At 40.3% G+C, this 251524-nt stretch overlaps 5 protein-coding genes and 1 long non-coding RNA gene across 9 annotated transcripts; 4 read left to right on the forward strand and 2 right to left on the reverse strand.

Annotated features, from left to right (window-relative positions):
* Nucleotides 1-2093: 2093 nt before the first annotated feature.
* On the reverse strand, nt 2094-43927 carry cpsf2 (cleavage and polyadenylation specific factor 2). Its single transcript, XM_043697209.2, has 15 exons — nt 43791-43927; nt 39780-39955; nt 37229-37388; nt 36452-36557; nt 34794-34923; nt 34045-34160; nt 32891-33078; nt 26562-26852; nt 25612-25712; nt 23853-24053; nt 18555-18707; nt 18207-18432; nt 15146-15454; nt 9554-9688; nt 2094-4535 (listed from the first exon to the last, which is right to left on the reverse strand). The coding sequence occupies exons 2-15, from the start codon at nt 39926-39928 to the stop codon at nt 4443-4445; spliced, it is 2358 nt and encodes a 785-aa protein (XP_043553144.1). The 5' UTR covers nt 39929-39955; nt 43791-43927; the 3' UTR covers nt 2094-4442.
* On the forward strand, nt 43917-58316 carry ndufb1 (NADH:ubiquinone oxidoreductase subunit B1). The gene is made up of 3 exons (XM_043697210.2): nt 43917-44065; nt 50553-50693; nt 57945-58316. The coding sequence occupies exons 2-3, from the start codon at nt 50557-50559 to the stop codon at nt 57979-57981; spliced, it is 174 nt and encodes a 57-aa protein (XP_043553145.1). The 5' UTR covers nt 43917-44065; nt 50553-50556; the 3' UTR covers nt 57982-58316.
* A 6593-nt stretch (nt 58317-64909) lies between these two features.
* On the forward strand, nt 64910-139195 carry atxn3 (ataxin 3). 2 transcript variants are annotated; one of them, XM_087989697.1, is made up of 11 exons: nt 64910-64964; nt 79239-79403; nt 81175-81219; nt 83055-83140; nt 83387-83453; nt 85711-85798; nt 89143-89281; nt 89610-89779; nt 114807-114939; nt 117811-117884; nt 138868-139195. In XM_087989697.1, exons 1-11 carry the CDS (start codon nt 64941-64943, stop codon nt 138915-138917), a joined length of 1041 nt encoding a protein of 346 aa, XP_087845823.1. In that variant the 5' UTR covers nt 64910-64940; the 3' UTR covers nt 138918-139195. The 2 variants fall into 2 exon arrangements, with proteins under 2 accessions (XP_087845823.1, XP_087845822.1); XM_087989696.1 differs by lacking the exon at nt 138868-139195 and adding an exon at nt 119925-123276.
* LOC122553451 (uncharacterized) lies at nt 137366-143149 on the reverse strand. Of its 2 annotated transcripts, none has more exons than XR_006312714.2 (2): nt 142984-143149; nt 137366-137777 (listed from the first exon to the last, which is right to left on the reverse strand). It is a non-coding gene; the product is annotated as an uncharacterized LOC122553451 (long non-coding RNA). The 2 variants fall into 2 exon arrangements; XR_015757852.1 differs by lacking the exon at nt 142984-143149 and adding an exon at nt 141941-142195.
* sgpp1b (sphingosine-1-phosphate phosphatase 1b) lies at nt 142365-200143 on the forward strand. Its single transcript, XM_043697211.2, has 3 exons — nt 142365-143277; nt 188622-188711; nt 198350-200143. Exons 1-3 carry the CDS (start codon nt 142576-142578, stop codon nt 198899-198901), a joined length of 1344 nt encoding a protein of 447 aa, XP_043553146.2. The 5' UTR covers nt 142365-142575; the 3' UTR covers nt 198902-200143.
* A 17472-nt stretch (nt 200144-217615) lies between these two features.
* Nucleotides 217616-221906, forward strand: wdr89 (WD repeat domain 89). Of its 2 annotated transcripts, none has more exons than XM_043697213.2 (2): nt 217616-217660; nt 220313-221906. In XM_043697213.2, exon 2 carries the CDS (start codon nt 220346-220348, stop codon nt 221510-221512), a length of 1167 nt encoding a protein of 388 aa, XP_043553148.1. In that variant the 5' UTR covers nt 217616-217660; nt 220313-220345; the 3' UTR covers nt 221513-221906. The 2 variants fall into 2 exon arrangements, with proteins under 2 accessions (XP_043553148.1, XP_087845821.1); XM_087989695.1 differs by lacking the exon at nt 217616-217660 and adding an exon at nt 218961-219265.
* The last annotated feature ends 29618 nt before the right edge of the window (nt 221907-251524 follow it).

The following is a 251524-nucleotide window of genomic DNA, read 5'->3' on the forward strand; positions in this document are numbered from 1 at the left end:
CATGGCCAATTCACCTAACCTGCACATTTTTGGATTGTGGGAGGAAACTGGAGCACCCGGAGGAAACCCACGCAGACACGGGGAGAATGTGCAAACTCCACACAGACAGTTGCCTGAGGCTGGAATTGTACCCGGGTCTCTGGTGCTGTGAGGCAGCAGTGCTAACCATTGTGCCACTGTGCCACTAATGGGATGCACTCTGGAAAGATCAGAAAATTATCATCTCCAACATATTCTCCAGTGTTTCATTGAAGTAGCTTTTCATTTGTTATGAAATTGTATGTATACTGTAATAAATGTAGATGCTTTCATTGTACTTACTGCAATTTCACTCATAATTGTTGCAATTCCTGTAAGTATTTTGTTTATTTTACGGGTACAATATTTTTTGACGAATAACTTGTACTATTACAAATCTTTCAATGCTACGTAAAATTTCAAACAGAATCTAATGTAACATCTAGAATATTTAAGTACATCTTTTACCTTGAAGAAGCTTGCCTCAGACATGTAAATACAGCAATCTTACTTCTACATTCATATTGATGAAGAGGAAGTAATTCATTCTTTCCTGTCACACTTAAAATATAATACTCGAACAAGACTTATAATTCTGTAGAAATGACATTGTTTTGAGGCCTCTTCTAATATACCATTTAACTGACAATAATATGAAGTACATAGGGTTAGGATTAGGTCACCTAATCCCTCAATCCTGTTCTACCATTCAATACGATCATGGCTGATGAGCAACCAATCACTACTGAATCATCTTTGTCTCATATTCCTTAAAATCTTTGGCTGCCAAGAATGAATGCAGAAAAGATGCCTTAATCACCACAAGGCATACCTAAAAATTAGGTTCCAATCTGCTGGAACAGATGGGGTTATTACATGGGGTTATATGGAATCAGTATTCTATAGGCAGAACAAAGCAATCCTACAAACAAAGGACCAGATCACAGTTCTGCAGATCTACCTCATCCAGTTATGAATAAATGTGAGGAATGAAATGATTAAGTGGAGGAGGCTCTATGAACTCCCCATCCTTAATGCCTGCAGAACCCAGCACTTGAGTCAGTTCCACATTCAATGAGAACATTACTGATCTTTGATTTGCATCCCTTAATACTTCAGTCTCACAAAAGGAAATCAATCTCAGTTGCACAATTATTTATTGATCAACATCAACTCCATTTGTGCAGGATAGTTCCAAACATCTACCATCTTTTGAGGAAGAAGTGTTTCCTCATTTCAGTCCCGAAAGTTATGGTTCTAATTTTTCAACTGTGCTCCTAATTCTCAACTCCCAACCAGTGGGGTTTCTCCTAACTACTGTTATCTTCATATCTTAAACTGCAATGATAGCACCCTTGAACCTTCGAGATTCCAGGGACTTTAATTATGTCTTGCACCCATTCACATGTATCTGAAAACCAAGTCTCTTTGGTTTTTCACTGGTTCTAGCATTTCAGCATTTATAAAGTTTGGTCGAAGATGGATGACCTCACATTCTCATTCACTTAATCTATCAGTGTCTCTTAAAACTTCAGATTTCCAATCTACACTGCTTACGATACCATTTAACTGTGTGTCAACACCAAATTTAGATAAGCGGCATTGATCATCAAAATCATTAATAAAATTAAATGTTACCCCTTGTTTTTGAACTGAAAGTTATGTAACAATATTATTTCATGTAGCAAAACGTTTAAGCAGAGTAATTAGTGGTAAATATTGAGACATAGAAAAAAGTAATGCATATGTTGTGTGTTAATTGTAAAGTTATCTTGCAAATGAAGTGCATTCAGAAATCTATCCTAGCTAATTACTGGTTACACAATTTGTTTGTCTAAGTTCTGTTGGCTAACTAAAGATTGCAGGGGTCTTTTATTTTTCTTGAACTAAAGGTGCAACTGAAATACTTCAAGCTGCATGGTGCATAAGAAGCTACAAGAAATCAATTTATAGCCATCATACAAATTTAAATAAATTTGACCGTCCCGAGGCAACATTCCCTGAATCGAAATAAAATAATCTTGTGAAACAACTAAGTTTGGCTCCATAATAAGAACAAAATAAGTTACACAATATTAAGGATACAAACAGGTGGAATTTATTCTGAGGAAAGATATGTTATTTTACAATGGCAGAGGAAACATTTTACTAGCAATTAGCCCTGTTTTATAGGTCACTATTGAAAATGGAATCAGAAAATGAATTGAACATAATTTATCCTCTGAGCCTGGTTGAGTGCATTGTTATACAGGCATTAATCAATCAATTGCTTGTGAAACTATGTTTTTACCACTTATAACTTATTTATGCCTTGTTCTCAAGACTAGCTTCCATTTCAAAACTAAATATGCCAGAAATTATACAGTGAGTCTTCAACATTCGTAAACAGAATACAAATGGACATTCCTAACATAACCACTTGACAGAAATCCTAATTTGAGCTAACCAGCCACAATGTGCAATTTGTCTACTACCAAACAGCAGCAACATAAATCATTAAGAATCTGAAAATGAAACAATATTTTATTGGCATTTTTATTTCTCGCGTATAAAGTTATAAAATCTTGCACATAATGTGTACAGTATTTTTTTTAAACTGAGAGATAGCATCTGGGAGACTACATATTTTGTAAGGCTAGAAATAAAACATTTAAAATAGTTAATGCCTAGGAACTTCCATTATAGGAAGTGTTGGTCAGCATTTTTCAACTGTTTACATTTCTAATTGAGGTATTATTCTGAGGTTTGCAATATTCTGCCACATCAGGAAATCTATGCCCAAATACAAAACATTTTTAAATCCAAATATTGTGCTCCAATAAATATTCTACTGACCTGGATGTATTTTAAATGAAATCTGAGATGTCAGAACAGTGCTTCTCCAGTATGCTGTACCAGAATCAATAGTATTTACAAATGTATGATTTAGGAGCAGCAGTAGGCGACTTGATCCCTTGAACCTACTCTGTCATTCAAGAGGATCATGGTCACCTTTAATTTAATAAATGTCAATTGTATTTGTAACCACTGAATTTGTATTTTCCTAATTTTGATTTACGATCGGGAGGTAATGTAATGCTGTAGTAAAGGAAAAGGAGCTTCCTTGGGGCATCCAGGTGATCAGACAAGGCACATTTACAAAGGAGTAGTTTCTTATGCTTCCTCTCTTTAGATTTGTAATCTTCTCCATTTTATTTTTGAATGTGGGTAATAGATGATGTAAGGTAATACACGAAATTGTTGGTGAACAACTCTCCTCAAAGAACAGTTCACCTTTGACTTTTTTCCATTATACTGTTTTTTAACCAAAAAAAACTAATTACTAGCTCTCAGAATAGTTTTTCCTGCTCTATCTTTATTATACTAGAATTTCAGTAATATGAAAATACAACTGTGCAAATTAAAAATTATACTTTCAACATACCTCGAATGATCACAGTGTGATGGGTAGTAGGGATACCACAATTGATCTCAGCATCCCTCAGTTCCAAGACTCAATTCTTCCAGAGCTCTTGGCATGATTTCTTATAAAGAGGGATCTATAGAAAACTCATGTGACTAGATATCAAGGATAAGATAAGATATCTCTTACAGTCAAATAAATCTCCCAACACTCACCATCATGGACTAGAGTTTCCCATAAGGAACGAATTTGCCAAAAGGAAATTTAAAGCAGTTTTATAAACAATTTAATTACTTATTTCTTGGGATTCAAAGTTAAGTCAAAACCTTAACCTATAAACATAAGCTCAAAATTAAATTACCCTTTATAAACGTATTGTAACTATTTACCAAAACTCTTCAAAAGAAAACTGTATGTTGATGAATTCAACAATTATAGCTTTACTAAAACCTAATAACCAATCTCAAAAGCTTTATAATACAATGTTAAGGAAGTGAATAATAACTCACTACAAAAGACAACCTTGGACTCTCAAAAACATGAAAAACATTAAAATTATTTCAAGCTGCATCAGCTGAAAAACTATCCTTCAGATTTGTCCAAATTCTTTTCCTCACTATACAAGAGATTAAGCCAATTTTTCACAAACTAATAGGTTGAACGTTGCGATGTTTTAATTTGTAGCTTTGGCAGTTTTATCAGAAAACCAGGTAAAATAAATCTTGTCATTCTTTGTATAGTTTTTTGAACCAGTGAAATGTACTCCATGTTATCACCAAGAAAATATAGAGTAAGAACTGGTGAAGACAGAACATATTCAGATTTAACAGAATAGTTCCACACAAATTTCTTCTGTAGAGTTGAAAGAAAACAGATCCAAATTATGAGCAAGTCCTACTGCATCAGGAAAAGATGTCCAGATTTTTGTTTTACATGTCACAAGTATTTTCCAGCACAGTGATGATCGAGGAAACCCCATGAGAGTAAAATCCATTGTCTTTCAAGATTATTCCAGGTCCAATTATACAATTGCGTATTGTTCATATAAGAGGTCCCGTATTTTATAATAATCTTCACATAAACATCCCTCCAGTCCAATACGTCCTGTCTCAGTCTGCAAAGAAAATACAAAGAGCAATAAGAACTTAAAAGTGGATCCATCCCCTCTTCAGAAGCAAGTGTAGGAAAATAGGTCTTAGGAGCAGAATTAAGCAATTTGGCACTTCAAGTTTACTCCAACATTCAACAAATCTCAACTCAACTTTCCTATCTGCTCTCCCATATCTCTTGTTTCATGCAGGAATCACAGAAAACTAGTATGTAGGTACAGCAGGTAATCAGGAAGGCAAATGGAATTTTGGCATTTATTGCGAACAGAGAATAAAAGTAGGGAATATTGCTGCAACTGTGCAAGCATTAGTGAGACGACACCTGGAGTTATAGAACATAGAACATTACAGCGCAGTACAGGCCCTTCGGCCCTCAATGTTGTGCCGACCTGTCATACCAATCTGAAGCCCATCTAACCTACACTACTCCATGTACGTCATATGCTTGTCCAATGACGACTTAAATGTACTTAAAGTTGGCGAATCTACTACTGTTGCAGGCAAAGTATTCCATACCCTTACTACTCTCTGAGTAAAGAAACTACCTCTGACATCTGTCCTATATCTATCACCCCTCAATTTAAACCTATGCCCCCTCGTGCTAGCCGTCACCATTCTTGGAAAAAGGCTCTCCCTGTCCACCCTATCTAACCCTCTGATTATCTTATATGTCTCTATTAAGTCACCTCTCAACCTTCTTCTCTCCAACGAAAACAGCCTCAAGTCCCTCAGCCTTTCCTCGTAAGACCTTCCCTCCATACAAGGCAACATCCTAGTAAATCTCCTCAGAACCCTTTCCAAAGCTTCCACATCCTTCTTATAATGCGGTGACCAGAACTGTACACAATACTCCAAGTGCGGCCGCACCAGAGTTTTGTACAGCCGTAGCATAACCTCATGGTTCTGGAACGCGATCCCTCTATTAATAAAAGCTAAAACATGATATACCTCGACACGGTCCTGTCCCCATTAGTCCAAGAACTCCCCACCTACGTTCGTGACACCACCCACGCCCTCCATCTCCTCCAGGATTTCCGCTTCCCCGGTCCCCAACGCCTCATCTTCACCATGGACATCCAGTCCCTGTACACCTCCATCCCCCATCACGAAGGACTCAAAACACTCCGCTTCTTCCTTTCCCGCCGTACCACCCAGTACCCTTCCACCGACACCCTCCTTCGACTGACCGAACTGGTCCTCACCCTGAACAACTTTTCTTTCCAATCCTCCCACTTTCTCCAATCAAAAGGAGTAGCCATGGGCACCCGCATGGGCCCCAGCTATGCCTGCCTCTTCGTAGGGTATGTGGAACAATCCATCTTCCGCAACTACACTGGCCCCACCCCCCATCTTTTCCTTCGCTACATTGATGACTGTATCGGCGCTACCTCGTGCTCCCACGAGGAGGTTGAACAGTTCATCCACTACACTAACACCTTCCACCCCGACCTCAAATTCACCTGGACAGTCTCGGACTCCTCCCTCCCCTTCCTAGACCTTTCTGTTTCTATCTCAGGCGACCGAATCAACACGGACATCTACTACAAACCTACCGACTCCCACAGCTACCTGGACTACACCTCCTCCCATCCTGCCCCCTGTAAAAACGCCATCCCATTCTCCCAATTCCTTCGTCTCCGCCGCATCTGCTCCCAGGAGGACCAGTTCAAAATACGTACAACACAGATGGCCTCCTTCTTCAAGGACCGCAATTTCCCCCCCGACGTGGTCGACGGTGCCCTCCACCGCATCTCCTCCACTTCCCGCTCCTCCACCCTTGAGCCCCGCCCCTCCAACCGCCACCAGGACAGAACCCCACTGGTCCTCACCTACCACCCCACCAATCTCCATGTAAAGCGCATCATCCGCCGTCACTTCCGCCACCTCCAAACAGACCCCAGCACCAAGGATATATTTCCCTCCCCTCCCCTATCAGCTTTCCGTAGAGACCACTCCCTCCGCGACTCCCTTGTCAGATCCACACCCCCCACCGACCCAACCTCCACTCCCGGCACCTTCCCTTGCAACCGCAGGAGGTGCAACACTTGCGCCCACACCTCCCCCCTCACTTCTCTCCAAGGCCCCAAAGGAAACTTCCATATCCGCCACAGATTCACCTGCACCTCCACCCACATCATCTACTGCATCCGCTGCAGCCGGTGTGGCCTCCTCTATATTGGGGAAACAGGCCGCCTACTTGCGGAGCGATTCAGAGAGCACCTCTGGGCCACCTGGACGAACCAACCCAACCAACCTGTAGCACAGCATTTCAACTCCCCCTCCCACTCCACCGAGGATATGCAGGTCATTGGACTCATCCACCGCCAAACCACAACAACCCGACGGTCGGAGGAGGAGCGTCTTATCTTCCGACTGGGAACCCTCCAACCACAGGGGATGAACTTGGACTTCACCAGTTTCTTCATCCCCCCTCCCCCCACCTTGTCTCAGCCGGATCCCTCCAGCCCGGCACCGCCTTCCTGACCTGCAGTCTTCTTCTTGACCTCTCCGCCTCCATCCTACTCCGACCTATCACCCTCACCTTGACCTCTTTCCACCTATCACATTTCCAACGCCCCTCCTCCAAGTCCCTCCTCCCTACCTTTTATCTTCTCCTGCTGAACACTCTCTGCTCATTCCTGAAGAAGGGCCTGTGCCCGAAACGTCGAATCTCCTGTTCCCTGGATGCTGCCTGACCTGCTGTGCTGTTCCAGCAATAAAGTTTCAACTTTGATCTCCAGCATCTGCAGACCTCACTTTCTCCTAAAACATGATATGCCTTCTTAACAACTCTGTCAACCTGGGTGGCAACTTTCAAGGATCTGTGTACCTGGACACCGAGATCTCTCTGCTCATCTACACTACCAAGAATCTTACCATTAGCCCAGTACTTTGCATTCCAGTTACTCCGACTAAAGTGAATCACCTTACACTTGTCCGCATTAAACTCCATTTGCCACCTTTCAGCCCAGCTCTGCAGCTTATCTATTGTATCTCTGTAACCTACAACATTCTTCATCACTATCTACAACTCCACCGACTTTAGTGTCGTCTGCAAATTTATTAACCTACGTTTCTATGCCCTCATCCAGGTCGTTTATAAAAATGACAAACAGCAGTGGACCTAACACCGACCCTTGCGGTACACCACTAGTAACTGGACTCCAAGATGAACATTTCCCATCAACCACCACCCTCTGTCTTCTTTCAGCAAGCCAATTACTGATCCAAACTGCTATATCTCCCACAATCCCATTCCTCCGCATTTTGTACAATAGCCTACTGTGGGGAACCTTATCGAACACCTTGCTGAAATCCATATACACCACATCAACCAGTTTACTCTCATCTACCTGTTTGGTCACCTTCTCAAAGAACTCAATAAGGTTTGTGAGGCACGACCTAACTTTCACAAAACCACGCTGACTATCCCTAATCAAATTATTCTTTTCTAGATGATTATAAATCCTATCTCTTATAACCTTTTCCAACACTTTACCAACAACTGAAGTAAGGCTCACTGGTCTATAATTACCAGGGTTGTCTCTATTCCCCTTCTTGAACAGGGGAACCACATTTGCTATCCTCCAGTGTTCTGGCACTATTCCTGTAGACAATGGCGATTTTAAGATCAATGCCAAAGGCTCAGCAATCTCCTCCCTGGCTTCCCAGAGGATCCCAGGATAAATCCCATCCGGCCCAGGGGACTTATCTATTTTCACACTCTGCAGGATTTCTAATACCTCTTCCTTGTGAACCTCAATCCCACCTAGTCTAGTAGCCTATATTTCAGTATTCTCCTCGACAACATTGTCATTTTCTAGAGTGAAAACTGTTGAAAAATATTCATTTAGTGCTTCCCCTGACTCCACACACATATAGTTTTGCATATAGTTTTGGTCCCCTTACATGAGGATGGATATAGGTGCATTGGGGCAGTTCAGAGGAGATTCACTAGATTGACTGCAGAATTGAACAGTTTGTCTTATGAGCAGTTTAGGCCTATACTCTGTAGAAGAATGAGAGAGAAAATTGAGATATGTAAGATGCTAAAGGGGATTGACAAAGCAGATGTCAAGCAGCTGTTTCCTCTGGTGGCAATCTAGAATGAGAGGTCATAGCTTTAGGTAAGGGGTAGCAGATTTAAATCAGACATGAGGAGAAATTATTTCTCTCAAAGAGTCATGAATCTTGTGGGATTCAGTATAGTGAATGCTGGTACATTGAATACATTTGAGGAGGATGCAGACAGATTTTTAATTAGCAATGGGTTGAAAAGTTATCAGGAGTGGGCAGCAAAACAGAGCTGAGGCTGAGATGAGATTGCCCATGATCATATTGAAAGACGGAGCAAGATCAAGGGATTGAACCCATATTCTTAAGATTCGAACACATCCCTAGAACATTAATCTGAATCACTAACCAATTATATGACCGCTACGCCAGCGCCTCCATTGGAGTGCTATAAATCAGTTTTATTTTCACTTTAAGGTATTTCATATAGGACAGGTTTTTATCATGAGCATCAATCTGAGACTAGAAGACAGTGCAGCAGCGCACAAAACTTTCTGAAGTTTTATATTTATAATTGATCTAATTGAACTAGATAGAAAAAGATTAAAGTGCATTCAGAAATGTTGTCTATCACTAAAGAACAGTATACTTTCCCTGTGCTTTTACCTAGATACAGAGCAAAGAGCAGGATGAATAGCTTATTACACACAATCTTCACCTTGCTGTACAACTTACTGTAACAATGGGTTTTTACACACTCGAACATAAGCAAAACAAACATATGATAAAAAGAACAAAACGCTTAATTTGCATTTTCCTTCCAACTAATTTTGCTCATCAAGGGTTTTACAAAGATAAACCCAATTTGTTTTCCTGACTTATCGGATTATGACAAACCAAAGGAAATTCATTTTCACCATATAGGAATGATAAATCTTACTTCTGTACAGATGTCTGTTACCTGCTGTAGGTCTTTTCATACTGTTAACTTCTAAACAAAAATACTTACTCTTCGAACAGCGACCAAATTGTTGCAGACCAGAACACCTCCAACAAATTCTGCTTGAATACCTTCCCGCAAAAGAACTTGTTTAAAATCAGATAACCTTGGCTCATTAATGAAGACTGCTTGATGACCAGGAACCTAAAAATGTTGGATTAAAAATTCAATTAAAATCACTCTGCAATTTTGCATTTTCATGGTTATCTTATTGAATAAATGAGAACTTTACACAATTAGTGCAACAAATTAGACAACTTACAGGGTAGAGTCAGAAACAATTTAGTAAGCAGATTTTTAATTAGTAATGGGTTGAAAAGTTATCAGGAGTGGGCAGCAAAACAGAGTTGAGGCTGAGATGAGATTGCTCATGATCATATTGAAAGACGGAGAAAGATCAAGGGATTGAACCCATATTCTTAAGATTCAAAACATCCCCAGAACATTAACCTGAATCTTAATGACTGATGCCAGAAAATGAGTTTTTTATTCAAAGCAAATCCATGGTTGAATGATATGGAGCAGACATAGTGGGCACGTAGTGAGAAAGCACAGCATCTTGCTTGTTGATAATTTTATCACTGACCACTGCAATGTTTTGTTTCAACAGGATTAGTGCAGCAAAATTTTGTCAATTTCCAATATTGCATCTGTATTCAACATTTTACCATATTCATAGAAACAAGGTATGCCTCAGACTGTTTTGCTACTAAAAATGAGAAATTGATGTGCAACTTTTCATGACTGGTCTTAGATGATTCCAGAAGAAAATATCTGAAGACCAACTATCAAGAGTTTTAGCAGAAGTAATTAATCTGAAATGTTAGCCTTAGGTTTATTTCTCAACAGATACTATTTGACCTGCTGACTGTTTTCAAAAGATTATGTCGCTATTTCAGAAGTTCTTTAGTTTTAGGTCATTGGAAATTGAGAAATGATTTGCATTTGTATTTTATCTTGAAAGTTGGGTGATTACATCAAGATCATGTTTACTGCCTATTCCTGGCTGCTCTGAGGTAATGGCAATGACCAATCCTCAATGAGATGCTGGTCCTATTAGGATAGGGAAATAAAAGTTTTGACCCAATGATGATAAAGGAGGTAGCGAGATATATCATATATTCTCATGAGACTGATGCCCTACGCTTTCAAGGCAACAAAACTTATGGGAATGAGAACTGTTGTCAATGTATGTGTAATAAACTAATGCAATAAATGTTGCAGACAGTATGTTCTAACCATAGTGGTTTGACAATGTTTGGAGTTGCTCATGAATTAAGTGACAGAGGGATATAATCAAAGAGTCTGCTTCGTCCCAGATGATGCTGATCTTCTTGGGCGTTACCATGGCTGTATCCAGCTGGTAAGTAATGACCATTCCATTACATGCATGGCTTGAACTTTACAGCCACTGCATTGTTGAGATTGGTCTGGTTAAATATTTGGTCTATGGAAACCTCAGGACATTGTTGATAGGTAATGTTGAAGGTAAAAGGGGAATCTTTTTTTGTTGGAAGTGGTCAGCGGTTCATATGTAGTTTGAATATTACCAAGCACATATCAGCCCAGGGCTGTTTATTATTCACATTCCACTAAAGGCTGACATGACTGATCAATTAGAGAATTCCACACATTCACTACCCTGTGGGAGAATAAATTCCTTTGCATCTCAGTTTTAAATGATTTCCGCCTTATTCTGTTACTTCAGAATTAGAACTAAATTTATTATCATATGTAAAGTACAAAAGTAATGAAAAATTTACAATGTTGCCCCTCAAAGCACTATCTTAGGCACAAAGTATCTAAGGTACAAATCTTAGATACAAATAGAGAAATTAAAAAAAAAGGTTACTTTGTCCCCTAGTTCAAGATTCCTTCACTAGTAGAAAGATCTTCTCAACATCAACACAATCATGCCCTTTCAGAATATTGTGTTTCAATAAGCCATCCCTCATTCTTCTAAACTTTATTTAATAAAGGTTTAACCTTCCTCCCACTAATCAGCCTAGTGAATCTATTTTGAATGACTCCAATGCCAGACTAGCCTTTATAAAATACAGGGACCAAACTGTACATGGTATAGTGTGGTCTCACTAACATCCCTGTAACAAGACTTAGTTGTTTTTAAAGTCCAACCCCCTCTGGCAATAAAAATCAAAACATCATTTCCCCTAATTACTTGCTACAATTTACATGCTAACGTTTTTGTGTTTCATCCACAAGAACACCCAGACCCATCTGCGCTGCAAGTTTGTGCAATCTGGCAGAGATGAAAATGGTTATACAAAGCATGTTGCCCTGAAGTCTGGCACTGATTCCATGGGGATGCAATGATTGCCCTCAAGTAAGCAGGCCAATACTCCTCTCTGTTGCTAAGCCACCAACTATCCCAATTCCCAATAAGGCCAGTTTTGCCGAAGCTCACTAGTGCTTAAGCAGTCAAGTATTCTCATGATGTCAAATGTAGCTACTTCGTTTCTCAAGCATTCAATTCTTGTATGGAATAGGTTGATGAAATTCAGAGTCAAAAAGTTTGGCAGGGCTCAAACTGAACATTTGCAAGCAGTTTATTGATGAGAGATGGGCCCTAAGACAGAGAGTCTGCAGCACCTAGCAAAACTGGTGAGAGGAGAAACTGGGACTGGGAATCAACATCACCAACAGATATGTCAAGAAAAGGATCCCAGACAAGCAGTTAGAAACAAAGACAGTTTTATTGGAGTTGATTGATGAGTAATTTTACTTTAAATTGAAGAAGGGAAGAACATTGTAATTAGCCTGAAAGTAGGCTCAATGCATGGCAGGACGGTTTGACTGCATTCAATGGCCATTCTATGTCATGTGTGGTTGATACTTCATGTGGCCTAAATGATCACATGTGTCTATGTCTCCAGCTGTAAAAAAAATTGACAGCGAGATTTTGGATCTGTAGCGATGGCTGGAATCAATGTGATGCATCTGCAAAGCTGAGAACTACATGGATAGCACATTTAACAAAATAGTCACTGTTGGGTTAGCCCATGGCCAGAGGTTGCACAAGATGGCTGCCCGTTGGCATTTACTTGGCATAAATATGGCAGAGAAGATTTTTAGCTGCAGAAACAGAATTAGCTTGCTGTGTGCAGAATTGAAGTGAGATCATAATTTAGGACAATGGTAATTTGGAGAAGCAGATAAATTCAAGGTAACAGGGTCCAGGCTGGACAAAGGATCTTACAAATTAATATATAAGGAGTTCTGCACAAACCCACAGCTGCAGGTGTCTGTTAAAGACAGTCTGAGAAGAGATGTCTAGGAACAGACAGCCCGAAGTTTGTAGTTTAGCAAGAATTTTTTAAAAAAGTATGATCCCACGATAACAGAGACAAATGGTAAGGTAAAAGAAGAATGACATTATGTCTTGTAAAACTCTAGGAGTTCAGACAAGTTCACTGAGCTGTGAAAGTAATTGAGTTTGTCTTATTAATGGAATAGTTGTTGTCTTATTGAGTGAATGAGTTAGTGGCGAAATAGTTAGAGTCAGGTCAATAAATTTAATTTAGAAGACATCATGTGACTAGAACGAGTTATAGTTGCAGCTGCAAGATGGAGGGACAGTGTTTACCTGACCTTCCAAGGTCAGGTGGGAAAGAAGCTGCTGAACTCATAGGCTTAGGTGTAACCACATAACTCTTTATATGACTAATCTTCTATTAGAACTGATATTATAAATTTGATAGCAATTAATAAGAATTAGCATCATTTTGTATCGCCTGTGATTAAAGTAGTAATAAATAATAAGATGGGTAAGAGAATTTGATAAAGACAGCAAGGAATATAATGAATAACAGAATTCAAACAATCCTTAGAAATAAACAGGTCGGGTAAATGTCTGAAAAAAGAACCCCCATTAACACTGGAATGTAAATTAATGGGATACGCTGTAAGATCCCAAGGCCAGATGTTAACGATGTCTGGTAAGCATCATGAGATCATACAGGGAGTGTCCATATTGATCGGGTGTTTTACAGAATTGGATGCAATCCTGTGAAAGGATTAGGGGGATGGAACAATGATATCAATGTTGCATGTAATTATTGTAATGCAAAATGTATAAAAATTATGTATTTGGCTAGGGAAGCCAAAGTGTCACTGAACTCTCTTCCAATCTGAGCAGTGATTAAGAGGGCAACTGGACCCCACATGAAAGCCAGATTCGGAGTGGTCTCTGGCTTCTCGCACGTGTGGTAAAAGAGCTGTGATTAAAGATCACTTGTATTGCTGAACACAGAGCTGGAGACTCCTCTTTGACATCTCTCATCTTTCCACAATGGACACATCACAGTTTAAGACAAGACTGGTAGACAAGGAACGGGGGATGGCTAAGCAATCTAGAACAACTAAGCAGGATGTGTAGTGCCCCCTGAGTCTATCTAATTCATGAGCCATTTTCCATTTTGAAGAATAGACAATGAAATAAACCAATGCATTGGCTTTTCTGACAGTATGTATTTCTCTAGAAAAGAACCAATTTGTTTTTATACAAAGTTATAGCTTCTGACAAGGGCAAAGGCAGAATATTAATTCCATTTGTAATTTAATTAAATCTAAATTTTAATCAAATTACCAACTGTTAAATTTCAGTTATTTTGTTTACAAGCTTTAATCTTTTGTTTCTGGTCACTCAACTCAACTTATATTGAAGAGGAGAAAAACTTAGAAAAGCCATCAACAAGATGTCCTCAACATCAACTCTTTCTATCAGTAACATGTCTTGACACTTAATTGTACAAGGTTTTCTCTTTAAAGTAAGGCAATTGAAGTGTGTTTCCAAATCTGTTCTGCCCTGGTTCCTTTTTTAAAAAACATATATAAAGAATCAAATAAACCCTAGTTATTTCATACTAATTACTGGCTTCCAGGAGTCAAGTAAAACTTTAATTTTGATCCAAAATGAAGTTGAGATTTCTAAAGTTAAATGAACCATGGATGTGTATGTTGGAAATATAAATTTACTTTAAGTTATACTTTTTCAGACCCATGATTATGAAATCTTCCTGTTGCTAGATCTTTGACTGATAAATAATTTCACATGATCTGTGCAAGAGAAAGCTAGAACATATTTTGAAATCCAGAATAATAATATTGCAAGCTATATCTTAATACAGAAGCTGGATAAATAATTGAACTATGGCACTTAAATGTCAATATACATTTCACATTAAAAAATCTTTTTTTACCTAAAGACTCATTAACTCTATAAAAATTCAACACATCACAATGCAAAGTCAAACCGATTATGGTCTGATCTCCAGTAAAATTGTGATCGATGAATGCACCTCTTAAACCCATAATCTCTAGAATGTACATGATAAAATCGATTCTTGCAAACTCCCCTGTAAGTCAGACATCATTCAGATTTGGAAATAATGCTGCTCCTTCCTTGCAGATGGGCCAAAATATTGGAACTCTCTATCTACAGCACTGTAGGAATACCTTCACACAATGGCTGCAGCAGTTCAAGGTAGCTGCTCATCACCACAATCTCAATGCTCACTTTGCCAGCGACACCGCCATCGTATGAACAAATGAAAAATAAGTATCTTAATTGAATTTCCATACCTCATTTGGTGACAATGGTTCCAGTGTGGGAATTACATCAAGATCTTCATTGGTCTCTTTTTCATCATCATCAAAAAGGCTCTTCATAGCTTTTTGCTGAGCTGCAACTTGGTCAGAGTTATGTGTAGATGAGGGAGCATCAACCTGCATTTCTCCTTCTTCATCCTCTCTTAACTCACCTTCTTCCAGAATGACCCCTGTATCTACCTTTGATACCCTCATATCCAAGACACCATCTATCCAAGCTAACTCTGCATCCTTTGCTTTACAGAACTGGAGAGAGCTGACTAAAGAATCCTTTAGTCTAACCTGTGAAAATGAAATATCCAAATATTAGGAAATCATAGAATAATACAGCCATTCTGCCCATCATCTCTATACAGGGATAAATGCTGTAATTTTATCAGGAAGTAATGGAAACCATAATACTTTGATCCAGAATATAACATTTTCAAATTTAAAATGGATTAAAACTCTTTTGAAATACAATTGAAAAATAACACAATTAAAAGAACTTTTTTAGTTCTTCCAGAGATAATTTCTGGTGTACTTTTGAATATTTTTCCCATTGTTAATTTAAGAAAATTGTTTATAACATGTAAAAATACTGAGCAACAAACATTTTAGATTAGATTAGATTACTTACAGTGTGGAAACAGGCCCTTCGGCCCAACAAGTCCACACCGACCCGCCGAAGCGCAACCCACCCATACCCCTACATTTACCCCTTACCTAACACTACGGGCAATTTAGCATGGCCAATTCACCTAACCTGCACATCTTTGGACTGTGGGAGGAAACCGGAGCACCCGGAGGAAACCCACGCAGACACGGGGAGAACGTGCAAACTCCACACAGTCGTCTGAGGCGGGAATTGAACCCGGGTCTCTGGCGCTGTGAGGCAGCAGTGCTAACCACTGTGCCACCGTGCCGCCCACAATTTCACTGATTACTTTGAGCTTTCAGCTATGGTTTTTGTGTCCTTCACGTTAACAGATTTAGTCAAAGATTAAAATTGTAAATTCAGTGCTAACAATCTCAATGCTTTAATTTTTCAACTGCTAAGCAGCTTAATACCTGTGTTGTCATAATTTTCTTTGGAAAACATCAAACTTAGGTTTCACATAAAATTAATTTGTAGCAATATTTAGTGCCTCTGGCAGAGTTCCAAAGAATTGAAGCTGCTGCAATAACAGGATGTTAAATTTATAAATAACATTCATTAAAGGCTGGGTGTTGCTGTTCAAAGCTGCAAATTAGTGGTAATTTCTACCTTATTTGAGAATCTTATATAAAAATTATTTTTCCAAAAGAATGAAGATACAATCACTTAATTACATGCTTTGACCAAATGTTTTAAAGCAACAGTTATGATTTGCTGCTTCCTAGTTCTGGACTCAAGAGAACTCAAGAAATTGTACGGTTACTTCCAAATTTTATTACAAAACATTAACAGAAAAGAAAGGACTTGTTCTTATTTAGCTTCATTGAAAATTTCAAAAGCAATTCATAGCTAAATAATGATGTGGAGATGTCAGTGTTGGACTGGGGTGGAAAAGGTCAGAAGTCCATGACACCTGGTTACAATCCAAAAAGTTTATTTGACATCACAAGTTTTCGCAGCACTATTGCTTCATCAGGCGGAATGAAGAGAAACTAGCAGGCACATGATTTATAGGCAGAGAGATCAAAAGATCAATGGAGTGTCAATGGGCTGAATAACAGTTTTCTGCAGGTGATCAAAAGTGGGCCAAAGTGAGGACTGCAGATGTTGGAGATCAGAGTTGAGAGTGTGTTGCTGGAAAAGTACAGCAGGTCAGGCAGCATCCGAGGAATGGGAAAATCGACGTTTCAGGCAGGAGCCCTTCATTAGCAGGTTCCTGATGAAGGGCTCCTGCCCGAAACTTCAATTTTCCTGTCCGTCAGATGCTGCCTGACCTGCTGTGCTTTTCCAGCAACACACTCTCAAAGGTGTCAAAACTGTCAGACGGTGTGAGTAAAGTGTCAACTGCTGAATAGCAAGTGAAGGGAGGACTTATAGTCCGATTAACTGAGGCAGAGAGATAATTACAAAAATATAAAAATAAGATGGTGCTAGAAACAAACCAAATGCTGGAATAACATGAATTGTAACTCCACCATACTGTTTCTGTATCTGTAAAATCTTCCTTATTGTCCTGTTTTGACACAATCACCTTGGCAACTTGTTGTGATCCCTTCACCTTAATTAATTTGTACAGTTTTGAATTACTTATTACTTTGGTTAGACCCTTGGCACGCCAATCTTACACCTATCATGTTATTCCAGCCATTTGGTTTGTTTCAAGCCCCACCTTACTTTTTAACTTTTTTATAATTATCACTCTGCCTCATTTGCTATTCAGCTCTTGACACTTTACTCACACTGTCTGGTAGTTTTGATCACCTGCAGAAACCTATTATTTAGCCTGTTGACACTCCACTCACACCATTTGTACGATATTTTGATCTCTACTTCTAAACTTCTGTGCCTGTGTGCTTCTCTTAACTCCACCTGACAAAGGAGCAGCACTCTAAAGCTGTTGATTTCAAATAAACCTGATAGACTATAACCTGGTGCTGTGTGAAATCTGACCTTAGCCAAATAAGGACTGTAACTTCACTTTAAAAATGAGTTATGTAAGCAAGTATGGAAGTCAAATTATATGAATGGTCAATACAGTAAAAAATGAACTTAGTTAGTAGTTTTTGGTAGTGTCAGGTCAAAAGATAAATGATAGACAAAAAGCTGGGAGAATGGACTGTTCTGTTTTGAGTAAAATCTTAGGATCTATTTCTCTCACTTACACAAGTTAACAGGAACTTGGTTTAATGTTGCACCGAATGCAGAACCCATTCAGTACTGCCATGGGGTTATCAGCCCATCTTTTGTTAAACTTCTAAAGTAGGGAGTGAATCCAGCAGCTAACTTTAAAGTGTCAATTTTGAGAACTCATTATCCCGCCCACATATTAATTTTAAATTAGGTTAAGAGCAGAAATCTGAATAGCCAGTAATTATATATATTCTCAAGTTGTATTACCTGGTAGATATGCGTCTCACTAGTAGCATCTATTGTTTCTTGAAGCTTTGGTGTGTAAACTTTAATGTCCTTTCCACCAAATGCTTTGCATGCTTCAGCCAGATCTTGGCTAGATTCTGGAGGCCCATGAACAATGATCAACTGTCGGGGTTTCATCTGATTAATAATTTTTTTAATAGAGTCACCATCTGAGCGTCCTTCATAATCAATATATGTCACCCTGGCTCTGCAAGAAGGTGGCAAATTACTTGATGAGTTGATATATTTTGTCTTAGTGGAAGAAGAATAAGCAGATTTTTATGTATGCAAGGTTTATCAGCTCAAACATTAAAAATCAACCTTACTAACCTGATTTCTATGGTTTCTAAAGCTGAGATACACTTTGTTGGAACATCAGATAAATCCTGATCCATAGGCTCCTCACCATTACTCAGACCAGAATCGAGTTTGCTCTTCTCTTCTTCTGCTGCTTGAAGTTCTGGAACCAAGAAATCCTCAGCTCTAAAATAAAGGATCAGCAATAAACAACAAGGAAGCACAAGTGAAGGTAGCACAAGTTTGGGTTTCACATTGGTTTTTACAAGTGCAACACTTGTAAATGTTTTGGTTTAAAAGAAGTCTGTGACAGGAATAGAAATTAATTGTCTACAACAAGAAATATAGTCACTTAGTACTTAAATTGACTATTGCTGAAAAGACCTTTATTGAATTTTCTCATTTTCCATCAGTACAAGTATGCCATTTCAAATAATTGCACCAACTTCTACTACAAGAGAAAAGGTTCCTGATTGGTTGGCAAGTCAACACTGATTGGCCAAGATGCTACCATAGAAAAGTGAAATACAATCAGATGTAAAAAGACAAATGAAATATTAATAAGGTTTACGAAAATCTTGATCAAAATGTTTGGAGGAGGCTGGAGAAGGTGACTGTGTCAAAAGTTGCACATGGGTCCAGGAGGAGGGAGAGACAAAATACTCACTCACAATCACAGAGAGTGTATTCTGTGCCTTTGTTGTTTCAGTTGCAACAGCAGGACTCAAATGGGCACATATTCTTAGAGTTTGGATTGCAAAAGGAGTTTGGAGATGGGACAGTAGTTTGCAAGAATGAGAAGGAGTATAGTTAGGATTTGAGGAAGGGCATATTGTATGAAAGTGAGGGGATTCTACATCAGGGATCTGTTCTGAGTCCTCTGCTCTTTGTGATTTTTATAAATGACTTGATGAGGAAACGGAAGGGTGGGTTAGTAAGTTTGACGGTAACATAAAGGTTGGTGGAATGGTGGATTGTGTGAAGGGCTGTTGTAGGTTGCAATGGGACATTGGCAGAATGCAGAACTGGGCTGATAAGTGGCAGATGGAGTTCAATCTGGAAAAATGTGATGTGATTCATTTTAGAAGGTCAAATTTGAATACAGAATACAGGATTAAAGGCAGGATTGTTGGCAGTGTGGAGGTACAGAGGGGATCTTCGGGTCCATGTCCATAGATTCCTCAAAGTTGCCACCCAATTTAATAGGATTGTTAATAAGGTGTATGGTATGTTGGCTTTCATTAGGAGGGGGATTGAGTTTAAGAGCCGCAAGATTAGGCTGCAGCTCTATAGAGCCCCAATTAGACCGCACTTGGAATATTGTGTTCAGTTCTGGTTGCATCATTATAGGAAGGATGTGGAAGCTTTAGAAAGGGTGCAGAGGAGATTTACCAGGATGCTGCCTGGACTGGAGGTCATCTTTAAGAAGAAACGTTGAAGGAGCTACGGCTTTTCTCATTGGAGCGAAGAAGGATGACCGATGACTTGATAGAGGTGTACAAGATGATGAGAGATACAGGGTGAATAGTCAGAGACTTTTTCCCAGAGCAGAAATGGCTATCCCAAGTGGGCATAGGTGATTGCAGGAAGGTCTAGGGGAGATGTCAGAGGTTAATTCTTTATACAGAGTGGTGGGTGTGTGCAATGCACTGCCAGCAGTGGTAGTAGAGTCAGATACATTACGGGCATTTAAGCGACTCTTGGATAGGCACATGGGTGATGCTAAAATGAAGGGTATGTAGATTAGTTTGACCTTAATGTAGGATAGAAGGTCAGCACAACACCAAGGGCCGAAGGGCCTGCACTGTGCTGTACTGTTCTATGTTCTGAATGCAGAAGCATCATAATTCTGCTCCCAACTTCAGTAATGGCATAACAGTAAAAACTCAGACCAGGGAAAAGCCAGCCAAAGTTTGCTTAAAACAATGCACTAGTTATAATTCTAATGATGATTGTGTACATTTACCAGAAAATAATAGCTTGTTTTATGAAGTATATTCAAATAGCTTTTGTTGAAAAACTGAAGGTCCACAGGATATTGAATATTAAAGGTTTAGCTTTGAATGTTCAAGGGTTTTCAAACTGTCTACATTTGCACTAACAATTGCTGTGCTGACAGCAAGCAAGAAAGCTAACATTTTGCAACATAAAGCAGAACCTCTTGAATATATTTAGCAGTTTGAATGTAATTCCACTTGTTAAGAGTTTTGTGCTGTAAGTGAGTATGTTAAAAATGAATTTAAAAACTGAATAGCACGGAGCATGAATAAAATGACAGGAAGCAAGACAACATTATAGAATGAGGACATACTTTGCAGGTCACATATCCAATTCCAAATTCTTTTTCTTTAGTGACTGATGTCTGAGAAAGACAAATGTAAGAATGAACCAGCCAAACATTAATAGTAAAGCATAACTAGTAGTTCATTAGAGATAGTAATAGTAATAGTAAAATGATTTTGAGAAATCTAACAAATAAAAATGAATACCACAAAGCCCCAGCATCATTGGTCTCTACACAAGTAGATTACATATATTGTATTTAAAATAATGCTAGAACAATTACATAAAGATATCTCACATAACTTGAATATCCATGACAAAGCCTTATTTTTGTGTTCAAAACAAATCAACTACCCTAAGAGTTGCATTGTTGAAGCTGTCCACTTCTGTAAAACCTAGTGTTTATCACAGTCACATTAGCCCAGGAAACCACTATTCAAATTGATTTTATGTGACACGAATATTTGTCATCCAAGGCACAAATCGTGACATGGATGAATATGATATAAGCTCAGCAGCTGATTCATGTCCAGAATTAAGCAGAAGGAAAGTAAGTCAATAATATCACATCATTTACAGCGAATTCTGTGACACAGCACTGAAAGTTTGCCTGAAAGATGAAGGAAATCCAGTACTGCATACTTATTGACTACTTAAGTGTCCAGGTTTTGAATTACCTGGAAATACAGTTTCCTAAAAAGACATAGTTTAAGAAATTAAATAACAGTATGTTACACTAAAATTACTATGTAAATTTCCAAAAGGTATAGATTAAAATCAACATCATTTAGTGAACCACTGGAAAGTAAGGTGTGGGTCCAACTGTATTTATTTAAATGGTTAATTTAGCCATCATCAAAATATTTGGAATTGATAGCACTTTTAAAATTCTGCATTTCAGGAATAATGTATACTCTCAGAATTCTCCAAATAGTATGTACATGAAAGTATGCTGTAGGTAATAAACTTGTGAATGCTGCCTGATATAGCAGGGAGGAGAAAGTGAGAACTGCAGATGCTGGAGATCAGAGCTGAAATATGTGTTGCTGGAAAAGTGCAGCAGGTCAGGCAGCATTCAAGGAGCAGGAGAATAGAAGTTTCGGGCATAAGCCCTTCTTCAGGAATGAGGAAGGTGTGCCAAGCAGGCTAAGATAAAAGGTAGGAAGGAGGGACTTGGGGGAGGGGCGTTGGGAATGCGATAGGTGGAAGGAGGTTAAGGTGAGGGTGATAGGCCGGACAGGGGGTGGGGGCGGAGAGGTCAGGAAGTAGATTGCAGATCAAGAAGGCGGTGCTGAGTCCGAGGGTTGGGACTAAAGGGATGAATGCAGATTTCTCCAGCTTCCTCATTTCCCCTCCCCCCACCTTATCTCAGTCCCAACCCTCGGACTCAGCACTGCCTTCTTGACCTGCAATCTTCTTCCCGACCTCTCCGCCCCCACCCCCTCTCCGGCCTATCACCCTCACCTTAACCTCCTTCCACCTATCGCATTCCCAACGCCCCTCCCCCAAGTCCCTCCTTCCTAACTTTTATCTTAGCTTGCTTGGCACACCTTCCTCATTCCTGAAGAAGGGCTTATGCCCGAAACATCGATTCTCCTGCTACTTGGATGCAGCATGACCTGCTGCGCTTTTCCAGCAACACATTTTTTAGCTCAATCATGATATAGCAAACTAGTATATACCGCCATCATGTGGTTAAGACTGACACAATGCAGTAAAATAAGAGCTGGCAAGTGAATACTGTGGACAAAGAACTGCAGTATAAAGGTTCAGTAAAAGCTTTTTTTTGTTATAAGGATTGTGTGACTATATTGTAGTTACCCAAACTCGTTCTACAGTAATTTCATTAACTCAGTCATTTTCCATGCAATGATTGCACATGAGGAGGCCATTCAATCCATTTATGACATTTTGTTTTGCAATTAAAACTAATCACAATGACACACTTTCTCACTGAATTTTCATCTGCTTCAAATGTACCAACAAACTATTTCCTGTATGTTATATTTCAGAGGCCCAGATGGTAAAAGATAGTACTGGAGCCAATTATTCACAAATGCAGACATTATAAACCTGCACCTATTCACCCAACAATCCATTTCAATCTGTTCCTTTTTAAAAGGCACAAGTGAATTCCCAGTTAATTCCTAACATCTAGAATATAATTAGATGCAATGAATATACAATTACCGTTGTGTCCTCAAATAACATGACCTCACTCGCATACATTCGTGTCACTTGCCTCAAGTATTGTTCCTCAAGGAACTGACTGAAATGAGTTGTTGAGTGAGTAAGTGTGTTCATCTGTGGTCTACAGTGTGTACATCTGTGAATAATTGGCTCTGGTTCTATCTTTTACCATCTGGCTTTCTGGATTTTCTGCCAATAGTATAGGTACAGTTGTGTTACATTTATATCACTGAATTAATAATCCAGAGAATAAAATTTCAAATGCAACCACTGAAGTTTAAGAAATTGAAATCAGTTGTAAAAACTCTAGAAATAAAAAGATACTGGCAGAAGTGACTAGAAACTATCAAATTATTGTAAAAATCTACAAGCTCACTAATATCATTGAGAGATTAAAACAAATTATTCATATTCGAAAAAACAAATACGTACTGCAGGATAAAGCAAACAGAAAATGTGAAATTTAACTTCGCAACTGACAGAAATGTAACTCAGCAAGTCAGGAGAAAGAAACAGAATTAGTCTAGCAGACTGATAAAGGGATTTTGACCTGAAGCATGAATTGTTTCTCTCTCAACAGGTGGTGCATGCTGGTAAGTATTTCCAGCATTTTCTGTTTTCATTTCAAATTTCTATATTGTATTTTTGTACAAGAACCTCAGGATATATCTATACACAAATTGCACCAAATAATTATAAGCGTTTTGCACAAGAAACTGGGAATATCACATTCATAAGGCATCTTGATTTATTTGCAGACACCTCATATTAAATGCCTTTCACATTTTGAACTAAAGTTTGCCAAAAGATTTTTTTATGAATAGTATAGACATTTTAGGTTAGATTTATTCAAGATACCTTATTATTTCTCCATATTCATCCCACTTCATTCTTTCCTCTGTCGCTGGAAACATGGGGTATGATTTTTTAGCCTGTTTGAAAAAGCTTCCTTTGCGACTGCTCTCACTTTTCATCATGAGATCATGTTTGGTTTTTCCAGTTAAAGGTTGGTCCATGTCTTCTTCAACATCACTCTCATCACTGGAGTCAACATCTCGCCTACAGGGAAAAAAAATCAAGGACAACTATTAGTTTATTCCACACCTGAGAGAAATATTTCAATTTTATTAATTCCAGCATTTCATGTTTTACTTAAGATTTCCATTGTCTGCAACATCTCGCTTTTATAATCTATTAATTTAGTACCAAATAAATGAATGTCCTATAGTCACTGCAGGTTAAACTAACATTGAAATAACACAGTGAATTTTGTTCACTTTGTTCAAAAGGTGAAATTTAAGTATACTTTAAACATGTAATGCTCATATTTTGTTACTTTGTTATCCTATACAGTCTGATTTTGAATCGAAGCTGCTCTTGTCTATATTTTACAATGATTAGAAAAAAAACCTGTATATTATACAAAGAACCATTTTGAAAGTATTTTTTGTTATACAAAAAGTAATAGCATGTAGCTGGCACCACAATGTCTTCAAAATATCACAACATCTCATAAGTGACAGCATAATTTACTGGTGTATTATCTTTGGAACTGAGGCCACTTCAAATTTTAAAATGTATAATGGACAGCTTTAGTTCCTTTGGAATCATGCAAAGATTATGGAACAGTCAGGTCTCAATAATGGAGGTGTATTTGGAGAACAATTGAAATTTCACCTGGCTAATGTGGGAACAGGAAACAACTGCAGAATTTGCCCTGAAGGTGATTAACTGAGGTCCAGGCTGCGAAAGTAATGGATTTGATGAAGCATTTGGATGTTTCCCATTCATAGTTTATTTTTGCAACACAATGTTCAGCCAAGTATTCAAAAAATTTGACATCTATTTAGTTATACATTCAAAGTTTGATCCTTACTTTTTGAGTCACATTCAATTAAACATTTAAGTTAATAAAGAGGAGTATGCCACATCAAAACTTTACAAAAGATTTGCAATCCAACTTTTCAAGGACAATTATGACCTATTAAAGGTCTAACATCTTGAAGTCAAAGCTGGCTATAAATTGTAGCCATATTAAATCAGAACTCTACAACATAATTCTTTAAAGGTGATTCAAAAAAATTACAATTTCACAAAGTTAGAAATAAAAATACAATATTTTAAAGTATCATTAGAAAACAAAAGTTTTAGTTTATAGTTGCTCAGTGTTGTTTTAACTAGTAGATCTTTCTTCCTGCAATGCATTTAGTCTCACAACTGTGTAAATTCTGTGCCATCCACTTTGTCTATAGCACAATAGACCATGGATAACAGTAATGTGGCCTTCGTCCAAGAATAAGAGCTGCAAAACCAGACTGCAATCTTCCTTAATTCTCTGAGATTTGTTATAAGGTGAAAAATGCTAAACCGCTAACTGAGGCACAAAAGCAATGACAGGGTATAGTTTGCATGTTTTGCGCATTAATTTTAGATGTGTTTATTCTTTTGGATTAATGTAAGGCCAAAGGTCCATACAATTATGAAATTTTCACTGACTGCTGAAAGATCACCAACATATTGTCTACAAAATGTTCCATATTATATCTTCAGAAAGCAATCATAATAAAAAAGCAATCCCAACCATTGCTTTGTCAGTTTTAACAACTCAAATACTCACTCCTTCTCTTGTTCCTGCTTTTTAGCTGCCTCTTTCTTGAGCTTTTCTTTCTCTAGATACTCTTCCAACTCTTTCCCTTCTAATTTTACACGACGTCTAATCTATTGGTGAAAAATTTCAAAACATCAGTGAAAGCTGACCCACAAATTATTACATACTTCAAGAGTTAAATATTTTTGAAATCAGATGCTCAAACATACAGTTGATCAAGTCACAGTGGAACCCAATGAAAATAAATTAAAAGATGGTCTCTTGAGGACCAACCTTAAAATTCAGTTTGTTCCTACATAACCAATTTTCTCTCTTACAATCAATGTGAGTCGCATTTAATTCTTAAAAAATATATATACAAGAGTACATTGTTTGAAGCTCCATTATTACAGTATTCAAATTACATATTTAATGTGTTTTTATTCAGTTAAAATAATTAAGATGCTACACGAAACATTAACTATAACTAAGCATTTAAAAATATACAATGGATAACAGTGCAGCTAATACAGAATGACTATTAAGATATTTGGAAAATTCTACCTCTGGGCAGTACAAAGCACTGATTTTCCAGGATACTGAATGACTGAACAGTGGAATGTAGGTTTTGGCAACAATTCACCAGACAGTGAGCTCACATCATTAGGTGGACATACCACAAGAAATGTATTTTCCCTTAGGCAGAAAGCATGACACCCCATTTACTGCCATGTAGCTACCAAACTATCATTGGTGAAAATCTGGGAACCAATTGCCTTTCAAACAAAGGCGCAGGCCCATGGAAACCCAGGAAGTCATTCATTCCAGTTCATTTGTCAATTTTTGAAGATAAATTTCATTATTGGATTTAAATTACTTCATTCATTTCCATTTTGATTCTATTACACTCAAGATTTTTTCATCCGTACTTCATTAATACCTCCAATATGAAGCCTTTGTTTTTGCAGTTGCATTCTTACCTCGATATCCATTTTTTTGGTGTTAGGATTATCTATCAAGTACCGTGCCAGTGTTCCAGGTGTCGTTCTGTAAGTGAGAATTACAGAATTTTTTGGATCTTGGCACCATTGTATGAAAAGATCACGTGAAAACCCACATTCCATGTCCGACTGACTGGCTAATACAACCTTTGGACTGGGTACTCGGGCCAGGTCTGATAGGCTGTGGCACAAAGAAAGGTGACGAAACTGAAAGGGATTGTTTCGCTTGTCTTCAAAACATCTCATTAACTTGTCGCTCATCCATTCTACCTAAAATTGAAGAAATATAATTCAGTATTTTATTACTGCCCTAATACTACATCAATAAACTTAATTGGAGGAAAATGTTGCTATCAGCAGAACTTAAGTAAAACAGATTCACTCTTTTAACAATAGAATGATTGTAAAGTGTTGCACACAAGGATTCACACAAGACTTTCGTTTTATCAAAAGAACATTCTAAAATTATTTTTAGCAGCAGTCAAAAAAGTTTGAAAAATGATTTCCAGTTAAGGTTACTGATCAGAATCAGATCTTTGTAACTAAACCAACTGACCACTACACACAAGTGTTACAAAGAGAATTATTACACATGAAAAGAAAGCCACTGTTATTGTGGGAACATTCAAAAAGTGGAAGTCAAATCTGCTTATAAGTAAATGCTGTTATACAGAAACTTCCTCCTCCAGCTAGTTGTTTAATTGTCACCACCATTCACGACTGGAGGCAACTGGACTGCAAAGATTAGATTGATCTATTGATTGTGAGATTACTTTGCTCTATCTTTGTTGGAGTGGGGATTATGTCAGGTCATAAGGTTAGAGATTGTGATTGAATATAATTCTGCTGATGATCCTTTCTGTGGATTTAAACCTTGCTGTGATGGGGAGGCTCGAGTCTTCCGTTGATCCCAACAGCAATACCATCAGGATTTCTCAGGTCCTTCTAGGGCCGTCCATGATGGTAAGGTCAGAGGGGAAGAAGAAGAAAAAGTCCAATCCAAGACCTCAATGTTCCTCAATGACAATTCAGGCAGAAGATACTTGTGTAATATCAGTGGCTGAAACAGCGGATGAAAGTTGCAGTAGTCGGGAGATCACCAGTCTTCGAGGTTTCGTTACCACTGGAACTGGATCAACCTTCCGTCAAGGACCATGTCTGTTAAAATCCAATAGCATTCCCACATGAAAAGATGTCCTACACGAGGTGTCTACCTAGAGGAATTCAATCCCACCACGCACACAACATAAGCCCTGCAGCGTTCGACAAGAGGTGACAGGGATAGGATTGAGAGATGTGGAAGTGTCTAGCTTCAGACCAGCATGTTGGCAATGGAGTTGACTCAGTTGTTTTGCTCTTAGAATAGGAACAGGAGCGGACTTTGGCAGCTTTCTTCATGACTGAGCAGCCCTCTTCAGGATCCACTTTGCTCACCTGACATGGGCAAAGAATCTAGAAAAGTAGTCTGTCACCAACACGGCTAGAAAACCATATATAGTGGTGGTTACATCTTCTTCTGGAGAGGAAAAATCCGAGGGTCAACGCAGAACACATGGAATAGGATTGCTATCAAGAACAAACTCATAAACATTGGGAAGGAACCATCAGAAAGGAAGGACTTAAGAATTGTAACTCCAACAGGATTCTCCTGCTTACCTAATGTATGGGACACATCACCAACACACTGTTCCACCAAAATGACAAGTTTGACACTTCTTGGGGGCACCCATGATCAAAGGACTGTTCAATCCCAAGACCTAAAGGACGTCCTCAATCAAAGCAATGACCAGTGCAGATAACTGCAGGGCAGGCACTGGCTCATCCACTCCTCCAAGTCCAACAAATGCCAACAGACTAAGCTAAAGACAAAGAAACAGTTCAGAGAAAGGTCAACACTGAGCAGCTTCAAGTGGCAAGCATACTAGCGAACATCCAACAATGTCATCACCAGAAACTCCACAGAGTTAATTTTAATGGACTGAGGAAATCTGCAAAGAGCTGAAGACCGCCAATATCTTATGCTTTGAAGAAACCAATGGCTACCAGACCAGGAAACACCAACACTGGTTTAATGAGAATGATCACATCATCCAAGACCTCATTGTTAATAAGAGGGAAGTTCTCCATGACCGGCAAAACAACATCATTAATGAGGCAAAGTGGAGAACTCATCAAACAACAAAGGCAGTCACAAAGAAGAATTGGGGAAATCAAAAACCATGGTGAAGTGAGAAAGCTAAGGAGCTGCAACTCCTTGCTGATAAGCATGACAGCCAAGATATCTTCACTGCTACCAAGGCACTATACAGACTCAATACCTTGGCCTTAAACCAATGCGGAGCAAGTATGGCACCCTTTTCAGAAACAGAGTAAACATTAGCCCCTGATGGACAGAACACTTCAAAGAACTCTGAAGTCATGATACAATCATCAATGAGGATGCGTTTGAGGAAATCCCCAAAATCTTCATCAAAGGTGATCTTGGACTTCCACCTAGTGTGCAAGAAATTGAAACCTCCATTAGACACATGAAGAATGGAAAAACTGCAGGAGTAGATGGGATTCCAGCAGAGATTTTCCAACTTGGAGGGGCACAGCTCACTTGTCATCTTCATCAACTGTTCCTGAAAATCTTGGACAAAGAAGAAATCTCTGCTAATCTCAGAGATGCTGCCATCTCATTGTCTTCAAGGAAGGGGACAAGTGGACTGTGGGAACTACCAAGGAGTGTCACTACCCTCCATGGCCAAGGTGATCATTGCCTGAAACATTGTTAGGCGCCTTCTCTCAGTCTTGGAAGAAATCTTTCTTGAAAGCTGAGCCTTTTGAAAGACTTCCGACTAAACAATGTAAATATATTACTTGATTTTCACTGCTCGATAACTCAAGAGAAATGCCAGAATCAACACTAACCACATACATGACTTTCATCTACGTAACCAAGACTTAGTCAATCAAGAAATGCTGATTGTGTTAAAGGCCAGCTTCCAAGTGAAATTCACCAATGTCCTCCTCCACCTCTACAACAAGATGACAGCGATGGTATGATGATATGGTATCTTTTGAAGTCAAGAAAGGAGTTAAGCATGAATGTGTCATCATCTTTTGCCTTTTCTGCACCTTCATCGACACCATTCTTCATCTTGTTAAGAACAAGCTTCCCAGTTTGTGGCCATGTTCACAGGATGGACAGACTACTATTCAACCTTAACCATTGAAATCAAAGGAGGATGAGACACCGATCTCACTTGTGGACCTTCACTATGCAAATGACAATATCATCTCTACTCTCTCAGAAAAGAAGCTTCAAGGCTCACTAAATGGTTTCACAGAAGCATTCCAAAGAATTGGTTGCCACCTCAACCTCAATTTCAAGAAGACTCAAATCGTTTATCAACTTGTCCCACATATAATTCTGGTCCATCTCCCAATTAAGATCAAAAGTGAAACCGTCCAAAATGGGAGCATTTCCCCTACCTGGAAAACTACCTGTTACCTAAGGCTGACATTGCTGCAGAGGTTCAATATCGCATCCAATCTGCAAGCATCATTTTCTGACACCTAAGGAGAGTCTTCGGTGACCCTGACATCCATGCTGATACCAAGATCCAAGGGTATAAGGCAGCCAGTCTTCTGACTCTTCAATATGGCTCCCAAACCTGAACTCCCATGCATTGACAGCTTTGTTTGAGGCAAGCCTTCAGGGTAGGCTTTCCTTTGACTGTCTCTCATTCAAGTGCCTTCATTGAACTGAGCAAAGCAATTTGCTTTAGCAGTTGGACATCTTAAGCATGTAGCCGATTCAGCAGAGCTGGTTTCAGATGATCTTGGACTACAAATAGATGCCTCCTTGAGACCTAGGAGAAATGAGGACTGCAGATGCTGAAGATCAGAGTCAAGCGTGCGGTTCTGGAAAAGCACAGCAAGTCAGGCAGCATCCGAGGAGCAGGAAAATCGATGTTTCGAGCAAAAGCCCTTCATCGAGAAACCTGATGAAAGGCTTTTGCCTGAAAAGTCGACTCTCCTGCTCCTCAGATGCTGCTGGACCTGCTGTGCTTTTCCAGCGCCTCCTTGAGAAGTACTATCAAAGTTGTTGAGATGTATTCTGTGCATCAACTGAAGCAGCTAGCAGCACCAAGATCGAGGCTATGATCATCCAAAACCAACTCTGCTGAGTTGACTACATGCTTAGGACGTCCACTAAAGCAAATCGTTTTCACTCAGTTCAAGGCAGGCACTTGAATGAGAGGACAACAAAGGAAGGACATCTCTGAAAGCTTCCCTCAAAAAATGTAACAAAGCTGTCAAAACATCGGAAACACTAGCTCATTAGAAACCAGTTTGAATGAACTGCCTGTTTGAAGGAACCCACTTCTTTGAGAACATCCGGCAGCATGAGGAAATACAGAAAAGGAACTTCAGAAAGGAATACCAATGATCTCAAGGCTAAGGACCAATTCCATCTTCCAGAAACATCTGCCAAATCTGCAGTTGGAAATCCGGCTCTGGGATCACGTTCATCAGCCACAGAAGGACCCACAGAACCAGGACAGTGACTCCGAATTTTTTAGGTGGAGAATGATATTCATTTACGAGAGACTGTAGATGACAATGGTATGGCTAATGATGGCCCACAGCACCTCACAGTGTTGATCGAGTGGGGGATATGTTGGGTCATAAGGTTGCACATTATGTTTCGGCTCAGTTCTGCTAATGGCCCACAAATCTCATGGATGTCCAGTTTTGAGTTGCTAGATTGGTTCAAAATCTATTCCATTTAGCACAGTAGTAGTGCCATGTAGTATGATGGAAGGTATGCTTAATGTGAATATGGGAGTTCCATCTTCCTAACGACTGTGCATTGTCACTCCTACCAATAATGCCATGGACACATCTGCAGCAAATGGACTGGTGATGAATGAGGTCAAGTATGTTTTTCCCTCTAGTCAGTTTCTTCACTACTAGTCATTATTGGACACACTCCAGCAACTATATACTTTAGGATTTGTCCAGATCAGTCAGACGTGGTGCTGCCAAGCCACTTATGTTGATGGACATTGAAGTTCCTCACTCAGAGTACATTTTGCACACGTGCCACCTTCAGTGTTATGTGTAACATGGAAATGTAATGATTCATCAACCGAAGGGGTGCAGTACATGGCAACAGGTTGATCCTTTCCCATGTTTGATCTGATGTCATGGGGTCCAGATTCAATGTTGAGAATTGCTAAGGCAACAATCTCCTGACTGTACACCCCTGTGTCACTATCTTTGCTTTGCCACCAAGCAGACAAACCTAAGGATTGTGATAGTGGGTCTGTGACATCACATGTAAGGTACAATTCCATGACTGTGACTATGTCAGACTATTCCCTGACTAGTTTGTGAGCGAGTTCTCCCAAATGTGACACTAGCTTCCAGATGCTGATATGGAGGATTTTGAAGGGCCAGCAGGCTGAGTGTGCCACTGTCGTTTCTAGTACTTAGGTCAATGCCAGATCATCCACCCAATTTCATTCCTTTAAGATGTTTTATTCGTTTTGATACAATAGACTAGACCAGTTCAGAAGCAGTTAACAGACAACCACATTGCTCGGGAGTCATATGTAGGCCACACCAAGTAAAGGTGGCAGTCATGAGGGAACCAGGCGAGTTTTTACAGTAATGGACAATGGTTTCATGATTATTATTAACATTTTGATTCTGGATTATTTAATTGAATTCATATTACAACATCTGCCAAGGTTGGATACAAACTGTACCCTCGATCTTTACTTAAGTTTCCATATTACTCGTCCAATAACAATAACACCATGCCATCACCTTCCCTTTTACCTATATATCCAAAAGCAATTCTAATGAAAGGTGGAAGCCAAGAAATTATTTGTTTCTGTAAAATATTGCTTTTCGGTAATGGGCAGAAATGGAACATCTATAGCAATTTGTTCTTCAGATTTGACACCAATCAAATAATGCCATTCACTTAGGAAGTGCTGACATGTAAATTCTCCAACTGTTATTTCAAGTTGAACAGCTGAACACTAAATATCCTAACCTAAATTATTAGTTTTCATAAGGTTAGTGGCAGATATGCCTTATTTTACATAAAACCTTTCCAATGATTTTGCATATTACCCTTGCTAAAAATATGACAACCTTTATATTTCAGTCCAATATTTTTTAAGAGTGAAGACAGAAACTGAGCTTTAACCCAATAAGTTTCTCGAATCAATGATAACTTGTAAAAATAGCAATGGTTTTTTAGAATTAGCTAGAAACAGAACTGAGATAAAAACTTCTAGACAAACCTGAGATTTAGAAAACTCCACTACATTATAGCTAACATTATTGAGCAAGGCAAGAGAATAGACACTTAGTCCAGCATCCTTTGTTCTCCAAATTTGATCGAGAAGTTGAGCTAGCTCCAGCACTCTGCCTGCAGTGTCCAGTGCAATTAGCACATTGCCATCACCACGCAAAGTTTCCAGGACGTTGGCTGCAAGGGAAAAACAGGTGGAGAGAAACATTGATAACGCTTCCATTGCAATAAAACAGTGGTAAATCTTATAACCTGCTGAAATAAAATTTTAAAAGGTCACACTTATTGCATGTCTAATTTAGAAAAACCCAAATATACTCAGATATGCTTCATGTACTCATTGCTGAACTCTCATGTGTATAAGGAACCCTGTTTCCATATTTGCTCTTATGGGACAAAAGAGAACACTCTGCTTGTTACTCTTTGTTTCAAGTTCTCTTGAATATCCCCTGGTTTTGCTCTCATCTGCCCCTGCTTCTCTGACAACATACACTTGAAAGATAAAAAAAACTGCATTTTCAAAAATATCTCAAGATTATTGATGGCACGCTACAACATCAAACGGGAAAGAAGAAATCAGCACATCATAATTTTGCTGGAATAGGAAACACCAACATAAGGAGGGATACTGGTGTGAAATAAAGTTCAACAGGGCAGAAATGGAAGATTGAAGCAAACAAGATAACACAGCAAGTGCTCACAAAATAATGGCCTAGGTATTCCATGCTTAATAGTGGCAAACACTGGGTCACATTCAAATCTGAAGTTCCAAGGAGCCAAGTTACATGGAACCACTGGTGGTTCCACCAAGACTTGTCAACGTGTAAGTTTGAACAGTTTGCCCCAAACTTAGCCACATTTTTACACTGATTTACTTACTGGTACTTCTAATACCTTCCAGTTTACCATCAATTCCCGATCCCCTATTGGCATTCCCAACTCATACTGTCCTCATAATATCCTCACATGATGTGAATGCTCGAATATTTCAGAAATGAAAACATGATACAATCCCTTATATCTCTCTGAACCTATGTCTAAAAGCACAAAAGATTTAAGCTGTGCTCCAATGTAACAATAGTACTGGTCTGTGTTTGGTGTAAGATGTTCTAAATCTATACCATCAATTGTTGAGCTACATACTGAGCAATTGTTCATCTCGTTGCTTTCTTCGTGGCTGAACATAGGTTGCATTGAAAGAATCTGTGATGAGTAATGAGGGCCGGCTAATCATTTCCAGTGAACACCCATTCAGATGGCTAAGAAATAAAATAAACAATTAGCTTGTAAACAGTACCATCAACAATTACTTTTGAAACTGGATTCACCAAGGGCCGAAGCATATATATGAGTGTGACATTTTTAGCAATGTGCCTGCAAAGTTCAAATATTTCAGATATTGATCTGGAAACTAGAACCAGTCATATCATGAAGATCTGTCTTGACTGAAACAGCATAACATGTGTATCAGCATTTGCATGCGCAAGTCATGTGGAGTGAAAAAATCAGTTCAAAAGGATAAAGAAATAATTCTAGTACTTGATAATTTTTCACAAATATATTTTAAGGCTAATTTTGTTTCCTAGACTGCACATCAGTTAATACTGCATCTTCCTTCCAAGCAATTGAGGATTTTTTCCACGTAAACTCTAACCTTATTTCTACTATGCAAAAGATAAATGGCATATATGACAAATTTGGGAGGGGGGGGGTTATAGAAAAGAGACAGAGTAATCAGATAATAACACACAGACACTTTATTATCAAAGCACACTGTTCCTCGTGAGCTGAGCCTCAGTTTTCTTGAAAGCTTTTGAAGATCTTACCACCCATTCTTTTTGCAATAATTAAATGTTGCATGCTGCTGAGCTGAAATTAGCAATGTTACTCACATTTCTCTCTTATGGTTAAAGTCAACCGCATACACAATCTCCTCTTCTCCATCTTTTACAATTTTCCAGATTGTTCCTCCAATCATATGACCTGCAGGCAAAGGCGTTATGGATAAACCATGTCCTTTACCTTGAATAAAGAAAATAAATAAATTAGCAAATGAATGTGAAAGGTGGCAGTTCACATACTGCATTTTAAAATACATGTTACAGTAGAAATTTGTCACATTCCTTACAAGTACATAATTAAATATATGCTTCCAGCCTATACACAAAATGAGAGACCCGAGGACTAACAGAAATTGAGCCTCCTTTTCTAAATTTTCTATCAAATCTAAACTGCCAGTGTCTGTCATACTACCAGAGGCAGCACACCAATTTACTGGAATCCAAGTGAGGTCAGCTCCCTCAATAGTGGAAATCCCTGTGTAAGTGCTAGGGTTAAAAATGGGAGGACTGGCAATATTTCACAGGAGTACTATAGAACTGGCTTTCCTGCTTCTCTTAGCTCCAGGTCAAAGTAAGAGAATTAAAACATTAAATTTTTTGGTGTTATCTCGAGTAGTTTCCTTATGGACTACAGAATACTCTGCTTTCTTCAATGCATTCAAAGTTGTTTAAGAGCTGGTGAAATTAATTTAGATATTCAAAAGTCCTCATGCCCACTTTGGGTGCACGTCAGATGTCTGGGAAACTTTCTTATACCAGCATGCCCCAAGCACAAATCAGGTAAGGAATACTACTCTCACCATTCATATTTTGTGCCTGAGTTGAACACTTCAGTCCTATTGACTAATCTGAAATCATGTTTAGATTATTTTTCAGTTATATTTTGCCTTCAATGGAATGGAAAGAGGGCAAAAGAAGGAGTTTTTAATGTTCTGCATAATGCCCCAGCCAAGAAGTCAATCAGTGCCATGTCTATGACAATACTGCAATGTAATTCAAAAAATCAACTGACTCTGTGGAGAAGTACTCTTGAGTAAATTTTGACTTTACCTCTTGCCCTTTGGTGTTAACTATAGCTACGAGTTGCACTCTTGTCTCTGATCAGGAGGTTGTGGATTCAAGTCCAACTCCAGAATTTTGAGCACAAAATCCAGACTGTCACTTCAAGTGCAGTACTCATCTTGCAAAGCACAGAGGTGCCATCTTGTGTACATGACATTAAAATTAGCATGGCTGTTCCCTCAGGCAGATGCAAAAGTTCCGTTGTCAGAATTTGATGAAGAATTCTGTCTGCAGTCTTTGTCAATCCGCAATTTTTAGATAAAGTATCTGGTGATTATCATGTCGATGTTTACGGGACCTTGCTGTATGCAATCTGCCACATTTCCTACCATATAACAATGACTATTTCTCAAATTTAGATAATAGGATGCAAAGTACTCTGAAACATTCTGAGATCATAAATAAAATTGCATTTGTATAGGTTTTTTAAGATCTCAGGTGAAACAGATGGACAGACCTCCATCAATCCAGCTGAGGCTGAAACTCATGTATGCCCAGGATATGGAGGCATGAACTCCTTGGCCATCCATTTGTTCCAACACACGGGCATCAACCCAAACCACCAACGTAAAATGTTGATTATTTAGAGAATAACATTAATCAATATGACTTCTGGATTTCTAACCATGGATTGTTTTTGGACATACCTTTTAAGTTAACAATCTGGGAATATTTCAGTTGCTGAATCTTATCAAATGCTGCATCTACATCATCCAAAGTAAACAGGGAGAACTCTTCAGTGTTGTGTCGAGACTTGTAAGAAAAAAGAATTAATTGATTTGCAATTTTCCAGGTGCAAATTATGAGCCTAATACTTTAACAATGAAAATGAACTAAAATAAACATATTTTGTTAGGTTTGGGAGAAGATTTGTAGCTCGGGTGCTCGTTATTGTGGTTCTGTTTGCCGAGCTGGGAATTTGTGTTGCAAACATTTCGTCCCCTGTCTAGGTGACATCCTCAGTGCTTGGGAGCCTCCTGTGAACAGCCAGGGAATTCCTAGAGGCATGGCACTCATCCACTGATTCAATCAACAAGCACATCGACCTGGACCCAATATACCGGCCACTGCAGCGGACAGCTGGAACTGACAACCGGAAGCGGCAGATACAAATCACTATAAATGCCGGAGGAAACATCACAGAAGCGCTTCACTGGAGGCTCCCAAGCACTGAGGAGGTCACCTAGACAGGGGACGAAACGTCTGCAACACAAATTCCCATATTTTGTTAAGGTTTCAATTATTTTTATAATTGTTCAAACAAAAAAAAATCATACAGCAGGCTGAACAGAAAAACTTGCTGCAGCTGGCAGTTCTTGTAATCACAATAGGCATGTAGTTACCACCCAATTCTCGGTGCTGCAAAAAGTGAGTAATGGAAGATTGAAGTGAATATAAACACAGATATCCTCTAATTAACTCACCTGATACAGATCATACATAAACATCTGTCCCATCTTGTAAACTGGAATTGTGGCATAAATTGCACAATTTAAACCCAGCCTTCCAACAGCATAAGGAAGAGCTCCCAAGTGTAAGGGATCAGGATGAGAAAGGAGGATTGCATCAACCAAATGAACATATCTGCAACAAAAGTTACACTGCATTATAAGATTGTCACAACTAATTAACTTCATGTCTAATTGATCATTTTACTCATATGAGAAAACACAAGTCTTTCTGAAAACTATACTTTTTAAATTGGCTCTCAGAAATTAAGCAACTGCTGATTTGAATTCAGGTCAAATGCGAAACAAATCTGCAAAAATAGAGAATTGATAAAACTGCTACTGCTTTGTTTTTATTTTACTAAAATCAGACAACTTTTGAATCAAGATTTGCTAAATTTCTGAGAAATGTAGTGGATTATGTTTTACCTCAGCACAACATACCATGCGATATATTGAACAATACTGTAGACTGGAACAGATATTTCAGTCTTAGGGATAAATTAGGCAAAATTCAATGAAATTTGAGCTCAAGTACAGAGGCACCAGAACCATAACGAAATATTAAACGGTATGGATAAAATATAGTCAGATTACAATGTCAAATTAAACCAAAACCATAGAAACTAAAGATATAAATTGAACAAGGGCAACACTTATACAGTTAATGGAGAGCCCTGGGTAGTGCTGTCAAACAGAAAGACATAAGGGTTCAGGTACATAGTTCTTGAAAGTCACAGAAAGACAGAGTGGTTAAGAAGTCGCTTAACATATTTGCCTTCATTGCTCAGATCATGGAGCTGGGACGTTTTTTTTCAGCTGTACAAGACATTGGTGAGGTCATTTTTGAAGTACTGCTATAGGAAGGATAAAATTAAATTGGAGAGGGTTCAAAGAGATTTACAAGGATGTTGGTGGGACTGGATTAGAATAGTTGTTTGAAGGGCCAGATGGCCTACTCCTGCTCCTGGTTCTTTTAGGGAGAGGCTGCATAGGCTGGGACTTTTTCCACTGGAACTTAGGAAGTTGATGGGTGACTTATAGAGGTTTATAAAATTGTGAGGTCCATAAATAAGGAGAGTAGCAAAGGTATTTTCCCTAGGGTACGTGTGTTCAAATATAGAATATATATTTTTAAGATAAGAAGAGAAAGATTTTAAAGCAGCCTGAAGGGCAACATTTTCACACAGTTCTTATGTGGAATGAACTGCCAGAGGAAGTTGTAGATGCAGATACAGTTACAACATTTAAAAGACATTTGTACAGATACATGAATAGGAAAGGTTAGATGCTTGTGGGTCAAATGCAAGCAAGTGGGACTAGTTTAGTTTGGGAAACTTGGTCGGCATGGACCAGTTGGACCTAAGGTTCTGTTTCCGTGCTTATGACCACAACTCTAAATTACAGCCAGTAAAATGCAACTTCAAGACAGTTGGAGGAAAAAGTATTTTTAACGTGGCCATGAAAATATTGATTTTATCGTAAGTATAGTTAGATGGAGCTTTTAATAAATGAAGGGTATACTTTTCAATGAACTAAATGATATTTTCATTGAATTTTCCTATGTCCAATAATGTTTGAAAGAAACTTTAGTTGAAAAATAGATAAAAATTTGAATCTGTCTCAAATGCTTGAATGGTGAGTAGTCTACATAAATTCACGGTTTCAGGTGGCACGCAAAAAATGGATATTTGGAAAAGGTCGTCAATGAATAAGTAAATAACATCATTTCTAATTGTGCTAGAAGATTCTATTACCTCAGTTGCACATTACAAAACCACTAGCTTTATCTTATGTGGACCTGGCATTCAGCCTCTCGATTCTTATCCAACAGACCATTAGATCAGGGCTGATCTGCACTTTAACTCACCTTTTCTTGGCATCTACTAATATTTTTACTTGATAAAAGTCTATCAATCTAGATTTCTAAATGGGAGGACCAAAGCCGATACTTTCAGCCTCTGCCACAAACACTATTCCAAAGCATCAACCCTATTCCCCTCCAGTTAGTGGCTTAGATTAACCCAGAACATCTGCAACTGCAGCTTCCTATTCAATCTTGGGCTGAGCTACCACTTCAACCACCAAAGTATCACCTACCCTCCACCTCAGTTCATCTTCTGCTGAAACCCTCATCCATGCTCTTCTATATCCAAATTGCACTCCTAGAATGTTTATCCAAGTAGCCTCTCATTTTCCACTTTTTGTGAACCTGAGCTTGTCCAAAACACTGCTCCATCAATTTTAATACATGTTGTCATGTTCTCCCATTGCCACTTTCACCAAAAATGGCACATGACCCAGTAACACATCAAATTTAGAATTTGACTCTATATGTCCAAGTTTCCCAAAGCCCGACTCATTCACAACTCTATAACTTCCTTCATTCCTACAATCCTTCAGGAATTTTGCATTCTTCCAAATATTATCTATTGTACATTACCAGTTTCTTTCAGCCCAGCATTTTGGGCCGAGTTTTCAAATATTTTGCATTAAATTATGTCATGATAAATAATAGTTTGCTTACTTTTTCAGTGCATCGATTATATCCATGGAGAAGCTTTCGTCCCAGCCGCAATCAAGCAAAAAGCGGAACTCATCCACCTGCAGCATATAGCACAGAGCTGATTCCTCCTGGACTCCGGAAATAGTGGTCAGTTTGATGATAGATGTCATTGTTGATTTTAAAATAAACAATCACGCCTGGTAAAATGGAGAAAAATTGACACATTCAAATAACTTATAAGCATTTAAACAGTAGCAAATAAGAATCTTTAGATATCAATGCATTCAAAAGATTACATTGAATATATGGTGCAGAAACCAAGTGCAACCAAGTCCAACTCAAACTTTCACCCACATCTAAATCTATTGATTAATTGATTGATTTATTGTCATGTGTACCGAAGAACAGCAAAAAGCTTTGTTAACGAGCAGTACAGGCAGATTACAATAAGCAAGGATGCACAGATCAAAAGGACTTAGATAGAGGCATACTGGTTACATTTCAAGAAGGTGTGCGCGAGGCAAGATCAACACTAGCAAGATCAGCATTGTTTGAGGCCAGTAATTATTACAGATTTAGAATTTAAGTTTACAAGTGTAGAATGCTTCTAAGAAATGTTCGAGTTCGATCTGCTGTAGGGAGCTCGCAAGGAGTCAGACAGTGTCAGCGCCATCTTGAATCAGGGACACCAGAAACATCATAACCTGTTATATGATTCTCCCTTACATGCTCATCTAGGTTCCCTCTAAATGCATCTACACTATTCGCTTCAACCAATATTATGCACTTATTTTAATTCAGTAGCTAAATTTAAAGTAATTTATTCTTATTTAAATTAAGTCCTGCCCAAAGATCTTTCAGCTTCAGTGATAAACGGTTTAACGTTTTGGTGTTACGCACAAAGGCCTGCAACTCTTAAAGATTACTGAAGAAGTGCAGCTTATAAATTTCATCTGCCACCGTCTCTTCTATCTTCCTAAAAGATTCAAAATAATCACATTTTCTGGATGAGCTGTGAGATTAAGCCCGAACAGGCATATTAGGTACAAAAGTCAGTAAAAGAGGAGCACTGGGAACAATGTTTGCTGCTATGTCAAGTTGCTACTACTGTAACCTTTCATTCCACAGAAATTTACATGGATTGTTATCCATTTCTTGATATCTACCTGACAATGAGTTACCCACCCTGCATTCCAGGCCTTGTTTGGGTTCAACATTATTCCATGCTTTTGTATTCTACACCTCTAGCTTTAAAGAATTTGTTTTGCTTTCTTTCAAAAAGGGTTTACTTGTGTTATGATCTTTAGTTAACCAAGCTACTCCACAGTGAAGTTCCAACACTCATCCGTTCAAATATTACTATTTGAATTATATTTTACTTCCAAAATTTATTGCTTCACATTTTTCCATATCTGCCAACTGTTGGTGTCAATCCATTTCACTAACCTATGACCTTCTGCAGACCTTCACAATTCTGTCATTATTTGACCATGTGCTCAGCATTTTTGGATTTTTCTAGGTTTTTGTGGTGCAGCGGCAGTATCTTTACCACTGGACCAGGAGGCCCCATTTCAAGTCCCATCTGTTCCAGAGATGGAACTGAACAAGTTGATTAAAAATATCTATTTAGATATTCTTTCAGATCTTTTATACAAAAGATAGATTTGAGAAACCCCAATACAGATCCCATGTCTATTAAACCCAATTATGATTTCTGTAAGCATGTTGTAAAATAAATAATTTTATTGAAAGTTATAGAGCTCTCACAATATTCCACCTTACTATAGAATTACTTTTTATTAGTATTAATACAAATTAGCTCCTAGTAAGCTCCTATTTATCCTATCCATGCCCCTCATGATTTTATAAACCTTTGTAAGGTCACCCCTCAGCCTCCAATGCTCCAGGGAAAACAGCCCTAGCCTATTCAACCTCTCCTATTGCTCAAATCCTTCAGCCCTGGCAACATCTTGTAGATCTTTTCTGAATCCTTTCAAGTTTCACAACATCTTTCCGATAGGAAGGAGAGCAGAATTGCATGAAATATTCCAATAGTCGTCTAACCAATGTCCTGTACAGCCGTAACATGACCTCCCAACTCCTGTACTCAATACTCTGACCAATAAAGGAAAGCATACCAAACACCTTCTTCACAATCCTATCTACCTGCGACTCCACTTTCAAGCAGCGACGAACCTGCACTCCAAGGTCTTTGTTCAGTAACACTCTCAAGGATCTTACCGTTAAGTGTATAAGTCGTGCTAAGATTTGCTTTCCCAAAATGCAGCACCTCGCATTTATCTAAATTAAACTCCATCTGTTACTTCTCAGCTCATTGGCCCATCTGACTAAGATCCCATTGTAATCTGAGGTAACCTTCTTCTCTGTCCACTACACCTCCCATTTTGGTGTCATCTGCAAACTTAGTAATTATACCTCCTATGTTCACATCCAAATCATTTATATAAATGATGAAAAATAGTGGATCCAGCACTGATCCTTGTGGCATGCCACTGGTCACAGGCCTCCAGTCTGACAAACAACCCTCCAACATCACCCTCTGTCTTCTACCTTTGAGGCAGTTCTGTATCCAAATGGCTAGTTCTCCCTGCGTTCCATGAGATCTAACTTTGTTAACCAGTCTCCCATGGGGAACCTTGTCGAATGCCTTACTGAAGTCCATATAGTTCACGTCCACCGCTCTGCCCTCATCAATCCTGTTACTTCTTCAAAAAAATTCAATCAAGTTTGTAAGACATGATTTCCCATGCACAAATCACGTTGACCATCCCTAATCAGTCCTTGCCTTTCCAAACATATGTTGTGCTGGAAAAGCACAGCAAGTCAGGCAGCATCTGAGGAGCAGGAAAATCAACATTTCGGCAAAAATCCTGATGAAGGCTTTTGCCCGAAATGTTGATTTTCCTGCTGCTCAGATGCTGCCTGACCTGCTGTGCTTTTCCAGCACAACTCTAATCTTGACTCTAATCTTCAGCATCTGCAGTACCCACTTTTGCCTAAACGTCTGTGTACCCACGTGAAAATATTTTACTCAGTTATGATAAAGGAATTACAAATTATTGTACTTTTAATCAAAAACAGAAATTGTTGGCAAAACTCAACAAGTCCTGCAGCATCTGTGGAAAGAGAGTAAACATTGCTCTGGTGAATAATCACCGTATCCCAAAACGTTAACTCTGTCTTCTCCCCACAGATGCTGCCAGATCTAATGTGTTCACCAGCAAAGTCTGCAGTTCTTTATTTCATGGTATTTTAAAAGTTGGTCACTCTAATGAAGTAGAGACAAATCACACGTCAACTCCACCACTTGGACTGAACTATACTGACTAGGAGACAGTGAGGATTGCAGATGCTGGAGATCAGAGCCAAAATGTGTGGCGCTGGAAAAGCAGAGCAGGTCGTTTCAGGCATAAGGTCGATTTTGCTGAAGCTCCTCGGATGCTGCCTGAACTGCTGTGCTCTTCCAGCACCATTGATCCAGAATCTGGTTTCCAGCATCTGCAGTCATTGTTTTTACCTCGTTTTAGGCATAAGCCTTTCCTGATGAAGTTAAAAATCACACAACACCAGGTTATCAGATGAAGAAGCGTCGCTCCGAAAGCTAGTGTGCTTCCAATTAAACCTGTTGGACTATAACCTGGTGTTGTGTGATTTTTAACTTTGTACACGCCAGTCCAACACCGGCATCTCCAAATCATGACTTTCCTGATGAAGGCTTTTTCTGCCTGACCTGCTGTGCTTTTCCAGCACCACACTTTTTGACTGGACTATATTGATACAGAAGAACGGGTGCAGTCACGTTGGGTCAGCCCCTGTGCGTTTGAAAGTTTCTGGATGGGGAACATTTCTGAACAGAAGTGTGGAAACCTGTTGGGTGCCCAGGCGGGGATCGGGCGAAGAGACAGAGGGAGGGGGAGGTCTCTGGACTAAAATCCTCCACCGCCTGCTCCTAACACTTCCAGCGTTTAGTCTTGAAAACGTGACTCTTTCACAATTTAAAGTAGAACATACCGGGGTTAAAATTAAACGCCGAGGCCGCTGCCCCGCGCCGTTTTGTGAGGGGGGGTGGGTGGGTGGGTTGCTCCCCTTCTTTCTCCTCAAAACACGATCCAAACTGAGGCTCCCGCTGCCCAGGCTGCCATCTTGCCTCCACTACGTCAGCGGGTCAGAGGTGAATGGACCCTACCACCTCCCTCATTCACCCCCCGCTCCCGGGTGTGAGTGGACCTGCCGGTTGACCAGGTTGTACAGAGGAGGCCTCCTCAGGACCAGTGCTGCAGCTGAAGGTGAGTGTGGGTCTAACTCCGCTCAGGCCGAACCCTGGCATCCCAGGTTTAGCCCAGACCTAGGTTTTCCTGGTCAGAATTCCTCCCCCGTCCCAACCGGATTGAGGGGAGGCGGGGTTCCCCATCACCTTCTCTCCCGCTGCAGAGGTCAGAGTCGGGCCCACTGCCTCTCAAACACACCAGGGCCACCTGGATGTGAACATATATATTTTAAAATGTGCAGAAAGCACCCACCCACAAACAATACGCAGGAAGGGAGGAGTGTGAGTGAATAAGTTCAGGTTATAAAATGAGGCAAATAAATACTAATGAGATTTCTTGGAGAAATGGGTAATGACCTATTTAGGGGAGACCAGGAGAGGAATTATGTGGATGGTTAATGTTTGAAAGTACAGGACCGAGGAAAAGAGATGGCCACGGAAGTTAGTTGCGTCAGTTTTTTGTTAAGAATTATTAATAGTTTGAGTTTAGAAGACTGACAGGTGACCTTATTGAAATTTATACAATTAGGGGGCTTGACAGGGTGCAACCAGGTTGTTTTTCCTATTGGGAGAGTCGAGGACCAGAGGGCATCATCTCTAGAGTAAGGAGTCGCCTATTTAAACAAGATGAAGAGGATTTTTTTTCTGAGGCTGATGAACCTATGGAATTCTCTACCACAAAGTTGTCAAGGCTGTGTTGTTAAATACAATGAAATCTGAGGTAGACAGGTTTCTAATCATTAAAGAAATCAAGGGTTATGGGGCTAAAGCAGGAAAGTGGTGTTGAGGATAAACAGCTCAGTCGTTATTGCATCAAAAAAGTAGTGGACCCAGCACTGATCCTTGAGACACTCCACTGGTCACAGGCCTCCAGTCTGAAAAACAACCCTCCACCACCACCCTCTTTCTTATAGCTTTGAGCCAGTTCTGTATCCAAATGGCTAGTTCTCCCTGTATTCCGTGAGATCTAACCTTGCTAACCAATCTCCCATGGGGAACCTTGTCAAATGCCTTACTATAGCCCATATAGATCACATCTACAGCTCTGTCCTCATCAATTCCCTTTGTTATTTCTTCAAAAAGCTCAAACAAGTTTGTGAGACATGATTTCCCACTCACAAAGCCATGTTGACTATCCCTAATCAGTTCTTGCCTTTCCAAGTACATGTACATCCTGTCCCTCAGGATTCCCTCCAACAACTTGCCCACCACCGACGTCAGGCTCACTGGTCTATAGTTTCCCGGCTTGTCCTTACCACCCTTCTTAAACAGTGGCACCATGTTTGCCAACTTCCAGTCTTCTGGCACCTCACCTGTGGCTATCGATGATACAGTTATCTCAGCAAGAAGCCCAGCAATCACTTCTCTAGCTTCCCACAGAGTTCTCGGATACATCTGATCGGGTCCTGGGGATTTATCCACCTTTATGCGTTTCAAGACATGCAGCACTTCCTCCTCTGTAATATGGACATTTTTCAAGATGTCACCATCTATTTCCCTACATTCTATATCTTCCATATCCTTTTCCACAGTAAATACTGATGCAAAATACTCGTTTAGTATCTCTCCCATTTTCTGTGGCTCCACACAAAGGCTGCCTTGCTGATCTTTGAGGGGCCCTATTCTCTCCCAAGTTACCCTTTTGTCCTTAATGTATTTGTAAAAACCCTTTGGATTCTCCTTAATTCCATTTGCCAAAGCTATCTCATGTCCCCGTTTTGCCCTCCTGATTTCCCTCTTAAGTATACTCCTACTTCCTTTATACTCTTCTAAGGATTCACTCGATCCATCCTGTCTATACCTTGGATATGCTTCCTTCTTTTTCTTAACCAAACCCTCAATTTCTTTAGTCATCCAGCATTCCCTATACCTACCAGCCTTTCCTTTCACCCTAACAGGAATATACTTTCTCTGGATTCTCATCATCTCATTCCTGAAGGCTTCCCATTTTTCAGCTGTCCCTTTACCTATGAACATCTGCCTCCAATCAGCTTTTTAAAGTTCTTGCCTAATACCGTCAAAATTAGCCTTTCTCCAATTTAGAATTTCACCTTTTAGATCTGGTCTATCCTTTTCCATCACTATTTTAAATCTAATAGAATTATGGTCGATGGCCCCAAAGTGCTCTCCCACTGACACCTCAGTCACCTGCCCTGCTTTATTTCCCAAGAGTAGGTCAAGCTTTGCACCTTCTCTAGTAGGTAAACAGTAAACAAATTTATCTCTATCTAAACCCTTAACACTATGGCAGTCTCAGTCTATGTTTGGAAAGTTAAAATCCCCTACCATAACTGCCATATTATTCTTACAGATAGCTGATATCTCCTTACAAATTTACTTCTCAATTTCCCTCTGACCATTAGGGGGTCTATAATACAATACCAATAAGGTGATCATCCCTTTCTCATTTCTCAGTTCCACCCAAATAACTTCCCTGGATGTATTTCCAGGAATATCCTCCCTCAGCACAGCAGTATTGCTATCCCTTATCAAAAATGCCACTCCCCCTCCTCTCTTGCCTCCCCTTTCTATCCTTCGTGTAGCATTTGGATCCTGAAACATTAAGCTGCCAGTCCTGCTCATCCCTGTGCCATGTTTCTGTAATTGCTATGATATCCCAGTTCCAATTTCCTAACCGTGCCCAGAGTTCATCTGCCTACCCCGTTTAAGCCCCTTGCATTGAAATAAATGCAGTTTATTAGTCCTACTTTGTTCCTGCCTGCCCTGACTGTTTGACTCTCTTCTGTTCTCAACTGTACCAGTCTCAGATTGATCTCTTTCCTCACTATCTCCATGTGTACCCCCCCCTTACTAGTTTAAATCCTCCCGAGCAGCTCTAGCCCGCCATTATATTAGTCCCCTTCCAATTTAGGTGCAATCTGTCCTTCTTGTACAGGTCAGTTCTACCCCAAAAGAGATTCCAATGATCCAAAAATGTGAATCCTTCTCCCATACACCAGCTCCTCAGCCATGCATTCATTTGCTCTATCCTCCTATTCCTGCCCTCACTAGCTTGTAGCACCGGGAGTAATCCAGATATTACTATTCTTGAGGACCTTTTTAAATTTCTGCCTAACTCTCTGTAATCACCCTTCAGAACCTCAGCCTTTTCCCTTCCTATGTTGTTGGTTCCAATGTGGACAGTGACCTCTTGCAGGCCCCTCTTCCCCCTTGAGAACATTCTGCACCCTCTCGGGCATCCTTGATCCTGGCACCAGGGAAGCAACACACCATTTTGATTTTTCACTGCTGGCCACAGAAACATCTGTCTGTACCTCAGACTAGAGAATCCCCTAACACAATTAATCTCTTGGAACCTGACGTACTCCTCATTGCGTTAGAGCCAGTCTGAATACCAGAAACTTGGCTGTTCGTACTACGTTCCCCTGAGAATCCATCATCCCCTACATTTTCCAAAACAGCATACTTGTTTGAAATGTGTATAGCCACAGAACACACCTGCACTAGGTGTCTACCTCTCTTACCTTTCCTGGAGTTAACCCATCTTTGTGACTGTATCTGAGATTTTCCCTATAACTGCCATCCATCACATACTGTTGCTGTTGCAAATTCCTCATTGCTTCTAACTGTCTCTTCAACCGATCTGATAAGATTTGCAACCAACAGCATTTATGGCAGATATAATCTGCAGTAACCCTTAAACTCTCTTTAAACTCCCACATTTGATGAGAAGCACATATCACTCTACTAAAGGCTATTTTTGCTCCTTCACAATCTCCAGACCCAGAAAATAATACTGTCTTATTCCTCTACAAAACACTGCCCCAGGTTAGATGAATAGTTATGGCTTATATTTTAAGTTTAATCAAGAGACATATCTCAAAGAACATAATCAAGAAAAAAACCCACTCTGCTCACTACTGCAGACTTTCTGTAGGCCACAGTTAACGTATCTGATTCTGTACTGTGAACTTCACCCAAACAGTTCCTCCAAGATCAATTGTGAATTTCACGGTTTGTTAATTTTCCCAGTCGCACTCCAATGTCCAGCGATACAGAAATTCAAACAGCAAAGGTAGTACTGTGCAGGTACACTCTGATGTCAGTTTCTATTTTTCTCTCTCTCTCTCCTGCACTGACCTCACCATGTGCTTCCTTTGTATGTTCTTCTCCCTTTTAAAACTGCTGTTGTTTTGACTTTCTTTTCCAAAGTTCCAAAACAATGCAACAGCATATGAAACAGTAATTGCTGCTCCTAGAATTCGAGGAAATCACCTCCAGCACCTAAAATACCTTAAGAAAGGAGCAGCTGTTAACAGCCAGAAATTTTCCATCTTGGATTACCCAGAATCCCAGCGTTGCTGGCATCTGTCATGTACTGAGATGTGGTCTTATGGATCAAGTCAGTTTTTTCTTCTCTCTGCACTTTATTTTCTGAATGACACAAGCTAGATATCCTCAGTGCCTGTGATTTTTGAGAAGAACTCTCAGTGCCTCCACCCAGAAAGAAGGATGAGTAGTAAGCTAATGCAGGAAGAGGAGAAAGCTAAAATGAGAGAAACAAATATTTTAATGGGAGGACTGTAACAGGTTGGCATGGATGAGTTGGACCGAAGGGTCTGTTTCCAGCTGTACAGCATGTAAACACCCTTCGGTCCAACTCGTCCATGCCAACCTGATATCCTAAATTAATCTAGTTCCATTTGCTAAGATTTGGTCCATATCCTGCTAAATTCTTCCTATTCATATACCAATGCAGATACCTTTTAAATGTTGGAACTGTACCAGCCTCCACCACCTCTGGCAGCTCATTCCATACACACACCTCCCTCTGTTGCCCCTTTTAAAAGTTGCCCATTTTAAATCTTTCTCCTCTCTCCTTAAACCTATGTCCTCTATTTTTGGAAGTCCCCACTCTGGGGGAAAATACCTTAGCTATTCACCCTATCCAAGCCTGTCATGATTTTATAAACCTGTATAAGGCGACCCCTCAGCCTCTAGCATTCCAGGGAAAATAGCCCCAGCCTTTTCAGCCTTTCCCTATAGCTCAATCCCTCCAACCCTGGCAACATCCTTGTAAATCTTTTCTGAACCTTTTCAAGTTTCAGTCCATCCTTCCTATATCAAGGAGACCAGAATTGCATCCAGTATTTCAACAGTAGCCTAACCGATGTCCTGTACAGCCACAACATAACCTCCTAATTCAAAGCACTCACCAGGCAAGCATACCAAACGCCTACTTCGCTAACCTGTCTATCTGGGACTCCACTTTCAAGGAACTATGAACCTGCACTCCAAGGTTTTTGTTCAGCAACACTCCCCAGGACCTTACTATTAAGTGTATATATCATGCCCGATTTGCCTTTTCAAAATGCAGCTCCTCTCATTTGTCTAAATTAAACTTCATCGGCCCATCTGATCAAGGTCCTGTTGTACTCCGAGGTAACCTTCTTCACTGTTCATGACACTTCCAATTTTGGTCTATCTGCAAATTTACTAACCATACCTCCAGTGTTCACATCCAAATCATTTATGTAAATGACGAAAAGCAGTGGACTCAGCATCTCTGCAAGACTTTTACCATATGAATGGTGACTCTTATTTGCTGTTGAGTTTTTGCAAGTCAACTTTAATGTTGGAATATATTTATTAGAGCTAGCCAACTGTTTAGTGCTATGACTAATCTTGCAAAATACTGGCATATTTCTATTGAAGGTAGTAATCAGAATATTGAGTTATTTTGTATCAAATTGACTGTCCAATATGTGACTAGTTGATAATATTTTGAACAAATAAACTGTGTAATTAGTTAGAATATTGACAGCAGTGTCATTCCATCCAGTTGAAATACTTGGCTGCCAAGCCAATATGCCAAATAGCTAAAGTTCCTAAAAAAAAAATTAATATTTGAGTTCACAATGTAACAAGAAGTATCTGGTATTCATTAAAAATCTTTACGTGAGGAAACCTAGCAGTTCTTCTATAATTCTTTTTTGCACTGGAACTGATCATAAGACAGATTAACTGTTCTTTCAGCTCATGGATATGTTGCCATCTTGGTGCAGCCATTTCTCACATTGATTGTAATTTAATACCTCCTTCAGACAATTCATAAACATATGCACATCCAGGGCTCATGTCATGTGTTTATTTGAACTAAAAAATCATCGATATGCTTCCATTAAACTGTCAGAGCCGATAAATGGCCAAACTGAATGGAGAATGTGAGGACTGCAAATGGTGGAGATCAGGATTGAGACTGTTGTGCTGGAAAAGCACAGCAGTCTGGCAGCATCTGAGGAGCAGGAGAATCGACGTTTCAGGCATAAGCCCTTCATCAGGAATCTTCTCCTGCTCCTTGGATGCTGCCTGACCTGCTGTGCATTTCCAGCACCACACTCTTCACACCAAAATAAATGGGTAGTCATGATACTTACGTAGGAGTTTTAGATATGAGATGTGCATGATATGCAGATAGGAATGCAGCACCATTTAATCAGGAATTTGGCTTGTATATTTGAGTTTTTTTGTTTTTCTTTCCTCAGTATAATGAGTCTCATTAACATTGTACGTGAACATTGGACAAATATCCTTGTTCCTCTGGGATTTGTATTGGGATGTTATCTTGATAGAAGAAATGATAGCAAACTTACTGCTTTCAGAAACAAAAGTTTATTGTATAAACGGTGAGTATGAAATTTATAGTTTGAATCCATATTGTCTTATTTACAGATAGGCTCTTACTTATTTTAAGACAAACCTCTGTTAATCTTGATAAATATTATTAAGTTGGTAATTTAAAATTTTAACAAAAATTTTAAAAATGTATTCTTGTTTATTCTAAGGTAGGACATTTTCCGGTGTCCATGATTTGCCAACAATGTCAATGTTTATTGACTTATAAAATTATCCTTCTAATGTCTCTTGAGGGCAAAAAAGATGGGAAGAGATTGTTTAGACATAAGTTAGATTATTAATTCTGCATCCTAAACATAGAGGGATCCAAGATTTTGGGGAGGGTTCAGAGAAAATTTGCTACTGCTCCATCATTTAATGCTCTCCTACATGATCCACCACTTCAATGACTTTTGTCCACACCATCCCATAACCTTTTATGCCATTGATAATCAAAGTTTATCAAACTTTACCTTAAATATACTCATTTTTGCAGTGCTCTGGGGAAGAGAATTCCAAAGATTCGCCATCTGACGTTTTCAAAAAAACTCCTTATCCCTGACATCTCCCCCCAGTCCTGTTTGCTTTTGTCCCTCCCTTTGCTCCTTTCTTAAACAGTGGGGTCACATTTGCAAGCTTCTAATCTACAGGAATCATTCCAGAATCTGGAATTTTGGAAGGTTACCAATGAATTTACTATCTGTACAGCCACTTCCAGAGATTTCGATAATAGAGCTATGGCTTTTTTCTTTCTATGAATATAAGCTGAAACTCTCTTCCATGCCATTGTTGCCTTTAGACTTTATTGTTCCAGCATACACATGGCCAGTCTCTCATTTCACACTCTCTATAAACTTGAGCTCATTCAAAACTTCAGTGCCAATGTCTTAACTTCCATCAAATCCTATTTGTCATAAGACTACAGGAAATAAGAGCAAAAGAAAGCCATTCGGTCCATCGAGTCTATTCTGCCATTCAACTTGATTACATAAAATCTGATAATCCTTAATTCCACTTTCCTGCCTTTTCCCCATAACTCTTGATTCCCTTACTGATTAAAAATCTGTCTCTCTCAGCCTTGAATACACAAAATAACCCAATCTCTACAGCCCTGTGTTGGAAAGAAAGCCACAGATTCACCCAAATTAAAAATAAAATACTGCAGATGCTGAAAACCTGAAACAAGTACGAAAATGCTGGAGAACTTCAGCAGGTCTGGGAGCAGTTCTCAGAGTTCTGAAGAAGTCAAATTGGGCACAAAATTTTAACTCTGTTTCTCTCTGTTCAGATGCTGCCAGATCTGCTGAGTTTCGCCTGCATTTTCTGTTTGTTTCATAGATTCACCCACTACCATCTGAGAGAAGAAATTCCTCCTCATCTATCTTAAATGAGCAACCCCTTATTTTGAGATTATCCCCTCTGGTCCTAGATTCTCCCACAGGGAGAAACAACCTTTCTGTATCTACCCTGTCAAGTTATAGAGTCATAGAGATGTACAGCATGGAAACAGACCCTTCGGTCCAACCCGTCCACGCCAACCAGATATCCCAACCCAATCTAGTCCCACCTGGCCCTATCCCTCCAAACCTTTCCTATTCATATACCCATCCAAATGCCTCTTAAATGTTGCAATTGTACCAGCATCCACCACTTCCTCTGGCAGCTCATTCCATACCCATACCACCCTCAGTGTGAAAAAGTTGCCCCTTAGGTCTCTTTTATATCTTTCCCCTCTCATCTATGCCCTCTAGTTTAGAACTCCCTGACCCCAGGGAAAAGATTTTGCCTATTTACCCTATCCATGCCCCTCATAATTTTGTAAACCTCTATAAGGTCACCCCTCAGCCTCCGACACTGCAGGGAAAACAGCCCCAGCCTGTTCAGCCCCTACCTGTAGCTCAAATCCTCCAACCCTGGCAACATCCTTGTAAATCTTTTCTGAACCCTTTCAAGCTTCACATCTTTCCGATAGGAAGGAGACCAGAATTGCATGCAATATTCCTACAGCGGCCCAACCAATGTCCTGTACAGCCGCAACATGACCTCCCAACTCCTGTACTCAATACTCTGATCAATAAAAGAAACCATACCAAACACCTTCTTCACTATCCTACCTACCTGCGACTCCACTTTCAAGGAGCTATGAACCTGCACTCCAAGGTCTCTTTGTTCAGCAACACGCCATAGGACCTTAGCATTAAGATTTACTGCTAAGATTTGCTTTCCCAAAATGCAGCACCTCGCATTTATCTGAATTAAACTCCATCTGCCACTTCTCAGCCCATTGGCCCATCTGGTCAAGATCCTGTTGTAATCTGAGGTAAACCTCTTTGCTGTCCACCACATCTCTAATTTTGTCTTAGAGTCTTGTATGTTGTGATAAATTGCAATGAGTTCAGGCCCAGCTTGCTCAACCTGTCACAAGACAGTCCCTCCATACCTGGGATCAGCCTAGTAAAGTCAGTTTGGACTGCCTCCAATGCCACTATATTGTTCCGTAGATAATGGGCCCAGAACTGTTCATAGTAACCCAGCTGTGGTCTAATTGGTGCCTTGTATAGGCAGTATACAAGTGTAAGACCTCCCTGTTCTACTCTTAATTCCCTTTGGAATGAAGGCAAACACTGAATTTGCCTTCCCTCTTACCTGCTGAACTTCGCTAACTTTTTGTGACTTAAATATAAGGATGTCCAAATCCCTCTTGTAGCTTTCTTCAGTCTTTCACCATCTAAATTATGTTTAGCTACTCTATTCTTCCTGTCAAAGTGCATAACCTAATGTTTTGCCATGTTATATTCTCATTGTATTAAGGAGCCTAATGTGTGGTTCCTTATCAAACACCTTTTGGAAATTCAAAAGCATTCTGAAATAATTCTATTTTTGGACCTATTACTTCCCCCAATAAGTAACTTCTCAATATTAAAATTCTCATCTCTTATCTCCACGATATGCGTTCTTCTAAGTATGGCTTCTTTAGCATTCCTGATTTTAATTGCCCCATCATTGATGATTGTGTCTACAGCAGTTGAGGCTTCAAACTCTGAAATTCCATCTAGAAACCTCACTGCCTCCCCACATCTCTATTATGCATCAATATTTTTGAAAGCTACCTGTTTATATTGTATTTGATAATACTCTGTAACACACTTTGAGATGTTCTATTATGTTCGAGGTGGTGAGTAATTGTAAATTCTTGCTTAATTCTTATGCTCCCATTTCAGTCATGAACTCAACCACCATTATTTGAATAGTTCACTAAACTTCAATATTTATAATATTTTGTTCATCCCAAATCTTTGAAACTGGATGTAGCTATTTTGGTATTTTGATGCTCTGTTAGAAAGGACCTTGGATTACTACTTACACTTCTGGAAGATGAATGTCCAACATTTGTGCCTTTCTTACATAAACAATTTTTATTGGGAAATTGCAATCTGCCATTGTCTAAGGTGACAATACCAATGTGAAATATGTGATTAGGTATGTATTTTCCAGTAACATGTTTGTTTCGAGACGCCAGTTTGCCCCTCAAACTTCTATTTATTTATTTTGATTCATCAAAATTAATGCTTGCTCTGTTTCCTGTTCCTAGTTTTCTTTATTTCTTCTGCAGCTTCCCATTTTCCTAAATGCTTTTCTTTCTGTTTATTTACTTCAGCAACTTTCCAGTTCTAAATTGATTGCCCTCCTTCCGAGCTTAAGTAATTCTAGCACCACAGAGGATATATGTAACAATGACCAATTGTAAATAGTTCTTGATGGTAACCTTGAGAATGTGGCCTTTCACACAAGCAGTGTCCAAGGATGAATAGTCGTGTGTACAAATTCAAAAGGATCTTTATCAGCTGAATCATTGGCGCTGTGGCAGATGTAATTTAACACAGGGAAATGTAAGATTTTAATTTTGACAGTTCTGGTCACAGTCATAGAGATGTACAGCACTGAAACAAACCCTTCAGTCCAACTCATGCTGACCAGATATCCGAAATTAATCTAGTCCCATTTCCCAGCACTTGGCCCATATCCTTCCAAACAGTTCCTGTTCATACATACAACATTTAAAAGGCAACTGGATGTAATTGTACCAGCCTCCACCACTTCTTCCGGCAGTTCATTCCATACACGCACCACCCTCTGCATGAAAAAGTGCACCTTAGGTCCCTTTTAAATCTTTCCCCTCTCACCCTAAACCTATGCCCTCTAGTTTTGAACTCCTCCAGACCTTGTCTACTTATCCTATCCATGCCCCTCATGATCTTATCAACCTCCAAAAGTTTATCCCTCAGCCTCTGATGCTCCAGGGAAAGCAGCCCCAGCCTATTCAGCCTCTCCCTATAGCTCAAACCCTCCAACCCTGATAACATCCTCGTAAATCTTTTCTGAACCCTTTCAGGTTTCACAACACCCTTCCTATAGCAGGGAGACCCAAAGTGGCCTAACCAATGTCCTGTACAGCTGTAAGATGACCTCCCAATTTCCATTCTGTGACCAATAAAGGAAAGCATACCAAACAGCTTCTTCACTATGCTATCTACTTGCGACTCCACTTTCAATGAAATATGAACCTGCACTCCAAGGTCTCTTTGTTCAGCAACACTGTTAAGTATACAAGTCTGGCGCTGATTTACCTTTCTAAAGTGCTGCACCTCCCATTTATCTAAATTAAACTTCATCTGCCGCTCCTCGGCCCATTGGCTCATCTGATCAAGATCCTGTTGTACTCCGAGGTAACCTTCTTTGCTGTCCACTACGCCTTCAGTTTTGGTCTCATCCACAAACTTACTAACTGTACCTCCTATATTCACATCCAAATCATTTATGTCAAAAAGCAGTCGACCCAGAACCGATCATTGTGGCACACCACTGGCCACAGGCCTCCAGTCTGAAAAGCAACACTCCACAACCACCCTCTGTCGTCTTAGAGCCAGTTCTGTATCCAAATAGTTAGTATTCCATGTGATCTAACCTTGCTAACCAGTCTACCATGGGGAAACTAGTCAAATGCCTTACAGAGGTCCATTTAGATCACACCCACCACTCTGTCCTCGCCAATCCTCCTTGTTACTTCTTCAAAACACTCAATCAAGTTCATATGATTTCCTTTGCACGTTGACTATCCTAATCAATTCTTATCTATCTAAATACATGTAAAGCCTGTCCCTCAGGATTTCCTTCAACAACTTGCCCACCACTGATGTCAGTCTCGTCAGTCTCATCAGTCTATAGTTCTCTGACTTTTTCTTATCACCTTTCTTTAATAGTGGCACCTTGTTAGCCAACGTCCAGTCTTCAAGCACCTCATCTGTGAGTATTGATGATCCAGATATCTCAGCAAGCAGTAAACTCCCTAGCTTCTCACAGTTTTAGGGTACATCTGATCAGGTCCTGGGGATTTATCCCCCTTTGTGTTTCAAGACATCCAGCACCGTCTCCTCTGTAACATGGACATTTTTCAAGATGTCACTAGCTACTTGCCCACATTCTATATCTTCCATGTCCTTCTCCACAATAAACACTGATGTAAAATACTTGTTTAGTATCTTCCCCCATGTTCTCCGGTCCCACAGATAGGTTGCCTTGCTGATCTTTGAAAGGTTCTATTCTCTCTCTAGTTACCTTTCTTGTCTTTAATGTATTTATAAAATCCCTTTGGACTCTCATTAACCTATTTGCCAAAGGTAATTAATGTCCCATTTTTGCCCTCCTGATTTCCATCTTATGTATACTTCTACTGCCTTTATACTCTTAAGGATTCAGTCGATCTCCGTTGTCTATACCTGACATGCGCTTCCTTTTTTTTTTCTTAACCAAAACCTCAACATCCTATGGATACTAAATGGGATGTTGTTGAGGCCTTGAAACAGGAAAGAAATCTTGGGGTTTTAGTGATGATGTCAATAAAACGAAATGTATCCAGGTTACATAAAACAAAGCAAATAAGATGTTGGATGGCAAAGATAGGATCATGATGTATAAATGCAGAGACGCTATTTTAAAACAGTCATGATTTGGAGATGCCGATGTTGGACTGGGGTGTACAAAGTTAAAAATCACACACCAGGTTATAGTCCAACAGGTTTAATTGGAAGCACACTAACTTTCAGAGCGATGCTCCTTCAGGTGGTAGTGGAGGGCTCAATCCTAACACACAGAATTTATAGCAGAAATTTACAGTGTGATGTAACTGAAATTATACATTGAAAGAATGCAACTTTTTAAAAAAAAGGTTTTGTGATTTACACAAGAAAGAAGTGAATCACTGTATTCTAACAGATGAAAGGCTTAACAGACAATCAATTTTTCAATGTATAATTTCAGTTACATCACACTATAAATTTTTGCTATAAATTCTGTGTGTTAGGATTGAGCTCTCCACTACCACCTGATGAAGGAGCGTCGCTCCGAAAGCTAGTATGCTTTCAATTAAATCTGTTGGACTATAACCTGTTGTTGTGTGATTTTTAACTTTATTTTAAAACAGTATTCAATCATGTCTACATTACTGTATTCCAGCGCAATCATTTCAGGTTTTTCATACAGTTCTTCATCGTGCTGCTTCTGTGATTTTCTTATTTCTTTGGCGTTTGGAGATACGACCATGAGCTATGGATTTGATTTCAGGGGTGCACATATGCTTATTTGGAAATGGGGAATCACACTTTTGTCTCTTTACCATATTAGTCTCTCTCTTTCAAACTAATCAGTATTGGAGGGAGTACAGGGGTTTTTCCTACAATTTAAGAGAATGAGGAAAGTATAAATGTTAAAAGCATTTTGAAGATAATCTCAATATTTATAAACTGTATGATGATAATGCATGTGGAAATATTGTAAATAAATTGCCAGTCTGCAGCTGCAACGTTTTCTGGAATCAGAATATTTGACTCAAAAGCTATGAATGAATTACTGCTTTAATTGAATAGTGAAGAAAGATTGTGATAAAATTTAATATCTAGTTAGGCACTACTGTAGTTGATTAGTTATAGATATTTTTAATCAACCTGTTCAGATGTGTTATGACAATATTATGGAGCATGTGGGACTTGAATCTAGGCCTCCTGGCTCAAGAGAAGGGACACTACCAGAGTACCACAATCAACATGTTCAGACATGTTGTGACACACCTCTGAAGCTGTTGGGACTTGAACCTGGGACTTGAACCCAGGCCTTCAGGCTCAAAGATAGGGACATTATTACTTCACCACAAGAATCCTAATTGAAGTGTTGTACATTTTAATTAATCACACTATCATTCCTTTTAGGGAACTGAAACCAGGTGAAGAAACAACGTGGAAGTGAAGAGCTAAAAGCTATACTGAGAAACAAGCAACTGTTGCATAAAGAAAATCAGCTCAAATGCCGTTTTACAAGTCTTGAATCTTCAATTAGGGATCCAGTGACAGTTCATTTCAATAATGCTGCTTTGTTCTATGACATTTTCACCAATCTCCATCTTCTTATCTTTGTGTAACAGAAAATTGGTTTAAATCCTAAAATTTGTCCAAGATTGTCCCCTTTGTATCACTGATGTAAAGTTTAAAAATGAACAGCAAATACTTCATTATTTGTTTCATTAGCCTGAATACATGTAAATGATGTGGCAGACCTAATAAAACTTACTGTATTTATTTTCACTTGAACCTTTTCTTTCAATATTTACAATTTTAAAGTTATAAAATGTTAAGTGAGTAACATTTTGAACTCTTGATAATCCTACTGAACCTGATTGATGTTGTAAATCCTGGTGTGGAACTGTAGTATTTCAGTAGCTTAATTGCTTAACAAGATTGTTGGCAAGTATTCGAACAACTTAATTTGAAATGACAATAGAAGATGCTGGAAATACTCAGCAGATGGTGAATATAATGGCACACTATCTATCTATGCATCCAAATTGAATGCACCGTGGTATCATGTTCATGCATCTGCTAATTTCCCATCTTCCTTTTCATCCTCTCCCTTCATAAGTAAATTTGAGATATAATGCTGAAAATCATGACAGTCTGAGGTACCCATCACTGTGAAGAAGGCCAGTATTCAACAGGGGTCATATTCTGTTTGTGTGGACTGAACGTTGACGTTATATAATTTATAGAAAACTGGTGGCTTGCCTTTTTATAGCTTCTCTTTTCCATTTTGTTTTTGTTTCTCATTCATTTCAGAGATTATTTCATGGTTTGCCTATTAATTCTCCACAAACCCCACTCTGAAAATCATTGTCTTAAATTTGAAAGTTCCACAAACAGCAAAGTGATAATTACAGATTTTAGTTTTATTGATGTAGGTTATGTGATAAACATAGCCAGGATAATGAAGAAACATCCCTGCCTTTCACACAAATAAGGAAGAAATCTGGAGTCATAGGAAATGTACAACATGGAAACAGACCGTTCGGTCCAACTCGTTCAAGCTGACCAGATATCCTAACCTAATGCAGTCCCATTTGCCAGCACTTAGCCCATATTCCTATAAACCTTTCCTATTCATATACCCATCCAGATACCTTTTAAATGCTGTATTATACCAGCCTCGCCAACACTTCCTCTGGCAGCTCGTTCCATACATGCAGTACCCTCTGTGTGAAAAACTTGCCTCTTAAGTCCTTTTTATATCATTTCCCCTCCCACCCTAAATCTATGCCCTCTAGTTCCGGATTTCCCCACCTCAGGAAAAAGACCTTGTCTACTTATCCATGCCCCTCATGATTTTATACACCTCTAAGATTACCCCTCAACCTCTGATGCTCCAGAGAAAACGGCTCCAACCTATTCAGCCTCTCCCTATACCTGAAATCCTCTAACCCTGGCAACATCCTTGTAAATCATTTCTGAACCTTTTCAAGTATCACAACATCTTTTCAATAGGAAGACTAGAATTGTATGCAGTATTCCAAAGGTTTCCTAACCAATGGCCTATACAGCCGCAATGTGACCTCCCAATTCCTATACTCAATGCTCTGACCAATAAAGAAAAGCATACCAAAATGCCTCCTTCACTATCCAATCTACCTACAACTCTACTTTCAAGGAACTATGAACCTGCACTCCAAGGTCTCTTTGTTCAGCAACACTCCCCAGGACCTTACCAGTAAGTGTATAAGTTTTGTTCTGATTTGCTTTTCCAAATACAGCACCTCACATTTATCTAAATTAAACTTCATCTGCCACTCCTCAGCCCACTGGCCCATCTGATCAAGATCCCATTGTAATCTGAGGTAACCTTCACTGTCCGCTACACCTCAAATTTTGGTGCCATCTGCAAACTTACTAACTATTTCCCCTATGTTCACATAGAAATCAATTATATAAATGACGAAAAGTATCAATCACTCAACTGCTTGATCCTGCTTTTCAAACTATTCTAACCAAGTTTAACATTTTATTCATGCAGCACTAGAGTGTCATCTAGATTTTACATTCGGGTAATTGGAATCGGACATGAAATCACAACCTTCTAACTCAGGCAAAGTACTACAAATGAATCATGACATATCCAAAAATGTATATTGTTTTTCTTAAAAAAAATTTTTGTTGTCAATTTCCAAATGCCTGGACACTAGCTAGGCTTCAGCTGACAGGTGGCAAGTAATATTCATGCCACACAAGTACCAGACAATGACCATCTACAACGAGAGACCCTAATCATTGACCCTTGGCATTTACATAGAACATAGAAGAATACAGCGCAGTACAGGCCCTTCGGCCCTCGATGTTGCGCCGATCCAAGCCCACCTAACCTACACTAGCCCACTATCCTCCATATGCCTATCCAATGCCCATAATGAGGGAGAGTCCACCACTGCTACTGGCAGGGCATTCCATGAACTCACGACTCGCTGAGTAAAGAACTTACCCCTAACATCTGTCCTATACCTACCCCCCCTTAAATTAAAGCTATGCCCCCTCGTAATAGCTGACTCCATACGTGGAAAAAGATTCTCACTGTCAACCCTATCTAAACCCCTAATCATCTTGTACACCTCTATCAAGTCACCCCAAACCTTCTTTTCTCCAATGAAAACAACCCCAAGTGCCTCAGCCTTTCCTCATACGATCTTCCTACCATACCAGGCAACATCCTGGTAAACCTCCTCTGCACCCGTTCCAGTGCCTCCACATCCTTCCTATAGTATGGCGACCAAACCTGCACACAATACTCCAGATGTGGCCGCACCAGAGTCTTATACAACTGCAACATGACCTCAGGACTCCGGAACTCAATTCCTCTACCAATAAAAGCCAGTACGCCATATGCGTTCTTCACCGCACTATTTACCTGGGTGGCAACTTTCAAAGATCTGTGTACATGGACACCAAGATCCCTCTGCTCATCCACACTACCAAGTATCCGACCATTAGCCCAGTACCCCATCTTTTTGTTACTCTTACCAAAGTGAATCACGTCACACTTAGCTACATTGAACTCCATTTGCCACCTTTCTGCCCAGCTCTGCAGTTTATCTATATCCCGCTGTAACCTGCCACATCCTTCCTCACTGTCTACAACTCCTCCGACCTTCGTATCATCCGCAAACTTGCTCACCCAACCTTCTAACCCCTCCTCCAGGTCATTTATAAAAATGACAAACAGCAATGGTCCCAAAACAGATCCTTGCGGAACACCGCTAGTGACGGCACTCCAAGATGAACCTTTGCCATCAACTACTACCCTCTGTCTTCTTCCAGTCAGCCAACTCCTAATCCAAACCTCCAACTCACCCTCAATGCCATACCTCCGTATTTTATGCAGTAGTCTACCATGGGGAACCTTATCAAACGCCTTACTAAAATCCATATACACCACATCTACCGCTTTCCCCTCATCCACCTCCTTAGTCACCTTCTCAAAGAATTTAATAAGGTTTGTGAGACACGACCTGCCCTTCACGTAACCATGCTGACTATCCTTGATCACATTATTCCTATCCAGATGTTCATAAATCATATCCCTTACAATTCTCTCTAAGACTTTGCCCACAACAGAAGTGAGACTCACCAGCCTATAGTTACTAGGGTTATCCCTACTCCCCTTCTTGAACAAGGGAACCACATTTGCTAGCCTCCAATCTTCTGGCACTACTCCTGTAGACAACGAGGACATAAAAATCAAGGCCAATGGCTCTGCAATCTCCTCCCTTGCTTCCCAGAGAATCCTAGGATAAATGCCATCAGGCCCAGGGGACTTATCTATTTTCACCCTTTCCAGAATTTCCAACACCTCTTCTCTACATACCTCAAAGCCATCCATTCTACTTAATTGTGACTCAGTATTCACATCGACAACAATGTCCTGTTCCTGAGTGAATACTGACGAAAAGTATTCATTCAGTGTCTCCCCAATCTCTTCCGCCTCCACACGCAACTTCCCACTACTATCCTTGACTGGACCTATTCCTACCCTAGTCATTCTTTTATTCCTGACATACCTATAGAAAGCCTTAGGGTTTTCCCTAATCCTACCAACTAAGGACCTTTCATGTCCCCCCCTTGCTGCTCTTAGCTCTCTCTTCAGGTTCTTCCTGGCTACCTTATAACTCTCAATCGCCCCAATTGAACCTTCACGCCTCATCTTTACATTGGCCGCCCTCTTCCATTTAACAAGGGATTCCAATTCCTTATTAAACCACGGCTCCCTCACACGACCCTTTCCTCCCTGCCTGACGGGTACATACTTATCAAGGACACTCAATAGTTGCTCCTTGAACAAGCACCACATATCAATTACGCCCTTGCCTTGAAGCTTACTTATGCAAGCCACACATCCTAAGTCATGCCTCACCGCATCATAATTTCCCTGCCCCCAGCTATAACTCTTGCCCTGTAGTGCACACTTATCCCTCTCCATCACTAGAGTAAAAGTCACCGAATTGTGGTCACTGTCCCCAAAGTGCTCACCTATCTCAAAATTCTAACGCCTGGCCTGGTTCGTTACCCAGAACCAAATCCAGTATGGCCTCACCTCTTGTTGGCCTAACTACATATTGTGTCAGGAAACCCTCCTGCACACATTGGATAAACACTGACCCATCTAACGAACTTGAGCTATAGCTTTCCCAATCAATATCAGGAAAGTTAAAGTCCCCCATAACAACCACCCTATTACTTTCACTCTTCTCTTGAATCATCCTCGCAATCCTTTCTTCTACGATTCTAGGACTATTAGGAGGCCTGTAAAAGACTCCTAACAGGGTGAGCTCACCTTTCCTAATCCTAACCTCAGCCCAAACTACCTCAGATGGCGAGTCTTCATCCATTGTCCTTTCCACAGCTGTAATACGATCTTTGACAAGCAATGCCACACCTCCCCCTCTTTTACCCCCACCTCTGACCCTACTAAAACATTTAAACCCTGGGACCTGCAACAGCCAATCCTGTCCCTGTTCTACCCATGTCTCCGTAATTTAAAGTCATTTTTATCACAGAATACCCAACTATCAACATCCTGGGAGTTACCATTGACCAAAACTCAACTATCTTTACAAATACATTGGCTACAGCTGAAGACAGAGGGTGGGAATCCTGCAGTGAGTAACTTACCTCACCACCTCACTCACATAGCACAAGTCAGGAATGCAATGGAAAATACTTTTCATTTCTTTGGATGGGTGCAGCTCCAACAGTACTCAAGAAGTTTTACATTATTTGGGGCAAAGCAGTGAACTGACTGGTAACAGTATTAAAATATTGATTCACAATAGTAGCAATGTGAAGTATGTAGAAGGTACACAAAAAAATTCAAAAGGCTGTTTAGACAGCACCTTCCAAACATCCACCCAGCAGATAACCATCAACTGCAAGTATCCCTAACTTGGAAATATATTGCCACTCCTTAAGTATCACTGAGTCAAAATTCTGGAACTTTCTCCCTAATTGCGCTGTGCGACCACCTAAAAAAAAGTACTGCAACCAAACAAGTCAGCTTGCTTCCACTTTCTCAAGGCATCGAAGGATGGGAAATAAATGCCCACATCCTTTGAATGAATGGGAAATAGTTGGTTTCATGAGGATGCAATATTGCAACATAATCTCATTTACCATTGGCATCTAAAGGCGAGGCAAGAGCAATGGAAAATTATGCTGTCTACAGGGTTTGTTGAAAGATTTGCAGCTCAGGTACCAGACACAGCAAGAATGAAACCAAATAAATTCCAGAAGATACAGTACTGCAGCGCTTCACTGGAGGCTCCGAAGTACTGAGGATGTCACCTAGAAAGGAGTCGAAACGTGCAAAATCAACTTCCCACCTCAGCGAACATACCCACAACTACGGCTGTCTACAAACAGCAAAATCAGGTACGTGCAAATCCAACCACTGTCCTTCAATTCAGCCCTTGTAATTGTACAGCTGTGGGTTACCCTGGTGACAACGAAAAATCCTAGAAGCCCAGGTCACTGCAGTAATAAGACACTGGAAACCATGATTAGAGGCCTTCCATCCTGCTCTTCGAATGCTACCTAACCTGCTGTGCTTTTCCAGCACCACTCTAATCTTGATTCTGATCTTCGGCATCTGCAGTCCTCACTTTCGCCTACATCTCCCAATGCCACCAGAGTTGCACTATGAAATTTCATAGAGAGAGAAGGCCCCAACTGCTTCCTCTACAACTCTGTCAATGCACGTAGGCAACCTTATTCCTGAAGTTGATCAGGCAGATGAAAGGTATACAGTACAGAAACACACCCTTCAGCCCAATTTGACCATGTCGTTCAAATTAATAGAATTGCCAATTAGGTGACATTTCTAATCTCTCATGCCTCACCATGCTGCCTGACGTGCTGAGAAACTCCAGCAGTTTTTGTGCGGGGTGGGGGTCTAATTTCCAGCATCTGCAATTTATTGTTTTTTCGTTTTGAGACTGATCACGTCAAGCTCGTGTAAACCTCACACTGGCTACACATATTTTACACCAACACGGCGTCTTCCGACAACATTCCTGTCTGGTCCTGCACGACAGAACGGAACAAATTGTACATTTCCGCCGGCAGCAGAATTGCGTCAAGTGGGATTCGGGAAATCCCGGGTCTCTATTGATTTCTTAAAAATCCCAATCATTTGATCGATTTCCGAGGAAAAGTGAGTCCGGTGAGTGTAGGGCTCAAAGCCAGGCCGGTCTAGCGCCGCTCACTGTTTACGTCGCAGGTACGGCTGTGTCTATCTGTGCGCGTGCGTGTGTCCCGACCGTTGATTGGTTCTTGGCTTTGACCCCGCCCTCGTGGGGGGGGCGGTCCGCCGCACAGGATGATGGTCCATCGTCCATCATGGAGGCGATATTTCACGAGAAAGTGAGTTGATGCGGAAATTACTGTTTAAAATGGCCGAGGTGGCGGCTGTTCGGGCCCTGAGAGGAGCGGCCGCAGTGGCGTTCGACGTCGTGTTGCAAAGGAGAAAACAAAATACACACACTCCCCCTCCCTAAGGCTGGGGATGGATTCGGGTAGGGCAGGGGAGCTGTGAGCTTCCGAAACAGTGTAGACAGGGGAGGAGGTGTTCTTCTCTCTGACTGAGGTGCCTTCGCACCCACCCACCCCACCCTGACTGAGGTGCCTTCGCACCCACCCACCCCACCCCACCCTGACTGAGGTGCCTTCGCACCCACCCACCCCACCCCACCCCACCCTGACTGAGGTGCCTTCGCACCCACCCACCCCACCCCACCCCACCCTGACTGAGGTGCCTTCGCACCCACCCACCCCACCCCACCCTGACTGAGGTGCCTTCGCACCCACCCACCCCACCCCACCCCACCCTGACTGAGGTGCCTTCGCACCCACCCACCCCACCCCACCCCACCCTGACTGAGGTGCCTTCGCACCCCCCCACCCCACCCCACCCTGACTGAGGTGCCTTCGCACCCACCCACCCCACCCCACCCTGACTGAGGTGCCTTCGCACCCACCCACCCCACCCCACCCTGACTGAGGTGCCTTCGCACCCACCCCACCCCACCCCACCCCACCCTGACTGAGATGCCTTTGCATCGCACACCACCCACCCTGACTGAGGTGCTTTCGCACCCCACCCACCCTGACTGAGGTGCCTTCGCATCGCACCCCACCCACCCTGACTGAGGTGCCTTTGCATCGCACCCCACCCCACCCACCCTGACCGAGGTGCCTTCACACCCCACCCATCCTGACCGAGGTGCCTTCGCATCGCACCCCACCCATCCTGACTAAGGTGCATTCACACCCCTCCCCACCCACCCTGACTGAGGTGCTTTCTCCCCTGCCCCCCCCCCGTCCACCTTGACTGAGGTATGTTTACCCATGCCCACCCACCTTGACTGAGGTACCTTCACCTACTGCCACCCACCCTGACTGAAGTGCCTTTACCCATCCCCCCCACCCTGACTGAAGTGCTTTCACCTCCCCCATTCACCTTGACTGGGGTGTCTTCACCCACCCAGCACAAACCTTCACCTTTCCTATTCTCAACACCTTTTTCAGCTTGTTATAATCTTAAATATATTGTTTGTACCAGTTTTTAACGTCCTGTTTCTGATCACTATTTCTGATTATTCCCATAAAGCATTTATAGAAAAGGTTTGTGTAAAACACCTTTAATTACTTTGTGAGGTTCAAAGATGATAGAGCATCATTTGAGTGTTGAGCAAAACTTGTTCTTGCACGATACAAGAGCACAATTTGTCAACTGCCTGACAATATTTGGTAAAGTTACAGTTTTTACAGTTTTACTTCAATATGGATGATCATTGTTCAGTGACTAATGTATAGAGGTTCATCTCTTTTTGATAGGAAATTGAATAGGGAGAACATACTCAGAATAGTTAAATGTCGGTTGTGATAACAATCTGACAACTTGCATACATTTCCCACATAGTTGTGGATATTGGAAGTATCAAAATATGAAAATAAAGATAATATAGTTAAAATGGGGACTAAATTTCAACTGCTTCCTGATCCAATTATCTATCTTCATATAACTTTATATCCTTTGAAGGCAGCACTCACCTTAACTCAATGTAAAATGTCACAGGATGTTACTAACTTAAAATTGTGGTAAATTTCATTGATTATGCAGCTATTTGTATTTTTTTAGTTCATATATACTGTAAATAACTCATTAAAATTAAACAATTTATACCTGGTAATGTAAGGCCTATATAATTCTGACTCTTGTGCACAGCAATATAACTGATGAGCTGCCTATGTATGTGTGAACTGTACAACTTCATGTACATTTATTTACTAATGGTTGTACTTGTTGGTGAGTCCCATTTTCTCTCATTCTGTATAACAACATAAGAAGTAGGAGTAGGCTGTATGCCACCCCATTCCCCAGAAGCCACTAAATCTGTTGTTGATCACATCTGCCCAACTCAGCCTGGAATATATTCAATGACCTAGTCTCAACTGTTCTAAGTGGAACAGTTTTAAAATCGCACAACACCACGTTATAGTCCAACAGGTCTATTTGGAAGCACTAGTTTTCAGAGCGCTGTTCCTTCATCAGATGGTTGCAGCGTTCCAAAAGCTAGTGCTTCCAAATAAACATGTTGGACTATAACCTGGTGTTGTGAGATTTTTAACTTTGTACACCCTAGTGCAACACCGACATCTCCAAATCATAAGTGAAACAGAACTCCAAATATTAATGACACTGCTCGAGAAGAAATTCCTCATCTGTTTTAAGTGGGGAAATCCATTGTTTCTCTTCTGTAACTGCTCCCCCACCCAATATCAGATCATATCCACTTCACAAAGTACTTTCTTTCTTATTTTTGTATTGTAATGAAATTTGGCTACAATACGCTTACTACTTTCATTCAGATCATTGATACATATAAAATAAATAGATGAGGTCGAGCACTGATCCCTGTGGGACTTCACTGGTTGCAGTATGCTAAGTTGCAAATTACCCACTTATTCTGATTCTCTCGTTTGTGTTAGGCAACCAATTCTTCATTCAAACTAATATAATCTCAAGCACCATGTGCTTCTAACTTATGCAGTACTTATGTTTCACTTTACTGAATTATGTTTAGAATATTCAAAGATACTACTTTTTGTTCATTCAGGAATGTAAGCTTAGCTGACTAATTGTCCACTCTTTATCCACTTTGCTTGTAACATGCTCAGAGAACTGTATAACACAGTAAATACGTTTTAAATTGTTTACTTTCTACACAAGCATATTGATAATATTATGGTTTTCTGATTGTATTATGTTTTCCAAATATCCAATTACTACCTCCTTAATCATGGATTCAAACATTTCCCCAGTGACATGGTAGGCTAACTGACCTATATTTCCTGCTTTGTCTGCTGCCATTCATGAGATGATACTGTTGTAGCTGTCCAATCTGCTAAGAAATTTCCAAAATTTCATTTGGATTTTTCTTTGATGTGTATATATTTGATATGCGTTTGAACATTGTTATAGAAATGATTGAACTAAATTTCTTGTACTTCATGTTACTGTTCTGAACACAGATTAGAGAAAAGAGGCTTTTAAAATTTATTGCTAATCTATTTTTGACTATTTCATTTGGAGTGGGAGAATAGAAATTTCATTGGATGTACAAGCTTTTCCTTTCAAAGCTAATTGAGGTGACAAAATAATCAAAAACAAAAGATAATTTGAAAAAAAAGGAAAATTAAAGAGAATGTTTTATGCAGCAATTTGTTCAAAGTTGGAATGCACTTAAAGGGTGATAGAAGCAACTTAATAATGTTCAATAACAAATTTGTTAAACTTCACAGAATCATCTATTCTGCCCTTATTGCCACCACCCACTTTCTCCCTGTAACCTAAATACATTCCTCCTTTTCAGACAATAACTCATTTTATTCTTGAATAGATCAATTGAACGTGCCTCCAGTAAAATCTTGAGCAACGCATTCCAGATCCCCACCTACAGGAAAAAGCTTCTCATGCTTTTTACCAGTTATCTTAGATCTGTGCTGCCTTATTTTCAAAACTTCAACTGAGGAGAAATTTTTCCTTAATTACTTTGTCCAGATTCTCCTTTTCTCTTTTATTATTTCATGTGATCAGCATTTTTTGCTCATTCCTAATTGTCCTTAAATGGAATGGTTTGGTCAGCCATGTCAGAGAGCAATTAAAAATCAACCACGTTGTTTAGGTCTAGAGCCACATGTAGGCCAGACTGGGTAAGGAGGATAGATTTCCTACCATAAAGGATGTGAGTGAACCAGATGGGTTTTTAATGACAGGTAATGATAGCTTTGTGCTAGCTTTATTTTATGTAATGAACCAATATGATTACTGGACAAGTCAGATGCCAGACAGGAACCAGGCTTGATAGATCATAATTTTATTTGTTTTGGCTTTAGAAAAGTGGTCTCTCACTGAGACATGAGCAAATAAGGCTGAAGATTTTGCTTCTGTGACCAAACTGAAGTTTATTGCAAAAGAAATAACGATAAAGTAGAAATCCAAACTATCTATTTATAGTACAAATTCAAAGGTTCTAAACACATTAGAACCCCATTAATCCCAAAAATTCCTTTAAGTTTAAAAAAAAACAAAGCTGCCTTTATTTCATGCCCAGAACACTCCTGGTACAGTTCTCAACATATCACTCCTGGTACAGTACCCAAACATCACACGTAATATTCATTTCAGTATCTAACAGCTTGGTAAGTTGTCAGTTGGGAAGTTATTTATTAAACTAGAACTCTGATAGCTTATTCCTAAGGCTGTCATACACTTAAACTTCAATGCAAAAAACTAAAATAACTGCTCCATCTTTAGCTCGACATGCTAAAATATTGAGCATCCTCCTTAGATTCAAATACATACTTATGTCTTTGTTAAATACAACTTCTCAGAAGTAGGCCATTCAACCCTTTAAGCTGTCTCCTTTGTTCAATAGATTTTGGTTGATCTGTTTGTCCCCTGAACTCCACACAATCATTTGCCCCTGAAAGCCTTTCTGTTCCCTTGCCCAACATGAATCGATTTACCTCTGCCTTACAAATACTCAATGATTCTACCTTGTGAAGCCGAGTTGAAAAGTCACACAACGCTCTGAGAAAAGAACAATTCTCATCTCTATTCTGAAAAGGCAACCAATAATTTCAAAAGTGTCCTTTTGTTCTGCATTCTCATAAGAGTAAGCATTCTTTTCACATCCACCCTGTCAAAACAATTCAGAAGTATTGAACGTCTATCAAATCACTCCGTCTTCTAAACTCCAGAAATAGAGATCTATGGTGTGATACCAAGTAATTACAGAATAATATGGGCTCATATAACATAAGCACATATCATGCATGTATCTAACTTTTTACATAGGCGGGCTACAATTGCACTTTGTCTCAAAGAAAGATCCAGTCAGTGGAGGATCATGCTTAGCCTGTGCAGTAATGTTGACCTTAATGAATAGTGACCAACTATGACATTTTAGCCTTGAACAGGAAGAATAGCCATTTGACAACTTACGAGAGCCTGCCGGGATTTGTGCAACTGTACATTGGTATGTGTGATTAAGTTCAGGAAAGGCACCAAGAAATTTGTGAGGGAACTAAATCTTGTTTAGATTCTCTCTTGTTGGAGGTTCTAATTGTCTGATACCTGCCTGCTGTTAATATTACTTACCACTTAGGCAATGTTTGAATTTCATCAGGTTCTTTTCGTATGCAGCCTGAACTGCTTCAGCATCTAAGGAGTCATAAGGACACTGTGCAGTCATTAGTGATGTCCTCACTTTTTTCCTTAAGGAGGAAAGGTCAGTGGCATACTAGATGGTTGAGCCTAGGGCACTACCCTGAGGATCACTTGCAGCAATAGGCTGGGACCAAGATGATTGACCTTCTTCAACTGCCGCCATCTTGCTTTGTGCTTGGTGTGTCTCTAATCAGTGGAACGTTTATCTCCTGATTTCCATTGACTTCAGTTTTGCTTCTACTTTTTGATGCCACACTCTGTCAGATGCCAGTTCTGACATCAAGTACAGTTGCCACCCCCCAACCCAACTTTGTTTCTTGACTTCAGTATTACCGCTAGGATATTGCCAGCACCTATATGCTGACTGTATTCAGTGTATTCAGCCAATTCTTGATACCATGTGGAGCGAATCAAATTATCTGCAGATTGACATTTGTGATTCTGTTGATGTCAGCAGTTGGCCAAGATGGCCAACACTTCCGGTTGAAGATGATTGCAAATCCTTCAGCCTTGCCTTTTGTACCAACATACTGGGTCACCCCATCATTGAGGGTGGGAATATTTGTGAAGTCTCCACCTCCTGTTTAGTTGTTTAATTATCCATCATTACTCTCAATTGGATGTGGCAAGCCTGTAGAGCTTAATTCTATTAATAATATGCTGTTTTCTCAGTTTATTTTGCATGCACTCTTGTGCTATAGCTTTAACAGACTTGACACTTTATTTTTAGTATACAACACCGAGTGCTCTTTCTGCAATGGTTACCTGAATGCCTCATTGAACCAAGGTCATTTGTGAGATGACCTGGGCCATGTGATTGAGTGCAATTCTGCTGTCATCAGTGGTCCACAGCAGTTTATGAATGCACAGTTTTGAGCTGCTAGACCTGTTCTGATGTTTTCCTGTTCAGCATGCTGTTAATGTCATAACAGCTGTAACGTTCTATATTCTATATGATTAAAGATATCCTCCTGGTGTAAATTGCATAAACTGATATATCTGTGACAGTGGATTGTTGAGGATGAGATGAAGTAAGCTTGCTCTTAAGATTTAAGATTCAGGCCCAGTCTGGCAGATATTTGACGTGATATTGAGCCACTATTGGCGATGGACATTGAAGTTCCCCACAAAGACTATGTTTTGTTCACTGGTCACTGTGTTTCTTCCAAGTGCTGTTCAACACAGGAGTGTACTGATACATGAGTTAATGAAGGGTGTTAAGAGGCACTGGTAATCAGCAGGAAGATATCATGAGACGTCATGTGCTCCAGAGTCAATGTAGGGGACTACAAAGTCCACTTCTTCTCTCCTGTATACAGATGTAGCACTTTTTAAAATCACTCACAGGCATCAGTGGATGTAATAAAATTTACTGCCCATCCATAGTTGCCCTGATCAGGTAACCTGGAAACTAATCGCAACTACAGAAGTGACCTTCCATGTTTCCACACTCGAAAGCACCCAAAAAAGTTCTGGATGTTCCAGATGCTGACCTGCAACATAACCAGCCGCAGAGTGAGTACATGAACTACATGATGAAGCAATAATGATGAATGAATAACCTCTACCGAACCTGAAGGACCATGAATGCTTGTTAGGGCAATTTGATGAATCCATCAACATTGCCAACCCAGCCCAGATTCTTTTCTAGAAAGAAACCAAAAAAACATGCAATTTTCATGCAGAATGGGAAAAGGAATTTGTTAATAACTGTAAAATATGAGAGCATTTGCTTTATATGTTACTGAAGTAAATTGTTAAATATTATGGAAAATTTGGATCAATGCCAGACAATAATGCACAGTAAATTCATGACAGTTTTCCCTTGAATGGGCTGCTTTTGACAAAGAAAGTTGAAGTCTGCTTGAAAGTTCAACCATAAGTTTATTCTAAACCAGCAAAAGATAAAGCCTGCAAAGAAGCACTGTTGTATTTCACCTTTGCCATCTTCTGGCAAAACACAAGAAATCATTCACGGATGGTGAGTTAGCAAACAAGCAATGACTGTGACCACTGACTCTTTATTCAAAGACTTTTAAAATCAAATAATAGTGGCAATCTGGAGCATGTCACTTGGTGCTTCCACAGTAGCATAACAAGTTGAATCTTTGTCCAAAGATGTCTTTCAGCAACAAGAGAAAGAACTAAAGGAATATGAACGCATCTTACTGCAGTTTGAATCAGTCAATGTGACCAAAACAGCCCAGCTGATTTGTTTTGGTGGATGTGATTTTTAAGGACATTATAACTAAGTAAATCTGCTTGCCCTTTTGCGCTTGAAAGAGAAAGCAAAGGATGTGGATGTCTACCACCAATTCAAAGGTTACGTTCTTGAGAAAAAGATTACAATCAAAAAATTGATTTACAGCCCAACTGATGATGCACCAGCCATGCTTGATACAAATGCAAGTTTTGTTGCATTTTGCAGAAATGATCCTGATTTCCTCTTTGTCAATAACTGCTGTATAATCCACCAGCAAGCAAAGGCAAGTAACGTTATGGACATTTGTCATGTAATAGCAGTTGTTAAGTTTGTAAACTTGATTCAAGCAAGAATCCTTCAGCACCATTTGCTTAAATCCTTACTCAGTGAACCTGATGCTGCTTACAGTGAACTAAGCCTCCATGCTGTTAGGTAATTAAATGGAGAGAAGTCCTGCAAAGATGTTTTTTTAGATCTGATGCCTAAAATTATCTATATTTGCTTAAAGCAAGGAATGAAGTATGCAGTAGCTATCAAACAATGCATAGTTGCTTGACTTCAGCATTTGTCAAATGCTGAGCTATCACATGCAGGGGAGGGGTAGGGACGTACACATATGATCAGCGTTGTGAATGTGTTCAAAGTGAAACTGGGTCTGTTGCCCTCCCATTCAAAAAACAAAACACTGCAACACTTCCAGGGCCTGGAAAAGATACTAAAGATAAAATAAAAATGCTTCCATCCAAACAACATCTATGCAGACCTGAGGAAGTTAGCAGACAATTTCAGGAATTAGGTGTGATGGAGTAGATCATCGTGTTTGTCTGCAAGTCTATCCCTTCAAGTAGATATTAGTGAATTGGCAACCAGATTCCACCAGGAGTTTGATTTATAAGGCAGTGGAGTTGATATGGAGGTCATTACTATACAAAATGATCTTGAATTGAAAGTCAAATCAAGGAACAGTGATCTTTGAGGACTCAGAGAAAAATAACCACCTTTGTCATCCTGTGCTTTTAAAGCAAAAGCTTATTTTGACTCCATATACCTCTGTGAGGCAGCATTCTCCAAAATTAAGATAATCAAGTATCACAACTGCCACAAAAACCCATTTGATGTGCTGCATGTGATTAGCAGCCTCAAGCTACAACAAGTCTCGAGCTCAATGGCAGATAATGTACATTCAGCGGTGGTGCATTGAGACTTGGTGAGCAGAGGATAAAATGAATAATTGAATATTTTTTGTTTTAGATTTGTACAGCACTAAAAATAACTTGTATTTTCTTTGGGGTTGCTCCTGGATTGCACTTAAATTTAAATTTAAAAAGTGCTTAAGAAGGTTGGAGATCATTGATCTAGATGGCAGTGGTGATGCATTTGAAAGGTGCTGTCTAAGGAGGCTTGCTGAATTTCCACAATGCATTTTGTAGGTGGTACACACTGCTACTGAGTGTTGAAATGAGTGAATGTTTGTGGATGTGGTGCCAATCATACAGGCTGCTTTGTCCTGGATGGTGTTAAGCTTCTTGAGTATTGTTGGAGCGGCACTCATCTAGGCAAGTGGGGAATATTCTATCACACCCCTGACTTATGCCTTGCTGATGGTAAATAAGCTTCAGGAAGTCCAGGAAATGAGTGACTTGCGAAAGCCTAGCCTTTGACCTCTGAGGCCACTGTATGTATATTGTTAGTCCAGTGCAGTTTCTGGTAAATGGTAAGCTCTAGGATGTTGATATCAGGGATTTGCTGATGGTACTAACATTGAATGTCAAGGGTGATGGTTAGATACACTCATTGGAGATGATCGTTGGCCTTGCACTTGTGTGGCACAAATGTTCTTTGGCACTTAGAGTCATGGAGCTGTACAGCACACTTGTGAGCCTAAACCTGGATATTCTCCAGATTTTCCTAAATTAAAATCATAACCTGCTTCAGTATCTGAGGAGTTGCAAATGGTTCTGAACATTTTGCAATCTTCAGCAAACATCCCCACTTCTGACCTTAAAACAGAGGAATGGTCTTTGATGAAGCTGAACATGGTTGTGCCTATGACACACTTGCAGAGATGAAGTGAGGTGGAGCTGAGGTCCTGTGACTCCAGTTTTGCTTCAACTCCTTTACGCCATCAGTCAAATTCGACCTTGATGTCAAGGACAATCGCGCTCTCCTTACTTCCACACTTCAGCTCTTTTGGATCGTGTTTAAACTGAGGCTCCACTGAGGTCATGAGGTAACTAGATTTGGCAGACTCAAACTGAGTGTTAATAAGCTGATTATTACTGAGTAAGTGCTGTTTATTAACCCTGCTGATGACCCCTCACATCATGTTGCTAATGATTGAAAGTAGACTGTGGGAGTGGTAATTGGCTGGGTTAGATATGTCTTTGTGTACAGGACATACCAGGAATTTTTTCACAGATGGCAGTAACTGTATTGGAGCAGTTTGGCTGGAGGCATGGCAAGTATTCAGGGCTATTGCCAGAATGTCGTCAGGACCCATAGCCTTTGCAGTATCTAGTGTCTCCATTTGTTTCTTGATTTCATGTGGAGTGAGGTTGTAAGTTTGCTCATTGAGCTGGTGCGTTTGTTCTCAGACATTTTGTCACCATGCTAGATAACATCAGGAGTGAGCCTCAGGTGAAGCGTTGATGTTCTGTCTCACTTGCTATTTGTGTCTTGGTTTGTTGTGGTAGGTGGTATTGTTTCCAGTTTTGTTTTTTAAAAGGTACGTCTATATGTTTGTTAATGGAGTTCCAGTTTGAATGCCAGGCCTCTAGGAATTCCCGAGCTTTGTCTTTGTTTGGCCTGTCCCAGGATGGATGCATTGTCCCCAGTTAAACCGGTGTCCCTCTTCGTCTGTGTGTATGGATACTAGTGCTAGTTGGCCATGTCTTTTGGTTGCTAGTTGGCCATGTCTTTTGGTTGCTAGTTGGTGCTCATGTATCCTGATGGCTAGTTTCCTGTCCATCTGTCCAAAGTAATGTTTGTTGCAGTTCTTACAGGGTGTTTTACTGCTGACTGTGAATATGGGGTCCTTTAAATTCATAAGTAGTTTTTTAATGGGATAGTAGGTTTTTTGCCTAGGGGCCGGAGTAGTCTGGTGGTCATCTCTGAAATGTCTTTGATGTATGGTAGGGTGATTTAGAGTCTCTGGGCATGTTGTGTCTTCCTGTTTAGATCCATTGTTCAGGAATTGGCAGACTGCACTTATCAGGTAACCATTGTTCCTGAATACTGTATGTTGTATAGTGTTTCTCCTCAGCTTCTCACACTTCCAGTGTATTGTGGCTTGTTTAAATCATGTCCTGATGCAGCTCTGTTTGAGAGTGTTGGGATGGCTGTTTCTGTAGTTGAGTATCTGGTCAGTATGTGTGGCTTTCCTGTAAACGTTTGTCCACAGTTCTCCATTGGCTTTTTGTCTACCATGACGTCCAGGAAGAGGAGTCTGTTATTGTTCTCTTCCTCTTTGGTGAATTTTCTACTGTTGGGGATATTGTTTGCGTTAGTCATATATCCTGATGATAAAGGTGTTATCTACGTAGCGGACCCAAAGAAGGGCTGTTTGTTCTAACCTCTGCATAACTGCTTCTGCTGTAATACCTGATATTGGTGATCCTATAGGCGTCCCATTGAAATCTTTTGTATATCTTGTCGTTGATGGTGAAGTGGGTTGTGAGGCACAGGTCCAGGAGTTTGAGGATGGTGTCCTTGCTGATGCAGTTGACACTGTCAGGTGTTTATATCCCTGCTTTCTTTAGCAGTGAGGCCAGTGTTCCTTTGACCACTGTTTATTGATGTTTATTGATGTGAATTATCACAGGAAACCATGACCCCATCATCCTCTACCTAGGTGTCTTTGATGAGGAGGAATTCCTGGGTGGAGTGGATGAAATGGGTTGAGTCTTCTACCCTCTCAAAGCGCATCCCTCCACTCCAATCCCAACCTCACCATTAAACCAGCGGACAAGGGGGAGTGCAGAGGTAATTTGGTGCACCAACCCCTACACCGCTGAAGCCAGGTGCCAACTAATGAGCACCACCTCCTACTGACCCTTGGACCGTGAGCTTACCTCCCATCACCAAATCATCATCTCCCTGACCATCCTACAATCTCAACACCTCATGGAATCTCTCATCCACAACCTCCAACTTCAGTCCCAGAACCCTGCACTGCCTGGTTCTCTTACCCAAAATCCACAAACCTAACTGCCCTGGTCAACCCATCGTCTCCACCTGTTACTGTCCCATCAAACTTATTTCCTCCTATCTTGACACCATCTTGTCGTCTTTGGTCCAGAAACTCCCCACATATTCTTGGATGCTGCCTGACCTGCTGTGCTTTTCCATTGCCACACTTCTCGACTCTTCTACTATGTGTTTTAGTTTTCGTTGAAGTTCCTTTGCTAGCCTGTATGTCAGTGTGCCAGGAAGTGAGACTTTGGATCGGAGGGGGTCACCTTATTTGTGTACCTTTGGTAATCTGTAGAAACAGAGTGTGTTGGACCCTTCTGGTTTCATTCTTTGGAAGCCTGTCTTGTTAATTTCACCTGTTCTTGTGTAGTTTCCTCAGGTTTGCTGTAATGTGGTTTTCTTGCTGTGGAGTTGGATCCATTGCCACCTGTTGGTAGGTGTCGGTTAGTAATGTGTTAGCTTTTTCAATATAGTGTTTTTTCAGAACCATGTCATATGCCTTTTGTCCACAGTTAGGATTACAATATTTCTGTCTTTTCGGAGTCCTTCCAGGACTTTTCTTTCAAGTGTGTTTAGAGTATTCCCTTCTTTCTTTCTGCTTAGTGTTAGTGCTCCTGTCTGTCTGATGGCCTGCTGGGTTTCTTTGAGTCTGTTGTCTTTTAGCGTGGATTCCAGTGCTGCTCGGAAGTCCTTTTTGTCCGGGTCCCTGTCATTGTAGTTCATCACTTGTACTAGGACGGCTTTTTCAGTGTCTGTAAATGGCCGGTCAGACAGGTTCTTTATCCAGTTCTCTGATTTGTCCATTTCATTGCTATATTTGAGCTTGGTTAGTTTTCCTTGTAAGGCTAGTCTTTTCTTTGTCCTGATCTCTGTTGTTTCATGCTGATGGCTCGTTCTAGTGCAGTTGTCCATTTGTGGTTGGTTGCGTTAGTGTACAGAGTTTCTTGGCGCGAAATTTCTCATTCGTATTTGTGGAGTCAATTGTGGGCATCGTTTATCATTTCTCATAGCATTCTGCGGCCATTCTGTTTTGCTAGTCTCCTGGCTTGTGGGTGTTGAGAGGTGGTTTGTATTTGACACATTGTGTTTCCTGAGACACGCGGGCATACAGACTAGCAAAGGAACTGCAATGGAAACTATAATACCCGGCGGAAGACTCTACCCACTCCATACAGGAATTCCTTAACATCATCAAAGACACCAAGATAGAGGACATCAAGGTCATGGTTTCCTATGATGTGATGGCCCTATTCTGCATAGAAGTTGTTTGGATGGAACAATTTTTTTTGTCTTTCATTTTTTCTTTAGTATTTTCTCCAGATTCTGGAAATGTTGCAGTGTTTTATTTCTTAATTGGGAGGACAGTAAGCAAACTGACAACCTGAGCGACAGATCTCCAAAATCTCGTGGAGTGAATTGAATTGACTGAAGACTGGCAACTGTAAAGTTGGGGATCTCCAGAGAAGGGCAAGATGTGTCATCCAGATTATTTCAAATGTTTCAGCCTTAACTTTGCACTGATGTACTGGGCTCCCTCATTGTTACGGATGGCGTTAGTTGTGGAGCCTCCTATGGCTTGATAGTAATGGTAGAATGGTTTACCTGGTCTTCTGAGTGACAGGCCAACCTAGGGATGATGGTGTCTGAGAAACTAACCACACTGTATGTTTTATTTGACTATAGTGGGCTTTTACTTGACCAGTGGTTTGACCCAATTTTTGGAAAAATCCTACTGATATTAATGGGAAGTTATTTGCAGGGACGATTAGCTAGAGTATGTGTCTGTTACTTTCAATGCCAGGCAGTCCATCCAGTATTTTTTCTACTCTTCTATAATGCAACTGCATGGCTTGTTTGGCCAGTTCAGGAGGTAAGTAGGAATCAATCCCCGTGTTGAGAGTCTGGAATCACATTTACACCAGACTGGTAATAGATGGCAACTCATAGAAATTATATTATATAATATAGTCACGAGACTATATTATATTCCAGATTTGTTTACTCATTAAAAAAATGTAATTCCACCTGCTGCCACGGTTGGCATTCAAAGTTGTGTCTCTTGAACACTAGCCTGGGCCTCTGGAATATTAATCCAGCCACATTGCCACTATGCTGATTGAACTCATGATGATACAATCCCTGTAGTGATTGAGTTTATGATGTTCGGATCCTATACTATTCCTTGCACACACCTAATAGTATAATGAGTCATTGTTTACCTTGAAGTTTGCTATTCCAGATGCTTTGTGCATGAAAGTTAGACTTAGTTTATGGAAAATGTAAACCTGTCTATGAGAGTTGAACTTTAGTTCCAATTGATAAGAAACATGAATTACAACATGCATTTTTAGTTTTATTTTCAAATTTTAAACAATGTAGATTGGTTTCCTAATCACGAAAGAATTGAGTATTTTTGTGCAGTATTGACTGAAGTACACCATAGTGCAGGAGATCTGAAGCTGCAGTTCATATGAAAGTTTGCTGAACTTTACTCTGCTTGATTCCACAGCAAGAAGGATCCCTTTGTGCTCAGCATTGCCTCAACAATTTGTTGCAGGGAGAGTACTTCAGCCCTATAGACCTCTCTACAATTGCGCAACAATTGGATGAAGAAGAGCGAGAAAGAATGGCAGAGGGAGGAACTGCTACAGAAGAATACAGAATATTTTTACAGGTCAAAATGCAAGCTAAGTTAACATCAGTTTCAGTGATGCTGCTGTGCATAAGCCAGTTGTCATAACTCAGTAATAAAAGCAGAAAGTGCTGGAGAAACTCAGCAGGTCTGACAGTCATTGATGAAGATAGAAACAAAGTTAATGTTTCAAGTCCACTATGACTCTTCATTTTTCTTTTCTGTTCAAGCTGTCAACTTTGTTTCTCTCCACAGATGCTGCCGGATCTGCTGAGTTTTTCCAATACTATCGCTTTTTATTTCAGAACTCCAGCATTCACTGTATTTTGCCTCTCTATGCCACACTGGATAGTGAAGAAGGCTTTTGGTCAGTCCATTGGGGATAGGAGTAAGGAGGTCATTTGGAATACTGCATGCAGAGTCAAAGTGTGGCACTAGAAAAGCACAGCAGGTCAGGCATTGTCCAAGGAGCAGGAGAATTGATGTTTCAGGCATAATTCGTGATGAAGGGCTTATGCCCGAAACATCGACTCTCCCGCTCCTGGGATGCTGCTTTTCCAGCACCACACTTTTCGACTCTAATCTCCAATATCTGCAGTCCTCACTTTCTCCTATACTGCATGCAGTTCAGGTCTCCATGCTATAGGAAGAATGTTGTGAAATTTGAAAGGGATCAGAAAAGATTTACAAGGATGTTGCCAGGGTTGGAGGATTTGAGCTATGGGGAAGGGCTGAATAAACGTAGACTTTGTTTTCCCTGGAGCGTCGGAGGCTGAGAGGTGACCTTATAGATGTTTACAAAATCACGAGGGGCATGGCTAGTGTAAATAGGCAAGATCTTTTCCCCAGGATTGGGGGAGTCCAAAACTAGAGGGCATAGGTTTAAGGTCAGAGGAGAAAGATCTAAAAAGAACCTAAGGGGCAGTTTTTTTCACGCAGAGGGTGTTACGTGTATGGTGTCAACTGCCAGAGGAAGTTGTGGAGGCTAGAACATTTAAAAAGCATCTGGATGGGTACATGAATAGGATGAGTTAAGGGATATGGGCCAAATGCTGGCAAATGGGACTAGATTTATTTGGGATAACTGGTCGGCATGGACGATTTGGACCAAAGGGTATTATATCTCTATGACTCTGTAACTCAGTCGTAGTGGGCTGAGAAATGGGAAATGAAATTTAATGTTGATAAATGTGAGTTCTTGCATTTTGGAAAGTCAAATCAAGGCGGGAGTTGCATGGTGAATGGTAGGGCCTTAAGCAGTGTAATGGAATGGAGGGACCTTGGAGTTCAGGTACACGGTTCTCTGAAAGTGGAGGCACAGGTAGACAGGACAGTGAAGAAGGCTTTGACACACTGACCTTCGTCAGTCAGGGCATTGAGTAAAGACATTGGGAAGTTATGTTGCAGTTGTACAGGTTGCTGGTGAGGCCGAACATGGGGTATTGTGTTCAGTTTTGGTCACCTTGGCAATACGTTCCAGGCAGGAGTCACCATCTGGATGCAATTTTTTTTTAATGTCATCTCTGATTCTTTTACCAATCACCTTTAATCTTTTTGAGTGACAGGATTTAAGATAAGTTGTTAAACCAAGGCCTCATTTGCCATCTAAAATTATGACAGTTTTTTTTGCTGATGTCAAGAGCAACTTTATAATTGTAACAATACTCTTGTTATAGTTAAAGCCAAGGAACTATTAATTGCTCGATGAAATTATACAGATTTTTGCATACTTTGTCTGCCAATAAAGAAAAGGCACCTTTCGCATTAGTCCATGAACCATGACCATCTTGCGTTTTGTTTTCTTTCAATGTAGCAACCTTCAGGGAACATGGATGATAGTGGATTCTTTTCAATTCAAGTAAGTATTTGATTTTAAACCTAAAAATCCATTTTATTTAGCATGCTAAAAGTATTATGAAGCATCTTTTTTTTTCTGTTGTAATTGAAAAACAGATTTTTTAAAGAAATTATAGCATACGGCATCCACAAGCTGAACTTAATTAGAATAGTTTGATTTGTTATTTCCTCTTTGATATTTTGCTTCTTTACTTTTCTCATTTTAACTTCCTATCTGGTTTTCTAAGTCAGTTTCTTCAAATTGTTTCTCAGTCTATTCTGCAACCACCATTTCATCTCTATGGTAGCAACATGCACTGTCTTAGTGTAGAAAAATATGCAGTAATGGAATTTTCAGTATTTGAATCCCTGTCCCAAGTTATCACTTCCATACTACTTAATTATTAAAATAGCACATGGCGAATGTGAAGCTGGCATACCCATCAAAGAATTGAAAGGGATGGGAATAGGATAATGCAAGTAAAATTTGGAGTAATTACAAATGGGCAATGTTTCAGTTAATAATAAGCATGAAGTAACTGTCATGTATTTTCATGGCTGACTTGACAAATTAATAGTTTTAACCGTTAAATGAATCAAGAAAATGCACTTGTTCTGAGAGGTGGCAAGCATTGAAGATATTGATGAAATGAGTAGCATTTCTGAAGCTCTGTCTATGTCTCTCATTACCCATAATACTTATTCATCACTGAAAATGTGTTGCTCTCAAATGTACTTTGACATACTCTTTTTGGCAGGATGGAATTACCCAAACCATGGCTATATCAAGATATGATCATAAGAATGCTTTGTACCCAATGCGTAATTATTGTGTTTTTATTTTATGTTTGCCAACAAAGAAAACAAAACTTATTCCTTGAGGCAAATTTATGCAGGCTGAATAAACTTCATTTGTTCATGTTTATGCTTAGCCTGCTCAACAATCTAATCTGTATTTCATCTGGCAATGTAACATTAATATTTGTATAATACAATATATAAACGATGTATGTACCATCACGTTAGAGCTAATATGTATTTGCTTGTAGAATTGATGCATGTGCAAGGTATAAACTAAAATATTTTTTGTCATCTTTTCCAAGCTTTATTTATCAAGGTATAGGTCAAACCGCAGATGAACAATAGCACCTGAGGCTACCAATGATTTGTTATCCTCCAGTAACCCTCTTGTGCACTTTCTCCAAATCCTCTTTTAATTGGACACACTAAGATTTCAACATGCTACTGTTCTTCTGATCAGTAAGGATGAAGAGATTTGATTGGCAAATGGAAGAGGGTATATTTTACTTGTTTTAAAGTTCACCCTAAAATGGTAAAATAAACCAACAGGTTAACATAGAAATGGAGTGCTGAGAAATTAGTTGTAGCATTCTGTGAAATCAGAAGTAGTTTTCCTCACAGGAGGAAGGAACCTTTTCTTCTCGCATTCTCTCTACCTTTCTTTCACCCCACTCCCAAAACCTGCCACAACTGCCAAACACCTCTGAATGTTGGGTCAATTGAAAACTTTCAAGACTGAGATTTATAGTAAGGATATCAGGGGATATATGATATAAGAAACAATCAGTTTAATTACATTTCTTTACATTGTGAAAAATAACTACAAATACTGAAGACAAATAATTATAGTCCTGAGTGTAAGGTGGAAGAGGGAAGGCTCCAGGAAAATGAAAGCAATATGTTGAAGCATATCTTACAGTTAGTGCATATACATTTGCATGTGTGAAAATAAGTTGCTTTTCAAATTAATTTTATATGATTCCTATTGTATTGTTAATATCCAAAAATTGTATTGCTTATACCCAAAGAACTTTCAAAGCAATTTTATTTCTGCAGGTGATTAGTACTGCCTTGAGTGTATGGGGTTTAGAGATTACCCTCTTCAACAGTCCAGAATATCAACGGTTAAAGATTGATCCAGTGTAAGCCACATTAAAGTACTGTATATGTAAATACAGCATGTTTTCAGTAGTTAAAGTTTTTTTTAAATTGCAGATCTGTTTTCAGGTTTTGGATTCAGTTTGTTAATCTATGCTCTTTAAAACTGTTACAATTATATAATAGACATTTTATTTGGAAGATAGGCTTTTTAAAAAAATTGTTGATTCTTTCAACAAATTGCTTGTGAAATAGTTTAAGGTCTATCTACGTGTTTGTTGTTTCCACAGAATTGAAAGAGCATTTATTTGCAACTACAAAGAACATTGGTTTACAGTACGAAAATTAGGAAAGCAGGTAGTTAACTCTTTAACATTAAAGAGCTGCTATGGAATTTTGAAATTCATCTCCCAATATCAGAAGAATAAGAGTATTCAATTTGCAAAATCTTTCCAATATTTTCCACAATTGTTTTAGCTCTTTATTTAACATTTTTTTAGATTTGTTAAATTTGCTGTACAGGCCTACAGTTAAGTCTTCCTTCTGTCGCAGGAACTCTCATTACTTTTCATCTTTCTTCTTTAACATATAGCTTCACTTGGAGTGAAAAAGAAGTGCCAACAGATTGAGTTGCCTTTTCAAGACAAATTTTTTAAAAATATTGTTACAGTTTCATTAGTTTTATGGTTCAGTAGGTGTTGCCTTTCCCTACCTGAATCAGGTTTCTTTCTAAGCTGCAGCATCAGAATGGCCCTGACCAAAGCCACAATTACATTCTCTATGACAGTGACCATTGTGCCTTATCCCTGCCAAGTTTCTCTGCAGCCTTTTACACAATTGATGACATCATCATCTTTAAATTCTCTTCTGTAGTCCAGCTTAGTGGCACTGTTACTATTTGTTTCCCTTCATACCCACGTAGCCAGATAATCTCCAGCAATGCCCTTTGTTCCAGATGTCAGGATCTGTGGACTCCAGAACCATCAATCCTCAGCTGTGTCCTCTTTCTCTTCTGCCCGTTGTCTCTTTGCAGCACCATCTTCTGATGTGATTTGATTCCATGTATGTGTTGATGACATAGGGCTATAATTTTAAGTGCCTGCTTCAGCCCTTGCACTCAATGAAATCAAACTTGTCAGACATCCAGTCTTGTTTGAGTTGCAGTTTCCTCCAGCTAAGCAACCAAAGGCATTGCCTTGGGTCCTCAGGACAAACTTTCTAGCAGTGACAATGACTATTTTCCTCCTAGGCCACTGTTATAGTTTGACACAAGCTGTTTGTAATTTTGGAGCTTGTCTGATTAAGCTGAATCTCCCCATAGTCTCACCAATAAATTGATTTCCTGCTACCACCTCACTAACTTTGGCTGTCCCTATTTGGCTCCACTAATCAGTCACCTTCCTGTATGACCATCTCTCCTACACCCTTTGCTGGCTGCAGCTGATCAAAAGTTTTGCTGTTTGCATTTTATCCTATGCCAAGTTTTGCTCACCAATTATCAGTGGCCCTACTGATCTCCATTGACTCCCAGTTATGCAATGTCTTCAATTCATCCCCATTTGCATGTCCTTACATTTTGTCTCTGTCACCCACACTCAACTTTCCTCTAGTCCAGTAGCCATACATTCATCCATTTTCTTTATGCTTCATGTCTACTCCCTCTCTTTGCTACCCCCATAATTGTGAATTAGACCCACAATTACCTTGACCTTGTGACCCCTCCCTAAATTTTACATTTAAAAATTTTGATTTTTAACCATTTTAGTCAGCCCTCTTCATCTCTTAGTGCATTATTTATATTTTTAAATTACATTCCTGTGATGCAGCATAATATATTTTCCTCTGTTCACAGTACTTTATCAATACAAGTTATTAAATGCAAGAGAGTCAAGCTTTACATCATACTTATAATTTCAATATATTTATCTGAATTGTTTACTTCTGCTCTTAATTCCTAATAAGTGATATACACATATGTTGACAAAATTTCCATCTAAAGAAATATGTGACTGATTATATTGGATAAAATCAAATTTCTTGCCTCTACAGTTTCAGTTGATGAATTTACTGCATTTTGGAATGTTGAGCTATTCAAAACAGGAAGATTGCAGGCTCAGTTCATGATTGCTGAGTTAACCAATCTCAGCTCTGTTGTTGTGAATGTACTTTGTTGTCTTTAACTTACAAATCATGAAAATTATAGCTAAACAAAAAGCCGAAAGAAGTATGGATCTTGGGAATCAGAAACCAGAATGAAAATTACTGGAAAAACTCAGCAGGTCTGGCAGCATCTGTGGAGCGAAGAGTCACTGGACCGAAAGCATTAACTCTACTTTCTGTCCACAGATGCTGCCAGAATTTTTGTGCTGAATTTTTTTCCAGCAATTTCTGATTTTGTTATGAACATAATAGCGTCAACCTGTTTAACCAGAGCTTGACCACTAGGTGACACTATTACTCATTTTCTGGCATGGAGTAAAGAATACAAAGCAAAATGAATGTACGTGAAAATAAGTTAATTTAAAAGTTATCATGATGTTGCAGCACAGAATGAATATTTGCTTCGAAAATTTCATAGATGTGATTAATAACTTGTGCTTTCTTTTCTGGGCAGTGGTTTAACTTGAATTCTTTATTGACGGGACCAGAGTTGATCTCCGACACTTACCTTGCCCTCTTCTTGGCACAATTACAACAAGAAGGTATCTTTTGTTCAATATCGCAACAACTTAGTTCATTGTTAATATAGGTAATATTCTGCCTAAAATAAAATAAATGAGGAAACAGTGTTGATATTATTTTGGGTTGCAATTTGATACACAATATCTCATAAAGTCTCTAGGTACTGATTCAAAGTTGTTGCAAATTTTTGGTCACTCATAGGTTTCTCCTTTAGGGCTTATATGCACTAAATAAATGTTTTCAAATTTAATACAATACCTCACATTGTAGGGAAAGAGCTGTTCAAGTTCAATTATGGATGTTACCTCTTCTAAATGTAAAAACCTTTGTGGTCAGATGCCCTGCTCATACTTGCCATTTATGCTTGCATATGAAGATTTGTCACTCAAGCAAGAAAATGATTTCAGGCTGTGGGGCCATGACTCAGCAAGGAGTTAGCTCCTTCAGAAATGAATTGGGGAGGAAATTGGACAAAAAAAAATAGAAACTTGCTTCAGTAACAAAATACATTTTGAATAATTTTTTTGAAGGTGAAGTTCCAAATCTGCTGTCTAGTTATTATGAAAGAAAATCAGAACTAACATTTTGGTATTAATCAGAACTTTTAGAAGTCTGACCTCAGTAAAATAAAAGACCATTAACAAATTTGACTATTTTCTATTTTTTACTTTCCTAATGTTTCTTGCAAATTTGGTGATCATTGGGATGAAGGATGTTTTTGCTGAGGTGTAGAGCACTTACCGTTTTAGATGCTAGGTGTTAGCATCTATCAAATCCCGACAAGGCAGAGCTACAGTAAAGCTCCTTTTATTCTGCCTAACAGTGTACTTCAGCCTCAACCTTGGAATAGTGCACAATTTAATTTCCCTTGGCCTACTGTGTAAATCATGACAATAAGAAATGTCCTGCAGAGGACATTTATAATAAACCTTGATATCTTATAAACAAACAATCCCAAAAGCTATTGCATTTCTTGTAGGGACAAATGGAGCAATAATTCTGTGCAAGCACATTTTTGCAAACTGTAGTAAATTGATAATCAATTAATTGTCACCAGTGGTATTTGTTGGAGGGAAGAATATCCTTAAAAAGTGCAACAGGGCTGAATAAATTTCACCCTGCGTGTAGTCTAATATCCCAGCTGAAGAATGGCACATCCCTCACGCAGCATTCTGTCCTTTGCTACATTATCTTGCTAATGATCTCAAAACCTGTTGTAGGTGTCCAATGTTTTAGCAAAAGAAGCTATTGTGTTTATAGAATTCCTTCATTGTGGATACAGGCCCTTTAGCCCAACAAGTCCCCACCAACCCTCCGAAGAGTAACCCACCCAAACCTATATTTACCCCTGATTAATGCACCTAACCTACACATCCCTGAACACTGTGGGCAATTTAGCACGGCCAGTTCACCTAACCTGCACATCGTTGGACTGAGAGAGGAAACCAGAACACCCAGAAGAAACGCACATAGACATGGGGAGAATGTGCAAACTCCACACAGACAGTTGCTGGGGCTGGAATCGAACCTGGGTCCCTGGTGTGAGGCAGCAGTACTAACCACTGAGCGATCGTACCGCTAATTGTATAGGGCATTCTGCTTAATCATGATGCCAGTTGATTTTTGATCAAATTTGACCCATTTAACTGTCTTGTTCTTTGAATGAAACTCACCACTCCAAAAGGTTGGAGCTGCTTGATCACCAATCAAATGATTTAGGAGTTAAAATAGAAAGTGCTGGAGAAACTCAGCAGGGTTGGATACGTGTGTGGAGAGAAAAACAGAGTTCCTGTTTTGAGTTTGATATAACTCTTCACTGAAGCTGAATGGAAAATTGGAGTTTTTATGCTGTTGGCATAGGGGGAGGGGCAAGTAGAACAGATGGTCAGGGTGCCCATAGCAAAAGATAAGGCAAGTGGTCGTGATGGAGGAATAATGGTCCTGAAACATTTCTTCCCTGGGCTTGCTGCATGCTCCAGGGAAGCCCAACACAAGCTCAAATAAAAGCACCTCATTTTCTGCTTATAGTCTTCACGACTCGACATTGAGTTCAACAACTTCAATGCATGAGTTCTGTCTTCCATTGTGATAAAATCTTCTCTCAGCAGCCCCTCTCCAGTATCATGTTTGTATAGGTTTGCTCTCAGTAAAGCTGACCTATTTTCTACTAATCAATTTTACTCAAGAATCTCCCAAGCAACTTTGGTACCTACAATGACACCATAAGTGGCAATTTGTAAACTTTTCACTGTACCCTTTTGTAATGTATCAGTAAAGCTAATTAAATTCAATTTACTATGATTGTCTATTTTGCACTGATATCCCTCCTCTGCTACCATTAATAGCCCTTTTGTCTTTTGCTCTGGGACCCTTCACAGTTTATGCCACTCACTCCTCTCAGTCTTTGTCATCAGCACAAAAACATGACTTCCAACCCGTTTCAATTCCAAGGAATAGTCACTTCAGAATCAACTTATGTTCTCCCTTAACTCTAATTCTCTCTCTTCAGATGCTACCAGACCTGAGGTTTCTCATGTACTTTGTTTTTATTTTAGATGACCAGAGTTATTGTACTCATTGTTCACTTAGATATGCTTGAAGGTTCAGTGCCACAGCTGGTAAACTAAATAAAAATTAATATTTGGGAAAAGCTTGAGTTCATGACAGAATAATCTCAGTTGAGATGATTAACTAGACATTTGTTGTAAATTTTGTTCACTATCAACAAATCGTAGAATAGCACAGGTCAGGAGGAGATTATGTGATTGACCATGTCTGCAGTCTTGCTTGTTTGAAGGGTAAGCCAGTTGGTCCCCCACTGCTGTTCTTTCCCCATATTCGTGCAATTTCTTTTCACCTTCACTATTACTACTTTCTACTATTGACTCTATTTCCACCAACTTATCAGACGGCTTTCTTTTGCAAATCCTAACTACTTATGTCAAGAGAAGTCTCTTCTAATGCTACCACTGTCTTAAATCTGTTTCCACTCATTACTGACCCTTCAGTCATTGGAAGCAGTTGTCTAATCAATTATTCCTTCTAAGCCCATCATGATTTTGAACACCCGTAACAAATCTACAATTGGCTTTGTGTTTCAAGGAGAACAACTCAGCTTCTCCAACTTATCCATGTAACTCCAAGTCCTCATCCCTAAACAATCCTAATAAATTTCTCTGTACCCTTTCTCTAAGTATTTTATGCCCTTCCTAAAATTGGCCATTAATAATTAGGTAATTATTGAGACCAAGCTCGCATTTTACCTTGATTGACCAATACTTCCTGGATTTTGTACTCTCTCTTTAATAAGCCTTGATGCTTATTAAATGCTTGACATGCTTGATTAAATGCATAATTTCTGCAGGTTATTCGATATTTGTAGTAAGAGGAGAACTGCCAGAATGTGACGCTGATGAGATACTCAAAAGCTTGAGAGTGGTGCAACAAGACAGGCCAAAGCTAATTGGAGAGGATGCAAATCAGCGAACAGAAATCGGTCAGAGGTATTGAGAAATAAAATTGCTCAAATCCCTTCATTTCTTCCTTCTCTAAAATAATTTACAACTGTTGTTCCTTACTTCTAGGCTGTCATGTCATGTAAATGTCTGACGTGAGTGCTGTCTACATTGTAGGATCCGTTTCCCCACACTGACAAATGTGGACGTTATGCTCTACAACAGGTGTTAACTGTAAACTAAAAAAGGCTCATTCAGGGAGAAATATGTTCTCTATAGATTTACAGCATATGGAATGTAATACCTAGTAAGAATAAAACAACTGAAGAAGCTTTCTATGTTCTTGTTTTAATCTTTTTAAAAAATTGTTTCATAGGGTACACAGCAATGACTGGGAACGAGCTATTGATATGTCTAAATCAATTACAAATGTTCTGGATGAAGATGATGAAAATCTGCAGAGGGCATTGACCTTAAGCCGCCAACACATGGAGACAGAAGATGAAGAAGCAGATCTACGAAGAGCAATTCATCTCAGCATGCAAGGTGAGGGTTAGTGCTCCACTGTGATAGTACATCTTGTTAAAAGAACCACCCTTGAAATGACACACAATAAACCTACAGCCTGAGCACATTTATATGTGGAGCTTAAATGTCAGATCATTATTTTCAGAGAAAGATCCTACTCATTATTTCTACAGGTTTTAGCCCATAGTCATGGCTTTGTCAGTCCTTATTGAAACTGTAATAGGTAAGTTTTACAATTTGTCAAATTCTGTATGAATATTTAAAATAACCTACTCATCTTGCATTATAAAAAATGTCAGACCCAACCTAATTTGATAGGAAAATTATGATAGCTTTCTTTAATGCTTTGAGAAAATATGTTTCCCAAAATGAATCTCGATCTAAGCAACAGTATGTGCTGTCTGCTCAAATCATGTTGGAGTTGTTCTGTGAATCAAGCAGGAAAATTGCAATGCCATTGCCAGTGTTCCTACCAGTCCTCATAATAGATTTCCAGTTGGAGGTGATAATGCATTGATGATGCCATTGGGTTCGTAATCCGATCATGTTCTCTGGAGTCAGCTTGAAGACCACCATGGTAGAATTTGAATTCAGTGAAAACGCTTCTGGAATTAAAAATCTAATGATGACAATGAAATTATTATCATTTTTTTGTAAAAGTTCATCTGGTTCACTAATGTCTTCTAGGCAAGGAAATCTGCTGTCATAACTTGGTCAGGCCCAGATGTAATTCCCACAACAGTGCATTTGGCTGTTAACTGCCCTGTGGAATGCCTTGCAAGCCACACTGTTATTTTGAACTGCTCAAAATTATCAGTGGAATAACACCAGGCAGACCATTTGGCATCAAGCTACAAAATTGAGAGAACTGCCCAAAGTTTGTGAGAAGATTTGTAGCTTGGGTGCTTGTTGCTGTGGTTCTGTTCGCCGAGCTGGGAATTTGTGTTGCAGACGTTTCGTCCCCTGTCTAGGTGACATCCTCAGTGCTTCCTGTGAAGCGCTTCTGTGATGTTTCCTCCGGCATTTACAGTGATTTGAATTTGCCGCTTCCGGTTGTCAGTTCCAGCTGTCCATTGCAGTGGTCGGTATATTGGGTCCAGGTCGATGTGCTTATTGATTGAATCTGTGGATGAGTGCCATGCCTCTAGGAATTCCCTGGCTGTTCTCTGTTTGGCTTGTCCTATAATAGTTGTTGTCCCAGTCGAATTCATGTTGCTTGTCATCTGAGTGTGTGGCTACTCAGGATAGCTGGTCATGTTGTTTCGTGGCTAGTTGGTGAGAGAACTGCCTCTCAAACTAGTCAAGCAATCTAACTTTGTCACACTGGACATTCTCCTTGAGAAGGTGACCAAAAAGGTGGATGAGAGTAAAGTGGTTGATTTGATGTATATGGGTTTCAGTAAAGCATTGGACAAAGTAGGCTATTGCAGAAAATACGGGGGAATGGGATTGAGGGTGAAATTGGCTAACTGAAAGAAGACAGAGGCTGGTGGTTGATTGGAAATGTTCATCCTGGAGTTCAGTTACTAGTGGTGTACTGCAAGGATCTGTATTGGGCCACAGCTGTTTGTCATTTCTTTAACTGACCTGGATGAGGGCTTAGAAGGATGGGTTACTAAATTTGCAGGTGGCACTGAAGTCGGTGGAGTTGTGGACTGTGCGGAAAGATGTTGCAGGTTACAGAGGGACATAGATAAGCTGCAGAATTAGGTTGAGAGGTGGCAAATGGAGTTTAATGTGGGAAAGTGTGTGGTGATGCACTTTGGAAGGGGTAGCAGGAACACTGGGCTAATCGTAGTATGGATGAGTAGAGAGATCTCGGTGTCCATGTGCACAGATCCCTGCAAGTTGCCACCCAGGTTAATATGGTTGTTAAGAAGATGTACGGTGTATTAGCTTTTATTGGTAGAGGGATTGAGTTTTGAAGTCATGAGGTCATGTTGCAGCTGTTCAAAACTCTGGTGCAGCCGCACTTGGAGTATCGCATACGGTTCTGGTCACCGCATTGTAGGAAGGATGTGGAAACATTGGAAAGGGTGCAGAGGAGATTTACCAGGATGTTGTCTGGTACAGAGGGAACATCTTATGAGGAAAGGCTGAGGGACTTGAGGCTGTTTTCGTTAGAGAGAAGGAGGTTCAGAGGTGACTTAATAGAGACATATAAGATAATCAGAGGATTAGATAGGGTGGACAGTGAGAGTCTTTTTCCTTGGATGGTGATGGCTAGCATGAGTGGACATAGCTTTAAATTGAGAGGATAATAGATATAGGGCAAATGTCAGAGGTAGGTTCCTTACTCAGAGAGAAGTAAGGGCATGGAATGCCCTGCCTGGAACAATAGTAGACTCACCAAATTTAAGGGCATTTAAATAGTCATTGGATAAACATATGGATGGTAATGGAATAGTGTAGGTTAGATGGGCTTCAAATTGGTTTCACAGGTTGACACAACATCGAGAGCCGAAGGGCTTGTACAGTGCTGTAATGTGCTATGTTCTTGGAATCATGTCATGCAAACAATGTCCCAGCCAACACTTTTGCCATCTCCTATATATGTCCTGACCCACAAGCAAGACAGACCCAGCAGAAATGGTGACTTAGTGTTGTACAGTCAGGAACGAGTTCCTGGGGATCTTCAACATTTACTATCGAGTCTATGAAGGCTTATGGCATCAGGTAAGGAAGCCTACTGCTGATTAACCCCTACCGGCACAACTCAACTGATGTGTTAAGCACCACTTGGAGGAAGCACTGAATGTGGCAAGGGCAGATAGTAATGGGCAGATAGGAATAACCAATTAACAATTCTTATGGAGACAGAGTTTCACATTTAGAAAGCCCTATGTCATGTTGATAACTTAATTTGTCACCTGTTATCGGCATTCTCATTCTTGAACTAGTTTTCATGCACACAACTTGCTTTTACCTATTTCAGGTTTCAGCTCTTGCCCATCTTGTCAACTTAAGTAATTTTTTTAATTATAGAAGTATACTACCTGACCAGCAAGTATCACTTATATAATTAACATGAAATGTTAGACACCGTATTGTCCAGTGAGAGGAACCACTAAAAGCAGGAACTAAGCTAAGGCACGCCTTAGTGTACATCAGTTTGAAGCAGTTAACATTACAATTCAGGACAGGATCTTACATATGTGTAGAATACATCAAATTATTAAAGCATTAAAAACAACTACAATGGACTATAAAGGGTAGGAGCAAAGTAGGGCATTCTGCCATTGAGTCTGTCAATAAGAGGCTGTCTACAAGCCCACAATGCATTCTTCATTTTTTATGCATGGCCATCAGTGTCCTCATCTAAGATCCCAGAGTAGGGCAACTCTCTCTTCTCTCCCCACCTCACCCCCACTACCATTGCACTGTGAACTATTATTCCTAGCCTGGATGAAGGCTTATGGCATCAGATAAGGAAGCCTACTGCTGATTAACCTATATCTTCTGACTCAAGCTTTTAAAGTAAGTTCAGTGCCAGAGTCTGAGCTGGTGACTGGGAATGTCACATCAAATTATGGGACCCCTATGGCTGATCAGACAGCAGCTCCTGACTTTCTGGCTGAAATGGGAGGGAAGGGAGGAGCGGCACGGTGGCTCAGTGGTTAGCATTGCTGCCTCACAGCATCAGGGTCCCAGGTTCGATTCCAGCCTCAGGTGACTGTCTGTGTGGAGTTTGCACATTCTCCCTGTGTCTGCGTGGGTTTCCTCCGGGTGCTCTGGTTTCGTCCCACAGTCCAAAGATGTGCAGGTCCAGGTGAATTGGTCATGCTAAATTGCCCATAGTGTTAGGTGCATTAGTCAGAGGGAAATGGGTCTGGGTGGGTTACTCTTCGGAGGGTGGGTGTGGACTGGTTGGGCCGAAGGTCCTGTTTCCACACTGTAGGTAACCTAATCTAATCTAATCATAAAAGGGGAATTGAGTGCATAGCACCAATTCTATGGTGATAACATCTGCAGTTTGCTTATTTTCCAGATAGCAGGTTGAAGGTGAGCTGAGAGTTGAGGGAGATAACACAGGAAAATATAGTTATTCTTTATATGTTCAATGATATCAAGCACTGGAAAGCTATTTCAGCCAGACTCTTTATAGAGTGATTCAGCATCTGTAAGACCATTGAAAGTAGGAGCAGAGATAGGCCTTTCAGCCCATGGAGTCTGCTCTGGCGTTCAGTGAGTCATGGCTGGTCTGAAGATTCTTAAGTCCAGTTCCTGCCTTATTTCCGTGAACCTTAATTTTCTTGCTGATTGACAATCTGTCTATCTAAAATACTTTACAACCCAAGCTCTGTCCAATGAATTCCACAGATTCACTGCGCGCTAACAGAAGAAACTGTTCTTCAAATCCATCTAAAATGGGCAACCACTACTCTGAGGTGATGTCTTCTATTCCTAGAATCTCTGACAATGAAAAATACTCTCAGTAAATACCATCCCCCCCAGAATCCAATATGTTTCATTGAGGTCACCTGTCATTGTTAGCGCTCTCAAATTTCTTGGGGGTGGCATGGTGGCTGGGTGGTTTGCACTGCTGCCTCACAGCGCCAGGGACCCGGCTTCGATTCCAGCCTTGGGCGACTGTCTGTGTGGAGTTTGTACATTCTCCCAGTGTCTGTGTGGGTTTCCTCTGGGAACTCCGGTTTCCTCCCACAATCCAAAGATGTGCACATTAGGTGAATTGGCCATGCTAAATTGCCTATAGTGTTCAGGAATGCAGATAGATTAGGTGCATTAGTCAGGGGTAAATATAGAATAATGAATAGTGGGTTTGGATGGGAGATTCTTCGGAAAGTCGGTGTGAACTTGTTGGGCCGAAGGGCCACGCTATATGGATTCTAAATTCATTCTTCTAAACCCCACTGAGTGTATGCTTAAGTTCCCATCCATACACATGATTAAACTAGTAAATGTTCCTGCTTCCAATGCCAGTATATCTTTTTTGTGGATGAGCTGACCATAATTGATCACAATTTTCTATGTCTACAAAGTAGTGCCTTCTATAGCTTTTGCAAGACTTCCTTAGATACTCCAATTCCTTTAAAATTAAGGCCACAATCTATTTGCTCTCCCTACTGAACTTGGATGTGATAAGAAAAGAATGTTGCAATTCTTTGTACTGTATGTCAAATCATAAAGGAGGTACTGGGTTAATTTTTTTTTCTTTTGAGGGCTGACTGAGATTTTCTCCAGGGCTAATTTTTCATTTTGGGGGCTACTTTTTGTTTTTCAGCAGTTCCTGGGATCGAAAGATTGAACTTAGAAACAAACGGTTCCCAAAATGCATATTTTGATGTTTACTCTGTGCCTGTATGAAAGGACATTAAAGAAACTAGATTTACTGGCTTTAGGCCTGGACTGGGCAGGTTACCTTATGAGTAAAAATTGGACAGACTTGGTTTGTATCCACTGGTGTTTAAAAGAGTAAGAGGTGATTTGATTGAAACATATAAAATCTGACAGATCTAAACAAGATCAGTGTGGAGTTGATGTTTTCTCCAGCATCTAGAACTCTGCGATCACTGTTTAAAAATTAGGGGTTCCCCATTTAAAACACAGACTCAGCAAACATTCTTTTTCTCCCACGGTCATGAATTGTTGGAACTCTGTCAAGCAGAATCCTTATGGCAGAAGGAGAGGTGAGCAGATTCTCATTAAGCAGGGTGATGAAATGTGATCGGTGTAGGTGGAAATGTGGAATTGAGATTATCACTGACTACCCATGATCTTATTGAATGGTGGAGCAGACCGGAGGGGCTGAGTACCCTACTCCTCCTGATTTATCTGTTCACAAACAAGAAACTGTGCTGGACTCGCATCCAAAGATCCAACGACTGTTTTCTTTCATTTCTTCCTCCTCACCCCATCCCTGCAAACACTGGACCTGAAAAGCTAGGATCTTCTGGGTTGATCAGACTTTTTCTACGCATCAAAACTTTTTTTAAAAAATGCTCACACACACATTGATTTTTTTTAAAAATCTTGTAGATACTTCTACAGCAGAAACAGAGAATTGAAGAGAACAGAAAAAGAATAGGTTTTCCCACAACATTTTTTATCCTCTGCCCCATGTTTCTCAACTTTAAATCTTATTCCCTAAATAATTTACGGAAAAAACATAAAAGTGGCAGAAAATCATTAGAAAGGATTTAAATTTTAAACTTTTTGGATAGGTTTCTCTTAAATTTCTGTATACTTTTTCTAAACTTGTAAGGCAGGTCCAGGAGTAGGATTTTAGAAGGATGAATAAAGTTACTTTTTTCAAAAGATAGTTGTAAAATCATAAATATTATTAAAATAACATGTAAATTTGAAAGTGAACAATGTTGTCTGTTTCCCACACTCTTTCTTTTGGTCTTTCTCCTATCTCATGCTGAGGCCTCCATCTCTCCCAGATTCGCAGCTTCCTATCTCTCCTCCTTTCCTTCTCCCTCACACTCATAGGCAGTCACTCAAACTCCTCCACCTAAATGCACTTGCTCTCTCGCTCGCACTCTCTTGCACATTCCGAGTTTACCTTCCTCACTATCCAAGTCACTTTACCTGCACTGGTTCCCCCATCATCTTGCCTGTCCATCCTGTGCTGCTGCTCCAGCTCCTCCAATGACCAGTGCCCCTTTCTTGCCATTGATACTCCATGGAGCTTTATGAGGGTCACCAGAGGCATTTCAGGAACCAATTTGCCAGCTGTCCACCTTTCACATCAATACTGGAACGTACAGATCATGAATTTTTCATGCCCCTGTACTCTGTAAAGTGACTCCATAGCACAAGCACATCAAGTTCAGCAATGTTGTGTAAGGAATTAAGTAAATCAAAGGCTTGTGTCTGCATGATTAGCTCCTGATCTTAACTATTCTCAATAATGAGGACATAGCGTCTAATCTTTACCTAAAGTGCACTGTGAAGGCTATGCTGCTGTCACATAGCTGCTAGCAATTGGTGTCTTATTTGCTATGGAAGCTATACTTTTCTGTATAAACCAATCAAGTGGTTTTGAGATGAGATGGAGATGCATTTAGCAAAAAGGCATTAATATATTTTGCTGCTGCTTTTTTTTACAAGGTCTCTGCCACAGTGTAATTTTCTATGCTTTATAGATGTCCACTAAGCTCAGTAATAGCTGTGTCACTCCTGAGAGAGAAGTTTGCAATTCAAGCCCCATTCTAGAGATTTTACCACAGAGTTGTGATTGCCACTTTTCAGGTGAGACTCCCAAGCTGTAGTAGGATGAATCCTCACCACAGCATATCATGGATAAGGTCCATTTGGTAAATTTTCTACCACCATCCTCTTTTCTGTTAGGAATTTACAAAGCTTGCTTCATCTGTCGTGGGTCAAGAGTACAATTTGGTAGTCAAATGAGAAGGGACTCATAGGAACTATAGAGACAAAGAGGGTGACCTTAGTGTTAGGGGTTACTCCTTCAAGATCGAAAGCCGTTCCCCCTGTTCAAGTCCATGTGGAATCATCAGATTGAGTGGTGCTTAATGCATTCCTCAGCACTATCTCTTTTAGACACCTATGCAACAAAACCATGGCATTAACTGGCAATTCAAGTGGATGAAAAAGTTTCCATAGCACTATTTGTAGAAACGTCGAGGAGTTTACAGTGTGTTTTGGTCAGCATTTATCTCTTGACTATCACCTAGAACCAAAAATCAGATCTTTAATTTTATTGTTGTTTGTGGGATCACGTGTGCAAAATTGCTTTTAGATTTCCGGTCTTTCAAATGTACCTTTGGCATATCTTGAGAATGTGAATGGTACTTTAAACACAATTTCTTTTTAATTTTAGCTGTGATTGCTCAACCAAAGTATGTGGAGGGAAAACTGACTCAAAACTCCTCTTCAACAATTTCGAATTTGGGACTTTGCCAACTTCAGTTTGCCTTCTCATATTAGTCAAAGTGATTTTGATATCCTCTCTATGAAGAGCAACTTAAATAGTAAATAACTATAGGTCATGCCGTTCTGATTTATTTCATTTTTTGATAAGAATAAGTTTTATATTCTCATCTATCTATGTGTGTTATTTGGATTGCCAGTAGATTAAAATAGTTTTTATCCTTTGAAACAGAAATGTACAAAAGAAGGTGATAGACTTCAGATCCCTGCATGGCTGGAAAGAGAGCAAAGCTGTACTGTATACGTATGTACATACAGTCTCAAAAGGGAGAAAGGTTTCATTATGGTTCTGTTCTATAACTGTTTCAGAAATAAAACATGAAAACTATGTTTTTATGTTTGTTTGTTTGTAGTTTTAAAACTAATTTCTGCAGAGGTTTATAATTTTTCTTTGAAAGGTAGAATAAAGTAGTTTTCATCTAACCACACTGTTGAAGTGTAATTATACTATGTGTGGAAATAGTGTGCCAGATATTGCAATGAAATCAGAGCATTAAGGAATATCAGGTATATATCAAAATAATTCCCTTAAGAGTAATCTATAATTGAGAAATTGAATTAGTAATCTAGTTGAATGCTGATAAGTGCCATAGCATGAGAGATTTCTGCTTAACATATCTCCTTAGTTGATGATCTACTAACATAATTGCACTGTCAGAAGTTTCATGTTTTCAGGAATTTCAGTAAATTGGTTAGGCAGGAGATAGAATGGTGTAGCACAAAAGGAGGCCATTCACCAATCACTTGAGTGAGCTCTCCAACAGTGACAACACTTTGCCTTTCTCCCATAAATTTTTTAATTGTTCCATTTTTACACATCTATCCACTTACTTTTAAAATTATTGTGGATTCTGTTTCCACCTTGTTTTTATTTGGGCATTTATTATTAAGCAAGTTTGTACATTTAAACATAAAGCTCCTAAAATCTCCCTTTATCCTTTATAGTGATTTTAATTTCCCCAGTCCCATTAATTATTCCCTTATCAAAGTCTTTCATAAATTTGAATGCATATGTCAGATTTGCTCTTATCCTTGTCAGTTCTAATTGGTCTTAACTATTGAAAGTTAACTATGAAGTTATCTTTCATTCTGTAATATCTAAACATTTCACTCCATAAATTTTACAAGATATGTTGTCTTATGAATCATAAAATTAAAAGTTCATTTTAAATCAATTATGCAACTAATCCACTTAAATATTTCAAATATGGAGTGTTGGAGGTGGAGCATATGATCTTACAAAATGTTAAGATATACTGAGAAATCCATAACAACCAGTATCAGCTATGCAAACTGAACAAGAATCAGTTAGAAACCAGGTGCTTTCTTACAAACAAGCCGGTTCTTAACACTGGTCACTCCAACCCACTCCTGAATACCTTGGTGCAACCGTCACCAGTTTAATTTGGATAAATGTGAGGCATTGCATTTTGGTAAAACAAACACGGGCAAGACTATATAATTAATAAGTGTCCTGGGTAGGGTTGCATTACAAAGAGATCTAGGGGTTCAGGTACATCATTCTTTGAAATTTGCATCACAGGTAGACTGGATGGTTAAGAAAGCATTTAGTGCATTTGCACTCATTGCGCAGACCTTGGGGTTTAGGAGTTGGGATGTGATGTTGAGGTTGTATAGGACGTTTGTGAAGTCTGTTCTGAAAGGATATTATTAAACTGGAGTTAGTTCAGAAAAGATTTACCAGAATGTTGCTGGAATGGAGGTTTTGAGTTTTTAAAACAGACTGGGTAGGCTAGGACCTTTTTCACTGGAGCATAGGAGATTGATGCGTGACCTTACAGAAGTTTATAAAATCATGAGAGGCATAGAAAAGCTGAATGGTCTTTCCTCAATGGTAGGGGAGTTCAAAACCACAGGGCATATTTTTAGGGTCAAAGGAAAGAGATTTAAAAAGGACATGAGGGTTAGGTTTTCTACACAGTGCTCAATGTGTGGAATGAACTGCCGATGGAAGTGGTGGGTGGGGATATAATTACAACCTTTAAAAGACATTTGGATAAGTCCATAAATAAGAAAGGCTTGGATGGATATGGGCCAAATGCAGGCAGGTAGAACTAGTTTAATTTGGCAACCTGGTGTGGATTAGTTGGACCGAAGAGTCTGTTTTTATGCTCTATCACTCTGTCAGAAAAGGGCATTTCATGGCAAAATTGAAAAGAAAATAAATGAGTATGAGACCATTAGACTTAGTGGGCATAAGTTAGACAATTTGGTCCATCGAGCCTGTTCTGCCATTCGAGAAGATCATAACTAATCTGATTTGGAGATGCCGGTGTTGGACTGGGGTGTACAAAGTTAAAAATCTCACAACACCAGGTTATAGTCCAACAGGTTTAATTGGAAATACACAAGCTTTTGGAGCGACGCTCCTTCATCAGGTGATCAGGCCTATCACCTGATGAAGGAACGTCACTCCGAAAGCTAGTGTGCTTCCAATTAAACCTGTTGGACTATAACATGGTATTGTGTGATTTTTAATATAGCTAATATGACTATCCTCAATTCCCACTTTCCTGTTTTATCTCCATAACCCTTGATATTCTTACTGATTAAAAATCTGATTGTCTTGGCCTGAAATATATATAATGAGCCAGCCTTTGCAGCTCTCTGCAGTAAAGAATTCCACAGATTTACTATCCTCCGAAATTCCTCCTTATCTTTGTCTTAACCACAATGCAAGGAATCACCTGTTTATGTCCTGTGGTCTTAAACTCTTCCACAAGGGTAAGCAACCTCCCTGCATCTATCCTGTCAAGCCTCCTAAGAATTCTATATATTTCAATAAGGTCACTTCTTTTTCTTCTAATACTCAATAAGTATGTGTCCAACCGACTTAACCCCGCCTCATAAGAAAATAGCTCCATACCTGGCATCAACCTCGTGAAGTTTTGTGGACTACATCTAATGCCAACGTCTCTTTGCTGGATACGGAGATCTAGGTGTGGTCTGACTTGTGCCTTGTATAGTTCCAGCAAGACTATTTTTGTTTTAGTACTCCATTCCTTTTGAAATAAAGGCCAACATTTTATTAGCCCTCCCTGCTGCTGGATGAACTTGAATGATAGCTTTTTGTGATTGATACGAAAGGACCCCAAATCCCTATGTGCTGTAGCTTTCTGCTGTCTCTCTATTTAAATGATATACAGCTTCTGTATTCTTCCTGCCAAAGTGAATAACCTCACATTTTATCACATTACATTCCTTTTGCCAAGATTTTGCCCAATCACTTAACCTGTCTATATCCCTCTGCACCCTTTTTGTATCATCCTCACCACTTGCCTGCTCACTTACTTTTCTTGTCAACTGCAAACCTGGCTACAGTACATTCACTTCCCTCATCCAGGTCATTAATGTAAATTGCAAATAACTATGGACACAATACTGATCTCTGTGGCATTCCACAAATTACAGATTGATATCCTAAAAATGCCCCCCTTATCACAACTCTGCAATATGCTTTTTGCTGAAAATTTCTGTGCTCACGGTTCCTTTTACCCAGTACGTAGCAATATGACAGACCTTTCCCATGTAAACAGTGCCACATTGTACGACATACAACAGATGTTAGTAATTAGTTGGAGCATAGCACACTGTGATTGTGCAATCTAGCTGATGGATTTTCACAAATTACTCAATTTTTATCATTTTTTGATTGGTAATGAAATTTCTAGTACCTAAAATAGGGTTTCACCACAGCGTAAAATTATATTTTACAATAGCATGATGAAATTTATCTACTGAATTTTCCTTTAATGCATTCCATAAAGTTTTTATTTCAAGACCACAGAATTTCCTGGACAGGAGGGAGAAGCCAAGTAACTATAGATCCTTCAATTTAATATCAGTTGTGGCGAAGTTACTGGAATCTATCATCTGAGGCAGAATGACTGACCATTTTGGACAAGTTTAAGCTAATCAGTCAGCATGGAGTTATGAAGGGTAGGTTGTGTTTTGTTAATCCAGTTACGTTATTTAAGGAAGCTCTTGGTTTGCTTCATTGAGGATAAGGGATGTGACGATATGGAGGTGCAGGTGGCGTTAGGTAAGAATACAAAAATAGAATACTGAGATTGCTGGTAATCTGAAAGAACAGAAAATGCTGGAAACAAAACACAGGTAAGACACCATCTGTAGTGAGAGAAAATTAAAGTTAAAATTTCAGGTGGATGACCTGACAGAAAACAAAGTTAGTGGTCTGAAAAGTTTTCTTTCTGTTTTGACCTGGCCTTTGATAAAGATCACACAGGAGATTAATAAACAGAATGTATGCTACAAACAACAAAGTGGATGGCAGATGGCCATGGCCTCCCGCACCGTGCATAGATGACATCAGCAACTCTTGACCTAGGCAGTGAATCATCTCTACACCACAGTTCAGGGAAAAGCCATCATTATCAGCAGTTAAGGAACAAAACCACGTTACAATTTAAATGGAAGATGAGTGGAGCCCAGTGCATTGTTATTTCAATACAACTGTATGTTTTTCAAAAAAAAACTCACCAGATGAAATTAAATTCAGAGATTGAGGTTTGATTTGTGTGGTTTAAAAATCAACAAGCCTGATAAATCCAGTCCCATTTGCCAGCATTTGGCCCATACCCCTCTAAACCCTTCCAATTTATATACCTATGCAGGTGCCTTTTAAATGTTGTAGTTATACCAGCCTCCTCCATTTCCTCTGGGAGCTCATTCCATACACACACCACCATTATCTACAATTCACCACCATCAACAAAAATGGAACTGCAAAGAATTGTAGGTAAAATTGTGACAGGTTGTTAATTATTTGGGAAGATATGAAACAGTAGAGATTTAGTGCTTGTTCTTTGATTGCCAAAATATGACAAGCATGTTCTCTGGAGATCCATATGTAAGCCTATTTTTCCATTAAATATGCAAATTACCTGGCTAAAGGAGACAGGTTACAGGTACGATGGTGTGAAATGATACAGAAAGTTGCATAGGTGGGTGCAATAAGTTACAAAGTTATGTACATGAATTCAGGACAGCTTGACTGATGAAACTATAGCAGATGGAATTCAATGTTATCTGTATAAATTAGAAATGAATTGCATCAACTTTGTTTATATCCCTTTGAATTTAGAAGCTTGAAGAATGATCTAATCAAGGTACAGTTTTTGAAACAATTAAGGGGTTCGTTAAAATAAATTATTGTTATTGGGGGGGAAATAAGAGGGCATAATCTTAAAATTAGAGTGAGACCATTTAGGATAGAGCTTCCCAAACTGGGTTGCAATCCTCAATGGTTTAGGCAGCCATAGTTTTTAGCTTTGAAATTGGCTGCCAATTAGCTCTATACAAATTCTTACAGCTATGAAGTCCCTTTAAATCTCAATTTTTTAAGTGGCCTAACTACCAGATCTAGTCAGCTTGAATGCTTTCATAAAAATGTTGGGTTTTTTTCTTAAACTTAATTAAATCTCTGTGGATGGAAATGCTTTGCCTTGCTGTTCTCACAGTTGTTCTGTCCACACCCCTGCACAAATAAAAAAGAATTCTCTTAGGTCTGGGAGGATGGCAATTCTTGACCACCAAAGTTGGGGCACAATGGGAAAAAATTTGGGAAACAATAACCAAGGAGGAAAGTCAAAACAGCGGTGTTTATCCAAAGTGTAATGAAAATCTAGAACCCACTTTCTCCCAAAACTTGTAATAGTTAGGTCATTTGAAATTTTGAAAACTTTGATGATTAGATTTTTGTTGGGTAAAAGTATTAAGGTTGATAAACCAAAGACATTTTAATTAGGTTGATGTACAGATAATCTGGCAGGGTAGACTTGAGAGTTATGAATGATTGAGGCTGGTGTGGGAATTGGGTCACCTGAGGGTTCCATTTTTACAATACCTGCCAACTGTAAGCTGCAAACCTTAGATGTCAGCAGCGTTCTATGTGAATGAAATTAAAACGCCAAAGTTGGTGATGCTCTCAGAAAATAAAAATAAAATTTAAAGAGGTGAAAAATACAAAGAAGAGAGTAGAGGAAAGTGAGAGAAATAGCGACATCAAATAGGAGAACCCAGTATGAGTGTGACTATGTTAACTAACACTCAATGTACAACGCCTTGGGAAATTGAATGGATTTGTAAACAGTGTTATTTGCTAGTAAATTTTTTTTCCATTTGAATTAAAACAAAAAAAACTTGGATTTTGAAACAAATACAGTAAAGGGAGTCAAATTTGTTGACAGATTTTCCAGTTATCTATTATTGTGAAGGCTAATTATAGTGTAAGCCTACTATAGGCTTAGTTTTCTATGGCTAATGCTTCTCATTTGATGTGTTGAGGTGATCGCAAAGGAATTATGGAGTTAGCAACCTCAAAGTTCTTAAGTTTGGCAGTGCCTGTAAGGGTGACAGGTAAAGGAAATGGTTTAAAAAAAAAGTGCAAAAGCAGACGTCAGTGCTTCACAGTAGCAAGAGATGAGTGGTCATATGCTGCAACGAGGCTTATTGTATGCTGAGGATTGCCATTGAAGAAATGTAGAGAGTGAAAGGGCCTGATGAGTCATTTTGGAACTTCATAAACTCCAGTTTATTCGCTATTGACATGTAGATTAAATGTCTTACTTTTTTGAAAATTATTTTACTTTATAAGTTATGGCTGACTTGTTTTCATTACTGTGGGAAGCTATGAAAAGGAGCCCAAAAAAGGAATGTAGGTGTAAAACAGTGCCCATGTTTTCAATAATTGTGCACTGAAATCACAGTTAAGTTTGCAGTGCAGTCCTGTAATCATGAAATAACATTTCATGTTTTTTTGGCAATAATACTGTGGACACTTTAAGTAATGCTAACAGATGAGAGGGTTACGATAGTAAGGTTGAATTCTAAAATTATTTTTCACAGTGGTTTTCGTTGGAAGATGTTGCTAATAATCCCAATTGAATAACAAATCACAGCGGATTCATCTGAGGTGGTGGAGAATATAGTGGTCAGCGATGAAATGGTCGATGAGGTATTGGAAAATTTGAAGATACGTTGGAACCATCTAATTTTATTATTTTAATTGGTGTAACAGGGTATGTAAAAGGAGATCAGTTATGTCTATAATGATGATTAAAGTGCGAATAGTAGCCCATGGCCTAAACTGTATTCCAAACATTCTGGATCTTAAATATGTTTTGATTGAAGCAAATGTTAGGAATGCTATAATGGGCAATTCAAAGCTCAAATGAAACTGTAATGAATGTTTTGGAAAACACATTGATTTCAAATTGTTCTTGAGTATATAGCAAGAGTGAAAAACATAGGTTTATAAAACATTGTTTTCATATCGAGTGCTTTTGAGGTCATTATATTAATTGTGTAAGGAATTTCACGTTCTATATTTGACATTTAGAAAAAAAAGGTAAACTTGCTACATGACAACTGGCTGAACTGAAATATTTTGAGGCTTCCAATAAGGTTGTGAATTAAATATTTAAACAGGCAATAGGGAATGAATCGTAAATTTGAGCTCTGAATACTTAAAAAGGCTGTTACTAATTAGTACAGTAATTTCCTAGCTAACCATTAAAGTTGCATTTTTGTAGTGCAATCAATGTTAGACTTTGCAGTCAAGCATCCTGAACACAAATTATGGGATCTGGTGTGAATTGAGTGAGGATATCCATTGTTCAAAACTTTTTTGAACTTTCAGGACACTTTTACATTTGAAGTTTGTGTTTCTGAAAGGTAAGCTTCCTCAAAGTTAAATATTTTGGGGATTATTCTTCCAAATCATCATTCAAGACTCTAAAGACTTAGTAATAGATCAGAGAAAATTTAACATTTAGAAATGTAAGGTTCTGAATATTGGTGCTGATTGATATGACTTACAATACTAACATAAACAGTTTATTATTCATGAGATGAAGTTCAGAATGAAGGTTGCCAATATACTTGAACATTGGAAAACAGAAATAATAATCGTCATAGTAAACAAGCCTAGAGGTAGCAGTGATCATAACATTGTAGAAATGCACATTCCATTTGAAAGTGAAATGCACTGGTCTAAGACTAATGTGTTAAGCTTTAATAAAGATGATTGCAAGCATATGAAACAAAAACAGAAGTTGCTGAAAAAGCTCACCAGCTCTGGCAGCATCTGTGAAGATAAATCAAAGTTAACATTTCAGGTGCGGTGACCCTTCTATCAGAACTTATGATAGCTCAGAAAATGTTGGTTTGTATGCTGAAGGTAGGGTGGAGGGAGGGGTAAGGATGGTAGGTATGGACTTTAATGGTTAGCAAGGAAATTACTGTGCTAATTAGTAACAGCCTTTTTAAGTATTCAGAGCTCAAACTTCCCATTTTTTCATATGGAGAATAGGTTAAAAGGTAGAATAGTAAAGAAGCAGTAGCAGTCATCTGAGGAGATACTTTATAACTCTCAACAAATATATATTCCATTAAGAAAGAAATGCATTATTTGAGAAGATACACCACCTAAGGCTAACTAACTTAAAAATATGGGGTAGACCAATTAGGACAGAGATGAGGAGAAACTTCTTCACCCAGAGAGTGGTGGCTGTTTGGAATGCTCTGCCCCAGAGGGCAATGGAGGCCCAGTCTCTGGATTCATTTAAGAAAGAGTTGGATAGAGCTCTCAAAGATAGTGGAATCAAGGGTTATGGAGATAAGGCAGGAACAGGATACTGATTAGGAATGATCAGCCATGATCATGTTGAATGGCGGTGCAGGCTTGAAGGGCTGAATGGCCTACTCCTGCACCTATTGTCTATTGTCTAACAAAGTTAAGGATGGTGTCAAATGGAAAGAGAACATTTACAATCCAGTGAAGATTAATGGTAGGTCAGAAGATTGGACAAATTTTAGCAACTGGCAAAGAATGTTTTTTTTTAAAGGGGGAAAATTAATGTATAAAAGAAAATAGCTAGAAATATAAAAACAGACATGTTTAAACAGGTGTATGTAAAACAGGAAAGTAGATAAGTAAAAGTTCGTCCCTGAGAGGGTGAGACTGTAACTTTAATAATGGGAAACAAGGAAATGGCAGGTTTTGAGCAAGTATTTTATACTTGAAAGGTGAGTGATGAACTTAAAACTATCACTAGAGAAAAAGTAATGAAGCAACTAATGGTTGGCAGATCCCCTGAACATGATCGCATACATCCTCGGATCATAAAAGAGGTAGTTTCAGAGACAGTGGATGTAATGTTCTGAACTCCTTAGATTCTGGATAGGTCCCATCTGATTGGAAGAATGAAATTGTAAAGAAAAAAGAAAAACACAAAGCAGGGAACTATAAACCAGTTTGCTTAACATCAGTCACAGGGAAAATACTTGAATCCATTACTAAGGAGGTGCTAGCACATGTAGAAAATCATAATGCAATCAGTCAGGTTTAATGTAATTTTGTAAAAAGAATTGTGTTTGACTAATGCTACAAAGTTTTTTGAGGAAGTGACAATCTGGATGAATGATGGAGAACCAATAGATGTGATATATTCAGATTTCCAAGTCTTATGGGGAGGTGGTGGCGTAATGTCACTGTGCTCATATTTGAGGTGCCCACATTAATGTTTTTGTACTGGTGGAATTTAAATTCATTTAATACATATGAAATATAAAGCTAGTAACCATAGTGGTGACTATGAAATCATTGTCAATTTGTTATTAAAAGGCTGTCAGGTTTACTAATGTCGTTTAGGGAAGGGATCCTGGTGTCTTTATCTGGCCTTGTGATTCCAAACCTACAGCAGTCTGATTGCTTCTTGATTACCCTCTGCAATGGCCTATCAAGTAAGTTCAAGGTCAATTTGAATGTGTATCAAATAATGCCATATGGTGATGCCCAAACCCCAAAAAAGAATCAAAAGAAGTTGATAAAGGTGGGTAAAAGGTAAAATAAGAACTACCCCTCTAAAAGCATTGAGGGCACCTGTACCAAATGTGCTACAATGATGCAAAGCAGAAACTCAGCGCCATCTTCTCAAGAGCAGTTAGGGATGGGCCATAAATGCTGGTCCAACCAAGCTAAAAGAAAGTAGCGAATAGAACTAAGTTCCTGATTTTCAGGTTGCCACAGGGATATGTGATGGGTCGTGAACTTTTTCACTTGAATAAAGTGACCAAGTATATGGTAGTTAATTACTTGTTAATATAAAGATAGGTAGGATAGCAAGGTAGGGCACTTACTGCAGAGGGATACAGACAAGTAAGTGAACATAAGTTTTGCATATTGAATATAATGTGCAAAATGTGACTTTGTCCACTTTGGTAGGATACATGAATCACAAAAATGTGTGCATGTAGGTACAGCAAGTAGTTAGGAAGCAAACCTTAAATGTCAGACAGATTTGTCACAGCTGCAGTTGTGAGAGGCTGCACCTGAAATGCTGTGTGCAGTTTTGGTCTCTTTGCTTAAAAAGTAATATAATTGTATTGGAAGCAGTTCAGAATCGCTTGATTGATTCTACCGAGGAAGAGGTTGCTTTAGAAGGAATGGTTAAGCAGATTGGCACTATGCTCAATGGAGTTGAGAAGAAAGAGAGCTGATCCTATTGAAGTTTAGAATTTTGAGGCAACTTGATAGAGTGGGTGCTGGCGGAGGTTTTAACTTGTGACTAGTCTAGAACAAGGGAACATAGCTTATGGGTAAGGTTTTTCCCAATCAAGATGGAAATAATGAAATTTTAGTGTCAGAAGATTTTTAGATTTTGAATTCTCCAGCGAACAATGACAGTTGACTACTGAATGTATTCAAAGCTGAGTTGGATTTAGGATCTAGGGGAGTCCAGGGTTATGTTGAATAGGCGGGAAATTAGAGTTGCAACCACAAATGAATGGTGGAGAAAGCTTGATGGCCTACTTGTGTTTTTTTTTATGATCTTACAAGAAATTGAGAGGCAAAGATAATGCCAAGAATTAACCTGCAGAATACCACTTGTTTCATTTTTAAAACCTTCCACAAATTATACTGTACTTAGTGATTATACTACAGAGATAACGTTAATAAAAAGATAACTTTTTTCATCTGGTTTTACACTGAGCTTTGGGATGCTGTAAGGATTAAACTTACTTCACTGGAACATAATTAAAAGAATATGATCTGAACAAAACTGATGAGATTGCTGCTGTGTAGCATTTTGTGGTTATAAATTGAGCAAGACAAAGTAGAAGGCATGATTTCAAAATGGCAAAAACCAAGATCCACGTATTGTTCCTCTTTCAGTGCTGCATTTGTACCATCCTCTTGTGAAAGAAGTGATTCTTTTCTGAGAAGCTGTATTTTCCTATATGGCCATCTTTGGTGTTTTGTTTAAAGTGATATTGTCTCACAAGCTGTTTATAAGCTGTTGTCTCTCAGCTGTTCTTCAGCCAGTCTGAATCCTGTCCTCTTCTGATGTAATCTCACTCTAACTTGCTGCAAGGTTTGATCCCTGGCTGATTATTTTTTTCCTCTTTTGGGTGAGCAGCTTTCAAGCTGTTTGTTGAATTGTACACCTTTAGTGCCTTCTTTCCCAGATTGAAGTGAGCCAATCCAATACATACTAAGGGTCTAACTTGGATCCTTCCTGATTAGATTTGCTTTGTCCATCAGGGGACCCCAATGATTGCAGACTCCACCAAATAAATTGATAATTTATTCTTTACTCATTCTTAGCTCCAACATTAAATATGATATGAACGGTAGCATAAATTCACCATTAGCATTATCTATTGTAGTCTTTTATCTTTGTGTATGAACACTGGAACCTCTCTCCAGTTGCTTCCGGAAACATTTCCATTCCTGTCCAACAGGAAAATGTCCTTCTCTGGTTTCTGTCTCATTTATCAGTTCAGCTTGCCAACACAGCCTTTATATTTCCTGTAATTTACCCAATAACAAAGCAACCAGGCTCGATAGGTCAACAGGCCTTTTGGGATTCCTGTATATCTCGTCTCAACAGTTCCACACTCTTTCTCTGTCTAATTTTCAACTTTGGTCACTTTTTAAAAGTACATTTCCTACTTTTCTCCTATTTAAATTTCTGTGGTGTGCACAATCTGTGATCAGAAAGATGGATATCTAATGGAAGCTGTATTAAGTAGATGGTCAATTTTAGTTCAGTTTCCTCAGGAGTGAGGTTGTAGTTTATTTTGCTACAATTTTCTAATTACTAAATTAAATTGGAATTGTGATGAGGCCTTTTCTGTAATGGATATGCTAATTTGCAAAAGGAAGTCCACCTATTATTGTATGAAGTTTGACAAATAATATTTTTAAGCAATGACAGGATGTTTTGGAACAAAACTCTGTTGGACTTTTAAATTTATTTCTTCATTCAGATGTTTCGGAACCAGCAAAAGAAAAGTACAATGTAAAAGAAATTAGATTTGTAGTTTTAAAAGTGGATTGAATGTTCAGAGAATACTTGTTAATGAGTTATATTAATTACTGACATCAAAGGAAGATGTTCAATGGTCTGGTTGGCATGGTATAAACAACAGGTCCCAGAGGGAGAATATTATAGAGTAATTACACCCCTTAAGGTATTAGAATAGGTGGATAAAGTGTTTAAGAAGGCATATAGGATACTTGCCTTTATTAGTCAAAGCATAGAGTTTAAGAGTTGGGGAATTGAGCTGGAACTGTATGAAATATTAGTTCAGCCTCAGTCAGAGTATTGTGTGCTGTTCTGAAATCTACATTACAGGTGGGGTATGATAATACTGGAGAAGGTTCAGAAAGGATTTACCAGCATGTTGCCTGGGCTAGAGGGTTTCAGTTATAAAGAGATATTTGACAGACTCGGGTCATTTTTCCTTAGAGGAGAGGGGATTGAAAGGGGACATGATTGAAATGTATAAAATAATGAGGGGCTTAGCTAGGATAGAAAAGTGGAGACCTTCCCCTTGGTCGAGATTCAGTGACCAGTGTGCAGATTTTAAAATAAGGGGCCAAAGGTTTAGAGGAGATTTTCATCCAGAAGGCATTGGGAATCTGGAACTCACTGCCTGCAAGGGCGGTAGAGATGGAAGCTCTCAGAACATTTAAGAAGAATTTAAATGTGCACTTTCAATGCCAAGGCATGCAATGTTGTGGACCAAGAGCTAGAAAATGAGATTAAAATAGTTAGGTGGCTGTTTTTGACTGTCATTGATGCAACAGGCCAAAAGACCTTGTGTTCTGTAGGTCTCTATGACTTTTAAAGCAGATGGCCCATTTGGCCTGATTCTACATTTCTGTAGTTAGTTAAATACTTTGTCATGAGTCATGCTCTGGTAATTCATTGAATATTGGAGAATTAATTGATTATTTATTGTGGAAATGTCATATAATATGCTACTTAACTGCATAAATTAAAACAATTTCAGACAAAACCTAAGACAATTGCATATTTAATTAATAATACTATTAGATTTAAAATAGTGATGGAAAAGGATAGACGAGATCTAAAAGTCGAAGTTCAAAATTGGTGAAAGGCCAATTTTGACGGTATTAGGCAAGAATTTTCAAAAGCTGATTGGGGGCAGATGTTCACAGGTAAAGGGATGGCTGGAAAATGGGAAGCCTTCAGAAATGAGATAATGAGAATCCAGAGACAGTATATTCCTGTCAGGGTGAAAGGAAAGGCTGGTAGGTATAGGGAATGCTGGATGACTAAAGAAATTGAGGGTTTGGTTAAGAAAAAGAAGGAAGCATATGTAAGGTACAGACAGCGTAGATCGATTGAATCCTTATGTTATAAAGGCAGTAAGGAGTATATTTAAGAGGGAAATCAGGAGGTCAAAAAGGGGACATGAGATAGCTTTGGAATTAAGAAGAATCCAAAGGGTTTTTACAAATACATTAAGGACAAAAGGGTAACTAGAGAAAGAATAGGGCCCCTCAAAGATCAGCAAGGCAGTCTTTGTGTGGAGCCACAGAAAATGGGGGAGATACTAAACGAGTATTTTGCCTCATTATTTACAGTGGAGAAGGACATGGAAGATTACATTACATTACATTACATTATGGAAACAGGCCCAACAAGTCCACACCGACCCGCCGAAGCGCAACCCAACCATACCCCTACATTTACCCCTTACCTAACACTATGGGCAATTTAGCATGGCCAATTCACCTGACCTGCACATCTTTGGATTGTGGGAGGAAACCGGAGCACCCGGAGGAAACCCACGCAGACACGGGGAGAACGTGCAAACTCCACACAGTCAGTCGCCTGAGGCGGGAATTGAACCCGGGTCTCTGGCGCTGTGAGGCAGCAGTGCTAACCACTGTGCCACCGTGCCGCCCATAAGATATAGAATGTAGGGAAATTGATAGTGACATCTTGAAAAAATGTCCATATTGCAGAGGAGGAAGTGCTGGTTGTTTTGTAATGCATAAAGGATAAATCCCCAGGACCCGATCAGGCGTACCCTAGAACTCTGTGGGAAGCTAGAGAAATGATTGCTGGGCCTCTTGCTGAGATATTTGTATCATTGATAGTCACAGGTGAGGTACTGGAAGACTGGAGGTTGGCTAATGTGGTGCCACTGTTTAAGAAGGGTAACTAGGGAGAGAATAGGGCCCCTCAAAGATCAACAAGGTGACCTTTGTGTGGAGCCACAGAAAATGGGGGAGATATTAAAAGAGTATTTTCCATCAGTATTTACTGTGGAAAAGGATATGGAAGATATAGAATGTAGGGAAACAGATGGTGACACCTTTCAAAATGTCCAAATTACAGAAGAGGAAGTGCTGGATGTCTTGAAACACATAAAAATGGATAAATCCCCAGGACCTGATCAGGCGTACCCTAGAACTCTGTGGGAAGCTAGAGAAGTGATTGCTGGGCCTCTTGCTGAGATATTTGTATCATCGATAGTCACAGGTGAGGTGCCAGAAGACTGGAGGTTGGCTAACGTGGTGCCACTATTTAAGAAGGGTGGTAAGGACAAGCCAGGGAACTACAGACCAGTGAGCCTGACATCGGTAGTGGGCAGGTTGTTCGAGGGAATCCTGAGGGACAGGATGTACATGTATTTGGAAAGGCAAGGATTGATTAGGATTAGTCAACATGGCTTTGTGCGTGGGAAATCATGTCTCACAAACTTGATTGAGTTTTTTTGAAGAAGTAACAAAGAGGATTGATGAGGGGAGAGCGCTAGATGTGATCTTAATGGTCTTCAGTAAGGAGTTCGACAAAGTTCCCCTTGGGAGACTGGTTAGCAAGATTAGATCTCATGGAATACGGGGAGAACTAGCAATCTGGATACAGCACTGGCTCAAAGGTAGAAGACAGAGGGTGGTGGTGGTGGAGGGTTGTTTTTCAGATTGGAGGCCTGTGACCAGTGGAGTGCCACAAGGATCGGTGCTGGGTCCACTACGTTTTGTCATTTATATAAATGATTTGGATGCGAGCATAAGGGGTATAGTTCGTAAGTTTGCAGATGACACCAACATTGGAGGTGTAGTGGACAGCGAAGAAGGTTACCTCAGATTACAACAGGATCTTGATCAGATGGGCCAATGGTCTGAGAAGTGGCAGATGGAGTTTAATTCAGATAAATGCGAGGTGCTGCATTTTGGGAAAGCAAGTCTTATCAGAACTTATGCACTTAATGGTAAGGTCCTAGGGAGTGTTGCTGAACAAAGAGATCTTTGAGTGCAGGTTCGTAGCTCCTTGAAAGTGGAGACGCAGGTAGATAGGATAGCGAAGAAGGCGTTTGGTATGCTTTCCTTTGTTGGTCAGAGTATTGAGTACAGGAGTTGAGAGGTCATGTTGCTGCTGTACAGAACATTGGTTAGGCCACTGTTGGAATATTGCATGCAGTTCTGGTCTCCTTCTTATCGGAAAGACATTGTGAAACTTGAAAGTGTTCTGAAAAGATTTACAGGGATGTTGCCAGGGTTGGAGGATTTGAGCTATAGGGAGAGGCTGAATAGGCTGTTTTCCCTAGAGCGTCAGAGGCTGAGGGGTGACCTTATAGAGGTTTACAAAATTATGAGGGGCATGGAAAGCATGTGGTCGGGGAGTCCAGCACTAGAGGACATAGGTTTAGGGTGAGAGGGGAAAGATATAAAAGAGACCTAAGGGGCAACTTTTTCACACAGGATGGTACGTGTATGGAATGAGCTGCCAGGCTGATACAATTGCAACATTTAAGAAGCATTTAGATGGGTATATGAATAGGAAGGATTTGGAGGGATATGGGCCGGGTGCTGGCAGTTGGGACTCAATTGGGTTGGGATATCTGGTCGGCATGGACAGGTTGGACTCAAGAGTCTGTTTCCATGCTGTATATCTGTATGACTCTATGACTGATCTGAGCCAAGGAAGTGATTATTTGCTGAAATAGTTGTCTAAGCTCGAAAGGTAGGTTGCAATGTAGTCACCTATGCTGCAATGCACATTGTGAATATTGGCTATGGCTAGATATGGATTTGACTGTGATGCTGTGCTCACATTTGATACTTGCTATCAGGTTTGCCCACCACTGCAGGGTTCATTTACTGCCCACAGGAATGAAAGATAAAGAGGTGGAATGGAATGTATCATTTTGTACTTGGACTAGCGAAGATAATCTTTCTAATAAATATAAAAGAAGAACCTCGCCCTCCAAGCATTAACTAGGTATCACATGTATCATGATTGTGAAATCATGCTCTTATACCATTATGGTCACTTCCGTTATTACTTTCGTTGCTAATGATCAGATCTAGGGATGTCAGGAGGCTAGTATGAGCACCAAGCCTCCTAATCTAGATTGCTGTAGCTTTTTTAGTAAAGCACTAGTACCAGGAAACATGGGTTTACCAGTACGTTGTGCTGTAGAATTCTTTGTACCATGATCTTCAACATGGAAAATTCCCATACCTAATGTTGGATGTCAAACACAATACTATTTTTTCCAATGGGAAAGAGTGGTTAGATGTGAACACCCTGCCACATCTCTCAATAATAGTCTGTGTTGCATGTGCCATGTACCAATCCATCCTCTCCCTTGTTGCAGAAGGGCAGAGATCAGCTCAAGCGATATGGAACAGCATTCTGTAATGGGAAGAAATACTCCTGTAGGTTTGATTGATCCTCATGTCCTCATTGAAATGTCATATTTTCAGCATTTGATATTATGATGTTTTAGTAATGTAATCTTGTTAATTAATTTCTAGGTTTTAAGCAAGGGACGGAAAATTCTGAAGTGTCTTCATCTTGGAATGACGTTGCACAATCTTCAAGAGCCAATCAAACGGAAACTCCTACAGCAGAGGAGCTACGAAGACATAGACAAGCGTACTTTGAGAGGCAAGCAGACCACAGATTTATACTGCTGCAAAATTTCATTTAGTTTCCATGATGTGTGACTTTGTCCCTTTTAAGGACTATGTTTCTTTGTGCTTGCGCGGTATTAAGACATAATCAGATTTCTTCATTCATTTTTAAAATTGGCTTTGCAAACAATTTTCATTGATTAACGCTTGTGTTCATCATAGCAAGGAATATTGAAGTGAGAATTAGGATTTCTATATATCCAACAGTGTCAGTTTTGAGCCTTTACAGTAAGATATATGCCAGTCAGCTACAACCTCAAGGCTTTTTGCTTGCTCCCTATATCTCTGTTAGGTCCAATGACATTTGAGCACCAAAGCTGTGGAGGAAAAGTTTCTGGAGTGTCATTGGGATGGTTTTCTAGAAAAACATGTTGAACTGGAAAATGAACTATTTTGGATCTAGTAATATGTAATGAAAAAATGGTTAACTAATATCTTGTTGCAAAAGAATCTTCAGGGATGAGTGACCACAATATGATAGAATCTTACATTGTTTGAAAGTGAGGTAGTTCATTCTGAACAAGTGTGTTTAATTTCATTGAGAAATTATGAAAGCATGCGACACAAGTTCGCTGAGCTGGTTTGGAAAAATATATGAAAAGGCATGACTGTACATCGGCAATGGATAATCTCTGAAGAATCATTACATGACTTATAGCAACTATATTCATTCAAGGTGCAAAATCTCTAAAAATAGTCAATCAAACATTGCTGAAAATAGAAGTGAATGATTGTTTGAGATTTTTCTTAAAAAGGCTTATAAAGCAGTTAGAAGTTATAATAAATCTGAGAATTGAGGCTTACAGCGAAGGAAGAGCAGAAACTGATGGGGAAAGGAGCATTAAAATGTGGATACAATCTAGCAAAAATCATTAAAATGGACTGTAAAAACTTCTACAAGTACAGAATAAGGAAACGCTTGTCTAAAATAAACGTGGGTCTATTAAAAGCAGAGTCAGGATAATTTTTAGTGGGAAGTAGAGAACTGGCAGAGAAAGTAAATGATATATTGTGTCTCTGTTCTCACTGAAGAAGAACAAGAAATCTCCCAGAAGTAGAGATCCAAGTGACTAGGGAGAGTGAAAAATTGAAGGAAATTAGTACTAGTAAGAAGGTTGTACTAATGAAATGACTGCAGGTGAAACTTAATAAGTCCCCAAGGTCTCATAGTCTACATCTCAGAGTATTGAGGGACATGTGTATAGAGGTAATTGATATGTTGGTAATTATCTTCCTAAATTCCACAAATTCTGGGATGATTCCTGCAGATTGAAAGCTTGCAAATATCACCCAACCCTCCTTAAGAAATGAGCAAATGGAAAAACAGGAAACTACAAGCCTGTCTAGTTCAGCCGTTTCATGTTCAATTCCCAGCTCTCCATATTCCTTATAATTCATCTTCTAACATAATTGCTCACTTCCTAATTTACTTTGATTTCTTTTGGTTTCACCCTTCATTCAGTTCCTATGTAAAAAAATGTTTTCAGATCTTACTTTCAGTCAACTTTATCTGATTTCAAATATACGATTATAAATTCTCTTTAGTATTTTAAATTTTTCAATTTTATAACAATTAACTTCCTCATTGGCCAAAAATATTATCCATTGTCTTTGCTTTCATAGTTAAGCCCCTCATTCCAGTATCATCCTGAAATTGTTGCTGGGTTTTGTTCAATCTTTAGTTTTAGTTTATCTTAAAGTGTTGTGCCAAACATTGGCCATGTTCTTCCATATGAAGCCTAACCAATGCAATAATACTTGATGACTTTGACATTTTATTGTTTTTTTTGATGAAGCTTGGCATTCCTTTTGGGCTTTTCATCACCTTTGCACTTGCCAGCTTGATTTAATGACTTCTGTACCTGTGTTCCTAGATCTCTGCATCCATCTATTCTTGCCATGATTACATTACACTACACCTACAGCAATAGTATCTCTGAGGAGACCTAGGCAGCATTCAGGCTTGGGCTAATAAGTGACAAGTAACATTGACCAGGCAATGGCCAGGCACCATCTCCAAAAATGGAGAATATAACTGACTACTTCCTTGATGTTCAGTGTCATCATTAAAAATGAATATTCCATCATAAACATAATGGGGGTTTACCATTGACCAGAACATTAACTGGACCAGGCATATATTATTGTGACTATATTACACCTGCAAATTCCCATCCAAATCTCACACCATCCCAAATTGAAAGTATATCAGTACCCCTTCTCATAATGGTGCTGTTAATGATATACACCAGATGGACTGAAGCGGTTCAAGAAAGCAGCTCAGCACTATATTGACATCACTACATGCATACCATGAAGGACTATAACAAAAATAAGTAACATAAATGAAAGCTTCCAATTAATGCCACTTAGAACTGTTCTTGTGTTGTGAACCCATTGCTTTGGAACATATTCTGACCGGTAAAAGAAAATGAGAGATGATCATTTCATTAGTATGACTTCCATAGAATCCAGTTGCCTTGAATAAGTTGACTGTAGGAACTGAGTGCATGCAATATATTAAAAGCTCTGTGGAAAAAGAAGCAATATTCTCTAGTGTCCTGATCAAAAGGCAAAACTCTTCTCCTAGCCCATTTCTGCAATGTTCTGACGTAAAATAGATAGTGATCTTCAAATAAATAGTGACATTCCTTAAGAATATCCTTACATGCTTGAACCCTTTTTTGGAGTTCAGCACGTAAATATACCACATCGTGCAAGTTCAAATTTTAGTTAGTGTTGTTCACAATTATTTTAACTACATAGAAATGCCAGACTACATATTCAAAAAAAGCAGTGAACCTACTGTGTAATTATATAACGCTTACATTTTTGTTTCCACCAGAAAACAGCGAGTACAACCAGAAGGTTCAGATCAATCAGAAAAACAAAGTTGCTCAATACTGAAGACAAATTCAGGTAAAATTCCTGACCTGTTCATCCTGTTGAACTGACAACAAGCGTAAAATATGTCAGTTATATTCTGTTTAACCATTAAGCTTTGCTTTTTGTAAAGCCTGTAATCCCTCTTAATAAAATCCTGCATGTAAGAATTGTATCATAAGCAGTTGCTGCATAGCCAAGATCTGGATTTACATATAATGACAAGTACACAATGACAAGTATTTTTAAAAATTTGTCCATGGGATGAACCCACCTCAAGCTAGGCCAACGTTTGCAGCTCATTCCTAGGGAAAGTGAAGGAGTTCTACCTTCTTAAACCTTTGTAAACTTTGGGGTACATCAACACCCACAGTTCCCTTAAGAAAGGAGTTCCAGGATTTTTGCTGAGTGACAGGGAGGAATAGGGATCTACTTCCAAGTCAGAATTGTGTGGGGTTTGGAAGGGAACTTGCAGATGGTGGCATTCCAATGCATTTAGTGTCCTTGTCTTTCTTGGTGGTAGAGGTCACGAGTTGGGAAGGTGCTGAATAAGGAATTTTGCTGAGTTGCTGCAGTACATCACCTAGATGGTAGGCACTGTTCCCATTGCATGCCATGGTGAAGGGAGTAAATGTTGAAGGTGACAGATGGATTGCCGATCAAAGCAGGCTTCTTCATCCAAGATAATGTCAAGATTCATGAATGTTGTTGGAGTTGCACTCATCCAAGCAAGTAGACAGTGGAAAGGCACTGGGGCGACAGAAGATGAATTACTTGCTAGAGGAATCCTAATCTCTGACTTGCTATTGTTACCACAGTGTTTGTATGGCAGATCTAGTTATGTTTTTGGACAATGGAAACCACTGGGAGGTTTGGGATTTAGCATTGATAATGCATTAGACATTAAAGGGAGATGGCTAGATCTTGTTGGAGGTAGCCATTGCCCAGCACTTGTGTTGCACAAATGTTACTTGCCACATATCACTCAAGCTGGGATGTTCCTGCACATGAACACATACTGTTTCAGTATCTGACATAATAGTTTTCTGAATACTAAAGACATTCTTCACATTGATGTTCCCCTCCATTGTGTTGTGTGGCACTACCTCTGTGCTAAAGTTTCAAATGTATCTAGCAACTCAAAACTGAGCACCCATGAGGTACTGTGGACCATCAGTAGCAGCAAAATTTATTCAACTACGATCTGTAATCTCATAGCCAACAATATACTCGTCTTTACCATTATTATCAAGGGAGCAGATTAACCCTGGTGTAATGAAGCGTGCAATAGGGAATGCCAGGAGCAGCGTAAGACCTATATAAATTTGAGGAGAAAGTGAGGTCTGCAGATGCTGGAGATCAGAGCTGAAAATGTGTTGCTGGAAAAGCTCAGCAGGTCAGGCAGTTGATTCCTGAAGAAGGGCTTATGCCCGAAACGTCGATACTCCTGTTCCCTGGATGCTGCCTGACCTGCTGCGCTTTTCCAGCAACACATTTTCAGCTATATAAATTTGAGGTAAAGCAACAACACAGAAGTACTTGCATATCAAACAACAGAAACGGCATGCTATAGAAGGTGTAATCATTCCGACAATCAAATGATGATTGCACAATGTTCACAATTGATGACCGATACCTCAGTTACTGAAGCAATATATGGAAATATGCAGCAAGAGCTGGACAACTCCAGACTTGGCTGATAAGTGGCAAGTAACCTTCACACCACACAAGAGCCAGATAATGACTATATCCAAGAAGATAGAATATAACTACTGGCCTCTGACATTCAATGGCATTACCATCACTGAATTCTTCCAATACCAATATTCTGGGGTTGCCTTTGACTAGAAACTGAACTGGACTAGCCACATTAATGCCATACCTACAAGAGCAAGTTAAAGGCTAGGAATTTTGGAGTGATTAACTTGTCTCCTGATTCCCCAAAGCTTGTTCACTATCTACAATGCACAAATCAGGTAAGTGATGGAATATTCCCTACTTGCCTGGATTGGTGCAGATCTCTTCCTTGGTTCTAAATATTTATTAGTCTGTGATCTTTTTTACCCCAATTCACAGCTGGCATGACTGAACAAGAACTGCCTCAAGCAGATGGGCTGAAGTCGTTAGAAGCTGGTGCCAATGATGATTCAAAAGGGGAAGGAAGTTAATGTGAAAACTAAATACCAGCAATAACTGTTTCCCATTGCTGATCCATATGTGCAGCATTCCACCTATACTTCAGCCACAAAGACAAATATATGTGTTTTCACAGAGAGCAAAAGGTTATTTTCACTCTTAATGCAAAGAACTTTTGTGGTTGTCTTGTGGGATAATTTGTAGTTAAAAGAAAATGCAAGATTTCCTGTTTCTTAACTTCAATTGCAGCACCTTATCTTCTGAAAAACCCTCTTCATGCACAACCTAATTAAGAAAATTCCAGGGAAGAAATTCAAGATTTCGTAACCAATTAAAAAAACGTTTTTGGTATTTTCTGATCTACCAATGATAGGACCTAAGAAGGCAAATACTAAAGTGTTTACTTTTTGAAAACATACTATAGCTTATATTCAAATCAGGTTCAATTTAAACATTGAACGTGTCAAGAGAGATGATATGCAGCAAGCAGTTGAGCTTTGTGGCATTTTGTGACGCTTGAAAGGTTGTAGATCTGTTTTTATCTTTGAATTTTGACCTTGTCTTCGTGTTTAATTGTTCTAACACAAAGTTCCTGTTATGCTGAATGTGTATTGCAGAGCCATGCAGATTTTTGCTTTTAAAGTCTTTTGTACTTGAACCTGTTCCCTTCGTTTTGAGAAGATCATACCAGGGAACATAAATGTATAAAATGGAGTTCCAAGAATTAGGGAAAATTACACTTGAGTAGTCTGTGATAGGTCAGCTTGATCTTTTAAAGCAAAAAGCGGGTTCATATCAGAATTTTCACTGGGAAATGTAAAGGAGTAAATGGGAGCTGTGTGTACTTTACAGATTGTTTGTTGTATTCCTGATTACATAATATAAACAAAGTCAAAATTGCTGTGTATTGAGATTTTTTGTTGCTTACACTACATAGTAATGTCTTTATGAAGTTAATGAGTTAGGATGGGCCAAGTTTAAAAACAGGATAACCTGCCTTTTCTTTGGCATGCTTTAAAAGTCTTAACCTTCAGATTAAAGTGGTTATCTGTCCAAAGCTCAAACATAGGCCTTCTGTGTAATACTGTAGTTCCTGCAGCTTAGTACAGGACCAACCAGTCAGGGTTCCAAGCCTGCTATGGCAGGTTTTAAAGTTTCAGTCAATAAGTCAGATAAGAAGTGAGAATGAAGAATGATGGATAGGGTGAATAGCCAAGGTCTTTTTCCTAGGTTGGAGGAGTCAAAAACTAGAGGATATAGGTTTAAGCTCAGAGTGGAAAGATTTTAAAAAGACCTGAGAGGTAGATAGTGCATGTATGGAATAAGCTGCTAGAGGAAATGATGGAGGCTGGTAGAATTACAGCATTTAAAAGGCATCTGGATAGGTATATGAATCGGAAGGGTTTAGAAGGATATGGACCAAATGCTGGCAAATGGAACTAGGTCAGATTGGGATGTCTGGTTGGCATGGATGAGTTGGACCAAAGGTTCTATATCTGTGCAGTATGAGTCTATGTCTCTGTAATTGACCATAACATTTCTGTCATTTAAAAAAAATGTAACTAGCTCACTAGCGAAATTTTGGGAAATGAACTACCTTCCTGCAGTCCTAGGCTCTTTACTTTCAGGGCAACAAAGGTGTGTAATAAATGCAGGCATGTCTTTGCTGCCCATGCCCAAGAACATATTTTAACTTGCTAAGTACATTATTTTCAAGTGCAAATTTGAGCAAAGAATGACAGCGTTTTTATTGCATTCCTTCGTTTCTCTCTTTGCTCAAATATTTTGTCTTGAGAATGACTGAAAAAAGGAGATTTTTGTCAAATCTTCATCTTACACTCAGGACAATTCACAAGAGTAAGGAAAACTACCATTTATACTGCAGGCGAGGAGCTTGCTGATGCATTGGTAATTGGGCTGCTTTGGTAGAGGCCTTGGCATAGGGCAGGCACTTATTAGTTATGTGACAGCCGTTTGCTGCATTGTCTTGACCAATGTCCTGCTCAGAGTCATTCTTCCTGACTTAAAATTTCAGTTGAATTAGTATTCTTGCGAAATATCCTGATGAGTGCAAGATGAAAAGCTTTGACAAACTGTGGCTTTTTTCAGCAATACTCTAGTTCAGTACCAACAATCTATTTCATTTAAGCTAGACTACAGTTTTGCATCTACTGTCAATCATTCAGCATTATGGTTTGAATGGTACTCCTCTCATACATATCTAAACAGTGCATTCTAACATTTGGACGGTGAAGTGAGGCAAGGTGGCAATGTAGAGTCATGGCAGACTGAAATATCTGCATCGAAAGAAACACACATTTCTGAACAGAAACCTATGATTAGGCTAAGGAGGGACTACCCACTTTTGCTGTCTTCAGTTATTTAACTTGGAAACATTGAGACTAATTAGATCAGTTGATTCATCTCAATTTGAATGGCAAAGGCCAGGAATGGAATGTCAAAGCTTCCTACTTTGTGCTAGAGTGCTATATCTTGCAGTACCTTTAACTATTGGGTTACCACAAAGATTAGTATTTTCACTTAAGCAAGAGACGAATTTGTCAGACATTTCTGTAAAATAGTGTCTTGACTAGAATCAGTCCTTGGACTGAGAAGAGTAGCCTGATCACAGTTGGTTTGACAGTGAGCACAGTCATTGATCTCCAAGTACCTGAAGTAGTAGGAGGTAAAAGCAAACCAAGTCCAACTTGTGCTCTGGTGAAACAGCCCATTGATGCTCAAGTGTCAAGGCTTATGGGAACAATAGATTCTTATGTAAGGAACGAGAAGGTGACTCATGCCTGTGGAACATATCTCAGTTATATTTAATGCTTTCGGGAGAAGAAAGCATTGAGCAGAAAATGAAAACCAGAACTTGTATCTGTTTGCAACTCTGTGTGTTTTTAACAATGTTGCCTCCAACATTGAAACTACCATAATCTCTAGTATGTTATATTTTGAAAAAGATGTGGTAATGTGTTAAGTATTCGTTATAACTGTTGCAATATTTTTATGTTGTATTTACTGAAGTTTGAATTTAATTTCTGTCTAAAAAGTTGCCTGCAGGAATAAAATTGCATTTGAATTCAGCTTCTTTAAAATAGTAAAGAACTTTGTAAGAAACAAGAGTCACTTACTATCTTGTTTGACTTTACCAAGGAGGCAGATGACGTAATATACGATTAATTGTGCTTTGCAATGCTTTTTGCGTGTGCACACTGGAGATAAGATGTGTTGTTCTCTAAAATAGTAACCTTGTTGCTGTGTATCAAATAAAGTTTCATTTTTGGAACTAAGCATACGTGTTTTATTTGATGCTACAAAGAGAACTGAATGATTCCTTTTCTGTTCAGTCAGGAAGTGAGATGACATGATGAAGTGATAAGTATTTCTAGCATATATGCAGGCGTTTACTGGTTAAGTGCTCAATTCTGTCTTTTGGAGATAATGAATCATTTGAATCTTAACTGTCTGGCGTACTGAGACAATTTGTAAAAGCTGTAAATAGAATTAGCTAACAGAAAACCGAGAACACCAGATTTTAAACGTAAGCAAAACAAATAAAAATTGAATAAAGTTGGAAGGGCATGAAAAGCATTTTCTCTCACTTTTTTAATAAATCAAAATTTAATTGTGCAAATCCTAAAAAAAACTAACTTCAATGAGGTGTTATATCTTGTGATTAATACTGAAATTTGCAATCATTTTAGGGTAAGAGGGGAAACATTTAAAAGAGATCTAAGTGCAACTTTTTCACGCAGAGGATGGTGTGTGTGTGTGTGTGTGTGTGTGTGTGTGTGTGTGTGTGTGGAATGAGCGCCGAGAGGAAGTGGTGGAGGCTGGTACAATTAGAACATTTGAAAGGCATCTAGATGAGTATATGAATAGGAAGGGTTTAGAGGGATATGGGCCAAGTGCTAGCAAATGGGACGAGATTAGTTTGAGATATCTGGGCAGCTTGGATGAGTTGGACTGAAGGGTCTGTTTCCATGCTGTACATCTCTGTGACTCTATTTGTGTTTGCAAGTCCTTTTTTTAAAATGTGTCTTGCAGTCTATCTCCTTTCTAAAAGATGTCTCTGATAACTTTGTGCAAGTTATCCATTCAACAGTTTACTAGATATTCTTAATCCAAATATTTTAATGTTTTAACACTTACATGTGGTGCTAAGCTCATAATCATGGGTTTAGTGATGGCCTCATTCAAACAGATATTTTGTTTCCGCAAGTTTGGATGTGACATACATTTGACTTGCATCCACCTGCTGTGGATTGCAATTCAACAAATGGCACCATAAATCTCATAATCAAGATGATCTTTTAGAATTTCATGCTACTTTTTCCTGGTCCAACTGTTGCTTCACATTCTTGAACCTTCCATCTGTACCAATTAAACAACTGATATTCCAGTTATCATGCAAGTTATCTCACCTGCTTTTTAACTTCTACTGAATCTTGTAAGTACATTTTGGTTCAACACGTTTTTGTCTGCCTTAAAAGTTCTGTCACTTACATAGTTGACAGAGTACAATAAAGAGGTCTAGCTTATTATGTCTGTTTCAGGTCTGCAATAAAGCTCTCCAATTAATCCCACCTCTTTGTTCTTTCTCCAGAATGTTGCTCTTTTCCCTTTAAGTATTTATCAAATTCTCTATTGAATGCTCCTGTTGAATCTGCTTGCATTGTCCTTTTCAAAATGTGGTGGGGTCTGATTTTCAAAATGTGTTTCAAAAAGATTTCAACTTGCTTTCGTCAAAGAGTGCTACAGCACGTAGACAGGCCCTTTGGCCCAAAATTGCCCATGCTGACCAAAATGTCCATCCACGCTAACCCCATTTCGCTGCACTTGGCTCATACCCTTTTAATCCCTTCCTATCCATGTATTTGTCCAAATGCCTTTCAAATGTTGTTAATGTGCCTGCCTCAACCACTTCTGCTGGCAGAGTCAGAAAATGTGGAGCTGGAGAAGCACAGGTGGCGGGTAATAGTGATAGGTTGGTGGTGTGGGTAGAATGAATTGGTGGGAAGGAAGATAGGCAGGATAGATCAAGTGGGCGTGCTGAATTGGAGGGTTGAATCTGGGATGAGATGGGGGGGAGGGGAGAGTTGGAAACTAGTGAAGTTGATGTTGATGCTGCTTGGTTGAAGGGTCCCAAGGTGGAAGATGAGGCGTTCTTCCTCTAGTTGTCAGGTGGCTTTTATTTAGCAGTGGAGGTTGCCCATGACTTGCATGTCCTTGGTGGAGTGGGAGGGGGAGTTGAAGTGGGCGGTGGGGTTGTTTGGTGCATTTGTCTAAGGGATGTTCCCTGAAACAGTCTGCGAGTTGGCGTCCTGTCTCCCTGATGTAGGGGAGACCACATCGAGAGCAACAGTAGATGAGCTGAGTGGATGTGCAGGAAAATCTCTGCCGGATGTGAAACAATTCTTTGGGGCTTTGGACAGAGGTGAGGAGCCAGGAGTGGGTGCAAGGGAAGGTGCTGCGAATGGAGGGTGGGTTGGTGGTGGGTGTGGACCTAACGAGGGAGCTGCGGAGGGAATGGTCTCTCTGAAATGCACATAGGAATGGGGAGGGAAATATATCTCTGGTGGTGGGGTCTGATTGTAGGTTACAGAAATGTCGGAGGATAATGTGCTGTATCCAGAGATTTGTGGGATGGAAGGTGAGGACCAGGGTGAGGTTCTATCCTTGGTGTAGTTGGAGGGCTGGGGTTCAAGGGCAGAGGTATGGGAATTGGAGATGATGTGCTAGAAGGCATTGCTGATCACATGGGAGGGGAAATTGTGGTCCTTGAAATAGGAGGCCATCTGGGATGTCCAGGAATGGACTTGTTCTAGCTTGGAGCAGATGCAGTGGAGGTGGAGGAGTTGGGAGTAAGGGATCACATTTTTACAGGAGGGGGAGTGGGTGGAGGTCAAGGTAGCTGTGGGATGTCCGTGTTGAGTTGTTCTTCGGAGATCGAGACTGAGAAGTCCAGAAAGAGGACAGAGGTATCCAAGATGGTCAGTGTAAACTTTAGGTCATGGTAGATGGTGTTAGTGAGGTTGTTCAACCTTCTTACGGGAGCACAAGGTGGTGCTGATACAGTCATCAATGTAGTAGATGAAAAGTGGATTACCTACAGTGTGGAAACAGGCCCTTTGGCCCAACAAGTTCACACCGACCCTCTGAAGAGTAACCCACCCAGACCTAACACTATGGGCAATTCAGCAAGGCCAATTCACCTGACCTGCACATCTTCGGACTGTGGGAGGAAACTGGAGCGCCCAGAGGAAACCCACGCAGACACTGGGAGATTATGTAAACTCCACACACACAGTCACCCAAAGCTGGAATCGCACCTGAGGCCCTGGTGCTGTGAGGCAGCAGTGCTAACCACTGAGCCACCATGCCACCCTGGATGATGGACTGTTTCACATATCCTATGAAGAGGCAGGCATAGCTGGGGCCCATGCAGGTGGAGGAGAAAGTGAGGTCTGCAGACGCTGGAGATCAAAGCTGAAACTTTATTGCTGGAACAGCACAGCAGGTCAGGCAGCATCTAGGGAACAGAAGATTCGACGTTTCGGGCACATGCCCTTCTTCAGGAATGAGCAGAGAGTGTTCAGCAGGAGAAGATAAAAGGTAGGGAGGAGGGACTTGGAGGAGGGGCGTTGGAAATGTGATAGGTGGAAAGAGGTCAAGGTGAGGGTGATAGGTCGGAGTAGGGTGGAGGCGGAGAGGTCAGGAAGAAGACTGCAGGTCAGGAAGGCGGTGCCGGGCTGGAGGGATTCGGCTGAGACAAGGTGGGGGGAGGGGGGATGGAGAAACTGGTGAAGTCCAAGTTCATCCTCTGTGGTTGGAGGGTTCCCAGTCGGAAGATAAGACGCTCCTCCTCCGACCGTCGCGTTGTTGTGGTTTGGCGGTGGATGAGTCCATGCAGGTGGCCATGGCTACCCCTTTGGTTTGAAGAAAGTGGAAGGATTCAAAGAAGTTGTTGAGGGTGAGGACCAATTCTGCCAATTGAATGAGTATGTCAGTAGAGGAGTACTGGTTGGGTCGATGGGACAACCAGTCCCTGTGCATGTCGATCCGGCCTGGTGAAGTCCTCCAAGCCCTCTGTTTCTTCCTCTCCCACCGACCCAACCAGTACCCCTCCATCTCTTCCTGTAACTCAGACCATTGCATCCAGTCAACATCCTTGTAAAATTTCTTCTGCACTCTTTCCAGTTTAATAACATCCTTCCTATAACAAGGTGATCAACGCTGAGCACAATACTCCAAGTGCGACCTCACCGATGTCCTGTATAACTGCAACATAACTTCACAACTTCTATACTCAATGTCTTGACTGATGAAGGCCAGTGTGCAAAAAGCCTTCTTCACTGCCCTGTCTACCTGTGACTCCACTTTCAGCGAACTGTGAACCTGAGTGCCAAGATTCCTCTGGTCCACTACGCTCTTTAAGGCCCTACCATTCACCATGAAACTCCTACCTTGATTTGACTTTCCAAAATGTAAGACCTCACACTTATCTATATTAAATACCATTTTCCATTTCTTGGCCCACTTCCCTGGCTGATCAAGGTCCTGCTGCAATTTCTGATAACCTTCCTCTAAACAATACTACCCATTTTTGTGTCATCAGCAAACTTACTGATCATGCCTTGTACATTCTCAACCAAATCATTGATATAGAATACAAACAGTAATGGGCCCAGCACCAACCCCTGAGGCACTCCACTGGTCATAAGCCTCCAGTCCAACAAGCATCCTTCCACTATTCCACACATCCTTCCTACCATCATGCCAATTTTGTATCCAATTTGCTTTGGTTTTGTTTTTGAAAGAAACTAGTTTCCTTGGGCTTTTTTTTGGCCAGTCACAAACTGCATTTTTTCTCAGTTCTGCTTTAGAATCACAGAACTGACACATTAAAGCAGTTTCTTTCCACACAGATGCTGCCTGACCTGCAAAACAATTTCTACTTGTGTGTATCTATCTCCTGGCTATCAACCTTTTGTGGCTACTTGAAATTTTCATGGTTCCTTGATGGTCAAGAATCTCTCTACTTTCGCCTTAAACATATTCAATGACCATACTGCCACCACTCTTGGATGAAGAAAATTCCACAGATTCTCAAGAACCTCTGAGATAAAAAAATTTCATCTCAGTTTTAAATGGAAGACCCCTTGTTTTAAAATTGTCCATCTTAGTCCTGTAGAGTAAACATGCTTTCAGCACATCAAGCCCTCTCAGGATCTTGTTTGTTTCAGCACCTCTATGCAACATCCTCATCTTTACTCCTGCAAGGAAATGGCTTCTGCACTTTCTCCAAGGCCTTGACTTCCTTCCTATAATGTCGCCTAAAGACACAAATACTCTGCCCAAGACCAGTATTTGACAAAGATTTAACATAGCTTCTATGCTTTTGTATACTCTGAGTGAAGATTCCTGCATACGTATTTAACTATGTACTTTATTGCCATCTTCAAAGATTTACGTATACATTTGCAGACCTCTCTGATCCTGTAAACCCTTTAAGTGGTTACATTTAGCTCATTGTCACCTCTCATCATTTTTCCATTAAAAACTATCACTTTTCGTTTTCTGCATTAAATGTAAAATGCCAAGTGTCTGTCAGTGTTATCAGGATGGCTTCCTGAAATTTGCTACCATGTACCTCAATATTTACTACATCTTGGAACTTTGTATCTTATGCAAACTCAAAAGTGTATACCTTCCATATCCAAGCCAAGATCATAAATATATATCAGAAGAAGCAGTGTTCTTAATATTAACAAGTGCCTTCAGTCTGAAGAACAACCATTGACTACTAATCTACTTTATGTCCTGCAACAATTCGGTACCTGTGATACTTACCTTTTAGTCCCAAGGGCTTGAATTTTGCTAACTAATCTATTATCTGGTACATTTCAAAATGTGGTTTGAAAATCCATAGAGTCTTTGAAACTTACTTCTTCAATGGTGTTGATCAAGTTTGTCAAACAGAATTCTATCTTTAACAAACCTAAGAGTTTCCTTTACTGATCCAAATAGCAATTAATTTTGTCCAAGATTATTGTCTCTAAATGTTTTTCATGTTATGCTGTTTAGCGTGTAATATCATATATACCCCTCTATTCGTTTTCTTTACACCTGTGTCACATATTCAGTTCTTCAGTCCGTTAGCACCATGCCCATGTCCAAGGCATGGAAGATTACAGCCAGAGCTTCTCCAAATTCCACCCGTACTTCCTTAGTCGCCTGGATACAACCTATCCAAATTGGATGACCTTTACATTTTGAGAACTGTTAAATTGCCACACTTTTTGACTCTGATCTCCAGCATCTGCAGTCCTCACTCTAAGTCTGTCAGGCACTGGCTATTGCTCATGTTGTGAAACCTCATTGTGAAGCTCCAATATTTTTCCAAACAGAGGCCAGGAAAGAATAAGAATGTGTTAGCATGAGAGCCAACGGTGTCAGCAGAACCACTGCCCTTTTTACGCCTTGTTGATCTTGCTTCTACATGCTGCAGCAGGCTGTCAACACAGACACTGATTCATGTGCATCCTGTATGGACATGTAGTTAAGCATCATGCTGACACATTCAGGGTTACGGAGAGACTCAAACAAACAGATGTAACGCAAAACTAATAACATTTATGCAAATATAATTTATATACAGTGCAATGTCTCTGTATTACATAATGCCATGTAAAGATTTATTCTTCCTTTGCCTCCCACTGCGTCTCTGCATTTTCCCAGGTTCTGCAGCTGGAGTGGACTGTGTTTGCTCAGGACTGGAGCCTGTTGGCCTTGGATGTTTGATTGGGAAACACTGGGGGATGTGCCTGGATGGCCTAGCCATGCGAAGGGTCTTCTTGCCAGATGCAAGTGGACCCTCCTTGGCTTGAACTTCCCAAGGGTCAGCGGAGAGGGCAGTCAGGGTAGAGGTGAAGGTAGACTGTCCTGAGAGATGTGTGTATGTGATTTCTCCTCCAGCAGGTTGCCTCTTGGCATCACCCTGTCTCTTTGTGAAGAAAGGGAATTGGAATGTGCAACAGGTTCCCCCCATTTACCACCATCCCCCCCAAACAACCACCACCACCTCTATTCCACACCATGCCTTCAGTCATAAAGACCAACAGACATGGTGATGATGTGCAGGACATTGGTTAGGCCACTTTTGGAATACCATATTCAGTTCTGGTCTACCTGCTGTAGGAAGGATGTTGTGAAACTTGAAAGGGCTCATTAAAGATTTACAAGTTTGTTGCCAGATTTGGAGGGTTTGAGCAATAGGAGGAGACTGAAAGGCTGGTTATTTTCCCTAGAGCGTCAGAGGTTGAGGGTTGACCTTATATAAGTTTATAAAATCATGAGGGACAGGGATAGGCTGAATAGTCAAGGTCTTTTTATTCCCAGGGTAGCACAGTCTAAAACTGGAGGGTGTGGTTTTAAGGTGAAAGGGGAAAGATTTAAAAGGGATCTAATGAGAACTTTTTCATAGAGAGTGATGCATGTATAAAAATGAGCTGCCAAAGGAAATGGTGGAGGCTGGTGCAATTGCAACATTTAAAAGGCATCTGGATGGATATATGAATAGGAAGGGTGCTGGACCTGACTCTCCATCACAGCTCTCCAATGTGGCCATGCAGCCAGTCAGTCGTATGCTTGAGACATTCCTGAACCTCTGGGCTAGGAGGGCAATTGCCTCCCACATCTCTGCCTTTTGCTCATGAAGTGGGGCCTTCGAGCCAACTAGAAATTGTGGAGTTAAAATGATTCTTGGATGTTAAGCTTACGAACAAAGCAACTTTATTGTAGACATGTGAGTCACACGGTCTGTTTCGATAAACAGTACTGCAAATACATCTCCTGAGGATATCCTGCTGGATGATTGGTGCTTGGCAGCCACTTTGATCCTGCAAGTCTGTTCTGGACAGACACTCAGTGCTGATGTTAGTTTTATGGTGAAACCAATACATTCCATCAAGGTGAGGCATCCCAGGCTCCTGAGCTGATCTTTATGTAAAAGATCTTCTGTCTTTCTGTGACAGGGGTGATTAAGTGTTGTCTGAGGTTACTGCTTGTGACAAAGGCCACCTCCATTTTTAATTAGATTACATGATATTGGTTTTCCTGTGTAATTTTTGTTGTCCAAAATTTCAGTCCTTCTTGATATTATCAGCCCTGTTTTAGGTGGCACTGTGATTGGAACACAATTAGAATAATATAAAAACAACTTGAAATAGCTATTGTTGAAGATGTCTCCTGATTGTCTTCTCACCTGTGTAAAACAAAGGCTGCTTGACATTTGAATGAATTAGTATTAAAATTAGGTTTATTGTCACGAGTACTCAAGTGCAGGAGTACAGTGAAATGTGTATAATGTTGCCACACAAAGTGCCATCTTAGATACAAAGTATTGAAGTACAAATGTTACATACTACACTAGATTAGGTACAAATATAGAGAAATAAATAGAAAAGTTCTACATTACAGTTCTTCATAGTATAAATTATGAAGTTAAAGAAATAAAGTTAAAAGATAAACATTACAGTCCTTCTATAGCCTGCAGTATCTCCATGCAGTGGGCTTTCTACACGGTCTCACTCTCCTTGCACTGCCAGGCTCTGTGACAGGCTGACCACACTGGGCCCCAGTCCACCTGCCACCCTCTCGAGGCCCCAGCCCGCTGGCTGCTCCGCACTGGCCCATTCCATTCTGACTCACTAAAATACCCTGTGTTGAGTTATTATTAAAATGCTCCACAATAAGTTATTCCTCTCTGTGCATTTAGGTGAAGCCCCTGATTGTCCTCTCTTGCCTGGGGTTCAGCAGATATCTATTTTCTGGCAGTCATAGAGACATACAGCATGGAAACAGACCCTTCGGTCCAACTCGTCCATGCCAACCAATCTAGTCCCACCTGCCAGCTCCTGACCCATATCTCTCGAAACACTTCCTATTCATATACCCATCCAGATGCCTTTTAAATGTTGTAATTGTACCAGCTTCCATCACTTCCACGGCAGCTCGTTCCATACATGTACCACCCTCTGTGTGAAAAAGTTGCCCCTTAGGTCCCTTTTAAATTTTTCCCCTCTCATCGCAAACCTATGCCCTCTAGTTCTGGACTCCCTCACCCCAGAGAAAATACTTTGTCTATTTATCCTAAAAATACCCCTCATGATTTTATCAGCCTCTATATGGTTACACCTCAACCTCTGACACTCCAGTGAAAACAGCTCCAACCTGTTCAGCCTCTCCCTATAGCTCAAATCCTCCAACCCTGGCAACATCCTTGTAAATCTTTTCTGAACCCTTTCAAGTTTCACAACATCTTTCCGATAGGAAGGAGACCAGAATTGCACGCAATATTCTAAAAGTAGCTTAATCAATGTCCTGTACAGCCGCAACATGACCTCCCATCTTCTATACTCAATTCTGTGACCAATAAAGGAAAGCATACCAAACACCTTCTTCACTATCCTATCTACCTACGACTCTACTTTCAAGGAACTATGAACCTGCACTCCAAGGTCTCTTTGTTCAGCAATACTGCCCAAGACCTTACAATTAAGTGTATAGGTCCTGCTAAGATTTGCTTCCCCAAAATGCAACACCTCGTATTTATCTAAATTAAACTCCATCTGCCACTCCTCAACCCATTGGCCCATCTGATCAAGATCCCATTGTAATCTGAGGTAACCTTCTTCGCTGTCCACTACACCTCCCATTTTGGTGTCATCTGTAAACTTAGTAATTATACCTCCCATGTTCACATCCAAATCATTTATATAAATGATGAAAAGTACTGGACCCAGCACTGATCCTTGTGACACTCCACTGGTCACAGGCCTCCAGTCTGAAAAGCAACCCAGCACCACCCTCTGTTTTCTATCTTCGAGCCAGTTCTCCCTGCATTCCATGACATTTAACGGTGCAAACCAGTCTCTCATGAGAAACCTTGTTGAATGCCTTACTGAAGTTCACATAGATCACGTCCTCCATTCTGCCCTCATCAATCCTCTTCGTTACTTCTCCAAAAAACTCAATCAGGTTTGTGAGACATGATTTTCCATGCACAAAGCCATGCTGACTATTCCTAATCAGTCCTTGCCTTTCCAAATACATGTAAATCCTGTCCTTCACAACTCCCTCCAACAACTTGCCCTCCGCTCACTGGTCTATAGTTCCCTGGCTTTTCCTTACCACCTTTCTTAAATAATGGTACCACGTTAGCCAACCTCTAGTCTTCCAGCACCTCACCCGTGACTTTCGATGATACAACTATCTCAGCAAGGAGCTCAGCAATCACTTCACTAGCTTCTCACAGAATTCTAGGGTACATCTGATCAGGTCCTGGGGATTTATTTACTTTTATACGTTTCAAAAGATCCAGCACCTCCTCCTCTGTAATGTGGACATTTTTCAAGATGTAATCATGTATTTCCCTACATTTGAATCTTCCATTTCCTTCTCTACAGTAAACACTGATGCAAAATGTTTGTTTAGTATCTCCCCCATCTCTTGCGGCCCCATATATAGGTTGCCTTGCTGATCTTTGAGGGACCCTATTCTATCTCTAGTTACCCTTTTGTCCTTAATGTATTTATAAAATCCCTTTGGATTCTCCTTGACCCTATTTGCCAAAGCTATCCCCTCCAAAATGCCAGTTGCCAGAGTGCTTCTTCCTCAGTCAGCTAAGGAACTGTGGCAGTGAGGTGCTCACATGATTGTGTTCCCATATTTTCTAAACATAGCACTCACAATAAGGTGTCAGTGTCTGAGCTGGGAGGGGGTTCAGGAGGCAGCCTTGACAACGCTTCCTGAGTCCTGAAACTTCATCCGCAGAGATTGAGGAGGTAACTTCTGGTGGAGCATCTCTTTTCTCCTCTGGAGCTGTGAACATCCCGCTGGTATCTGGAAGACACCAGGAAGAGAAGTGATTGCAGCCAATGGTTCAAAGTGATGTGCAATGAATGGGGTTACTGTGAGAGTTGCAGTGAAATAAACAGTGGTAATTAATTGATTGGATATGATGCCATCCCCATAGGACTGGTCCCTGGGCATAAATAAGGTGAATTCCAGGTGTCTTTTCCCTAGGGTGGAGGATTTCAACACTATTTCTAAGATTTAAAAAAGATATAAGGGACAGCTTTTTTCTACACATAATGGTTCATATTAACTTGCAGAGAAAATGGTGAATGTGGGTATAGTTAGAATGTTTAATAGACATTTAGATAAGTACATGAATAAGAAAGTTTTGGAGGGATATGGGCCAAGTGCAGGCAGGTGAGACTAGTTTAGTTTGAGATTATGATCGATGTGGACTGGTTGGAGAGAAAGGTCTGTTTTTGTGCTGTATGACACTATGATTCTTCTCCTGCGAGAAACAAGATTCTTCTCATGGGGGGTGAGAAGCCTGATGTTGGGCCCCCTTCCACCTGCCTGGGCCCTTGTTGCCCCATTGTGGCCTTCTCCTACTGTAATGAGAGAAAGGGAGGGATTGAGTGAGATCAAAGTGGGTGGCGCAGCTGTTAGTTCAGGCGTGGTGGTCAAAAGCTGGTGAGCTGTCCCAGTCAAGTGAATAAGTGGTGGAGGGTTAGTGGTGCTGAAGACTCTGGAGAAGTGAAGGAAGATGTTATATACAGTACTAAGAGTGGCAGAACATGAGCCTTAGGTAGGACGTGGATGCAGTGGCTTGCACTGTTGTTGCTGGCTGTTCTTCTGGACCATGGAGACTACAATGATTGCAGTGTAAATCTTGGGCCAGAGTCAGGTGGTGTAAATTGGACAAAGGGACACCATAACAGTGGGATGTCTTGTTAATGAGATGCATTTGGCAAGATATGGCAAGAGATCTTGTTGGGTCTTGTGGAGAGAAAGCCTTAGTGAAGCCCAACAAAACTGACACAGGGTCAACAATAATAGATCAGCCCAACATTCACTCACATTGTTATAGTCAGACCTCTTGAATAAATTGTAATGTCATTAAACTTGGTATTAGTTTCCTTATATGCCATCAAACAATGAGGTTTGTTTTTATTGTGATGAAAGTATTCTTAGTTGGTAACATCCTGTTTACAGGAATTAGATTAGCTGTTTCCTGTTGAGGGTGTAACAATTGCTAGGATTATTTCCTTCCCAATGACTTTTCCATCTTTAGAGTCATGCAATGGGTTTAAATACTGACTTTGAAGACAGGGAAAGATTTGTTGTTAGTTTTCTGAATTTTAGTTAATATAACATCCATGCATGAAAGCGATAATATTTGCTATTCAACATAGTCCAGAAGGAATTCCTGAGCAGCAGAGATGCAGGTGATGCATTCTTTTTATAGAAACATAAGTTGCAGGAATTGACCATTCAGCCCATTGATGCCAATTCATCATTCAACATGATTTTTGGCGGATTATCTACCTCAGACTCATTCTCTCCATATCCTCTGATGACTTGGCTTTCATAGCCTATAACAATAGAGAATTCCACAGGTTCACCACTTTCTGAATGAAGAAATTTGTCCTCATGTCAATCAACCACATATCCTGAAACTATGATTCCTTGTTTTGGAGTTACTGGCCGGGGGGCATCATCCTTGCATCTAGCTTGTCTAGCTGTTTAATGACCATAATACAATTAATTCATACATATGTTTAGAATCATACAGATTCTTGTTAAGTCTGCACTTTAATCTGCATTTTAATCTACTAATTCCATTTTGAGAAATCATATGCAAACAACATTAATGTGTAAAGGAGGATTATGTAAAATGAAGCGAACTGCATTTGAATAACATTAGGGGGTGAGGGAAGACTCTTTTGACCTGGTTATGGCCTTATATCAAGGGATATTAGGGATGAACAATGATTGCTGGACTTGCCAGCAGTGATCATATCTGATGAAAAAATGGAAAATAGTATTTTGACTGGGAAAAAATGGGAAGTAGATCATGAATTGGAGATGCCGGTGTTGGGCTGTGGTGTACAAAGTTAAAAATCACACAACACCAGGTTATAGTCCAACAGGTTTATTTGGAAGCACTAGCTTTTGGAGTGCTGCTCCTTCATCAGATGGTTGTGGATCATAGTTGTGTGCATTTTACTGACAGAATGCTGTATTCCTTAGAACCGTTTGAATTGCTATATATTGAAATTGATGTTGTTTTCATTATAGAATAACATGAATCTCAATCTAAGCCACAAATCTTCTCAGAACTCATCATTATATAATAACATTTGTTAAGAAATTTACAAGTTTGACTGTATGGATCAGGAAAAAAACATGTTACAGTCTGCCTTTTTTTCCAATGTACCCTAAACTTCTGAACCTTTAGCAGATGAACTATAGAAAATAGAAATAGTAGACCATTCAGCCCCTCAAGCTTGTGCAAGTGGTAATTTGTCCATTGTTCAAATTCAGGCCTTCTGAATAATACTGTTGTTTCAATAGGCTGATGGTTATTAGTAATGGAGCCAGAAATCAGGGTTCAGTTCTAACACACCAGGTATTAAAATTGAATTGAATGTCAAATAGTCAGTGAGTCATTATCTGCCAGAATTGACCATTTAAATTGCCCGACCATCATCAAAATCCAATGAGTTTACTGATGATCTTTGGGGCAGAGGGTCTAATTGAACTAGAACGTTAGTGTCATTTCTCCTAATCACTGAGTATTTTAAACATTTTTGTCTTTATTCCATATTTTCAGCAGCTGCAGTATTTTCCTTTTGTATAAAAAAATTTATATAAAAAACTAGAACTTGCCTGTTTTTTTAAAACCTTGGTGATAAAACTATAGAATCACTTTAAACTACCATAATGTCTGATTACGTTTCTTCATTTTTCAAATTTATAGCATTTTATAAACAGTTTGTATTTTAATTTCTCTGTACAAGTTTCCTACAGAAATAAATATTATATTTTAAATTCAGCTTCTTTTGCATTAAAAAAAGTTAGAAGAAACCAGAATTCCTTACTATCTTGTTTCACTTTGCCAAGGAGGCAGATGACATAAATCATGATTAATTGCAATGTGCTTTACACAACAGAAAAGATGTTTTGGTCTCCAAAACATTTGAAACATATCAAAAAGGATACTAACGTTGCAGCTTTGGAGTTGAACATATGTGTTTATTTGACACGACAGACTGAGCTACTGAATGAGTCATTTTCTGTGCAGTCATGGGGTGAGATGACATAGTGAGCTGATAAGCACTTCTAGCATGTGGACATGCTTTCACTAGTTAATTCTGCAATTCAATCTTTTAGAGATAACTAGTTGTCTGAAATTCAACTGTCTGGGGTAAAGAGACACTTCATAGTCTAGCTTTCGAATTAGGGAACAGAAAATGGAGAATTCCATATTCTAAAAATTGACAACACATAAAGGGTCAGGTCAACCATTTATTTCAAGCAGTCATCTGGCCAAAGAAATATTGAGTAAAGGTGGGAGTGTTTGGAAACAATTCATCACATCAACATCATCTTTTAAAATAAGATTTGTGATATCTTAGTAAATTCCAATATTTTACTTATCCTAAATCTTTGTATAATGTTTAATTTAGATAGCTAATATATTATTTAACACAAATACAGTTTATGAGTTCAGTAACTTAACACTTAGTTGTAATTGACATCTGCTTGTGATTATGGTTTTGCAATTGTAGAAAACACTGAAGGTTTTGTCTCTGTGAGGCTTAATGTTTACAATATTCCATTTTGTTGTTTCTTCTCTTTCCATGTTCAGAGATGCCAATGGAAACTTTGTTCTCATCATCCATGGTAATCAAATCCAATGGTTTACTGCAAGTTGTTAACAACAAACATTTTAAATATTTTATTAACACTTAAATATTTAGTGCTGAGCTTACAACCCTGCAAAATACCAACAAATCACACACTCCAAAATGACCTTGGTAAATTATACAACTAAAATGATATTTAAAAATCATTGATGCCTTTTTCATGGTCCAAGTATTATATTGCATTGCTGAATCTTCTGTTTATGTCAATGAAATAATCAATGTTCTCGTTCCTTTTCCACTTCAGTCAGACCCTGCAACTACACATTGTTCAATCATATTTGTTTGGACTCAAATTTTTTTTCATCTCGCCATTCCACTGGTAATTTTGCTGTCTACTATCCAACTTCAGAGTTTTAATCTTGAACATATCCAAGAATTGTGCACAATTTGCCTTAGTCACTTGGAAAGTTTGAGGGTTTCAGTTGGTAGGATTGAGATACTACAAATTGTTCTTCATAATTCACCTCAATTTATTGGTTTGGTTAAGGGACAAACCAATAAATTATTTTTACTTTAAATGTAATGACAAGGGATCTTAGAAAAATACGTTTCATCACTGAAGATATGAATTTTTAAAACAAACCTTTGTTCAATTGTCTCTTTTGTGATTTTCCTGTCCACTTAAAAAAATTACTATGAGCATCTAATATTAGGAACTTTCTTCTTTAATCTCATAAGGAGGAATGTTAATTGACTTGAAAAGGAATACTACAAATTTACATTAGTCTTAATTCAACATTAATATTTCCTTAAAAGGTGCCTGAAAACTATTCTGAGCCCAGGCAACTTTTTCTCCCATCTGCATATATGTGCTTGTCTGTCTCTGTCCCCAAACGAGTTACCAAGAAAGATGAGTACCGCTATTAACGAACATGGAGCAGAGTGGGAAAGGGACCAAATGCATTAAGGATACGAAGGGTGTCAGTTTGTAGTGTTTGGATGACTACCATGAGACTAGACTGAATGACTAGCTCTCTAAAAATCACTTTTCATTAGTTCAGATAGGTCACTGCAACCGGAAACATCAACTATTTCTCTTCACATGTGCTGACTAGTTGAGTTTTTCAACCATTTTGTTTTTATTTCAGATGTTTGGCACCCACAATTATTTTCTTTCTGCTGGTATGAAAATGTTTAAGGAAGAAAAATACCTGTTTGAATTATGTGGGCATGAGAGAAAGACTGCTGGCATGAACATGGATATTTGTAGGTGAACATACCCCATGAAATGGTGAGAAGTTGGTTGGGTATGTGTCTTTGTGAATTGAAGGGGAGTGTGATAATTAAGTAATTGTTTTAGGAAGTGATTGGTCAGCTTGTAAAAAATTCAGGTGTCACTGTTTTGTCATCTTCTAGATTAAAACTCAATCACTGCGAAATGTAAAATTGTCTCTGTTTCAACTCAATAAAATTGGTGACAGCTATTCTCTGGTTCATTTTTCAACATATTGCCCTGACAAATCAGGGTCAACTTTCTTAGTGTAAAATTTAAACAAATACTGGCAGTTAACTGTTAACCAGCAGTAATGGGTTCATTCCTCATGGCAATGTACCAGTCAACTTGACAACCAGTCAGTGCTCTCATCACATGCAATGTCAATTTAGTTTTGGCCATGAATTTGTATTTTTGTAAAATGCCCTGATGAATGCAAGTCAAAAAGCTTCAACAAAAGGTGTCTTTTTTCAGCAATGCCTTAATTTAAATTAGGAGAAAGTGAAGACTGCAGATGCTGGAGATCAGAGTCAGATTCAAAAAGTGCAGTGCTGGAAAAGCATAGTCAGGCAGCATCCAAGGAGCAGGAGAGTCAACATTTTGAGCATAAGCTCTTCATCAAAACTTTCTTGATGAATCATTGTCTTTCCAATTAGAGACAACATGTTCCTTAGATGCTGTCTGACTAGCTGTGCTTTTCCAGCACCACACTTTTTAACCCTAATTTAAATTGTTCAATATTAATCAAAATACATAAACTCAAGCTGAAAAAATTTCAACATTTATCAGCAGAGATATTCTGCTGGAATGCTCCAGCAATTTTCTGCCCAATAAAGTTTTCCTTATACGTACCGATTCACATTCACCCATCTCATTTTTTTTGTAATGTTGATTAATAGAGCAAGATAGGAGTAGTGTCCATTAGGGACCAGAGCAGCAATCCGTGTGTGCAGCTGGAAGACATGGCTGAGGTTGTAAATGAAAACTTTCCATCTATACTCAATTGAAAAAGGACAATGTAAGTCTAGAATCAGGTGGGGGACTGTGATAGATTTGTACAAATTAGCATTGATAGGGAGTGTATTAGCCTATTTAACAGGTGGATAAATCCTCACACTCAGATGAGATGATTTGTGGCATGGTGGCTCAGTGGTTAGTACTGCTGCCTCACAGCACCAGAGTCCCAGGTTTGATTCCAGCCTCAGGTGACTGTCTGTGTGGAGTTTGCACATTCTCCCCATGTCTGTGTGGGTTTCCTCCCACAGTCCAAAGATGTGCAGGTCAGGTGAATTGGCTATGCTATATTGCCCATAGTGTTAGGTGCATTAGTTAGACGGAAATGGGTCTGGGTGGGTTACTCTTTGGAGGTTCAGTATGGACTTCTTGGGCCGAAGGGCCTGTTTCCACGCTGTATGGAATCTAAGATGAGCCAATGCTGGTGTAGAGGCCAGGGAGGAGATTGTTTGTTTGTTTGGGCTCTGACATTCATTTTCAAATCCTGTCTGGTCTCAGGAGGGGTGCTGGATGACCAATGTCAGAACAGCTAATATGGTACTATTATTCAAGAAGGGTGTTAGAAATGTGACAGACTGGTGAATCTAGTATCTGCAATAAGGAAACAATTGGAATATGTTCTGAGGTACAGAATTTATCCCTAATTGGAAAGGCAAGGATTAATCAAGAATTGTCAGTTATAGCTAGGGAAGGGGAGGTCATGTCTTACAAATTTGATTAATATTTTGAGGAGGTGACTAGGTGTGTAGACAAGGGCAGTGCAGTTGATGTAGTTGATGTGGACTTCAGTAAGGCTTGAAGTCTCACATGGCAAACTGGTTAAGAAGAGCCCATGGGATTCATGGCAATTTGTCAAATTGGATCCAAAATTTGCTCAGCGGCAGGAAGAGGGTGACAGTCAAAGGATGTTTTGCGACTGGAAGCTTGTGTTCAGTCTGGTACTACAGGATTCAGATTAGTACTGGGTCCCTTGCTGTTTGTTGCATCTAATGATCTATAATGTAATAAAGATGATCATGAGTCTGTAGATGATAGGAAAATTGGTGGTTGGTAAATAAAGTTGCCATAGTCCTACTGGAACATGTGGCTGCTCTGTCATTAGATAAAGATGGTGGTTTTAACCTCTGGCAAGGAGTGAGGCTGAGAAAGAGAATCCTTTATGGTAGCCTTTATGCCTCAGCTGGTGCAGCCATTGAACCCAAACTATTGACATTATTCTGATTTGGAGATGCCGGTGTTGCCCTGGGGTGTGCAAAGTTAAAAATCACAACACCAGGTTATAGTCCAACAGGTTTCATTGGAAGCACACTAGCTTTCGGAGCGTTGCTCCTTCATCAGGTGGTAGTGGAGGGCTCAATCTTAACACAGAATTTATAGCAAAAATTTACAGTGATGTAACTGAAATTATACATTGAAAAATTGATGGTTAAGTCTTTCATCTGTTTGAATACCATGATAGTTTCACTTCTTTCACTAGCGTGCTTCCAATTAAACCTGTTGGACTATAACCTGGTGTTGTGTGATTTTTGACATTATTCTGTGTTGCAAACCAGCTAATCATCCAGAGAGAGTTTGGGTGTCTTGGGACTCACTGCCTACAACAGTTGAAGAAGCAGAAACGCTCAACACATTTGAAATATTTAGATGAGCACCTCAAATGTCGTATTATATAAGGCTGTGCTCAAAATGCTGGGAAATGGGATAAGAGTAAATGAATGTTTGATGACCGGTGCAAACACAATAAAGCGAAGGGTCTCTTTTCGGAGCTGTATGACTCGAGATATCGGCCAGGACAATGCCCTTGCTATTCCTTGAATAGTGCCATGCTCCTTTTAATACTCAGCTGAGCGGACGGATGGAAATTCAGTTTCACATCTAATTCCGAAAGGACAGTGTGGCACTCCCTCAGTACAGACCATCAAACCCTGATTCACCTTTTCCCCGCACTCAAGTCCCTGGAAAGGGAACAGACTTTGCGAGTCAAGAGGCAGCAGACAGACACAGATGAAATCCTTTTGCACCATTTACTCAGTGACTTCCCTCACTCGAGTTGACAGGCTCTCAGCTTTGTTTTGCTTTCGGAAGCCGTCGGTCATTCCTTCCCCTTTTGTTGTTGATGTCGTTACTTCAGCCGCTGACTTTTGCAGCGGGGGCGGGGGAGAGTCAAAGGCTCTCCCTATCTCGCGCGCGCGCGCGGTAGGGGAGGCTGAAGGGGGGGGGAGGGGGCTGCGCGCGCCACCATACTCGCGCCAACGCGCCTGACGAGCAGGCGCACCCCCGAGAGTCGAGCGGGAAGGGCGGGCGCGAGCCCGTCGAGACTGCCGTCCCCTCCCCTCCCCCTTCCTCAGCAATATAACACACACCCCCCTCCTCCTCAAACCTCACTCTGAGCTCAGATACAGTGAGGAAAAAAAAAGGAGGAACGAAAATCCTGACGGAGCTCCTCAACTGAATCCGACCGGAGAAGTTTCTGGAAGCCGGGTGGATCGGACAGACCGGGCTCCCGTAGGGGCTGGGGCGGGGGGAGGAGGAGGAAGAAGAAGAGGGGGGCGAGCCGCCGACCGTTGAGATGGGGCTGATGGCGGGCTGTTGGCGGCGCCTGTTCCGCTATCTGAACCACCCCGACCAAGTGGCCCGTTTCCAGCAGCTGTGCGGCGTGCAGCCCGTCCCCACCGCGCCCCCGCCGCCTCAGGCTAACGGCGACTGCCGGCCTCCCGCCGGCAACCAAAGCGGCGCCACACACCGCCGCGGCGGCGGGGAGCAGCCGCCCTCCCCTCACCTGGACTGCGGCAAGAGGAACGGCGTCGCCTGCCCGCCCCGGGAGAGCAAAGTGAAGCAGCAGCAGCAGGAGGAGGAGGTGGTGGCGGGGGCGGCCGCCGATCCGGCCACCGGCAAGAAACAACCCAGGCGGAGGAACTCCCTGAACGAGGAGGCGGGGGGCACCGAGTTCATCATCCGCAACCGGCTGCTCTATTACCTGTTCAGCTTCGGCACGGAGCTGGGCAACGAGCTCTTCTACATCACCTTCTTCCCCTTCTGGCTGTGGAACATCGATCCATACGTGGGCCGCCGGCTGATCGTGATCTGGGTGTGGGTCATGTACCTGGGCCAATGCACCAAGGACATCATCCGCTGGCCCAGGCCCCGTTCCCCTCCCGTGGTCAAGGTGGAGGTCTTCTACGACTCTGAGTACGGGATGCCGTCCACACACGCCATGTCGGGCACTGCCATCCCCTTCTCGCTCTTCTTCCTCACCGTCGGCCGGTGGCAGGTAATGTGGACTTTTTTCCTCCCCTGTCCTGAAAAAGGACCATTAACTCTGCTTTCTCTTCGCAGATGCTGCCCTGTGGAACTGAGTTTCTCCAGAAGCTTGGGTTTTTTTTTGCTTGTTTTTTGGTTCCTTTCTTCAAAATTCAGTTTGTGGTCCAACTGTTGGGTTTTTTTAAAAAAAAGTTGTTTCTCGCTCTTCCGGGATCTGTTACGGCGGATCAGAGTTGAGGTTAGGGAGGGGGACGGTTATTCGATTTTTATTCTTCCTGTCCATTGTGTTGCAACTCCGTTTTTTTTATTAATTTTAATTGCATGGCAGCTGAGTGATTTTCACGTGTTCACTTATTCTATATTACCTGACTTGAGAGGGGCGGGGGGAGGTTTGGGCAGCTTTGCAATGTGTTTTAGGAAAGGCGAAAGAGTTCTCGGCTGACGTGAAGTGGGATTGTTTGGCATTTGAAACTTGCAAATGTTTGAATTGCAACAAAGAAACAAACGCACCTTTCGGCTAATGCTTGTGGATCACTTGCCTTCATGAGCTGTGGCAGTGAACGATGAAATTTTAGGTCAGCAAAGCTAACGAGAGCGTTTTTTTTTTCGAGCAGTTCACACGACTGTAAGCATTTACAAAATAAGTACATTTTGCTTTGACTTAAGCCGTTACACGCTCTAACTATGGCTATAAAATTAGAGCTAGTAAACATAAACTCTCCCTCTATTACAAAAAGAAAATATGTGGGGTGCATTTCAGTTCTAGAGAAGTTGTATTGGATTGTAAATGTTTAACTGTTTCTGCCTTCAGCGCTTAGTTTTAATTTATATCGTTGTCTGAATTCCCTTTTTTTTGCCCAAGGTCTCTTGCACATAATTACAAGTAACCGTATCATTCTTTATAGAACTTTTTGGGTTTCAATCAGTTTTTAAAAAAATCATCGTGCTGTAAAACTCTTTAAAGCAGAGTGTAGAAATAAATGTAATACAGTTCATGTCAGTTCTGATGAAGCATCCTCTAGGTTTGAAATGTTAAATTGCTTTCTCTGTTGGATGTTGCCTGACCTCCTGTGATCGTCAGCTTTTCTTTTTCAGTAGAAACAGATGTGTTGGATGTTATTTCAAGTTAGGTTATCTATTTTGTTAGTGTATATAGCTGCTCTTAAGTAAAATGAAGTAAGCAATATTCTTTCTACAGTGCCATAAAGACTGAGATTTTCCAGGGGTTTGTATCTTCACCTCTTTAATGAAACTTGGTACTGTAGTGTGTTTGACATAACTTTGGACAAATCTCAACTGCTGACTTTAGTTTTAGTTAAAAGTATAGATAGAGCTAAAATTTACATTGTAATTTTCATCCATGTTCTTGCTTGTAAATCAGAAGATCCTACTTCAGAACTCCATGGATAAGGAGACTAGAATCTGTAAAGCTGAGCACAGATGATTGCATGCTTGAGGGTACACACTGCACTGGGAGCTGCTTGCAAAACAGTGCAGCTTTTTGAGAGCAGCTCATCCGGTGTTCCCTGTGAGCATTGAAAGCAATTAAATGCATCCTATGATGTGGTACCTCTTTACAAAAAAATGGATTGTGGGTTCATTCAGTGACTTTACAAGTCATTTTCAAAAGACTAAGCATTCATTTGCAAGGTAGGCTTTGCATTGCTCGTGTTCACAGCACAACTGAAATTGGAAATTTGGAGTGCTTGAGACTGTGTTCCTGTATTTGATGTAGATGTAGAAGTAGACCACTGAATCCACTCCCAGCATTCAATAAGATTATAGCTGATCTGATCATCTAAATTCCACTTTCTTGCCTTTCCTCATACCCCTTTATTAAAAATCTGCCTATCACAGTCTTGAATTTACTTGAAGACTCAGCTGCAACAGCCCCCTATGATAAAGACTTCCACAGATTCACTACCCTCTGAGAAATGGAATTCTTTCTCATCTGTCTCAAAGGTGCAACCCCATATTGAGATTTATACCCTCCTCCTCCACTTTCCCACAAGGGGGAAAATTGCCTTTCCAATCTACCTTGTCAAGTCCCTTAAGAATCTCGTGAGTTTCAATAAGAGTACCTGGCATGCTTTTGAATTCCAATGAGTACAGGCCCAACATACTCCACCTCTTAGCATTAGACAGCCCCTCAATACCCTGTCAGCCTAGTGAACCACCTTTTGGTGTATCTGCCTTTTTAAGATAAAGGGCCCAAAACAATTCATTATATCCCAAGTGTGGTCTGACTAGGACCTTGTATAGTTTTAGCAGAACCTCTTAATTTTATTCTGTCCTATTTGCCCTCTCCATTACCCAATGAGTTTGGATGTTAGGTTTTGGTGATTCATGAATAAAAACGCACAAATCCCACTGTTCTGTTACTTTCTGCAGCATTTCTCCATTTAAATAATATTCAATTCCTAAAAACCTACAGACAAACCAACGGAACACACATGGGATCTTAGCAGAGGTAGTAATGCAGAGACTTGAACCAACAACTCTGTCAACCATCCAACCCAAACTTTGGGTCTGTTACATGGATGACACCTTTGTCACTACTAAATAAATTAGAGGAAACCTTCAACGCCATCAATAATACCCTTACTGGCATAAAATTCATTAAAGAGGAGGAAAACAACAAACTGCCATTCCTAGATGTCACAGTAAAGCAAACAGCCAGTGGGAACTTCAAACCAGTGTCTTCAGGAAAACAACACATACGGACCAAATATGGAATTACAGAAGCAATCACTCCAACATCCACAAACTAAACTGCATCAGAACATAATTTCAACGAGCCAACACACACTGCAGCACAGAGGTCCTATACCGAGCAGAGGAAAATTACCTATACAGTGTATTCAAAATGAATGGGTACCCAATGAACTCAGTTTGCCTTTTTTCAGCAACAAACCCAAACAAGCAAACAAAACACATCCAGAAACCCTAGCCAATCTCCCCTAAATCAAAGACCTCTCAGAAATGACTGCCAGACTACTCAGACCCCTTGGCATCATGGTAGCCCACCAACGCATGAAAACATCCTATACAGATAACAAGCAAAACTGATGTCATTTACAAAGTACCGTGCAAGGACTGTAACAAACACTACATTGGACAAATAGGCAGAAAACTAGCCACCAGGATATATGAACATCAACTAGCCATAAAGACATGATCCTTTCTCACTAGTAGCCTCACATATGGATGAGGAAGGACACCACTTCAACTGGGCCAACACATCCATCCTAGGCCCAGTGAATTTTATGCCAGTAAGGGTATTATTGATGGCGTTGAAGGGCACACGCACGAGAATTCCTAGAAACATAGAGTTCCAGTTGGAATGCCATCAACAAACACCTCGAGTTAGAACCCATCTACTACTCCCTGAAAAAGGAACAGGAAGTGACTTCACAGGAAATGACATCACCAACCCAAACATATAAACAGAAAGCAGGAATTTTCAGCATTGTTTCGCCTGAGGCCAACAGAAGATGTTACCTAGTAGGGTGACGCAATGTCTGGAAATGAACCTTCAAGCTGAGCAAACCTACATCAAATTCCTTTCCCTTCCACCAGCATTGGTCTGGAGATGCAGCAATCTTCCAAACTCCTCTTAATTTTAAAAAAGAAAGGGAATGATAAAAGTCCCAAGTATTCAAGCATAGGAGTATGAAATTTAGGATGTATCTAAACTTTTTTACTTTTTTTTTCTCACAAAAACCCTTTAAGGTTTCCACTTCATGCTTTCGATGTCCAAGTTAATTGACAAACTAATATTGAATTCCTGCATAAACACATTGATTTTTCACCCCTTGGGTTGGCACAGTGGCTCAATGGTTCGCACTGCTGCCTCACAGCACCAGGGACCCAGGTTCAACTCTCACCTCTGGCAACTGTCTGTGGAGTTTGCACATTCTCCCTGTGTCTGCGTGGATTTCCTCCGGGTGCTCTGGTTTCCTCCCACAGTCCAAAGATGTGCAGGTTAGCTGAATTGGCTAGGCTAAATTGCCTGTAGTGTTAGGTGTCGGGGAATGGGTCTGGGTGGGTTGCTCTTCAGATGGTCGGTGTGGACTTGTTGGGCTGAAGGGCCTATTGCCACACTGTAGGGAACCTAATCTTTTCTGGTCTTCGTTGCAATTTTTGTTTTGTTGTTTTAAAGCAACGCATTCTCACTTCACTCCTTCTGTGGGAGTCTTAGATAAAAAACATTTGGGTGAAAGATTTTGAGTATAACAAGATTACTACTTGGTGCTATTGCCATGGTGCCTACAGAAGGGAAGACAGCAGTTAGTGAAGCTAGTGCCAGGTAGGTGAATATATATGCATCGGAATTTGGTTCTCCAAATTCAAGTAGATTATTTTGAAACTTTATTTAAAGAAAAGGTTCTCTTGACTTTTTTTGTCATTGCATTGGCTGCAAAAGAAAGTGGAGCAGCAGTGACCATTCCTCTGGGTCTGCAGTATGACAGGAACTTGCTTTGTACATGTCAGCCTAAAGTTGGACTGATTCATGCTCCTTGTCAGTGATAGGAGGCTGTCTCTCAGGCCCACAATGCAGTCAACATCTCTGCTTGCCCATCAGCAATCTCTTCGCCCTACCCCATTGATATTATTCCAAGCCCTGATGTGGCCCAGCTACGTCTGCTGATTTGTGTACTACCTTGTAAAGTATATGAAGTAGCAGACTCTAAACTCGTGGCTGTGAATGTCAAATCAAATTACAGCATTCCTGTGGCTGATCAGACTGCAGTTTCTAACTGTCTAGCTGAAAGTGGAACATCAGGAGAGAAGGGTGTTGGGCAACAAAGCACCAATTCAAATGGTGACACCATCTGCAGTTTGCACAATATGCCAGAAAACCGCTTTAAGGTGAGCTGCTCGTTGAGGGAAATAAGATCTGTCTATCTAGGTCATGATCCAGTCTTGACAGCACTCTGAGGTAAAGGAGTCCACAGATTGATAATCCTGAGTGAAGAAATTCTTCCTCATCTGTATTAAATGACTATTTTGAATAGTTTGAGATTATGCCTTCTGCTTCTAATTCTTAAAGGATTTTTAAAATATATCTACCATTTCATATCCTTTGTTTCAATAAGGTGTTTTGTTCTTTGAGACTTTGAATATAAGCCAACTACTCTAACTCTCCTCCTAGACCTAGAATCAAACTCCAAATCATCTGTGGATTGCCTACAACTCCCAAAAGGTCAGCTGTTCTTCATCTGCATGTCTGAAAACCAAAAGGACCGGAAACTCCAAGTCTTTGAGAACAGACCCGTAGATATGCTGAGTTTGGGCCCTCTGGGAAGTTCACTGTTCAAGTCTGATAGGGCCACGCAAAAGGACCTACGGAGCTGTATATCAGCAAATGTCCTTTACCTCGACCAATTGGTCCCAAGATTTCTAGGTAAAGGATTCCTGATCAGTGTATAATTCCTTTGGTATAGGGGCCAAAGCAGTTCACTGTAGTCCGTCTATGATCTGATTAATGCCTTTATGCTTGTAGCAAGATTTCCGTACTTTTATACTCCATTCCCTTTGAAATAATGGTCATCAATCCATTTGCCTTATCTATTACTAGCTGAATTTGGACTCTGGCTTTCTGTGATTTCTTCACTTTAGTCCTCCAGATCTCTGTTCACATTTCAATAGTTTCCCCCCTCTCCAATCTAAGTCCTATCTGGTTCTTCTGTTCTTCCTGGTAAAAGTGCTGAACCTCGTGGGAGACTATGGCTACATGGCATAATCTCAAGGGATTGCTCATTTAAAACCATTGAGGGATTCCTTTCATTGAGGATAGTGAATCTGTAATTCTTGGCTACAGAAGACTATCAAGGCTGGGTCATGAAGTATAATCAAAACTGAAAAATTTTGGTTAGGGCAATCCTGGATTGGGGACTAAATTCAGGAAAGTGAAAGTCAGGATTATCAGGTCAGCCATGATCATATTGGCAAAGCAGATTCAATGGGTTTTATGGTATGATGGCTTAAAGAGGTGTATTTTTTTTTTTCTTTTTTTTGTATAAAGAGGTTGAGACAGTTGCAGAGTGGGTTTTTTTAAAAAAAGTTGGAACATAGAGGCAGCCTTAAATGGGTGGGGTCAAGTTCCCCTAGTCTTCGAGCTGGATGCAGAAGCTCTCATTCTTCGGTCTGTTGCAGTGGACAGTTGGGTTCTCTCCCTGCTGCTGGAATTGCATTTCAGCTTACCAAGGATGTGTTTATCAAATATTACTATATTAATGGTTAATACTAATTAACTGTTCTAATACTACTTGTGCTTAACATTATCTTGTTAAGCATTTTAATAGAATTACATGCAAACCAGTTTTATTTTGACTACTTTAATGTACATTTTAGTAATTTCACCAATTTAATTGCATCTTACAATTTTTCTTTAAAAATAAGTTAGGGTTTTGGCTATCTAGTTTTAAAGGGGTTTGGTCTAGTCATAATCTACGACCACCTTCAGTTCTGACATCATACGGCCTTAATCTTGTAATTTTGGCTACAGCATTAATCCCTCTGTAACCTTAGGAGATGTAATCGTCCTCGTCCGTTCTGCTTCTGCACTATTCTATGCCACATCGTCATAGAAAAAGAAAGAAGATTGTTAGTAATTATTGGGTGATACTGCACCCAATATCTATAGCAGTATGGATATTGAATGATTTTAGTAATTTCTCTGAGCAAATTATAGAGCGAACTTTTATTGCAAATGAAATGGATTGTATTTGTCCTCTTTAAAGTGTTGAGAAGTGAAAGTGTTATTGTAAACTCACTTTATTTTTTTAAAGTTGAAATTCCTCTGTGGTTTTTCTTCTGACAGAAGCCCATAGATAAAATAATTTTTTGATGCCTTTAGTGTATATGACAGAATAAACTGGTGGGCCTGTCTGATTAGCAATCACCTCATTTTTATGCTATGACTAGAACCATTGCTTCTCAACTGGAAGAATGATCTGGCACTGCATGTTTTGAGAATGTGTGCAAAAACCTCTTTACTATCAGAACTCTAAGTGTGGTTTAATTCATTGAGCTAAGGCTAATCAAACACTCTGCAATATTTGCTTAATTTAACTTCATCTCTAGCAATTGGGGCTAATCTACTTGAATCTTTTTATTTTGGAATTTACTGGATTTTAGTCAAGCTTTGTCAGATATTATTGTATTATCAATAAAGAGGAAGCTACTTGAAGCTAAGTTTGAATATTGTAATTGTGTTGTTGGTGTGTGTTACGTTTCTGATCAAAACTGTTTGTTTCTAGGTTTCCAATGCTAGCCATACTTTCACTATTTAAGAGTATCAACAAGGTGATATCTCTGGGGGATATGACTTCTGTTTTTGAATTTCCCGTGTGGCAACGTATTCAAATCTGGAATAGCACTTGTAAATTTCGCCATCAGATTTATTGCACTTTATGTAGAATGACATCTGTTCTTTTGAGTATAGTTTTCAAACATGTTTGTTCTCTTTTCCATCTCCAATGAACAATACTCAGAGGTGTGGCACTTAGTCTCGAACTGCCTGCCAATGCGTAGCCCGATGAAAGATGACTATGTGGTGTCTCCATTGTACCCTATCTTGCCTATCATTGTCCTTGTAGATAGCTGTGTACTTTTTTGGAGTCACCAGATAATGATCAGAAGTAATTGTTTGCTGCTTTCTTTTTCCTGAACTGTGGATGCTAATATCAAATGTAGAGGCTCTAGGTAGAATGAGCAAACTGACTACACCACAGTGGTGCAAGGAGCCATTCAAGTGGAGGCGAGAAGAGAAGAGAACTGTAGTTGTAATCAGACATAAACAGTTGTCTGTGACCAGGATTGATCTCATCTAGGCTGCAGAGGCACTTTGGGTGGAAGGGGAATGGTCCAAGTAGGTAAGAGATGGGTAGAAACAACAATGAAGTTCTCCTGAAGGAATATGAGAAGCTAGAGGCTAAATTGCAAAGTAGAACCACAAAGCTGGTAATCTCTGGAGTGCTGTCTGAGCCATGAGCAAATTGGCACAGGATCAACAAGATTACAGATGTGTGTGGGAGAAATGGGTTTGAATTCATGGCAAGTTGGCAAGTACTGATGAAAGAGGGAGCTATTCCAGTGGAATGGGCTCCATGTGAACAAGCTGGTGCTAGAGTACTTGCAGACTGCATAACCAGGGCTGTGGAAAAGGCTTTAAAGTAAATGTTGGGGGTGAGGTTTTTAGTTGCATGGAAAATTAATAGTAAATGTTAATGGAGTAGGGCTCAAAGTTTATTAAAGTTCCCAGAACAAGTTATAGGGTAGAGAGAAGAGGTCAGGAATCTAACTTTGGGGACAGCGAAGGGAGCAGTCAACGCAGGACAGATGTAGCTGCAAGGGGTTCACAGTTAGGAACTGAATGAGACTGTAACCAGCATAGGTGGAGAGGTGGATTTGCCTTGATAAGAAATAAAATGAAATTGATAACGAAGTGACAGAGTAGGAAGTTGTGAAATCTGTGTGGGTGGAGTTGCGGAACCTCTAAGGACAAAAGACCATGATTGGAGTTGTGTAGCGATCTCCTAGCAGTAGTCAGGCTATTGAGGGGAGAGAGTAGGTGTGTAAGAAAGGCACTATTATAATCATGGGGGACTTCAATATGCAGGTGAACTGGAAAAGTCTGGTTCATAGCAGATCTCAATGAAAGGCATTCATGGAACGTCTACAAGGTTTTTTTATTTTGGAGCAGCTTGTGATCAAGCCCACTAGGGAACAGGCCATTCAAGATTTATTGATGTGTGATGAGGCAGACTTGATTAGGATGTTGAAGGTGAAGGAGAACTTAGAGGGCAGTGACCATATGATGAACTTCACTCTACAGTTTGAAAGGGTAAAGTCTTAATCAGATACAATTGAATAAAGATAATTTACAAAGATACAATGGTGGAGCTAGACAGAGTTGAAAGGTAGCTTAGCAGAGAAGATGGTGGAGCAGCAATGGCAGGGGTTTCTGGGGGTAATTTGAAGAAACCATGGCTGATCAAAAAACTTAGGAATAGCATAAACGCAAGGTGGGCAATGTGATGAAGGTTAGTGCAAATTTTAAAAACCTGTAAAGGAGACTGAGGATGGGGTGTTTTATAAAGTTTCCAGTTGCCTGCCACTTTTTCATATGTCTATCTTTGTGTATGTGTTAAAGTGTCTCTGTCTCACTGGAGTCCAATCCTACCTATCTGCTCCTACATATGCGCCGCCCCCCCCCCCCCCCCCCCCCCCCCCCCCCCCACCATCTTAATTGTAAATACATTTTTTTCCTATCTGTTAGTCCTGATGGAGACACCAGACTCAAGATGTTAACTCAGCTTTCTCCCCACATGTTACAAGACCTAAGCTTTGCCAGAAATTTATTTTTGTACAAAATAGTGTTTTGTCCATATGTGGAAGACAAATTGGTTTAACGTAGATGCATTTTAAACCGTGAAGCATTAACCTGTCTCATCTTGCCCAGTGCAGCTGGATCTGTTGTGTATTTCCAATGCAGTCTGTTTCAGATTTCCAGTGTATCTGCAATTTTGATTTTTATATTTGCTGAGAAAAGAAATAACCTTGGGGCTTTATAGTTTATAACCAGGAAGAGTAGAACATTTGTAAGGAAATTGTATGAACACAGTAACTTAGCATGGTACACTTCAACTATTCCACTACAATTGAATGAGGCTAAGTTTTTAAGAATGAAAAAGAAAAGAGCTTGAGCAAGTATGATCAGATCGCAAAAAAAAAAGTTGAGTGGGAGTTGGAAATAAATTAGTATTTCAGATAATTTGATTCTCTACAGTGTGGAATCTAATTCTAAAGCTATGAACCTTGATTTGTCTCTATGTTTTTGATTCATAATGTAAACTATAGGGATGGCACGGTGACCCTAGTTAGATTCCTGCCTCTGGCAACTGTCTGTGTGGAATTTGCATGATCTCCCAGTGTGGGTTTCCTCTGGGCGCTCAGGTTTCCTCCCACAATCTAAAGATGTGCAGGTCAGGTGAATTAGCCATGCTAAATCACTTCTAGCATTAGGTACATCACTCAGAGGGAAATGGGTCTGGATAGGTTACTCTTCGGAGGGTCAGTGTGGACCTCTTGGGCCGAGGGGCCTGTTTCCACACTGTAGGGAATCTAATTTAATCTATACTTCCTGTATTTTGTTGGGGAATAACAACATGGAAGAGGAAGCAACCTTGGTGCCAGTTAATATCAAATGTATTTTGCCAGAATCAAATTAATAAGATTGGTAGATGGTGTTCTTTAGTGATCTCTTGCAGAACAGTTCCACAACATGAGAAATAAAACAGAAATAAACCATTCTAGTATTTAAGCCTGCTCAACCATTCAACAAGATCTGTTAGTGTTTTGAATTCCACTTTGTGATCTATCTTGGTAACCGTTTTGATTCTTTGCCTAACAAGAGTCTACCCTGCTTTAAAAGTATTTAATTATTCCACCTCCTGAGGCAGAGTTTCCAAGATGCATAACTGTCATAGAGATGTACAGTACAGAAATCGACCCTTCAGTCCAGCTGGTCTGTTCTGACCAAATGTCCTTGATAAATGAAGTCCCTTTTGCCAGCATTTGGCCTGTATCCACCTAAATTCTTCCTATTTGTATACCCATCCCTTGCCTTTTGAATTTGAAATTGTACCTGCCTCCACCACTTCATCTGGTAGTTCATTCCATACACATACCGTCTGCATGAAAAATTGCCCCTTCGGTTCTTTTTAAATCTCTTTCCCCTCTCACCTTAAACCTATGCCCTCTAAGTTAGGACTACTTCACTGATTGGAAAATACCTTGTCTATTTACTCTATCCATGCCCCTCATTTTATAAACCTCAATCACCCCTCAACCTCCAACACTCCTGGAAAAATAGCCCTAGCTGATTTTAGCCTCTCTTTATAACTCCCTTTTAACAACCCTGGCTACATTCTTGTAAATCTTTTCTGAATCCTTTCAAGTTTCACAACCGACTTCCTATAGCAGGGATACCAGAGTTGCATGCAATATTCCAAAAATCGCCTAACCAGTGTCCTGTACAGCCTCCACATGACCTCCAGCTCCTATCCTCAGTACACTGACCAATAAAAGCAAGTGTACCAAATACTGCCTTCACTATGCTATCCACCTGGGACTCAACTCTCAAGAAACTATGAACCTGCACTTTTTGTTTTGTTCAGTAATACTCCCCAGAACCTTACCATTTAAGTTTGAGATTTTGGAGACTATTTGTAGCTCAGATTGTATATTAGATTCTAAGTTTGCTCGCTAAGTTGGTGGATTTGTTCTCTGGCGTTTCATCACCATGCTAGGCACACTTGAATTCAACTGGGACAACACTACTATTATAGGACAAGCCAAACAGAACAGCCAGGGAATTCCTAGAGGCATGGCACTCATCCACAGATTCGATCAATAAGCACATCGACCTGGACCCAATATACCGGCCACTGCAACGGACAGCTGGAACTGACAACCGGAAGCAACAGATTCAAACCACTATAAATGCTGGAGGAAAGATCACAGAAGCGCTTCACAGGAGGCTTCCAAGCACTGAGGATGTCACCTGGACAGGGGACGAAACGTCTGCAACACAAATTCGAAGCTCGGCGAACAGAACCACAACAACAAGCACCCGAGCTTAATTAGATTTTTGAAATCCACTAGCTGTTATGTTAGGGATTTGAGCTTCCATTCCCAAAGCAATAATCTAGATCTCTAGATCACTACTCCAATGACATTGCTACTATGGAGACTAAAGGCTCTAACTTTACCCTGTTTTTGTTTTAAACCAGGATGAGATTTTTTTTTGTAGCAGCATCTGTTTGCATCTTCAAAGCAGCATAATGCATAGTGCACAAATCTGTACTATTCAATTTGCTATGACTCAGGAGGTTCACTGATAAACTAAAATTTAGTGAAGCTGCTTCAGCAAAATATTTGGCAGAAAATTTGGAACAAGAAACCAGTGATAGAAGTTACTCTAGTCCCTAATTAAGCCAGAGCCAATTCTAAAATGATTTTAGCTTTACATAAAAAAACAAGTGTCTGACTAAGATTGATTTTTCCTAATTTGCTAAATAATGCATTTCTTTGAACAATAATGAACCTCTTGTGTCATTGTAAAGTAGTCTCTGCATTATAAATGACCTCCTTTTATGATTTCTGCAGCACTGGCCTATCATGAGAAATGTTGAATCTCTTCAGTTTCCTATCTCAAGTAAGTAAATTTGAGTAACTTAATTTCAGTCAGTCTTTGCATTTTTTTGATTCATGATTCCCTGTTTAGTGGGTGTGATTTAGATCGTTTTGAGTTATTTTCTTCCTATTGTTTTTGTATGAGAGAATTCAGGGTGACCAGATGAAGGACAGAAAAAAATTGTTCCTGTAAGAGCTGCTCCTTTTTTGAGAATTTCAATGTTAACTTACTCCTTGCAGCCTTTTAAGAGTAATTACTTCTTAAATTGTAGCATTGTTTTGGAACTTTTGAGGTGGTGGGGGGGGAAGGAAGAGATTTAAATAACACCACCTCCTTTTTTTTTAAAAAAAAGACAAGCAGGGACCTCATGGCAAGTGAAACAAATGGAGGAGTAAACCTGCACAGCTGACTGCCCCTGCTGTATAGTTTCAAGTATCTCTGGACATTTAGTGTTCGTTATGGAATGAGCTGCCAGAGGAAGTGGTGGAGGTTGGTATAGTTATATTTAAAAGGCATGGGATGGTTACATGATCAGGAAGGGTTTAAAGGGATATGGGCCAAATGCTGGCAAACAGGACTAGATTAATGTAGGATATTGTCAGCATGGATGAGTTTGACCAAATCCTCTGTTTCCATGCTGTACATCTCTTAGAATGATCACCATTATAAAGTCAATGTCTCTAGCTTTTTTTTAAAATCTTTGTCTATCTTGCAGCCTCTGAAATTTCACCCCTTGATTTTTCCAAAACTTCAACTGCACCATCCTACATTGCTGACTGTTCTTCATCCCCACTCAAAGTCACAACTTACTGCAGGATCTCTTTAGATAATTTATTGTTTCTCTCTTCCTTTTCAAGGTTTCCCTTCCTGTCACAATATCTAGGAATTTAAAAATGAAGTTTGCCATTTCCTGAACACTTTGATTTACCTTAACTTACTACTTGCAGCCTTTTAAGAGTGATTAGATTCCTGCATGGGGAGACTCACTCAATAAGTTATGGCAAGTGCACTTGTATAATTTTACTGGGTGTGTTCTAGTAAATATCACTTTTTTTGGGGGGGGATAAGGCAAAAATAATTTGCCATTCTTTAATATAAGTGTAAATACTTGCATAAATATTGTTTTTAAAGTATTAATTTACTTTAATATGATCTCTTGGGTGCAGGTTGACTTCAATTCCCAGTTACAAAAGTATCATTCACTTGGGAACTCTACATCCTTCTGGACTCATTTTGTTCAACAAGTTTTGGGCTTCAGGCGCCTTCCATGTCCCCACACACCGGGCCTTGTTATCGCATGGTCTGTTCTTTGAGAACTGCCCTTTGTTAGTCGCCAATTGTCCACTAATAGCTGTTAATTCTCCCAAGTTGATCACTGTCCATTCCTTTGTCCAATTGCTCACTCTTTGGGCTCTATCTCCACCTATCATTTACTCCTTTACCATCCTCGCATCCCCTTCTGTATTTAAAGAAAAAAAGAACCCCTTTTTTTTTCCCTTGCGACCATGAGTTCTGAGGAAGTGTCCCTGAACCCGAAGCGTTAACTCTGATTTCTGTCGACAGATGTTGCCAGACCTGCTGATCCTTTCCACCAATTTCAGTTTTTGATTTCCAGTATCCACTGTTTTTGTCAATCTGGCATTCACTTTTCTAATGTTCCAGCTACAGTATGCTCAGTTTCTGTACCCAAAGCTGTCAGAATTAGCTATATTCATTCCCACTGGGAGGTAACTGAGAATTCTGTTTCTGCCAGGGAAAACAAATGGAATTATATCCTGAGGTTTGTTGCAGATCTGCAATTATGTAACCAGCTAATAGTCATAGTTGTGGAGATGTACAGCATTGAAACAAACGCTTTGGTCCAACTCATCTGTCAACCAGATATCCCAACCCAATCTAGTCTCACCTGCCAGCACCTGGCCCGTATCCCTTAAAACCCTTCCTATTCATATACCATCCCGATGCCTTTTAAATGTTGCAACTGTACCAGCCTCCACCACATCCTCTGGCAGCCCATTCCAAACCCGTACCACCTTCTGTGTGGAAAAAGTTGCGCCTTAGGTCCCTTTTTATATCTTTTTCCCCCCTCAACCTAAACCTATGCCTTCTAGTTCTGGATTCCCTGACCTGAGGGAAATGACTTTGCCTATTTTACACTTCAACTCCCCCTCCCACTCCACCAAGGATATGCAGGTCTTTGGACTCCTCCATCGCCAGACCACAACAAAACGACGGCTGGAGGAAGAACGCCTCATCTTCCGCCTAGGAACCCTCCAACCCCAAGGGATGAACTGATTTCACCAGTTTCCTCATTCCCCCTCCCCCCACCTTGTCTCAGTCAAATCCATCGAATTCAGCACCGTCTTCCTAACCTGCAATCTTCTTCCTAACCCTCCGCCCCCATCCCAGTCTGACCTATCACCCTCACCTTGACCTCTTTCCACCTATAGCATTTCCAACGCCCCTCCCCCAAGTCCCTCCTCCCTACCTTTTATCTTGGCCTGCTGGACAAACTTTCCTCATTCCTGAAGAAGGGCTTATGCCCGAAACGTTGATTCTCCTGTTCCTTGGATGCTGTCTGACCTGCAGTGCTTTTCCAGCAACACATTTTCAGCTCTGATCTCCAGCATCTGCAGACCTCACTTTCTCCTACCCTATCCATGCCCCTCATGAATTTATAAGCCTCCGATGCTCCAGGGAAAACAGCCCCAGCATACTTAACCTCTCCCAATAGATCAAATCCTCCAACCCTGGCAACTTCCTTGCAAATCTTTTCTGAACCCTTTCAAGTTTCACAACATCCTTTCGATAGGAAGGAGACCAGAATTGCATGCAATGTCCTGTACAACCGTGACCTGTCCTCCCAACTCCTGTACTCAATACTCTGACCAATATGTTGGCTGAAGCTGAGCAAATGAATAAAAATTTGCTTCTTAAGGTGTACAAAGTAACATTACAGATTTCAGTGACTTAGTCCATGAAAGCACAGCTATTTCCAGTGTCTAAAACTTCCAAGGTTGAATAGCAGTCATCTCATCAATTGCCTGTGCCAAAATGGGACACCAATTGGGCTACTTGAGCATTATTTAGTAGTTTCTAGCAGTTAGTGTGTAGTCTTTGAGCATAGTGTTCATATTCTGAGCCAATAATTCTCGTTTCAAGTCCCAACTGTCACATGTCTGAAGAGGTTGATGGAAAAGGTAAACCTTTCGTAGTTTTTGGTTTTGAGGGATAATTTGACTTCGGTTAGCTACAAATTGATGCCTACAAAGGCTTTATCATCCCTGTTGCTAATAACTTCCCTGACCCATTCCTGGCACAAGTGTCACTTTTCTTCCTTTCTTCCCCTTTTTCTTTCAAGTCCTTATTATCCAGTGATAATAAGATTTGAAATTATTAGTGAGCAGTTTCCTCTATACTTTAGATCAGTGCTTCCCAAACACTTTCACTCAGTGATCCATTGAGGCTTGAAAATGATTGCAACTCCTCAGTGAGAATGAGGACCTGTTAATGCGGGAGAACAGCTGTCCAAATTCCCCAGCAGCCATTACTATTGCTCATAGCCCCACATGTGGTTCTGGATTCTACTTTGTGAACCACCTGCAATAGAATTACTATTATTCAATCGTGAAGAAATCAAAATTAGGTCATATAACCAAAACAGAAATTGCAAGAGAATCTCAGTAGGTCTAGTAGCATCTGTGGAGAGAGTGTTAACATTTTAAGTCATGACTTTTTCTTCAGAACCCTTGAGCTTGTTCAGCTATCTAATACCATAGCTGTTCATCATCCTGAGCTCTCAAAATCTCTTGATTCAGTTTAAGCAATCGGTTAATTTTAACCTCAAATATACTTGGCAGTTGATCATCACTGGGGTCAAGATTCCAAAGATTCATAACCCTCAAAAAAAAAAAAATCTTAACATCAGTCCAAAATGTTGATCCATTGTCCTCTGGTGAACTTACTGTGATAAAACTCTGAAGTTTATATTATATCTGTTCATAGATTGTATGAAACCAGTTTATTCCAGAGTTGTTGCTAAGGGACCATGACAAACTATTATACAGGAACTGAAAGCAGTTAGCCACATCTGGTATAACAAGCCAAAGCTATATAGACAGAACTGTTAACAACTGCTGATAAATGGCTGTTTTCTGCCACTGATAAATGACTGAATGCCCTGCAGAAGAATTTAAGGCGTTAATTGCAGAAAGCTGTCTTCAGACAGGCAATTATTGATTTTTATTGCTGTCATAAGTGCCAAGGTACAGTGAAGTGTTTTGAGTGCACAACAGGCAGATTTGTAGCATAGAGTATACCAGGTTTACAGCAGAGTGCAGAATACAGCATTACAACTGCAGAGGGAGAGATCAGATCGAATCTCGAATGGCAACAAAACCAACTACAGATGGGAAGTGGAAGACCTGGAAAAATGCTGCACTGAGAGCAACCTAGCTCTCCATGCCAGCAAAACCAAGAAACTCTATTGTTTTTCAGCATGATGTTACTTATGTCCCCCTACACGTTTAACAGCACAGAGGTGGAACGAGTGGGGAGTGTCAAGCTCCTGGGAGTGGTCATCCACAAGCTTTTTTGGACTCTTCATGTGGATACACTGGTTACAAAGGCCCAGCAACGTCTCCTCTTCCTCAAACAGCTGAGGAAGTTTGCATGACCGCGAATATCCTTGCCAACCTTTATAGGTGCGCCATCGAGAGCATTCTGTCTGATGTATCACTACCTGGTATGGCAACTGTGCCATTCAAGATCGGAGACTGTTGCAGAGAGTGGTGAACTCGGCCCAGATAATCTCAAAGGCCAACCTGCCATCTACAGAATCCATCCACCAAGCCTGCTGTCAAGGAAAGGCTGCCAGCATTCTCAAAGATCCATCCCACACTGGCAATGTTTTTCTTACAACTTCTATCACTGGGGAGAAGGTACAGAAGCCTGAACACATGCACCAGCTGATTTTGCAACAGTTTCTACCCTACTGTTGTTAGAATAGTAAATGGACTCCCTCCTTGTGGGGTGGTGCAGACTTGTGATGGAGTGCATTCCCCAAGATTATCTGACCAGTATGGTGTACCATGGAACAGCAATTTTATAAGATATGGTGGCTTTTTCTATATTATGGATTTCGGTCAGGCATTCGGCAAGGTTTGTTCTCATGGAATACAGGGAGAACTAGCCATTTGGATACAGAACTGCCTCAAAGGAAGAAGATCGGGTGGTGGTGGAGGGTTGTTCTTCAAGCTAGAGGCCTGTGATCAGTGGAGTGCCACAAGGATCGGTGCTGGGTCTACTACATTTTTTCATTTTATATAATTATGGAAGTGAGCGTAAAACGTGTATAGTTAGTAAGTTTGCAGATGCCCCTAAAATTGGAGGTGTATTGGGCAGCGAAGGTTACCTCCGAGTACAATGGAATCTTGTTCAGATGGGCCATGGGCTGAGAAGTGGCAGATGGGAGTTTTAAGTCAGATAAATGTGACGAGCTGCATTTTGGGGAAGCAAATCTTAGCAGGATGTATACATTAATAGAACGTCGAACATAGAAAAGTATAGCACCGAACAGGCCCTTCCACACTTAGTCAACCCCTCTTCATAAGACAAAACCTCCAGTCCAGGCAGCATCCTGGTGAACCTTCTTTGCACCCTTTCCAAGGCCTCTCTCTTTCCTATAGTAGGGCAACTAGATCAGGACACAATATTCCAAGTGTGGTCTCAGACTTGTAGAGCTGCAGCAAAACCTCGCGGATCTTAAACTCGATCCTCCTGTTAATGAAAGCCAAAACACCATATGCCTTCTTCACCCTATCCACTTGGGTGGCAACTTTGAGGGATCTGGGTACTTGAACACCAAGTTCCCTCTGTTCCTCCTTTAATGGTACACTCCTGGGGAGTGTTGCTGACCATAGAAACCTTGGAATGCAGATTCACAGCTCCTTGAAAATGGAGTCACAATTAGATAGTGAAGGTGTTTCATATGCTTTCCTTTATTGGTCAGAGTACGGAGTACAGGATTTGGGAGGTCATGCTGTGGCTGTACAGGACATTGGTTAGGCTACTGTTGGAATATTGCGTGCAGTTCTGGTCTCCTTCCTATTGGAAAGATGTTGTGAAACTTGAAAGGGTTCAGAAACTATTTACAAGAATGTTGCCAAGATTGGAGGAATTGAGCTATAGGGAGACTTTGAATAGGCTGGGGCTGTTTTTTCCTGGAGTGTTGGAGGCTGAGGGGTGACCTTTATAGAGCAGGCTCAAGGGGTGGTACGGATTCACCCTGGGGGTCCCAATTTTTTAAAAAAATAATAAGTCATTGAAAAATTTTTACTCTTCAAAAGAAAAATATAGAAATATCCTATTTTAATACAAGAGTTAATAAACGACCTACTATCTTAAAGATACAATATTCTCATTTACCTAACCTGAGTTTATTTCAATTTGGATTAAGTGAAATATATTAAATTACAATCCAATAAAATTATGCTACATTACATTACTCCACTGACCACACCTCCACCAAAGCTCCCATCCATAGCAGCAACAGCTATTATACCCCTATTCATGAGACCTCCTCCCACCAGGATCCCCTCGTGGCTAGATAAAGGGCCTAATCATAATTACAAGATTTGAGGGGCATGGATGGGATAAATGGACACCAGGTCTTTTCCCTGGGATTGGGGAGTCCAGAACGAGAGGGCAAAGGTTTAGGGTGAGGGGGGAAAGATATGAGACCTAAGGGGCAACTTTTACCCCCCACAGAGGGTGGTAAGTGTATGGAATGAGCTGCTAGAGGAAGTGGTGGAAGCTAGTATGACTGCAACATTTTAAAGCATCTGGATAGGTATATGAATAGGAAGAGTTTGGAGGGATTTGGGCCATGTGCTGGCAGATAGGACTAATTGGGTTGGGATGTCTGGTCAGCATGGATGAGTTGGACCGAAGCATCTGTTTCTGTGGTGTACATCTGACTCTATCGGTGGTACTGATTAGGCCCTTTATCTAGCCACGAGGGGATCCTGGTGGGAGGTGGTCTCATGAATAGGGGTATAATAGCTGTTGCTGCTATGGCTGGGAGCTTTGGTGGAGGTGTGGTCAGTGGAGTAATGTAATGTAGCATAATTTTATTGGATTGTAATTTAATATATTTCACTTAATCCAAATTGAAATAAACTCAGGTTAGGTAAATGAGAATATTGTATCTTTAAGATAGTAGGTCGTTTATTAACTCTTGTATTAAAATAGGATATTTCTATATTTTTCTTTTGAAGAGTAAAAATTTTTCAATGACTTATTATTTTTTTAAAAAATTGGGACCCCCCAGGGTGAATCCGTACCACCCCTTGAGCCTGCTCTGCCCTTCAATAGGATCATGGCTGATCTGATGTTCATCACATTCACTTTCTTGCCCTTTCCCATAACTTTTTAAATCCCCCTAATGATCAAAAATCTATCTCTCTCAGCCTGAAATGTACAAAAGGATACTGCTCCCGAGTTCTCTCAGACTTAAATTGGCACCTCTAAATTCTGAAGGTATGCCTTCTAGTCTTAGACTCACTCATGAGGGGAAATATTCTCTCAGCATTTACTGAGTCAAGCCCCTTCGGGGTCCAGTTTGTTTCAATTAGATCACCCCTCATTGTTCTAAATTCCAATGAGTAGAATCCCAAACGTTTAACCTTTTTTCCGTGTAAATTCCCTACAGTGTGGAAACAGGCCCTTCGGCCCAACCAGTCCACACCGATCCTTCGAAGAATAACCCACCCAGACCCATTCCCCTCTGACTAATGCACCTAACACTGGGCAATTTAGCATGGCCAATCCACCTGGCCTGCACATCTTTGGACTGTGGGAGGAAACACGAGCACCCAGAGGAAACCCACGCAGACACTGGGAGAATGTGCAAACTCCACACAGACAATCGCTTGAGGCTGGAATCAAACCCGGGACCCTGGTGCTGTGAGGCGGCAGTGCCATCTGCTGAGCCACCATGCCACCACATACATTCAATGGCATGAAAATACACTGAAGAATGTCACTCCATACCAGGGATCATCCTAATGAATATTCTCTCAACTGACTTCAATGAAGTGATATCTTTCCTTAAGGGCACCAAAAGTGCTCCCAGATGTGATCGGACCAACACCCTGTGCAGTTGCAGGAAGACTCTTCTACTCTAATACTCAAACCTTTGGAATAAGAGCCAACGTTAACTATTCCATTAGCCTTTCTGATTATCTGCTACACCTGGGTGCTAGCTTTGTTTCCTGTACCAGTACCCCAGAGTCTCCTTTTGTGTTGCAGTTTTTCTCTATTTAATAGTCTGATCTTTTGTTCACATTCCAAAGTGAATAGCTTTCCATTTTCCCATATTGTCCTCCATTTGCCACTTTTTGCCCACTCTCAGCTTTTTGAATGTCTCTCTAAACTGTTTTGTATTCTTCCTGTAACTTGTCTGTCCATCTATCTTTGTCATCTGCAGTTGGCTATAGTACTTTTTGCTTCCTTCAAGTTCAAAAGATATGAGAGTAGAATTGGGCAATTCAGCCTTTTGTCTGCTGTGCCATTCGATCATGGCTGATATGCAATGCACCCACATTTTCCTTTCCTCTGTATCCCTTCAACCCATTACCAATTTAAAAAAAATCTATCTAACTCTTCCATAAAATTACTCCGTGTCCACTGCACTGTTGGGTAGCTAATTCCAGCAGTTCACAACCCTTTGGGAGAAGTAGTCATAAATACATATTGCAGATAGTTGCAGTCCCAGCACTAATCACTATGGAATCCCAACCTGAAAAAGAATCTCAATCCCTACTTGCCATTTCCTGCCCATTAGCTAATTCTCTACCAATGCCAATATACTACTTCCAACACCTTGGGGTCTGCTCTTAGATTTAACCTTTTGTGAGGTATCTTGTCGAATACCTTCACGAAGACCAGATGCAACCCTCTTGGTTCCCTTCAATCCAATCTGATTTGAAACTTCCTCAAAAAGCTCTAAGTTAGTCAGACATGATTCCCTTTCATGAAACCATGCTGACTCTGCTTGGTTCGCTAGACTTTGCAAATGTTCTTCTATTACTTCCTTTAATAATTGATTCCCAATATTTTCTCCCCATCAGAATGAGGAGACTTATGTCTTTACACCCACTAGTTTGTCTAAACATAACAAAACTTAGAAAATAGGAGGAGATCCTTTGGGCTTGCTACACCAATCATCATCCTGCCTAATCATCCAACTCAGTAGCCAAATCCTGTTTTCTCTTCATGATCTTTTGATCCCATTCACCCAAGCAGCCTCTTGAATATGTTCAGTGTTTTGGCATCAACTATTCTCGTGGTAATAAATTCCACCATTCATTTGGGTGAAGAAATGTCTCCTCTTCTGTCTTAAAATACTCCTCCACATCCTTAGATTGTGTCCCCTGGTTTTGGACACACCCACTATTGGGAAGATCCTCCTTGCATCTACCATGTCTAGTCCTCTTAGAATTTTATAAATCTTCCACCCCACATGCCAGTTTTTGGGGTTGTCGCTGTTTTTTTTTTTTTGCCATTGCCTTTTCAACTTATTACTGTCCACTTCCTTGGTTAGCCGTGGTTGGCTTTTCCTCTATTAGGATATGCTTTTGCTGAGAGTTATGAATTACCCACAATGTGTACTTCCTTTCCTGCTAATTTATCCATCCATTTTACTTACTGTATCCTCATTTCTTTATAATTCCCTTTACATTGTTGTTTTCAAACTGAATGTTCAAGTCATTGTTATGATTACTATTTCCTAGATTTTCTCAGATCTTTTTGCTCTGAGATAAATGATCAAATCTGCCTCCTTATCCACAAACCGATTTGAGATGGCCTGTCCTTTTGGATCAGTGATTCATTGCAATCTATCCCTAATGCATTCCATGAATTAGTTGTCGCAGCCATCCTTTTTCAATTTGATTGACCCAGTCAGCATGAAGATTAAAGTCATCTGTGTTTTTGTTTAACATGTTCCTGCTACTTGTTGATGTATAGCCTTTCCCACAGAGTGGCTAGTTTGGGTCTGGACACTACTCCTACCAATGTCGTCATTCCCTTTTTTTTTCTGTTTCTTTTTAACCTCCATTTAATAGACTGTACATCATCTGAGCCTAGATTTGTCTTTCATTCTTGTCCTTATTTCAATCTCTTATTATCAGTGCTACCCCACCACCTTTTCCGTTCCTCCCATCTTTGAGAAGTAATATCCCTGAATGTTAAGTCAGTTTTATCTCCTTTTAACTCGTGTAATGACTATAAGATCTTATCTGTTTACCTCCATTTGTGCCATGGGTTTGTTTAGCTTCAGAATGCCTTGTACATTAAGATACTAGATTGTTGGCCTTGATATTTGTGTTCAATCACTAGGTGAGACTTGAACCCAGACCTTATCATTTAAGGCAAGCGTAATCCGGTAAGCCATGGCTGATGCTACAAAAATTAACATGTCTCCATGGTACAGGATCACTCTTCCCATCTGAAAGCAATCTTCAATCTTAATATGGTTACTTAATTTCTGCAGATGAATCCTTTGGCAGGGGAACAGTTTGAATAGCAACATATCCTAACACTGTTTGCCTAAGCCAGATTTTGATGGCTTAAACCTCAAGTTGTTTTCTTTTTCTCACAAACATTGTGCTAGTCATGACCAATTAGTGGCATCATTGCCTCTGGATTTATGCTCCACAATATAGACTTGAGTTCAAAAATTGAAGTTGATGTTCAAAGGAAGTATTGTGCAAGTGCAGCACTGAGTTGTATCGCAGATGAAATGTTATATTTTTGACTCCAATAAATTTAGTTTTACATTAAAGTGTAGACCAGTTCTTCTGTCAAGTGAATGCAAGATACCATCGTTTGAAGAAAAACAGCAGAGTTGCTCTACAGTGACCTGGTTAATGTTTACTCAAGTGACATCTTTTTAGAGAAATAAAAATCTGGTAGGAATCATTTTGTGGGAGTTGCTGCATTTCTAACATCATAGCAGTATTTTATTGGCTGTAAAACTCCAAGGAATGTCTTGAAGTAGAAGGTGATGTTTAAATGCACGAGTTTTCTCTTACGCGCATGTGAATCTACTGTTGATTGGAAGTATAAAGTGAAATTTCCTGTCATTTGCCACAAATGTGTTCTGCTAGTTCTAATATGAGTAATATACTGTTGACTGACTATGTATAAATGTTTTGTTAGCTTTAAGTCCAATTTTACAGCAGTGATGAGGACTTTGAATGGGCAACTACTTCCTGGTGAATCATTCTTGTGCTCCAGCATTCATTTCAGAAATTCTATTTAACTTCTCTCATTGTGCCAAGTCAAAAATCACTTCAAACATTGTTTGTACAGTTCAGGTGATTTTTCTTGTTAATGGGATGTGGTTATTGCTGGCTGGCACAGTATGTATTGTCTGTCCCTAATTGCCCTTGAAAAGCTGGTGATGAACTCCCCTCTTGCTTTAGTGTAGTCTGTTTGGTGTAAACAGTCCCATAATTCTATTTAAGAAGGGATTTCTATGACTTTGACCCAATGATACTGAATATGCAGTGACATATTTCTAAGTCAGGATGGTTAGTGACTTAGAGGGAACTTGCAGATGTGGTGTTCCCACGTACTTGCTCTTCTAGATGGAAATGGTCATGGGTTTGGAAGGAGCCTTGATGAATTTCTGTAGTACATCTTATGGATGATGGAAATGACTCTGTAGTGTATTTCATCAGTGGGGGGGGAAAAAAGTGAATGTTTGTGGATTTGGTGCCATTTGAATGGGCTACTCTGACCTAGCTGTTGTCAAAGTTTTTGAAGTTCAAGCTGCAGGCATCCAAGTATTCCACATGCTGGTGACTTGTCTTGTAGATGCTGAACAGACATTGGAGAGAAGGTGAAGTACCTGCTACAGGAATCCTAGCCTCTAACCTCCTCTTGTAGACACTGCTTGTATGACTAGTTCAGTTTCTGGTCAATGGTAGCCCTGAAGGTGTTGACTAGTAGGGAATAATGTGATGTCAGTGTAATTGAATAACAGGAGAGGGTTAGATTTCGGTCTTTATTGGGGATTTCCATTTCCTCGTGTGGAGTGAGCATTTGTCATTTGTTAGCCACAGCTTGGATATTATTTAGGTCTTGCTATATTTGGGCATTAACTGCTTCAGTATCTCTGAAATCCCGTTTGATACTGAACATTGTGCAGTCAGCAGTGAACATCCTCTTCTGACCTCGTGATGGAGGGAATGTCATTAAAGTGTCTTGAATCTCGGAAACTACCCTGAGGAACTCCGATTGAGATGACTGACCTCTAACAATCTCAACTATCTTACACTGTGTGCCAGATTTGTCTCCAACCAGCAATGTGAGATCCCCCTAATTCCTACGACTTCAGTTTTGCTAGGTTTCCTTGATACCATGTTCTGTCAACCTGAGTCTGTCAAGGACAATCGCTCTCCACTCTCCCCACCTTTTTTTTTGGAATCCAGCTTTACATTTTATTTAATTCCATGTTTCCTTCCTCCTTGGTATTCTGGGACATCTAAATAGTGGCAGAAAAGCTGAAATTGCAAAATTACAATTCAGCCATGTCATAGTCTTCTATGAAAGAAATTCCCATCCTCAGAAATCCAGCGTAAAATATCATGCTCTGTAGTTAATTGATTCAGGACACAGTTGTTTTTATTTTACAAAGAGCAGGTGCTCTCTTGTGCTGAAACAAAGTGGAGCTGGAAAGCAGGACACGAGTGTTGCATACAAATTAATATTTTTATATCTTTTTCCTAAGAATTAAGTCATTTTTGTGCACTTGTTCTCTTGCTATTAAGCATTGCGTAAAGTATATCATCAGAATAATACTCGTTATTTGTACTAATGTACTCCAGTAAAATGAAGCAGAAACAAGGTCCAATGGATTACTATTATCATCATTATTATCCATGTGAGTTCACTTGTAAGTTATTTCACATTGTGTATATGCTGAGTAAGGCAGCAATTAAACATTAATTATTAACAGTTATACTTCAGTTTTATTGTCACAAATTAAATGCATGGACTTTCAACAGAGGTTATAGTTGGCAATTTTTGAGTAAAAAGTTAAAAGCTGGACACCGGTGTCTACATATTTGGAAAGTCTGGTTCTTGGTAAAATTCTGTATCAACATTAAGTTTTTAATACACTGTCTAAGTAGGTTTTCTTCAAACTGGGATTGTTTCCATCAAGTTGGGTGGTGTCCCAAACCAACTTACAACTTGCTGTCTTTTAAAAACAATAAGTATGATGGCTAACAGTTAGTTTACTACTTTTTCCAAGATACTCTGCAGTATGAGACATTAGCATTTATGTTCTCTGGATAGATAGTTAATTACTTCTGAAGCGCATTAACCTAACTTTGTTAGCAACAAATGTTGCTTTTGGAGGAAAGGTTGGAAACAGCTAAGTGAATAAAATATCAGGGAGGTTGCACTTCTGCAACTTCAGGAGATGTTTCCAATATATCCACTATTACAGAGCATTTGGCTTCATTGTCAGTGAATGTGTAGGACTTGTTTAAGGGCTAGCACACCATAGTTTTACAATACTGTCAGTTTGTGTTTTAAATACAAGAGTCTACCAAACTGTTAAATAGAAATTTAACAATTCATACATTTTATTGTAGTGTGCTGGTGCTCTGAAATGAATTGTATAAGCATTGAATAAAGGAACTTTGAAAAACAGCTAAGTGAAGCTGAAGAAGTGGGACACTGGAGAGACCGTTTCAATGGCTGCATGACAAATCTTTTGGCACCAGCTTCCTTGTTCCAGTGCACAGTGAGTGTACAGTGATGGTGTGAACCTTGACTTCCTGTTTCATTACATTGGGGTCAGGGATCATGTGCCAGATAGTAATCTAATTCTTTCAGTTCTAGTTTTGAAAAAATTTGCTAATATACGAAGTAAATTCTGCACCTCCTTGAATGGTGTTATAGCTGTACTTATCAGTGTTAATGGGTTTTAAGGTTGTCAGACTGCATCTCCTCCAAACAACACCTCTGACTCTCCTTTCTTGACTTTTTTCCCAGTAACTTAATGAATTATTTTTCAATGTTCCCATTGACCACTCTTTAAAAATGTTGAAATGCCTACAAACATTGTGACATATTAGATGAACTTTAGTTTTTAAACTTGCAATCTTATCTTGCAACGTTTAAAATAAGAGATGTCCAAACAGAAAATAATCTAAACATCTAACAAACCAGAGGGTCATTAGAATTTATTTATCTCCAATCACTAGCAAGACTAGAGAAGAAAATCTTCTTTTATTTCTAGACACTTTCAACATAATGTTTCAAGGTGCTTTATAGAAGCATTACGAAACAAACTGATACTACCCTGTTGATGTTAGAACATAGAATACAGCGCAGTACAGGCCCTTTGGCCCTTGATGTTGCGCCGATCCAAGCCCACCTAACCTACACTAGCCCACTATCCTCCATACGCCTATCCAATGCCCACTTAAATGCCTATGATGAGGGAGAGTCCACCACTGCTACTGGCAGGGCATTCCATGAACTCATGACTCGCTGAGTAAAGAACCTACCCCTAACATCTGTCCTATACCTACCCCCCCCCCTTAATTTAAAGCTATGCCCCCTTGTAATAGCTGACTCCATACGTGGAAAAAGATTCTCACTGTCGACCCTATCTAAACCCCTAATCATCTTGTACACCTCTATCAAGTCACCCCTAAACCTTCTTTTCTCCAATGAAAACAGTCCCAAGTGCCTCAGCCTTTCCTCATACGATCTTCCTACTATACCAGGCAACATCCTGGTAAACCTTCTCTGCACCCGTTCCAGTGCCTCCACATCCTTCCTATAGTATGGCGACCAAAACTGCACACAATACTCCAGATGTGGCCGCACCAGAGTCTTATATAACTGCAACATGACCTCAGGACTCCGGAACTCAATTCCTCTACCAATAAAAGCCAGTACGCCATATGCCTTCACCGCACTATTTACCTGGGTGGCAACTTTCAAAGATCTGTGTACATGGACACCAAGATCCCTCTGCTCATCCACACTACCCAGTATCCGACCATTAGCCCAGCACCCCATCTTTTTGTTACTCTTACCAAAGTGAATCACGTCACACTTAGCTACATTGAACTCCATTTGCCACCATAAGTTCTGCAGCTTATCTATATCCCGCTGTAACCTGCCACATCCTTCTTCACTGTCTACAACTCCTCTGACTTTCGTATCATCCGCAAACTTGCTCACCCAACCTTCTAACCCCTCCTCCAGGTCATTTATAAAAATGACAAACAGCAATGGTCCCAAAACAGATCCTTGCGGAACACCGCTAGTGACGGCACTCCAAGATGAACCTTTGCCATCAACTACTACCCTCTGTCTTCTTCCAGTCAGCCAACTCCTAATCCAAACCTCCAACTCGCCCTCAATGCCATACCTCCATATTTTTTGCAGTAGTCTACCATGGGGAACCTTATCAAACGCCTTACTAAAATCCATATACACCACATCTACCGCTTTCCCCTCGTCCACTCCTTAGTCACCTTCTCAAAGAATTCAATAAGGTTTGTGAGGCACGACCTGCCCTTCACGTAACCATGCTGACTATCCTTGATCACATTATTCCTATCCAGATGTTCATAAATCCTATCCCTTACAATTCTCTCTAAGACTTTGCCCACAACAGAAGTGAGACTCACAGGCCTATAGTTACTAGGGTTATCCCTACTCCTTCTTGAACAAGGGAACCACATTTGCTAGCCTCCAATCTTCTGGCACTACTCCTGTAGACAACGAGGACATAAAAATCAAGGCCAATGGCTCTGCAATCTCCTCCCTTGCTTCCCAGAGAATCCTAGGATAAATGCCATCAGGCCCAGGGGACTTATCTATTTTCACCCTTTCCAGAATTTCCAACACCTCTTCTCTACGTACCTCAAAGCCATCCATTCTACTTAATTGTGACTCAGTATTCACATCGACAACAATGTCCTGTTCCTGAGTGAATACTGACGAAAAGTATTCATTCAGTGTCTCCCCAATCTCTTCAGCCTCCACACGCAACTTCCCACTACTATCCTTGACTGGACCTATTCCTACCCTAGCCATTCTTTTATTCCTGACATACCTATAGAAAGCCTTAGTTGGTAGGATTAGGGAAAACCCTAAGGACCTTTCATGTCCCCTCCTTGCTGCTCTTAGTTAGGATGGATGATTTGAAGGTTTTGGACAAAGGTTATAAGAATTTGATGGAGGACAGAGTGGGGGGGGGGGGGGGGGGTGGTGGTGGGTTGTGATACAGTTGTGATATTAGAATTAAAATCTGGATGTGAATGTGTACAGGGTATAAGCAGGCAGGGAAAGAGTCGAGTTTTGTGAAACCAGAAGTTCAGCTGAGCATCACTAAGATCAGAAAAACTTAACAATGGGGTGCTGCAGGCAAGGATAATGGGTTAACAAGGTGGAAAAGCACTCACTACGTGGAGCCATTTAACAAGATAAGGTAGCATTTGCTATGTGAGTTCAGTGTAAAAAGGTGAAGAGTATTCACTGTGAAGCCAGTTATTCATTGTGTAACAACAGCAGATGGCTTAATCTTTACTGTTGATACTCATTGTAATGGTCCCAGAATAAAGGTGGAGGTAAAACTATATACTGCATCTCTGTGATAGCTTGATGACTATATTGGCATAGTTAGTCAGGATCCAAACTGATAGTTATGATTGGATGATGTCAGTAGTTTCCCAGAACATCGATGTCTCAAGACAGATGGGCCCACAAGGTAAGATTTTAAACCTTGATCCCCTCTACTCCTGCTTGCTAGAGACGTTGTCTATTCTAAGGATTCCTCGAATAGTAACTAGTTCAGTCAGGAGACTGCCTACCAGCATGCTTGCAAAACTACGGTTTGAGTCCTCTGCCTTGCATTAGGAGAAGGTGCGATTTGAGGTTCCTGTCCTCTGCGCAGGACTGGGGTTAGAGTTTCCTGGGGTGGGAACATGTGATTGAGCTTAGAGTTCTCCGGTACTGGGGTTCAAGTCCACTGGGCTGGATTTGGTTGAGGTTGGAGTCCTCTGCATGGTACTGGAGTCCCCTGGGATGAGGTGGTGTAATTGAAATTTGAATCCTCTGTGCAGTACTGAGGTTCAAGTCCCCTGGGTGGTTCATTTTGAGGTTCAAGTCCTCTGCACTGTGCTCCGGTTTGAGTTTTGTGTTTAATTGGGATTCAGGTTCTGTGTTTAACTGGGTTCGTGCAAAGTGTGAAAGGAGATAAAGTCCCCTAGTGGTAAAATTTATGACTGAGTCTTTGTTCTGGGGGAAGAGAGTGGCTTGGATTGCAGCGCCATGTGGTTGGCTGTGAGCGCTTTCTCTTTTTATAAGTGTAATTTCAGTGAGGAGATGCAAAGCAAAACTGAAAGATGCTGAAATTAAGGTTGTACTAACACTTGCATTGGAAAAAGGAAAGTTTCAATGTAAATTGTGCAATGCTGAGTGTTTGATAATTAAAAATCTTGGTTTGTTAAAATACTGGTTCAGAAAATCCTTAAGTAACTTTTTTTCCCTTTTGTTTGAATCAGGATCCCGATGTGTTTTGTGGGCTGAGTAGTGGGGCAGATTCATTTTTGCATTGAAATTGAATAAATATTCTTTTTAAAATTTATCAAACTTGTAACCTTAACTAGAGTGCCTTGAGCCCCTGATTAGTTTGAAATTCTACAATGCCTGTTCTTAAACAGTTGGATCTGTGGTCATGTTTGAGCCAGATAAGAGTATTGTAATAAAACATCTTTGATTTTATTGGAATGTTCACAAAGAGTACATTTTTAACTTGTTTTAAGATTTTCTAGAGAACATTAGAATTTGAGGTTGAGCTGTTTCAGTTCTGATAATTATGACTTAATTGGCCCCCTTCATATTGCAAATTCAGAATGTTGATCTCTACCAAAGTTGCCACTGTAATTCTGACTGTTATGAGAAGAACATATTAAAATATTCAGCATTTGTTTTCTACAAATGAGATTTAAATCTGAACTGAAACTACCTCTTCAATTGCAAACGCAATTGAAACATTATTTTTTGTTTTCTTGCTGTTCCAGATTTTGGAAGTACGTTTTTCCTGATTAGCTTTTACATTAGCAAAGTATTGATTTGCTAATGGAAGGTAACATTTTTTTTTGAATAACCTGAATGGGATCCTCTGAGGGCTTGATTTTTAAGACCATTGATTGTTTTCAATTGACTGAATTGTTTAGGCAGTACAATTTTTAGTTTGAATTGTATAAAACTTGATGTCATAAATAGAGTACCAAACTTCAAGAATTCAAAGAAGATTGAAATAGGTAAACCATTTTTTAGTGTAGTTAAATGTGACTCCTCAAATTGATACCCACCTTTTTGGCAAGGAGGGAATGAGAGGAAATTCAAAGATACTTGCTTCCAGCATTAACAACATCTGTAGAGTTTCTCCATTTACAGATAAAGCATGTCTTCGGACAACTGCCCTCCATTGAATCCATTGAATCAAGCGCATGAAAAGTGAAGAAACCATCAACAAGAAGAGTAGGTCAGTACGCTTTTTGTCAGTGGCCTTCCTATGGACATTAAACGAAGTGAGCTTTACCTTGTCTTTAGATCATTAAAGGGATTTGAAGGTTCACTGAGCCAACATCAAAACAGGCAATTGGCTTTGTTACGTTTAACAGCAGAGCAGGAGGTTAGGGTGAATGCAGCAGCTACACTGCATGCTTAGATGCGTTGGTATCCTCCATCTGAAGCATCTCCAGAAGGATGTAAGTCTCGTCTGTTTTGTGAAGCATCTAACTGCCCTTCTCCAAGAATTCGGATTTCTCCAAGGAGTGATGCACAAGGACAGACTGGATTTTGTTTTTGGATTGGACTTTACTAAAGGACATTTTGGAGAACTGGCAAATTTCCACTCGACTTGGAGGGGATGGAGTGGTCGCAAATGACTGTGGATTTAAGAACTTTACTGGTGAATTTTTTCCATGGGAGGATTCTTCAAACTCTAATTACTGTAACGAACTAGTACCTTTGTTGTGATAATCATTGTATGCTATGTGTCAGTATTGGCTGTCAGCTTTATGAAAGCTGGTAGTGCCATCTCTATGGTTATCATGAAATGATAAAAAGAGGGAATGAGAATGTGTAAAGGGTATAAGCAGGCAGGGAAAGAGTTCAGTTCTGAGTTTTGTGAAACAAGAGGTTCAGTTGAGCATGACTCAGATCAGATAATAACTTAGTTCACAGTAGGGTGCTGCAGGCAAGGGTAATGTGTTAAGGTGCAAAAACCATCATTTAACAAGATGAGGTAGCATTCGGTATGTGAGGTCAATTTAACAAATTGAAAAATATTCATTTGTGAAGCCAGTTATTCATTATGTAACAGCAGATGACTTAATCTTTACTGTTGATACTCATTCATTGATTGTAACGATCACCCAATTAATATGTATGTTGCCTTATCTGGATGCTTCTCCCAGTAAAATGAATACATAGTTCATTGAGAAACTGCTATTCCAGAGAACTCGTGTCTCTGTGCACATGGGCGATTGTTCTCTCTCTCTCTCCAGGGCCCCGAATAAAGACAGCGGTAAAAGTATACGGTGTCTCTGAGCATTTTGTTTCTACTTGTGGGGAGTGGAAACCGGGTGACGTGGACTACACAAGAAACAAAAGCATTTTGATAGAGTAAAGAATTGTGGAATGTTTACAGTACTGAAGGAGCTTGCTCAAGTCTTTGAGGAACTGCTTCCATTGACTGGAGGATCAGTAAGCAGAGGACAAAATTGGCAACTAGGGGGAAGGTTGTTTGGTTATTTCACTATTTTTCTAATCTCCCATATCACATTCTGTGTAGTTTAGGTCACTTAACTTTTTAATGTGCATGTCTCAACAGGCACAAAGTCTCTATATTTTTCTCTATTGACCTGGGCTCCCTCATCCAGTTTGGCACCTGGTCAAGCAACTTCTTGATACTCCGTTTCCAAATCTTTATTCAAAATGGTCTTGCCCTTCCATATTTCTGTCAATTCCTCTGACTCATTATTCTCCATTATTGCTGTTTGTTTAATTCTGTCTTGTATCCCTTCTCCTTTTTATTCCTACCCTATTCTGTTTGGTCATGCCTTCCATTGCATAGGTAATAACCTCTTGGAAGCTCCCACTTTTGGTTTTAAGAATCCTTTTCTAAAAAGGCACAAATGCTTAATCACACTTTTGATCATTTAACTTAATACCTACAAAAGGTGGTCAATATCATACTTTGTTTTATAATGCTGTTATGAAGTAGCTTATGATATTTAAAAGGTCATGTAAATATAGACTTGTATTGAAACATGTAAGGCCCTTTTTAGATATTAATCAGAAATGTGCCATAACATTATCTGTATACACTACTATATACAGTACACAATATATACATTTAAGAAGTTTCCCTGTTAGTGATTTTTTTTCTACAATTGATCTGTAAGGGGAATCGTATGAAAGAACTGCATGAGAAATGTAATTGTAATCAGTATATAGAAACTTACACATCTGAAAAGCTCTCACTGTTTGGACTCTCATCTGACTGTGAGTTGGGTATTGAAGTTCTAAGTTCTTAACTTCATTGATCTTAACTTTGATTAATCATAAACTCAGCAAGGATTGAAATCCATTTTTCCATAAGTATTCATGACTTTTCACCGAAGACAATTAATCGAATAAATTGCTTGATGCTGAATTGGCCTCCAGTCTCGAGTACTGTTGGAGTTGCACTCCTCTTTGAGATAAAAACAGAAAATGGAAGAAATACTCAGGTTAAACAGCATTCGCAAAACGAGAAAGCGTTAACGTTTTTAGATATATTGCTTCACCAGAACACTCTTCAAACATCTAATTAAATGGAAGGGCTGTTTCCATGCCGTATGACTTTGTTTAATTTCACATTGAACAGTCTGTGAGCAACAGGAGTATACAGCAGACTATACCATGTTTACGATTGCACACTGTTAATGTGGCCTCTCTAGGTTTGGAAAGCAAGTTGTGAACAACTTTTTTAGCTTGCTTGTAAAATGTATTTGTGGTTTTAGCAGACCTCTCTTTGATCTGAAGCAGTGCTGATCTTGAGTTAATGCATTGGTTCCTGGTTGTGTTGCATTGGTTCCTGGTTGTGTTGCATGATTGTGGTGTTTGCAATGAAAAGAACAGTGGAATCACAAAAGGAAAATAGGTGGTAGAGCTTCATTTTATATAGTTGTGAAACATGGTTGTATAAAAGCAGCTCAATGAGTTTTGATAAATCTTGGCTAGTGTTAGTTTTATCATCCAATTTAATCTACAACCAAGTGTGCTCTGTTTGGCACATCCATTAGCATCATAGAGATACAGTATATAGCACAGAACTGACCCTTCAGTCCAACTTGCCCATGCTAAACAGATATACTAAATAAATCTAACCAACTTTTGCCAGTATTTGGCCCATATCTCACTAAAACCGTCCTATTCATATCAATCCAAATGTCTTTTTAAATGTTGTAATTGTACTAACCTCTTCCACTTCAACTTCCTCTGGCAGGTTATTCCATACACTCACCACCCTCTGTGGAAAAAGTTGCCCATTAGATCCCATCTAAATCGTTCCCTTCTCACCTTTTAAAATAGAGGGCATAGGTTTTAGACAGCCTCAACCCAAGGAAAAGACCTTGTCTCTTTACCCTATCCATGCCCCTCATGATTTTATAAACCTCTATAATGTCACCCCTCAGCATCTAACACAAGGAAAAGTAGCCATAGACTATCTGCCCCACTTGCTCAAGCCCTCCAACCCTGGTCGTGTCTTTGTAAATCTTTCCTCAACCACTTCAATTTTCATAACATCCTTCCTAAAGCAGGAAGACCAGAATTCCACATGATATTTCAATAATGTCCTAACCTGTACAGCTGCAACATGACCTCATAAATATTGCACTCCGTGCACTGACCAGTAAAGGCAAGCTTCACTATCCTAACTACCTGCGACATCACTTTTTTCAAGGAACTATAAACTTGCACTCTAAGGTTTTTTTTTTGTTCCACAACACTCCCCAGGACCTTTATCATAAAGTGTAATCATCCTGCCCTGATTTGCCTTTCCAAAATGCAACACCTCGCATTTATCTAAATTAAACTCCATCTGCCTTTCCTCAGCCCATTGGCCCATCTGATCAGAATCATGTTGTATTCTGAAGTAACCTCCTTCGCTGTCCACTACAGCTTCCCATTTTGGTCTAATCTGCAAACTTATTAACCATACCTCCCATGTACATATCCAAATCATTTATATAAATGGCAAAAAGCAGTGGACCCGGCACAGAACCTTTTTGGCAATCCACTGTTCACAGGCACTGAAAAGCAACTCTCCACCATAACCCTTTGTCTTCTATCTTTTTGAGCTACTTCTGTATTCAGATAGCTAGTTCTCCCTCTATTCCATGTGATCTAACCTCACTAACCAGTCTAGTGTGAGGAGTCCTGCCGAATGCCTTATTGAAGTCCATATAAGTGACATGAGCTGCTCTGCCCTCGTCGGTCGTCTTTATTACTTCAAAAAACTCAATCAAGTTAGTGAGACACAATTTTCCATGCACAAAACCATGTTGACAATTCATAATCAGTCCTTGCGTTTGCAAACGCATCATAAATCCCATCCCTCAGGGCTCCTTCCAGGAACTAGCCCACCACTGACCTCGGGCTCAGCAGTCTATAGCTCCTGGCTTTTCCTTACCACCTTCCTATTAAATAGTGGTGCCACTTTAGCCAACCTCCAGTTTTCCAGCACCTCACCTGTGGCTATTGATACAAATCACTCCTCAAGGGGCCCAGCAATTTCTTCCCTAGCTGCCCACAGTTCTAGGTTATAACTGATCAGGTCTGGAGATGTATCCACCTTCATGCATTTTAAGATGTCCAGTTCCACCAGCTCTGTACTATGGATATTTTTCAAGGTGTTGGGGGGTGGAGGAGAGGGTGGCAAGAGTACAGCATCTATACCCTGGAACATTAGGCTGCCAATCCTGTCCATCCCTGAGCCACCATTCTATAATTGCTGTGATATCCCAGTCCCATATTCCTGGTCATGCCCTGAATTCATCTGCCTTATCTGTTGGGTTTCTTGCATTGAAACCAATGCAGTTTAATTTAAGTCATACCTTGTTCTGCATTCTATTCCTGTTTGCCTTAGTCCTTTTCCCAACTGTACCTGTCTCAGACTGATCTCTTTTCTTGCTATCTCCCCTGGGTCCCAACCTTTTCCTCCCTAAAGTTCTTAAATCCTCCTGAGCAGCTCAAGCAAATCTCTCCTCCAGTATATTAGTCCCTTTCCAATTCAGGTGTAATCTGCAGTCCTTGTACAGGTCATTTCTCCCCCAGAAGACATTTTGAATTATCCAACAATGTGAATCATCTTTTATTCCCCTGCACTAGCTCCTCAGCCACTGATTCATCTGCACTGTCCTCCTATTCCTACCCTCATCAGGTTGTGGTACTGGGAGTAATCCAGATATTACTACTCTTGACTGACTTCAAATTCCTGCCTTACTTCCTATATTCTCTCCTCAGAATTTCATGCTTTTCTCTTCCTATGTCATTAGTTCCAATGTATTCAATGACCACCTGCTGGTCCCTCTTCCCTTGAATGTTCTGCATCATAAAGTTAAAACCTTTTGAAACACTTGATCTTCTGGATAAGGGTGCATTATAAAAATGATTGATTTTTGTATAGTTTGCTGCTAGATATTTCATGTAATCTGAATACACTGGTTCATATTGATCTGCCGTTCCTTTCTTGTAGGAATAAAGAGTGACTCGCTTCACATGCGAGTGGGCCTCAGCAGTGAGTCAGTTGGGTATCCTAACTAATCTTGCTCTTCCTCTTTTTGTTGTTGTTGATTTTCCCCATGAGACTGGCTAACTTGATATGCATAGGCATGAACATGCGATATTTTTCAGTCTGAGATTGTTTCATTTGGCACGGAACATTCAGTGAATTTTATTTTTCCCCCAAGTACCAAGGCCATTCGCTTGGTATTTTGCCAATTTTGCTTAATCTGTTTATTTCCAAAATGTTTTTAATGTTGATGTGCTATCCTGTCTTCACTCATCAACATAAATTTGTGCAAAACCTGATTTAGTACAGAATTTCACAATGCCCCTCAGGAGTCCTATTGAGCGCACTTCTTCAAAGGTTTATTTAATTCTGCTCTTCAAAGCCTCTGTCAGCATAAGGCTGTGGCCTTTGATTTCCAATTGTGCAGTCCAGTGTATCCCTCTGCCTAACTCTTCTAGATACTAATTTGTCGCCACTTGTTTTGAATTCTGCAAATTTTGTTGCAGGTGATCATGTTACTCAAACTGCAAAAATAGTCATACAGTTCCAGCGTAAGCTCACTGAAGGCTTGTTTAGAGCCAGATGTCTGCATCTTTTTTAACAGTTCTGGAATGTGTCCAACGATGTTCTGTTAGAAGCCACATGTGGTCAAAATGAAAATAAGTGGACAATAGAAGATAATACACAAGGACGACATCAGAATTTGCATGGTTACATGTCTTGTCTTGTACTGTCTCAAGTGTTGCTAGTAATTTAGTTTATATTTAAACACCGCAATGTGGAATAGTCTACTGATTTTTAGGCTTTTGTTTATAAAATAGGGGTGGATTAGCTCTTGCCGAGTGAAGTATTTGTCCTTATCTGGAACCAGTAAAATTCGGTCATAGGAGACTATCAATGCAGTTGTTTGTTAGTTTCTTAGTTTTGTTAGTTTGTTAAACTGAGTAACATTAAATAGTTAATTTTCTACAATCCAGTGCAAATATGCCACAGTGAGCTGCTATGTATGTGAGTGACAATTTTTTTTCATAGAAATTACATTTTACTTTTTAAATAGATATTATTCTTTTGTTAGACATTTTTCTGCTGTTTTCTCATAGCATTTATGGAAGCTTGAGTGATAACAAACATTCATGTTGATGCGTGGACTAACACTTAAACTGACAGGATTAACGTCGGTGATAGGACGTCCAATATTCCTAACTAGAAGGTGGACAGACCTGTATAAATGAAAAATTATAATCCAGTCCAGAACCAGAGGACATAATTTTAGGGTGAGAGGGGAAGATTCAAAAGGGACCAAAGGGGCAACTTTTCTCATACAGAGGGTGGTATGTGTACAGAATGAGCTACCAGATGAAGTGGTGGAAGCTGGTACAAATACAACATTTCAAAGACATCTGGATGGGTATATGAATAGGAAGGGTTTAGAGGGATGTGGGCTAAGTGCTGGCAAATGGGACTAGATTTAGGTTAGGATACCTGGTTGGCATGGATGAGTTGGACTGAAAGGTCAGTTGCATGCTGTACATATGATGACTCCTTAGTTAGACAATAGATGCAGGAGTAGGCCATTCTGCCCTTCGAGCCTGCACCACCCTTCAATATGATCATGGCTGATCATCCTTAATCAGTGTCCTGTTCCTGCCTTTATCTCCATAACCCTTGATTCCACAATCCTTGAGAGCTCTAGGCAACTCTTTCTTAAATGAATCCAGAGACTGGGCCTCCACTGCCCTCCGGGACAGAGCATTCCACACAGCCACCACTCTCTGGGTGAAGAAGTTTCTCCTCATCTGTCCTAAATGGTCTACCCCGTATTTTTAAGCTGTGTCCTCTGGTTCGGCACTCACCCATCAGCGGAAACATGTTTCCTGCTGCCAGAGTGTCCAATCCTTTCATAATCTTATGTCTCAATCAGATTCCCTCTCAGTCTTCTAAACTCAAGCCCAGTCGCTCCAGTCTTCCAGTGTAAGGTAATCCCGCCATTCCAGGAATTGACCTCGTGAACGTACGCTGCACTCCCTCAATAGCCAGAATGACTTTCCTCAAATTTGGAGACCAGAACTGCACACAGTACTCCAGGTGTGGTCTCACCAGAGCCCTGTACAGCTGCAGAAGAACCTCTTTGCTTCTGTACTGAATCCCTCTTGTTATGAAGGCCAGCATGCTATTTGCCTTTCACCTACCTGCTGTACCTGCATGCTTACCTTCATTGACTGGTGTACAAGAACACCCAGATCTCTGTACTGCCCCTTTACCTAAATTGATTCAATTTGGGTAGTAATCTGCCTTCCTGTTCTTGCCACCAAGGTGGATAACCATACATTTAACCGCATTAAACTGCATCTGCCATACATCTGACCACTCACCTAACTTGTCCAGGTCACCCTGTAATCTCCTAACATCATCACATTTCACCCTTCCACCCAGCTTAGTATCATCAGCAAATTTGCTAATGTTATTGCTAATACCATCTTCTATATCATTAACATATATTGTAAAAAGCTGCAGTCCCAGTACTGATCCCTGCGGTACCCCACTGGTCACTGCCTGCCATTCCGAAATGGAGCCCTTTATCACTACTGTTTGTTTCCTTTCAGCCAACCAACTTTCAATCCAAGTTAGTACTTTGCCCCCAATACCATGCGCACTAATTTTGCTCACTAACCTCCTATGTGGGACTTTATCAAAAGCTTTCTGAAAGTCCAGGTACATTACATCTACTGGATCTCCCTTGTCCATCTTCAGAGTTACATCCTCAAAAAATTCCAGAAGATTAGTCAAGCATGATTTCCCCTTAAATCCATGCTGACTCTGACCTATCCTGTTACTACTATCCAGATGTGTCGTAATTTCACCCTTTTATAATAGACTCCAGCATCTTTCCCTGAGGTCAGACTAACTGGTCTATAATTTCCTGCTTTCTCTCTCCCACCTTTCTTAAAAAGTGGGACCCTCCAATCCGCAGGGTTGGATCTATCGAATCTATCGAACTCTGGAAAATAATCACCAACGCATCCACGATTTCTCGAGCCACCTCCTTCAGTATCCTGGGATATAGACCATCAGGCCCTGGAGACATCAACCTTCAGACCTAACAGTCTCTCCAACACCAATTCCTGGCAAATATAAATTCCCTTCAGCCACTGTTGCCTCGGGAAGATTGCTTGTGTCTTCCCCAGTGAACACAGATCTGAAGTACCCATTCAATTCTTCTGCCATTTCTTTGTTCCCTGTAATATATTCCCCTGTTTCTGTCTTCAAGGGCCCAATTTTAGCCTTAACCATTTTTTTTGCCTTTCACATAAAAAACTTTTACTATCCTCCTTTATATTATTGGCCAGTTTACCTTCGTACCTCATTTTTCTCTGCGTATTTCCTTCATAGTAATCCTCTGTTGTTCTTTAAAAGCTTCCCAGTCCTCCGTTTTCCCACTTATCTTTGCTATGTTATACTTATTCTCTTTTAACTTTATATGTTTCTTAACTTCCCTCGTCAGCCACGGCCACTCATGCCGTCTCCTAGGATCTTTCTTCCTTTTTGGAATGAACTGATCCTGCAACTTCTGCATTATACACAGAAATATCCACCATTGTTCCTCCACTGTCATCCCTGCTAAGGTATTGCATCTTTGAACTTTGGCCAGCTCCTCCCTCATAGCTCCATAGTTCCCTTTATTCAACAGAAATATTGTCACTTCTGATCATACCCTCTCCCTCTCAAATTACGGATTGAAGCTTATTGTATTATGGTCACTACTTCCCAATGGCTCCTTCACTTAGGGGTCCCTGACCAATTCTGGTTCATTGCACAATACCAGATCCAGAATTGCCTTCTCCCTGGTCGGGGAGGTAAAAGTAGAGTGATACAGGTAGATGCATGTTAACTGCTGCAAAACCAGACAAATGAATATGGTGAGAGTAAACAGTTGTGGGCAAGAAACAGAATATGATGACGTTAGCTCATATTCTAATCAATGTGTGAAAAGATAAACATTGGAGGTCCCACAAGGTTCATTGATTATTACTACACCACTCCTTCCCTTTTAATGTATGTGGACCAGCAATCCAGAACCTCGCGGCAATATTCTGGGGATGTAAGTTCACATTCTAATGCAGCAGATGATGGTGAAATTTGAATTTAGTGAAAAATCTGGAAAAGAAAGCTAGAGGTGAGCATGTAACCACTGTTGATCATTTCTGTTATGTAAAACAAAAAATGTTCACTAATGTCCCGTAGGGAAGAAAATCTGATCTTACCTGGTTTAACCCTGTATGTGACCTCAAATTCACATCAGTGTGGTTGACTCTTTAAATGTCCTTTGGACCCTTAGCCAGCAGCCGGTGTATCCAGTGAACAAATGGCATGGATGGGGAAAAACATTAGTGACAATTTAACTGGAGTTAATTTTATGATGAAATTTGCTGATTAGCAAATTGACTAATACGACTGTACCCACAAACATTGGGTAATGTTACAGTTCCCCTCGACCAGCTTTTAAATCCATTCATGAGATATGGGCATTTGTGGCTGGGTGAGTATTTAGTGCCCATCTCCTAGTTGCTCTTGTATGTAGTGAATACCTACCTTCCTTAGTTCATTTTGTGTAAATAGCACCTGTGGTGTTTGGGAAGGAATTCCAGGATTTTTATCAAGCAACAATGAAGGAATAGCAAAATAGCTTTTAAAAAAAGTAGTTTTGAGGGTAACTCATGGCTTGTGGTGTTCCCTTGTATCTGCTGTTTTTCTAGATGATAGTGGTTTTGGGTTTGGAAGCTGCTGTCTGAGGAAACTTGGTGAATTCCTGCAGTAAATCTCGTAGATACTGCCGAATCTCTGTAATGCAGGCAGTGGATATTTGTAGATGTCGATTTAACTGTGAAGGCTGCTTTATCTTGGCAGATGGAATATAATTGTGGGGAAAATGTGAAGTTATGTACACTTTGGTGGGAAGAATAGAAAAGCTGCCTATTCAAATGGAGAAATGCTGAAATCTGCAGCGCAGGGATTTGGGAATCTTTGTGAATGAATCCTGCAAAGCTTGCATACAAATTCAGCAAGTAACAGGGAAGGCAAATTAAATATTGTCTGTTTATTTCAAAGGGAATGGAGTTTTTTTAAAAAAGATCTTGCTAAAACTATTGGGCCACAGTTCGAATTGTTTTGGTCACCATATCCATGGGAAGATACACTGACGTTAGAGGCATGACTAGTTTTTGATCCTGAGTGTGGAGGATTTTTCTTGAGGAAAGGTTGAGTTAGTGATTGGTGTTTAGAAAAATTAGGAGACCTTATTGAAACCTATATGGGATTCTTGGATGTGAAGAGGTTTTTATCCCCTCTTTGCAGTCTAGGACCAGAGGGCATTACCCATGAGTAGGAGCTTGCCTATTTGAAACGGATGAGGAGGAATCTCTTCTGAGGAAAATGAGGTAGGGAATTCTTCCCCTGAATAGCTGTCAAGGCTGTGTCATTAAGTATATTTATGACTCAGAAGGCAAGTTGAATTTCTTACTAATTAAGGAGTCATGGGGAAATGGAAAGTGGAGTTTTAGTTATCAGTTGAGCCACAATCTCACTGGTGAAGCAGACTTGATGAACTAAATGGCCTACATTTGTTCTTGTTCTATGGAAGGTGTTAAACATTTGGGAGACAAGTGATGAGTTACATGTTTTAGGATTCCTAGCCTCTGGCTTCCTCTTTTTAGCCACAATACTTTATATGTAGACAAGCAGGAGGCTGGAAGAACACAGTAAGCCAGGCAGCATCAGGAGATGGAGAAAGGTGCTTAAATATGCCCTTTAGTTCCACCCTGGTGAAAAGACCAGTGTCTATTTATGCTATCAATGCCCCTCATGATTTTATAAGCTTCCAAGATCACCCCTCAACCTCTGCTCCAAAGAAAATAGCCCCAGCCTATTCAGCCTCTCCCTATAACTCACTTCCAAACCTGGCAGCGTTCTTGTAAATCTTTTCTGAACCCTTTCGAGTTCTGCAACGCTTTACAGCAGGGAGACCAGAATTGTGCACTTTTGTAACCATGTTCTATACAATCTCAGCATGACCTCCCAACTCCTATACTCAGTGCACTGACCAATAAAGGCAAGCATAACAAATGCTATCTTCACCGTACTGTCTACCTGGGACTCGATTTTCTCCACCCTTTGTCTTCTACCTTTTTGAGGCAGTTCTGTGTCCAAATGGCTAGTTCTCCCTCTATTCAATGTGATCTAACCTTGCTAGCCAGCTTACCATGAGGAGCCTTGTCGAGCAGCTTTTTTTTAAGTCCATGCAGATCATGTCCACCACTCTGCTTTCATCAATCCCCTTTTTGTAATTTCTTCAAAAACAAACTCCATCAAGTTTGTGCATGGGAAATCATGACTCACCAAGCCAGGTTGACTATCCCTAATCAGGATTAGTTCTGCACCAAAACTCCTGATGAAGGGCTTTTGCCCGAAACGTCTATTCTCTTGCTCCTTGGATGCTGCCTGACCTGTGCTCTTCCAGCACCCCACTCTCTACTCTGATCTCCAACATCTGCAGTCCTCACTTCATTCCTAATCAGCCCTTCCTTTTCCAAATATGTTTAAATCCTGTCCCTCAGGATCCCCTCCAACAACTTGCCCACTGATGTCAGCCTCATGAATCAAGGTCCTTCAGATTTGAAGATTGTTGCAAATGTTCAGCCGCCTTCTTTTTACACTGACATGTTGCGTTTCCCCGTCACTGAAGGTGGGGATATTTGTGGACCTTCCTCCTCCAGTGAGCTGTTTAATTCTTCACCATCGTTCACAGTTGAATGTGAGGTATGTCAGAGCTTGCATCTATCTAATCTGTTGGTTGTTGGATCACTTAGCCCTATCTATCACTTGCTTATGCTATTTACATGTAAATAGTCCTGTAGCTTCAGTAGGTGTTTATCGTATTTATATGTATGTCTAATGCTACTGTTAGTATTCCCAACTATAATCTGAAACAGTTGATCACTGGTCTGATGGTTGTTAAACTTGGGTGGGGAGCATACTTGACCATAGGGTTGAAGAGTGTGTTGGAGTGTATTGCTGCTGATGTCCCACAGTACATCATGGAGCCCAGTCTGTAATTGTTAGATCTGTTTGAAATCCCTTTAAAAATAGTGTAGTGCCTCAACATTATGGAGGATATACTCAATGTGAAGGTAAAACTTTGACCCAAAAGGACTGTGAGATGGTCACTTATGTTGAGACAGTCATGGGTAGATTATCTGTGATTAACTGTTTCTTGCCCTCTTGGTTGCTCCCCACCTTCTGCATGTCTTTCAGCACTCAAAATACAAGGACATGTGAATAAAATTGCAGAATGACAATATTCGCAAAAATTTAAACATTTTACAATTTGGGGTAGTAAATAAGTTGCAGGTAAAAATAGTAAATTTTATACAGGAGCAAAGAGATCTTGCACCTTTTTTCATTTGTTTACGGGATATGGCATTTGTGTGTAAACCAGCATTTATTGCCCATTCCCACTTGTCTAGACTGGGGTGTGGGTCTGAAATCGCAGGTAGGCTAGACCAGGTCAGGATGACAGATTTCCTTTCTTTCAAAGGACCGTAGTGAATCGGGTAAGTGTTTTTGACAATCTGCATTTATGTGGTCACCATGGACTTTTTTATATTGAATTCAAATTTCACCATCCAACGTGGGCTAGTAATTCAAAACTCCAGTAAGATTACCACATTACTGCCTCCCCTACACAAATCACTAATACAATAAAGGTTTAATGTAGTTTGTTTATATTTTATAAACAAGAGATATTATGGCATTTTATCTCTAGAGGAGTTGAATTGACGAATTGACAAGCAAACAAGTTATGCTGAGCTTGTTTTGAAACTGAATTAGATCTATACAGCATGTGATAACCAGTCTTACTATTGTGTAAGATTGTGGAAGCAGTGGACTGGTGCCTAAAATATGCAAGTGTTATACTGATTACCAATCGGTGACAAATGAAGGAGCACCAGAATCTCTCTTCGAACTGCATAGTGTTTGGCAAAAGTTGGGAAATGGGATTTGAACTGATAATCCTATTAAGGAGCTCACTAGCTAAGGTGTGGTGGCTTCTTGTTATAATTTGTGTCCAAATTGGTGATTTGCTATTATTTTCAACGTTAACTTGTATCCACTTGGCAAACAGTACACCATAACCACACATTGAGGTTGGTTTTAATTTTATAACTTTAATTGCACCTGTGTAGTATCTCTAATTTTAAAGAACATATATACAAACAGCTTTCTTTATGAATATCTGGTAGCATTATTCTTTTGTGGGTAGAGAAGGCATCCTTGTAATTTGCTTTGTAAGCTGTGATTTGAGAAAGATGCTATGATTTTGAGTGCGTTAAAGGTCAGGCGTGCCCCTCTAACTTAAGAACTAGTGAAATGTTACAGAGACCTTTTTTTAATCTGTTGGTATTGCATTGCCCAAGTTGTAAACAATATATGATACTACTAACTCCCAAATGTCACCTTTTTTATTCTAACTTCCCAGCCATCTGTGACAGGATGGATTATTTTTGTATAGGCTGAATGGACTGGGGCTATTTTTCCCTTGGGTGCTACAGACTGAGGGATGATCTTCTAGAGATTTGAGGTTGAGGGGCATGGATGAAGTGGAGAGTCCATAACTAGAGGGAATAGGTTTAAGGTGAGAGGGTAAAGGGACAACATTTTCATGCAGATGGTGGTGTGTGTCTGCAATGCCAGAGGCTGGAAGGGTTTAGAGAGATATAGGCCAAATGCTGACAAATGGAACTAGATAAATTTAGGACATCTGTTTGGCATGGAAGAGTTGGACTGATGGGTCTGTTTCTGTGCTGTATATTAAAAGTGCTAATGTAAAATTCTGCTTTGAGTAATACAGCAGAAGAGCATTCTTTAAATAGTCTTGAGGTCACTTGAAATTGTCTGAATCCATTCTATACTTAAAGTCTTCAGTGCAGGTTTGTGTGCTAACATCCATTGTGGTTTTTACAAAAACCGAAATTGCTGGAAGAAGCTTGCAGGTCTGTGAGCATCTGTGGAAGAAAAAAAGTTAACATTTTGAGTCCAGTGATCCTCCTTTTAACATTCTGTTCCAGGTTTGTTTCAGGTCTTCAGCACTTGCAGTTTTTATTCAAACATGATTTTGAAGTAGGCTTACTGTGGCTTGAATAAGCACACTATTTAGTTAGTAACTTGATCATTACTAATTCTTTGAAAATTTCTTTTTCAGTATCCATATGCATTTGGACTACTCCTGGCTTCAAGCTGGTGTATCCTTGTTTGCCTCAGCCGACTGTACATGGGGATGCATTCTATTCTGGTGAGTAAATCATGATTTTGAATTATATTACTTTTTTGATTGGAGCTATTGACAAGTTTTTTTTTGAAGTTTTAAAATTTCAAAAGTGACATCTTGGCATTGCAACAGCATTGGTGTTCTATACTGGAAGCCTACAAACAACGTCTGTCTTTGTTCACGTGCTAAAATCTACTGTCCTTGGAAATGCACTGTTCGAACATTTGAAGTCTACTATTGGTCTGTAAAATGGTAATGTTGGTGCTCTTTGAAAATGAAATAAAAATTGATTTATTTTTAAGTCAGACCTATAACAATTTAATTTTCTAATTTTACATAATGTTTCTCTTTCCATTTCTCCATTCTGTGGAAAATCAGTTGATACTGTGTACACTCATGTACACCGCAATAGGGCACTGAAGCTTTCTCTGATCTGGAAAAACTCCGCATTAGCTGGGTTCGACTCTGAGCATATTTATAGCCCGTTTGATTCACTGTTTCCTGTAATCATTAGCATCAACGACATTGTAACTTTGACAACCGTGTGAAAGTAGGGTTTCGTCAAATTACTGATGCAGTGCCAAGACATTGTTGACAACTGTAGTATGCTGTCACTGTTACATTCTAGACTGGTACTGTTTTAAAAGTAAGCACACACATACATTTCAGCTTATGTATTCAAATCTAGGGTTAATAGTTTCAAAATTGTCAATTTTTTTGGCCTGTATGTGATGTGGATTTGGCTGTTGGCATTCTGACATTTTCACACTGAAAACCTGCATCACTCCGTCTTCCACACAACCTGGAAAAGTAGCTTGAGCAATCATTTTAAGGCTTCCTCTTCATTTTCTTACCTGCATAATGATACAGCAGAATGACCTGTAGTATTGTAACATGTGTTTCATTAACCTGAATTTGCTATAACGCTATTGGCAAATTGGGGACGCTGTTTCTAAATGAACTTTTAAAACGTGTTGGCTGTAACACAATTACATCACCAACATCTTTTAAATGCCATTTCTAAAGCATGATTTTTCTATACTGCATAGTTGCACAAGAATGCAACAAAGCTTTGATGTTGGCAAATATATCTAGCTTTGTAAAACGAGCATTTTTATGTTGCTGCAAATCATCATTAATGGGTGTGGTTATAAAGTCACAGACTCATACAGCATGGAAATAGATCCTTTTTGATCCAACCAGTCCACGCCAAATATGGTGGGCGGCACGGTGGCACAGTGGTTAGCACTGCTGCCTCGCAGCGCCAGAGACCCGGGTTCAATTCCCGACTCGGGCGACTGACTGTGTGGAGTTTGCACGTTCTCCCCGTGTCTGCGTGGGTTTCCTCCGGGTGCTCCGGTTTCCTCCCACAGTCACAAAGATGTGCAGGTTAGGTGAATTGGTCATACTAAATTGCCCGTAGTGTTAGGTAAGGGGTAAATGTAGGGGTATGGGTGGGTTTCGCTTCGGCGGGTCGGTGTGGACTTGTTGGGCCGAAGGGCCTGTTTCCACACTGTAATCTAATCTAATCACTATGTTCCCAGCCTAAACTAGTCTTTTGCCTTTTAGGACCCTGCAACCACAGGATTAACGTTGATTTCACCAATTTCCTGATCTCCCCCGGCCAACCTTTTTTTGTCTTTTATCCCAATTCGAACCCTCCAACTTGGCACTGTCCTCCTGACCACGCACGCACGCGCGCACACGCATGCGCGCGCACGCACACACACACACCTTGGATGCTGTGCTTTTCCAGCACGACACCCTAGACTCTCTGATCTCCAGTGTCTGCAGTCCCTACTTTCTCCCAACCTAAACTAGTTCTACCTGCCTGCGCTTAGCCTGTATCCCTCCACAGCCTTTCCTATTTGTGAACTTATCCAAATGTCTTTTAAACGTTGTAACTGTACCTTTGTCAAGTTTGAACATAATTGGGGTGAAACCATGAAGGGATCTAAACATATGACTTTTAAATTTAGCATTTAATAGAACTAGGAGCCATTGTTGAGCGAGAATTGCTTGAAGCATGGCACTCCAACTGGAATTCTATCAACAAACACACTGATTTGGATCCCATTTACACACACCCTCCCCTTGGGAAAATAACATGAAATGACATCAGCAGCCCAAGGAAACTTAAACACACATAAATAAAACACAGGCCAAACCACCAGTGCTTCACCATAGGCTCACTGATGATGTTACCTAATATGGTGACAAAACTTCAGAAAACAACCTTCCAGCTCACCAAGCAAACCTTCATCCACAACAACACCATATAAGATACAACTAGGTATAAATCAAACAAATTGAGTCTGCCATACAATGAACTGTAGAGTTGGATAAGGAAACCACCAATCCAACAAATTTAAAATCTACAGAAGAGCAAATCCTTTTTTTTTCAAAACCAGGAGTGACAGACCAGTGAAAGACGTATCACTGGAGTTGGTTATAGAATGTGTGCATGCCAGAGCCACTACATTGTCATTTGCCTTTGATGCAAACGTGGTGGCATTTCTTCTGGTCAAAGTGATAGCCTGAGAGTAATTAAAAGTTTTTTTTTTTTTGTTTTGATTTAAAATGTAAACTGATTGCCCTTTATTCTAGGGGACATCAGTGAAGAGGGAGTCTGTGATTTCCTCTTCACTTTTCTGCTAACTACTAACATACAGTCTTCCTTTCAAAATAACAGGGCCTTAAAGTATCTTTAGACTACATTGTGATCTTGTAGAGTAATATTATTGACATTAGGCACAATGTTATAGTGTAAACAATATTTTTTTTTAGTGTTTGCCTTTCACTTGGGTTGGGCCAGCAAGTATTTTAAGGGATAACTTTTGACTGCAACATTATTGAATTACCTCTTTTTGTGGTCATTTATTTCTGACCACATTAGTTATTCACTTTGCTTGTTGCTACATGGGGTCCAGTTCCAAGATTTAGTCCCACTGGGAAATCCAGTGTTGTGATTTTGTTTTTAGTAGATTTGATTAGAGATGTCATGTGTAATTGTACAAAAACCAGAGGAAAGGTAAGCACAATGCAGATTTAGGGAGCTTGGTCTCCTCTTTTGATTTGATTTTAAAGCAGTTTTAACAGTTTTAAAAGCATACATGCCCTTCCTTTTTTTTTTTAAATATGGAATTATTTTGGAGAAGGGTAGGATATGCAGGTAATCTGTATAATCTCCAATGCCAGTGACTTTGACATCAAGAACATCTTATTAATACTTAACATTCCTGTGTTTTTCATATGATAATACTTTAAATCTCATAAGCTTTCATTGTTGTGGGCAGGTTAGACTTAGTTTAATGCTGCAAACACTGACAAGTAGAATGACTGCAGTGAAGCCACTGTTCTTTAACAGTGCACTTAATTTTGACCTGCTGAAACTTGTCTGCCTCAGTTCCATGCTATCATGGACTTTATCCATCATTCTCACTCAAACTTCATTTGATGACATAGTCTGTCTTTCTGTTGTCTATCCTATTTGTCTCTACCACTCCATACTGGTGAAAACTGTTAGACAAACTCAGGTCTGGCAGCATCTGTGGAGTGAGGAAAAACTTTACGATCTGAGTTATACCAGACTTGAAATGTTAACTTTGTTTCTGAAATGTTAATTTTGTTTCTGTCTCCACTGATGCTGCCAGACATACTGACTGTCCCCTGCATTATGTTTCAGATTTCCAGTATCTGCAGCATTTTGTTTATGGTACATTCACCCCTCTTCACAACTTTTAACATCTGTCTACTATCATAACCCTCTTTATGCATTCATTTACGTATTTATTTCTGTCATTTTAATCAACCTATTCGAATGTATAATGACCTCTTGAAACAGGTGGGACATGAACCCAGCCAATCTAGCCTAGAGGTAGGGACACTTCTATAATGTCGTCATAAGGTGCTTTTTTTTCCTCTGGTCCAGTTTTCCCCTGAAATGCAACTATTCTGTTTTATTCAACCATTCCTGTGGTGCAAAGTTTTACCTTGCCATAGGGTGAAGATGCTTTTTCTGAATTATCTATTGGATTTTCTGATGACTGTCTACGTTAAGTTCGATCTCACATGAGGCAACACAACTTTCTGTGTCCACTCTGTCATTACAATTAAAAGCCATTGTTAGGTTACTCCCTGAGCCACTGCCTCAACAAGAGAATTAAAAATCGCACAACACCAGGTTATACTCCAGCAGATTTATTTGGAAGTACAAGCATGGAGTGTGCTCCTTCATTTAGGTAGCTACCTAACCAAAAACTTTGTACTTGCAAATAAACCTGCCGGACTATAAACTAATGTTGTGATTTTTTAACTTTGTCCACCCCGATCCAACATCAACACCTGCACATCACATCACATGGTTTACAAGAGGGAAGAAACTCGGCCTGTCACTTTTATTTCTTTCTATACTAATACAGATCTGGTATCATGGTTTGTTATCACTCTATATCTCTTCTCGGTCCCCCTACATCCTCTATGCAACATAGCAACCAATATAGTGCACAGGATAATAAATGTGGTTCGATACAGTTTCAATATAACTTTCAATTCTATCTCTCTAAATCTTTGCACTTGGTTTGCTTTTCTTTACCCTGGGCCCTTTTTTGGCAGTTTTAATAAATTAGCTGTGTATTTATGCTCCAGGATTCTTTTCTTCCTCCTCCATATCAACACCATTACTTTTAAAGTAATGTGTGACTTCTCCATTCTTCCTACGGAATATGTACAAAACAAATTTGTACATTTGTACATTAGGGATTTTTAGCGCTCTCATCCTCTGGATGCAATCTGTCCAGCATGTGCATATCCTATGTTTCCCAGAATTAGTGTTGATGCCTCCAGAATCTCTCTCCCCCTCTCCTGTCATCACTTCAAACATGCATTCAGCTGTTCTCTTATGTTGCTAATTTTGCTAGCATGTGGTACTGTACATAATCCTGTGCATTAAATTCATTTTGGGATCCTGTTTTGCGTTTATTCACTACTCCTTAGGCCTCATCCCTCTTTATACTCTTGTTATTGATGTCGACTGTGATGTCTGTCTGGATATTCATCCTCCCCCTTCAGAATGTTTTGTTAGGTTCCCTTCTTGAGCTTACATGCTTGATTCAACTGCAATACTCCAACTTCTGTGAACAGCCACGATTTATTTAAGCAATTACAAGCTTTTGGAGGATCACTTAACACTCTTAGTGACGCTTGCAGAGCGTGTCAAGTGAGGCTTCCTGAACAAGAGAATCACTCTCCCTTTAGACAGGGTTTTGTATCCCAGTCAGTCATGATGCACGACACAACCCCCTGCCACTCCATAGTCACACTCCAAAAGCAATGTGAAGTGATTAGGTTGCTCCTCGAGGCGGTCTGTGACTTGGGCCGCTCCTCAAACTGCAGCATTTAGAGTATGATTTAGATTGTCACATCTGAAAAAGGTGCTGCCAGCTTATTCCTAGGAATCTCAGCCAGTATTTAGTCAAGTTATTGACACAACATACAGTGATTGATTGATTGACAACTAGGAATTACTAGTTCATGCAGTATGTAGGATCCCCAGGATCTTCCCATGTGGAAACGTGTTCACCAGTAAAGTTCTTAAATCCACAGTCTTTAGTGACCACTCCACCCCCTCCAAGTTGAGTGGTAACAAGCCAGTTATCCAAAATCTCCTTCTGTAAAGTTCAACCTGTAAACAAAATACAGTCTAGCAGGGTTTGGTTCTGTTGTGTACAGTGGATAAGGACTCCGGCCTCTGGAGATGCAAGGATCAGTGCTGTTCCTGCAAGGCCTTTTGGAGTTCCATGCAGTGAAGTGTGCTCCCAATGCAGGGTGCATATATGTGGGGTTAGGTGTAGCCATCAGTTTTGCTTTTGGCCATCTTCATGTTCATCTTTGCAGATTCCAACCAGAAAGTATGGATTTTCAGGATCAAATTAAATGCTGTTTAATGCAGTCTTTGCTTCTGCTCGCACTTTGCTGTGCAAAGAAGAGAAGGCGAAACTCGTGTGGTTTAATATCCAGAGGAAGGCCACTGACCAGCATATGGATCTCCTCTTCATGGTTGTTAACTTCTGTTTTTGTGCTCATGACTGGGCAGCTGATTGAATTTGTTGTGTCCCCCTATTCTGGGTAGGAGTGGTTGGCAGAATGGGGGACAATATGTTCCAGTGTCAATTGTCTATCAGGAGTGCTGAGCAAGGTTCCCAGGAATGTGATTTGGCGCTCATTATTGGCAGACCAGACATGTCAGGAGGTACCTCTGACTTTATTCCCATTTGATAGTCCAGCTTGGCGTTTCAACCCCGACTCCTTATTTTGCCTGCTCTTCTCTTCTCCATTTAACCTCAACACTGACTCTTCAGCACTTCCCAAAACCTAGGGTTTCCTATGTCTCACACTCCACTCACATCAAAAAGAGGGATTAATTCTCCCAGCTGGCCTGTTTAGATTTATTTGTTATTTTCTCAGCAGTCTTTCTCCCTGTGGATATTAAATCTTTCCATTTAGTCCTCAAATTACGTTTCCAAATTGCTTCCTCTGCTTTTAAACCTATATCTATGTTCCAAGTGCCTCCCATTGGCCATTTTTCATTTCCCAACTTTTTACTTAAGGATCCTGACTGGCGCCTGAACCGTTCCTCATTTTGGGGGTCATCCCGGCATAACTGATACAAAGCGGTTCTGACACCAGACTTGTCAAACGTCTGTGCCATTTTCTTTAAAGTCTCAACTTCCTAACTTCTCTCTGTACACTAGTTCAGAGTCCTCAGTCTCCACACTCACTCCAAGGTCCTGACCTTCACAGGGGGATTTCCCCGCTTAGACTGGCTAAGGCAGAGTGATTGTCTCAATCACAATAGTTATCCTTTTTTATCTTATGTACTATATTCCGGGGCCTCATTCTGTTATTAAGGACTCTTAACCTCCGAATTCCAGGGATACTGTATCCTCCCTGGAATGAACTGGTCTGTGTACAAGTATGTAAGTTAGCTCAGAGGTTCCATCACTAGAGTCCTAGGAGATGAGGGGTCAACTGAGTGAAAGGTGAGTGAGAGATCAAGGTAAATCTTACCTAGTTAGCCCATCCATCTCCTGTTACCATCACACGAGCGATCACTTACTCAGTCCACCTAGAAGCTCCCTAATATGTTGGAATCCCACTCGTCGCCAAATGTGAAGTTCCCTTGAGATTCTTACATGCTTGATGCAACTTCAGGATGCCAATTTCTTTGAACAGCCATGATTTTATTTCAGCAAGTACAAGTTTTTGGAGGATCACTTAACGCTCTGCAAGCATCTCGAAGAGTGTGTGTCAAGTAAGGCTCCCTGAACAAGGGAACCATCCTCCCCTTTTTTTAATACAAGGTTTTATATCTGTCAGTCATGCATGCAGGACAAGCCACCCCCACCCACCACTTTTTTCCCCCCATAGTCACATGCCACAAAAAAACCATGTATGGTTAGGTTATTCCTTAAACTGCAGCATTTAGAGTATGATTTAGATTGTCACGTCCTGCCTGCAAGACAGAATCCGCCCCCCACTCCAGCACATCCAATTTCTTATTTCAGCAGAACAAACTAACTCTAACATCTCAATATGGCCTGTCGCCTAGTCAGTGACAGTCATGACCCTGGTAGAAGGAATAAAATGTCCCATTCTGGTGTCATGGATGCAGCTGCAGAAATATCTATCTCTTCCCCTTTATGATAGAATAACAATTGTACTCCCCTTTTTCCCTTGTAGTGTCTCTTGGTTTCTCAGGGAGATGAAACCTCTCCCATAGCACATACAAAACAGATTCTCTGGGGGGGGGGTGTGAAGATAAATAACAACCTTGCACTACCTGTCTAGTACTTTCACTGATGATTATCTGTTCTGCCTGCAGCTTTGTGGATGCTCCAGTGATTCTAGATGCTGCTTCTGATCCAAAATGCAGGGCTGCAGCTGAAAATTTCATGCACGTGGAAGTGGCCTGAACTTAACAAATTGTACAGTAGGAGCATTACACGTGAATAGTCTGGAGTCATTTGAAGAATGGCAGATTCCTTTCCTAACGCAACAATCAACATTTACTTTCTGGTTGTTATTAGAATCTTGATTCCAGATTGTTTTAAAAATTAAGTTCACACTCTACTAGCTGCCATGGTGGGATTCAAACCTGGGGACCCAGAACATTACCTGGGTTTCTGGATTAATTGTCAGCAATCATATCATTAGACCACCACCTCCTTTCTACTTAAATACTACTAAATCTAAATCAAACACCAAATGCAGCTGCTGTATAACCAATCAATTCTCAGCTTTCCTGTGTGTGACAGCTTTTTTTCCCCTCAGTTGGGACAGCTGCCAAGTCAGGTCTGACTCTGCATTGCTGTTTCTCTCTCTGACTGCAAGTAAGTCTCTCCCACTTTTAAAAAATAAAACTTCAGATTGGTCAAATGTGATTTCCCCTTCATAAATCCATGTTGCCAATGACCACTCATGCAATTATCTTCTAAATATCCAGTAGTCATATACTATATAATAGATTCTAATATTTTCCATACCACAACAATCTTTGTGTATCTTGCTATTTTACTACTTTTATTCTCTCTTCCTTATTAGTAGTATGTCCAGCTTAACAGGCCTGTTGTTTGCAATTTTCTCTCTTGCTTAAGCAGTAAGGTTACATTTGTAACTGCATTCACTCTCTGTACTCATCTCTTTCAATGCTGCTTAGCACGATGGTTATTTGTGTTCTGAGGATTGTTTAAAGTTTACTTCACTTAACGTTTCCAATATTAACAATCTCTCACTAGGTCCTTGGATTTTAATTATTTCAGGCAGGCTTGTTTTCCATTTCTCTATTTGCTATTTTAAATTAACTAAACTGGATTCTCTGAAATGGAGTTGCATTTGTCTTTGTTAATCTGTTTCCCTTTTTGTTTTACTTTTTGTTTTTGAAGCTTTTACAATCTGTGTTCTTGCTATTTTAAACTCCATTCTTTATTAATTGTCTGTCTTCCTCTTGAATTCTGCAATTCTCTCTTAATTCTCAGGTTTACCTTTTTTTTTTTTTGCAACTTTGTAAACCCCTCCCTTGTGATATTTTATTCAACTTTGTTCACCACAGCACTCTGGTTTTTCCTGTTGGTTATTTTTGCCTTGTAGAAATTTATTCTAAAGAGGATTTCAGTTGAAAAATCAATTGTTGAGATCCTATGCAAATTATCCCTATGCATCATTTGGCTAGTGGCCTTTAAATGGAATACATTTACAACTATTTTATTTATAATTGCTTCAATGAGGCAGCAAAACCCAAAGTGCTGCTTTGGTGTACTATAAAGCAATAAGGAGACAATAGAGCAAATGACTAGTTGAACAAACCTAATTTCAACAAAAAAAAAATCTTCTTTAGGGAAGAATGCACAGCCTAGACCCTTGACAGCTGAAGGCATGAATACCAATCGTGGGGAAAGTAGGAGCTGGAGTAGACTATTCAGTATGGTCATGGCAAATCCTCCATCTCTGTGCCATACTCCCACTTGCTTCCCTTTATCGGGGCAAAAAGGTTGAAATATTTGGTCATTGGTTGGTTGATGTTGTAGTTTGTGAATCTTGCTTTTTGAGATGTGGTCAGATGCTTTATTTGAATTCCCTCATTAACTTTTTCTATTTTCTAATAGGATGTCATTGCTGGTGTGCTTTATAGCATCTTGATCCTGATCATCTTCCACCCAGCTTTGGACATAATTGACAACTTCAACTTGACCTACAAGTATGCTCCTTTATTCATCATCAGCCTTCACTTAGGAATGGGACTCTTTTCATTTACCCTCGACACGTGGAGCACATCCCGTGGTGACACTGCTGAAATTCTAGGCACTGGCGCAGGTATCGCTTGTGCCTCTCATTTCAATCACATGTTTGGCATATTACCAGACCCTCCTCTTGATGCTCTGCCGTTTTCTCCCCCAGTAATCTCAGTTAACCTTATTGCAAGAGCATTTTTACGTTTTGTCATTGGCGTAATTGTTCTGTTACTAACCAGAGCAGTGCTAAAAGCATGCACTATCCCGCTGGCCTGCAAGATATTCCGTATTCCATGCACTGACATCCGCCAGGCACGTAAGAGAATGGAGGTGGAACTTCCCTATCGTTACATGACATATGGAATGGTAGGATTTGTGGCACTCTTTCTGGTTCCCTCCTTATTTAATTACCTGAATCTCTCTTGATGGGAGGAAAGGGTCCTTTTGACAGAGCCATTAATTGCAAGCTGGAATGCTAGATTTTAGACGGCAAGTTCCAGATCGGTTGCTTGTTCTGCCTGAACCCTTAAGCAGACCTCTGTTTGGCCACATTCACTTTCAGGCAACTAACTACAGGTGTAAGTTAAGATATGGTCACTTTTGAAGAAGTTGGTGGTTTTTTCCTATATCCATGTGGAAGATTTGAGACTCTTCTGAAGTCCACACAAGGAGCTGAAGACCATAAAAGGAGAAGGAAATCTAAATGGTTATGAAAATGCTTATGAATAAAGATCCTGCAAAAGCTTATTTAAATCTGTGCAGAATGAGTACAAGTATAATAAATGACTGAAGTTTCAGGTATCTAACAATTTATTCAATTGTGCCTTTAGTTTTATTGAATGAGAATTGCTGCAGTTTCACCAATGGTTATCATTAATTTTAATTGCCTCAGATGATGAGTTGTGCAACGTTTTGACATTCCATTGCTGTTTTAGTCTGTAATTTAAGTTTGGGTCACGGTCCTAATTTGCAACTGAAAGATACCTTCTAAGTGCTGCAATTTAAGAATTTTTTTTTTAATCAGAGCACTGATTTTTTTTTTTTAAACTTTCTCTTTCCTAATTTTAGTTAGTCACATTGTTTTAAATGGGGTGTTTGTGCACAAAAACACTCATTTGAAATCCTTGACACTCTGTTTATTGTTTAGATTTTCAACCTGAGGTGATATAGTTAAATCTGATTACTTATGCCCCACATTTTAGACACCACATAGGATTGGACACCTGATCAAATGAAGTACTGACAACTAAAAGTTTTATTTCCCCAGTTGAAAGTTGAATCTCGTTCACTTCAACTGTCTCTGAAGACACAAACCAATGTAACATTACAAATTTCTTGCAACCATGAAAGGATTGTCCATGTGCTAAGTCTCTTCTGTGTTCTGAACTCTGTCAAAAGAGAAGGTACTGCAATCTGTTAAATGCTTCCAAGATGTTGGAAAATTGCATCTTTTGCGGTGAATTAATGATAAAGCAATAGCTTGATAAATGTAGGTCTTGCAGACTGGTGGGAGACATTTCGGTATTAAGGGAGAAGCTCCAAATTTGAGATTAGACATAACTGCATAGGTTCCTACATTGATAAGAAAGTGAGGTCTGCAGATGCTGGAGATCAGAGCTGGAAATGTGTTGCTGGAAAAGCGCAGCAGGTCAGGCAGCATCCAGGGAACAGGAGAATCGACGTTTCGGGCATAAGCCCTTCTTCAGGAATGAAGAAGGGCTTATGCCCGAAACGTCGATTCTCCTGTTCCCTGGATGCTGCCTGACCTGCGCTTTCCCAGCAACACATTTCCAGCTCCTACATTGATAACCACTTTGTGTACAATACTAAACAATTTAGTGATTTCCTCCACTAAAATAAACCATGGTATATATTTTTTTTCCCTGCATGGCTCTTGCAGCTTTGCCCTATATGTAATGATGAATCTACTACCATGTATGAGGAAACTATTAAAGTACTATTCTGATTTCTTTAGTTCTTGATTTGTATTTGCACTGACATGTTACGAAGGATATGAAAGCTGACTTTATTTGAAAGCTGTTCAATAAGTGGACCATCTTGTCTTTTTCAAGATTGGGCGGAGATTACGTTTAATCTTTTCCTGCAGTTTAAACCTTTCCCAAAAAGATAACATGCTCAGACAAGAAATTTCCTGTTTTTCAGTGCATCTGTTTCTCAGTACCAGTGTTTTGCACAGTTTGTCACCTGAGGTAACAGTGTTGCTTTTTAGTAGTTTGTGAATGTGGAATGGGTGACATGTGTAACCATTGATAATTCTTACAGGAACTCACTGTATGTGAGAGTACACAACATTAATCACTACCATACCGTTATGACAAAGTTGATTTTTATCTATAGAATGAACATTTTTTGTTTCCTATGCTCATTGCCTTATTCCTTGTAGCAGAAAGCCCAACAGGAAGAATGAACAGAACTAGCATAACATTTTGCGCACACAAATGTGTGGAGGAATTGCTGGTTGTATTTAATATTCATATTACCTGCAGTATTCCATGTCACTCTGAAGACTGACCACGACTATAACTGTTTTTTAACTGACCACAAAATTTCAATTTGTTCTTGTCTTAAAAATCAGGCATTCCAATGTCACCTCCTATGAAATCTTTTGCATCATCTGCACTTTTTACTGTGGGATGTATAATTGTTATCTAGTTGAACACACTGCAAAGATCCTGGTTTTTAAAAACATGTAGCTACAGTTTTGTTGCTGAGAAAAATACCCTTCTTTCTGTTGAAAGTTTTTTTTCTTAAATCATTTTAAGACTGCAAACATTTATCAAATTTTCTTGTATCATACTTTGTCTTTTTCTGAAATGATATCAGGCTCTGCATTCATGGAATTAATGAAAACAGAACTGTGATGTGCTGTAGGCAAGTTTTACATCTTGCAAGAGAGGGAGTGTCCTGTGGATCATGTGATTGACCAGAAAAGTTTCTTATGAAAAAATCAATCAGTGTCTCTGGATATTCCTCCCATTGGGCTTTCAGCTTTCTGGATTATACAGTATTGATGTACAGATTGAAGATTGACTTGTGTTAAACTACTTCTGGAGTTTTAATGTAAAAAGTGTCACTCCTGTACTTGATGAAATAGTACTTTTTAAAATTTGTATAATTTATCTTGGGACAGTAAATCTTATTCAAACTATGTAATTCTTCTAAGCATAGGCATGAAAAAGATTCTACTGAACCTGATTGGTTGTTTACATTTTATTTTTAAAAATCCAATTTCAAATTTATTTTGAGATGAATCTTATTTTACCTTGCTAGAAATAGCGAGGTTGGTTACTTCTATATTTCAGCAGTATTCCATGGTATTACACTTGTCTTTTATTCTATTCCATTACACTTTGCATAGAGATGTAAATTCACTGTCATTGATATTCCCGAGGTAAAAATATTGATGTAACATGGAGATGGGATAGGCAAAATTAGTTAATACATTTTGTTCTCAAAAGTACCATTTTTGTGGAAATCCAATTATCCCATAGCATTTAGTACTTGGCTAAAACCATCTAAATCTTTTATACAAGATGTCAGCAGATCTCACTACAGTGAGACCACTAACCAACCATGCTGCAATACTTTGTTGAATTGTATGGAACATTTGGTGAAGTGGGATGTACTTTGGTTGGAGTCTGAAAGTTTTTTTTACTTTGAATTAGCTTTTGTTTTATTATTTAGCATCACTACTTATTTCTCCTCTATCCCACCCACTCCCCCATCCCCACCCCCACCCCACTCATCCATCCTTACCTTTTGCACCTGTGCATGCATATATATTACACGCATAGTCCTTGGAAATGTTTAAACTATATTTTATGGTTTTTCACTTTTTTTTTGTGTGTGAAGTTTTGATAGTGATAGCAGATGCATTAGGAAACTTCTGACCTACTGCAAAGGTATCTTTCCCTTGTATAACTTCCTGCATAACTTAAGTAGACAAAATGAAGGATGACAAATTTATTCTTGTGCAGACATAGCTGAATGTCCTGGATTTTGACTATTGTTTTCACTTCCTTTGCCAGTGACCTCTCTGGGGTTAAACAGTCTGTCAGAAATTCAAAAGTCTTTTGAACCTACCCCTGCCAAGTTACTTACCTGATTTTGGGTGGTTTCATGAGCATTGACATTTATCTTGATGTCACTGATGTTAAAGAAGGGAAAATTGGCTTGCATTCATTATGTTGAGCATTACTGAGATGCATGCGTGGAGCTTGGTAATGATCAGTCCTGATTGTGATGCAGACTGGTCTGTATGATTTGACCAGGGGTAATCTGATGCACTAATATTCTCCCAAATATTACATAGTGCATCTCCCACTATCCTGATACTCTGAGAAAGCCTAAAGAGCAAATTGTGCATTGTTGCCTCTGTAAAAGTATTTTTTTTTTGTTGTTTTGGATCAATACTGCAAAGGCTAATTCTTTTTTAAGCAAGGATCTTCCAAAGGGGCATATGCTGATTTCTGTCATGTGTTGAACACTCTTGTCAGCTCATAGCATAAAATTATGAATGTGATACATAACATTAAAGTTCAAAAAAATCATCATTTTATGAAACATTGGTGTACTTGAATAGGAGTTTTTTTGTTCAGCCCTTACTGTTGATGATTTGATTTATGGAAAACCAGTTTAAATGTGGACTGTTGGTTTTAAAGTAAGAATAAATGTTATGTAAAACTACACTTCAAACTATATATAAACAATATAATCATTCTAAGCATGGAACTTTTGTGGTCCAATAATCCCATTGGTAGATTTCCCTCCCTCTTTATTCCACACATCTCTAAGTGAGGCTTGTTGGTTTCATGCCAGACAAGATTTTTAATTATTATTTTTTGAATGGTATGACAAAAGTAGATCCCTGTAACTTTTTTTAAAAATGCATTCTAGATTGATGGAACATTAATGCAAAAGTGAGTTTCACCATTTTAATAAGTCATCTCCCTTTTCAGTGCTGAACAATCTAATGCATCCTTCTATTTACACAAAAAAGCATGCGTCACTGAAAAATGAAAGTGCAGTTAGAGAACTGTGAAGCCATAGTGTTTCTTAACCCTTTATGGGATAAACCAAATACAATTCAAGTTTTTAATTAATTATTTTCTAAAAATTCCTAAAAGGGTTAAAAAATATTGAGTAAAATGGCTTTTTTGTTAAAGTACTAAATGCAGTTCCATAGGTATCAAAAGGATTAGTTGTTTTTCCTGAAGTTAAATCTATTGGTCATTAACAGTGCACGATCTGACTGTTTGTCCAATAATTTGGCTTCCATAACTTCCACATACACATGAATTGCCAATTTGTTGAAACTATATGGATGTTCTGCTGCACCTAATTGGCTCCGTGCAAGTACTGTGCACATGGAGGTGGCAGGTGCAAGACTTTTGGAAAGTGCAAGTTATACATGGGAGTGGTTCATTAGAAAGTTCTTAGTACAGGGTTGGGACCACACTGGTGATCAGTGAATTCCTGTAAAAGTTTTTTGCATTCAAGAATATGTCCCATCTCTCTGTAGAAACCAATATGTCATCTTAAAGAGCCCCTGCCATTTCAGCTGTCTAAAATCTGGAGAGAGGGATAATATAGTTAAGATTATTTGTGGAATCCTGGCAAGATAACAGCATATTACCTGACTAGAATTGCATTAATTGTAAACTCTATCAAAACAATTCAAAGGTTGTGGACATAAATATATCTATTATGACTGTGTATGGATTAGTAAATTTGTGTGAGGCCACTCCAAACTCAACAAAAGTGAATGATAAAATCTTTGGGTCACTATGCCAGATCATCCATGCATGGGATTCTTAAAAGTACACAGATTTGTGAAGTGATTGAAATTAACTTATTTTTAAAAAAATATTTGCTTCCTATTTACTCTTTGATCTTGGTTAAACTTTAACCTTTTTGTTTATTCTTCAAACTAGCTAAAGATTTTTTTGTGATGACCTTGCCTTTCCTTGCTGATACAACTTTTCACTAATGCTCTTAACCATTAACTTTAACTAATTGAATTATAATCTGTGATTAAGATATGGAGATAAGTTCTTTCTCACCATCTAGTTTTTTTTTTAAAAAAAAGCACTTAAAGCTATTGGAAGCGCTAGAATTGCAATTTGAGATTGTCCAATTTAGCCCCAAACTGTGGTGAACAAGAAATCCTTTAGCCCAGCTGACTAGAATGTTTGTTTGTTTGTTTGTGCAACTAATATATAGAAATTGAGAATTTGGATAACCTGATTATGGAAACTTGATATATTGCAATCTTCAGTATATTTTTCATTACAGTAAATCAAAAAATATTTCAGGTCAGAGGGCATGTAGGGAAGGAAATTGCTCAAAGACTAATGTAGAAACATGGTACGATTCTTGGTTGACACACATACACCTGCAGCAGATTTGGAAAAATAAGCCACAGCTATATGCAGAGACTAAAGAGTAAATGTATGGATACTTACTTTTGTTTAATGATTTATTATTTGAATGTTGAACAGTTATGAATGAAGATGCATTGCATTATTTTACCTGTGTTAATGAAACATGGAACAAAGTGTTTGTTTTTACTATGTTGTAATGCTAGAGTTTTTTTTGTCATGAGCATGAGTTTTGTTTTTTCTTAAACTTTTTTAAAATCTGTTTTAAAAGTTGGTTTTCAGATCACTATCTTCCCTTGGACCTTGTGACTTTCAAATATTGTAAGTTTGTGTGTTAATCATTGATTTTCATCCTATCCTCCAACAGTTAGTTCTGCTGGTCAGCAATGTGATACATTTCACAATTCATTTTATGTAATTGCAGTTTGCACTAAGCTTAAAATAAAAAGTACAATGAAACTTGGCTTTGTGTGTACACGTTTATTCCTTTTAAAGGAGAAATAAAGTGCCAGCAAAAGTACTCCTTGGCTAGCACTTCCTAATAGTAAAATTTGTCATTTGGAAACCTTAAATCTTCTGTTTAACTCTCAGCAAAGTTGTCCAATATTTCAGACAGCAAGTAACTGTCAACAGTGACTTATTTTCAAGCTGGCGTGGAGAATAAATTTAAACTTAATCACCCTGGAGCTGCAAATACTTGTCAATATAATTGCTAATAACTTCCATATTTAAGCATTGTTCAGTTCAATTTTCTCTATTGTTGAACATTGTTCTACGTAAGCTAGATCTGTTAAAGCTATTGGATCTCTTCCAAATTGATTTATAGAAGCTTATTTGACAGTATATTTACTTTGCTTGTATTTTTAAACTTCCAGAGAAAAGTAAATTATGAAAGTAGACATGCAGCTTTTATTCTCCCAAACACTTTCAAGTTGAGGGTTGAGTATAAAGTACTCTAAATGCTACTAAGCTTGATGCAATAATGATTTAACTGAAAGCTATGTAATAATAGGTAATTAACCAGATTATCAAGTAGACCCCAGTGTTGTAGCAATAATGGATTACTTTATCCAGGGTGCAGCTAATTCTGTAGCATTCTTTGATTTTTGAAGTTTGGTGATGTTCAATACTGGGGTCTTTAGCTGCTTATTGACATCCCATGGTGTGATCCTTTTTGTTTCTAACAAAATATCTCTGCGCTTGTCTGCTTTAAATTCCATTTACCTTGTGGTTAGGGCATCGAAGGAACCCATTAGCTTATGGCGTCTATCCATTTCTTTTAAACTTTGTCGGCTTTAGTGTTTTTGTAAATTTGTTCTGAATCATTACTACTTGCTGCTTGAAAAGGTTCTTCCTTGTCTCCTCTTCTCTCAGCCTAAAACTAACTCCATGTCCTTGTACCATAATTTAGTGGTAACAACTTTACTTGGAAACCATTTCCTTCTAATCCTGCCATGATCTATACTGCAATTGCCAACTGTTGTGAAGTGCTGTTACATGTTGTCATTTATGGCAAGTTCCTCCAACACAATAATATCAATTTTTCACTTTTTTTCAATTAATCCCTTAATGGTTTTCTTGGTTATTTTGGTTCTTTTTGAGATTGGGTGCCACCCTGAGTTGTGAAAAGGACTTGGCTGAGAAGCCTGGTAGGTAGTTGCAAGGTCTAGACCAACAGAGTAAATTCCTACATGATCATTGTTGGAAGTACATGCTTAGGTGAAGATTCTGGAGTTTGATGTTTGAATTTGTGTTCTGCAAATTCACTGCTATAGAAATTCTCCAGTGGCAAGAGCTTTGGTAAGTGACCAAACCCCTCTGCCAACTAGAATAGTGGTGACAGCATGATAGACTACAATGTGTCCTCCTGTGGAAATTTAGTTATCAAATATCTAATTTAAACAGCTTTTGGAAGGCTGTGCTGACACATCTAATTCTTAGATGTACTGATTGATATTGGAAAAACATCAAAACTTTTCCTAATGTCAACAGCTACTTTTTTTTAAAAAAAAAGTTCACTAATTCCCCATCAATAACCATCCTTGGTGGAGGTTTTGTCTGGAGAAAAGCTGGGGAGTATTTTGGTTTTGCTGATGAGTGAGACACTGATTTGAGGTAGAGGGTGGACTGTCTGATACTTAGTGTGGGTCACAGCTGCATAGCTGTTAACATTATAACCCATTAATATATTGGGTTACCTTAGTCTTGACTCACAGGCTGTTGAAGTTGAAAAACTTCCCATTGAACCAAAACACAACCGTGACTCCTTGTACAAGTTGGACATGATTGAAATCATCAACCAGACTGAGATGAATCGAGGAAAAACTGATACCTTTCTGGATATAAGAGGGCTTAGTCTCCAATCCACTACAAAGGACAGTTGCCACATAGTATTATGCAGGAGCTGATGGATTATTTTTTCTAACTCCCAAGCCTCTGATTTTTCTTTTCCAAAAGGCTTTACTGTTGTTTTGGATTCAAAGGTCATTGGCTGATAGATCAGTAAAAGCAATAGAGAGATATTTGCATGAGCTCCAGAAACTCGTTTGTTTAATATCTGTGACGCTCCTGGACATCACTGGGTTTGGTGTCTGGAAGTATGTAGGGTACTAGTTGGTTCAGGTGGATTCAGTGGGTGTATGATGATTAAAGTCACACCTTTCATTATATGAATATATAGACTAGGAGCAAAAGGAGACAGTCCATGTTCCCATTTACCCCAATAAAGCTTCATTACCATGTCTAACCAGAATCTATCCACATCCATCTTTAAAGCTACTCAATGACCCTACACTCTCTGCTTTCTGGGGAGGTGTTTAATGTCACTCAACCCTTTTGAGGGCAGGTTTTAAAAAAAATTCTCAGCTTTGTCTTAAGTGTGACCCCTAATTTTAAAGTGTCTCTCCGTTCCAGGCTCCTCCACAAAAGGAAACCTTCTTTTCACATCCTCCTTTACAAGCCCATTCAGAATTGTATGCACTTCAATCCAGTCGCCTTCAAACTGGTAAACTCTAATGGAAACAAGCTGAGCATGCCTTTGTAATACCGTAAACCCCTCTGAACCATTTCTGATGTGTTTACATTCCTTATGAAGTCTAGTATCACTTTTTCCTTTTAGAAGTAGAATCCTGATTCTTCTGACTGAAAGCAAGCTAAGTTCTTCAATTTTTACTCTTTTTTTACAAAAATCTCATTCAACAGATCCCTACTTTTTTGCCCAGGAATTTTCCCTCAAAATAAAATTCCAGAAATAATGGCAAGTCAATCATTAAATCCCCTGCACATATACCCACGTGCTAAGAGTTCAAGATCCAAACTCTCAAATGATTTTACATACATAAGTACATTGCACATGTTACAACACATCATATAGACTGTTCTGTTTTACTTTTAATACTATTTCTTCTCTGCACCCAAACTTGACATTTAACATTGATGTCCTGCAACAAGGTCACCTTTTACTACTGCAAATGCTATTCTTAATTATTAGTTTTACCTGTCCACTTTTGGCTTTCCATTTTTCTGGAATGTCCTAACCCTCAACCTGCTATGGCCAGTTTGTACATCCACCCTGCAGTTGCCACTCCTTTCAAAACAGGCTGAGAACACTTCTAACCTGGTTGTAAGCTTGCTTGCTGAGCTGGTAGATTTGTTCTGACATTTCGTCACCATGCTGGGTAACATCAGTGAGCCTCCAGTGAAATGCTGGGGTTGTGTTTCACTGGCTATTTGTGTTTTCGTTTGATGTGAGCGATATCCCTTTCCATTCTTTTTCTGAGCGGTTGTGAAATGGGGTCCAAATCAAAATGTTTAACAATTCCAGTTTAGATGTCAGGCCTCTGAATTCCCCTGCATGTCTTTGCTTAACCTGTCCTGGGATGGATGGTGTGTGTGTGTGTGTGTGTGTGTGTGATAGTTGGTCATGTCTATTGGTGGCTAGTTGGTGCTCATTGTATCCTGGTGGCTAGTTTCCTGCCCGTCTGTCCAGTGTAATGTTTGTCCAGTCCTTGCAGGGTATTTTGTATATGACCTCTGACCTCTGTTCTGCTAGCTGTTGGTACTGGATCCTTTAAATTCATCAGGAGCTGTTCAGTGTGGTGGTAGGTTTGTGGGCTACCATGCTGCTTAGGGGCGAGAGTAGTCTGGTTGTCATCTCCAAGGTGTCTTTTAATGTCTGGCAGATGGCTACAATCTCTCTGTGTGTTGTCGTCTTTTTTTAGGTCTGTCATGCAGGAATCAGCAAACTGCGCTCATCAGGCACCCATTATTCCTGGATACTTCATTTAGGTGTTTTCTTTCCTTTGGCGGCTTGTAGTTCCTCAGTGCTGTATTGTGTTGTGGCTCATTTAAATGTCCTGATGCAGCTCTGTTTGTGGGTGTTGAGATGATTGCTCCTGTAGTTGAGTATCTGGTCAGTGCATGCGGCTTTCCTGTAGAAGCTGGTCTGCAGCTCTACATTTAGCTTTTTGTTCTACTATGACATCCTAGGAAGGGGAGTTTGTTGTAGTCATCGGTGCACTTTATACCAGTAAGGATGTTGTTTGTGGGTTCCTTCTAATTTGTTGCATTTTGTGATGACAAAGATGTCATCCACATAGCAGACTCGAAGCCTGGGCTATATTGTGGGAAGGGATGTTTGTTCTAACTTTGGGATAACTGCTTTTGCTTAGAGTCCTGATATTAGTGATCCCATAGGTATCCTATTGATTTGTTTATAGATCTTGTTGAAGGTGAATTGGGTTGAGAGGCACAGGTCTACTGTTTTTGAGGATGCTGTCCTGCTGATGGAGTGGTGCTGTCAGGTGTTTGTGTCCTTGATTGTTGGCTAGGGTGATGTGAATAGGGACATGTTGAACAAAATGTCCTCAGCCTTGGTGTCTTTGAGGAATTCCTGGGTGGCTTGAGTCTTCCAGGTGTTTGTTTGTGTTGCAGTTCCCTTTAGTAGTCTGTTTGTAGCTGAACTGGGATGTGAGACAATGGGTCTGAGGGGACCCTTGCTTATGTACCTTTCGGTAATCTGTAGAAACGGAGCATGTTGGATTCTTTCGGTTTTATTCTTTGCAGGTCAGTCTTGTTAATTTCACCTGTTGTGTAAAGTTTCCTCAGGGTAGCAGTAGTATGGTTTTCTGGCTGTGGACTCTGGTCGATTGCTGCCTGTAGGTATCTACAGGTATGTACAGGTATCTACAGGTTTGTATCTGTGAGCAGTGTGTTTGCTTTTTCAATGTATTGTTCTGTTCAGAATGACAGTCATGCACCTTTTTGCCTGCCGGTTGGATTGCAATATTTCTGTCCTCCTCCTTGAGTTCTGAGTTGTTGAGGGTGTTCCCTTTCTTTCTGCTTAGTGTTAGTGTTACTGTTTGTCTGATGGCCTGCCCAATCTCTTCTGTAAATATGTTGTCTTTTAGGGAGGATTCCGGTGCTGCTAAAAAGTCCCTTTTTTTTTGTTCACGGTCCTGTTGTTGAACTTCATCCCTTGTACAAGGATGACCGTTTCCGTGCCTGTTATCGGTCCAACAAGTTCTTTATCCAAGTCTCTCTGAGCTGTCTGTTTTATTGCTGAGCGAGAGCTTGGCCAGATCTTATTAGTAGGGTTTTTCTTTTCTTTGGTCTGCTGTTGTTTAGTGTTGGTTCGTTCTAACGTACTTGTCCATTCGTGGTCAGTCGCACTAGTGTACAGAGTTTCTTGGTCAGAATACGCACAATTGAAAGACATCAGTTTGACTTGGACAATACATCCATCTCTGGGTAGACTAAACAAAGACACAGGAATTCCTAGACGCCTAGCATTCCAATTAGAATTCAATTAACAAACATCAATTTGGACATCATTTAGCAACCTCTCCTAAAAGAACCATAAGTGATATCGCCCACCACAACAGACCAAGACCCCAAATAGCCAATGGGACAGAACACCAGCACTTCATCGAAGGCTCACTGATGTTACCTAGCATGGTGACGAAACATCTGAGAATAAATCTACCACTTCAGTGAGCAAACTGACAACCTGATCCACAAGCTGAGTTACAACTCTTCTTTAAAATTTCAAACCTACTAAATAATTTGAGTTTGACACTCCTCCACCCCTGCTCTAAGTCCCCTTTCTGCCATACTGTAACCTTCTCCTTTCCCTGAACACTGACCAAATCAGATGATCTCCTCCTAAGAAGTGTGAAAGCCTCCTGGCACAGACAATTCTGGTAACTTTATCCTTCTCTGATGCATTGCAGTCTCTGTACCTCTCATACCAAACTCCAAACCAAATTGTGTTTACTGCTCAAATTGTACTTCAGATATACTTTCACTGGATCACAGTGGTAGCCAGGAGCTCCTGTATGCTGCAGCCTTGTCACCACTTGAGTGCAATCCTTGACTAGTTTAAATGTCATTAAATCACTATTACCATTCTCGCTTCTATGAATATCTTAGCAGCATTTGTTTCATTAGTGAACACCAATGCAAGGTATTCTTACATTTCCAAGACTTCCCTCTGCCTCTAATTATACTTTTATCACCTTCATTCCCAATCAAGTCCACTGGAATTTTACCACCAGCTTAATGTTTGGCTACCTCTTTTGATAACTGCCATTGAATTCTCTTTTCTTTTTGCCAAATCTATTTTCTTCTTCTTCGAGCTGAGGAGTGAAGTATTTGGTGTAGTTCTTATTCGAGATGAATGTACAAATTAGGACCACATGTTAGCCATTTGGCCCTATGAGTCTGTCCTTCATTCAAAGAGATAATGGCCGATCTGTGTGTTTCAAATTTCACATCCCTATCTATTCTCGATAATCTCAGATTTTTGTCTTCCAGGAAATCATGCAATTACCTCCCCTCCACCACCTTCTGAGGCACAGTTCAAAGTTTCTCAATCCCCAAGAGGAAAGATTTCTGATAAAAAAAATTAAGGGCTAACCTTTTAAAAAGTGCTCCTTAATCCTGCACTTGTCCACAAGAGGGAATAGTATTTCCACATTGTACCTTCATAACCACCTTTTCAGAATCTTATGATTCTGATCAACTCACTTGACATGCATCATACTGTTTTTGATTCTTTGTATTCTCTATCCCTCTTGTCTTCAAGGAGCTATTACTTTTGTTTTTCCTGCTCTTCCTTTTAATTGGAATGTAGCCTGTACCTGAAACATCCTTCCCTGATAGACCCACCCAATACAGAGGACCTCGATTATCCGAATACCAATGTCCTGAAAATAGGATTAGCTGGAGGAGATCAAGGCCACAATGGAAACATTACATCAAAGACTTTTTTTTTTCCCCCAACAGTGATCGTGTCTTTTGTTTAGTGATTAAACAGGCACGGTCTCCAAATGACTGTCTGTCTCCCCTCTTCCCCCCCACCCCCAACATGGGTATTAATGTTAAATATTATATGGATTGACTACTCAAAAAAAAAAAAAAGCAGAACCTGCAAGCAGGCAGTAAATCCATATAATATTTCTAAATTCCACTTTGGAAATGGAAGCAGCCTGACTCAAGATTGCGATTCAGACAGACTCCAACCTCACACATTTAATGCATTGTCTGAGTGGAGCTGTCAACTTCAGGTTTTATGACAAAAGTTATGTTGTGAATGTGACTTTAAAAGTGATTCTGGAGTTTACATATTGAAGAACCAAAACTAGCAACCCCATTCTAAAAGTTGAAAGACTTAACTAACTAGGTTTGTTCAATGTATCATTGTATCACTATAATCGTTTGCTACAAATTCTGTCTCTTATGGTCCTGCTTCACAACCACCTGATGAAGGGCCAGTGCTTCCAAATAAACCTGTTGGACTATAACCTGGTGTTGAGTGGTTTTTAACTTTGATGGTTTGCATTGTCCATTACAAAAGTAAGGGGAAGTAGGGAGAAAGAAGTGAATAAAAATGCAGTTGGAGGTGGAAAGAAAGCTCATTACCAGTGAGCATCCGCAGTCCCATTAGAGTCATAGAGATGCACAGCAAGGAAACAGATCCTTCGGTCCAACTTGTCCACCCAACCCATCTGCCAACACCCGGCCCATATCCCTCACAACCCCTCCTATTCATATACCCATCCAGATGCCTTTTAAATGTTGCAATTGTACCAGCCTCCACCACTTCCTCTAGCAGTCTATTGCGCACATGCGTGGAAAAGTTGCCCCTTACGTCTCTTTCATATCTTTTCCCTCTTACCCTAAACCTATGCCCTCTACTTCAGGACTCCCCAAACCCAGGGAAAAGACCTTGTCTATTTACCCTATCCATTCCCCTCGTGGTTTTATAAGCCTCGATAAGGTCACCCCCTCAAGACTGCGTGCTCCAGGGAAAAAAAACAGTCCCAGCCTATTCAACTTCTCCCTATAACTCAAGTTCTCCAACCCTGGCAACATCCTTGTAAATCTTTTCTGAACCCTTTCAAGGTTCACAACATCCTTCCGATAGGAAGGAGACCAGGATTGCATGTAATATTCCAAAAATGGCCTAACCAATGTCTTGTACAGCTGCAACATGACCTCTCAATACTCTGACCAACAAAGGAAAGCATACCAAACTCCTTCATTATCCTATCTATCTGCAACTCTACTTTCAAGGAACTATGAATCTGCACTCCAAGGTCTGTTCAGCAGCACTCCCCAAGATTTTTAAGTGTATAAGTTCTGCTAAGATTTGCTTTCCCAAAATGCAGCACCTCGCATTTAGAGTCATAGAGATGTACAGCATGGAAACCTGTCCATGCCAACCAGATATCCCAACCCAATCTAGTCCCACCTGCCAGCACCCAGCCCATATCCCTCCAAACCCTTCCTATTCATGTATCCATCCAAATGCCTCTTAAATGTTGCAATTGTACCAGCCTCCACCACTTCCTCTGGCAGCTCATTCCATACACGTACCACCCTCTGCGTGAAAGGGTTGCACCTTAGGTCTCTTTGATATCTTTCCCCACTCACCCTAAACCTATGCCCTCTAGTTTTGGGCTCCCCAAACCCAGGGAAAAGACCTTGTCTATTTACCCTATCCAAGCCCGTCATGGTTTTATAAACCTCCTTAAGGTCACCCCCTCAAGACTGTGTGCTCCAAGGAAAACAGTCCCAGCCTATTCAACATCTCCTGATAGCCCAAATTCTCCAACCCTGGCAACATCCTTGTAAATCTTTTCTGAACCCTTTCAAGTTTCACAACATATTTCCGATAGGAAGGAGACCAGAATGCACGCAATATTCTAACAGTGGTCTAACCAATGTCCTGTACAAACTCAACATGACCTCCCAACTCCTGTACTCAATACTCTGACCAATAAAAGAAAGCATACCAAATGCCGCCTTCACTATCCTATCTACCTGTGACTCCACTTTCAAGGAGCTATGAACCTGCACTCCAAGGTCTCTTTGTTCAGCAACACTCCCTAGGACCTTACCATTAAGTGTATACGTTCTGCTAAGATTTGCTTTCCCAAAATGCAGCACCTCGCATTTATCTGAATTAAACTCCATCTGCCACTTCTCAGCCAATTGGCCCATATGGTTAGGATCCTGTTGTAATCTGAGGTAACCCTCTTCGCTGTCCACTATACCTCCAATTTTGGTGTCATCTGCAAACTTACAAACTGTACCTCTTATGCTCGCATCCAAATCATTTATGTAAATGACAAAAAAGTAGAGGACCCAGCACCAATCCTTGTGACACTCTACTGGTCACAGGCCTCCAGTCTGAGAAACAACCCTCCACCACCACCCTCTGTCTTCTACCTTTGAGTCAGTTTTGTATCCAAATGGCTAGTTCTCCCTGTATTCCATGAGATCTAACCTTGCTAATCAGTCTCCCATGGGGAACCTTGTCGAACGCCTTATTGAAGTCCATATAGATTACATCTACTGCTCTGCCCTCATCAATCCTCTTTGTTACTTCTTCAAATACCTCAATCAAGTTTACAAAATTATGAGGGGCATTGATAGGATAAATAGACAAAGTCTTTTCCCTGAGGTCGGGGAGTCCAGAACTAGAGGGCATAGGTTTAGGGTGAGAGGGGAAAAATATAAAAGAGACCTAAGGGGCAACCTTTTCACGCAGAGGGTGGTACGTGTATGGAATGAGCTGCCAGGTGGAGGCTGGTACAATTGCAACATTTAAGAGGCATTTGGAAGGGTATATGAATAGGAAGGGTTTGGAGGGATGGGTGCAGGCAGGTGGGACTAGATTGGGTTGGGATATCTGGTCGGCATGGACGGGTTGGCCCGAAGGGTCTATTTCCATGCTGTACATCTCTATGACTCTAAGTTTGTGAGACATGATTTCCCATACACAAAGCCATGTTGACTATCCCGAATCAGTCCTTGCCTTTCCAAATACATATACAACCTGTCCCTCAGGATTCCCTCAAACAACTTCCCACCACCGAGATCAGGCTCACTGGTCTATAGCTCCCTGGCTTGTCCTTACCACCCTTCTTAAAAAGTGGCCCCACATTAGCCAACCTCCAGTCTTCCAGCACCTCACCTGTGACTATCGATGATAAAGATATCTCAGCAAGAGGCCCAGCAATCACTTCTGTAGCTTCCCACAGAGTTCTCGGGTACACCTGATCAGGTCCTGGGGATTTATCCACCTTTGTGCATTTCAAGACATCCAGCACTTCCACCTCTGTAATCTGGACATTTTGCAAGATGTCACCTCTATTTCCCTACAGTCTATATCTTCCATATCCTTTTCCACAGTAAATACTGATGCAAAATACTCATTTAGTATCTCCCCCATTTTCTGCGGCTCTACACAAAGGCCGCCTTGCTGATATTTGAGGGGCTCTATTCTCTCCTTAGTTACCCTTTTGTCCTTAATGTATTTGTAAATTCCCATTGGATTCTCCTTAATTCTATTTGCCAAACAATCTCATGTCCCCTTTTTGCTCTCCTGATTTCCCTCTTAAGTATACTCCTACTTCCTTTATACTCTTCTAAGGATTCATTCGATCTATCCATCTATCCAGACATATGCTTCCTTCTTTTTCTTAATCAAACCTTCAATTTCTCCAGACATCAGAAATCTGTATACCTACCCACTTTTCCTTTCACCCTAACAGGAATATACTGTCTCTGCAACCTCGTTATCTCATTTCTGAAAGCTTCATACCTCATTAATGCCCAAAGTTAAAAATCACACAACACTAGGTTATAGTCCAACAGGTTTAATTAGAAGCACATTAGCTTTCAGAGTGTCGCTCCTTCATCAGGTGATAGTGGAGGGCTCAATCCTAACACACAGAATTTATAGCAAAAATCTACAGTGTGATGTAACTGAAATTATACATTGAAAAATTGATTGTCTGTTAAGCCTTTCATCTGTTAGAATACCGTGTTTGTTTCACTTCTTTCATGTGTAAATCACAAAACCTTTTTTTAAGAAGTTGCATTCTCAGGTTAGCTGTTAACAATGGTGATAGCTAGACAATATGTTGGCCCCTGTGTTCTCTGTCTATGCCATGATGTTTAGATTGATTCTAATCTAAAAATTGAGATAATGGAGTTTTACATGAATTCATGCAGTTTTTGAGCTCAGAGTTCTACATGAATGCGTGCAGTTTTTGAGCAAAGTACAATGTAACCCTGAAAGTACAAATTCACCCCACAAAATATATGTGTGCATGTGGGTCTTTGTCTGTGTGTGTGTGTGTCTGTCTGGGTTGGGGGTTGTGAGTGTGAGAAAGTGTGTGTGTGTGTGTAGTGAGTGCAGAGCATCTTAAGTCTGTGAGGGGTTTAATGTGTGAGTGTGGAAGTGTGTGTGTGTCTGTAAGGGTGTGTTTGGGTGTCTGTGTATATGTGTGTCCGTGTGTATGTATGTATAGGAGTGCCTGTGTGTGTTTGAGAGTGTGCGTGTGTCGGAGTATCTGTGTGTGTATATAGTGCAATGGTGGTCACCTGTAATATGACATGAGCCCAAGGTCCCAGTTGAGGCCCTTCCTATGGGTACCGAACTTAGCTATCAGCCTCTGCTCGGCCAGTTTTTTCTGCTGCCTGTCCCGAAGTCCACCTTGGAGGATGGTCACCCGAAAGTCCCAGGCTGAATGTCCTGGACCGCTGAAGTGTTCCCCAACTGGGAGGGAACACTCCTGTCTGTTGATTGTGCGGTGCCCATTCATTTGTTGTCGTAGCCTTTGCTCAGTTTCCCCAGTGTACCAGGGTTCATGTCACATTACAGGCGACCACCATTGCACTATATACACACACAGGCACTCCTATACACACATACACACGGACACACATATACACAGACGTGCGCACAGACACCCACACACACCCTTACAGACACATACTCCCACACTCAAACATGCACCCCCTCACAGACCTAAGATGCTCTGCACTCACTACACACACAAATACACTTTCTCACACTCACAACCCCCAACCCAGACAGACACACATACGCAAAGACTCACATGCACACATATATTTTGTGGGGTGAATTTGTACTTGTAGGTTTACATTGTACTTTTCTCAAAAACTGCATGCATTCATGTAAAACTCTGTTATCTCACTTTTTAGATTAGAATCAATCTAAACATCATGGCATAGACAGAGAACACAGGGGGCCAACATATTGTCTAGCTATCACGTCTATTTTGCTGCTCCTCGGATGCTGCCTGAACTGCTGTGCTCTTCCAGCACCATTAATCCAAAATCTGGTTTCCAGTATCTGCAGTCATTGTTTTTACCCAATCACATCAGGTCAGTGCCTGCAGTTCCGCTAACGGCCAGAGGTGGTGCCCTTTCCACCGGACACAGCCACGGGGCTGAGGGGGGACACATGGTGAGTGTGAGGGACACGGAGGGAGATACAGAGACAGAGGGGAGGGGAGGGGAGGGGAGACCGTCAGAGGGGCCGCGATCAGGGTGACGGCCCGCTCCAGGACCCTCCTCCGGGGGATTTCAGTCGATCACAGGATCCGAATTAATCCCGGCCTAGTTACTGAGGGCGGGAGAGTGGGGGAAGGAAAGGAAAGGAAATGGGGGCAAGGAGGGGAATGAGGGTGGGGAGGGGGAATGGGGGCGGGGAGGGGAATGGGGGCAAGGGGAGAATGGGGGCAAGGAGGGGTATAGGGGCGGGAGGGGGAATGGGGGCAAGGGGGGAATGAGGGCAGGGAGGGGGAATGGGGGAGGGTGAATGAGAACGGGAAGGGGGAATGAGAACGGGGAGGGGGAATGGGGGCAAGGGGGGAATGAGGACGGGGAGGAGGAATGGGGGCAAAGGGGAATGAGGGCAGGGAGGGGGAATGGGGACAAGGGGGGGAATGAAGGCGGGGAGGCGGAATGGAGGCAAGATGGGGGAATGGGGAGGGGGAATGGGTGCAAGGAGGGGGAAATGGGGCAAGGAGGGGGAATGGGGGCAGGGAGGAGGAATGGGGGCAAGGAGGGGTAAATGGGTGGGGAGGAGAGGGGGATAGAGATGGGGAAGGGAGAGTGGGACAGGGAAGGGTCGAGGGATGGGGAAGGCAGGCAGGAAGAATGAGAGGGAAAGGGGGAGAGGGAATGGGGAGGAGTGAGATTGATTTGGTGGTAGGGGGAGCAGAATATGGGGGAGTGAGGGAAAGAATGTGGGGCTGGAGGTGTGTGAAGGAGGGAATGTGGAGATGGAGGTGTGTGAAGGAGGGAATGTCGTGGTGGAGGTGTGTGAAGGAGGGAATGTGGGGTTGGAGGTGTTTGAAGGAGGGAATGTGGGGGTGGAGGTGTGTGAAGGAGGGAATGTGGGGGTGGTGGTGTGTGAAGGAGGGAATGTGGGGGTGGTGGTGTGTGAAGGAGGGAATGTGGGGGTGGTGGTGTGTGAAGGAGGGAATGTGGGGGTGGAGGTGTGTGAAGGAGGGAGTGTGGGGCCGGAGGTGTGTGAAGGAGGAAATGTGGGGGTGGAGGTGTGTGAAGAAGGGAATGGGGTGGAGATGGTGAAGGAGGGAATATGGGGGTGGAGGTGTGTAAAGGAGGGAGCGTAGGGCCGGAGGTGTGTCAGGGAGGGAATGTGAGTGTGGGAGGTGTGAAGATGCATGGTGTGATGGTGCGTGTGAGAGAGAATGTGGGGTGATGGGATGGAATTGATGCTGAATAGTGTGATCGTGTTGGCACAGGAAAGGTTTTATATGGGGGGTTTTGATCGCTTTTCAGGAAGTATTAACCCCCACATGTTTTGAGCTGATGATCAGTTTGATCTGAATTGGGACAGTCCATTGACCTGTCCAGGTTGCATTTTAGTTCAGGATGCTTTATTAGCTCCTTAATGGATGAATTAGGGAATTCATCGTCTGATCTGGTAGAACGTACGGGAGTGTGTGATTACAAATGGTCTTCCTGAGTCCTGAAAGGGCAGTAACTATACAGGAGTTTTCATCAGATTGTCATTCACTGGCAATTATTAACTGTCAATCTGGTATGAAACGGTCTGACTTTTGCTTCGATGTCTGTGTACTGTGGTTCAGAGATGGAAATCTGAATTTCTGTTGTTGTGGTTCTGTTTGCCGAGCTGGGAATTTGTGTTGCAGACGTTTTGTCCCCTGTCTAGGTGACATCCTCAGTGCTTGGGAGCCTCCTGTGAAGCGCTTCTGTGTTGTTTCCTTCGCCATTTATAGTGGTTTGTCTCTGCCGCTTCCGGTTGTCAGTTCCAGCTGTCCGCTGCAGTGGGTCCAGGTCGATGTGTTTGTTGATAGAATCTGTGGATGAGTGCCATGCCTCTAGGAATTCCCTGGCTGTTCTCTGGCTTGTCCTATAATAGTAGTGTTGTCCCAGTCGAACTCATGTTGCCTGTCATCTGCGTGTGTGGCTACTAAGGATAGCTGGTCCTGTCGTTTCATGGCTAGTTGGTGTTCATAGATACGGATCGTTAGCTGTCTTCCTGTTTGTCCTATGTAGTGTTTTGTGCAGTCCTTGCATGGGATTTTGTACACTACGTTGGTTTTGCTCATCCTGGGTATCAGGTCCTTTGTCCTGGTGAGTTGTTGTCTGAGAGTGGCTGTTGGTTTGTGTGCTGTTATGAGTCCTAGTGGTCGTAGTAGTCTGGCTGTCAGTTCAGAAATGTTCTTGATGTATGGTAACGTGGCTAGTCCTTTGGGTTGTGGCATGTCCTTATTCCGTTGTCTTTCTCTTGGACATCTGTTGATGAAATTGCAGGGGTACCTGTTTTTGGCAAATACTTTGTAGAGGTGTTCTTCTTCCTCTTTTTGCAGTTCTGGCGTGCTGCAGTGTGTTGTGGCCCTTTTGAACAGTGTCTTGATGCAACTTCTTTTGTGTGTGTTGGGGTGGTTGCTTTCGTAGTTCAGGACTTCCTGAATCTCTGAATCCTGAATCTGAATCTCTGTTTCTGCTACAGAATGCATTTAGCTTTGAGTTGAGGATTTGGAGAACAGAGCCAAAGAATATGTTACTTGGATCCATTTTGGCAAGTTATTTATGTCTGTCTGTTTATCTCATTGAACTTCAGCAAACAGCTAAAGCATAAAAGAAGTGTTCACTCATGGAGGAGATCGAGCAGTGGTTTAATCACCTGCGCATTGCAAAACGATCCACACAGAAAGCCGAAGAATTAACCTACCTTCTGGATATTGACTGCCTGAAGGTACCCATAGGACAAAGCGGTCAACTTGTTGCAGTTTCATGTTCGAATCATTGTATCCGTGTTTACAATAAACAGACACTGACTCTAGTTCAACAGTTCCAGGGCCACTCTGCTCCTATTAGTGGCATTAGGTTTGCACAAAACACTGGCCATTTGTTATTCTCTGCATCATGTGACGGGACAGTGAAATGTTGGGATGTGCGTTCCTCTAGCACAGACCCAGTTCAAAATTATACAGGCTATCCTAATAACACATTTATCAGCTTTGATATTAGTTGTAATGATTTGGTTATCTGTGCTGGAACAGAAAAGGTTGAAGAAGATACTTTCTTGGTTTTCTGGGATGCACGCACTGTGACAAACACGGATAGTCATGGAAGTCAGGAACCTCTTGGAGTTTATTCAGAGACTCACAACAATGACATCACCCAAGTGCGTTTTCACCCCTCAAATCCCAACATGGTGGCATCGGGGTCGACTGACGGATTGGTCAACATTTTTGACATTAGCCAAGAAACAGAAGATGATGCCCTTCTTGCAACTTGCAACTCTGATTCCTCAGTCAGCTTCGTTGGGTGGTCTGGGAAAGAGCTGGAACAGATTTTTTGCATGACCTACGATGAAGGTTTCTATCTGTGGGACCTTGCCAACCTGCACAATGATGAGCCCATCACACTGGTGAAAACACAGGATGCCCGGGAAAGCTTGAAACTTGACAATGGCCACCTGGACTACTTGATTGGAGGCTTTTACCATGAAAAAGCTGAAAAGTTGTTTGTACTGGGTGGCACCAGTATGGGGAAGCTTCACTTTTTAACATGTGATGCCAGCGAGCTTGCACACCTGCACACCCTGCATGACAGACACTCAGCTATAGTTCGTGCTTTTTATTGGGATTCTGAGGATAATTCTCTGTTGACATGTGGGGAAGATGCTCAGCTATTTTTATGGAAACCAAATGCCACAGAATTAACTACAGGAAAGAAGACATCAATGAAGCTTCCATCTGATGTGCATAGAAAAATGAAAGTTCATAGCAAAAACTCTTACCAAAGCAAGAAGTAAGATAAACAGGCAACTCCTCGCACTTGCATACAGCTGAGTTTCATTGAGATTAATTTCCGTTTTTATAAGAGGAAAAGAATTTTTTCTGTCAGTTAGGAATTCAGTCATTCAACAACGACTAATTGACTCCAGATCTGTGTTGCTTCTAAACAGTGAGGCTTTAATTGGGGAAACCTAGAAAGTGCAATAACATTCTAAAAAATGGAGCTGGGATTTTTTTGTTGGGATTGGGATTTTATTCGAATGGCTGTAGCTTTCTTTTATTTTGATTCATTCATCTTTTTTTTTACAACTCAGAAGGTTGGTGCCTATTAAAAGAAAAAAAACGTTTCTGCAAATGTGTTTTGTTGGGATTATTTTACTAAGTTACATATAAATTAAAGAGATGATGCAAGATTTAAAATGCATTTTTTGGTTGAAGAAGACATTGGTGTATTTTCTTTTGTAAATTAGACTACTTGTTTGCATTGGACTGGGTTTTTGTGTTCAAATTGCTCTTGTTATGCAAACTTAACACAAACTCTGCACATATCTGCTATATTGTAGGGCAGGCCCTATAAATTGAGATTTTTAACTTCACTTTTTAAAACATAACACAACCATTATGGTGCTGATGAAGATTGTTCTGTGTTGGAAGAGGCAAGGTACACTGCTGATAGCTTTGAGGAGTGACCAGGGTCATTTTGACTTTGGCTGACTGTGTACAATCAGTACAGCCATACTTATACTTAGTCTTTTTTTAATCTCCGTTGTCTAAAATACAAATAGTAGGACAATCCATTTCCATAGTTCACTATTATTAGATGCCAAGGCTAGTCAATACAACTTTGAAGAGATCTAGTGTCCATAATTGAATGTAGTGCTTCTGATGCCATCTGTCCATGCTTCATAATGTGAGGTGTAACCTCCTCATGTGGAATTCTAACTCCTTTGACACAAAATACTCTTTGGATTTTTTAACTTGTGCATTAGTTTTAGTATTTAATACAGGAGACGGAGAATCTATTTGGTACCTAGTCTCTTGCTATTTAGAAAATAATCTGATTTGTCTTTCTTAGATCCAGAGAGAATGACTTCAGTCTTCCCCAGTATTGAATTCCATTTGCCATTCACTTATAGTCTGTCAATGCCCTTAGTAACTTCTTGCTCTTATCCACTTAACTTACGATTAAAATGCTATTATTTCAGCCAGAGACCACTCCATTTAAAGATCTGGCACAGAAAGGTTTGAAGAGCAATGCATTCTTGTAAATACTAGGTGTGCAGTATAGTTTTGTGTGTTCGCTTTTGTAAATTGCTGAATTCTCTCTAGGCTTAGCTTGGACGAAACAGCTAATAATTGAGACATTTGGTCAAATTCTATCCCTGGTAAAATGTGAACTTAAAATCTAACAACATGTGTACTGACGCTAAAAAAAAGACTACCTGAGTATTACAATTCCAAACTGGATTGTTAATATCCTTCAGTGTAAATAACTTTCCACTCTTCATGATCTGGTCTATTTAGAACTTCAGTTCCAAATGCTTGCCACCCAATGACTGGAGGAAGAATGCCTCATCTTCTGCCTTGGGACCCTCCAACCACACGGAATCAATGTCGATTTCACCAGTTTCCTCAACTCCCCCCCCCCCCCCACCTTATCCCAGATCGAACCCTCCAACTTGGCACTGCTGTCTTGAACTGTCCTACCTGTCCATCTTCCTTCCTGCCTATCTGCTCCACCCTCCACTCTGACCTATCAGCAGCACCCTCCACCTTCATCTACCTATCGCATTCCTAGCTACCGCCCCCGCACTCCCCCAGCCTCAACCCCACTCCCATTTATCTCCCAGCCTCCTTGGCCTAAACCCCCCGCACGCATTCCAGATGAAGAGCTTATGCTCGAAACGTTGACTCTCCTGCTCTTCAGATGAGGCCTGACTGGCGGCCATTTTCCAGGGCCACATTTTTTGACTCCAGATGACGTGGTTCACTTGATAGCTTAAGCATACTTCAGAACTTACAGTAAATACTGTCTGACTTGTGTGACCCATATCTTTGGGAAAAAAAGTGTTGCCATATTCTGATTTCAGGGGTGACAGATATAAAATACAAAATCCAGTCAGTGAGATCATGGTTAACGATTAAAGAGGCAGTGGCACGGTGGTTACTCGACTATTAAGCCAGAGACCAAGACTAATATTCTAATCATTGTTGTAAGATCCCATTCAGTTCACAAATGCCCTCTGGGGAAAGAAAGTTGCCGTCCTTACCTATTCTGACATACGTGTGACCTCAGATGCACAGCAATATGCTTGACTCTTAATCAGCTCTCTGCGCCATTTCAGAAGACAGTTCAAGAAAAATTATAGATGGGTGACATATTCTGGCCATGTCATTAATGTTCATGTACCGAACACAAGAATGCAGAGGAGCCTCGATTATCCAAACGTCGATTGTCCAAATTTCGGATTATCCGAGCAAAGTCGCGACGCTTGGCTAAACTGTGTTATCCGGACATTCGATTATCCAAACAAACACTCCCCTCCTGTGTTCGGGTAATCGAGGTTCCTCTCTACGTTTTTAAAAATTTTACTATTAGAATTGATGTATATTGGTCAGTACAATAGAAAGTAAATGTTGCAGGTTTCAGCTTATAAGGGCCACATTCTACTTACCAAAACTTGCATTAGCAAGAAGTGTTAACGAAAACTAATTAATTGCCAAAACAGTTGAGTTTGAGCCTAAAGCCTAAAACAAAGCCAGGGGAGTGGTGCTGTAATGCAATTGCCAATCCATTCTCTGAGAGCTGCACAGGAAAGATGTCAAAGCAGACCTCTGGTTTCAGAGGATTGAGTGATGAGGAAACGTAACTGAAATGAAGTCTCTAACTTGGAAAACATTTAAATGACAAAGTTAATTGAGGGCTATAATTTGAGGCCAGAAAATATGCATCCAAATTGGCTTAGTGATTTTTGTATGTAACGAGAACAAAAAACAGCTAGAGGCTACTTCTAGCAGGTCATCGTTCCATTGACAAATGCTGGGTAGTGGGGATAGATGCTTCTTGCATTGTCCCACTGAATCCAAGTGTCATAAGTGGAGCTGGCAGGATGATGCCATCCATCAGTCCTACCTCCCATTACCCTGCACAAATTCTGAGATGACTGCAGGGATCATGTTCCCCCTGACCAAGGGTATCCCAGAACAAGGGGGCACTGCCTTAGGGTACATAGTAAGTCATTTTGAACTGGGAAGAGACTTGTTCACTTCGAAGGTGGTGAACCTGTGGAATTCACCACCACAGCAAGCTGTAAAAGATGAAGTCAATTAATATGTTTAAGAAAGCATTAGATTTCTAGAAGCCAAAAGGACATGGGGAGAGTCTGGAAGTTGGTGTTGAGAGAGAGTATCAGCTATGGTGAATGGCCTACTCCAGCGACTATATTCTATTTTTTTCTTGCGTAGTGCGGAATCTTGGGTTTGCTATTGGCATCATATCAATGCTCTGGAATGTGTCAGTGTGATACTAGGTCCATCATGCAAACATGATAGCAGGACAAAGCTACAAACAATGAGATCCTACATTGTGCTGGGACCAAGACTATGGAGACTACACTCCAGAACATTCAACCTATCTTCCATATGGGAGAAAGTGAGGACTGCAGATGCTGGAGATCAGAGTAAAGAGTGTGGTGCTGGAAAAGCACAGCCGGTCAGGCAGCATCCGAGGAGCAGGAGAATTGACATTTCAGGCATAAGCCCTTCATCAGCAATGAGGCTCGTTCCCGATGAAGGGCTTTTGCCCAAAACATCAATTCTCCTGCTCCTCGGATGCTGCCTGACCGGCTGTGCTTTTCCAGCACCACACTCCTGTCTTCCATATGGATGATTACAGAATTCCAAGCAGATGATCTATGTAAAACTGTCACAGGGTAAATAAAATCAAGGTGGTTAGTACAAAGGATGGGACCTTGAACCCAGCCTTTCTGGCCCAGAGAGAGGGGCAGTGTGCCTGCACCACAGGAACTCTGCCAACCTGGTTTACAAGAAATGCAAAATTGCTTTCAAATGTGCAGTGTCTAAAATTTGTGATTTTGACACTGAGCTACTATCTAAGAATTAATGGCATTTTGTCTTGTGTTATGTTACATTAAAACTTCCCATCATGACTTGGATGTTGCCATATGAACATGACAGTAAAAGATTCCTCGACTTAATTGGAACAGACTACAATTATAATTGAAGCAGAAAATATTCTAAATATAGCAGGAGATGAATCAGTAGTTAAAAGACTAAAACAAGTGAACTATTCTGATAGTGTGAATAAAAAAGAAAAGCATCCTGAAAATGCTGGATCTCCAAAATAAAAAGATGATGCTGGAAATATTATTCCTGTTAGTAGCCACTAGATGGCACTAACAATTCTGATGACTGAACAGTCAGTTTATTATGGCGTTGTGAGTTGGAGGTGCCAGTATTGGACTGGGGTGGTCAAAGTTAAAAATCACACAACACCAGGCTATAATCCAACAGATTTATTTGGAAGTACTAGCTTTCGGAGCAGCACAACCACCTGATGAAGGAGCGGCGCTCTGAAAGCTAGTGCTTCCAAATAAACCTGTTGGACTATAACCTGGTGTTGTGCGATTTTTATCATGACGTTATAGCTGAAAGCTTCTGGAAAACATTTGATATATAAAAAAAACTAATGACAGCAAGTTTACACTTTCAGAATATGTATTAATTGTATCAGTCTACACTTCTGGTGCTTTTTATTTCACTTGGATCATCTATACTTTGGGATATAATATCCCGTATTCTATTGAAAATATCTGTGGTACTAATGATAGGTGTATCTGTTATTTTTTGTCGTTCAACACTGTACACAGCCCTGAAAAGTAAAAGCAGTGTATGAATTTAAATGAAAATGCCAAATATCTAATTAAAAATTCATCACCAAGTACAGTATCAATTACTTTGTAAAATCTTATGAATCCAGAGAGACACACCATTTGTTAGAGATAGCAAAGATTAGAAATTGGACCTGGAGACTTCATATCCTAACCTGTACTCACTAGAGAAGGTCGCTGAGTTAATAGGACAAACCTTGGAGTTCAAAATTTCCAAATTAGATGTTGTGTAAAACACATTGCAGAAAGCCTACTTGTGGATTGTGAAACTGAGGTTTAGTTCTGCACTGGATAAACTCACTGAACCATCAGTCTGCTTAAGAATCATTTGCAGCTGGTGAACATTTTGAGCTATTAAACCAGAGGATTGAGGATACATACGCAGGATATGCAGTTTTGGCATGGTACCAATCAGTTTTGGAGATTAACGCCTCATTTATCAACCCTTGTGATTCAGATGCAATGATTTTTATACAAATTAAAATGTTTTGTCCTGAAAGTGGACAGTGTCCTGTTCCAGCCACGTATTGTGGATTTTTTGTTTGATTTTGCATGTTAAAAGCAATAATTTCAATAATACAATCACTTTGTTGATACAGAAGTTTGGGAAGAATTGGTGCCTCCTGATATGATCTAGCTCAAGGATGAGAGCCAGCAGTGGTTCACTGGCATTGAGAAGTGAGATTTCTTGTTTGCTTTTTTTGGTGTCTACAGTTACTTTGTTCCCTGATATTTTGTAAAAAGGCAGCAAGAGTAAACATGAGCTCACCAAAAAATTTTGCTTTGAGTAAGAAGACAGATAATCACATTAAGTAAGTATAATGAAATTATTCTTGAAATATGTTATGCATAATCATGTTAGTAAAAATTTCTTTAAAGCAGCAAGTTACAACTTTGTCAAAGACAATCACTGGGGCTAGCTGACATTACAGGTTGGTTTTTCCAAATTCCTTCCTGGGACATTGGTGACTTTGGACAGGCCAGCATTTATTGCCCATCCCTAATCACCCAGTGGATAGTTTAGCATTAACCACATTCCTGTCGGGAGTTGCATGTCAGTCAGACCAAGAAATGATGGCAGATTTTGTTCCCTAAAGGGCATTAGTGAACCAAAAGGGTTTATGAGGTCATTAACCTTGATTGCGTAGTTACCATTAGGTCATCTTTTTAATGTTTGAGATTCCTTTTGCAGTCCTGTATTAATGGGAGTGTTTAGAATCCTTGCAGTGTGGAAAGAGGCCATTTGGCCAATTGAATAGAATGAACTGCCAGAGGAAGTGGTAGTTGCAGGTACAGTTAGAACATTTAAAAGACATTTGGACAAGTAAATGAATAGGAAAGGTTTAGAAGAATATTAGTGAAATGCAGGCAAATGGGACTGGTTTAGTTCAGGAAACCTGGTCGGCATGGATGAGTTGGACTGATGGGCCTGTTTCCATGCTATACGGCTGTATGACTATGTATGTAAGTCTGGACCATGTCTCCGAAGACCATCCCAGCTGGATCCACCCCCTATTGTATCTCTCAAACACTGCATTTCCCATGGCTAACCCACCCAGCCTGCACATCCCTGGACACTTTGGGTAATTTATCATGGCCAGTCCACCTAAGCTGCACATCTTTGGGCTCTGGGAGGAAACCGGAGCACCCGGCAGAAACCCAAGCAGATATAAAGAGAATGTGCAACCTCAGCAAAAAAAAAAGCCACCCAAGACTGGAATTTAATCTGGGTCCCTGGTACTGTGAGGCAGGAGTGCTAATTACTGAGGGACTGTGCCACCTGATGCTGTGTCATTGGTTTCCCAGAAGCCATCAGAAGGTGCATTGATCTCAACCTTCCAGCAATAATCTTCATGACTTCCCAGGTGTGGATGTCTTATCATATTTTGTTCGGTCCTATCTGAATCAGGGTGATCAGCAGTACTGTGCTGTGCATACTGCTACAGTGTAACTGAAAGTACAGAGGTTTATATCCACAGACTTTATTGTGTAGAGCATTTCTTCCTGCTGGACCAGAGAATGTTTTTACTGAAACATCATAATTTTTTGGGAGGTGCTGCCATCTTGACATCCTGCTCACCTTCCTTTCCTAGAGGGGTTGTGGTAGGACACCTCTGCAGGCAGTCTGATTTGGTCTACATTCCCTTTGATTGGGTCTGCAGCCTCAGAAACCACCTGCCACCGTCAGTTGGACAGTGGATGCAAAGGCAGCCAAGCGGACTTTGCCAGTTGGCACCTCTCAAATGATTATGTGTGGTCCAGCTGCTGAAAGTATTCAATCTGTACCTGATTCTTCCCACTGTGTGCAATGTTTTGGGAAAGCCTACAGTTAAATTCATGCTCAATAGCATGTCAAAATGGACAGAAATTTCCCACAAATTTAGTGCTCAGACAAATCTCTCAGAAAGCAAATAATCAAAAGCACAACAACCTGCCATGTATAAAATACAAATTGTTAGATTAGATGCAACTTCTTTATCTCCTTTCTTCATAATTACCCAAGCTCTGAGTCAAAAGAGGTGAGTACCCTGCAAAACCTTCTCGACCAAAACACTAAAAGGATAGTGCTCCATGGATTTCTCCTGCTTTTCATTATGCCATTTTCCCATTTCATGAAGAAAGGCTGTCCTTTTCTGATTATAATACAGTAATTTGTAACAAAAACAGAAATTGCTGGAAAATCTCAGCAGGTGTGGCAGCATCTGTGGAGTGAAAACAGAGTTAGTGTTTCGAGTCCAGTGACACTTCTTCCAAATCAATTTCACTCCACAGATGCTGCCAGACCTACTGAGATTTTCCGGCAATTTCTCTGTTTTTATTTCTGATTTCCAGCAACCGTAGTTCATTTGGGTGTTTTTTTTCCCCAGCAGTTTATAAGTTGGTGGAGAATATTATTGTCTTATGAATGTGGAGCAAACTATTAGGTAGTTTAGAAAAGTCTCTTTTTTTAGGAATTTGAGGTTTTCAGAATTGAGAACATCTGAATTTTAAGTAAAAATATGCTAAGTTGCCAGTTGTATATAAAAAAAGCAAAATTCTGCAGCTGTTGGAAATGTGAAAATGATCAGATGAAAAACTGGTGTTGACTTTGTGGAAAGAGAAACAGATGTTGCCTGACCTTTGTGTTTTTATAGCATTTTATGCTTACATTGTTAATAAAAAAAATTGCATTATCCTTTTATGAAGAATTGATTGAAGAAGCTCCATGTAATTGTGTATCAGAAAACTTTACAAAGGAAGGTAGGAAGTAGAAATATAAAACCCAAATGACTAGCATCAAATGCACAATCATACAGAAATAGAAGTGAGTAAAAAGAATGGAGATACATATTGAAAAATTTAAATAAGCTTATCTAATGAGATGTGAGCCAGCAATAACTGCTACTAGGAAGTTTCAATAAGCTATATCACCCTCGAATAGATTATGCTAAAATACTTATTATGCATTGACGATAGGAGCCTCACACAGAAACATAAAGCATTTACTATGTTTCTGCAGAAGCAGATGTCCTTGAATTAATCTGAATTTCACTGACTAGACAGGCACATATTAGCTAAACGGATGCAATTATTTGATAGGAAGGAAATACTGAAATGCATCAGCTGGCCATCTATCTCCCAATTCCAGTAACAGATGCATACATGACATTCACTGTCTGCTAAGAAGTTTGAGGATACATATTGGTCCAACAAATGGATGAGTTCTCACTACCTTATAAAATGAGCTAAACTTTACATGAATAGACAGGCTACCTGCATCTGACCTTTGAGTCTGAAACAAATGTGATAAAGTGACAGATGGAAGAAACTCACCATTGCATTTGCTCCCGGCTGAACTTGAGTTTGGAAGAACTGTCTGGGTTAAAGAAAAATACATGACTGAGACTACAAACTGCTATCAACAAAAACTGAAGAAGCTTTTAAGAATTGATCCATGTACTTTGTGATTCAAATGACTACAGGCATAATATTAAATATTCATATAACTATTACTGATAGAACCAAATGGAAGCTAATGCTACTGTTTACATTGCCTGAATATGCTTTGATAGTTTACTTGTGCATTAAAAGTTATCATGTTAAAGTAAACAAACAATAGTTTGCATCAATAGTTCTACACATGGTGAAAACTAGGCGAAAGTGAGGACTGCAGATGCTGGAGATTAGAGTTGAGAGTGTGCTGCTGGAAAAGCACAGCAGGTCAGGCAGCATCCGAGGAGCAGGATGAAGGGCTTTTGCCTTTCACGCTCTCAACATGGTAAAACATATTAACACTATGTTCTACCAAATGGAGATTATTATTCAGTTTAAAAGTCTAACAAGACTTGAGTGGAATTCTGGCAGGCTATTAAATTTAATGCCCAGTTAATTCAATCAGTCACTGTAATAAATGGATTAATATTGTTGCAAAGAATCATTATGTTGATTTGATCACTCTCTATGGCTTACAGATCAGTCATTTGTACAGACTGGACCCTCAAATGGCTCACGGTTTAATTATGGGCATTTCTATCTGATGATTGTACTGTTGCAAAACTTATTGTTACTCATTATGCTCACTGGAACAATTTGTATTTAAATAAAATTATTCCTCGAGATCATTAAGTGGCAAATAGAGTTAGAAAATATGCTTAAAATGTTAACCACATACTTAGTGTGAATATTTTTGCCCTACGGTGTGATAAAACATTTGAAGGTTATGTGAAAAGAAGTACTCCAGAGTGATAATACCATTATTATAATTAACTGCATTATGAAACTTTACCTATTTATAGAGGAACCCCACAATGATGTAATCTGTCTAATTGTATTTAATGGACAGTTTCACACAAAACTATATTGAATTTACAGGACAGAAACAAGCCATTCAGCCTACTGGTCTGTACGGGTTTTTAAAGCTGCATGGAAGCTTCCTCTGACTTTATTTCATAATACCCTCTCTTCATATACTTTTGTTCTTTTCTCCATTATATAGTTGTCTAGTTTCCCCTTAAAAGCAGCTATATATTTGACCCAGCTGGTATAGCAGGTTCCACTCATAAATCTAGTTGATATTTCAACATACAGTGACAGTCTTCTATTTATAGCCCCTAATTTTGAACTGTATCTCAAGTGGAAACCTCAATGTCTATCATAAGAAATGTTAACATTTCAAAATGAAACCTTTGTTCCTTGACAGTGTTTTATTACTCTGGCACTGCTCTGAGCATGAAAGCCAACTTTAACAGGCCTACTAGTATCCCAGTTGAGGTCAGCTAACATAGCAGAGACTGAGCATTTTTGCTTTATGATGCAGAACCTTCATTTGGCAGAAATACCTACCAGCAGATTACAGGCCAGGAAATAGTGCATAAGAGAATTTCATTGGCTCGCTGTTCATTATGTGCTTTTTTTATTGTTCCGTATCAATGGTATTAATCATGCCTGCAGTTAGTCTGCAACAGCTGAATTAGTCCTCAATTTTATGTAACTCAAGATTCTGGTGAATTGTGTGCAATGTATTCAGGTTTCCAAGATTAAGCATTGTGGATTGCTGTACTTTTCAAATAGAAACATGATTTTTTTTCTAAAATATGATCTTGCGTTGATCATTTATCTCACTTTGTTTTGGAGGTGGGCAAAATATAATGAGGGAGATTTCCTAGCACAAAGAACAGCACAGGAACAGGCCCTTCAACCCACCAAGACTGTGCCAACACATAATGCCTTCCCAATCTAAACATCTTTTGCCTCTATGCTGTCCGAATCCCTTTATTCCCTGCATATATCTATCAAGATACCTTTTAATCACTGGCATTGAATCGCCTCCACCACCTCCTCTGACAGTACATTCCAGGCACTTACCACACTCCATGTAAAAAACTTGCCTCTGACATCTTTAAACCTTAAACCCTTTTACCTTGAACCTATGCCCTCTACTAATTGATGTTTCTACCCTGGGAAAAAGACTCCAACTATCCATTCTATCCATGCCTCTGAAATTTTGTAAACTTCCATCAGGTGTCCCCTCAGCCTCTGATGTTCAAGTGAAAACAAGCCAAGTTTGTCCAACCTCTCCTCGTAGCTAATACCCTCCAAACCAGGCAACATTCTGGTAAACTAATTCTGTACCATCTCCAAAGCCTCCACATCCTTCGAAAACTGTGGCAACTAGAAATACACAATATCCCAAACGTGGCCAAACTAAACTTCTTTACAGCTACAACATGACTTCGAGTCATAGTCATAGAGATGTACAGCATGGAAACAGACCCTTTGGTCCAACCCATCCATGCCGACCAAATATCCCAACCCAATCTAGTCCCACCTGCCAGCACTCAGCCCATATCCCTCCAAATCCTTCCTATTCATATACCCATCCAAATGCCTCTTAAATGTTGCAATTGTACCAACCTCCACCATTTCCTCTGGCAGCTCATTCCACACCTGTACCACCCTTTGTGTGAAAAAGTTGCCCCTTAGGTCTCTTTTATATCTTTCCCCCTCACCCTAAACCTATGCCCTCTAGTTCTGGACTCCCTGACCCCAGGGAAAAGACTTTGCCTCCTTACCCTATCTATGCCCCTCATAATTTTGTAAACTTCTATAAGGTCACCTCTCAACCTCTGATGCCCCAGCCTGCACAGCCTCTCCCAATAGTTCAAATCCTCCAACCCTGGCAACATCCTTGTAAATCTTTTCTGAACCCTTTCAAGTTTCACAATATCTTTCTGATAGGAAGGAAACGAGAATTGCACGCAATATTCCAACAGTGGCCTAACCAATGTCCTGTACAGCCGCAACATGACCTCCCAACTCCTGTACTCAATACTCTGACCAATAAAAGAAAGCATACCAAACGCCTTCTTCACTATTCCATCTACGTGCGACCTCACTTTCAAGGAGATATGAACCAAGGTCTCTTTATTCAGCTTCTTGCAAATTTTTATCCCCTATGCCTTGACCGATGAAGGCAAGCATGACATATGCCTCTTTGACCATTTTCTCGACTTGTTGCTACTTTCAGGGAACTGTGGGAACAGAGGGGAAGCCTGGATCCCTCTGTGTGTTGCTGCTACTCAGGGTGCTACCATTTTCTGTATATTTCTCTCCTCCATTAGATCTTCCAAAATGTATTATCTTGCATTTGTGCAAATTAAATTCCGTCTGCTATTTCTCTGCCCAAGTCTCCAGCCTATCTATATTCTGCTGTATCCTCTGGCAAACCACCTCACTATCTGCAGCTCCTCCAAACTTTGCATCATCCACAAACTTACTAATTAGGCCACATTCTCCTCCAAATCATTTATATGTATTATAAACAATGGAATCCCAGCATTAATCCCTGCGAACATAACTGTTCACAGAAAAACAACCTTCCACCTCTACTGTCTATCTTCTAGATAGAGAGTTCTGTGTCCATATGCCAGCTCACCATCGATCCCATGTGACTTCACCCTTTGTATCAGTCTGCCATGAAGGGTCTTATCAAAGCCTTGCTAAAGTCCATATAGACAACACCGCCCTGCCCACATCAATCATCTTTGTTAGTTCCTGAAAAACTTAATCAAGTTTGTGACACATGACTTTCACCACACAAATCCATGTTGTCTATTGCTAATAAGTCCTTATTATTCTAAACAGTGAATAAACCATTTCCACAGAAAAGTTCTACAATAATATCCCTACCACTGGCATAAGGCTCACTGGCCTGTAATCTCCTGGATTATCCCAGCTGCCCTCTTAAGCAAGGGTCAAATGTTAATTATTCTTTTCTGGGACCTCTCCTGTGACTAAAGAGGATACAAAGATTTCTTACAAAGTCTGAGCGATTTCCTCAGTTGTTTCCCGCATCATTCTGGGATAGATACCATCAGGTCCTGGGGTCTTGTTTACCTTCATGCTTTTCAAAATACCTAACACCTCCCTTTTTATATTGACATGCCCCAGAATATCAACATATACCCCTGAGTATCACCACCAACAATGACCTCCTTTGTGAATACCAATGCAAAGTACTCATTAAGGACCTCACCCACTTCCTCCAGCTCCATGCAAAAATTCCCTCATATGTCCTTGAGTAGACCAATCCTTTCTATAACTTATCCTTTTGCTCCTTATATACATATAAAAATTTAGGATTTTCCTTAATCCTATTTGCCAAAGACATTTCATGGCCCCTTTTAGCCCTCCTAATTCCTTTTTAAAGTTCTTTTATCTTTGTATCCTTTGAGGATTGTGTCTTCAATTTCTTAAACCTTACATATGTCTCCTTTTTCTTTTTGACTAAGCTCACCATTTCTCTTGTCATCGAATGTTCCCGAACCTTACCCATTCTTATCCTTCATTTTCACAAAAACATGCTGGTCCAGAACTTTAGTAACAGGTCTTTGAAAAATTTCCATTTTCAAGATATTGATTTATCCTCAAACAGCTGCTTCCCAATCTACATTTCCCAGTTCCTGCCTATTGTGGTGGTTGGCCATCTCCTGAATTAGTATTTTCATCTGAGGACTACTCTTATCTTTATCCATAAGTAACTTAAAAGTTAGAGAATAATGATCACTATAATGATCAAGTGGGAAAACGCGCCCCCACTGAAACTTTGATCACCTGACTGGATTCATTCCCCAATACCAGGTCTAGTATGGCCCTTTCCCTAGTTGGACATATCATATATTGTTTGAAAACTGTCCTGGACACATCTAACAAATCTCCCCATCTAAGCCCTTGACACTAACAGGTCCCAGTCAATGTAGGAGAAGTTATAATCACCCACCACAATAATTCTTTTTTTTACACTTTTCCATATCCTATCCACATGTTTGTTCCTCCATCACCCACTGGTTATTGGAAGGCCAATAGTACAACCCCATCAAAGTGATTGCACCCTTCCTATTTCTGAGCTCTAACCATATAGCCTTGCTGGTTTGGTTCTCCAAGGAATCCTCCCTCTGCTGTGATTCTCCCTTAGCACTTACACAACTCCCCCACCTCATTTACATTCATCTCTATCATGACCGAAACATATAAATCCGAGAATGTTAAGCTACCAGCCTTGTCTCTTTCTCAACTAAGTCCCCATAATAGCTACAACATCACAGTTATCTGTATTAATTCAAGCTCTAAGTTAATTTGCCTCACCTGTCATGCATTAAAATACATACACCTCAGACCACCAGTCCCTCCTTATTCCCTCCTTTCCCTGTCTGTTAGTCCTCTTAGCCTTACAGGCCTCAGTCTCTGACTCCTCCTGGTCATTTTATGTTATACATAACTTCATAGCCCATAGGCCTCTAACAATGTAAGAGAATGAGGCAGGACAGATTAGAACACTGGCAATGACTCTGAGAATATTGCCACCGCAATATCCTTAAACAGCACCAAAGGAAGCCATTCATTTTGGTAACGTTATTAAACTAGTTATAATTCCTTACACTTTCTGTCTGAAGAGAAAAAGATTGCAGAATTAAATATTTATCTAATTCCCTTTTGAAGGTTACTATTGAATCTGCGTCCACAATCCCTTCAGGCAGTGCATTCCAGGTCACAATGTTTTGTATAAATGAATGTTTCCTCATGTTGCCAATGGTGCTTTTCCAATTACCTTAAATTCCTGCCTGGTCATTAATGTTACTGCTGCTGGAAATGGTTTACCTTATTTATTCTCAGCCCCAATGAGTTTGAGTGCAGACTCTTTGAAGGACTCAATTTGAAACTGTTGAGCCCACCTCCCTTACAGATCATTTCCTTTTCTGTATGAGCCATTTAGCCTACATGCAAAGAAGATATGAAATGTTGGAGGTGTCAGTTTTGCATCAGTGGCCTCACAGCACCAGGGTCCCAGGTTCAGTTCCAGCCTCGGGCAACTGTCTGTGTGGTGTTTGCACATTCTCTCCATATCTGCATGGGTTTCCTCCGGGTGCTCCGGTTTCCTCCCATATTCCAAAGATCAGGTGAATTGGCCATGTTAAATTGCCCATAGTGTTAAGTGCATTAGTCAGAAGGAAATAGGTCTGGGTGGGTTACTCTTCAGAGGGTCGGTGTGGACTAGTTGGGCCGAAGGACCTATTTCCACATTGTAGGGAATGTAATCTAATTTCCCCTCCAGTAGTTGAATATTAAAAAAAGCACAGCACCTGTTTAGTTTGGAAGAAATCTGTATGTGCACCTTGAAGAGGGGAGCGATACCATTCCATTGGAAAGTTGGAACTGCAAATTTTTCTCACCGAAGCAATACCATGAATGTTAAGCAATTGAACAAAGAGAAAGTTGCTCTCTTTTCATGGAACACCAATTGCGCCAAGTTTGCAATGAACCAGGCAATACTTGAGTATTAGTGAAAAAGTTAAAAAGTGTGGTGCTGGTAAAGCGCAGCAAGCCAGGCAGGATCCGAGGAGCAGGAGAATAAGGCTGGTATGCCAAGCGGGCTGAGATAAAAGGTAGGGGGGGGGGGGGGGAAATTTGGTGGAGAGGCGCTGGGAATACGACAGGTGGAAGAAGGTGAGTATGATAGGCCGGAGACGGGGTGGGGGCGGAGATGTCGGGAAGAAGATTGCAGGTCAAGAGGGTGGTGCTGAATCCGGGGATTGGGACTGAGATAAGGTGGGGGGAGGGGAAATGAGGAAGCTGGAGAAATCTACATTCATCCCATGTGGCTGGAGGGTTCCTAGGCAGACGATGAGGCACTCTTCCTCTAGGCGTCATGTGGCCAGGGTCTGGCGATGGAGGAGGCCAAGGACCTGCATGTCCTTGGTGGAGTGGGAGGGGGAGTTAAAGTGTTGGGTTGGTTGGTGCGGTTGTCCCAGAGGTGTTCCCTGAAACGTTCCGCAAGTAGGCGGCCTGTCTCCCAATGTAGAGGAGACCACATCGGGTGCAGCGGATACAGTAAATGATGTGTGTGGAGGTGCAGGTGAATTTGCGACGGATATGGAAGGATCCATTGGGGCCTTGGAGGGAGGTGAGCGTGGAGGTGTGGGCGCAAATTTTGCACTTCTTGCGGTTGCAGGGGAAGGTGCCGGGAGTGGAGGTTGGGTTGGTGGGGGGGTATAGACCTGACAAGGGAGTCGCGGAGGAAGTGGTCTCTCTGGAACGCTGATAGGGGTGGGGAGGGAAATATATCCCTGGTGGTGGGGTCTGTTGGAGATGGCGGAAATGACGGAGGCTCCTCCATCTCCAGACCCTGGCCACGCGATGCCTGGAGAAAGAGCGCCTCATCTTCCACCGAGGAACCCTCCAACCACACGGGATGAATGTAGATTTCTCCAGCTTCCTCATTTCCCCTCCCCCCACCTTCTCTCAGTCCCAACCCCCGGATTCAGCACTGCCTTCTTGACCTGCAATCTTCTTCCCGACCTCTCTGCCCCCACCCCCTCTCCGGCCTATCACCCTCACCCTCACATCCTTCCACCTATCGTATTCCCAGCGCCCCTCCCCCAAATTCCCCCCCCCCCCCCCCCCACCTTTTATCTCAGCCCGCTTGGCACACCAGCCTCATTCCTGAAGAAAGGCTTATGCCCGAAACGTCGATTCTCCTGCTTCTCGGATGCTGCCTGGCCTGCTGCGCTTTTCCAGCACCATACTTTTCAACTCTGGGCTCCAGCATCTGCAATCCTCACTTTCTCCTATTAGTGAAAAAGACAAATTTTATCGAAGCTTTTCATCTTGCATTTGCCAGGGCAATTTGTAAGAAATACTAAAGTAAAGGGAAAACAACAGTTACACCGTATGAGAGAAGATTGCTGATTGGTTGGCAAGTAAACTCTGATTGGTAGAGGCATTACCATGGAGAATACACCACTTAATGATGACAGGCAAACTAATTGATAACCTTTATTTAAATTTTGAACTGGACAGGTTCAGTAGTTAATGAATTGCTCTGAAAAATGAACCAGAGAATAGCTGTTATCCAGAGCCTGGGACAGGACAGTATATCAGGGTTCGTGAACTGGAGTTCTGAGATTGAACTTGCATGTACCGAGAAGATTCATATAGCAACAAACAAGGCTATCTTGTTTGCAGACAGAAAGAACATGTACACACATTACACCTGTTTTAATGCCACTAAATAGGTGACGGGCATTCTTGTGATATCACCTTATTGAATCAGTGTTAACCTTTCTGGTTTAAAATTTAAACAAATATTTGCAGTTAACTGTCAGTCATCATGAACTGGTGCATTTGCCACTGATAACTCCTCCACCAATTAAAGTCCACTTGTCAACCAATCAGTGTTTACCTCTCATACAGTACAAATATTGTTTCCCCTGTGATATTTCTTGTGAATTCATGAGTGTAAGATAAAATCATTTAAAAAAACGTGTCTGTTTTCAGCAATACTCAAATTCTATATTACCAAAACACACTCTGGCATGTTCACTTTACTTTTCTGTACAGTGCTGTTGGGAACTTTGACAGATTATTCCAAGTATGCCAAAGTTTTGCCTCATCTGCTACCGTGACTTATGGATGTTATCAATAGCATTTACTCTTGTGGCACAGTGTAAGAATATGGGATAAGCCATTCAGGATTGAGATGAGGAAGAATTTCTTCACTCAGAGAATTGTGAACCTGTGGAATTCACTACCACAGGAAGCTGTTGGGGCCAGTTCATTGGATATATTCAAGAGGGCCTTTGATTCTAAAGAGATCAAAGGGTATGACGAGAGAGGACAGGAATGTGATACTGACGTTGCATTATTAGCTATGATCATATTGAATAGTGGTGCAGGCTCGAAGGGCCGAATGGTCTATTTCTGTATCTACTTTTTATGTTTCTATTTCTTCTCAGATACCTTAAAACGTAGCAAATTGTGAAGCCTCCTGCACCTACAGGGACATGAAGCAACCTACTTGATCAAGATTCTTCCTGAGCAATTGACTTTTCAGGTGAAGCAGTGATGTGGGACTTGTGTGAGCATGGGTGCTTCTCTATTAGTTAGTCAGATTTGCCTTTGTTTTACCGTATCAAAAAAAGACTGGTCCTTAAATGACCTGCTACTGCAGTTTAAGTAAAGGCAACAAGATTGGAGATCCTGCTTGGCCCTCACAGCACCAAATGGATTGAAATTGGCAACTGAAACTTTGCTGGGAGTAATTATTGATCCTAATGTCGAGGGCTTTTAAGAATGTATGTGCTCCCATTTACTCAGTTTCAGTGGCTAGAGTCCCAACAGTGAAAAGTCCATCTCCAAATAATGCTTAAGATAGAATGTATCAAAATGTTGCCGTTTTGCTCAATGCTCTGATTAAAGCTCATTGCCTAGTTTCAAGCAGACAGAATCTGAACATAATTTTACTTAAGACTTCTTGAGCGCATAAGGATATAGATCACATATCACTAAATCCTTTGGGTCTAAAAACTCCCTTAAAATAGTGCTCAACAGATTTATTACTGTATTCTTTACAGTAAAAGTGTTGATACTCGTGTTTAATGAGAAAAGCAGACCTAGCTCAAATTTTCAAGTGGTTCATTCACATGGCTCAGAAATACTATATTTCTAACCGATTACCGAAGGTGGAGGTGAAGGTTCTGATTTGAAAATGCAGTAATTTAAATAGAGTCACAAATCATATGATTCAAAGTATTTAAAGGCTTTCCTTTCCGAGAATACTACCTCAACACTCTATTAGTTTACACCAAAGTCTCTTTTTATTTTGTATTTTGCAGAATAATTGTACCTTTTGCATGAATACACATCCTGCTGTGGGGAATCATTACATTTGTTATACAATGTGAACTCAAAATGATGACTGTGGGAGTAAAAGTCACATTTTCTCCCAGATGAGCTCCTAAGGCTGTGTAGAAAGCCTTCCACAAAGCTTAAAGACATGGATATAATTCGAAGAGGCAACACTCACAAAATCACATTCAATCACTAATTGAAAATGATGATGACTTACTGACAAAATTTATTCTTAATTCTCCAGAGCCACAATGAAATGCTCCAACAATGTTCCCACTATGATGCCCAAGGGTTTGGAATATCTGCTCAAGGTGGACAATAAATTGCTGTTGGTGGGTGGGGAGGGGAGCCAGTTGTTGTACTTACCAATGATGTAGGAAAAACTATGAAAGCTTTTGTCTAGGCTGTATAAAGAACAAGTCGTTAAATCAACAGGCAGAATGTCAAAAAGTGATCATCTCTGATTTATTAGCTGAGTCACATGTAAATTAGACTGGGATAAGGAAGATTAAAGTGTTGCATTTGAGACCCAAAGACCACAATGTGGGAGAAAGGGGTTCCAATTCATTGAAGTAGTATGGGGTGACAGGAGGGGCTGTACCATTGCAATGGACCTTATCTGAACTATGCTGGGAGCAGGTGTTCCAGCATTCATATAATAAGAGCAGTAGAGAAGGTTTTAAACTAAATAAAGAGGGAAAGGAATTGTGTAGCGGAAGATTGAGTGGGCCCCACAACGACATGACAAGACAAGATCAGGTAGCAATAAAGGTTATGGTAGAGTATGGAGGAAGGGACGGTGTTTGCAAACTCTTAGACAGATATGCCTTATGTGATGCTGTTGAGGGGATGGCCTCCCAAGGGAAAGTGACAACAGCCAAGTTTGTGGCACCCTCAGGATTGACTGTGCTGCATAGAAGGGGAGGAAACAGACTGGGAGGGTTTTAATGATCGTGAATTCAACTGGAAGGTGAACTGACAGGTCTTTCTGTGGCAGAAAGCAGGACTCTTGAATAGTATACTGCCTCCCTGGTGCCAGGGTCAGGGATGTCTCAGAACAGCTGGGCTTTGCATCTAAAGGCTGGCAACATTTGTAATAAAACTGATGACTTAGAAGTTCAAGTAAAAGTTTTTACATATGACTGATGACCACGACAGATATGCGGCAGCAAGGAAACTAAGACTAGGAGCTCAATATGCAAGGCTAAATAACATTCAGGAAGGACAGTAAGCTGGGAAAATGTAGTGGGGGATGTCTACTAGTTACAAAAGGTATTAATAATGTAGCCATGATGTGGAGGGGCAGGTGTTGGTCTGGGGTGGACAAAGTTAAGAATCAATTATAGTCCAACAGGTTCATTTGGAAGCGTTAGTTTTCGGAGCTCTGCTCCTTCATCAGGTAACTAGTGGGCCCCACTAGAGTCAAAGATCAGGAAGCAGGGTTCTTTCATCTTATTTTACTGTCTTCATGTAGTTCCAAAGATAAAGGGAAATTAAGATTAAACAATAAGTGCATGAAATAAAGCCTGGGTTACATTGCCCTAAGAAAACCGTCAGTTGTCTACCCTCCTCTACCCATCAACTCTCCTTCTACCACCAATGACACCTATTTTCCAAAGAAGGTCTATATGATTGCTCCAGCAGCCCTCCCTCACCATCACCACCTATGAGTGGACGTCCCAGGCCAAGTGCTCAAGCTCTCTTGCATAGTACCTTCCCTCACCATTGCAACCTGCTGATGGAGGTCGCTCTGTACAATTCCATGCTTGAAACTTGCCGCGCCAGCACACTGACAGTTAAGCAGTTGCATGATTGCAGTTTCAATTACAGGAGAGTCAATAGCCTGGTCATTATTGTAGGGGACTCAATGGCCTAGTGATTTTATCAATAGACTGTTATTCCAGAGACTCAGGTAATGTTCTGGGGATACAGGTTTGAATCCTGCCACAGCAGATGGTAGAATTTGAATTGAATAAATATGTGGAATTAAGAGTCTAATGATGACTATGAATCCATTGTTGCTTGTTGTAAAAACCTACCTGTTTCACTAATGTCCTTGAGGGAAGGAAACTGCCATCCTTGCCTGGTCTGGCCTACATGTGACTCCAGACCCATAACAATGTAATTGACTCTTAAGTGCTCTCTGGGGAAATTAGGAATGGGCAATAAATACTGACCTAGCCAGTGATGCCCCTCATGGATTAAAAAGAAATTGTGAATATTCAAGTTCATATTAATGGCAGCAGATCTTCTTGTGTCATTGACTTGGCCTACGGGTTAAGGGTTGGGATGATATCAGCATTTGTTTGATAAGACTTTCTTAGCCTCTTAGCTGAATTGGCACCTTTCAAGGGATCCAGGTTCTGTGGTAGTCCACTGACTGTGGGCTTTAGGTTGACCAGGTCTCTAGGAATCATATAATTGATGGTGTGTGTAGCTTCAATTTCCATCTCCAGCCAAGTCCTCCAAGCATTGTTTTCCATGGCCAGAGTAGCTCTCCACACATTGGATACATCCCCTGGATTCACAGCAGCACCAATTAGCTGAAGTTGTCTGAAGTTCTCTGTCGAGAGAGGTGCTAAAGGTATGCTGACACCACACCTATCTGGACCAGGTTTGGATCTCACCTGTACATGTATCAGTGACACTCAGCTGATTCTTAGCCTGCAGGGAATTGGGTTCAGAGTGCTGCCTTTAACTTGGGATATGGCATCAGTCACAGTCCCCGCTATCCAGGAAGGGATGGGTTCCCTCCCATGATCTGTCTTCTACCCCAAGCCATTACATTGCTTTTGCCTGATCTGTAATGGATCTGGAATCAAACCATTGGGTCTTTGTTGCTCTAAACTTGGTGGATATTTGAAAGTAGCTGAGTGGGTGGTTATGAGCGAACACTTCAAATTCTGCACCGATCAGCATTCTCTGGAAAACTTGGAAATAGCTCATCTCAAAAACTAGCAGCTTGAGTTTGATACTGGAGTAATTCTCCATGTTCCTCTCATTCTGCATGTGACTCCAACTGGCATAAGTGATAAACACTCTTTTCTGCCCTCGAACCTGTGACAGCACCACTCCTAGACCAAGGAAACTGGTGTGGTTTCCAGTATAGAAGGGAATTGGAAATGTGGGTGGCCAAGGCCAGGTGACAAGACAGGTTTCTGTTTGAGATTGCAAAAGGAGTCTCCACGTCGGGACTCAAACTCCCTGCGGATGCTCCGAGAAATATCATATCTCACACAACCTGCAACATTCTTTGATTTCCCATGCATATTGTGAAATGGGACAGCCAACTGTGTATGGCCTTGCTCAAACGTGTTACAGTAACCTGCTCCAATAAGGAACCCACACAGCTACTTCGCTGTTTGAGGTTGGCACCATCACTCAAATTTTTGCATTGTCAGGAGTAATAGTAAAGTGCTCAATGTAAGGATTCTTTATTCCACTGTGAGCAGGTAATTATAAACATGAAGGCAAATTCACGTTAAACAAGGAAGTATTTATGTCTTATGGTCTTATTTACAGTATGTACATGAAATGAAGTGTATGGGTTATATTGGGCTGAGGAATCCTTTTTTGTCTACTCCTATTCCCATAGACGTCCTTCTGTCAGATACCCTCTTTTCCCACAAGCATCCATTCAACTGCTCCATCTTCCCTCTTTCGTCATCTCCACCTGCTGGTGGAGGTCCTGTCACCGATGTTGTGTACCTCCCTCACCATTGCCATTTGCTGCTGGAGTTGTTTATAGACTACAAAACAACAGTGATAAAATAAAGCACAGAAGTAATCTGAAAAGTTAAGGTGCATTTGAAGGAGAACGTACTGGCACAGATTAACAACTGAACTGGTTAACAGACAGAAAACAGATTGGGAATAACTATCGAATCGAATGGATAAGTTGGAGCGACAATTAGAGGCAATGAGGAATTTACAAGAGCAAGGTGGTGTGTTGGATGGCAGTTATAGGAAGGGAGAAAAGCCACAGATACAGTCAGATTGATGGGTTAACTCCTGGAAAAGTAGGACAGGTAGGTGGGTAGTGCAGGAGTCTCCTGTGGCTATCCACATTTCAAACAATTGCGCTGTTTTAGTAAGTGTAGGAGGTGATGGATTTTCAGGGGAATGTTGCACGAACAGCCAAGTTTCTGATATCAAGACATGCTCTACTGTAATGAGGGTTACATTGGGTTCCAAGCAATCAATTGGGGACTTTCTAGTCAGGGGCACAGACAGATGTTTCTGCAGCCAGCAGCGAAAAGTCAGAATGGTGTGTTGCCTCCTGGATCAAGGATGTCTCAGAGGAGGTGCAGAATGTTCTCAAGGAGGAGGGACCAGCAGGAGGTCATTGTACACCTTAGAACCAACAACATAGGAAGGGAAAAGGTTGAAATTCTGAAGGGAGAATACAGAGAGTTAGGCAGGAATTTAAAAAGGAGGCCCTCGAGAGTAATATCTGGATAACTCCCGGTCTACGAGCTAGTGAGGGTAGGAATAGAAGGGTAGAGCAGATGAATGCATGGCTGAGGAGCTGGTGTACGGGAGAAGAATTCACATTTTTGGATCATTGGAATCTATTCTGGGGTAGAAGTGACCTGTACAAGAATGATAGATTCCACCTGAATTGGAAGGGGACTGATATACTGGCAGGGCGGTTTGCTAGAGCTGCTCAGGAGGATTGAAACTAGTAAGGTGGGGTGTTGGGACCCAGGCAGATAGTGAGGAAAGAGATCAATCTGAGACTGGTACAGGTGAGAAAGGAAGTGAGTCAAACAGGCAGGCAGGGACAAAGCAGGGAGCAAGGTAGAATTGATAAATTAAACGGCATTTATTTCAATGCAAGAGGCCTAACAGGGAAGGCAGATGAACTCAGAGCATGGTTAGGAACATGGGATTGGGATATCATGGCAATTACAGGAATGTGGCTCAGGGATGGACAGGATTGGCAGCTTAATGTTCCAGGATACAAACGCTACAGGAAGGATGGAAAGAGGGACAAGAGAAAAAGGGGAGTGGCATTTTTGATAAGGGATAGCATTACAGCTGTACTGAGGGAGGATATTCCCGAAAATACATCCAGGAAAGTTGTTTGGGTGGAACTGAGAAATAAGAAAGGCATGATTACCTAATTGGGATTGTATTATAGCCCCCTAATAGTGAGCAGGAAGTTGAGAAATAAATTTGTAAGGAGATTTAAGCTATCTGTAAGAATAATAGGGTGGTTATGGAAAGGGATTTTAACTTTCCAAACATAGACTGGGACTGCCAAAGCGTTAGGGGTTTAGATGGAGAGGAATTTGTTAAGTGTGCAAGGAACTTTGCTGTGTCAGTATGTGGATGTACCTACTAGAGAAGGTGCAAAGCTTGATCTACTCTTGGGAAATAAGGCAGCGCAGCTGACTGAGGTGTCAGTGGGCGTGCCCATTGGGCCAGCGACCATAATTCTATTCATTTTAAAATAGTGATGGAAAAGGATAGACCAGATCTAAAAGTTGAAGATCGAAATTGAAAGAAGGCTAATTTTGACAGTACTGGCAAGAACATTCAAAAGCTGATTGGGGGCCAATGTCCTCAGGTAAAGGGATGGCTGGAAAATGGGAAGCCTTCAGAAATGAGATAATGAGAATCCAGAGACAGTATATTCCTGTTAGGGTGAAATGAAAGGCTGGTAAGTGTAGGGAATGCTGGATGACTAGATAAATAGAGGGTTTCATTAAGAAAAAGAAAGAAATATATGTCAGGTATAGACAGGAGAGATCGAGTGAATCCTTAGAAGAGTATAAAGGCAGTAGGGCTGTCTTTCAGAGGGAAATCAGAAAGGCAAAAAGGGGACATTATTTTAGAAAATAGGGTTAAGGAGAATCCAAAGGGTTTTTACAAATACATTAAGGACAAAAGGGTAACTAGGGAGAGAATAGGGCCCCTCAAAGATCAGCAAGACGGTCTTTGTGTGGAGCCACAGGAGATGGAAAAGATAGTAAACGAGTATTTTGCATCTGTGTTGACTGTGGAGAAGGACATGGAAGATATAGAATGTGGGGAAATAGATGGTGACATTTTGAAAAATTTCCTTATTACAGAGGAGGAAGTGCTAGATGTCTTGAAATGCATAAAGATGGATAAATGCCCAGGACCTGATCAGGTGTACCCTAGAACTCTGTGGAAAGCTAGGGAAGTGATCGCTGGGCCTCTTGATGAGATATTTGTATCATCGATAGTCACAGGTGAGGTGCTGAAAGACAGGAGCTTAGCTAACATGGTACCACTATTTAAGAAAGGTGTTAAGGAAAAGCCAGGGAACTATAGACTTGTGAGCCTGACCTCAGTGGTGAGCAAGTTGTTGGAGGGAATCCTGACGGACAGGATTTACATGTATTTGGAAATGCAAGGACTTATTAGGGATAGTCAACATGGCTTTGTGTGTTGGAAATCATGTCTCACAAGCTTGACTGAGTTTTTTGAAGAAGTAACAAAAGGATTGATGAAGGTAGAGCGGTGGATGTGATCTATATGGACTTCAGTAAGGCTTTCGATAAGGTTCCCCATGGGAGACTCGTTAGCAAGGTTAGATCTCATGGAATACAGGGAGAACAAGCCATTTGGACACAGAACTGGCTCCAAGGTAGAAGACAGAGGGTGGTGGTGGAGGGTTGTTTTTCAGACTGGAGCCTGTGACCAAGGGAGTGCCACTAGATTAGATTAGATTACATTACAGTATGGAAACAGGCCCTTCGGCCCAACAAGTCCACACCGACCCGCCGAAGCGAAACCCACCCATACCCCTGCATTTACCCCTTACCTAACACTATGGGCAATTTAGTATGGCCAATTCACCTGACCCTGCACATCTTTGGACTGTGGGAGGAAACCGGAGCACCCGGAGGAAACCCACGCAGACACGGGGAGAACGTGCAAACTCCACACAGTCAGTCGCCTGAGGCGGGAATTGAACCCGGTTCTCTGGCACTGTGAGGCAGCAGTGCTAACCACCGTGCCGCCCACTACTTTTCGTCATTTATATAAATGATTTGGATGTGAACACAAGAGGTGTAGTAAGTTTGCAGATGACACCAAAATTGGAGGTGTAGTGGACAGCTAAGAAGGTTACCTCAGATTACAGTGGGATCTTGACCAGATGGGCTAATGGACTGAGAGTGGCAGATGGAGTTTAATTTAGATAAATGTGAGGTGCTGCAGTTTGGGAAAGCAAATCTTATCAGGACTTATACTCTTAATGGTAAGGTCCTAGGGAGTGTTGCTGAACAAAGAGACCTTGGAGTGCATGTTCATAGCTCCTTGAAAGTAGAGTTGCAGGTAGATAGGATAGTGAAGGTGTTTGGTATGCTTTCGTTTATTGGTCAGAGTATTGAGTACAGGAGTTGGGAGGTCATGTTGCAGGACATTGTTTAGGCCACTGTTGGAATATTGTGTGCAAGTCTGGTCTCCTTCCTATCAGAAGGATGTTGTGAAATTAGATTGGGATATCTGGTCGGCATGGATGCGTTGAACCGAAGGATCTGTTTCTGTGCTGCACATCTCTATTACTCTATGACTCTAAATGGGCCATTTTCAGTTTGGCAGACTGTGAGTCATGGGCTACTGTCAGGATCAGTGATGGGCCCCAGATATTCACAATCTATATCAGTGATTTGGATGTTGGGATTAAATGCAGATGACACAAATCTTCACAGATCTCATCCTCTCATTAAGAAACCATTTTAGTTTGTTTTTCTTACATCCAAACTGAATGACCTTATACTTGTGAATGAGTATTGCTCATCCTCCTTCCAATCTCCTTCTCAACCCTCCAAGACAGACAATGTGTTGTCCCAGTTCACTGCCAACCGGCTTTCCTTTTACTCATATGCGCTGCCTCTTGGAACACAAATATTAAATCCAGCAAGCTGCTCATGTCCTGATGGTATAAGAATGTCAATAGTGATCTTCTTGCCTCATTGGTTGTTGTTTCTTGAATTGTACCCAGATTCAGGCAAATCAATTTCTACACCCATCTTTACTGCATGGGTTTGTATTCTAGTCGGGTGTCTTGTTTTGGAGTGTGCTGCATTTAAGTATAAGTCCCTAAACAGGAAATTCAAACTTGCTTGTTAATCTTGTTTCACAGCTCATATTGCTTACAAAACCAGTTATCATCAGTGTGGTGATAATTAGAACAGGTTTATCTGTGAAAGGGCAAGAACCACATAATGGACTGTTTCCACTCCACCCCACCACATTCTGAACATACCACTCATTAAATACATTTCAGAAGTGAATAAAAAGATAAAACAGATAAAACTTGAGAAACTTGATTTCAAGCAACCTTTCTCACTCCAACTCCAACAGACTTTATTTTGCAATATAATTTCGAATAATGTATTGTAATCTTACAGATAATGCAAATTATGTACTTAAAAGGTATAAAGTGATTTAATGCTTTACAAATTGAACTCACTTTTTGAGAAACATAATGCTATTTTGCCCTTAAGGAACTGATGTCTCCTGGTCTTGATTAATGCTACAACTCTACTCATTTGCAGTGATGGACACACCTAAATTGGGTATGCATGGTATGTGCTCGAAAGCCATATTTCCAACTGAGCAAGGTAGAATGTGGATGACGAGTTGTGTAAGAATCATGCTTCATGCCAAAGTTAATTAGAGGTTAAATTATTGTCTTGTGAGTTGTGTTGGTGCCCTTTTCAGCTTTAGTTCCCTTCATTGTATAAGAATACACTGTTTAATCTTAGACAACACAAACAATAGTAGAAAGCATATGCTGGCACAAGACCCAATCAGCAGATATTGTCTAAGCAGATGCTTAATTAGTAGGTTCTACAACTGCTTGCTTTAATATACTCAATGCCCAGAAATCCCCTTTGTACTCCTAGACCTCCAAATTCCTTTCAGCCTTTCTGGAATTTTTGTTTCGTAATATAACTTTCCTCTTCCTCTAAAGTTTCCCCTTGTATCATCTTCCTTTCTCAATTCAGAAGAAACGTCAAAGATTGTTCACACATTTCTGAATGTACTTTAGATCTGGCCACAAAAATGTGAGCCCTGGGTCACTCACCTGTTAATTTTCTCTGCTTGTTTGCACAGTAAGAGCAAGGATAAATGAGAAACATGACATTGCTTAAAGCCTTGACTAATTACAGAACAGTTAGAGTTTGAAGACAAAAAGACTTTTTGTGGCTTAAAAAAAGAGTAAATGTGAACCTATTTATTTTAAAAAAAACTTAGGTTTCATTCCATTAATATCTCAGTACAACCTGTATTACATGAAGTGACACTAAGGCCAGCTGATCAAGCTAATTCCAGATCCAATTCCCAATTATTATTTAGATTGCTAGTCTCAGCCAGTGGTAGCTACTTTTAGGTTCATTTGTTCTTATTTAGGATGAAAATCTCCCAAGTTTCAAAGCTTTTTTGTGATCAAGATTCCAGTGTATGATTTGCAGTACTTCTTATTATTAATTCATGGGATGTGAGCATCACCAGTTGGGCCCCATCCTTGTGAAAGGCATATAATGTTCCACTGTGTGGGATACAAATCCTGGATCACTGTAGATTGATCACAGTCATCTGTGAAGCAGAAGTAATTGCAAGTGACCTTAAAAGGTCATTTCACAATGACAATCCAATGTCTGATTGGCTGCTCAAAGACTTAGAAACTGATGTTCTCTCACTTTGAACTTACATATTTGCCAACATGCCCGTGTATGTTACGTTGCCTTTCTTGGTAATATCTTCGAGGAGAAAGTGAGGACTGCAGATGCTGGAGATTAGAGCTGAAAATGTGTTGCTGGAAAAGCGCCTTTCTTAGTAATATATCAGTAATCACTTCCAAAGCAACACATGCAAGCTCCTACTTTATTTGTACAACACGGCTTGTGCTGCATTCATTGGAATAAAGTGCCCATGTCAGAGGTCCATACAGAGGTTGGAGTTCTTGATGTTCAACTGTAAAGAGGACTATGCTAATCTGTTATTTGTGTGTGATGAATACTGACAGCCCACATTGCTAAGGACCTTTACTCTTTCCGATACCCCCCACACAGCTTCATTGGAAGCATGACAAATGGAACTATTCACAGCAGGGCTGATCATTATTGTGGCTATGGTGTGATAAAGGTCCAGAGGAATTGAGGAGGAAATGATGCTCCAGTAAGCCTAGGACCAGGAGCTGGTGAATAGCCTGCACATGAAGGGGTCACAGCTGAAATACCCCTCTGGATTTGCAGGAGGCCCAGAGGCCATAGCCCTTGATGTCATTTTCTCCACCAAAGCGAGGGGCATCATCACTACAAACTGACAATGCATTGGGAGACTGTCACAGAACTGTGCCAATGGCTGGAGTGGGATCTGTGACATGAAGGTATGGGTGGCCACTCCTGGTGGCTGTCAAGGTGACAGCTGCATTGAACCTTTATGTACCTGGCTGTTCCAAGATTACACTGGGGACCTGTGTGGGACTTCTCAATCCTCAACCCACAAATGCATCAAGACTGTTACCAATGTATTTTGTACCAGTTCACACCTTTTCATCTCAATATAAATGATTTGGATGTGAGCATTAGAGGTATAGATAGTAAGTTTGCAGATGACACCAAACTTGAAGGTGTAGTGGACTGCGGACAAGGTTATCTCAAATTACAATCGGATCTTGACCAGATGGGCCAATGGGCTGAGAAGTGGCAGATGGAGTTTAATTTAGATAAATGTGAGCTGCTGCATTTTGGGAAAGCAACTCTTAGCAGAACTTATCCACTTAATGGTAAGGTCCTGGGTGTGTTGCTGAACAAAGAGAACTTGGAGTGCAGGTTCATAGCTCCTTGAAAGTGGAGTCGCAGGTAGATAGTATAGTGAAGAAGGCATTTGGTATGCTTTGCTTTATTGGTCGGAGTATTGAGTACAGGAGTTGGGAGGTCATGTTGTGGCTGTACAGGACATTGGTTAGGCCACTGTTGGAATATTGCGTGCAATTCTGTTCTCCTTCCTATTGGAAATATGTTGTGAAACTTGAAAGGGTTCAGAAAAGATTTGCAAGGATGTTGCTATGGTTGGAGGATTTGAGCTACAGGGAGAGGTTGAATAGGCTATGGCTGTTTTCCCTGGAGCATCGGAGGCTGAGGAGTGACCTTATAGAGGTTTACAAAATCATGAGGAGTATGAATAGGATAAATTGACAAAGTCTTTTCCCTGGGGTCGGGGAGTCCAGAACTAGAGGGCATAGGTTTAGGGTGAGAGGGAAGAGATTTAAAAGGGACGTAAGGAGCAACTTTTTCACACAGAGGGTGGTGCATGTATGGAATGAGCTGCCAGAGGAAGTGGTGGAGGCTGGTACAATTGCAACATTTAAAAGGCATCTGGATGGATATATGAATAGGAGGGGGTTGGAGAGATAGGGGCCAGGTGCTGGCAGGTGGGACTAGATCGGGTTGGGATATCTGGTCA

The sequence above is a fragment of the Chiloscyllium plagiosum genome, unplaced genomic scaffold (genome assembly GCF_037043375.1).
Source record: "Chiloscyllium plagiosum isolate Xiang-an unplaced genomic scaffold, Cpla_swu_hap1 HiC_scaffold_8, whole genome shotgun sequence".
In the NCBI taxonomy this organism is placed as follows: domain Eukaryota; kingdom Metazoa; phylum Chordata; class Chondrichthyes; order Orectolobiformes; family Hemiscylliidae; genus Chiloscyllium; species Chiloscyllium plagiosum.

What these genes read in the sequence shown, in the direction of transcription:
- cpsf2 (XM_043697209.2), bottom strand. Translation starts at nt 39,928, where the DNA reads ATGACATCTATCATCAAACTGACCACTATTTCCGGAGTCCAGGAGGAA. An exon ending in AAGCAGGAACAAGAGAAGGA is followed by an intron (nt 24,054 to 25,611) that starts GTGAGTATTTGA and finishes TTTTCCCTGTAG; the next exon opens with GCGAGATGTTGACTCCAGTG. An exon ending in GAATATGGAGAAATAATAAG is followed by an intron (nt 18,708 to 23,852) that starts GTATCTTGAATA and finishes CCTTTATTTTAG; the next exon opens with AGCTGAGGATTTCTTGGTTC.
- ndufb1 (XM_043697210.2), top strand. Translation starts at nt 50,557, where the DNA reads ATGAGTCTCATTAACATTGTACGTGAACATTGGACAAATATCCTTGTT. An exon ending in AAAAGTTTATTGTATAAACG is followed by an intron (nt 50,694 to 57,944) that starts GTGAGTATGAAA and finishes CATTCCTTTTAG; the next exon opens with GGAACTGAAACCAGGTGAAG.
- wdr89 (XM_043697213.2), top strand. Translation starts at nt 220,346, where the DNA reads ATGGAGGAGATCGAGCAGTGGTTTAATCACCTGCGCATTGCAAAACGA.
- sgpp1b (XM_043697211.2), top strand. Translation starts at nt 142,576, where the DNA reads ATGGGGCTGATGGCGGGCTGTTGGCGGCGCCTGTTCCGCTATCTGAAC. An exon ending in TCACCGTCGGCCGGTGGCAG is followed by an intron (nt 143,278 to 188,621) that starts GTAATGTGGACT and finishes TTTCTTTTTCAG; the next exon opens with TATCCATATGCATTTGGACT. An exon ending in TGGGGATGCATTCTATTCTG is followed by an intron (nt 188,712 to 198,349) that starts GTGAGTAAATCA and finishes ATTTTCTAATAG; the next exon opens with GATGTCATTGCTGGTGTGCT.
- atxn3 (XM_087989696.1), top strand. Translation starts at nt 64,941, where the DNA reads ATGGAGGCGATATTTCACGAGAAA. An exon ending in GTGGATTCTTTTCAATTCAA is followed by an intron (nt 81,220 to 83,054) that starts GTAAGTATTTGA and finishes TTATTTCTGCAG; the next exon opens with GTGATTAGTACTGCCTTGAG. An exon ending in TACGAAAATTAGGAAAGCAG is followed by an intron (nt 83,454 to 85,710) that starts GTAGTTAACTCT and finishes TTTTCTGGGCAG; the next exon opens with TGGTTTAACTTGAATTCTTT.